The sequence below is a fragment of the Toxorhynchites rutilus genome, chromosome 3 (assembly GCF_029784135.1).
Source record: "Toxorhynchites rutilus septentrionalis strain SRP chromosome 3, ASM2978413v1, whole genome shotgun sequence".
In the NCBI taxonomy this organism is placed as follows: Eukaryota; Metazoa; Arthropoda; class Insecta; order Diptera; family Culicidae; genus Toxorhynchites; species Toxorhynchites rutilus.
Genome location: NC_073746.1, coordinates 100,016,452 through 100,304,809, shown reverse-complemented (window position 1 = coordinate 100,304,809; position 288,358 = coordinate 100,016,452). Strand labels below are relative to the sequence as shown.

Here is a 288,358-nt window from a genome sequence, read left to right as displayed (position 1 = left end):
GTCGGGAACACGCATGGCTTTAGCCGAATTGCTGCATGTGCGGATGGAAGTTCGATGAAGCGAATTTAGCGCCATCTGCCATTTAACAACGTAAATAAATTCGTATTTATATAAAAATACTGAAATCGCGATTGAAAAATGAAATGGAGGTGAACATCTGAGGTGTTCCCACATTTTAATATGTACCAGAAGGGTTAAAAATCTTACTCATCTGTACCATCGAAAATATTCGTTGTAGAGGAAAATCCATTTTATTAGCATAAAAAAATACTCATTTATTTACTACAAATATCACATATGCGATTCACTCGTCACTCGTGTATTTGATGATGCTTATACATAGTTTTTCTGAATCTAGATTTCATACTATCATTTATTAAAAGTTTCAAGCTGCCACACCAAGCGATACTGCGGCGTAAAAGTAATCATGTTCAAATGTAAGAAATTTCACCCGCGGAAAAAATCTGTACCAATCTGTATTTTTTGACGATAATCCGTACTTTGTGCCGAACAGAATTTGTACCAAAAATAACGAAAAAAGTCTGTACCTTTCCAGATAAATCTGTACGTGTGGCAACACTGCTCCGAGGTTATATGTAATTTTGTGCCAAATATAAGGAAATAAAATATAGAAAAAATTTATTCAATTTTTTTTCTACATAGGGCCACCCTAATCGGTATTAAACATACGGTAGTCGGTACCCTAGCGATATCATATATAGTTTACGTCCTTTTCTCATACCTACCAAGTTTTTTTTGCAGAATTTCATGGAAATCGTTTGAGCCGTTTCTGAGGAGTTTGACCACGAACATGAAATTTTTATGTATATACAGTAGGGTGCCAATGGATGTATGGGAAAAAATCGACCCTAAAATTTCAAAAAGTTACTCTATACAAAATGTTCACCACCTCGAAAAAACACCCTATGCAAAATATCAGCTAAACCGGATTTAAGGGAGAGTGGTGCAAACGGTCAAAGTTTGAGTTTTTTCGAAAAACGAGGAATTACCCAAGGGGGGAGTAAAGGAAATCGGGGTTTTCGAAAAAACGTTTTTGATGCCAAATGTCGTGCCAAATGGAACGTCGAGATCTAGTGTCATCTCGAAAGAATTTTTTTTTTGTCAAAAATCGATACTCTGGATTCATTTTTTCGGAATTCGAAGCAAAATGTATGGTTTAGGGTGCCAATAAAAATAGTTATCTCGATTTTTCATTCGGAACTTGTTGTGAAATATTGATTTGCACCATAATATACAAAATACGAAATATTAGCTCATTCGGACTTCATTTACTGGTGTCGCAGACGTTAAAATTTGAGTTTTTTGAAAACCGGAAATCACCGGAAATCGAGGTTTTTTGAAAAAAAAATGTTGCCAGATGTCTTAAAATTGCATGACACGTCGAGATAAACTGTTATCTCAAAAAAAAATTTTGTCGCAAATCAATTTTTCAGGCAGAAAAACGACTAAGTGCCATAAACTTTAAAAAAAAAAATCGAAATAACTGTAAATCTCGACGATTAATGCAATTTTAAGACAGTTGGCATCAAACTTATTTTTTGAAAGCCTCGATTTTTGGTGATTTTCCGTTTTTCAAAAAAAATCAAATGTTAACGTTTGTGTAAATGAAGTCCGAACGAGCTAATATTTTACATAGGGTGTATTATCGTGCAAACCAACATTTCGTAGTCAGGGCCCTCATTGACCATCTTTGTGTTGTTATAGAATAACTACGTCCACGCAACAATCATCAGCGATCAAAAATGTTTTTTTCGAAAAGCCCGATTTCCTTTACTCCCCCCCTGGGTGATTTTTCGATTTTCAAAAAACTCAAACTTTGACTGCTTTGCGCCACTCTCCCTTAAATCCGATTGAGCTGATATTTTGCATAGGGTGGTTTTTCGAGGTGGTGAACATTTTTTATGGGGTAACTTTTTGAAATTCGAGACGGCCATTTTCATTGACACCCTAATATACATTTGTTCTTTATTGCAAAATATTAGACCCATATTTTTTATGCTTTCATTAGGGTGACCATTTCCATTTTAGGGTGGACCGAAAAGTGTTTTTTTTTCAACTTTTTCCCAAAAATGACTTTTTTCAAAAATTCATAACTTTTGAATCACTGAACCAATTTAGAGGATCGACATACCAAATTGAAGGCAATGAGCTATTCTATTATAAAAAAGTATTAAACTGGCAAATAAAATGAATTTTACTTTCGTAATTATTGATTGTAGTCGTTTTTTATTGTTTTCATGGCCTTGGACTATAGGGCGCTATATTTTTTATATTTTTTTCTTGAAAGCTGAGGATTTTTTACACAACATATCTCGATTTCAGAGATGCTTATTTTTTCGTTTTCGAGATATGATTTTTCAAAATCAACCGGTTATTCGAAACATCATCTTTGCCCCTTTTTTCCAACACAAAAATTTATTACTTTTGATATGTAAATCATCTAAATCGATTCAGCGGTTCAAAAGCTATGAATTTGAAAAAAGGCATTTTTGGAAAAAGTGGAAATAAATGATTTTTCGAGCCACCCTAAAATGGAAATGGTACCCCAACGAAAAAAATAAAAAATACGGGTCTAATGTTTTGTGATAAAGAGGGAAATTACCACTTTTCACGAAAATCTGAGAACCACTATATTGGTTTGGCATGGAATGTCTTTATACTCACAAATACATACAAATAAGAACACAATTTCATACTTATCATTTTTACACACCGCACCCACTGTGCGAAACTATAGACAGGAGATGAAACACGCCTTGCTGACAATACACAGATACAACAAAACCTCTATTGATGGTTTTGTTGGATCTGTGTATTGTCAGCATTAGAGAAACAAAAAATAGTAGCAAAATAGAAACCGAATAGAGAAGATGCAATTGATAGCGAAAGGTGTTGAGCGAGTTTAAATCACGAAGAAAAGTTTTGAATTTTTTTTTAGTTGGTGAAACGAGAAAAGAAGGTGCCTAGGCGCTAGTGAATAATTGGATCCGCAACAATCATTGCTTAGACACCCCTTTTTTTCAAAAATGTTTTTTTTCGAAAATTTATGACATTTGAACTACCGATTGAGATGATTAACATATCAAATTAAAGCCTATGAATATTCTTGAAAAAATATTATAATTGCGAAAAAAAATGGTTTTTTTCGTAATTATTGATTGTATTTATTTTTTTTTAAACTCACTTGAAGATAGAGGCTGCCATATTTTTTTTATATTTTTCTTGTGCGAAGCATAAAGACACGCGATGTATTTCCGTTAAGGTTGTGACAAGAAAATTTAAACTCGTTAGCTACATATGATGCTGCTGCTGATGGTGTTCTTGCTGCTGTTGAGGTTGTTCTTTTGTTTGTATTGCTGCTTTGTTGATATTGATGTTATTACTCTGCTTCAATCCTTGCTCTTCTTCCTTTAGTTGACGGTTTTAGATAATTTACGCATTGAACGTTTCGCAGCGGGCCAACTATTAGTATGTATACAGGAAGGATAATAAAACAGGGGTGGAGCTTGCGACACAATGTTTCACTTCCCTTTAGGAACTGAGCAGTGTGTGATATCTTCAATTATATCAAGCTAAACCATTGCATGTTATATAAACATTAGGAAAAGTAGGAAAAGCTAATATGCACAGTTGACAATAAATCCAACTCCGTCTACCTAAATTACTGTTTACTATCGGAAAAGTTATTTTCAAAGTGTTTTAACACTTTAAGGACCGGGAAGAAATCTGTAAGACATACGCCTGGGACCGCACGTTTTGACTTGTGTGAAGTTGCTTGCTTTGCTTGCAAGTTATTAAGAGGCTTTAAACTTTGTATATCATTCGCCTCTATGTGTGAATTTAGCGGATGAAAGTACAGCGGATAAAAGTTTTTGTTGCGTGCAAGTTTCTGTTAAACGTGTTGCTGGATTTAATGAATAATGATTTTTTTCAGTTGAAATAAAATGATAGTTCATTCATGTAACAACCTTCAAAATCATGCTCGTTAGATAAATAATTAAATCATTCATCTCTCCACATAATTCTATTTTTTTTCTTGATCGTGACAGAGAAAAGTTATAGACTGAAACGTGAGCATGGGTCAATATAGGAAAATATACAGATTTTTGAAAATCAAAAAAAGTTCGATTAGATTTATCGAAGTTATTCAATAGAGAAATATTTTATCTATCTTCCAGACACAGTTTTAATAATCGGAAAAGGGTCTGAGAAAAGTTATAGGCCAAGTTGTGTGGGAGGAATTATTTATTTTAAAAAAAATTGGAAAAAGTTATTTAAAAGGACCGAAAACACATTCTCGAGATAGAACTCATTCAATAAAGAATATTTTTATTTATCTTTAGCCACATTTTCATTGGTCCGAAAAGGGTATGAGAAAAGTTATTGGGCAAAACGTTCATGGGTTGTACGGGGGAAAGGGTCTGGCTGGGTAAGGAAGTTGAAAGTAAAAAGGAAGTAAAAATTTCTATTGTATAGAAATTTCGCCTATTTTTGGAATCCCTATGTAATTCATCATTCGAAATACTAAAAAAAATCAGGAAATATTGCTTTTTTTTGAGGATTTAGAGATTCAGTACTACTATAATTCGTATTTAAATGTGTTCCTGCGCCTTTTATAGATATTTGTGATGTTTTTTCAGATAATAAGATAATTCTCGTATATGGTTCACTATAAGAGCTATAGTGAAAAAATGAGTTTTTCTTTTTTTTCCCATTCTCAATAAGCTTGGAAATGAAAATTTGAGAAAATACTCAAAGCACATCTACTATGGTGTACCGCGACAAATTATGACAAAATTCTATCACCCGCGTTAAAAAAAATCCTGGATGTATAGAATTTATTGGAGTTTACAAAACTGTTTTTCGATGGTTATTTATTGAACTATTTGTTATCAAATACGGATTCGAAATATTTCGTTCATACAATAATATCTCAGCACTGAATGGTCCACAACAACGTTCTAGAAATCAAATGAAAGATAGTTGATAATGTTAATTGGATTAGCTATCTTTGAAAAAAAAACAGGAAGAAATCGATTTCTCATTTATTCCAGATATTTTTATCAACTACATCTACATACATCGAAATACAAATTTCTCTGTAAAATATTCCGTGTAAATCCATGTAAATTCGGCATTAAAGAGATTTATATCCCATCTTCATGCGTTGATATTTCACGATTTTAAAGCATTTCAAAAATCGCCTAAAAATTTCGACTTCGCACTCTGTTCAATGTTTTTTTTCAAGTGTGAAAAAGTTTTATTTCCATTTTCGATCAATTACAATTACAATTTCCTCCCTACAACTTGGATACATTTTGGCCCATACCTTTTCTCAGACTCTTTTCCGGCCAACGAAAATTTGGCTGAAGATGGATAAAAGTATTCCTATCCAATGGGTATTATCTCAAAAATCTATTTCCATTTTCGATCAATTACAATTACAATTTCCTTCCTACAACTTGTATACATTTTGGCCCATACCTTTTCTCAGACTCTTTTCCGGCCAACCAAAATTTGGCTTTAGATGGATGAAAGTATTCCTATCCAATGAGTATTATCTCAAAAATGTGTTTTGGGTCCTTTCAAATAACTTTTTAAAATTTTATTTGAATTAACTAATTTCCCCCATACAAGTTGTATAGGTTTTGGGCTATAACTTTTCTTAGACCCTTTTCCGACCAATGGAAATTTTGCTAAATATAGATAAACATATTCTATATCGAATAAGTGCTATTTCGAGAATGTGTTTTTTTTTCTTTCTCATAATTAATTTCTTCTATACAACTTGGCTTATAACTTTTCTCATACCCTTTTTCGATTAATAAAATTGTGGCTGGAAGATAGGTAAAATATTTCTCTATCGAATAACTTCGATAACTCTATTTGAACAACTTTTTTTGATTTTCAAAATTCTGTATATTTTCCTATATTGACCCATGCTCACGTTCCAGTCTATAGCTTTTCTCTGCCACGATCAAGAAAACAAATAATTATGTGGAAAGATGAATGAATCAATTCTCTATCTAATGAGTATAATTTTGAAGGTTGTTACTTGATGAACAATCATGCGGATATAACTTTTATCCGCTAATTTCACACAAGTTCGTAAAAAAGGAACGCAAAAACGAGAAATCTTGTGAGCGGTCCGCAACGGATAGGACGCGAAACACGAGAAATCTCGTGAGCGCAAAGTGTTAATCTATTAGGCTGTCAAAAAAGTCCTGCGGAATTTCCGCGAGGTGTCGTTGTAAGCGCGTAGTTCTAGTTGTATTCATTATATCGAGTCATACTATAGCTTGTTGGAAAGGTATTTTTGCGTGCTATAGTATAGTCCTTGACAATGTTTTGTTTGGTTAAGTCGTTCGTGAGTTATAGTGTCGCAAATATGGAGCAAAATAAAGAGAAAATCCGATATATTTTACAGTACTACTATGACAAAGGCAGAAATGCATCTCAAGCTGTTAATAAAATTTGTGCAGTTTATGGACCCGATACAGTTTCCATTTCCACCGCACAACGATGGTTTCAACGTTTTCGTTCTGGTGTAGAGGTCGTCGAAGATGCGCCACGCTCCGGAAGGTCTGTCGTCGAAAATTGCGACAAAATCGCTGAATTAGCCGAGAAAGACCGGCATAGTAGCAGCCGTAGCATCGGCCAAGAGCTGGGGATAAGTCATCAAACCGTTATTAACCATTTGAAGAAGCTTGGATTCACAAAGAAGCTCGATGTATGGGTGCCACACACGTTGACGCAAAAAAACATCTTTGACCGTATCGACGATGTGAATCGCTGCTGAATCGCAACAAAATCGACCCGTTTCTGAAGCGGATGATGGCTAGCGATGAAAATTGGGTCACTTACGACAACGTGAAGCGCAAACGGTCGTGGTCGAAGCCCGCTGAAGCGGCTCAGACGGTGGCCAAGCCCTCATTAACGGCCAGGAAGGTTCTGCTGTGTGTTTGGTGGGATTGTCAAGGAATAATCTATTATGAGCTGCTTCCCTATGGCCAAACGCTCAATTCGGACCTGTACTGCCAACAACTGGACCGCTTGAAGGTAGCACTCATGAAGAAGAGGCCATCTTTGATAAACAGAGGCCGCATTGTCTTCCATATCAGGACAACGCCAGGCCACATACTTCTTTGGTGACGCGCTTGAAGCACCAAGTGACTACCACCTGTTTTTGTCCATGGCGAACGAGCTAGATAGTCAGAAGTTAGCCACAAAAGAGGCATGTGAAAATTGGCTATCCGAGTTTTGTGCCAATAAGGAAGCGAGCTTCTATAACAGGGGTATTATGAAGTTGGCATCTCGTTGGGAACAAGTCATCGAACAAAACGGCGCATATTTGACTTAAAATAGATGATTGTAACTAATTTTATGAACAAATGAAAATTCAAAAAAAATACCGCAGAACTTTTTTGACAGCCTAATATAATACAACGACTACACAAACTACACAAATTTAATTGTTGTTGTTCATACCATGATACAAATGTTTCATCCGTACATATTGATTCTCTGTTCATTAAAACATTAGTTTAATCAAATTTGTGTTATTGCCATATTTCATTGTGCTTGATTTTAATCTCTATTTCATTCCCCAATATATTTTTTTTCACTAAACCATCTAAGCACTGCTATTCAGTAAAAAAGGACAACCAGTTTGTCGCCAATCGAAAATAGGAATCTGAAATCCACACATTCGAAACCATCGCTTGGCAGGGAACCAACAAGTGCATCAAAGCAAAATTTTAATTTCGATTTACTGGAAAATCGGAATCGGTGAAGACATAAATCACAAAGTTTCCTTCCATTGGCCGAACAACAACTCAGCTCGAAAAGGGCATAGGGCAAAGTTCTGGGGCTGTGCACGAAAACATAAGGACAACTTCCATGTCAAAGTTGGTTGGCTGATTGAAACTCGGGGAGCTCGATTTACTTCGGAAACTTCATTTTTGCATTGATCGGGTAATGAATTGTGTGCACCCGTGGCCGAGTGGTTAGCGTCTCACATTAGCATGCCGGGTGTTCGGGTTCGATTCCCGTTCTGGCCGGGGGATTTTTCGTGAAAGAAATTTCCTTCGGCTTGCACTGTGGTCACGCGTATTCCAGAGCTTGCCCCTCGGAATACATTCAAGGCGTGTTATTTGGCTTAAGAAATCTCAACTAAGTATTAATAAATGACGCTAGTTATAATGCATACGTTGAGACGGCAAAAGTTCCACAGGGAACGTTAACGCCATTCAAGAAGAAGAAGGGTAATGAATTGTCGAAGACTTGAGTTTTGATTTATCGTGTTTTTATCGTACACCACCGCAGTAGACTTCTGAAAACTAATCGCAGATTTGGGGTCAATTTGTTGTGATATCAGTTGGCCAGAAATTGGAATTAGCTAAAAGTTGTTTGTCCACATTCGCTATCCAGCTCTTGACGAGTAAAGTTCAGTGTCGGTATTGTGCGTTGCCACTTTTGCTATTGTGCTATTGGTACGAGTGAATCGTGTACGAGTGAAGGTCATTGCTGTCCGCTTTCGACCTGACCTTTTGTGAAGTGGAACGAAGGAACAAAGGAAGCAGCGCTCTTGCAGCGAGCCGGATTGCGGCTGTTGAACTGATTCGGCATAACGGGATCGCCATCGCGTGACTGTCGCAAACGGGATTCATCATCACGTGGCTGCGTAAGCTATTCTTGCGCTATTGTGTTGTCTCCGTAGCGCGTAGCCTCTGTCTCTCCCTGATTAGGGCAGTAGAGCGCATTATTGGAACACTTATATATTAAGGTACACATATTTTTATTAATATTATTATTCAGTTCATTTGTTCATTGTTTGATATTATTATCATAATTTTTTTTTTTGCTATTTTTTTTTTAAGATTATTGTTAAAATCAAAAATAATTTAGAAATAAGACAGAAATTTTTGTAAAATGGAGAATAGTGGAGGATCTCCAGAGATGGAGATCTCCGATAATGAATCTCATACAAGATCTGGGAAAAAACATAAACGAGTCCCTCATAAGGAAGATAATTCTTCTGGGGACGAATCCGCTCATCCTACCAAGCCCCCCTCTAAGAAAATTGCAAGCCTCCCTTCTCAACCCACTTTTACTTCCACTCCCCCTCTCCCATCATCGATTTCGCTTCCCCCTTCTGATGCTTCCGATCCAACCCAATCCTCGTCCTCGTCCTCATCCTCATCCTCGTCCTCGTCCTCGTCCTCGTCTTCCCCCACTGTTGTCTCCGCTCCACGTGTCAGAGTTTATCCAGAAGATGCACCTGGAACTGGCCCTTGGGTTGTTTTCCTCCGGCCAAAACCGAAAGGAAAAAACCTTAACGTGATTCAGATCATGAAAGATCTGGCCAGATATACTTCTGTATCTGAAATTCGCAGGGTTAGACCGAACAAATTGCGAGTTGTCGTGAATGAACGGAAACACGCAAACGAGATTGTTGCTGATCAACATTTCACGCTCGAATATCGAACATTTATACCCTCCCATAACGTAGAAATTGAGGCGGTGATAACTGAAACGGGTCAGACGAGCGAACAAATAAAAGCAGAAGGAAAAGGCAAGTTCAAGAAGCTCCCCTCAATGGAAGTGAAAATCTTGGACTGCCGCCAACTCGGGAAACTTTCCCATGATGGGGACCAAACTAAATTTACGCCGTCCGACTCGTTTCGAGTCACCTTTGCTGGTGCCGCCCTCCCTGACTACGTTATGGTGGACAAATTGAGACTACCTGTGCGACTCTTCGTGCCAAAGCCCATGACTTGCAACAAATGCAAGTCAGTTGGTCACACTTCGGATTATTGTGCCAACAAGGAGCGCTGTGCCACTTGCGGAGAGCAACATGAGGGGAAATCCTGCAGTGCGACTGAGCATAAATGTCCATATTGCGGGGGATCCCCACACGAGCTCTCAGTTTGTTAAAATTACTAGAGTCGCTGAGAGAAACAGAAGCGCTCTTTGAAGGAACGCTCGAAACGCACTTTTGCGGATATTTTAAAGGGCGCTTCTCCACTGGCCCAACAACAACAACCAATCAACACACAAAATGTCTTCGCCACGTTGCCCGTTGACAAAATAGAAGCGGACACAGCTAACGGGGGCACACCGTTCATTTTCCAAGGGAATCCCCGGCGCAAAAATGTGACCACTCCCAAAGTTCAAGGACAAGCCCCTCCGGTGATACCCCCTGTTAGCATGCCTAAAAAATCGAGTGCAGCGGACAAGCAAAATCAGATTCCTCCTGGCTTTCGTGGGAATAGTTCACCTTCGAACGACCCAGCACTCGAGGGGACATCAAAAACCCTAACTGTCCCTGTTTTTCCGTCTAGCTCAACTTCCCAATCGGGATTTATAAAGTTGTCTGACCTTTTGGATCAAATCTTCAAGTGTTTTAATGTTTCCGACTCCATCAGAACCCTTGTCATCTCAATGCTTCCAGTATTAAAGACAATTTTACAGCAATTGATGCAAACATGGCCCCTCCTTGCAATGATTATCTCTCTTGATGTCTAATTCAAATAGAGAGGTCGGAGATATCACTGTTTTACAGTGGAATTGTCGTAGTCTTATCCCTAAATTGGATACATTCAAAATTTTAATTCATAACTACAATTGTGATGTTTTTGCTCTGTCCGAAACTTGGCTTTCTTCGCGAGATGATATCTCTTTCCACGATTTTAATATTATACGCTTCGACCGTGATGATAGATACGGAGGGGTGCTTTTGGGGATCAATAAGTGCCACTCATTTTTTAGAATTGACCTTCCACCTATTGGAGGGATCGAAGCTGTTGCTTGTCATGCAAACATCAGAGGCAAAGACCTCTGTATTGTCAGCTTGTATTGGCCTCCGAGAGCTGCGGTTAGCCGCAAACAACTTGATGACATGTGCTCACTCCTTCCTGAGCCACGATTGATCTTGGGAGACTTCAACTCTCACGGAACTGCCTGGGGGGAACAGTACGACGACAATCGTTCATTGTTGATATATGACCTTTGTAACAGCTTCAATATGACCGTTTTGAACACTGGGGAAACAACACGTGTACCTAAACCTTCTGCTAACCCAAGTGCTCTTGACCTCTCGCTTTGCTCGAATTCACTATCGTTAGATTGCAAGTGGAATGTAATCCAGGACCCCAACGGTAGTGATCACTTGCCAATCAAAATTTCCATCACCATTGGGTCGAATTCTTCTGAATCTATAAACATGGCATATGACCTCACAAGACACATTGACTGGAAAAAATATGCGGACGCGATTGCTCTAGCCATCAATTCCAGAGATGGTTTACCTCCATTGGAGGAGTATAACTTCATTTCTCGTTTGATATATGACAGCGCGGTTCGCGCTCAAACGAAACCCATCCCAGGTTCCACCACTTCCCGAAGGCGTCCCAATCTATGGTGGGATAGCCAATGTTCCAAGCTTTATGTAGAAAAATCGAATGCATTTAAAGCTTTTCGGAAACGTGGAACCCCTGAAAATTTTCAAACGTATTTAGCCCTTGAAGATCAATTTAAAAACTTAATCAAAGGGAAAAAACGTGCTTATTGGCGAAATTTCGTGGGAGGTTTGTCACGAGAAACGTCAATGAAAAAATTATGGAAAGTGGCTCGAAACATGAGAAATCGCTCTTCAACGAATGAAAGCGAAGAATATTCACATCGATGGATTTTTAATTTTGCACGGAAGGTTTGTCCTGATTCCGCTCCTGTGCAAAAAATTGTTCGAGATATACCACAAGATAGGTGCGATCTTGATTCCGAGTTTTCGATGGTAGAATTCTCTCTTGCTCTGCTCTCATGTAACAATTCTGCTCCGGGATCGGATAGAATTAAGTTCAACTTGCTGAAAAACCTCCCTGATGTGGCGAAACATCGCTTGTTGAATTTATTCAATCGGTTTCTGGAGAATAATATTGTTCCAGATGATTGGAGACAAGTACGAGTTATAGCTATTCAAAAGCCCAGAAAACCCGCGTCCGACTTCAATTCGTACCGCCCAATAGCAATGCTGTCTTGTATACGGAAATTGTTGGAGAAAATGATCTTGTTTCGCCTTGATCGATGGGTTGAAACGAATGGCCTACTCTCAGATACACAATATGGGTTCCGCAGGGGCAAGGGGACGAATGATTGTCTTGCGTTGCTTTCTTCAGAAATTCAAATGGCTTACGCCGAAAAAAAACAAATGGCTTCAGTATTCTTGGACATAAAGGGGGCCTTCGATTCTGTTTCAATAGAGGTTTTGTCGGACAAATTACACTCTCGGGGTCTGCCGCCTCTATTGAATAATATGTTATATAACTTACTTTGTGAGAAACATTTGAACTTTTCTCACGGAGATTCGGCAGTAAGTCGGGTCTCTTACATGGGCCTCCCCCAGGGCTCATGTTTAAGCCCCCTTTTGTACAACTTCTATGTAAGCGACATCGACAATTGCCTTACACAAAATTGCAGCCTAAGACAACTTGCAGATGATGGAGTGGTGTCTGTCGTAGGATCAAACGAATCCGACCAGCAAGAACCCTTACAAGATACTTTGAACAATTTTTCAGCCTGGGCCATTGGTCTAGGGATCGAATTCTCCACGGAGAAAACAGAGATGGTGGTTTTTTCTAGGAAGCATAGACCAGCAAAACCAAAGCTTCAACTTTTGGGTAAACCGATCACTCATGCTATGTCATTCAAGTATCTTGGGGTCTGGTTCGACTCCAAATGTACTTGGGGGGCTCATATTAGGTATCTGAGTAAAAAATGCCAACAAAGAATAAACTTTCTCCGTACAATTACCGGCACCTGGTGGGGAGCCCACCCAGAAGATCTTATAATGTTGTATCGAACAACTATTCTCTCAGTGATGGAGTATGGCAGTTTCTGTTTTCAATCAGCTGCCAAAACACACCTCATTAAACTCGAGCGAATTCAGTATCTTTGTCTCCGTATTGCGTTGGGATGTATGCCCTCAACGCATACCATGAGTCTCGAGGTTTTGGCAGGCCTACTCCCACTAAAAGATCGCTTCAATTTATTATCTCTTCGGTTCTTCATCCGGTGTAAGGTTATGAACCCATTGGTGATCGGAAATTTTGAGCAGCTGATCGAGCTAAATTTTCACTCCGGATTCATGAGTTCATATCATGAATTCATCTCCATGCAGGTTGATCCTTCTTCGTATATTCCCAACCGTGTTTGTTTCCCTGACTACATCAATTCCTCTGTGCATTTTGATATGTCCATGAAGCAAGATATCCATGGATATTCAGATTACCAACGATCGAGGATCGCTCCAACGATCTTCGATGAAAAGTATGGGGGTATCAATTGTGATAATATGTACTTTACTGATGGGTCCACTATAAACGAGTCCACAGGATTTGGAGTGTTCAACGAATTTTTTAGCACCTCACACAGTCTTCAGAATCCTTGCTCAGTGTATATTGCTGAATTGGCAGCAATTCATTGGGCGCTGGACAGCGTCGCCTCACGACCTGTTGAACACTATTACATTGTAACGGATAGTCTTAGCTCTGTCGAAGCTATCCGTTCAGTGAGGCCGGAAAAGCACTCGCCGTACTTCCTTGAGAGAATACGAGAAATTTTGAGTGCTTTATCCAGACGCTGTTATGTCATTACCTTTATCTGGGTCCCTTCACATTGCTCCATTCCGGGTAATGAGAGGGCTGACTCATTAGCAAAGGTAGGTGCAATTGAAGGCGATATTTATCAGCGTCAAATCGCCTTCAATGAATTTTATTCTTTAGTCCGCAAAAATACCATCGACAACTGGCAACGCAAGTGGAATGAAGATGAATTGGGCCGGTGGTTTCACTCGATTATCCCTAAGGTTAGCCTCAAACCGTGGTTCAAAAGTCTAGACTTGAGTCGGGACTTTATCCGCACCTTCTCCCGACTCATGTCCAATCACTGTTCGTTAGACGCGTTACTCTTTCGTTTCAATCTTGCCAGCAGCAATCTCTGCGTTTGTGGCCAAGGTTATCACGACATCGAGCACATTGTTTGGTCGTGCGAGGTGTATCTGGTCGCCAGATCGAATTTAAAAAACTCCCTTCGGGCCCGAGGAAGACAGCCCAATGTGCCGGTGAGAGATGTGTTGGCTCGGTTAGACCTTGATTACATGTCCCATATATATGTTTTCCTTAAAGCTATAGACCTTCGTGTGTGATTGCCCCTACATCCTTATACCCTCCTTTCCTTTCTTTGCGGGTAATTCGTCCCCTTGCTATAAATAGTAGAATAAGTTGAAATGTAAATACACTATAGATATACGAATAGATTTATAAATTGAGTGTTCATCAACATTGTTACAATTTCCTTATATCCCATCCTTCTCCTAAAAATATGTCACCCTCCTAAACTCGAGTACACCGCGAGTAATCGGTTTTCCACCTTACTAACCATAGATGTAAGAAAATTGTTTTTATATATAGTTTTAAAATTATATTTAAGAATTCGGCTCCTTTAAACTTAAGTAACTGAGCCTGTAAAAATAAACGAATTAAAAAAAAAAAAAAAGTTGTTTGTCCATCTTGAGCCGAGTGAGTAATGTGCCTTTAAATACTATTGAGTTCTGTTTCACCCTCGTGGCTTACACATGTACAATGATAAGTGCATCACTATTACAAAGTCAGAGGCGAACCGACCCTGAAAGCTTTTTAAATAAAGAATTAAAGAAGGTCAGAAAGTAACAGTGGAGTTCCATAAGCAGTAAACTAGAGAATATTTTATGGTTCTACCTTGAATATTTATTGTTCATGTCGAAGCTTCGACAATGCAGCCATTCACGTCAACTCTAAGTAATATTAATTGCACACTGTCTACAGTTCATAATGCTCGAGCATCACATCTTCACGGTTTTGGCGAACAGTAGGGCATAAACGGGAAAATAATCTAAAATAAAATCCAATTTTGAATCACAACATTAAACGGAGATATATTCGTGTTGTGTTAAAGTGTAAACTTTTGCTACATATGTTGGAGAAAATAATCGGAATTTTTGCAATTTTCGCTCTTCTACTCCACTGTCCAACTGGTTGAACGAAGTTGGAAAAAATGTAAATACTTACAGTACTTGACAGTTGATTCCCTCCATAGCGTCGTACCAGCGTCAGTACTAGAGAGCAGCGATTGGACACACGACAGACAAGAAAAAATCCTACCTCCTACAAACGACGGAGGGATAAAAGCTTCTTTTTTCGCCCTTCCCCCGAAGGATTGCGGCGGCTTTCCACTTTCCTTTGAAGAGGCATTATTTAGGTTGTCTGAAATGAGCAAAGTTACACGATTAACGAGTTCCGCCCACCGCGGACATTTCACCCCCCTCGGTTCCACCAATCAAAGGCAGATGGTCCAACGGGTAGAGTCACTTCAAAAGCTGCACCTCATTTAAGCCGTTTCCATCCGTCGGGCAACAAAGATTCCGCGAAATGTTCTGTTGCCTAGTAGACGGTTTACGATCCTGTCAATTACATTACTCTCGTGGAAGCAATCTTTTGTCGCGGAGGACCAAAAGCTAGGTGATGTGGTGCGTGGTGATATCAGCGAATTCTCAACGGGAAAATATCGCCCGAATTATATCCTATTTCCATAAAAATAGGCTGTTGCCATAATTTCACCCACTCACTCGGTCCAGCGAATATCCGATTACGGTGAAGCACACACACAGGAGTGATGAATATGTGTCTCGTGAAGGCATAAATTTTCTTATATCTTCTCTATTCCATAAAGCAAGGCAGCAATGACCCCATTAAAGGTAAGAGAGCCAATTGTGATTCCTACAGCAGAGAACAGAATATTTCTAGAATAATTTTGAATTTCAGTGAATAAACATTTCCGTGCTCAGTGTGTCATCAATGACTTAAATCAGAAATTCTCAACTTCCCTTGAAAAAAATCACTTCTGTCCAGTTTTTGAAACAATCTATCATCAAAAATATTCACAGTTAATTTACGGTCTCGTGGCACAATTGCTTCTGACTCACTGAGAAATTCATGTCTCTCGATTACGGTTCAAACCATCCTCCCGGCAAAACTTCTGCAATAATTTAATGCCGGAAGCGACGGGCACCATTACCCCCATTAACTTAATAAATTATATACTGAAACGGGGCCCCCGGAAGGTTTCCACCCGACAATCGACCGCACCACCTTATCCTGTGACGGAACTCAAAAGGGGGGTTTTACGATGTGGTGAAAACCTGCGCTACCTGCAGACAAGCCTCGATGACTACGCACATTTCAAAGGGGGGGGGGGGTCTATGAGAATAAAAGAGTAAAGAACGGCTTTTATCTCGCCCACGAATCTTCCTCTCGAGTAATGGAGTTCAAGACATTTGTTCACAATTTTCGGGGATGTGCTCAGCATACATGTTTGTCACGAATGTGTCACGTCGAGTGGGATAAAAGCACAATGGTGCGCGTGGTTCCTCCCACTCTCGCTTCCAGCCCTCGGAACCCACTGACTACCGGAATCTGGATTCATCCAGCTGAAGGTGAATGGGAATCCATTCAGAGGGAAAACTCTTTACGTGACGCGGTGGCCATTCGACGATGACGTTATATCTTATTTTTTTGTTTGCTGTTCGGTTTTGTCACGGGAGACGAAGGGGAAAATGTCTTTATCACTCCTCCTTGTTCGTTGGCAGAACGGGAATACATTCGCTTCGCACAGCTGGATGATTTCATCGGTAGATGAATGAGTTCAAAGCCTGCGTCACTAGACGGGTGAATGAAGCGAAGTTTCAACATTGGAGCAACAGAACATTTATTCTCTAGCAGATTTGTGCCGTTGCTCCAGTCAGGATACGTATATGCAGATGTGTCGCGACAGATACGCATATTTCATTCTGAAACAAAAAAAAATAAGAGTTAACTGTCGACTGGAAAGGGATAAATAATTCGCCCCTGATTGAATTTGGAATATACAAGGAATTGTGTTACCATGTAACCATTGAAAAACATATAAAATAAATGTGTTCATAAAATATTCCAAAACTTGAGAGTTTTAGCTTTACAATGATGTACCTCCCATATGTATGCGATTATTCTTTGTACAAAGAAATTGTATTTTACTTGTGATGAAAAAAACAATCGGCAATTACTTTTCGGACAACACTATTGTATCCACTAGGGTGCCAATGAAAATGGTCATCTCAAATTTCAGAACTTTACCCCATAAAAATGTTCACCGCCTCGAAAAACCCCTTTGCAAAATCTCAGCTCAATCGGATTTAAGGGAGAGTGGCGCAAAGCAGTCGAAGTTTGAGTTTTTATTGAAAATCAAAAAATCATAGTAAAAAATAGGGGTTTTCAAATTTTTTTTTTGATGCCAAATATCTTATAATTGCATGAAACGTCGCGATCTACTGTCTTCTCAAAAAACAAATTTCGTTAAAAGTCGACACTTTGGGACTTTTTTTTTGGAATGTGAGGAAACACGTATGGTTGAGGGTGCCAATCAAATAGATTATATCGATACATATGGAACTTCGGGCGAAATGCTGAGTTACACGACAAAATATCCAATGCAAAATATTAGCTCAATCAGACTTCATTTACTTTTGTCGCAGACGTTGAAATTTGAGTTTTATGAAAACCGAAGTTCACCGGAAATCGGGGTTTTGATTTGTTTTATGCCAAATGTCTTTTAATTGTACTAAACGTTGATAGTTACTGTCATCACGAAAAAAAAATTGTGAAAAAAAAAATTGTTTTTCATTGGCACCCTAAACCATACGTTTTGCTTCGTATTCCGAAAAAGTACCAGAGTATCGATTTTTGCCAAAAAAAAAATGTCGAAATGACAGTAGATCTCGATCTCGACTCGATCTCGTTTCATCCAATTTTAAGACATTTGGCATCAAAATTTTTTTTTTGAAAACCCCGATTTTGAGTGATTTTTCGATTTTCAATAAAAATCAAACTTTGATCCCTTTGCGCCATTCTCCCTTAAGTCCGACTGAGCTGATATTTTGCATAAATGTTTTTTCGAGGTGGTGAATATTTTTTATGGGGTAACTTTTTGAAATTTTAGGGTCGATTTTTTTGGCACCCTAGTATATAGACTAGAGTGGCAATGGATGTATGGGAAAAATGTCATCATCGAATTTCAAAAACCGGACCATTTACCTTTTGTTTATTGGCCCAAATAAAATGATCTGTGCAAAGTTTCAGCTCGATCGGACATGATTTAGGGGTGCCTCAAAGCGCTTAAAGTTTTGAGTTTTTGATCCTCGAAAATCTTCCAAGGGGGAAGTAAAGGAAATTTGGAAAATCTATTTTTTTTCGATGCCAAATGACTTAAAAATGCATGAGACGAGATCGAGATCTGGTGTCATCTTGAAAAAAAAAATTTGGTCGGAAATCGACTATTTGGGATGAAGGTATGGAAAAAAAAAGATTATCGAATTTAAAGAACCGACCATATACATGTTGTTTATTGATCCAAAAAAATGATCTGTGCAAAGTTTCAGCTCGATCGGACTTGATTTAGGGGTGCCTCAAAGTACTCAAAGTTTTGATTTTTTGGCCACTCAGTCCCAAAGTCCCAAAAATTCGATTTTCGGCCAAACTTTTTTTTTCGTGATAACACCAGACCTCGACATTTTATGCATTTTTAAGTCATCTGGCATCGAAAAAAAATTCTATTTTCTAAATTTCCTCCCCCCTTGGAAGATTTTCGAGGATCAAAAAATTAAAACTTTAAGCGCTTTGAGGCATCCCTAAATCATGTCCGATCGAGCTGAAACTTTGCACAGATAATTTTTTTGGGACCAGTAAACAAAATGTACATGGTCGATTTTTGAAATTTGTCGTGACCATATTCGCTGCCACCCTAATATAGACATTCCAAGCCGAACCGATATATTGGTTCTCAGATTTTCGTGAGAATAGGTAATTTTGTTCAGTATCGTAAAATATTATCGCTCCAGTTGCTTGGGAACAGGCGGAATGATTCTAAAACGACCCACAGCCCAGCAGACGTTTATACTCTCTAACTTCAGTAACTTGTTCGCTGCGTCCGTTGAGAGACGAATCGTTGCGGTCTGCGTCCCGCGATACGCCTTTCGTAGTCGGATTTTCATCGGAACTTTGCCCAGGATGTTTTCCTCCTCCAACTTCTGACGTAGGTCTATCTCGGTGGTGAACAGACTGAGGTTCCTGCATTCTATCGATGCCTCGGAGGATAAGGCCCTTACGTTTGCTCCATCGCCGAGAACCCTTTCTACAAGATCCTTGAATGCTGAGCTCCTGATTTCTGGGTCTCTCTTCAGCTCGAACAGCATTTCGCCGTTCTGGGTGCGCCTGGACTTCACCACGCTCTCCTCCAGTTTCTTGAGGCCAGGGTCCTCTCGCATTTTTTTAAAGAGATCAGCGTATGATACGTTGCCCTTCGCTTCGACGATGAGTGCATCGCCTTTGTCTCTCGCCCGCCGAGGATTAGGCTTCTTGTCTTTTGGCCCCTGCCACTTTTCATTCTCTTTCTTATTTTTTTCCACTATTTTCACTTTTCTCTCCCTCTCTTTTTCTTCGTTCCTTTGTTTTTTCTTGTTTCTTTTCCTAACCGTGCTCCAGTCGTTTCTCTCGCTATCGGTGCTGATCTGGTCATCGCTGTCACCCAGCTCTTCGCTGTCGCCCTGGGCGGCACTATCGTCTTGATCATCGTTGTCGTGATCGTCCTTGCGTTTTTTGAACATTTCTTCTTCTGCTGGTGAATCCTTTTTTCTTTTTTCCGAACGGTTTCGACGAATCTTTGGCGTCACCTGTCCAGCTGCAGCTCTTTGCAACGCTTCTGCGAGTGCCTTCTCGGCGGTTTTCGTCCTTTCGACGAGTCCATCGTGCTCCTTCAAAGCTCGTCCCAAGAGAGATCTTATACCCGACATCCTGGTCTTGATCTCCTTATGCACGTTGGGTTTGTCCTGCACGAAGGTGTCGAGTTCTTTGACCCTCAACATGATCGTGCTCAGGATGCTATCTCCAGTCAGCCCTCCTTCCTGGGTTAAACTACCGTTGGACTTTGGCAGGAACAGGGGATTGATCCCCCGACTTTGCTGGGTCTCAGGTATTCCTCCATTACTGCCGCTAGGGCCTGGTGTTTCCACTTGTTTGAGTATTGGCGATCGCAGAAGCTTTTTACTACGAATGAACGCGTTGGCTTGGTCACCTGTATCCATCATACTCTCTACTCTCTACTCTCTACTCTCTACTCTCTACTCTCTCCTCTCTCCTTTCTACTCTCTCCTTTCTACTCTCTCCTTTCTACTCTCTCCTTTCCACTCTCTCTACTCTCTACTCGCTGCTCTAAAAAAACGCACACACAAACACATACACGCACATGCACGCACAAATGAACACATGTACACACGCAGACGCGCACAGTCTCACACACAAAAATACGCATCGCAGCTGCTGACTGCTCACTCTCTCACACTGTTTTTGATTACATCAACCAATCAACTAACCAAAACACACACTCCCGCAAACGCACACGCACACGTACATGCAAACACACACACACGCACACAAACACATACACGCAAACGAACACACGCAGACGCACACACTCTCTCACACAAAAAACGCATCGCAGCTGCTCACTGCTCACTCTCTCACTATGTTTGTGTTTACGTCAAGAATACGAACATTTACGACCGTTTACGACTGTTCACGACGACCGCGCTTTATTTTTTAGCGATTTTATTTATAGTAAGATCATACTCTATTTCTTATAGAGAATGATCAAGAAATAACAGAGTTTTGGTAAACAATAACACTCATAATATAAATGGCAATGGGAATGACTTCATATAATTTAGGCTTGGCAGCGAATGGGTTAACTGGATTAGTATGGAAATTATTACAATATACCCACAAAAATTTCATCATTGTAGTAGAAAATGTAGTAGTAGTTTCTCCCAGTTTCGTCTTCGCAAATATAGAGCCGAATATCCGGCCGCCGGATAACCGGCTACCCGGCCTACCCGGCCAAACTACTATCCGTTTCATCACTAATCCTGATAGCTTTTGGTACTGACCTTGACATGCAAGACATCCATCCTGGTTGTGTACAAATTCAATTTCCACTCAGTTGTTCTACCAATTCAGCGTTATTATATCTTCCATTCCTTCTCTTTGCCGTTTTGATTTGTCTAAATCACTCTTTGTTAGTTGAATATACACAAAAAATGACAACATCTAGTTAACTTATTCACATAGATAAAAAAAATCGAATATGTTTTCGTATAATTGTCATCGTGTCTTCCAGATCATGTGATACATCATGTAAAGCCAATTACCGTTCTGAAGTCATTTACCAATTTGTCATCACTTGGCAACTTCGCTTCAACTTTCTACCTCTGCCTACCGTTGTAAATTTGCTCGTAAAAAAGACAGCCACCACGTTGAGATCTCAACCGCGACATAACATCACAAGATACCGAACAACAAATTGCAAAGTAAGTGACAGTAAAAGGAAACCAGAAGACGAAAGTTATCGCTCGTCAAGTTGGATCTTCGGCGTAAAAAAAGAAGCTCAGAGCGTAAGAAGCGTAAATCCAGACGCTGACTTTCGAGTTCGGTTGATGCATCATCAACAGGGAAAAAGCAATTTGTTAAAGTGATCTGATGAGAGTTGATTGAACTCTGGCAAACTTGCAATTATTCCGTCGCTCTTCCAGTGAATAAATTATCCATATTTTTTCCATAGTAAACAGTATTCCGATTGCTTAATATTTCTCAGCAGAAAATTGCTACACCGAAAGTCGCTCCCAACTGTCTGTGGAGAGTGGCTTATCCAGCCGGGGTCACCCATCATTTTTATTACTGCGCGCTCTGACCGTGTTTAGAAAGATTGAGTTGAAAGGAGCCAGTAAGCGAGAAAGGGCCGCAAGCCGAAAGGACCAAAGGAAAAAAACAGGACTTAATTACAGCCGTCCCTCTTGAAAAGGGTACTAATTAAAGGAAAACAAAACAACTAACTTCGTGAACAATATTGGCTCGCTTTGTGTGGAGTCGCGCCCGTAAGAGACAGAGAGAGAGAGTCGCTGCCTCGAGATGGTTGCCTAATTAATCCAATTTATGGGTTGTCGTTTAAGCGCAGGTTTTATGTTTAACCCCGATGAGAAACAGCTTGGCATTTATCGCCGACAGAAGCTTGTTGCTGCAAAATTAGCGACTTCGAGTCGTCCATATATCAAACAAGAAACACTCATGCGTTCTTGGTTTCAGGAAAAAAAATCTTTCGATCAATTTTAAAGTGAGGGAGTGAGGTAACAAGAGGCAAAACAGGATAAGTAAAAATTCTTTATCATTTCCTTACATCAATTACTGAAGCCTCGCGACGCAAATCTCGATTTATGAAACACGCTTTGGTAGCAACAAAAAGAACAGAAAATAAGATCTTCCTGCCCCCCTAAAATTTTGACAGTCACTCCTCTCCAAGGAGTTGTGTGCCCTTAACCGTCTCGCCCGTCTCGTAACGGATTATGTCGGTCGGAGTGGGCGTGAAGACGCGTGTGTGCACCTCTTTTCACTGCCAATTTCTCCGCTCGCAAAGCATGTCGAACCTAATTTCCATCCCAACGCATACCGAACCCAGGGCTGCCATCGTTCGCTGAGCCATCCAATCAGAACGCAAGCAGAGGAAAACGTCATTTGTGTGACAAAATTGCCACAACAGGTTGACTCAGCGCGAATTGTAAGCATAAACTCCAATCCGCCTACGGGAGGCAGTTTTTTTTAAAGGAAAAATTCCACCATCAGCCCGTCTTATGAGAACGTTTGGAAATTTTAGACTAGCATAGATAGCGCATAGAATGAGACAGAACGGGAGAGAGAACCATTTTTTACGGCGAAACGTTGCGAAATGAGAAAATTAAATGGAATATTAAACACGTCGATAACTTTTGTGTTTTATGGGTGTTCGGGCTGACTTGCAGAAAACTCAATCAACGTAACTCCCAGCTAATGACAGCGATAAACAATTAGGAATTTAAGAATGGACAAGGCCCGGAAAAAGTTTCGCTAGTGGTGGACTTATTCGAGCAAAGCTTCGACAGTTGCGGACCCTTCGCAAAATCAAAAAGGGAGAGCAAAACTTCCCCGGTGTATTTCACGGAATTTAGACAGGTTTCGTGATAACGATGGGCAAAGTCCGTAAAGTACCTACTACTTGGCCACGATTTTCACACATTTCGAGCACACCTTGGAACCGCCCCGTGGCAGATGTTGACTGGTTTGGAATTGAAACGGTTTTCGAAATTGAAGTTAGACGGTTCCATTTTCTGAATTGTTTTCCTACCGGTTGACGGTACCCAACCATTTCTAGACGACCGTTTCCTGACGAGCATTTCCAAATGAAATGTATTTTTGATTCGAATGAAAGTTTTTATTCCGTTTGGGTTGGAGGAAATATGAGTTTTCCACAGTATTTAGGAATTTTTTGACTCAAGTGTAACTTTTGAAAAGGGCGTCTCGATTTTAGTAAGAGAAATCTTTGATAATTTATATATCATAACAATGAATCTACCGAAATAGCGTTCTAGAAAGAGTTATAGAGTATTGATGTCCAAACGTGAAAAAATATACAATGAGAAAAATAAATTAGTATTTTTATTTATTAACAAAAAAAAACTTTAATTTGCAATATCTAAAATATATATATATTTTTTTTTTTCATATAAAATAGAAGTCATGTAGAAAATTCAAAAAATGAGAAGAAGATGTCAAAACTATTTTTTGACGAACTTTGTGGAGCATTGAATTTTTTGGAATTTTCGAAACTTCGAATTTTTGTATGTTAGTAATCATTACCACAAATTATGAATTCTGAGGTGATTTAAAATAAAAAAGGCCTTCATCAATCTGCTTCTACATGCAGCCATTCTCGACACAAATTTCTGCATTATTCGAGAATTAACCAAGCAAATGAATTCAAATTTGACATGGTGAGGTTTTGGGATGCAATAAATGTTTCTATGATGGTTAGACACTCTTTCCCCTCTCTAAAGGGTGGGGGGATGGACTGCCATACAAATAAAAAACAAATTTCTGCATACTAGAAAACCAATCAAATAAAGCCAAATTTGGCATTTGAAGGTTTTAAAGAGCAAGAAGCGTGTCTTTGATGGTTCGACACTCTTTCTATCGTGAATCAACACTCCTCCTCTCTCTCTAAAGGGGATGGGGGGCTACCATACAGATGAAGCATAAGTTTCTGCATGACTCAAGAACTAATCAAGCAAGTGGAACCAATTTCGGTATATGGAGGTTATAGGGGGCAATACACGTTTCTATGGTGGTTTGTCACCATAGAAAAATTTTTTTCTACCATATTGAAATTGATTGTTTTCATCAATCAAATTAAAGTTCTCAAACCACTCTACAATTTGTTCTTTGGAACCCAACTTTTATCTTTCTTAATTTCACTGCAATAGTGATACAAACAATTCGTGGTGAAAATTCAAGCAAAATCATCAAAAATCACGTCTGTATATAATCGAGTTCGACCTAAAAAAAAAAAGTAAAAGGTAATTTGAAAGGGTAGATAAGAACATCAATCAATGAACAGTTCTGCCATTGGACCCATGAACGTTCGCTTAGTAAGAAAACGCGAAAGTGATAACGAAACATAAATTTTGGGCAGGACGAAGTTTACCGGGTCAGCTGGTTTACTAAAAAAAAAGACAATAAATTAGAAATATTTTTTTTATATCTCGAGAATGGCTGCATTTAGAAGGAGATTGATAATGAGCTTTATTGTTTTAAATCACATCAGAATTCATAATTTGTGGTTAAAAGGTATTGTTAACATACAAAAATTCGAAGTTTCGAAAATTTATAAAAATTCGTTATTCTACAAAGTTTGTCAAAAATAGTTTCACCATCTTTTACCCATTTTTTAAGTTTTCTACATGACTTTTTATATAGAAAAATAAAAAAAAAGTTAAATACATATATAAATTTGAAAAAAAAAACAATAGAATTGAAAAAGACAATAAATTAGAATTTTTTTTTTCAAATATCACGAGAATGGCTGCATTTAGAAGGAGTTTGTTGAAAAGCTTTTTTATTTTTTATTTTTTATTAGGATTCATAATTTGTGGCTAAAATTGATTGTTAGCATACAAAAATTCAAAGTTTCGATGTTCCACGAAGTTTGTCAATAATAGTTTTACCATCTTGTACCCAGCGTTGCCACATGTACAGATTTATCTGGAAAGGTACAGATTTTTTCGTTATTTTTGGAACAGGTTCTGTACGATACAGGGTACAGATTTTCGTCAAAAAGTACAGATTGGTACAGTTTTTTTTCGCGTATGAATTTTCTTACATTTGGACAAAGCAAAATTAGAGTACATGACAATTTTTGTGCCGCAGTATTGCTTGGTTTCAGAAAAAACTATGTATAAGCATCATCAAACACAAGAGTGACTTGCTAATGTAAATGTAGTAATTGTAGTAAATAAATGAGTATTTTTTTCATGCTTTTTCTCTACAACGAAGATTTTCGATGATACAGATTTCTGGTGAAGATTTTTGGGAGAAAAAGTATAGATGAGAAAGATTTTTAACCCTTCTGATATAGATTAAAAATGTGGCAACACTGCTTGTACCCTTTTTTTAAATTTTGTACATGACTTCTGATGAATTTCATGCCAACTCATCTTAGGAGTCCTACCACACCATCTAAGATAGTAGTGAAACGTTGTGGGTGTAAAGACATGGATCATTTAAGCAATTTTGCAAACTTGAAATATTCGAAAAATAATTGGACTACTTTTTGGAAAAGGCCATTTTTTTTTCTTAACATTTTACAAAAATTTATAACATGAAAACTATGATACCTACAAAATTCTTGTCAAAGGATAAAATGTAGGAAATTATTTGAATTTTCACAAAAAAATACCTAAAATGTTTTGAAAAATAATTTTGCTGAAAAAAAAGTTATTTCAAAATATAAAATGCATTTTTCACAAAAACGCATTTTTTTAAATTCACAAAAATATATATATGAATAGCCGTTAAATTTTCCAACATGTCGTCCATACATCGGAAGATGGGCACTTTTACAGGGAAAAAGTTTTTTCTAATAACAACTTTTCTATTTTTCTTTGAAAAAAAATATAATTTATCCTAGTCAAGGTAGTGATAGATGTATGTATGTTTGTGTATGTTTGAGATGTTCTTGACATATTTCTAACTAGAGGAAATTTGCACAATTTACACACAAAAATGTTACGAGCAAAACATTTTTTTTTTCAGGAGTCTTCATACAAAAATGACTTATATTTCAAAAACTATAACAGATAGAAAGTTGACGTCTTCGTCAAAAGTTCATATTTCAATAAGATCTGAAACTTTGTAGAATACACTATATCGCTATCTTGACTTTAAACAAAATTAGGATAAGTTGTTTTTTTTTCAAACAAAACATGAAAAAGTTGTTATTAGAAAAACTTTTTCCCTATAAAAGTGCCCATCTTTCGGTGTATCAACGACTTATTGGAAATTTTAAATTGGAAATTTATATATATATATATATATATATATATATATATATATATATATATATATATATATTTGGGAATTTAAAAAAAATACGGTTTTGAGAAAAATGAATTTGAATTTTTTTTTTTAAATTTTGATATTTTTCGTACAGGAAATTTAAACAATTTCCTACATTTCATTTTTTGACAAGAATTTTGTAGGTATCAGAGTTTTGAAGTTATAAATTTCCCCCAACCCAAATAGAATACAAACCATCGTTTTTAAAATCTGCATTTTAAGTTCGATTTCATTTGGAATTGCACTGACGGATATCATCTGCGTCAGAAAACATATATAGCGTGGCATCAGAAAAAAGAAAACACTCATTTCCTCTGAAAGTTTTACTTCGAGGATAATGAAAGTGCGTTTTTTTTATTCAAATCGTTTATTTTTACAGGCTCAGTTACATAAGTTTAAAGGAGCCGAACTCCTTACTGTATTGTTACTAGTATATATACATTTTTCCTTAATTCTAATGTTAATAATATAGGAAACCGATTATTCGCGGTCGACTCGAGTTTAGAAGGGTGACATATTTTCTTCAGGAAAAGGAGGGGATATGAGGATATGTTGACAATGATCTCACTCACACTCTCAATCACACTCATCACACTCTTATCTTAAACCTATCTTATATCTAATATGTATTTACATTTCATCTTAATCTTAAGAAGGGATCACAAAGAAAAAGGAAAAGGATAAACTAAGGAAAAATAAGGACAATCACACACGAAGATAAAAATAAAAAATAAAAAAATAAAAAAATAAAATAACACACGAAGATCGATAGCTTTAAGGAATACATATATTTGGGACATGTAATCAAGGTCTAACCGGGCCAACACGTCTCTCACCGGCACCATGGGCTGCCTTCCTCGGGCCCGAAGGATGAAAGTGCGTTATAATGAGTGATTTTATAGAAGAAAAAAACATTGAGTTTACGAAACTTTTTGATGGTTTTTGCCAAACGCCAAATTCGATCAGAGATTCGATTCCTAGAAAAAACTGTCTAGTTTTAGAAATCTATGAATACTACAATCTATTGAAATGAGATGAAATTTAGAACTTATTACCGATACCCCCATAACTGCACCTTGGAAGGAACACTATGCCATCAGGAAAACAATGAAACCCGTTGAGAGTGTGGTGTGGCATGACGCCTGGGAACATCCTTCCAACTTTGGCGTCAGCCCTCGCCTCAACCAACGGAATCGATCGAGAATTAATTGGAGAAGGTGAACGCTGGCTAACCGAAGGCACCCTAAGGAAGCAATACCATATGTTAGCTGCGTAATCTATTGTATGGCTGACTGAAAATCATCCTCCTATCCCCCCCTCCTCAAGGGAGAGGGAGAGAGAAAGATGATGCTAGCGAACAGCGAGTCCCGGAATCTCAAAATTAATTATCGAACCGGAGCACGGCTAACAAATCTCATTAGAATGGATTTCTCGAACTACTCGGAACACATCGGCATCGTTCACGTTCATCGAACTTTGGTCACGCAAATTTGCATTTGAAATGCAAAGTTTAATTGTGGGCCACCGGTAGATTTTAGTTTGCATTGAGATGATTCAACGGTATCGTGCAGGGAATCGATTCAAAGTTCGCGAAGTCTAGTACGCAGTTGATGTTGGAAAATTATTTGTATGGATAATTATAAATAATTATTTTCCTAGTATACTGTACATAAAAAATTAACTATTAGATTGTCTGAAAAATTTGTACCGCAATTGATGATATCAATATCGAGTTACTGATTACGAATAATCCTCGATATACGATACGTGAATCAACATATTTACTTCTATACTCTAAAACTTCCGTTCATGAGCATCTGCAATCAGCAACTGCTATCAGCTATCCTCAAAGGCAGTCTTCACCCGAAGTAGGTCTTGCGATGTGTTCGGTGGAATTGGAAAAAAAACTAAATTAAAAACTGCTCTAAAAACGTTCAAGCGTGAGGAAACTGTCTAGTGCCAGTAGTGGGTACATTCACTACAGTTATTTGCATGGTTATCAATTTATAAAAATTTTCACCGTGATTTTGTCGAGAGTGAAAAAACAGTGTAGTTTGTAGAGTTTTGCAATCAAGTTTCAGGTTTTGAAAAATGTTTAACTATATCAACATCAAACCAGGATAACTATTAATAAAGGATTTAAAGAAAATTGCAATATTGTCACATGCGGCCCGCGGGTTACAGTTTGATCATAGCGGGTCTAGACATTTTCCCACATTCGCATATGGCCTGCCATACAATAATCTTTTTATCGATTTTTTCGGTGTAAACGGCTACCGTTGATTCAGAAATAACCTTTGATGAGGCATAAAGCATTCTTCCCATCCAAGTTTTATAAAAGTTCCGTCGTCGATGATTTTTTTTTATCCCATTTGTTTATTTATTAAGTCTTATTAGGATTTCAGCTGAAACAGAGCCGGATTTAACCACCGTGTACATGTTACATGTTTATGGTATCTATAAATTGTAAATTACACTGTAGCCATTTAGGCGTAGGAGTATTCTTTCTTTTCAATTTCATATGGTAAATAGATCGGATAGCGGAGACAGTTGGTATGATTATTGTTGTGTTATTAATAGCACAACAGCCCGATGTGTTTCTTGTTGCAAACAGAGCTTGCATATGGATGGAGAGAAGCCAGGACTCCGACTGTGAATCGATCTCCATCGCTGATGATTGTTGAGCGGGAGTAGTTATTCTATAACAACACAAAGATGGTCAATTGAAGGCGCGCAACCAATGTGGCTACTCCCAATCGTCTTCGATGATTCGTCCCTCCAATTTTTTTTCCAGATCGTATAGCTTTCGAAACTCGGTTTTGCAGATTCATCCGGTTTGGTGTTACGTTTTGGCTGCTTCTGATTCGACGATTCTGCAGGCCCACGCGAGGATGCCGTCTTGAGGAATCTACGGAAGTGCACTGTTCTCCATATTTTCGTAATGCGGTTTGACCTCGCATCTCCTCGCATCTTCATCCTTCCTCCTTCCTAATTTTCTCAAAGTCCAATCACGGACACTTTGGGCCTGAAATGATTTGTATGCAAGGTCATATGCACTTCATTCTCTTTTTGATCGTGAAGTGACGGTCGTGATCAGTTCCTTTTTGTTCACGATCCGTGTTCGTTGCTTGGGAAAATTATCGCGCACATTAAATTTGAAGAACGTTGAATAAAAAATTTCAACATCTGTTTATTAAAATGTAAACAATAGAACGCAGCCAAAATTAATTTGAATTGATCATTCATCGTGGGTGTATTGATAATTATCGAAAGGGTCAAATTCTATTATTAGCAACTGAAATTTTACTGAAATTTCAACACTAAGCAAGCAACGCCGGTTCATTGCATCATCCAACAACATAGGAAATAAAGGAGTTCGCGTGATATCTCGGCTTATGTCCAATCACTACAACCTAAACGCGCATCTCTATCGCATTGGGCTCGCAGCAAACAATCTTTGTGATTGTGGCGAAGGCTACCACGACATCGAGCATGTTGTCGGGTCGTGTATCCGGTTCCATGCTGCTCGCTCTCAGCTCTCTAGAGCACTGAGAGCACACGGCAGACAATCGAATATCCCCGTCCGGGATATCTTAGGTAGCCGGGATCCTGATCTTCTGCTTCATCTATACCTGTTCCTCAGAAACGCCGATGTCAACGTTTAATGATGTTTCCTTCGTTGTGTCCCCGTTTCATATCCCTCCTATCCGATCGATAAACTTTTACTTAGTCGCGGCAATACATACACACACTCTTTACAGATGCACGGGCCGAAGGTTGTGCAGTCCACTGATCATTAAACAAGAGCCAAAGGTTGTACCGCTCATGACAACTCTACACGAGCTGATGATTGCGCCGGCCAGTGACCATTCTATCCTGGATTCCTCGAGTCGAGAAAGACGCACCACGCTAGATATGGGGTACAGACTAGGGGGGCGTTCTGATTAATGGTCAGCTGCATCCCAATAGGAAGTATCCCGTGTCGGGCACACGTACAGAGCATCGAAGACTGCGACATACCAATTATGAGAACACTTGTAATACTAACCTCCAGCCAACCGCGAGTAATCGGTTACATATTACTAACATAAAGCAAACATTGTCGAAATATTGAACTCCCGGCCCCGTTAGGCTGACGCCATATGAGCCTTAATAAAATATATATTTTGGATAAAAAAAAAAAAAACAATAATCCATCCCGTGGTAATCGCAGGGATCTATGCTATAGGGACGATCTCACTGGTCACAAGTATAATATTAACACGCTTTCGTTCCCCTGATAATTGTAAGGATATGACTAGCGTCATTATTGACTTATTTTTAAGTTCGAATCACAGTAAATTGCCCAATGAGAATAGCTTGCTACTCGTAAGCGCCATTCAGTGTATTCTTTATGTAATTTCGCAGGCTCAGATCTAACGCGGAGATGAACTACGAATTTTACTACTTAAGTTCAAGCTCACAAATGAATACCCTTAACAAGGGCCGCCGGTACACTGCACTCCACTGACATCTTAGAAGACAACATTTGCCACGTTATCACTGATATGCGGCCTCCATTGCTGCAAAAAGTGATCGGAATTCGACTTCTTCCAACCCATTCAAAGTAGCCACATACCGGAAATCATATTCAGATAAAAATGGATAAATAATTATCATCTCTCGGATAAAACCTATTTTTTGGCAATTAGTACTATTCAATCCATTTTAAAATTCTGTGCATCTGTAAAAAAACAGTAGAATCAAAATAGCCCACTCAGCTCTTAACAAGTTTCAACGAAATTATTTGAAGGGCAATACCCTCGGGTCTCTTGATGTCACCCTCAAACTTTGCCCCGAGTCAAGTAATATAACACGTGAGTTCACAACACCGTGTCAATTGCTTAATTTTTTGTCGGCTGAGTGCCTTCCCCTCGGATAAACATACCCCTTCCCGCCAAAATACTCCAGCAAGGAAACCGAATTAGGGATGGTGAATATGTTGGATTTTTTTTCCTCCTACGATTCCCAGCGGTGGTGGGGGGTGACGTACAAAGGGCATGAAGAGTGCAATAATTCATCTCTTCTTGTGCCGTATCTTCTGCGGAATGTATTAAGACGTATCATGCTGAGCAACGAATCGGAAAGATTTTATTTTGCTGCTGCTGCCGCTGCTATTCGCTTGAATTTCCCAGGCGATCCAAATTCCCCGGAGGACCTTCGTCACCACACCACATTCCTCGGAGTCAGCACGGTGGAATTACACACCGACAGCGAGCTGAAGCCCGGGGATGGGATGCGCTGGAAAAAGAGCGAGAGCGAAAAAGTCAACAAATTGATTGCCCTGAGCAATAAAGATAATATTTACATTTTGTAGAACTAGTTGCATTCATATTTTACGGCCATGATTCTTCGTTTTTCTGTCGTTTAGCTGACCAAAACGGGGGGTAAAGTGGGTCAGTGCTGGGCGGGAAATTGCGGATTACGCGGCAGAATGCAGATGGCAGTCCGGATCGAGCGCGAAAGCGGAAACTCTTGAAAGGCTATTAAGTTGATCACTATCATTGGATTGTCATTGGTTCGTTTCTTAATACTGACCATAATTGATTGATACTCTGCACTCGACGAAACTCTTTTAGTCGTTTGGATCCTACAGTTGGAATTTCGGACGGAAGTTATTACTTTCAATTATTCTTCGTAATTCGGGGGAAATGCAAACACCACCGGGGGTATCATATTTCATTTGTTTTGCACCCGATTCGTTCGCTTTTGCAAGGATAATATGTTGAAATATTACGAAGGAAGCTTTCCCATACATCGGTGGTTCCTTCCACAGACACATATAAAGGTTGTGAACCGACGAAAGAACGAAACCGTGTCTCTGTGGGCTCCGAGTCGAGCGGTAACTCATAGCTGTCTACCGTTTATCTTTTTCCACCGAGGCGCTTTTCTGCTGTTCGTTCGGTCCCTTTCAGTCGGAAAATGCAATCCTGTTGCTACCGATTTGCAGGAAAAAAGGTTTCTGGGACAAGGGCTCCTGGGGTGATGCTGATAATGTGAAGAGATTATTTACTGTGGTTGTTCATATTAAATATTGCAATAAAACTGTTTCGTTGTGCAGATTGGAGAATGTTTTTTAAGCTTATTTTCAAGATATTTTCAAGCGAGCTTCCGTTCTGCGAGTTTTTCCGCAAGCTGCGACGAAGAAGAACCAGATAAATATTAGTCGATAGGGAAACTTTTCAATTCCACAAACATCAACAATCGCAGAGATGGAAGGCGCCGGTTCTGTTTGTTCTGTATAAAATAAGTTGTCCAGATAAATGGAGTAAACAAGTGTCCTGTTCCATTAAGAATGTATGAGTGTTTTTCGCATTGAAGCCTCTCACTCCTGGATATAATGTTTGTATGTTTGTTGAGTGGAATGAACATTGCTGGTTGGTAACATTGCAGAACTTCTAATTTATGTCTAAGACAAACTTCGGGCTCATAAAAGGGACTGTCAAACGTAAATTCTTCTTAAAATCCAATCCTCAAAACTCAAACACATTACTGCTAAAGACATGCTCGGCAGGAGAGCGTTGTCTGATAAGAAAAACAAAAGAGATTTTTAAATTGAATTCAATAAGCCACGGCTTATTTCGAACGCAACAACTATTGAACGGAATTAGTTCCTAAGCTCCCGTCAATATAACGCTTTTCCATACACTTTATCACATTCCAGCTCCATCTCCAGGGTATAGCTGGTAGCAACCGTAATGTATACCAGTGTCCGAGAACATAAATCATGCTTTTCCCCTCCGACTCCACTCTGTCCCGCCTGACCGTGTAAAATGCTCTGCCTGACTGTCTGCCTGTGTTTCCACAATACAAAGTATGCTATCATTGGAGCTAGAAAAACAACTCCCACTTCAAACCACTATTGACTGTTCGAAGCCATAAGCTGCTGCAATGTTTTGTGCTTGGTCATCACAGCCGCCCTCTGGTGCGTGCGTATGAGGGCGCGTGCAATAGGGTATCGGGTTTGTTGAAGCACAGCACAACAGCCCAACAAACCGGGATGTAGAGTTTGAAACAAACATTATTTATTGGCTTCTTCCCCTTCGAATCACATCGGAAAAGTTCGACTTGTGTAGGCAAGCAGCAGTGCCCTCGATCGGATCATCGCAGCGCAACTTTCCCTTGGAAGTTTTTGGATTGTAGACCATTGCGCCACCACTGGTACTTGTTTGGCTTCACAATGACTTGCTAGATAAACCTCGGGCTTTCTGGTTTTTTCGGACTCGGATTAGGCTGGGATGTTGTTTCTTTCCATATTTAAATAAGGTTTTGTGATAAAAAAAGCCTAAAATCTTTTGTCAGCTGTTCAGAATTGTTTTAATTGATTTAGCGAGAATAGATTTATTGGCTCCCATGGCCGAGTGGTTATTATCGTGAAATTCCAAATGAAATCGAACTAAAATGCAGATTTTAAAAACTTGTATTTTTGATTCGAACGAAAGTTTGTATTCCGTTTGAGTTGGAGAAAATATTTGTATCCACAGCATTTGCGAATTGTTTAACTCAAGTGTAACTTTTGAAATGGCGTATCGATTTTAGTAAGAGAAATCTTTGATATTTTATATCTCAAAAACTATGACCCCTACCGAAATAGTGTCTTAGAAAGAGTTATATAATATTGATGTTAAAACGTGAAAAAAATACACACTAAAAAAAATTAGTACTCTTTTTGCTTTACTTTTTTTTTTATTTTTTCAAATAAAACAGTAGTCATGTAGAAAATTTAAAAAATGAGTCCAAGATGGTAAAACTATTTTTGAGAAACTTTGTGGAACATCGAATTTGTATGAATTTTCGACACTTCGAATTTTTGTTTGTTAAAAGAGTATTCTAGTCTAGAAATTGGAAAAAAAATCAATTTTTTTTTTCATTCATATTTCTGTAGTTTATGCATTCAAGAATATACCCTAGAAAAGACTTATCGAAAATCCTATTATTTACCGAGTTAGAGCCATTTTAGTGATGCGGTATTTAACCTGTTACGGCCATAACAATGAACTTCAAACGCGTTTTTCTCGAAACTAGTTTTTCAAACTGGCGTACACGATATCGCAAGTTCTACTGAACCGATTAATGTCGAAATTATATGGATACAATCTGCAGGCCTCTCACTATCGCATGAACCTCTAAAAAATAATATTTTTTATATTTTACTATTTTAAAAAATATGGAAAACGTAAGAAAAAACGTTGTAAACCGCATTTTGTTTTTCAAACGGCCGCCATTTTGCCAAAAAACATGTTTTAGACTTGTCCGAGGTTCATGCGATAGCGACATCCGTACTGATTCAGAATCTGTTCGACTGTTCTGTTTCAGATAACCAGAAGGGCTGGAATCGTGTACGCCATGGCACAACTTTTTGATGAACCCTCTCACTTCATCAGCTCTTAACTATTCTAGTTATGAATATTTTTTCTTCGTTCAATTTTTTTTTATTGTTTATGTTTAAGATAAAATAATGATATAATGGATAGTAAAAATATTGTTTGTTTTATTTTTACGGAGTTCTAAAAAAATAAAACAGAGAATACCCCCTTAACAATCATTTTTAGTCACAAATTATAAATTCTGATGTGATTTAAAATAAAATTACAACATAAAGTTACACTTGAGTCAAAAAATCCCAAATGCTGTGGAAAACTCATATTTTCTCCAACCCAAACGGAATACAAACTTTCATTTGAATAAAAAATACTCATGGTTCGTCATTTGTCGATTTCATTCGAAATTACTCTATCACACATGATGTCTCGGAAGTTTCTGCTCTGGCAGCAGGGATGCCAACAAAATTTTTGAAAAAGCTGGAAAAATTTGAATAAAAAACTGGAAAAAGCAGGAATAAAATTTGAAAAAAAACGGTGAGAATTATTTTTTTTAAATTTTTCTCTTTTTTTATATTAACAATACTTATTAGGGGTGACAGTCTCAGAATGTAGCACTTGTACTTACGTATTACCGTCACTGGAGCGTTATTTTTATTATTAATTTATTTTCGCGTAATGGAATTTATTGTGAGGCCAATGTAATGGTAGCGAAATTCTCATCTAACAATTGGTGGAAACAGGTTTGCTAGCGAGAGGCCGACGCTTCTGACAGCAGAGTGGCGGCCAACTCGGATTGCGTCATCTCGACGGATTGGGAACGCCTCATCCTCGTTAGATGGGGACTTTGCCTCCCACATTACCCTCACAATAAATTTTATAGCAAAAAAAAAAACAAACTCATAAAAAATTTCCTCGACCTCGATCGACATTTTCATAATATTATAATTTGTTTCGCATTTTGCATCATTCTCACTAATCCTGACTGTTCTTCATGCATGTCTACATAATTTTTGAAAGCTGGAATTCCGCGCAATTTGTATGTTACTGTTCTATTTCTTAGCTTTGTTTTGTTCTAATTGTATTCTGAGAACAATCGTTCAATCTTACTAATTCTGACTTTCCTTAATTTTTCTTCATTGTTCTTTATTTCTACATAATTTATGAAAGCTAGAATTCCTCGCATAGTTTTTGTCCCTGTTCTACTTTCTAGTTATGATTAATTCGAATCGTATACTAGAAACAATCGCTCAATGGTTGCTGAGATAAGTAAAATTGATGTCATACCTTTTTGGGATTAAAATTTACCACAAAAGAAGCATCATGGTGTTCGTTTACAGTGAAGTCAGTAAAACCCAGGTTTCGGATCTCCCTAAATGTATTATCGATTTTCTGCATATCATTTCGATCGCAAATATTTGAAACTCTTCCTAGAAGGGGAACAATTTACATATGCTTCCTTTCTATGGCAATAGTTGGATCAATTATCGCCACGTTAAAAATTGAAGGATCATTCAAATTAAAACGTTTTAGAACTCGATTACAGAGTGTGATGGGAAACTTTATCGAGTTGGTCTTTAAATCAGCTTCGGCGTGGTGTGAAATTTTACATACTGACAAATATTCATTGATCATCTACATAAACATTATCCAAACTGGCATAATTTTGCTGATTGGACTGAATATCATTGAATGAGATGCAAATTAGTGAGAAAACACCGTACCGTACTTCTGTGTGCTTATACTAGATATATAAAGATATAGATAGAGAATGACGATAATCACCATAAAGTTCTTCGATGTGAGTGAAGTGGAGTAGGATTCTCACAACTGAACGAAAAAATATAATTTTGAGGAGTAAAAAACTTGTAAATCTCGAAAAAATAACAAAAAAAACGGATAAAATTGAAAAAAAAATTGAAAAAAAAGCTTGAGATTTTTGGCCTTTAGCTGTTTGGATATTAGCTCATTCGAACTTCATTTATTAGTGCCATAGACGTAAAATTTTAGTTTTTTTTTTTTTTTTGAAAAACGAAAGATCACCGAAAATCGGGGTTATCGAAAAAAAAATATTAATGTCAAATGTCATAAAATTGCATTACTCGTCTAGATTTACTGTTATCTCGAAAAAAAAGTTATCAAGAAAAATTTTTTTTGGCACTTGGTCTCTTTTCCGTCTGAAAAGCCGATTTTTAACAAACATTTTTTTTTAGATAACTATAGATCCCGGTGTGCCATGCAATTTTAAGACATTTGGCATCAAAAAATTTTTTTGAAAACTCCGATTTCTGGTGATTTTTCGGCTTTCAAAAAACTCAAATTTTAACGTTTGCAGCACTAATAAATTAAGTTCGAATCAGCTAATATTTTAAATAGGATATATTATCGTGCAAATCAACATTTCGCAACATGTTCCGAATGAAAAATCGAGATAATTATTTTTGTTGGCACATAAAACATACGTTTCGTCTCGTACTCCGAAAAAAAACTCCCAGAGTGTCGATTTTTGACTTTCTTTTTTTTTTTTTAGATGACACTAGATCTCAACGTTTCATGCAATTTTAAGACATTTGGCATAATTTCCTTTACTCCCCCCTTGGGTGATTTTTCGATTTTCAAAAAAAACTCAAACTTTGACCGCTTTGCGCCACTCTTCCTTAAGTCCGATTTAGCTAATATTTGGCATAGGGTGCTTTTCCGAGGTGGTGAACATTTTTTATGAGGTAACTTTTTGAAATTAGAGATGACCATTTTCATTGGCACCCTAATGTACAGATGTAACGCCCGAGCGGTCTGGGGCACTTTTCTTTTATGTTCTATCGAGAGAAACAACTGTTCTTCTCGATGTTCAACTATCAACTGATTTATTTTTTCTCTCTAATCCTCGATCCCTCTGTGAGGATGTACAGAACTCTAAAAACGTTAGAACTAACTTACTGGCTACCTGCTATGTGTAGGGAATTTTCAACTTGCACAGTATGGAAAATTCCATCGTTCCTGTTGGAAAATCCTTGGTTGGTAATTGTAATGGTAATTGTAAATACTTATTCATATTGAAATTATCTGAGATGTTCTATTCGTGGTAGAGGGTCACTGCATCTCCCCCTACTCAATGAGTTTTAGGGGAAACTAGAAGAGTTTCCTCTAAAATTGGTCTGTGAGGTTATTTTTATATATAACTGATTGTATATTATTTCAATTTTTGTGTGTTCTTCATTTGCTATGATATCTGTATTTATTTATCTCAATTCCCTCAATTCTGAAATTCCGCAATTCCAAATGAAAAATAAAATTATCATATCTCCATAAAATTTTCCAAAACGCCTTATCGATAAACACTTGTGCTTTTTCAGCTACAATAAAAATAGTTTTTTTTTCTTTTCAAATTTCTTCGTATAATACGTTTATTAATACTCCCCTATTTACTCTTTTAATTCATTCATCATATATTTGAAGGGTGTGTATACCTCTTCCATTAATTTTCTTCGCATTTATAGCGCTATTTCGTTTCATTCATATGTTTGATAATATAATTTTAACCCACATTTTAGTTACTCATGAACTTTTAAGTAAGTATTGGGACATACATGCCGTTACAGGAAAGAATTCCTGGTTTTCCAGCCCTTCGGTACATTCAAAAGCTTCATAGCTTCATAGATTGATGGACACATTTTTGTTAAATTGGCTGTAGACATATATGGCTCAATCTTTTACTTTTTTTTTAAATTCCACTTCTAATATATATATATACATATATATATATATATATATATATATATATATATATATATATATATATATATATATATATATATATATATATATATATATATATAAATGGATTTCTGTCTGTCTGTCTGTCTGTCTGATTCTTATGGACTCGGAAACTACTGAACCGATCGACATGAAAATTGGTATGTAGGAGTTTTTTGAGCCGGGGAAGGTTTTCATGATAGTTTGAGACCCCTCCTCCCTCTCTAAAGGGGGGAGAGCTGCCATACAAATGAAATACAAATTTCTACATTACTCGAGAACTAATCAAGTAAATGAAACGAAATTTGGCATGTGGAGGTTTTAGGGTGCAATTAATGTTTCTATGGTGGTTAGTTACTCCTCCTCTCTCTCTTAGGGGGTGCTGCCATAAAAATGTAACACAAATTTCTGCATAACTCGAGAACTAATCAAGCAAACGAAACCAAATTTGGCATGTGGAGGTTTTAGGATGCAATAAATGTTTCTATGGTGATTCGACACTCCTCTCCTGCCCTCTTAGGGTGGGCTGTCATACAAATGAAAAACTAATTTCTGCATAACTCGAAAACTAATCAAGCAAATGGAGAAACATTTGGCATGTGAAGATTTTAGGAGGCACGAAACGTTTCTATGGTGAATAGACACTCCTTCTCTCTTTCTTAGGGAAGAAGAGAGGAGGGGTCTGTCTTCATTCTGTCATATTTTCTGTATGAAACATTTATTCCATGTAACGGAGAAACATGTTATTTGCAAGTGGTTGGAATATCTTGGACGCGAGTTGTGTCTGAAAATAATCTGATATTATAATGAAGAGTTTGGTAGAAGTACCAGGAATTTATTAGTAGAAGGTAAATTCAACGGGTTCGATCAGAAGATCAATCAATGAACAGTTCTGCAATTGGACTCATGAACTTGCGCTTAGTAAGAAAACGTGAATGCTTGAAGGTATTGATAACAAAAAACAAGTGGGGAAAAATATTGAACGGAATTGGCTTTAATAATGGTTTTATATCATGGATGAAGTTTTGGGGAAAATACAAGGAGATTTATGAAAAAATAGTTAAGCTAAGGTCAGGACTATGTCTTCCAAGTATTCAATTCCATTGGACTTGGGTCGAACGGATTACAGAATGCGGTCTGTTCGAATAATAATTTTGACAATTAATTTGCTCATTAATGCACAGTGCTCGGCGTGGTTAACGAGTTTCATAATGGATTTTAATCAGTAAAGCTATTATGTGGTTAAGATTTTTTAAGACCCTACTGTTGTTCCATATCACATCATAGTTGACGTCGTGTTCTGTTGAAGGGGAAAGGACCATCACTCTTCTTGCCCTGGTTCCAAAACAAGAAATCACAAACAGCAATAACCCCTTCAAGTATCGCTGAACATTTGGGAGCCCTTTTTTGCGATCGAATCGAACGTATGCCCCCCTTCGGCGTATTGACACATCAAATGAAAGCCCTGTTAATGAATGTGATCCTCGACTCGATAAGGATTACCGCAAAACACGACTGTCGAAAAACAGTGTGCAGTTCATACGTCCCAACGGACCGCACTCAAAGTCCTGGAAAGTGTGCGAAAACCGAACGTGGGAGAAACAAAAAATGGCGCGCGCAATCAGGAAAAGCGCTTTCAAATCACGATACGTTTCTACGTTCGAGTGTTGATTGAAAAAGTGAAATAGAATCACTCGTTTTTTTCTCGCCCACCCGCGCTCTCTCATCCACTGGAAGGATTGCCACTGTAATTTTTTTTCTATCAATGAAAAAGTCATTTTTTTCTTAACGCCTCCCCGCGTTTGCCTTCCGCCGCCGTTCACCAGTTCGTTTGAATTTAAACCGATAACGGATGCTCACTCGAACGTTTGCGTACGGATGGGAAGCGCGAAATTGTGCCCCCCAGGGTTAAAATGTATCGATATGTATGGAAGCTTCTTCTCGGATTGGTGGCAGAGCGAATCGAATAAGCTGATGTCGAACAGAAGGTCCTTTTTGCGCGGGAAATTTATGGAAAACGTTGCCGTCTGTGGGAACGCATCGTTAGTTTGAAGCGTCTGGGAGTTATTCTTTCATGATGAATTTCCTACGAATCGTTGGATGTTTTGTCATGGAATATCCATATTTGAGCAAGTTGGCCCCGATTTTGCATTCATGAGCGTGAGCGTTTGCCCTCTGAAGGCACAGTTTGATTGACCCATCCGAAGGAAACCTAATATTTCTTCGCTTTTAATGGGATTGCGGTAGTAAAAATAAATTGTTGAATAAATCTCTAGGAAAACTCTGGTTCTGGTTGTGGGTTTTGTTTTTTTCCCTTTTTTTAGTTGGCGCCTGGCTTTATTCGATTCAAATGATTTTGTTGTTGGTTTTTGAAGATATATTGACACAGTGGGATTCTAAGTTGAAAATAAAAAAAAGCCGACATATGGAATTAACACAAAAATACGGTTGGTGATCTACAGGCTATTTGCTTGAATGGTTTGCGATATTAAAGTTTGATGGTATTTTTTTAAAAATTATTTATCCACCTGGTCTATCATAAAATCGTACATGTACCTAAAATGTCTGAGAAAAACATACTATATTGTGTTCTACAAATTTTAGTTTTAGTGTTGTGAACCATCTCATTTTCTCACAACAATGTTCTTAAACTGACTCATCCTATTTTTTCCCCACACTCGAGTTAAGTTCGTGGGGGCTCTTTCGGTTACCCCCTTTTCGGGTGCCGTCTAGTGGGATCAAAAGGATAAATCCACCCAAAAGACTAGCTTTCACTTAAGCTCGGTTAGTGGCTTTGGGTGTAGCACGGAGCGATGCAAAACAACGGGCAAACCACCAAACCAAACTGAACCGACAACGGGGCGGTCAAAACTGAATATCGAGTCCTGTGCAAGCTGTACGAGAGAGACTGACAGAAAGAGGGCGAGAAAACAGCAGATCTCGAGGTGGACTAATGAGGTTTATTTATAATCAATTGGCGGCAAAATATTTGGTGCTTTTGTACGTGCCTAATAGCGTGATTAATTGGCCCGCAGTAATTGGATCCTCCTCGCGTGCCCGGGTCAACTCGAACAGTTGGCTCGAACTCGTCTGGAAATCCACCCTGCAGTAGTTAGTTGCTATAGGTTATGCACTCCACGTTTGGAACGAGGTAACATCGGTGGATTATTTATGGGTCGTGGCGTTTCGCAAAATTGGACTGTAATTGAAAATTATAATCGAGTTTTCCCGAAAATAATGAACTTTCAGGCAAGGAGATTTGTTGCCTCGCTGGTTGAACTCATCAGAAATTCCGTGGGAGAGTGAGCCCGAATAGGGAATTTTATTCATGAGATGCACATTTGCGAATCGGGATTGAGCAAACGGCGGAGTTTTATGAATGTTCGCTAGTAATGAGAATTGATAATCTGAGTAATGATAAGGCCGCTCGAATTTGAGGCTCGTAAACACTGTTGTATACGTGCTTTGATGAAGATCAATATATTTGGTGATGGGATCTATGACATACAGAGGAGTTGATTGCTGAATTGAAATGAAAAAAAAACACACTGATTGTATTTCAACAGTCGTGTTTTGCGGTAATCCTTATCGAGTCGAGGATCACATTCATTAACACCTTCGTCGCCCAGAGCCGGTCGGTCGAGTTTCTTGCGCGGCCTAAATTCAACTGTCGGTGCGGGCAACGATAATAATGAATTCGGGTTCGATTCAGAACTACTTTTCTGTTGAATCCGAATGAAATCAACCGATTGCTGATTAGAAAACTTATGCAAATAAGTTTTCAGTTAATTATACAGTGTTGGAAATGATAATAAAAAATGAAATTTAACCGAACGTACTTGCTTTATATACTATATTCGATGGCGATGAATAACTACAATTTCATTGGAGAATATGGAATATTCTGTACAATCGATTTCGAAGATTCTGTGAATATATCATACTGAGAACATATGTCACATTTGTGGGAAAATAATCGTCATAAACTATATCACATTTGAGAACTACGCTTTTTCATGTAATTCGTTTTCATCGTTCTTTGCGCTTGATAGTTAAAAAACTAAAAGAAGAAGCAAGTTGCAAGTTTTTTTCTGAGAATGAGAATAATAACGTTTAGAAACGTTTCGTGCCCCCTAAAATCTTCACATGCCAAATTTGGCTCCATTTGCTTGATTGGTTTTCGAGTTATGCAGAAAATTGTTTTACATTTGTATGAAAGCCCACCCTAACAGAGGGGGGAGGAGTGTCGAACCACCATAGAAACATTGATTGCATCCTAAAACCTCTACATGCCAAATTTGGTTTCGTTTGCTTGATTAGTTCTTGAATTATGCGGAAATGTATGTTTCATTTAAATGGCTCCTCCCTCAGAGAGACGGGAGGAATGTCTATTCACTATAGAAACATTTTGTGTCCCCTAAAACCTTCGCATGCCTAATTTGGTTTCATTTGCTTGCTAAATTCTCGAGTATAGCAGAAATTTTTGTTTCATTTGTATGGCAGCTCCCTGTAGAGGGGGGGATGGAGTGTCCAACCACCGTAAAAAGAGTCATTGCAATTTATAACCTCCACATGTCAAATTTCGTTTCATTTGCTTGATTAATTCTCAAATAATGCAGGAATTTGTGTTTCATTTGTATGGCAGCATATCCCCCCCCCCCTTTAGAGAGGGGGTTGGAGTGTCTAACCACCATATAAACATTTAATACACCCTAAATCATTCACATGCCAAATTATATACCAATTGTTTGATTAATTCTCGAGTTATGCAAAACAATGTGTTTCATTTGTATGGCAGCCCCCTTAAAGAGGGGGGTGGAGTGTCTAACCTCCGTTAAAACATTAATTGCACCCTATAACCTCCACATGCCAATTTTGGTTTCGTTTGCTTGTTTAACTCTCGAGTAATGAAGAAATTTGTGTTTCATTTGTATGACAGCCCCCCCTTAGAGAGGGGGGAGGGGTCTGGAAATATCAGAAGAACCTTCCCCGACCCCAAAAACCCCTACATACTAATTTTCATGTCGATCGGTTCAGTAGTTTCCGAGTCCATAAAAATCAGACAGACAGACAGAAATTCATTTTTATTTATATAGATATATTTTTTTAGACAAACGTATGTTTTTTTTTCATCCTTACCACTAAATCTCCCGATGTTTCATGTATACCTATTGCTACCACAGCGGGTCAAGTGACCCTTTATGAGTATTTAGCGAACAATTACTCGATTTATATAGTTTTGTTGAGTAACGTGGCATACAATATTTGTCCTGTATATTTTGACATTTTTAGGATAAAAATAATTAGCAAAATAATGAAATTACAATTTTTGACACGCAAAATAGCACTGTAGCTTGGTATGGTTACTGTTAACGGGTGTTAAATAAAAAATGAGAATTTTTTCAATACCTTTCAGTAACTCAAATAAAGAGCGTATAATTTTCTTTCTCCAAGAAAATTGCTCTTTGGGCTCCCTACAAACAGTAGGCGTGTTTGGTTTTGCTAGTTTGAATTTAGTCAAAGCAAAGATGGCGTCGAAACAGCACGTGCTCCGCGAACGCATTGTACGGTTCTACGGAACGCATTTCCAGCAAGGAAAAAAGTTCACGGTGGCACATTTTAAGGAAGAAAATGTACCTGTCAGTACGGTATATCGTATCCTGAGTTCCCTGAACGTAGAGCGGAAGGTCGGAAGTGGTCGTCCGGTGACGATAATGACGAAGCAGAGTAAGACATCGTTAAAAAAGTTGTTTGACAACAAGGACGCAACCAGCCTGCGTGACGCCGGTCGGAAATATGGCTGCTCCCACGTATTGATCCATCAGACCCTCAAGAAGGAAGGAATCGTCTGCAGGAAGAAGACGAGGTCGCCGGAGTACACGGAGGACCAGATTGAGACGGTTAAATCACAGTGTCGGTGGATGACCAAGAAATACCGCGGGACGTCTTTCGTTCTGGACGACGAAAGCTATTTTCCGCTGTCCAGAACGCATATTCCAAGAAATGATAATTACTACTCCAGCGACAAGTCATCCACACCGCCTGAAGTGAAATACAAGTTCAAGCACAAGTTTGAAAAAAAGGTTATGTTGTACATCGCCATTTCCGACCGGGGCATTTCAAAGCCTTGGTTTAAGCCGAGCGGTCTGGCAATCAACCAACAAATCTATCGAGAAGAGTGCCTCGATAAAATCCTGCTGCCGTTCCTGAACGAGCATCACGCGGATGGGAAGTACGTCTTCTGGCCGGACAAAGCGTCTTCCCATTACGCCAAGAAGACGCTGGCGTATCTTGAGGAGAAAAGGATACCGTTCGTGCCGAAAGATCGTAACCCAACAAACACTGTTCATTCCCAAATACAACCAAATATACAGGTAAACTTCTATATAACTTACATTTCCCTTCAAAATTGTACGTTGTATAGAATTGTACGTTATATCGTACGAATAAATCCAACGAGAAAGGGAAGCCAACCTATCTCGTGATGTTTCCCTTCATACCGTTGATTGGGGGTAAATAGATAAAATGGCCGCTTGCCTGTTAAAAAAACTTTTCCCCTGTAACAGTGCCCTTCTTGGGATGTTTGGGAAACTTATTTGTAGTTGTATGGACTATTCATATAATTTATATAAATTCATATATTTTTTTAAAAATTCTGAACGAAAATTATATGAATAGTGCATACAACTACCAACAAGTACTGTTACTTTTGGCAAGTTTTTGGAGATTTTATTTGAATTTTATTTCAGCATTATTTTTCAAAAATATTGGTATTTGTTATAAAAATTTACAATTTCCTACCAAAGCTCATCATTATAATATCAAATTATTTTCAGACACAATTCTCGTTCAAGATTTTTCAACCACTTGAAAATAATATGTTTCTCCGTTGCATGGAATAAATGTTTGACACAGAAAATATGATAGAATAAAGACAGACCCCTTCCCTCTTCTCCCCTCAGAGAGGGGGGAGGAGTGTCTATTCGCTATAGAAACGTTTCGTGCCCCCTAAAATTTCACATGCCAAATTTGGCTCCATTTGCTTGATTGGTTTTCGAGTTATGCAGAAATTTGTTTTACATTTGTATGAAAGCCCACCCTAACAGAGGGGGGAGGAGTGTCGAACCACCATAGAAACATTGATTGCATCCTAAAACCTCTACATGCCAAATTTGGTTTCGTTTGCTTGTTTAGTTCTTGAATTATGCGGAAATGTATGTTTCATTTGTATGGCAGCCCCCCTCCCCCTCAGAGAGACGGGTGGAATGTCTATTCACTATAGAAACGTTTTGTGCCCCCTAAAACCTTCGCATGCCTAATTTGGTTTCATTTGCCTGCTAAATTCTCGAGTATAGCAGAAATTTTTGTTTCATTTGTATGGCAGCTCCCTCTAGAGGGGGGATGGAGTGTCCAACCACCGTAAAAACATTCATTGCAATCTATAACCTCCACATGTCAAATTTCGTTTCATTTGCTTGATTAATTCTCAAATAATGCAGAAATTTGTGTTTCATTTGTATGGCAGACCCCCCTTAGAGAGGGGGTTGGAGTGTCTAACCACCATAGGAACAAACATTTATTACACCCTAAAACATTCACATGCCAAATTATATTCCATTTGCTTGATTAATTCTCTAGTTATGCAAAAAAATGTTTTTCATTTGTATGGCAGTCCCCCTTAAAGAGGGGGGTGGACTTCTTTCTTTTATCAAAATTATGTAGGTATTAGTGGTTTTGATTAAGAAAATTTTGGGAAAAATCAACTCCTAGGACAAGTTGGCATGAAATTCGTCCTTTGAAAATGTGTATATTATATCGAGGGTATGTAATAACGAGGGTACGTTATATCGAAGTTTCCCTGTATAAAGCAATAGCAAAAATGTATAATGCAATGATTTTTTATTTATTTATTTATTTATTTATTTCACCGTCTTGGATATAAAGATTCCTACAGACTGTTTACTTAGGCTAGTTCCTTAATTCTATTTTTGAATACATTTTTGGATATATTAAAATCAAAACAATTATTCGCTACATTGAACTCACGGAAACATTTAAGTAGAGGACTGTTTTGACCGTAGGTGGTCCTGCGTGGAGGGATCGCTAGGAGTTGTCTGCCTCGGAGACGTCTAGATGGAGCGTAGATTCGTGCATTCTGTATCAGCTCTGAACAATCCATGTTGCCGGTCAACATGTCAAACACAAACAGGCGTTGGGTTTTCGTTCGCCTTGACTGTAAGGTTTCAATATCGATCAGTCTACAGCGGCTTGCATAACCGGGGAGGTTAGACGGATCGTTCCAGGGAAGACCCCGTAGCGCGTAACGTATAAAGCTTTTCTGCACTTTCTCAATGCGTAACATTTGCGTTGCGTGATAGGGAGACCACACACAGCTTGCATATTCAACGATACTCCTTACTAGGGAACAATACAATGTCTTCAGCGTGTATGGATCCTGAAATGTTTGTGAGTTTCGGCGAATGAATCCTAGTACTGCGAACCCTTTCGCGGCGGTAGTGCTGATATGCTCGTCGAACTTCAGTTTGCTGTCTAGGATGACACCGAGATCACGGATGCAATTGACGCGTTCAACGTTATTAGAGGCGATTTTATAGTTGAAACTGATGGAAGTTTGGCAGCGAGTGAAAGTAGTTGAATTGCATTTCGTTATGTTCAACTGCATTCCGTTAGCTGAGCACCATCTAGTGAGCTCATCGATATCAGCTTGCAAAGCACAACAGTCGAGAACTGAGTGAATTGTCCTGTACATTTTAAGATCGTCAGCGTACAATAGCTTTCCAGATTTCAGACATCCGGTGAGGTCATTTACAAATAGAATGAATATGAGAGGGCCGAGAATACTACCTTGAGGAACTCCTGAGGGGATGCTATACATACGTGAGCGAGCGTTTCCAATTTTCACAAATGCTTCTCTTCCAGCCAGGTACGAACTGAGCCATTCTGTTATCCAGCTTGGAAGTCCCAGATGATTAAGCTTTCGAATGGCAAGACCATGAGGCACCTTGTCGAACGCCTTCGAAAAGTCGAAATATATAGAGTCCACCTGGCAACGCTTGTCCATTTGCTCCACGAGTGATGTTGTGTAGCACATAAGGTTCGAGACAGTTGATCTTTTCATCACGAATCCATGTTGAGCGTCAGATATAAGCGGGAGTGCTGCATTGTAGAGGACTGCGTGAATAATATCTTCGAAAACTTTTGCTATGCAGCAAAGGATGGAAATTCCACGATAGTTGTCGACTATGTGAGTACCACCCGATTTATGCACGGGAGTAATCGAAGCCGTCTTCCACATAGTTGGGAACGATCGTTCAATCAGCGAACGGTTGAAGATGAAGCTGAGTGGAGTCATCAGAGATTCGGCACACTCTTTTAGGAAAGTTGGAGGCAAACGATCGGTACCAGCGCCTTTGGAGATGTCAAGTTTCTTCAGGGCTGAAAGAACATCATTCGGCGTGATGGTTAACGGTGGCAAACTTACGTTTAGCGGCGAAATGTTGTCAAACTCTGTTGCAGAGAATGCTGGTGGGTCATCACTGTGCACGCTTCGGAAGAAATTTGCGAACAGATTAGCCGCTTCTTCAGGGGTGGTAGCTGTTAAGTCACCATACGATACATTCTCGGGAATATGCGATCCGCTTTTACGACTTTTCACATACGACCAGAAGCTTTTCGGATTCTGTTTCAAATTCGATTCAATTCGATCTGTATAAGAGCGAAAAGCTGCTATTCGACACTCACTATAGCACGCTTCAAGATGCTTAAAGGTGGGACCAGAATGCCGCGCTAAGCGTACCGTTGCAACAATCGTGCTTTGACACTTCATTTTAAATATGTGTGATTCCATTTAGTCGAACACAATAATGCGTTGCGTCATTAGCGTCGTTGTACTAAACGCTAACATTAGTTCTAAACTGCTTGCGCCGAATTCGCGTTGACAGTGGCATGGTGTCGACGTCTGGTGGCAACTTCAAATAAGGGCCATAATTTGGGTCCCAAACTCGTTAGTGTAATCTCTATCAGATTAGATGACACGAAGCCGGTTTTTAAATTCTAAAATTTGAATGAAAATTTACACATCATGTAATTAGATCACTTGAAACACGTGTTTCTGACTTTCATTCAACCATATGGGTAAATAATTCCAACATTGTTGCTGAATTTTCTCATCATAATATAGAGTTGTCTTCATCGTATGAGACTTTTTCACCACCTGCAAACAAAAAATGTTTTTCATTTAAATAGAATACTAGTTTGATATGGCAAAGCTAATTTTCATTCATAATTTTAATTTTGAAAACGTGTTCAGTCCGACTGAATGTCAGATATTCTTTCACGCTCCCCTAAACTAATAAACGAAGCTCAATGCTGCCAGCGCGGATATGTCAATGTATTGTTTTTATAAACATTCAACTGTTTTTATAAACATTCAACTGATCCGTGGACACAACAGGAACAAGATTTTCATACGAATTTTATTTTGTTTTTGTTTACATGAAAAGCGGTGACGCGAATGCTAGATTGTGACTGCAAATTAACAGACTGCGTCGGGCGAATGTATTAGAACAAAACGCAAGCAATGACAGCTGATGAGAAGAAACGCACACTGCGGCATTCTGTTTCCACCTTAAGCTTTTCTTTCGCGTCACTGGATTTTTCTCGAAAGTAAACTTTTCGGGCTTTGCGGACGCTATTACGGAGACGTCGCAACTCCGACGTCCACCATGAGTGCTTAAAACTGGGTGCTTGACATCTTCGTTTGCGAGGAACGTTATCGCGAAGGATCTCGTAAACTTTTTCATAGAATACTGCCGTTGCGCAGTTTGTTGACTCTGCGCCAATGATTTCGTTCCAGTCAACACCTGAAAGAAGGTTGTTCAGTGCAGTGAAGTCACATCGCTTGAAGTCAAAATCGGGATCGTCACAAGAATCATCAGGAACTTGCTGAGAACACACGTCGAGTTGAATACGGAGAACAAAAGGTTTATGATGAGCGTCAAGTTTCAAAAGAGGAAAGGGTGGCTCGATGATTTCAGCATTGCAACTATCGTTAACAAATGCTAAGTCGAGAATCCTATTGTTCGAGTTGCGAAGCGTGTTGATTTGATTGAGTCCAGATGCAGCTATTGTTTCCGTGAACACAAGTTCGGCTTCCGTGGAGACGTTACTAGGCAAATAACTGTTTATGTCCTCGTCGAACGTCCATGATAAGTATGGGAGATTATAGTCTCCGACTACGACAATGGAGTCAGTGTCCAATGCGCGGTCGCAGATGTCACATACGGCGTTAGAATGCATGGTGTATACATCGGGATGAGAGTTGGGCCGAATGTAGATGCCACAGATGTAAATAGTAAGGTCAGGGAGTTTGACGGAAGCGACGACTTGCTCCAATTGAGTGTAGTTACTGAGCGATACAGAATTGCAACGAAAGGAAGACCTAACTGCGATTAGAACTCCACCTCCGCGTCGTAAAGAACTTGATCTTTCACTACGATCGCAACGGAAAATCGTATAATCGGACACCAGCTCAGTATTCGCGATATCGGGTCGCAGCCAAGTTTCGGTAAGAACGACGAGATTTTGTATCACAACCACACTTACAAATCTTTCTGATATATGAATGTTTGCACGGGTCAAATGACCCGTTGCGGTAGTTGTGCAGGTTACATATACTTCTCAGTGAAACAAGAAATAACAAGAGAGAAGTAAACACTGAAAAATACATTCGATGTAGGTTTTAAGAAAAGTAGTGTAGGCAAATTATGTTGGGACAATGTAATTTGCAAGAAAATTTTGACTTAAAGTTTAAAAAGGGTCATTTGTCCCTTCGTGGTAGGTTTACTGTTAAAATGTTCACCGAACGGCGTAATAGTAAATCTGAATTCGAGGAAAGTAGTAACGACGAAATAGTGCCAAAAGTTCCGAGTATTATCTCATCGAGTTCAGATTAGGATACTGAGGAACTATACGCAAGTGATGACCTGGACGATATGTTAGAAGAACTGACTATAGACGACATAAAGATATTGATTTTTCAACAGTACATTTAAAATGTGATTTTTCACAAATAAGTATGTTCTACTAGTCAACCCCTTTCGTTAGATACCCATATTGATGAATTGAAAAAAAAATTCACATTTTGTGATGGCGGTCATTTTGGATTTACATTTTTCATAAATAACTGTGTTCTACTGATCAAGCCCTTTCATTTGATATCCATATTGATGGCGTTTTGATAAAATATGTAGTCCGCCATTTTGTAGCGGCCGCCATCTTGGATTTTCAAGATCATAGAATACGCAGTTTTATAACGACAACAGAGATAAAGGCATGCTCTAAATTTCAGATCAATCGGTCAACAGGAAAGAGGTTAAATTTCTATTGATGTGGGACAACCCTGCAGATAAACATACAAGCATGTTTACAGTAGGTAATGTTAAATAAAACCGTTTGAAAGTATAGTATGAAAACTATATTTTTTATGTTTTTGATTTTTGGGTTATTCTACATAACCCATATTTACATTGATGTGCCTATTCTATCAAATTCCGTTTAAAAATCCTTTTCAAATTGAACGAGAAAAGTGTCACCCACATCTGGGCAACGGGGCCTCCCAGGAAATACACCCGTCACCCAGATCTGGGTGACGAGGCGATCAAGGTGTTAACAGGGCTCTCATTTGATGTGTCAATACGGCGAAGGGAGGCATACGTTCGATTCAATCGCAAAAGAGTGCTTCCACCCATTCAGCGATGCTTAAAAGGGTTATTGGTTTTTGTGACTTCTTGTTTTGGAAGCGTGATGATCTGCTTATAAATATTGGCGCAAGAAGACTGACGGTTGTTTCCCCTTCAATAGAATACGACGTCAAATATGATGTGATATGGAACAACAGTAGGGTCTTAATAAATCTTAACCACATAATAGCTTCACAAATTGAAATCCATTATAAAATTCGTTAACCACCCCCAGCACTTTGCATTAATGACCACATTTCACAGATGCTATTTGCAAAGAGTGCGAAACATTCCCTGTTGAGTGTAATTGTTTGAAATGCTTAATGCGTCAGTAATGACTCAATTTGTTGAAGTGCCCCAGATGCGAAAGTTTTACTCACTGAATGATGAAATTATGGAAAGGTTGACGCCTTTCTCATTCAGTTTAATATTTACAAGAAAAAAAAAACCTATTACCACGATTTCAAGCAGTGACTAACGATTCAAACAAACTTTCGTGCGAAAAGATGAAGTCTCGGATAAAATATTTGGAATCAGTTCACACGAGAGCACACAACAAGTAGTTGGCGGCTTGCGTGGTCAGTTCCCCATTCATTCATGTTTAAAAATACAAATTGCATCGTCATAGCGTGGTACGCGGATGCAGCACGCGGAGGACAATAATCAGAAAACAAGTGTTTTTTTTAAAAGGATGAATTACATTTTGCGTGAATCATTATTTAATTTGAATGATGATTTCTAGAATACAGCTCAAACAAATTTGGTTGATATATTTCTTCGCAAGCAGCAAACAACGTTTTGAGTTATTTCGTTGCAATTATTCCATTCACAACATCACACGAAGAAGATGAAGAAAGCAACCTTGTGCCCGTGACACAGTAATAAATATAGAACCAGACACGCATGCGAACAATTACATGGTATAGACAAAAAATGAAGCTAGTGAAATGTTGGTATTGCTAGAACAATAAAAACTATTCGATAAATCTACTTCAGTCATTCGGTGCCAAACCGATATGGCGGCTCTCAGAATTACGTGAAAATTGGTTGTTTTGTTCCTTTTCGAAAAATATTAGAGTCGTATTTTTTTCGTTATGGTGACCATTTCGATTTTAGAGTGGTCGGAATTATTTATTTCCCATTTTTCCATAAACCAATTTTTGTCAAAAATTCATAACTTTCGAAGAAATAGGAAATTCAGATGGTCGACATACCAAATTGAAGCGAATTAGCTTATAATTATGAAATTTATTAACTTTGAGAAAACATAACTTAAAATCGAAAGAGAACACATCTCTTATTTATAAATATATAATGTAAAGAAATTCTCAGCTTTCAAGAAAAAAATATTACAAAATATATGTCGCCCGAGACCATGTAAACTATAACAAACAAATACAATCAATAAGTACGCAAACAAAAATCGAAAGCGTAAGCAAGTGTAAGTATCCACCAATTGGTATCAATTGGCTAAACCCTTGCCGATGAACGAGATCAAGAAAAAGGACAAGGGGTAATGTGAGGTCCCTCATTAGCGGAGAGATATAAAACTACACTAAGAACAATCAATCAAAAGAACTTGATTGATTGTGGAATATCCAAAAAAAAAATCCTGGCATCTCTTAGCTAAATTACTTCAACGATGTTGGCGGCAACTATAGCAATCGCAGTAGAATGAATTCGCACCTTCAATTTTCAATCGACGAACACAGCTCTCTTATTTCATTCTTCTTATACGGCCTGCAATGAGTTGTGCTTTGACGTACTTTTTTTGTTTGTATAAGTTTTTTTATAGTTTGCATGGTTTCGGGACCAAGGATGTTATATTTTTTTATATTTTTTCTTGAAAGCTCAGGTTTTTTTACATAACATATCAAAAAATCAAAGATGTGTTATCTTTCGTTTTTAAGTTATGATTTTTCTAAAATGATATGTTTTCAGTCTTCGTTCAATATTTCTATGCGACTAGACTGGATGTATGCGACTATAATTCAACTAATTGGCAAATTTGTCATTTTTTAAAAAAAAAAAGGCTAGCTAATTGGCCTATATTTGATACATCCATCATCTGAATCGGTCCAGTAATTCAAAAGTAATACATTTTTGAACAAATTCATTTTTGAAAAAAACGTGAAAAATGATTTTTTGGACCATTGGTTAACTTTGAAAAATACTAACTCAAAAACAAAAAAACGCCTCTCTGGTTTCAACATGTTTCAGCTCAAATTTTCTATTTCCAGCAGTTGTGGTACTTCTTCAAAAAAGATCAGGTGATTGGCTATAATTTGATATGTCGATCATCTGAATCGGTTTAGTAATTCAAAGGTTATGAATTTTTGGAAAAAGTCATTTTTGGAAAAAAGAGTTGATTTTAAGGATAACCCAAGAATAGAAAAATACGGGTAAAACGTTTTGCGATAAAGAACAAAATTAGCAATTTTCACGAAAATCTGGGAACCACTATATTGGTTTGGCATGGATTGGCTGTACATATATGTATATAATGGAGTGATGTCTGTCTGTCTTTCTGTCTTTCTGTCTTTGAGCATCTCCAAATGAAATCGTCCTAGAAATGCAGATTTTAAAAACATGTATTTTCGATTCGAATTAAAGTTTGTATTCCGTTTATGTTGGAGGAAATATAATATAATTATAAAAATATAATTTTCCACAGCAATGTGTAACTTTTGAGAAAAACGTATCGATTTTAGTAAAAGAAATTTTCGATAATTTATATCTCAAAAACTATGAGTCGTACCGAAATAGTGTCTTGGAGAGACTTATAGAGTATTGATGTTAAAACGTGAAAAAAATATTCACTGAAAAAATATAGTATTCTTTTTTTATTTACAAAAAAAATAATTTGCAATATCTAAAATATGTATTTCCTAATTTTATTTTTAATTTTTTTATATAAATTAGAAGTCATGTAGAAAATTTTGAGTTCGAGATGGTAAAACTATTTTTGACAAACTTGGTGGAACATCGAATTTTTATGAATTTTGGAAACTTCGAATTTTTGTATGTTAACAATCATTTTTAGCAATCCTAATGTGATTTAAAACAAAAACGCTATTTATCAATCTCCTTCTAAATGCAGCCATTCTCGAGTTATTTAAAAACATATGTCTAATTTATTGTCATTTTTATAGTGAACTAGCTGACCCGGTAAACTTCGTCCCGCCCAAAATTTGTTTTTTGTTATCAATACCTTCAAACATTCACGTTTTCATACTATGAGCAAGTTCATGGGTCCAATCGCAGAACTATTCATTGATTGATCTTCTATTCGACTCCGTTGAATTTACCTTTTGCTATAAAATTCCTAGTATTTCTAACAAAACTCATTATTATAATATCAGATTATTTTCAGACACAATTCTCGTTCAAGATTTTTCAACCACTTGCAAATAACATGTTTCTCCGTTACATGGAAAAAATGTTTTATACAGAAAATATGATAGACTAAAGACAGCCCTAAATCGGACAATTCCTTCCTCGAGTTCTACTCTTGTTAAAACATTCGGCGATACTTTTTTATTGGTATAGATAGAGGAAGATAAAGGAGTGCGTTTCATCACATTAAAATTCATTTCCAGTTTCGAACAAAGATCAATTTCGCTGGCGCAAACATCAAATGGACTAACAGCACTTGTCACTATGTGATTGTAGAACATATGGAAATTGTATTTTCCGAATTTTCCCTTTTTCCTTCAGAGTTTTCCGAACATTTTCAATTGTCATGGTTGTTTGAAACATGTGTTATATTTTTATGGGACCCCCTCTCCATTCCAGAGGTGGGAGGGGTGTCATGCCATTATAGAAACATTTTTCATACCCAAAAACCCTCACATCCCAAATTGTGCTTGATTAGCTTTCGAGTTATGCAGAAATTTGTGTTTTATTTGTATGGCAACCTAAACCACCCCCCACCCTTGAGAGGGGGGCGGAGAGTCTAACCGTCGTAGAAATATTTATTGCATCCTAAAACCTTCACATGCCAAATTTGGTTTCATTTGCTTGATTAACTCTCGAGTAATGCAGAAATTTGTGTTTCATTTGTATGGCAAATGACAATAAATTAGAAATATTTTTTTAAATATCTCGAGAATGGCTGCATTCAGAAGGGGATTGATAAAGAGTTTTTTTTGTTTTAAATCACATTGGGATTCATAATTTATTGCTAGAAATGATTGTTAAAATACAAAAATTCGAAGTTTCCAAAATTAATTAAGATTCGATATTCCACAAAGTTTGTGAAAAATAGTTTTAGTATCTTGGACTATTTTTTAAAATTTTCTACATGACTTCTATTTTAAATGAAAAAAAAAATAAAAAAATAAAAAGGAAATCATATTTTTGATGTTGCAAATTAAAGGGTTTTTTTTTGTAAATAAAAGTATTATTTTTTTCTCAGTTTATATTTTTTTACGTTTTAACATCAATACTCCATAACTTTTTCTGAGACACTATTTCGGTACGACTCATAGTTTTTGAGATATAATTTATCAAAGATTTCACTTACTAAAATCGATACGCCCTTTGCAAAAGTTACACTTGAGTCACAAAAATCCTCCAACCCATACGGAATACAAACTTTTATTCGAATCAAAAACACTCATGTTTTGTCATTTGTTGATTTCATTTGGAATTGCTCCTTTCTGTCTTTCTGATTCTTATGGACTTGGAAACTGCTGAACCGATCAACGTGAAAACTTGTCTGTAGGGGTTTTTGGGACCGGGGAAGGTTTTTATGATAGTTTGACCCCTCATTCCTCTCTAAGGGGGACCTCCCATACAAATGAAACACAAATTTCTGCATTACTCGAGAACAATACAAGCAAACGGCTGTTTCATTGTTTTCATTGTATTGAAAAATCTTGAATGAGAATTGGATCTGGAAATAATTTGAAATTATAATGACGAGCTCTGGTAAACCCATTTCGGGCGAGTCGAAGTTTGCAGGGTCGGCTAGTCTTCTATATAAATGAAAAGTCGAAGCCCTATGTATTGCTAAACGGAGAATCCGACGAAGGGATGGTCCGATTTGAGCCGTTTTTATTTTGTTGTATTCGTCTCCTCCCGTAGATCATGGAAGGAAGGACGTCAAATTCAGAAAATTCATTTCCCATATGTTACATCATCTATTACATCATGATTAGCGTCGTTAGTCCATTTGATGTTTGCGCTAACGAAAGTTATCTTTGATCGGAAGTGGAAATTGATTTTCAAGCGAAACTCCTTTATCTTCTATCTAAATGAATAGAAAGGGATCGCCAAATGTGCTGGTAAGCGCAATACTCGAATAAGGAATTGCCCGATTTGAGTTGTCTTGAAGAATCCTGAACGAGAATTGTGTCTGAAAATAATATTGTATTATGATGACGAATTTAGGTAGAAGTACTTGGAAGTTTATAGTAAAACGAAAATTGAAAGGGTCAAAGGGAATCAATCGCTTAGTAAGAAAGCGACTCAGGTGCGCTGAACTAGAGCATTAAAAAAAGTAGACAAACCATGATCATATTTTCGACTGGACAAACCAGCATCATTTACCTTACATCTCCGCTGCGCTGAAATAGTATTTGTATCCATTTGTATCTGCTCCCATGCACATTGGCCCTGTCGCGATGCAACAATCGTCTAAATTTTTTATGCTACGATGGACGATTGTTTGGTGGTGCAAATTATGCAGCCGTGATGATAAATATAAACAATGAGGGGAGATAACGGGAGGAGAATATTTACGCTAGAGTATGAGTAATGAATCTCTGCTGAGGCAAATAATATGTCTTTTTCATTACTCAAAGCAGTTACAGGATGTCGACTACCTTGAAAATCAAGAAATATCAGAGAATCCAAACGAAACCAGGGAAGATCAGGGAATATCAGGTAATTTCGTAAAAAATCTGGAGAAAATAAAACTACGCCAATTAGAATTTTGATTTTTGTAGTAATTAGAATTGAATCCCAATAAAAAGTTGCATTTGACTAGTTTAACTCTCTGTAGGTTCTTCAGTATATATACAGTAGAACCTCGATTATCCGCAAGCAGATGAACTGCGGTACGGATTATCCGCGAAAGCGAGTTCCATAGTAATTCTATAGATCAACCTAAAATTTGTCAGTAAAAAGTAGGCTCTTGTCCTTTTGTCATGGACCTGACTTTCACATTATTTGACCAATGGTGTACATGACATTACAGATGAATTATTTAATGATTTATATATTGATAAAGCATAGTTTCCATGCTGGAATATCTTGTTTTTCGTGTTTGTATCTTTAGGTCCTTTCTACTGTAGTTTGCTCTTGCCTGTACGTAAACTGTAGGGTAAACAGCGCAAAAGTAGACGGCATTTACATCTGCGCTGTTTTTACCTGCATTTGGCATCAGTCTCTGCAGTTCAGCTTCAACTAATTTCCTTTTCTTCTGCGAAAACTATAGATAAATTCATGCTTGAAAATTAAAATACCATAGCTGACACCCTGTGTGGCTGGAAACAATTATGTGTCACAAATGAATCAGCACTGCTAAAAAAGACATGGGTGTATGGAGAAGAATGCTTCATGACATCCAGATAGTCGAGAAGGTCTAACTAGAGCGTGATAAAATGAGCTTTATGATGATGTTTGGCTTGATGAAACTTTGTAAGCTGTCGTTGGTTTCTACCCTTAGTCAAGACTACACAATAGGGGGTCGATTTCGGGCCAGTTTTCAGACCATGCTGATGATTGGTCAATTGCCAATAATATTTGAAATACACTTCTGCATAACGTACTCATGATATATACAGGGTTTTCCAACTTTAAATTCCTAAAGTAAATTGAAATAAATGCCATTATGTGTGAAATACAACATCATTCAAATGTCCACCTAGGGCTTCCTCACATACCTTGATCCGGAACAGGTAATTTTCGATGACTTTTCGACACATATGGGGCGGTATCTCGGTCATAACTTCACGAATGTTGTCTTTCAAATGTTCAAGAATTTGCGGAGAGTTGGCATAGACACGGTCTTTCGCATAACCCCACAAAAAAAAGTCTAGCGGGTTCAAATCGCATGATCTGGACGGCCAATTGGCATCACCAAAACGCGAAATTATGCGTCCCTCAAATTTCGTTCGCAATATGGCCATTATCGGTCGTGTTGTGTGGCACGTGGCACCGTCCTGCTGAAACCACATGTCATCCGTATCCAGTTTGTTCGAATTCACGTACTACATTAGCGATTGTGTGCTCTGTAGGCCGTCCATGACGACCAAAATCCGTCCGTAATACTCGAAAAACATTTGCCGGTTTTTCATCATTTTTATAGTATAATTTAACAAAATTAACACATTGTGCGATGATGAAACGATCCATATTGTAAAATGGCAGACATTCAACTAACGATATGACGCTTTGGTTGACAGCTATGTCAAACGGTTGTCAGCGCAGGGCTGTATACTTTCGGAAGCCCGAAATGGGAAACCCTGTACTATCACACTAGTTTTCATGATGAAGCTTAACATAAAAATACAATTTGTTGTGAAATGTGCAACAATTGTGTTCTACATCATCCAAATTTGATTGTTAATAGAATACATGACACAAAAACATATGTTAGGAACGTGAAAAAAATTAGATAGAGTTTCTCATTTGGAGACTTGACATTTCGAGTGGTTCGGCATCCCTTTTGCACGCACTTGGTCGGAGAGTGAGAGTATGAAGCCAGTTGCTATGTCTTGTCTTAGGTTTCGACGAGTCTTTGAAACACAAGACTACAAATACGCTACAGATGGATCTGAATATCACATTTTTGGATGAAAAAGAGAAGGAGTTGGTAAATCAATACTTGACGTCAATATTCTTGGGACATTCTCAAGCATCAGAGATGAACAGTTTTTGAAGAAGGCCTGGGAATTATATATTTGAACAAACTTCTTCTTGTATCGATGAACGGTATAAACTTGAATTGGTAATATCACGCGAGCCGTAACTGGTCTTTCAGAATGGACAAAAAAAAATTTTGAATATGGGTAGCTTCGGATTGCAAATTTTACACGATTCATCAAAGGATTGATGGATTCAAACAGGCAAATCTCGAAATTTCATCTGTGAAGCGAAGCACTGGATTTAAAGCTTATGGAGCATTGCAGTATCCGATAAAAAATGGAGAGAAAACGATTCTAGATGCTTTTGGCTGTTGACTATTTTGATATTTGACGATTTTTGGACGTAACAGTGGAACTCCAGAAGATTAACAACTGAAAAAATTATGCTAGCAGCATGAAGAAGTATACTCACTATGATTGGAAAAATGAACGACTGGAGCATTTTTTGAGAGGACAGGTATACGGAACTTTTCACCAAAAATGGTTTTCTCTCTCTCGTATGGAAACCCCGACGTTAAGAGGGCTTTTCCATTAATAGCGAATGTTTTTATGAAATCCCACATGTGGAAATGGTTACGACAAATTTATGATGCTTCACTTCACATACTACACTTTGGGAGGATAGCATCAATAAACTTGTTCAGCTAGTCAATTCAACTAATTCGAAATTCTCATTTTCTTTATCGTCATATGAATCAAAAAAAGTTGATGAAACGGTTACGGGAAACAGAAGCGAAATCTCTGGAGGTAAAACGAAGAAAATTTTGGTCAACGCACAGAAGGGAGCCGAAAGATTGCAAGATAAAGCATTTCGATAAAATCGTAACAGTTTCATGTAATTGATCCGAATCAAAATGAAAATGTCTCATTCTGTATTAGTATTTAAGACTTCTTCAAGATAACTTTGAACTGTATTAGTAAATCCATTTTTAAAGTTTTTCACGACAATTCTCAGTCGTTGTTTAACGCAATTAAAAATCACAAACAATTTATTGATTGGAAAATATCAACAGACGTTCCTCAATTTCATTGTTCAAGCTAACTAAATATTTTAGGAACTACAGCTTAAGTACCAGTAGAGAATTTGATTACTAGTCTACATCTGGAATACTTTTGATGATTCAGTGGAAAATCAGGAAATACCAGGGATTTTTTTCCGGATTTTGTGTCGACATTCTTAGTAGTTATGAGATGTGGATTAATGGTGCTGGTGCAACAAGTGTATAATCGACTGTAGCCGAGTGTATGTCAATTGCGAAAAAGGCCACCCGAATAGCGTTCGAGGTAAATTTTCAATGCTTTGATATGAAACAAATAGCAACATACGATCAGCTAGAGTGAATTGTGCTGTGAGGACAAAAATGAATCATCATTCAACTATCGTCAGCTGATTCTACAATAAAAAAAACCATTTCAGGGAGACTAAACCATTCTACTAAACAAGTATTTCTAAAATTTCGTAGCATTATAGAATAATATCCGAAGTTATAAGCAAGCGACTTGAATTAATTTACAGCATAGTTCTACGTCAACAATGCGGTCATATCTCGGACACAATCTCTTATATATTTTTTTACTTATTTTATTCGTGATACTACAGGGTGTGTCACATCAAATTGCATCACGAAAAAAACGCTGTAGAAATTCGCCCAGTAGACCGATCCTTTTAAAAATTTTAGACAATAAAATAAAAACTATTAAACAACTTTTGGCATTTTCTTTTTATTCATACTTCGAGCCCAAGCCCGTATGCTCGCACCTTCCTCTTTACCCCGTCCATAAGGTTCTGTACAACGTCAGGTTGTAGTTTTTTTTTTGAACAGAAATCCATTTTCTCTTGAAGTCCGCCTCCGATTTGACAACTTTTGGGTTTTGCCGGAGGGCCTGCTTCATAATCGCCCAATATTTCTCTATTGGGCGAAGCTCCGGCGCATTGGGCGGGTTCATTTCCTTTGGCACGAAGGTGACCCCGTTGGCTTCGTACCACTCCAACACGTCCTTTGAATAGTGGCACGAAGCGAGATCCGGCCAGAAGATGGTCGGTCCCTCGTGCTGCTTCAATAGTGGTAGTAAGCGCTTCTGTATGCACTCCTTAAGGTAAACCTGCCCGTTTACCGTGCCGGTCATCACGAAGGGGCGCTTCGCTTTCCGCAAGAGCAGATCGCTTGCCACACCATGTACTTTTTGTCAAACTTGGATAGTTTCTGCTTGCGAATCTCCTCCGGAACGCTGAATTTGTCCTCTGCGGAGAAGAACAACAGGCCCGGCAGCTGACGAAAGTCCGCTTTGACGTAGGTTTCGTCGTCCATTACCAGGCAATGCGGCTTCGTCAGCATTTCGGTGTACAGCTTCCGGGCTCGCGTCTTCCCCACCATGTTTTGCCTTTCGTCGCGGTTAGGAGCCTTCTGAACCTTGTATGTACGCAGGCCCTCCTGCTGCTTAGTCCGCTGGACGAATGGACTTGACAAATTCCCGGACCGAACTTCTCGGATCACGTCTAAACTGCTTAACTACGCGCTTGTAATCTTTTTCACTGACGGAGCATCCATTTTTGCCGTTCTTCATCTTCCGGTCGATGGTTAGGTTCTCGAAGTATCGTTTTAGTACTATGCTGACCGTGGATTGGACGATTCCCAGCATCTTACCGATGTCCCGATGTGACAACTCCGGATTCTCGAAATGAGTGCACAGGATTAATTCACGACGCTCTTTTTCGTTCGACGACATTTTTCCAAATTTACGAAAAATTGACAGTGAAGCATGGCCAACGTGATCTATACACTCTTATCTGATTATAAGCGAAAGCTGAAGATATAATTCCTAAAAATTAAATTTCTACAGCGTTTTTTCCGTGATGCAATTTGATGTGACACACCCTGTATTGAAGCAGCACGAGGGCCCGACCATCTTCTGGCCGGATCTCGATTCGTGCCACTATTCAAAGGACGTGTTGGAGTGGTACGAAGCCAACGGGGTCACCTTCGTGCCAAAGGAAATGAACCCGCCCAACGCGCCGGAGCTTCGCCCAATAGAGAAATATTGGGCGATTATGAAGCAGGCCCTCCGGAAGAACCCAAAAGTTGTCAAATCGGAGGCGGACTTCAAGAGAAAATGGATTTCTATTCAAAAAAAAACTACAACCTGACGTTGTCCAGAACCTTATGGACGGGGTAAAGAGGAAGGTGCGAGCATACGGGCTTGGGCTCGAAGTATGAATAAAAAGAAAATGCCAAAAGTTGTTTAATAGTTTTTATTTTACTGTCTAAAATTTTTAAAAGGATCGGTCTACTAGGCGAATTTCTACAGCGTTTTTTCCGTGATACAATTTGATGTGACACACCCTTTATATGAAATCGCACCGTCGATGTGGATGATGCTCCTGGAACTTCCCACAATTTTTGTTTTTGGGAATCTCGGAATAAATACACTTTTTACTCTATTATACTGACGTTCTGCGCAAAGTTGTCCCATGTTCAAAAATCAGCAACTGAGAAAAACGTAATCAAAATTTTCTCGCATATTTGTCTACCAAAAGCTTCAAGCATTTCAATTTGGCAATACACCGGGTTTTTTATAAGCACTTTACTATTGTTTAATGAAATGTGATGAGATCCCCTCACTGAATCAATCAAGTTTGATTACGGGTTTAAAAATTCATGGTGGTTTGAAGGTTTGACATGAAATTCTTGTACTTGAATCGACTTATTCGATATGAATCTACAAAAAATACATGGTGGGATAGTTATGAATAGAATATCATCATGGGACAATTAAGCTTGATGTTGTTTTTTTTTAAAGTTGGGAATAAACTATATTTTTTTTCGGTTTTTTCGTGAGATTATGCATAAAAACAACGTTTTATGAAGAAAAGTGAAAATCGCCCAAAAGTAACATGGGACAACTATGCGTAGAACGGCAGTATAGAAACCATAATTCTATACCCGATCCACTTAATTTAGCTCTACACTCTGCCCAACATTTGGAAATCATTATCAGCCAATCACCATCGGCAAAATTTTAGAATCATTTTCATTTGTTTCCCTCCAGTGAAAGATCATAATATAATTCTCTAGTAGTATTAAAAGGAAATTACCAAAAGCAGGCTCAATCCAGGAGAAAAAAAAATCATCGTCTGGAGGCAATCATTCGCGAAGAACGATCCGGAAAGATTATCATCTTTTATGTGTCTGCACCTCCGGAAACCGTTCCAGGAAACGAACCAAATGAGTGATGAAAAACCGCAAAACGGTTTTCATTCACCAGGCTGTCGTAAATTTTTGATGAAAGTAATTAACTCGTGCAGAACAGAAACTGAGGAATCAATTAAGCAATACTCCTCTCTCTCTCCCCCAAACCACCCGAAGACCGGTCCGGCTCCACTTCCCGAGCACCGTCCTTTCCGTCTAATTAATTACATAGTCTGACTTTATCGTGAGTTCCGCTATCGGGGGGGAACAGTCGTTTCCAGTAATAATGCCCCGGCAATGGTCTAGCGCGCCCAGGAGAAACTTTGCTCGTATTTAAAATTGCAGGCACTTATCTCCTGTGGTACTTATTTAACTTTTGGCGGCACCTTCGCTATTCCCGTGCCGAAGATGATGACGATGCGCGATGCAGTAGTGGCGGAACCCAGCTCCAGGAGCGTTTGGTGGAGCGGAGAAAAAAAACTTCATGCACTCTTCCACTGAAATTAGCTCGGACGAGACGAGGAGCGTGTTTTCTGCGTTTTGTTTGCCCCATGAGGATGTTCGCCGCCACTAATGGCACATCTCTCAGCGGAAGAATGCTTTCGGTGGGGTGGTTCCGCTGAATTGGAAAACTGTTGCTACCAATCTACAACTAATGTAAAGTTCTCGCTTTTAATCAGGATAGGGCCGCTTGGCGCTAATGCAGACGCGCGTTGGCTGGGAAGCAAAAGTTGGATCGGAGTTGCCGGTCACAGACGCAGCCAAGCGAAAGTAAATTATGCAAATGGAATAAATTAATCAAGCAGAAAACTATATCACAAGCCCTCGCCCTCCGAACTTTCAGTTTGTGCTTTTTCATTCGCATCGGGCGGGATTATAGAAGTCGAGAAGTTTCCCGATAAGAAATATAATTTGAAGGAGAATAAATCGTTTCATAATGAATTGGCCCGTGATTGCAGATGTAGGTCACACTCTCCAACGAAGATGATGTGAAAACCATTGGAATTATATGCGGCAAGTGCTACACTTGACTTGTGATGGAAATTTTAAAATCAATTCCTTACGGCTTTACGCAGTGCCTTTTCGCAACCCCGGCAAGGACCGCACATGTCATCTGCAATTCCATGACATAACCCCAAGCACGCACCTGGACGATGAAAGCTCACACAAGCGCAAATGTGTCCGGTTGATTTATGCCTCTGTCTGCAGGACCTTTTGGTATGACAAAAGCCTACGCCGGTTATATATATTCAAATATTGTTGGAAATGAAAAAGGTTGACATCTTGACCGGCCGTACCGTAGAATACAACTGAGTCACAAGACTTGAAGCCTGGGGCGAGGTGAAGCAACCCGAAAGAAGCTGGTCCTCGTCGTACCACATGCTGCGAGCTGGCTCGGAACCGCTGCCAGTGACAACGAAAGTGGATAAAGTGCTACTGAAAATTTCGCATATTCATATCGTGGTTCGGTTACAACCCGTCTGCAAGCTACATCCAGTAAATTCAACTGCCCCCAACGTGGACAGAGCACGGGGAAGACAAGCGACAAACGATATTTTCCCATTCGGAAGTTGGTCCATCGAAGAAACTATTTTCCAACGGAGCAATAGCAAACGCACAGAATTCGCCGTTTAAATTCGAAAGCACTAGGGAATCGAGTTTATATAAAACACATAGACACGTCAAGCTTGAATAATTCCACGTTTCTTTACTGCTAATCGTTGGCGATAATTTGCATTTGAGAAATGTTCCTGCGGTCTGTTGTTCGGTCTGGAAAACGGTGGAAATAAATAAATGTACAACCATCGCGGCACTGAGAGAAAACATAACAGTATTATTAAAATTCAATCTTCACCACCCGCGAAACCACCCGAGGAAACAGACAACAACGCGCACTTCAGGCCAATTGAGTATACTACCCGGTATACTATGTAGAGCAGCTTTTTGGTCGGTCGAAGCACAGATCTCCCATTTTGGCAGCGCGAAAAATCAGCACTTTTGTAGACTGACACAAAAAAAAAACCTCACGAAATTGGAAAGGGAAACAGACAAACGCGGCAATGGTGGGTTAATGCAAGAATTAAAAAAAAACAGTAGAACACAGGAAGAGACAAATGTGGCGTGAAAAATCGGAACAACTGGAACCACAATAACTCAAAGGCACACTGCTGGATGGCAGTGCTGAATTTGTAGGAACACAATTTACAGTAAATTTTGTAAATGGTTCAATTGCAATATACATAGTGAGAGTCTAGCTATAATTTTAATTTAGGAGATTTTCCTTTTTATAGTTTACATTTCGTAAGTAGTGGTAGGGATTGACGAGGAACGGAAATTCGTCACCGCAAACATCAAATGGACTAACAATGTTTGTCAATATGTAATTGTAGAACACATGCGAATTGAATTTTTCGAATTTTCCCATTTTCCTTCGGAGTTTTTCGAGAATTTTCAATTGCCGTGTTTGATTGGAATATGTTTGGTTGAAATATGTGTGATATTTTCATGGGATCCCTTCTCCATTCCAGAGGAAGGGGTGTCATACCATCATAGAAACATTTCTCATACCCAAAAACCCTCACATCCCAAATATGGCTCCATTTGCTTTATTAGTTCTCGAGTTATGCAGAAGTTGCCCCCATGCCCTTTTAGAGGGAGGCGGAGAGTCTAACCACGATAGAAACATTTATTGCACCCTAAAACCTCCACATGCCAAATTTGGTTTCATTTGCTTGATTAATTCTCGTGTAATGCACAAATTTCTGTTTCATTTGTATGGCAGCCACCCTTAGAGAGGGGGGAGGGATCTCAAACTATCACGAAAACCTTCCCCGGCCCCTAAAACCATTACATAAAATTTGATGGGTCTGAGCCTAGGGGCACGGACGGGATCTTGACATAGGACTGTGATTGTGTGTAGTAATTGCATTTAAATTGAGTTTTTCATTGTTCAAAATCTGTATTTTTTCTCTTTTAATACATCAAATGGATGCCCTGGAAAAACCGTTTCCTGTATGTACTTGTATCCTCTGAACGGGTTAGATGACATAACGTGGTAGAATTCGGTACCACATTCTGTTCAAAAATGTACACAAAGATACCATTAAAGCCATTACCTTCACAAAGAGTCATCATGTATCATTTTTAAACACAAGTCTAAATAGTTAAGACCTACATAAATATAAGCCTGAGTCAAATCAATCTATGACTACAAAAATATATTATAAATAAAAATAGCATTATTTCCTTCGTTACCACGTTGTCCGGAACATTGTTTGTAATAACTTTATAGCCCTGTAAGATCGCGACTACTCAAGCTATCATAATCTCATTTACGTGGGTATACACTTTCGATCTTCTAAATCAGCAGCCATTTAAATTAATTTATTGCATTTTCACATAACCAAACAACATACTCGATATTATGACATACTGGACTACAATTACACAAATTGTTAGTAGTGAGACCTACACGATAAAAACATGAATTGAGCACAAATTGATTGGACAACATACAATATAATATAAAATTTATGCCTATTATCGGTAAATGGAGAATAATTCATTTTACGCATCAACTCACATACCCAACATACCCAACTAAATCGTCAAATTGTTTACTTTTGACGTAGAACTACGTCTTTCATTAAGGGTGCCAAATTAGAAAAAAGTCACGTTTTTATGAAATAAAGTTTTTCGTGAGGGCACCGACTGGACAACATCGTTGCTAGGCGAGCTGGACGGCGAGGGATCGATTGCCTTTCCAAAGGCAATGGGGGTGCAGGAGTAATATGAAGAAAGAGTAGAGGCTTCCAAGGACCTTTTTGAAGGCTAGAGACGAATTAACTGAAGAAGTTTAAAGTCTCTTTAATTCAGGAAGGAAAGAAAAGGCAAACGTTCAGTGTCGTTCTAGAAACGAAGCAATGAACATCGCTTGTTCTTCCTTGTTTTTTTTTTCTTTTGGAACAAGCTGAGAATATTTAGTATTAATATTACATTGATTACCTTTGAATTTTTTATTTAGTCACCATGAAAGTAAATGTCGTTCTTCAATTTTGTATGTGATTTGGTTTCGCTCGCCAGTAGCAAAACTTTCTCCACTAAGGATGACAGCTGCGCTTATCTTGAGCATGAGAAAGTAATGTAATTTTTTTCGAAGCCAGTAATATCAATGTAAGCGTTTCTTTTGAGAATAGCGCAAAATGATGGGAAGTGTTTATATTTCTAGTAGCTCTAAGCCACCAGTGTATGGCTCTGTATGCATGCTATGGTAAACGCTTGTTTGGCACTTGATTTACGTTGTACGAACAATGCCTGAAGGTGCGATTCCACTGAGGCAATACTAAATAACAGGTAGCATGATATTTGATACCGGTAAATATTGTCATTGTTGTTGTTTCCATATGGTGCCAAAGATATATTGATGTAGTTATAAGATGTGGAATAATAGGGCTGGTGTAACAAGTATATAATCGACTGAAGCCAAGTCTATGTCAATTGCGAAAAAGGCAACCGGAATAGCGTTCGAGGTAAATTTTCAATACATTTACATGAAACAAATTGCGACATACGATAGGGCTAGTGTATTTTTCTGCGAGTAAATAAAAACATTTCAGGGCGATCAAACCATTCTATTAAACAATTATTTCTAAAATTTCACACCATTATAAAATAATATCCGAAGTGATAAACAAGCGACATATATAAAATAACGGCGTAGTTCTACGTCAACAATGCGGTCGTGTCTTGGACACAACCTCCTATAATTTTTTGATTCTCGAATATTTTCCAAGGGGGGGAAAGTAAAGGTAATTTGGAAAACCGAATTTTTTTTTTCGATGCCAAATGACTTAAAAATGCATAAAACGTCAAGATCTGGTATCATTTCGAAAAAAAAATTTCGGTCAAAAATCGACCTTTTGGGACTTATCCTGCATGTTAAAAAATCGAAACTTTGAGTGCTTTGAGGCACCCCTAAATCATGTCCGATTGAGCTGAAATTTTGCACAGGTATTTTTTTGGTCCAATAAACAAAATGTACATGGTCGGTTTTTGAAATTCGTTGATGAATTTTTATCTATACATCCATTGCCACCCTGTTGTACACCTACAAGAATTCGAATCGGTCATTCATAGTTTTTTTTTTTATTTTTTGGCAGACTTATCTCACTTCTTAACACGTTTGTCGCCCAACGCGACGTTTTTGAGTTTCTTGCAAAGCCCAACTTGCAATAAATTATTAAATGACGATCAAACTTAGTTTGTAGATAACTTTTACATGATCTAGCAATGTTTGTTTTCAATTGAAGACGAATTGATGACAATCACACATGCCAAAGTCATATTATAGGGGCTTTGCAAAAAACTGCAATACAAACCATCCGCACTATAAATTAATAAAAAGTATAGTATAAACAGTATAATATTATGGTTATGATTTTATTATTTTTCTTCATAACCTATAGTTACATTTAGGTGCCTATTCTATCAAATTCCTTCTAAAAATCCTACTCAATTTGAGCGAGGAAAGTGTCACCCATATCTGGGTGACGGGGCGTCGAAAGTGTTAAGGCGAACCTAGCCAGAATATTCACCTGCCCCCGGGCTTCTGAATGCCAAAGGGGGACTAGGCTCTGCGGAATGCACGTATCTGCATGCTCATGCTGTTTCAGTCCTGTCCTAGGAATTGTCGGACAATCGCCCACACGCCCCACACGCCACACGCCAATGCTATGGTCAATGGGCGGTACTTGCAAATTTTGCGACCGTAGGTCTCCTCCAGATTTTGGTTCAGTGGAATAGCGACATCGATGATGGTGACTTTGCGGTCGCTCTTGTCGTAAACCATTATATCTGGGCGGTTGTGGTGGATCGAGAGGTCGGTCAGAACAGTGCGATCCCAGTACAGCTTGGAACGGTCATTTTCCAGGACAGGTGCAGGCAGGTACCGGTAGTTTGATACGTTGTCTTCCAGTAGAGCACATTGCAGCGCCAGTTGTCGATGAACAATACGGGCCACGTTGTTGTGGCGCTCGGTGTAGGCTGCGTTGGCCAAAACGGGACAGCCTCCCATAATGTGTTCTATGTTTTCACCTGGTTGATGGCACATCCGGCAAATGTCATCAACGTCTTGATGCCAGACGTACCGCCTGCAGTTTCTCGTCGGCATTATCCTGTCCTGGATGGCTATCATGTCGGCTTCTACTACTGAAGAGAGTTCACCACGTGTTAGCCACAGATTAGATGCGGCCTTGTCGACGTGTGGCCGATCCAGCTGATGGGGGTGGGCACTGCCTTCTGCTTCCAAGCTGCAATCTTCTCCTCCACTGTCTGCAGATTGCAGTTGAGATGGTACTCTGCTTGCGCCAAGTGCAAAGCGCTGTATCCTCTGTCAGCGGCGCAGACAGCCCGGTATAACGCGTTTTGGTTGGCGCGTTATGCGAAGAACTCGCGCAGTTGTCGTACCTGGGCAACATTAGGGTGCCAATGAATGTATGGGAAAAAATTGACCCTAAAATATCAAAAAGTTACCCTATACAAAATGTTCACCACCTCGAAAAAGCACCCTATGCCGAATTTCAGCTCCGTCGGACTTAAGGGAGAGTGGCGCCAAGCGGTCAATGTTTGAGTTTTTTGAAAATCGAAAAATCACCCAAGGGGGAAGAAAATCGGGGTTTTCGAAAAAAAATAATTTATGCCAAATGTCTTTGAAATGCATGAAATGTCGAGATCTAGTGTCATCTCGAAATTTTTTTTTTGTCAAAAATCGGACGTCTGAAACTTATTTTTTTTTTCGGAGTACGTAACGAAAAGTATGGTTTTGGGTGCCGATAAAAATAGTTATCTCGATGTTTCATTCGGAACTTGCTACAAAGTGTTGATTTGCACGATAATATACTCTATGAAAAATATTAGCTCATTCGGACTTCATTTACTAGTGTCGCAGACGTTAAAAATTGAGTTTTTTGAAACCCAAAAAATCACCGGAAATCGGGGTTTCTTTAAAAAAAAGTTTGATTCCAAATGTCTCAAAATTACATTAATCGTCGAGATTTACAGTTATCTCGATTTTTTTTGTGTTTTTTCGCACTTGGTCGTTTTTCCGTCTGAAAAATCGATTTCGAGTCCCAGAGGTCCGATTTTTGACAAAAAAAATGGGTGGGTTATATCTATGATATAATCGCAAGGTTGACGTGGGACTACCTTAGCTTATCAATCATTTGTTTGTATTGATTAAATTTTTGATGGAATGAAACAATTCCCGAATTCAATATATTTGATTTGTAAGTAAAAAGATTGTGAAATGTCATGTAAGGTCAATTCATGCATTGTGATAGTAAATTTAATGACAGTCCTTTTACGGTTTGTGAACGGGATAATTTTCAAACGATTATTTTATTTTACATTTGCTTCTGAAGTTTGCATCTCTCAAGTGGACGTAATTATTGAACCGCGAATTCGCTTGATTATATGAACTTCAGGCACTCAGTTCCGATTTTGACATGTATGTCGAACGCATATTGTTTAATGAATAGGCGTTATCGCAGCAAATGGTTAACACCATTTTGCCTAATCATCAAATGGTATGCGTAGAAATTCAATGAGCGGAAGATATGAAGGTATATCCTTCAATACAATAGTGAATAACCGAGCCAAAGCATTGTGTTCGTACCCGCTTTTGTAATCCATGCTAGGAAAACACTTTGCGGAGTGCAAAAAAAAATGCGGGTGCAGAGATACCCCCGACTTGCATGAATCAAAAACTTCAACTTCTACTTTTTATACTATAAAGGATTTAAACTTGAAAGTTCATTCGTCTCTAGTGTCTGCACGATTTTCCCAGGTTCCTAAGTTTAGGAGACCCTGTTAAAGAAACATATTCTAGTTTGCACAAAGGCAAGCGAGTACAAAAGTACTCGAAGCTTGCATTTATTTGCAGAGCCGATTTTCACAGATATTTTGGTTTTGAAGTCTGTGTTAAGCAAACACATTTCAGTCGGAACAAATATGCCACTGACTTGCATGAATTTACAATGCCAATTTCCTCAGACACCTTGGTTCTGAAGTCTGTGTTGGGGAAACACATTTCAGTCGGAACAAAAATTCCCCCGACTTTCATGTATTTGCAATGTTGATTTCCCCACGCTACGTGGATTTGAACTCTGTGTTAGGGAAACACATTTCAGTCGGACCAAAAATGCCCCTGACTTACATGTATTTGGAATGCCAATTTCCCCACGCTCCTTGGATTTAAAGTCTGTGTTAGGGAAACACATTTCGGTCGGAACAAAAATATCCCCGACTTTCATATATTTCAAATGCTGATTTACCCAAGGCTGCTTGGGTTTGATGGCTGTGTTAGGGAAATCGTAGATAGGGCCAATCAAAATGAGGCAGTTATGCCGTTTAGATAACGCTTATCATTTTACAGTTATTCAATTGTTTATCTAATGAGAAATAACATTTTATTCATTGCGATAGAAGCGTAGAAATATTCCCTATCAATTGATGCAAACATCTTTCCGATCCAGTAAGAAATGTTCGAGTTATAATCATTCGGAATCTTTCATTTTTTCCTGCATGTTCTGTGTTTAGGTTTTCATTTTACCCCCCATATACTCCGGTTAGACGTAGTCCCACGTCAAAAATTTTTCGAGATGACACTAGATCATGCAATTCTAAGACATTTGGAATCGAAAATTTTTTTTCGAAAACCCCGATTTCCTTTGATTTTTCGATTTTCTCAAACCTTGACCGCTTTGCGCCACTCTCCCTTGAGTCCGATTGAGCTGATATTTGGCATATGGTGTTTTTTCGAGGTGGTGAACATTTTTTATGGGGTAACTTTTTGAAATTAGAGATGACCATTTCCATTGGCACCCTAGGCAACATACAGTGCAGATATGTTGACTATTCCCCCTTCTTTGCGTGGTAGTGAAGCTCTCTCCAGTGCCGATTGAGGATGGTGCATTCCGGCCTTTTGGAATGGCATCCTCATCCTCCTCACATGGTCCTCTAGGTCAGTTTTGCTCCATTTGACTACACCAAAACTGAAGGTCAGCAGGGGAACCGCGAATGTGTTGATCACGCGTACCTTGTTCCCCACGTTGAGGAAAGCCTTCAGGACACAGTTCACTCGACTCAAGAACTTGTCTCGCAGCTCCTTCTTGATATCGGAGAGACGAATCCCGGTGAGTTGTCGAAATCCAAGGCATTTGTAGGATTCGCCACGAACCATGTCTTCAATAAACCCGCCGTCATAGACCTTGTAGCCTCCGGATTCGGTGAGTTGTCCTTTCAGCAGATAGACACAGCGGCACTTGTCGAGACCGAACTCCATGCAGATATCCCTGCTTACATCTTCGACAACCCGGATAGCTACACCTAGACGCTGACGTGAATCAGCGTAGACCTTGAGATCGTCCATGTAAAAGGTATAAGTCACTTCTTCGTGGGCACCGTCACCATACCTTATCTTATAGCCATGACCGTTTCTATAGAGCGTCCTACTGAAGGCGTTCAGTGCCAGACAAAACCAAAGCGGGCTGAAGGAGTCGCCTTGGAATACCCCCACTTTATCTGCAGCGTTCTAGACTGCAAAACATTTTCCCCATCAATAAGGTGCAGGGGCGTGCTCCACTGCCACATCGCATGCTGCAGGAACCTTAAATTTCGGCTAACATATGTTCAAATATTGCTCAAAATGCTTTGTAAAATCTCTTCTATTAGCACATCGTATTACTCTAATGCTCATTTGGAAACAAAATAGACTGCAAGTTTTTAACTTTACACTCCAACTGATAAAATGTAATGCCAACCATAACGCTGCCTTCTGTTTAGAGTTATTTTCATTTATAGGTTTGTATAAATTTTCATCTATTGTGTCCATTCACGTATGTCTCTGGTTTTCGTGCATTCAACTACACGGTGTAGATTCGTATCTGGTAGTCTACACATATCGCAATTTCCATTAGCAAGCCTTCCGATGTTGATGGAAATTCCTTTTCATTATTCGGAATTATATCATTTAGTAGCAGGAATACATTGGATTTATCTTCAGAGCATAGAAAATTGTAGCTATTATTTCTCCACAATTTCTCCCAATTTTCTTCAGTGTAATCATTTTCGACATAAGGCTTTATCGGAGTATTACTGAGAAACTTGTTATACATCTGTTGTGAACTTTTGGCTCTAAAATCTGCTTCTTGCACCATACATCGCGCGGCAGTAATCCATTCTTTTGCGTTTCTCGTGAGACGACCACTATTTTGGAAATCAAGTAAATAATTCTCCTCCGGTGTGTTATTTCCTTTAATTCGTCAATGCGGAATATTTTCCAAAAACAGTGCTTTGCATTTTGTTTCCGGATCGATCAAACGTAAACCTCCTCGATAGTAATCTAAGTATAACTGAACTCTTGCAACTCTGAAAACAGATCAACACCAAAGGAAATTCCCTGTCATGCTTTTAATTTTTAGCTACGTGGTAATTTCTTGGTGGGAAAACATGCGTGATGTACCACCGTTTAGAAAGTACGAACATATTAAGAATTCATACCCGTTCCAACATGTTCAAATTTTTCGTTGCATTTGTCACTAAGCGGAAATTAATACTATTAATGAGTTTCGTATAATTTTTGACGTGGGACTACGTCTAACCGGAGTATATGGGGGGGGGGGGGGTAAAATGAAAACCTAAACACAGAACATGCAGGAAAAAATGAAAGATTCCGAATGCTTATAACTCGAACATTTCTTACTGGATCGAAAAGGTGTTTGCATCAATTGATAGGGAATATTTCTACGCTTCTATCGCTATTGATAAAATGTTATTTTTCATTAGCTAAACAAATGAATAATTGTAAAATGTTAAGCGTTATCTAAACGCCCTAACTGCTTCATTTTGATTGGCCCGATCCACGGTTTCCCTAACACAGCCATCAAAACCAAGCAGCCTTGGGGAAATCGGCATTGCAAATACATGAAAGTATGGGGACTTTTTTTCTCACCGAAATGTGTTCCCTAACACAGACTTCAAACCCAAGCAGCGTTGGAGAGATCGGCATCTCAAATACATGAAAGTCGGGGGTATTTTTGTTCCGACTAAAATGTGTTTCCCTAACACAGACTTCAAATACATGGAACTTAGGGAAATTGGCATTGCAAATACATGCAAGTCGGGGGTGTTTTATTCCGACTGAAATGTGTTTCCCTAACACAGACTTCAAATCCATGGAGCGTGGGGTAATTGGCATTCCAAATACATGTAAGTCGAGGGCATTTTTGTTCCGACTGAAATGTGTTTCCCTAACACAGACTTCAAACCAAGATATCTGGGGAAATAGGCTCAGCAAATAAATGCAAACTGCGAGTACTTTTGTACTCGCTTGCCTTTGTGCAAACTAGAATATGTTTCCTTAAAACGGTCTTCCGGGGGTACTTCTGCACTCGCATGTTTTTTTTTTTGCACTCCGAAAAGTGTTTTCCTAACACGGATTACAAAAGCAGGTACGAACACAACGCTTTGGCTCGGTTATTCAAGATTACATTGAAGGATATGCCTTCATAACCGTTTGCTACGATAACGCCTATTGATTAAACAATATGCGTTCAATGTACATGTCAAAATCGAAACTGAGTGCCTGAAGTTCATCAAATCAAGCAAATTCGCGGTTCAAGAAATACGTACACTTGAGAGATGCAAACTTCAGAAGGAAACGTAAAATAAAATAATCGTTTCATAATTCTTCCGTTCCCATAATTTGTCCTAGACATCATACCAAACGTAAAAGGACTGTCATTAAATTTACTTGTAACAAAGAACATAATCTATCACAATGCATGAATTGACCTTATATGGAATTATACAATATTTTTACTCACAAAGCAAATATATTGAATTCAATCAAATACGGGAATTGTTTCATCAACTCAATAATTTAATCAATACAAACGAATGATTGCTACGCTAAGGTAGTCCCACGTAAGCATTGCGGTTATATCATAGATATAACCCACCAATTTTTTAGATTATAATCTTCGACCAACATCCAGCGATAATCACACCCAATATTTTAAGTTCATCGACCTATGGGATTTTTGGTGGACCTGATTTTGGATTTTTGAGCCTCAAAAATAACGATTTTTGCGTATTCATTCGTATTTTTGCATATTGGGTGAACGAATCGAAGATTTGCATGATCAAATCGAACTCTTCCGGGTCTTTGACGAATATAACAATGTCATATGCATATGCTATCACCTTTAGGAATTTTCCGTACACAAGAACACCACTGAAGTTTGCATTTATGTTCCTGATCAAAGGCTCTATGTAAAGAACAAAAAGGGTCATACTGAGCGGGCATCCTTGCCGCACCGAAGATCTAATTTTAATTTCTGGCGTACAAAATCCGTTAAGCAGAACTTTTGATTGTAATCAAATAAAAAAGAAATTAAATTAATTTCGCGAAAAAGTGCCATTTTGAGTAATGAGACACTGTTTAATGGCCATCAAAGCTTGAGTGTTCGGAATATGAGACAAAACGGTATATGTTGGGTTTGCATTGATATATGGTTACATTTTGATGGCAGTGAACTAGACATAAAAGCTAACAAAATAATAAACCAATATTAAATACAGTGGAACCCCGATTCATAGTAAATCTATAGGCCTTCTCCGAATTTGTCGGTGAATGATAGGCTCATGCACTTTTGTTTTGGTCATGGCTTTTACATTATCTGATCACTGGTGTACTCGACCAGGTAGATGGATGGCTTAATGATTTATGTATTGATAAAACATAGTTTTCATGCCGAAATATCTTTTATTAAATATTGTTATGAAAGGCAAAATAAACTAATAAAATAAAATAAATGAACTAATGAACTAATCATGAAAGCACAAGTGACATTTTGGTAGATTCTGAAATTTCAGTATTATTCACTTCTAAACTTCTCTAGACTTAATTGTAATTTAATTTTACTTCTCACCAAATGTTAGGTTTTTATTATTCTGAACACTACAATTACATTATTTGAACTTTTTTCTTTCATTCAAACAACTAAAAATACGAATTACCCAAATTACAACATTTATTTCAATTATTGTTCGGTCACAATAGGTGAACACAAAGCCCGAGCCACGAAAACGTTTGCTCCTTTTATCGGAGAAACGTTTGACAGCATGGGGAAAAAAGTCAATTTCAGAGTCCGTGAGAAAATCAAACAAACAGTAAATTATTAGCTTAAAATGCAACCCATATTCTAACAACTTTTACTTATTTTTACTTAATTTTGATGCATGCTACAATCATGATATCTGTTTCTCCTTTTATTTCTCAGCTACTAATCAGTGATTAGATTATGTTATTACTAAATTGTTAGTCTTAGTTATGTAGAGAATAATAAACCGCGTCAATTCCTAAAACCGCACAAAAAGTGACATCAGTGTATATCGATTTTTTTAATTCGTTTATTTTGACAGGGCTAGTTACATAGATTTATAGGATCCAGACTCTCAACTGTATTTTTACTAGTATATATGAACATTAGGGTGCCAATGAAAATGGTCATCTTGAGTTTCAAAAAGTTACTCTATACAAAATGTTCATCACCTCGAAAAAACACCCTATGCCAAATTTCAGCTCAATCGGACTTAAGGGAGTTAAGGGAGGTTCGAGTTTTTTGAAAATCGAAAAATCACCCAAGGAGTGAGGAAATCTGGGTTTTCGATTTTTTTTATGCCAAATGTCTTAAAATGGCATGAAACGTCGAGATTAACAGTTATCTCGATTTTTTTTTTGTCAAAAAAATGTTTTTTTTGGCACTTGGTTGTTTTTCCGCCAGGAAAATCGATTTTTGACATTTTCTTTTTAGATAACTATAGATCTCGACGTATCATGCAATTTTAAGACATTTGGCATTAATTTTTTGTTAAACCTCGTTTTTTCGTTTTTCAAAAAAACTCAAATTTGTGACACCAGTAAATGGAGTCCGAATGAGCTAACATTTTGCATAGGGTGTATTGTCGTGCAAATCAACAATTCGTAGCAAGTTCACAACGTAGTGATTCACAACAGTAATTTTATTGGCACCCTAAACCATGCTTTTCGTTTAGTATTCCGAAAAAAAAAACGTCCCAGAGTGTCGATTTTTTACAACAAAAATTTCGAGATGACACTAGATCTCGACGTTTCATGCCATTATATGACATTTGGCATCAAATTTTTTTTTTCGAAAACCCCGATTTCCTTAAGTCCGATTGAGCTGAAATTTGGCATAGGGTGTTTTTTCGAGGTGATGAACATTTTTTTTATCTTTTAAGACTTTCAGCCTCCTGGGCTGGTTCGTCTCAGTGATGAACATTTTGTATAGAGTAATTTTTTGAAATTTCAGGGTCGATTTTTCCCATACATTCATTGGTACCCTAATGAACATTTATCCTTAATTCTAAGTTTAATATGGGAGAAAACCGATTACTAGCGGCCGATCAAAGCGATTTAATAATAATAGAAATTTTTTTTATTGTTTTGTTTTATCCCATCTGTTTATTTTCATTAGGTTCATTTAGCAATTCAGCTGAATTTATTGTGTACATTTTTTCTCATGTTGTATTACACATTAGCCATTTTCGAGCGTAAAAGTATTCCTATCTTATCGATACACATTTTTATTTATTGCACAGTAGCCATTTAGACGTAAGAGTATGCCTATTATATCGATGCACAACACATGTCGTCTTTTTCGCCATAAGAATATTCCTATTGTTCGAATGTTCATAGCTGGACTGTTCACAGTGGGACTGTTGATGTGAGGCTTCCATTGTTGTGTTATAAATAGCACCAATTACCGATGCAGCAGACCGTAATGTGAACAGTAAGGGACAGGGATTACCGTCACATGATGGTTGTTACGCGGATGTAGTAGTTGAAAATAGAACCTTTGCTTTCAAAATGTATTTGAAATGTGATATTGTTCAATTTTTTTTTAATGAAACCTCAGACACTCTGACTCAGACAATTTTCCAAAAGTCAAAATGTACACTATATTTCAGAACTTCAGAACCACCCAAGTTTCTCAAGTTTTCAAAAGTATGCAAGAGTTGTAATGTTGTACGGTGCTGCCTACTGACCCCCATGCTTTTTGAGAATAAATTTGACAGGCAAAAATGAAAAGTGATTATAATTATTTTCTGACGATAATTGAACATGTGTTTTAGACATGAGAAGAGCATTCCAATAACAAAAACAAGAAAAGGAGGGATCCGACGGTACTGCGTTCGGTGATTAAAGCGATTAGAAAACAAACTCTAAAACTCTAGAATGAAAGGAACAAGTAATGACACCATACAATCAAATTGTCAGCGTTGCGATACCTTTTCTTTGAGATCCATGATGTTCGCCTTAGTTTCGAATAAGTCGTTAGCAATATTTCTATCTCTTTTATCACACTCATGATCCACACCAACTGTAAGAAAATACAAAAAAAAAGTTCTACTATACAGTTCAATGCTGAAGCCAGCCAAAAAAAAAACAAATATGTTAGGTACTCAGTGACCTCTACTATTCAGGTATCGTTTAATGATCACCTTTACCTACTAAAGGGTGTGTCACATCAAATTGCATCACGGAAAAAAACGCTGTAGAAATTTAATTTTTAGGAATTATATCTTCAGCTTTCGCTTATAATCAGATAAGAGTGTATAGATCACGTTGGCCATGCTTCACTGTCAATTTTTCGTAAATTTGGAAAAATGTCGTCGAACGAAAAAGAACGTCGTGAATTAATCCTGTGCACTCATTTCGAGAATCCGGAGTTGTCACATCGGGACATCGGTAAGATGCTGGGAATCGTCCAATCCACGGTCAGCAGAGTATTAAAACGATACTTCGAGAACCTAACCATCGACCGGAAGGTGAAGAACGGCAAAAATAGATGCTCCGTCAGTGAAAAAGATCACAAGCGCGTAGTTAAGCAGTTTAGACGTGATCCGAGAAGTTCGGTCCGGGATGTCGCCAATAAGCTGAATTTGTCAAGTTCATTCGTCCAGCGGACCAAGCAGCGGGAGGGCCTGCGTACATACAAGGTTCAGAAGGCTCCTAACCGCGACGAAAGGCAAAACATGGTGGGGAAGACGCGAGCCCGGAAGCTGTACACCGAAATGCTGACGAAGCCGCATTGCCTGGTAATGGACTACGTCAAAGCGGACTTTCGTCAGCTGCCGGGCCTGTTGTTCTTCTCCGCAGAGGACAAATTCAGCGTTCCGAAGGAGATTCGCTAGCAGAAACTATCCAAGTTTGCCAAAAAGTACGTGGTGTGGCAAGCGATCTGCTCTTGCGGAAAGCGGAGCGCCCCCTTCGTGATGATCGGCACGGTAAACGGACAGGTTTACCTTAAGGAGTGCCTACAGAAGCGCTTACTACCACTATTGAAGCAGCACGAGGGCCCGACCATCTTCAGGCCGGATCTCGCTTCGTGCCACTATTCAAAGGACGTGTTGGAGTGGTACGAAGCCACCTTCGTGCCAAAGGAAATGAACCCGCCCAATGCGCCGGAGCTTCGCCCAATAGAGAAATATTGGGCGATTATGAAGCAGGCCCTCCGGAAGAACCCAAAAGTTGTCAAATCGGAGGCGGACTTCAAGAGAAAATGGATTTCTGTTCAAAAAAAAAAACTACAACCTGACGTTGTACAGAACCTTATGGACGGGGTAAAGAGGAAGGTGCGAGCATACGGGCTTGGGCTCGAAGTATGAATAAAAAGAAAATGCCAAAAGTTGTTTAATAGTTTTTATTTTACTGTCTAAAATTTTCAAAAGGATCGGTCTACTGGGCGAATTTCTACAGCGTTTTTTCCGTGATGCAATTTGATGTGACACACCCTTTACTCGGCGATAGACTAAACCCAAAAAAGCATACTGATTTGTATGGTTGCAAAATATAAACATTTTTACCTTTCTTTCAAACTGCCCCAGACAAACTCACTTTCACCCTGACTAGCCAAGGCCAAAAGATATATGGGAGCGAAGCACGAACCGAAAACAGCTTCCCTCCATAACGTTTGTTTGTCTCTTGTTTTTGTTTTGCATCGCTTTTATGACTGTTGTTTGCCGCCATGCCCGCACGATTTGCATAATTTCCTCTGGGAACGCTAAATGAGAATTTTATTCATGATTTACTTTCGTTCGAGATAAAACATTCGCTCGACCATGTTCTGATGACTATTTGGCCTGGTGTCAGGCTAAAGTATGCCACACCTCGTTGACGTTTGCTCCCCCTCCGAAATGCCACCTTCAGCTTCAGTTGTAGTTAAATCATCCCATTTGCCTCGGTGTTCTTTTTTTTGCACAAATTTTTCGCATCTCATTTGGGCCGGGCTCCATACATCACGTCAAAACGAATCGACGGCTTTTTGAACTTTCGTGATTGTAATTCCATTTGTTCTGAAGCATCTCGACGCGTCTAATGGAAAACGTGTCGGGAATCGGACTGTGCCATATTAGCCTGGAGATTCATTTCTAGGAATTTCAATAAAGGTCGCCAGGCGTCCTTATTTTGGCGATGGGACTTCTCTTCCTCGGAACAGAATTACCGGATTTAATTGTATCCCCCCGTGGTGGAAAGCCGCGCCTGCCAAAATTAGGTCTATTTTTCGGAACGTTCGGGAGCGAGCGTGATGAATGTTCTCCGGTAAATTATCCGATGAACGTGCAATCTCGGGGCCCCATTTTGTATTCATGAGGTTTGCAGGAACAGGAAATCTCTCCAAGCAGAGGCTTTTAATGTCGGATTTTTTGCTTTATTTTGGTTCCATAAGAAGTTCATAAGAAACCCAAGGAATTAATATTTATCATATTAATAAATATTATTACTACACCGCATCTAAAAGAGACACTTTACGGTATTTGTTATTCGGCATTGGGCTGGAAGTTATTCTTTTTGAATCTATTAGAATCGACTGTTACCTTATAAATCGAGCCAACGCAGAATTGGAATGCGGTCAAAGGAGATGTTTGATCTGAAGACTCAACTTTTGAGCTTTTGAGAGATAACATACTGGAACGATAAAAAGAAAATCTTCAGTTAATAAATGTATATGAATGGCACGCGCGAGGTTTGAACTTAATATAACGAACTTATATGATCAAATGCCGTTACCAAGTATCAGAGAAACCCGGATCCGTATCTGTGAAATCATAGGTTCATATCATTCATCAATTCGAACAATTTCCGAGCCCCGAATTATTCCTGCTACGCTTTACATACCACCCGTATCAAGAGCACTTTCACAACATCAATGATATTACATTGAAAAAAAATATTTTGAAATTTAAAATGATGTATTCTCAAAGAATTGTTTTTTTTTAATTCTGAAAAATATATACATGAATAGCCTATACAATTCCCAACAAGTCATCCATACACCGGAGTTTTCCTAACAACAACTTTTTCATATTATGTTTACAAAATTACTTGAGCTTGAGCTTGAGTAGACTGTACAATTCGTAGATGCTCTCCGTGATTGGCCTGAACCAACCAAATTGCACAAAGAACACACAGAATGACGCTTTTTTTTATCCCTTTTTGTTCATTTTAGGCTCATTAGCAGTTTAACTGTAACAGAGCCGAATTTTAATCGTGTACATGTCACATGTTTATCATATCTATAATTAGCACATTACACAGTTGCCATTTTTCGGCGTTAGACTATTCCCTACTATACCATTGCATATGATACACATTTACACAGTAGCCATTTAGGCGTAAGGGTTTTCTATCTGTTCTTCCATTATCCAGTTAGACCGGACAGCGGAGACAGTTGATTGATCATTGTTAAGTTATTTATAGAACAGCAGCCCGATGTTTCTTGCAGAGCAGAGCAGTTGTATGGATGAATCGATCTTATTTCGACCGTGGATCGATCTCCATCGCTGATGATTGTTGCGTGGACGTAGCTAATAGAATGACGCTTGAAACTAGCAAATCATTCTCGTTGTGCAATTTTTGGTGATTCGAGCTTCAAATGGTCAATAACGACGCCGGCCACGTCTTTACAGTCACCAGGGGAAGGGTAGAGTTAGTATGAAAATCGCCGCCCGAAGGCCAGAAGAGTCGCCTCTATAGCGTGATTCCCTAGCGATTATCATGGGAGAGATAGTTGGGCAGAGGTAAGAATTCACTGTGGTAAGTGATGTGATTATGTAAACGCTAACGACGCTAAACGACCAATCTCATTTGCGAACAAAAAAATATCAACACGCGGCAAAGATTATCTTTGGGTATGGGAAGGAAAACCTGTAAAATTAAAACGCGTCGACGAAGAGTTAACAGTGGGAAACCTGACAAGGTAATCGCCGGAACTCATCTAGAGGCAATCGCCCCGATGAAATGTTGCGTTATTTTTATTTTTTTTTTTTTTTGTAAACCTGAGAAGGTCACCGAGAAAACTTCCCTAGAAACAATCGTACTCTGTATCGAACTTCAATCGCGGCGACGGAGAGCTATCTTTGGGAAACCTGAGAAGTTCACCGAAAAAAAATTTCTCCGGAAACACTCGTCCCGGTGATATTTTCCGTTATCCATCGCGCGTACGCTTTTGCGCCGGTTCGATTAGTCCCAGAGGAGCTCTCCCGGCAACCCTCCCCCAGGCCACCGAAAGACAACTCTGCGGCGTTTTGATTAGAAATCTAATTGCGACGGCGAAGAGCCATTCTCGGGAGACCCGAGAGGGCAACCGAGAGAACCCCTCCAAAACCAATCATACTGACGATATGTTAAATTGAACCATATGATTTGTGATTTTAAATTTTAATTTTTATTATTACTACTTATCTTTCATTGCATGGTACACCCTGTGCTGTTCTTCTCTTTCTCAGATTCTCCCTGGGAAATCTACCCGTCCTTTCTCCAGAAAAAGACATCACCTCTAACATCTGACATCTTGCACTCAACACAAAAACACTTGTATACATATACATATCTAAATCTAAATCTAAATCATAATCTAAAATATGAAACTTAATATGGATTCAAAATATAAAATATAAACACTGTCATAAGAAACCACAGTCCGTCTGTTAGGACATGGTGATACAATCACTGCAAAAATTCGATTTCATCTAATTTCCAAAATTTTGCTAAATACCAATCGAAGCCAGGGTTGCCATAATAAAATATGTGTTTTTGGTCTTAAAAAATCTTTTTATCTGTGTTTTTCTCAGAAAATCTGTATCAACCTTTTTGTCGTTTGTCTACTTTCAGCCACCACAGCAAAGAAGTATACTAATAATAATTTTTACAACAATGTATCAGTTCGAACTTTTTCTAAACGAATTTTATAGTCTTATTCACTTATTCATAAAACAAAACGGTGCCACTATAAATAATAAATAACGATACTCAGTATAAACAAAAGTTGACATCATACTTGAGGAAAGGATTAATGGAGAACTCCATGTAGTGCGACACTGTGCAGATGTAAAGAGGATTGTTCTGTATGTTAAAACAAAAAGATGAAAGTCGAAGGACGCCAAACTAATTATTTTTGTGATTTTGTGATGCGAAGGATATCACACGAAGAAGAATTATAGCAAATATTTTATGAACATAAACATAGAAACATTGTTTAGAAATACTTATCAGAAGTTACCAAAAAAAAGAAGGAATCTTGTTAATCTTTCATAATCTCACAAAATTATACATCACTGCTTTATCATGTAAAAAAATGCGACAAGTACGACACCCATGTCGAAATTCAATACGTCCGCAAAGGGTTAAATTTATAGATTCAATCTTGAATCATAATCTTAGCTTCAGTGTCATTGATTAGCATAGTTATTATGAATTTGACGCAGAGCTGCATTTTTTCATCAATGTCACTGACAACTGACGAGCCACGTTAGTCACATCCTACTGACAAAAATGTTGGTCAAATGGTGACTGACGAAGTACGATGCAACAATTTGCCTGTTACTGAGCTTCGTCAATACGTTTTGACCGACCAAGTAGGCGGTAAAATTGTCAGCATCGAATTAATGATTGTCGGAGACTGCATTTTATTCTCATCGAGCAAAGGTTCGATTTTCTTTCTGGTTGTTGTTCCCTGTATTTACTGAAGTAAATACTATGTCGAACACGCCATAACGTGTAAGAATGGTATTCAGGTAGCCCAACGTAAACAAATGCACCCTGGTAAACGTGTAAACTTCCATTACATCAAGTGACATAGTATTTCCCGTCTTGACTATCATATGGCACTGACTTGCAACATGCTTTGGTCGTCAACACACTCTGACAAACTATTTAGTATCGAAAAGTGAGGAATTTGTTTTGTTGGTTTATATTTTGTTGTACGTCGTTTGGTGGTAATTTTGCAATGGTCGTCATAGTAGCCCAAATATATGCAGTGACAATGACAAATTGCAGCTCTGTTTATGACCTATTCTCATGACTATCAAGTTGTTTGAGCATAATTTCATAAAAATCGGTTAAGCCGTTTCGAACGAGTTCGACCATCGTGTCACGAGATTTTTATATATATAGATAGAGAAGATATTGTTGCATGGAGCCTTGTTAGTAACTGATTCTTAGGCAGTTGTTTAACACCAAAGGATCCGATCTATAATTTTTAAGTTAAAGTCTGCTTCATTTAATATTGGAACACAAACAATTGCGTGTAGTTCAGTCATTTATTAACGAATTCATAATTTGTTTTTCATACAAATGTAGCATTTTCTTTACTCTTTCATAAAAAAAATTTAAAAAATTATTCATTACTGTTTCGAAGAAATTTTCGAACTTTTCCCGTAATACGGCACATTAGGCGGCGCACACCCTTTTCGTCCACCGTTTTGGCGATTTGATTCCACCAGTTCTTCATTTGAGTCATGTTCCTAACAAGTTTTCCCTTTGCCTTAAGCCTCCGCTTCGTGATTGCCCAGTATTTCTCTATCGGCCGGAACTGGGGGCTGTTTGGGGGGTTGAGGTCCTTCGGTATTACGCTGACCCCGTTCGTTTCGTACCATTCCATAACCGTTTTGCTGTAATGGCAGCTTGCGAGGTCCGGCCAAAACATTACTGGACGGTCGTGGGCACGAATAAACGGCAGAATCCGTTTCTGTAGGCACTCTTTTTTGTAGACTTCTGATGTCATTGTCTTGTCAGTGAGAAAGACTTTGGTTTTCTGTCCACAACTGCATACCCCCTGCCAAATCATGTACTTGCGGGCGAATTTATCCGCAAACACGAACTTAAATTTTGCAGGTACATCCCCCCGAGCCGTCGCCAAATAAAATTTTTGACCTGGGATTTGCCCAAAGTCCGCCATCACGTAGGTCTCATCGTCCATCAGAATACATCCGTCGAACTTGGTCAGCACTTGGTCGTACAGCTTTCGAGCACGGATTCTGGCCACATTGTTCTGCTTCAGCGTCCGATTTGGCTGTTTGCTGGCTCGGAATGACCTTATTCCTTCCCGGAGACGAATTCGTCGCACCGTACTGTGAGCGGCCTGGAACTTATTGGCCAAATCGCGGTCTGAAAGATTGGGATTCCTCTTGACGGCCTTGATGACTTTCCCACGCAGTTTCCGGTCGACAGTTCCACTCCGACGCTTCGAATGCGGCTTCCGAGCCGTCGTCAATGTTTCCTCGTACTGCTTGATAACACGCCATACGGTATTTCTGGGCATTTTAAGCTGTTTAGCTAGCTTAGATGCCGACAACAATGGATTTTCAAGAAAACTGTGCACGATTTTATCTCTCCGTTCGGCTTCCATGGCGGTTGTTTACAAAATGCTATCGTTTGGTGTTATGACATAAATACATGCTGAAAGGTAATGAATTTCCCGACACGTGGGTGAAAAAAGTTTCCAAATCCGTCCACTAGGAGCGCCACAATGAGCAAAAGAATTTGTTCCAATATTAAATGAAGCAGACTTTAAAAAGTTCATGCTAGGACGTAAATGCGCATGCGAAGTTTGATGCGGATAGAAAAAAATGATTATACAGTGGAATCCGTTTATAGAGCCATTCCATGCCAAACCGATATAGTGGTTCTCAAATTTTCGTGAGAAGTGGTAAATTTGTTCTTTATCGCAAAATATTAGATCCGCATTTTTTTACTTTTTTTTTGGTTAGGATGCCCATTTTCATTTTAGGGTGGCCCGAAAAATCCATTTCCCCCCTTCTGCCCGTACTATGGAGCTAAAGTTTGTATTTATCATTTGGTTTTAAAATAGGTATTTGTCCATCTTCCACAAAACTTGAAAAGTTCTTGTATACCATTTCGAAGGTAACATATAAGTACCATTTGGTAAGCAGACGACAACAGTTTGCACCTTTACCCCGCACTGCTCTAGTGATGATGTATAAGACCAATTGAGATTCAACTTTCAAACATTGATTGAATCAGACCAATTCAAATCCAGCCGCATATTCAACACAACCATGCAGTTGAGCAGTTGGAGCGCGCGCGTCGTTTTCAGCTGTGAGACGCTCGTTTTACGTTTTATTTAATTTTTTTCTTCCTTTCGTTCTTTCGTTCATTTTTCTCGTCTATCGGCCAAATACCGCCGCTCTTGAGAGGATGGTTAGTTCGGTGGGACAAAAATAGCTCAGTCTTCGCGATTTCTCAAACACGAGAAGATCTCAACAAACGAGTTTCGCCTATTTTTGCGACGCTCCGTAGTTCCATTTAATTTCCTAGCATCGTACCCTCGTTTCGTTATCGTTGATAATTTTCCAAGCGAAAACTATCCGAAACAAAGGCGAAAAACCAGCAGCAATGATTTAATAATTGTTCCGGCAAAACTCTCTGACTCGGTCGCGAATAAATATTTGTCAGCTGCAGCAGTGCAAGTGCAACAGCGATTAATTTTCCGTGAAAAAGGCGAAGGAAAAGGGTCGAAAAAATGGGGGGGCTTATGTCTACTGGCGGCCGAACGGGTCGAGGAGCGGACGAGTCACGGCCAGCGGAGACGGGTCGGTGGGAAGCTGATGATGTTGGCAGCAGAAATTCAACTGCGATTGTGGACGAAAGTTGTGCAATAATTGGCAATAAATCAGGACTGCCCGCGGTAGATAACGAAACTGCTGGAAGCGAGCAACACGAGGAACAGGAGGATGAGTTCGAGTCGTGCGATGGGGCGGAGAAGTGGGACGAATTGGAGGAATTCCGTGAAGAGCTGGAAAGAAAACGTCAAATACGAAAATCAAAAATGGCGGATTTTAAACAGAAGATGGACCAGCTGAGAACAGATTTGTCCGAGGAGAAAAGTAAAAATCGTGCTCTCATACGGTACATTCAAAGTCAGGAGCAAACAAAAGGATCATTGGACTTGGCTGTTATTACTGGTGACGAGAGTGAAAGTGTATCGAAAACACATGGGGAAAAGTCTCACGCAGACAGTGAAATCAACCCGGAAAATCAGCTAGAACAAAGTGATTCTGATCGAACGGAAACAGACACAACGAATGATATACGTCTCGCTTTGAAGAAAGATCTGGCTGACTCACAGCTGCAGCTTCAGATAGCTAATGGTGAAATTCTATCGCTGCAAAGCGTCGTCGCTCAGTTACAGAAGCAGATTCAGACCCTACGGACGCCAACCGAAGAAGAGGAAGCCGCTGCGGAAGCTCGGAACAAAGAGCTCCGACTGCTGAAAGCGGAAGTAGCCGATTCGCAGTTCCAGCTGCAGATATCGAACGCTGAAGTGCTGTCACTCCAGAGTGACATTAGCCAGCTGAAAAATCAAATCAAGAGCCTGAAAGACGTCATCAAAGCCGGCAAGGAGATCATCAACATTCGGGAAGATCAAGTTGAAAAGGTAAGTGGAGTGCGGTGGAGTGACAAACCTCGTGATCGTGAGGAAGGCTGACAATGAACTTGGATGAGCCAATGTCGGGCACAATTATGTAGACAGGTGTAAAATATGTGATGATCATATTTACAATTTCGGTGCCAAAAAAAGCGGCTACCAAGCTAGCGAGAGTGAAAAGCTGCGATGCGCTTGATCTTCGTTGGAAAATAACATCCGAAAAATGTTTGTCATTGCCAAAAATTGTATCAATAGTATTTTTTTTCTATAGATACTTATTTGTTTATTACGCAGCACTGGTTGTTTGTTTTTCAACAAGACGCGAGAGAAAAATAATTGTTGTTGATTGAATGCTTTTTTCTATTACAGAGATTTTACACTACAAACTTTTTTCGTTAAGGCTTGTTCTGAAAAAAACAGTTCGAAGACGAATCGCTGGAGGACCCTGGGATAAAATTTGCGATCATTTGCTAAGTAAGCGGATGCGCAATAATTTGGCTACGAGAATCCTCTCGAAAAGAGTACTGAAAAAAATATTATTTTCAATTAGTTTGTTTACAATCAGCATTACAACAAAAAACAAAAAAAAAGGAGGGTGAAAAACAATTAAGTAATTGAACAGATACAACATAAAAAATGTTACAAAATAGTTTTCAACGATATTCTTCGCCTTTCTCGTTGTTGTTCTACTTTTTGCATCCATCCATCCCGATGAGAGATTGGAAATGTGCTTTTTGATGTTGTTTTTTTTTATTCTACCCTTTGTTCAAAAGGGTTCGCGATTCCTGACTATGTGCGACTTCTGATGTTTACAATTCATATTTCAGATTTGTTTTTTCTCGTAGAAATGAATGCGTAAAAAGAAATTTCAATGAGCGCAGTCCTATTTTGATTGTTTTGCGTGATTGTTTCTTCCCCACGAGATTTGTGCTGTACGACGCGAAATGATTTGCGTGTTTATTATGGAGACGAGGGATGATTTATTATTACAAACTACTGTGTGTCTCCATGTATATTATTGAAGGGGGAAAAGTTTAAGGTGTAAGATGGAGAATCATATTTAAATAACAATGTTCAACCAATCATTTTCCCAGGGTTTTTTTTAAGTAGACGTTGCCTCACCAAATTTTTTCACCGAACCGAACCGAAGCTTCCTAATGCCTAGGCTCTGCGGATCGCGCGTATGATCATGATCATGGTTGTGAGCTGCATCCCAGGAACTGCCATACAGTGGTAGACATTCGTTTAGCCGCACCTTATTTTTCCTCAATATGTTTGAAAATAAGTCAAATCAGTTTTGCTCATAAAATACGATTATTGTTTATTTTCATTGAATTCATTATTAAAAAATAGTAACAATTCACTTTTTGTTTTCAAAATAATTCAAATATGTGAAATTAGGGTGGACATTTGTCGTCCGTTGCATAGACCATCCCGGCCATGATTCCCCATAGGTTCTCTATCGGATTGCAATCGGGACTGCAAGCAGGCCATTCAAGAAGTGGAATGTCCTTCTCAACAAACCATGCCTTTGATTGCTTGGAAACGTGGATCGATGCATTATCCTGCTGAAAAACGATATCCTCAGTAGCGTTATTCTCAATATGGCCAATAAAAACATCCTCCAGTAATTCAAGATACTTTTCGGAGTTCATTCCGGTTGAAATGAAACAATTGGGAAGCTTGCTGTGATAGGAAAAGGCTCCCCCCACCATCAAAAACTTCCGCCCCAAAGTTTCGCTTCGATCTCACTACATTCCGCTGACTCAAATCGTGCCAATAGCAACTGTAACAATCCGGGCCATCCATTAAACTTTTTTTCGTCGGAAAACACAACATTTCGCCATTCTAGTTTCCATTCCATGTATTGCCGGGCGAAATTTAGACGGTTCTGCTTATGAGTGGCGGTCAGTTTCGGCTTCCCTAGAAGTTTCTTCCACTTGGTGACTCGTTCAAGATGCGCGCAATATGCCTCTTCGTTACAGGAACAACTAATTTGCCTTAATTTTGTGAGCAGGACAATCGTTTCTTGGTCGTTTTAGGTCGTTTTATTCCATTTTTTGAGCCCATTTTCAAGAAATTACGTACCACTTTCTCAGATCGACCAATTTTTTTTGCGATCGAGCGATTAGAAAACTTTTCTTCTTTGAACATCTTTATTATACTCCGTTCTTCCTCCGTTAATCGAGTATCTTTCACCATTCCTTCAAATTATACGTGAATCACTCATCTGACCAACTTCTTACATTGCACATCTTATATTTACCGTGTAAATTGAATACTCCGAAGTAATTTTTCAAAAAACACAGATAAAGACTCGGTGATTATACGAAAACTTGATTTTTATGCTCTGCGACTAAACGTATGTTTCGGGAAAAACGGCGTTTCAATGTTTACAACCACCGATGGCCCCTTGTGCGTGTGTGAGTGTGACACAAGTGCGGCTAAATGAATGTCTATCACTGTATAATCACGCGGATGCTAAGGAGGGCCGTCTTCAGGATATCGGCCAATTCATTATCCATATTCAACACCTTGAACGCTCCCAATATGTCTGTGGTACAATGGGTGTCACCCTTAGAAGGGTGACACCCATGACCACGACAAGTATATTATATTGTAAAAATATCATGATATTGAATGAAGATAATCGATTATGACTTTTGGTATTATCTAACAAAACAAGTCACTATGGAAAAGTTTATGTTATATAATTTATCTTGGTTTTTATGTTCATTATTTTGTCATCTACATCTCCTGGGGTGTAAATTCTATGTCTCGAAAACGAGGGGGTGACGTTCGAAATACAAGGATTTTAACGAAGTAGAAAGAAAATAACATTATTCGAATGATCTGCGAGAGATGTTTTTACTTATTGGCCATAAAAACTTGTTTCAATAGCTCAAAATTGCTTCGAAAGAAAACTATTTAAATCATTATGAAATAGCTTCTTGAAATTTCATTTCAGTCTCGATTGGTCTTCGTTTGATGCATAATCAGATCTACTCAGATCTACTTTTGGGTTCTCAAACCATGCTTCAAATTTGTACATCAATGTACAAGATCAATTGTACATCAATGATCTACCTGATATAATACAAAATTGTAAAATTCATCTTTTCGCAGATGATGTACAGATTTATTTTGATTGTTACAGTAATTTAAATACTTCTTCTTTCTTCTTCAATGGCACTAACGTTCCTAGAGGAACGTCGCCGTCTCAGCGTAGTATTACTTGCGTCATTTTTTTTTATTAGTACTTAGTTGAGATTTCTATGCCAAATAACACGCCTTGAATGCATTCTGAATGGCAAGCTCTAGAATACGCGTGATCACAGTGCAAGTCGGAGGAAATTTCTTTGACGAAAAATTCCCCCGACCAGAACGGGAATCGAACCCGAACACCCGGCATGTTAGTTATGACGCTAACCACTCGGCCACGGGAGCACAAATTTAAATACTAAATAAAAAATTTAAATACTGAAATCTCTCAAAAGGTTAATGAGAACTTGAGTAGGGTCCTCAATTGGTCTGCTATTAATATGCTTTCGTTGAATTTAGCAAAAACAAATGCAATCTTTATCTCCAACAGATCATTCCATAGCATTCCAAAACCGTCTTTATTGTAAGTCAATAGTACAGTGGAATTTGTCGATAATGCTACCAGCCTTGGTATTCGCATTCAATCGAACCTTGAATGGGATAGATATGTGTCTTTATTGTCTTTATTATTATTTATTCATCATTTGACATCAAGGTCTTCATGAAACTTACTACATAAATTAAAATGGACACGCAGAAAATAAACGTTGACGAAATGTACAAGTAGACACATTAAAATCAAACAAATTGTATGCTACATGAAGACGTCTACAAACAAAATTAATTGGATCGTGTGAGCCATATCGGGTATTCCTGTGTGTAGCTTGGATAATTTGTCTAGATCGCAGAACTCGTTCAGGTGCATATATGCGCATGCGACCCAGTAGCTCAGAACTGTCAATTTCAGCCCGTAGGATCTTCGCTCCGAATACAGCTTGATTGATAGCACGCCGAATTTGAAGGGGATCAATATGCAACAGCGCGCATCGATCCTCATAAGGTGGGAGATTCATCGGGTCACGCCAAGGCAGGTTATTCAGTGCCCGCCTCACAAATCTCCTTTGCACGGACTCAATTCTCGCAATCCACACTGCTTCAAATGGACACCAAACGACAGATGCATACTCCAGAATTAGCCTGACTAGCGAACAGTAGAGAGCACGCAAACACAAGGGATCAACAAAACCTTCGGCGACTTTTAAGATAAACTCTAATTGACGATTGGCTTTATCAATTATAGCTGTGTATTGCAGTTTTAAAGAGAGTCGATAATCCAATAACACTCCAAGATCCTTAACTGTCTCGATGCGTTCAAGTAGTTCTCCACGAATGGTGTAGTTGTATATGATAGGCCTTTTACATCTCCGGAAGGTTATAATCGAACATTTAGCGACACTCACTTCGAGAAAGTTTATAGTGCACCAATACACAAAACGATCCAAGAGCTCCTGCAGCTCTCTGCAGTCAGCTTCATTTTGAACAATTAGAAAAATTTTAAGATCGTCAGCATAAATCAGTAGCCCACCGTTTCGCAGAGGAGTTACCACATCATTGAAGTACAGTGTGAACAGCAATGGACCTAGATTACTGCCTTGTGGTACACCAGAACGTGGCGAGAAAAGCGCCGATTCACAGGATCCAGTTTTGACGCAAAGTTGCCTGTTGCGCAGATACGAATGAAGCCAGTTGCACATTCTCTCCGAAACTTCGAGTCGAAATAGTTTAGCCAGTAGGATTTCTTGATTTACGGTGTCGAAAGCAGCTTTGATATCCGTGTACACTGCATCCACCTGTAATCCGTCGTCCATCGCACCGATGCAAGTCGAAGTGAATTCGCAAAGATTACTCTCTACTGATCGCTTTGGATAAAATCCGTGCTGGAAAGCACTAATGTAGCTTCTGCATGAATTGAACAAGACAGCATTCACAATAGATTCTAGACATTTTGATCCCGCCGACAACGATGTTATGCCACGGTAGTTTGAGATGTCGGTTTTGTCGCCCTTCTTGAACATAGGAATCATATAAGACGATTTCCAGACAGTCGGAAGTTTTTGTTGTTGGAGAGAGCGATTGAAAATAATTTGAAGAGGTCGTAGTACCAAGGTCTTGCATCTCTTAAAAACGCAATAGGGAATCTTATCCGGCCCGGGATTGTAGGAGAACTTGATTTTATTTATCGCAGACTCTACCATCTCTTCGGTAATTTCGAAAACGTCGAAAGCAATAACGTCTCTAAGGGTTCCATTGATCGCTGTTGTCTTTTCGTCCTCAATAGGAATACTATCCACGAAAACACTTTTAAAATGTTGCGCGAATAGATCGCAATTCGCTTGTGGAGTTTTGACCGACGAATCTCCAAGATGCATAACGGTTGGCAGCCCGAACTCTTTGCCTTTAGAATTTACAAAATTCCAGAACCGTTTTGGATTTCGGCGAAGATCGTCCTGTCTTCTCTTAACGTAACGTTTGTATAGAAAGCGATTGTATCCACGATATATTCGACTGGCCTCATTGAATTGGCGTTTAAGGATGGGACATATTTGGCGGCAGAAGAGTTTCCAAAATTTGACGCGCCTTTTGCGTAGTGTTCGAAGACGATCATTAGACCATGCGGGATTTCTTGGTGGTCTGCTACGTGGCACAGTCTGTGTTATGCAACTCATAAGAATATGGTTGAAGCTGTTGGTGGCACTATCGACATCAAGGGATTGGAAAACTTCCGACCAATCTACTTGTGATAGTAATTGGTTCAGAGCATCGTAGTCAGCTCGGCGGAAGTCGAGTCTTTCGAAGTCATAAGCTTCTTCATACTGGACAGGCGGTTTGCATTCCACAGAATAAATTAAGGCAGGATGATAGCGATCAATCGGAACTATCGGTTCCCGGGTAACGGATACGGAACCGTTGCTCACGAGCGTGCCATTCGAGAAGATGAGGTCAAGTATACGATTCGAGCAATTGCGATACATGACTGCGACGGATCCACAGAAGCATATTCTCCGTTGTTCGTTTCTAACCAAACCAAGCGTGGTTGATTGAAATCGCCAAGCAGAACCACAGTGATTACACCCGTCTGGGTTCTAAATACCTCAGATACTGCATCAAAATGAAGTTGCACAAAAGAGCTATCCTGACTTCTATCTGGGGGTATGTATAATGCACCAATCAAAATATCACCTCCTACTACCGATACTTTTACCCATAACTGCTCGATAGTTATGACATTACTATAACGGACAGCTGCAGAGCCATACACCTGCTTCACTGCGATTAACACCCCTCCACCACGTCGACGGATGCTGTTAGTGTCACAGCGATCTACTCGAAACACTCTGTAATTACTGCTGAACAGCTGTGCAGATTGGATACAATCGTCGAGCCAAGTTTCGGTGAAGACATATATATTATAGTCCAGTTCAGCAGTAGCGAGGAACACCAGGTCAATTTTTGTCCTCAGGCCACGAACGTTCTGATAATAAATTCGAAGCGCAGGAACCAAATCGTTATTCACTGTCAGCACAGGCTGAAAGGCTATTTCATGGACCACAACCGCAGGGGCAGGACGACTTTCAGGATATGGTAAAACGAGGCTACGAGGTGTCAATAAATCCGCATCGTCGAAACGATGGTTAGGCCTGGAACGCGGAAGCGAATTAGGGCAGAAATTCTTTCCAGCGCATTTATACTTGCCGAATATATGTTGTCGGGAGACCCCATTTCCAACCACGATCTCAGGACCAGGACGACAGCGATGGCTGGAACAACACGATGGCGCGACTGGATCGGGTGGGGTTGAGGTTCCCTTAGTACTGGGGGCAGTGCGTCCTGGTGATGCAGAGAAGGTAGTAATGGTGGATATTCGGCTCCTCACACTAGTCTCGTATCGTTTTGGCAATGATGTCGTCGGTGAGTTGTTCTGAGTTCTCGTGTCGTCTCGTGTGTCATCACAATGTGGAAAAGTTTACGCTGGTTTACGATCTCTCTATATGACATCATCATTTTTAGCAAGTGATACAAAATTAAAACTTTTCAAAAGCCTTATTTTTCCCGATTTTTTAGCATGTGATTTCATACTTGATGATGTATCTGTAGCAACCTTCAATAAGCTCAAGGTTGCTCTAAATTCATGTGTGCGGTATGTGTTTAACCTGAATAGATTGTCCCATGTTTCTCACTTGCGACATGTCCTCATAGGATGTCCATTAATTAATTTTAGTAAGCTTCGTTGTTCAGTGCTCCCGTGGCCGAGTGGTTAGCGTCAAACCTAACATGTCGGGGGTTCGGGTTCGATTCCCGTTCTGGTCGGGGAAATTTTTCTTCAAAGAAATTTCCTCTGACTTGCACTGTGGTCACGCGTATTCTAGAGCTTGCCACTCAGAATGCATTCAAGGCGTGTTATTTGGCATAGAAATCTCAACTAAGTACTAATGAAAATGACGCAAGTAATACTACGTTGAGACGGCGGAGTTCCTCTAGGAACGTTAGTGCCATATAAGAAGAAGAAGAAGCTTAGTTGTTGCTTAATTTTACATAGAATTTCGAAAACGAAAAAACCAGAGTATCTATATAGAAAATTACAAACCACACAAAGTAATCAGGCCATTAAATATATTTTGCCAAGGCATCGTACGTCTAAGTATGGGAATTCATTTTTCGTGCGAGGTGTAGCTCATTGGAATTCTTTACCCAAAAGTCTATCTAATGTAGATTCGTTCACAGCATTCAAGAGAGGTTGTATAGAGCATTTTAATTAGGAGTTATTAGTAGTTGTTCAAATAATCAAACTCAAACTTATTATGTTTTGTTTTTGTGCTTATTATACTTCAATTAACCAATGTAACATTAAAAGACAGAAGTCTTAAGTTACGAAATATAAATGTTTAATAAATAAATAAATAAATAAATAATGCATTATGCGTCAGCTGGCCAACCTCTGACCGTTTCTCTTTTGACGCCGTGAAGAAGGGAAGGGGAAAACAAAATATCCATCCATCCATTTATTGAGAACTGATTTAGATGCAACTTCAAACAAATGATTACTAAGCCAACGGTAGCCTTGCGTTAATCTTGCGGTTATATCACAGATATAACCCACTCCTAGTTATTTCGTTTTGGGTGCGAAAAATTGCAGATTTAATAACGACATCCTTCAACAACTGGAAGGTCAGGGCTTAGTTTTGATGAAGTCCCGTTCGCAGGCTATCGATCGCTCCAACCATGTCAGGATCAAATGAATGAGTTCAGGATTTGTTGAGAAAGCAAAACAAAAAAGGAGAAGGGTCTGAGCCTGTGGGCACGGACGGTAGTTTGACGTAGGACTGTGATTGTTCAGAACGGTTGTTTTGAAGTAGAACTACGTCTTTCATTAAGGGTGCCAAATCAGAAAACAGGTCACGTTTTTATGAAATAAAGTTAACATTAATAACAATTTTTGCCACGAACGGAATTTGGCGATTTACATACTAAACGAATCGGAAATTCCGTAAGATTTGTTTATTATGCTATACATTAGAATCCCCTAGTTTGTAAATGGTTAAAAATCATGAAAACTTTAAGCGTTTCCATTTTCTCATACATTTGTTCTGTCCATTTGTGTGCTTTCCCGAACAGAGCTGTCAATTCCGAGCAACTTATCGACGACCAACGGAGGGGAAATCGTAGGATTTAAAGTCTCCGTGAACAAAGCAAAAGTAGAAGAATGAAGGGGAATACTTGCCTAGAGTATAAACAGTGGATCTCGCTGAGGCAAACTTTCATTCGGCATCGGACTGTTGAGCAATCCAGTTCACTTTGATTTCGCTGCGCTTCGATCTAAGATTGGACCTCACCAGAAGTAATCCAACTTGGATATCGTCGTTTGGTTTTTCTGCTCATTTTTCGCGTTATTCGTATCGTGTGTTTTTCTTTCCGCGTCATAAATTGGACGCTTCACGTAGTGTGTGATGGGCAAGAAGAAGAGGAAGGCATGCTCGAGCCTTGCAAAAAACGAACGCATTGCCAGGGACAATAAAATTTCGAGGTAAGCGTCATCTAATGATGCACGCAATGTTGGTACAGTGAAAAGCGCTCGCACTGAACCGAGCCTTCGCGAGTGTGACACCGCATCGAACAACAGCGAAGTAGGCGATTTCGGCGCGTTGGTCGAAAATGTAAACGCCGTTACCTAGGCAGCAACCAAAATCAAGCTCCCCCCGCTGGTGGTGAAGGCGGTCGCTCTTGACAAACTCATCAGCGAATTCGCATCGATAGGTGTTACAGCAGAGTACAAGCTGTGTGGCATAATTCAGTCTTTTTCCAAGCAGTTAACATTGTTTGTTTTCCGTCATCATAAGGGCTTCGTTGGTGCCTTTGAGAATGCATCAATGCATTAAACTGCCGTTATGTCGAAGCAGACGTTAAGGTTGTGCGCCAAAAAATATTTGAGGAATACCAAGCATCTTGAATGTCTTACTGGAATGTTATAAGTTATTTGGGTTCGCCTGCCAGTCGTAAAACTGCCTTCAATTAGGATTGCATTTGCGCTAATATTGATCATAATGAAGCATTGACACTGTTTTCGAGGTTGTTATTAACAAAAAGAGTTTATTTCGCTTGTTTAGTCACCAAGAAAGCAAATGTTCTGGAATTTTGTATGTGATTAGGTTTCGCTTGCCAGTAGCAAAAATTCCTCCACTAAGGGTGACAGCTGCGCTTCTCTCGAGCATGAGAAAGTAATGGAACTTTTTTTTGAGGCCAGTAATATTAACACATGCGTTTCTTTTGAGAATAGCGCAAAATGATGAGAAGTGTTTATATTCCTAGTAGTTTCAAGTCATCAATGTATGGCTCTGTATACATGCTATGGTCAACGCTTGTTTGGCGCGTTAGTTTGTACGAACGATGCCTAGAGATGCGATTCCTTTGAGGCAATACTAAATAACATGTAGCATGATATTTGATACTTGCAAGTGTTATCATTGTTGTTGTTTCCATGCGGTGCCAAAGATATATTGATGTAGTTATGAGATGTGGAATAATGGTGCTGGTATAACATGTATATAATCAACTGTAGCCGAGTCTATGTCAATTGCGAAAAAGGCTACCGGAATAGCGATCGAGGTAAATTTTCAATGCATTGACATGAAATAAATTTTGACATACGATCAGCTAGTGTATTGTTTTGCGAGGGCAAGAATGAATTATCAATCAATTATCGTCAACTGATTCTACAATGAAAGAAACATTTCAGAGATTATTTTACTAAGCAGTTGTTTCGAAAATTTCACAGCATTATAGAATAATATCCGAAGGTATAAACAAGCGACTTATACAAAATAACAGCGTAGTTCTACGTCAACAATGCGGTCGTATCTTGGACACAACCTTCTATAACTTTTTTCATTATATTCAATATCATTCCAAAACTGTTACACTTTTGCATGTTGAATTAATGTGGCTTATAGTCATATTGCATCGATTGTAGTGTCTACGAGTTTATCTGTGCATTGTATCTAGCTGTTGACCATAAAAAAGGCAAAAATCAAAACAAATATTTGTGTTTCACAAACCCTTCTACTTGAATGGCGTTAACGTTCCCTGTGGAACTTTTGCCAGCTCAACGTATGCATTAACTAGCGTCATTTATTAATACTTATTCGAGATTTCTTAAGCCAAATAACACGCCTTGAATGTATTCCGAGGGGCAAGCTCTGGAATATGCTTGACCACAGTGCAAGTCGAAGGAAATTTGAGATGCTAACCACTCGGCCACTGGTGCACAAACCCATATCCGGAATAAAGATTCAGAAGATGCACATCCAGAAGATGAGATTTTGAATCCAGACGGATCAAAGTTAACGATGAAATTTCTTATTGAATGAGTTGCATAAGAGTGTCCGGAATTGAAAGGAAAAGTGTCCGGAATTCAAATCATGAATAAAAAAGTGTCCAGATTTTAAATCATGGCACAATGAAAAAAATTACGAAGTTTGAACAAATATAGCATGATTTTGAGGAATTCTGTGATTCATAACACACATGAAAGCCTTCTAATTCTATAGGAACAGTAATTTTTCATGCTATGATACCGTTTCTTCTCAAATTCCGAACACTTCATTTTTTGAAGTAAATTTACTAAACTCTAATGTTACAAATAATTGAATGATGAAAACCCTAACATTCTTTTGGGTATATGTTTCATTTGAACATCACTTATGTGTATCGACACATAAGGCATTACTATCTCAGATAGCAGTGAAACGTTGTGGGTGTAAAGACATGGGTCATTTAAGCAACTTTCATACTTGAAATATTCGAAAAATAATTAGACTACTTTTTGGAAAAATACAATCTTTTTTAATTTTTTACAAAAATGTATAATTTAAAAACTATGATGAAATGTAGGAAATTATTGGACTGGACCGATTAAGATGATCGACATATCAAATAAAAGTCTTCTTTGAAATAATTGATTAAAACAATGACTTTTATTCAGTACGAAGAATAAAATTTCCCCCTTTTTTTCAGAAATGACTTCTTTTTCAAAAATTAAAAACTTTTGAACTACTGGACCGATTAAGATGATCGACATATCAAATAAAAGTCTTCTTTGAAAAATTCCCCTCACAGAAAAAATGATTTTCCATGTTCCTATTTTCTATCCAATGAACTACCGCAACAAACCATGTTAACTTTGGAAAATCATAAATCAGAAACGAAAAAAAACACAACTCTGATTTATGGTTATCTAATGTCCACAGCTTTCAAGAAAAACATAAAAAAGCGCCCTTGGTCCCGAAACCATGTAAACTATAAAAAACATATATAATCAATAATTACGAAAACAAAATCCACATTTCTTGTGAATATAATATTTTCTCAAAAAAGATTAGCTAATTGGCTAATTCGATATGACGATCATCTAAATCGGTCCAGTAGTTTTGATTAAATGATTGATTAAAAAAATGCATTTTTGCTGTTCGGAATTTCAGGCAAATGTAATTTAAGAAATTTTTAGTTTTTCACCATGTGTTTGTCAATCGATTTTATTGTAGTCAAATGAAAAAAACAGCTCCATTGTATCCAAAAATCATGAAAATTTCGCGAAAAAGCACCATTTTGTGTAATGAGACGCTGTTTAATGGCCAACAAAGCTTAAGTGTTCCAAATTTGAGACAAAACGATGTGTCAATACATGTTTTGAAACTACCATCGTAAGCGCATAAGTGTCCGGATTTCGATGCATTACGATGTATTCATGACCCTCCTTTCCCGTTTTATTTTTCAATTAGATTGTAACGCGGATCTTTTTTCCTGAATACCAAAAATTTTTTAATTTTTAATTTTTTTTATTTATTATTGAACCCAACGCCAAATGCCAGAACTACTTTTAAAAGTCACTTAAAAAATGATAATTTTTCACTCCGGCAAGGGATTTTTCACACAACTTGGGCGGTCTTACGAATGAAGACTACTTTATTCTATTACCGCAGTCCCCAAACAACTAATTTATTTTTATATGGTATCATTCAGCTTGAACTGTTTGTATGTTTGTTTGAATGTTTGTAGGGTTGTCACACATTAATAGAAAATTGAACCCGTTCCTGTTGACTGATTGATATGAAATTTGGAAGACACCTTTAATTCTACTGTCATTATAAGACTACGTCTTCCATTATCTTGAAAAATTCAATTTGGCCGTCGCTAAAAAATGGCTGAATGGCTTGACTTGGAGAACACAAAACATAATAAAAAACATAAATTCAAAAAGCTCGTCGCCACTTAATGGTCGACTATGTATTTTTTGCAATCCCTCAATATTCGTATCAAATGAAATGATTTTACTAATAGAATACAGTTGGATTTTCATTATCCACAGTTAGTTGTTTCATCATATACTCAACGATTTTATTTTAGTCTCATCATTGCCCTGAATTAATGAAGGAACGGATGTGATAACTACTAACTGCTACTTGTCTTATTTTTTTCTAGCTTTTAGTACATTAAACCGTTTAACTTAAAAAGTTTTTTAATTGCTTTATTTTCTAGTTTTTAGTAAATTATCTGAATCATCAGTATACTTCTATACATTAAAACCATTCAAAAAAATATATATTTTTTTAATTTTTATTTCTTACCTAACTTTCTTCGGAATATTTTGATGAAGTACTGTATTTTATTAGTCAAATTATTTCATTTGATACCAATATTGAGGTGATTGCAAAAATACATGGTCGACCATTTTGTGGCGGCGACCTTTTCAAATTTATGTTGTTCATAATGTAGTGTATTCTACAAGTCCAGCCATTCAGCCATTTTTAGCGGTGGCCAAATTGAAGTTTCCAAGATAATGGAATACAATAGAATTGAAGGTATGTTCCAAATTTTAGATAAATCAGTCAACAGGAACAGGGTCAATTTTCTATTAATGTGGGACAACCCTACAAACACTCAAACATACATACAAACAGGGCAAGCTGAATGGAACCATTAAAAAGTACCTGTTTATTTAGAAACTGCAGTCATCTTGGATTTGGATTTTTCATGATCAACTGTGTTCTACCAGTCGAGCACTTTCATTTGATACCCATATTGATTTGAGAAAATATGTAATTCACCATTTTGTAGTGACCGCCATATTAGATTTGCATTTTTCATTAATAACTGTATTCTACTAGTTAAGCCCTTTCATTTGATACCCATATTGATGAGGTTCTGAGAAAATATGAAATCCGCCATTTTGTAATGGCCGCCATTTTGGATTTGCATTTTTCATAATTAACTGCATTCTAATAGTTAAGCCCTTTCATTTGATACCCATATTAGCTATTCAATATGGAGTTATTGTACAAATTATTCAAAATTCAAAATGAAAAATTCAAAAAATCAAAGGTATACTACTCCGGATAATCGAGTCTTAAATTCTGGATAATCGAATCCCGGATAATCGAGTCTCCGGATAATCGAGTTCGACCTGTTGTATCCAATTCAGGAACTAGTAATAAGTTAGCACATTTATGATGCATAAAAATATTATTGACAAAATACAAAAGTAGTCAAATAATTTCAAATATAAAATCCTACCTTCGACACAACTTTGTTTGAAAGAACAGAAATTTAAAAGTTTTTGAGACAGATGATTTTATTTGCTCATTTGACGCTTCAGGGCACGAAAAGGCATTGTTTCTGTCGAAGATGAAATGTTTTCTGGTAACGCTAGTTTGGGTGTGCATTCTTTACTTTTCAAAAGTTAGTTTGGTGGGCTCATAGGCCTCAGGAAGGATCTTTAAAAAAAACCACATGACACACGATGATTGTTCATTATTTGGAAAATAACGAGAAAATCCGCTCCCATCGGACTCTGGCTGAAGAAGCTTCATAAAAACTTGGGGAGGAAAAAACAGGAAGTGGGTTATATCTATGGTATAACCGCAAGGGTGACGTAGGACTATCGTTGATTTAGAGATCATTTGTTTGAAGTTGAATCTAAATCCATCCTGAATGAATGAATAAATAAATATTTGGGGACTTCAAAAACGAGAGTGTTACGTTGGAGACTCAAGGTTTTATGCATCCAATATTGTATACAAAAAACCTTGTTCTGAAGAATAATCTTCAGAAGCTTTCCTGCTAACTGCACTTGATTGACAAATCACAAAACCAAATGTATGTGGTCGCAGTATTATATGGATAGAAAACATTAAAATAAACTCGCTTGAATGTAATTTTCAATTCCAAGGGAAACTGGCAGATTATTTTTCAGCAACGATCATTTTTTTCCAGGTTTCCTCTCGATAACCAGCAAACGAAAAGAGTTGCGCGCGTGTATGTGTGTGTGTGGCGGCTGCTTCTATGTCTTCCCGAGGAACCGTATTTCGATGCTGATACTCTCTTGGTCACGAGAGTATCAGCATCGGCTTTTCTGCGCTCCCTCATAGTTAAAACAAACTGATTGCATTTCAGGTCAGGTCAGGCCAGGTAATGAATCCCTCGATCCCTCGCCGTTCAGCTCGTTCAGTAACGATGTTGTCTTGTCGATGTCCTCAGGCGTCGTGCACAAATTACGTAACGCTAAAAATCCGAATTTTGAACCACCTCTCCCCCCCCCCTTCGTAACGCAATTTCCTATCTCTAATCAACAGAAAGTAACGCAACATCTACCCCCTCCCCCCTAATTTTGTAATTTGTAATTTGTGCACGACGCCTCACGAAAAATGAATCGGTTTCACCACCAGAATATCATTTCAGTATGCTTTTCGTGTGTGATTGAATCGAGAGAAGGTGTGGTTTACGATGGCAATTTGGAAGGCAAACTAGAGGAGAATGAACTCTCTGAGTATGAAAATTTCGACGACTGAGCAATAATCGATTGAAAATTATATAATATTCGCGATACGAAACATTTTCCGTTTTTCATGTTATGCATCCAATATTGGATACGAAAATATCCTACTGATGGGAAAGAATAATCTTCAGAAGCTTTCCAGCTAATTACACTTGATTGAAAAATTACGAAATCAAATGTATTTGGTCGCTGTGTTCGCCATATAATTAGAAAACATTAAAATAAACTCTTTCGCATGGATGTATTCTTCAATTCCCAGGGAACTGGCAGATTATTTTTCAGCAACGATTAGATCTTTCCGGAATTTTCTCGATGCTGTATGGCATCCAAACGAAAATTCTCGTTTCAGTTTGGCCTGCAAAAAACTTTTCTAAACTCTAATCCATCAAATTTGGAGCCCTGAAAAGGGACGATGATTATATGCTAAGCTAATATAGCACCCTCTCCTTGGATTCGATGGGCCAGCTGAATGTCCTTGGGCATGATGTGACGCGTTTTGCGTGGATAGCACACAAATTTGTATCTTCGAATAAGTCTCCTGCAGCGTCATAACCGCGGAACTTTGGAAGCGCAAGTCGGTTTTGAAGTCCTGAACAATTCCACGATCCAAAAGCTGCAAAGGTAGCTTGCGGATCAGCAATTCGGTCGACTTCCGATAGCGATGAATTTCACGCAAAGTTCCCGGTCGATAGCGATGTGGCTTCTTCACCTATCCTGCGGCTGGTGCGCTTATCCGAGCTGCTTTCGTGTGCCTTACCACTGAAAGACTAACTATCTATCTGCTTGGTCCCAAACAAACGAGTCGTCACGGTGCGAGAGTAGAGTAAGAAATGAACGAAAGCAAAGGAAGCGTCATTTTATAAACCATAAAAGTATAGAATCTAAACCCCACCCTTATTATATTCGTTGCTTACCCTGAGAGAGAAACGAATAACATCGAAGTAAGTATACAGTAATGTATTTGAATCCGGACACTTTGCGTTACATTTAATACCATACCGCAGCAACAACATTTTTTGCATGTTGAATTAATGCGATTGATAAGTAACTATCAAGAAACTATCAGTAACTATATTAGCAACTATTAATCGCATAAATTCAACATGAAAAAAATGAAAAAATTGAATGTAATGCAAAGTGTCCGGATTCAAAAGCATTACTGTAAAAAAGAGTTAACTCGACTGAATTTTTTTCGGTTCGGCCTGCAAAAATGAAATTAAGAGCCCCCGCCTACTGCAGACTGACTTGTCGACCGATAGTTCGGTCGGCTTCTTAATCAGTACGGAGAAAAAAAGTCTGTAGTGTACAGCATAATGCATAGACGTAAGTATGAGCTTCCCCATCTCACATTCCAATAAGATTAATGGGTTTCCAAGTGGGCGCGCTACATACGTATACGAATGATTTCAATAACCTGTTTTCGAAGCTATCATTAAGCTATTGAAACAATTTTTCGACTCAATAAATAGCAATCATATAACTCTTCGACATTTTATCTTTTGTATGAAATGATTATCATACTGTTCCGTTGATCCGAAGCAGAATGAATCACGCTTAAAGAAGGAATGGATTTTTTCTTGGAATTTACTCAGCAAAAATAATGCCCTTTCCCAACACTTAAAAACGACAAACGGTAAACAGTTTCCTCAAAGTGATTTCTTCGATATGGGGATATATTCACTACATCATGTCATTTTTTCATATTCTTCATTATGAAATCCATATCCATGGCACCTATCGGTATCGAATTATCATTGACACCACGATTTTCGCTAAATGCTCCTTTCAGTTCGGCCTGTAAAAAACTTTTCTGAACTCTAATCCATTAAATTTGGAGCCCTGAAAAGGGCTGTTGATTATACGCTAAGCTAATATAGCACGCTCTCCTCGGATACGATGGGCCAGCTGGATGTCCTTGGGCATGATGTGACGCGTTTTGCATGGATAGCACACAAATTTGTATCTTCGAATAAGCCTCCTGCAGTGTCATAACCGCGGAACTTTGGAAGCGCAAGTCGGTTTTGAAGTCCTGAGCAATTCCACGAACCAAATGCTGCAAAGGTAGCTTGCGGATCAGCAATTCGGTCGACTTCTGATAGCGACGAATTTCATGCGAAGTTCCCGGTCGATAGCGATGTGGCTTCTTCACGCTTCCTGCGGCTGATGCGCTTATCCGAGCTGCTTTCGTGGTGCCTTACCACCGAAAGACTAACGAGCTGTCTGCTTAGTCCCGATGAAACGAGTCCTCACGGTGCGAGAGTAGAGTAAGAAATGAACGAAAGCAAGGGAAGTGTCATTTTATAAAACATAAAAGAATCGAATGTAAACCCCACCCTCTTTATTGTATAAGCTTACTGTATACTCACGAATATAATAAGGGTGGGATTTAGATTCTATACTTTTATGGTTTATAAAATGACGCTTCCTTTGCTTTCGTTCATTTCTTACTCTACTCTCGCACCGTGAGGACTCGAGCTCGTTAGTCTTTCGCAGACAGCTCGTTAGTCATTCGGTGGTAAGGCACACGAAGTCAGCTCGGATAAGCGCACCAGTAGCAGGATAGGTGGAGAAGCCACATCGCTATCGACCGGGAACTTCGCATGAAATTCGTCGCTATCAGATATCGACCGAATTGCTGATCCGCAAGCTACCTTTGCAGCATTTGGTTCGTGGAATTGCTCAGGACTTCAAAACCGACTTGCGCTTCCAAAGTTCCGCGGTTATGACGCTGCAGGAGGCTTATTCGAAGATACCAATTTGTGTGCTATCCATGCAAAACGCGTCACATCATGCCCAAGGACATCCAGCTGGCCCATCGTATCCGAGGAGAGCGTGCTATATTAACTTAGCATATAATCAACGGCCCTTTTCAGGGCTCCAAATTTGATGGATTAGAGTACAGAAAAGTTTTTTACAGGCCGAACTGAAAGGAGCATTTAGCGAAAATCGTGGTTTCGATAATAATTCGTTACCGATAGGTGCCATGGATATGGATTTCCTTATGAAGAATATGAAATACATGACATGATGTAGTGAATATATCCGAAGAAATCACTTTGGTGAAACTGCATTATAAAATTATTTGTGTACGAATGCCGCAATCGATAGTCGACTCTAATTTGCGCTGGGTAATTTCCTCGGAGGACTCGATTCCTCCTTTGAGCATTAATAATCTCTTTCTGGCAAAACGATGTGGTATGAATCACATTATTTGAATGATAGAATGAAGAAGTTTTCTGCCAATTTCCTTCAACCTCCAAACGTATCTTTCTCCCGTTTGTCGTTTTCGCGTTCGCTAATCCTCTCTCACAACACCCATTTCTAGTTTGAGAAATTGTTGAGTAAACATTGTTTGCCAGTGCGCGTAGAGCGGGAATTCCTAAAGATTCATTGCACCTCTAATAAATTGCCGAGAGACGTGGTCTTACGTTGATCGCACTTGATTGAAAAAATCCAAAACGAAATGTATTTGGTCGAAGCATTATATGAGTAGAAAGCAAATAATCGCTCGAAAATGACTTGATTTTCGCGATGTGAAACATTTTCCGTTTTTCATGTTATGCATCCAATATTGGATACGAAAATTTCCACTGATGGGGGAAAAAATATTCAGAAGCTTTCCTCAATTAGATTGATTGAAAAATAACAAAACCAAATGTATTTGGTTGCAGTGTTATATGGATAGAAAACATTAAAATAAACTATTTCGCATGAATGTATTTTTCAATTCCCAGGGGAACTGGCAGATTATTTTTCAGCAACGATGATAGCAACGAGAATTCCGCGCGTGTATGTGTGTGTGTGTGTGTGGCGGCTGCTCCGATGTTTCAAGCGGAACCGTGGCATCACTCTCCTCCTGATGGATTCCCTTTTGGCCTTAGGTGCACAAACAGGCTCTTGGTGACACCGTTCATCAGCGCATTCATGATAAACGAAATTAGCTTCACAACAACAGCGACAACATGCTCCAATCGCTGTTCAATCATAACTGAGTGGGTTTACGAGCGCCGCTCGCTTATATACCGATTTTTGATTTCAATAGCCTGTTTTGAAAGCAATTTTAAGACTATTGAAACAAGTTTTTGGATGAAAAAGTAACAAGTATATGACGCGTAGACATTTTATCTTTCAAATGAAGTGTTTATCATACCATTTCGTTCAGTTGTTTAAGAGCTATTAACGCTCAAAATCTCGGTCTCCAGCGTAACGCTTTCGTTCTCGAAACTTTGGTTTTACACCCCGGTATAGAAATGAAAGACGTAGTCCTACGTCAAAAACACATTTATTCACTGGCAGCAATTTGAGCATAATGTTTATGTAGCATTAATTCTCCTCCAATAATCCTAGCTTCATTCCTCATCGTTCTTACAGCTTAAGGCTAAACTGCGCCAGATCGAGGACTCTTTGCATGAGCGGGAGATGCAAATAATGTCCGCTGATCTGCGCCGGGAATACGAACGACAAATGACCAACATCCGCAATCTACGCGAGCTGTACGAGGAACGGGAACGTGTCTCACGGATGGAGCGTGACAATCTGTTGCGACAGCTTGAGCTGCGCAAAAACGATCTCGAGGCAGAGCAGGAAAAGTGAGTGTTGTTATTTGTTGCCCTATTTCCCTTTTTATCTTGTTTCTCACTTTTTCTTCATTCTGTGTCCGTGGATATTATTTCAATAAAATCCTGCAATGTGTGACAGAAATTCCGAAGGCACAATTATTCAGACTTGTATGAAGCACAGTCGTATCAGCCTAGAAAATTCTCGTCACTCATTACGACGTCATCGCAAGCATGACACGCTTTTTTCACACATACACACAGTGCGCGGGGGTTGGGAGCCCGAGTCGCAATTAATCAGCGTTGTTAAAATAGACCGGCAAATTTTAGCGAAGCGAAGCACGTTGACAATATTTACCGCCGGACGATTGTATATCATTTTTTTCTGCTTTTTCCCCCCTTTCAACCGTCCCACCAATCCACCCAAAACAGAAACAAAAATCTCGAATCTCACGTCGCAAGCCTCCAAGCTGACTTGGAGGCAACGAAAAACGAACTGATTCAGACTACGGAAAAGTTGAACCAATCGGTGGCAGAGTCGAAACAGCTGCAGGCGGAGATGACCGTCGTAAATCAATTTATTTCCAAATTTTTGCTCGGAATGAACCGCAAACAGACGACCAGCAGCGTGAAGCTGGACAAGCTGGCCGAGGTGCTGGAGGAGAACCGGGGCCTGCTGATCGAGATGACGAAGGAGGAAGCGGAAACTATCGATTTGGGAGCGTTCCTTCCGCGAGCCCTCTACGATCTGGTGGCCGAGGTGGACCAGGATGTAGACCCGACGGAGGGCGGGATGGAGGGCGGAGCGGAAGAGCCGGCGCCCGGGGACGAGTTCACCGATGTGCAGAAAGCTTCCCCGGAACAAATCGCCGATAAGCTGCCAAAAGTGTGGCGTGTGCTAATTGAACTGGTGAATCACCAGGAACGTGCCGAACAGGTTCCGTTCGTGGTGAGTATGGGTAGCCCAATTGGGACACATTGGGGTCGTACATTAATTTGTGCTGGTCCGGTGATGGCTTGTTAATTGTGTTTATCTCTCCCCCAGGAGAATGGCGAAAGTGAAGATTGCCTCAAATCTGAGCAGACCAAAAGTGGCACCAAAACGGTCGTCAGCGTGAGCAAGACGTATCTCAAATTGAAGGTAAGTCATTTGCCTTTTTTTCAACGAATTCCACTTGTATTGAAAAAAAAAAGGGAAACTTACGAAGCGAAAACGTGAGGTCGATTTCTGAACATCGTTCAACATTGTACACATAAGGGTATTCTTGGAAGATTTGAGTCCAATGTGAAAACTGTGTTTTCCGGTTGAATACTATTTCTTCAAACAATTTTTCATGTTGGAAAATTCAATTTCGATTTTGGGTATACACTGAACCCTAGTGACTGGGGTGTCCTAACGTAGCGAAAGAGCTCTAAATCACGTAAATCGGTGGATCAAATCAATCTTAAATTGCTTTTTACGAAACTATTTCTATCAAAAATTATTCACACTAAAACTGCCCATGTTTGTATAGGAGACGTAAACGACAACATGAACAAAATCGACTTTTTCGCTGTTTCGCATTCTACACAATGTAATACGTTTGCTCAACATGCAAACAAACTTTTTTTTATTCTAAATCATCTGAGTAATTTTGAAAAAACGTTTCCGAAAAATCTCTGTTTGTCCGCATAACAGACGTAATTCCATACAGCTTTCATACATCGTTCGAAAACCAACAATTGTCAGTATTATGTGCTATAAGCTAAATCTACATTTAAATCACATTCTTTGTAGAGTCCAAACATTCCAGTTACAATGGTGTCTTATTACTTAGTGTTTCCTAATAAATATATCGTTCTTCGCACTATTTGCGTTAGTTGAATTTTTATATTCAAATTCACATTTGAACAAATGTTATCTGAAAATATTCTCCACCCCTAGGACCTCATACTGGAGAAAAACTCCCTCAAGAAGGAAACCAATCGTCTGAAGACACTCAACTCACACCTGGAACGTCGCCTGGAAACGCAGGAAAAGCGCCTCAGTGTCGTTAGCCTTGAGTTGACAAAAACCTGGCATCTGGTTGGCAAGATGCAGGTAAGATTGCACATGCCTTACAATCGCTGACTAACTGTAATGTCCAATTTGCTTGTTTTGTTTGTCTTCCAGCGTCAACACCGTCAACTGCACACCCAGGAGCAAATCCTACGCTACCACCTGCAGCAGAAACGCCGTCTTCTCAGTGAGTTGAAGGAAGAACTGGAGTACTGTCGGATGAAGTGGTCAGCCGCGCGGCAGAAAAATATTGAATCCGAAGATCAGTGGCGAATGCTGAAGGCCGATTTCGCCGCCCGGAAGAAGCAGGATTCACTGAATAATTCCGGTGAGAGTGGATACAGCGACGAACAGCCGACCGATGACGAGGATGAGGAATACCGCAAAGGGGATAAAGGGTTTGCGCACTCGAAGGAATATTTGAACAGGGTGATTGGATTCGAGCGATTCCGTAGTGCATCGCTGACGAATGTTCTTCAAGTAGCGCTGGTAATGAGAAAATGCCACAGTGAGTCCGACATGAAATCGTTACAAAATGTAGAACGAGCGAATCAATTCTGCAACGGTAAAATCGAGGAGCTGTCTATATGTCCGGAGGAGGAGCCAGTCGCCCGTCCGGTGAAGAAGAAATTGAAAAAGCCAAAGAAAAAGAAGGAAATCAAGCCTGGTCCGGAATCAGCGGAGGCAATGTTTATGAGACTTTCCGGACTGACTCAGGTCACTAACGACGATGATACGGATGAATCGGAAAATGAACTCAGTGACGATTCCGAGTGTTCGGAAATTGAAAAAATAGAGCAAAGAGAAATAACCCCCGTGGAAGAATCTTCAAAAGAACCAGAATTAACTAGCGAAGAACTGTTCAATATGAAACGAGAAGCTCGATTGAAGAGGATGTCAGAATTAAATTCTAGATTAGATAACTTCACTATACCGAATACCCCCTCCAGAGACCCCGATAGCAATGCCGGCGGGGTAGACCCAACAGAAGCTGGTCCGTCCAGAATATTAACTTCAACCGAAGAAGATTACCTTCAACGAAGAGCCGCTAGATTGGAGCGACTGGAGCGCGAAGCTAGAGAATTTCGTAACAAACTTTCCCGAACTGTGAACAGAGGAAGTGAAATATCTGCCCAAATTGACGAGCTTCACAATGGTTTCATGGCACGACAGTCCGAATCCCCAGTGCCTTCAGCTTTACCCGAGAACCAAACGAACCAAACAATTATTCCCGAACTTCCCCTAGATGACTTGAATACCTTGACTGACCGAGAACGTGAATACACCCAGAACCGATCCGATCGCCTGAGACAGCTTGAGGATCAAAGCAATTCCTTGATAAAACAAATGAATCGAACTCTGACGAGAGGCTCTAGACTAACTTCACAACTTGATCTGCTTCACTCACGTTATGGCAGTGGCGAACAACCACGTAGTGATAGTGAACCTCAGGAAGCGTCCACCGCTGTAGAAGAGACTTCGAATGGTGATTGTTCACGCAACCTCGCACAAAACGTAGAACCGCAGGTCGTTCCACAGACGGCCGCCATCGACGAAGTCCTGATGGCAAACTCTATTATCATACCCCCAGACGGCCCGATTGAATTGACCCTGATGTCCGACGAGGAAGCAGTGGCCGAGATGGATGAACAGCAGCCTGTTCCCAGTAATGCCCCCACTGTTCAGGAGGGTGCAGATGCGACCGAAAGCGAGGATGTGGGAAGTAGGGAATAATCATAGTGTATCCAATTTTCAGCTTTACAAAAGACACACTCACCAAAATGTCGTCAAAAAAGTATATCGAACTCTTGATTATTTAGATGAAAACAGGTCGAATGTAATTCTGTGTTAAAGTTGTACTTTTTAATATATATATAAATATTCAGAGACAATAAAGGATGATAAAACGACGTTTTTATTGTTTTTTTTTTCTATTTTGTTGACGTAGGGTAAGTTGGGGGGATTTGGACAAGTGTGAGTTTTCCGATCATGGTTTTAAGGTTTTTCCCGTTGGTTAAATAAACTTTTCGTTCATCGTGCAGTAAAGTTCTGTTCGTCTACAAAAGAGGAACAAAATGATGCAGCGAAACTGTAAGTTTGATAACAATAATTGCATTTAAATTTTTGCATGTTGTGTGGGGTGACATGGACACGTTTCTGTGGGGTGAAATGATCGTACAGGTTTGAGGCTTTGCTTTGGTTTAATTCATTCCAGATGAATTACAAAAGAAAGGATGGGCAGACCACGTTGGAAGAAGGGGGAGTTTGAAAGAGCAACGCAGGTTATCCAGGACGGATTTTCTTTGACCAAGCATCGAAAGTGTTAGAAAATGCTCGAACAACAGTGAAAATATCCATGCAGAATCCGAAACGGTCTCAATGATTTTTTTCTGGTGTGGAATCTGGCCAAGACACCTGGTATCGATCCCAGAACACTGTTACTAATTGTAATATTATCGTGAATTACTTTACATAAACATAAGTAGGTTTTTTTCCGATGAAACACACACTGGACCAAATCACCCCGCATAAAATTTTAATGTCCAACAACCGTCTCTGGGAATTTTCGTGGCCACATTGGTTGCTCGGTCGCTTAGTAAGCGATCGATCGTGAGTTCAAAACTCAGGGCCCTCATTGACCATCTTTGTTTCGTTACAAAATAACTACGTCCACGCAACAATCCTTAGCGATGGAAATCGATCCACGGTCGAAATATGATCGAATCATTCATGCAATTGCTCTGCTCTGCAAGAAACATCGGGCTGCTGTTCTATTAATAACTCAATAATGATCATATCAACTGTCTCCGCTGTCCGGTGGTCTAACTAGATGATGGAAGAACAGAAGGAATACTCTTACGCCTAAATGGCTACTGTGTAATGTTCTATTTATAGATATGATAAACATGTGACATGTACACGATTAAAATTCGGCTCTGTTACAGCTATATGCTAATGAGCCTAAAATAAACACATGGGATAAAAAATTGTAAGGGGTTGTATCTAGGACACGACCGCATATTTTCGACGTAGACCATCGCAATTGTATTTTAAACATATGTACATGTACACGATTAAAACCCGGCTCTGTTACAGCCAAAATGATAATGAGCCTAATAAATAAATAAATGGGATTAAAAAAAAAATCGCAATTGTATTATGCAATCCACTTGTTTACCACTTCGAATATTATTTTAGAATGCATCGAATTTTTGTAATAGATTATGTTCTTCGTTACAAATAAATTTGATGAACATTCTTTTACGTTTGATATGATGCCTAGGACGACCAAAATATGTTAACGGAAAAATTGTCAAACGATCATTGTATTTTACATTTCCCTTTGAAATTATTGCACATCTCATGTTCACGTAGTTCTCGAACCGCGAAAGTTCATCCACCTCTAGTAACTGAAATGACGATTTTCCCAGGCTTCTCAGTTCAAAAGTACGTTTTAGGGAAACATATTCCGGTCTGCACAACGACAAGTGCAAGTACAAAACACCAAAAAATACCCCACCAATGGGCACCCAAAAGAAAAAAAGACATATGGATATGGACGGGTGGTTGATTTATATAGTTAGATTTTGAATTTCAGATTTCTGTTAATGAAAACAGCTTCTACATGTTATTCTAAAATATTGAGCCCACCTTATGGCAATGAATAATGATCAAAAGTGGAAAAGGGAAACAAAAACCGAAAATCACACATGATTCCGCGTGTGGATGTAATTTTTACGGCTTCGTTATTAAGCTTTTTGAGTAGTTTAATTGCAAAATTTAATTCGCTGATGGTTATATTTCGGTTTGTGAGCTAACAAAGAAGCGATATTAGGTGTGTACGGAAAAGTTAATTCATTGGTGAGTGGTAAATTGAAATTAATGAAATAATTGCACTGGTGGGGTTGAAATGGACAGTCACATCCATAATTACATCCAATGCATGTGGGAAAGTGAAGGGGAGAATATTCAACTCTTTTTTTTCTATTGCTTTCTCTGTTTGTTCTATTTCAGTTACTGAACACACAAACACTGAGAGAGAGCGAAATTATTCCTCTCGCGAGCGAAAATCATCTACGCTTTGTATATTATGAACCTGTCTATATTCCCCCCACTACATGTCCATTTGAACCGCACCGATAAAAATGTTTTACTTTTCGGCTTGATTTATTTTCAGTAAAAAACATGGAAAAACACATTTTCATAAAACATTTGGCCAATTATTTCGAAAACCAGTATATTGAACTGTAAGCTTTTGAGTTTTGGAAAACATGAGTTTCCAAAGATACAATTGAAGTTCTTCTTAACATTTTCGTTTTACCCCCACTTCCCCTCATTGCCATTGTCAATAAATTTATATTTTATTGGAAATATATTCCATTAAATATTTTTGTAGGTTTTTTTTATCGCTATTCGATTTTTTTTGCCGAAACAAATAATGTTCTTTTTGAATCGCGAATTTCCTCAAACCCCCGATCATGTGACCGAACAAACTGATCATTGTCCGCTCGTTGTGTTAAGGTTATATGTATTCCCCCCTCCTAGGCGTAGGACTACATCTAACCGGAAGATATAGAGGGTAAAATGAAAATCCAGGCCAGGAAAACATTAAAGCTTTCGAACGCTTATAACTCGAGCATTTTTCAATAGATCGCAAAGACGTTTGCATCAATTGATAGATTTTTTTTCTGTATTATAGTGATTCTCAACACTTTGGTTAGTGTGTCACTTTTGCTTCCATTTTTGGAAGAATGTCGGTAGTGAGAATTGAACTCGTGACATTCAACGTGAGAGGTACGGATATTACCACTACGCCAGATCATTTCCTGATAGAAAATATTTCTACGCATCTATCACAATGGATAACATTTTATTTTTCTTGAGACAAACAATTGAATAATTGAGAAATGTCAAGCATTGTGCAAATGCACTATGTGCCACGTTTTGATTGGCTCCTCAAATGGCTCCGACCAAAAGGAGCGACCAGATTAACAGCGGAATTTATTAGGCTGTCAAAAAAGTCCTGCGGTATTTTTTTTTGAATTTTCATTTGTTCATTTGTTTCATTTCAGTTACAATCATCTGTTTTAAGTCAAATATGCGCCGTTTTGTTCGATGACTTCTTCCCAACGAGATGCCAACTTCATAATACCCCTGTTATAGAAGCTCGCTTCCTTATTGGCAAAAAACTCGGATAGCCAATTTTCACAGGCCTCTTTTGTGGCTAACTTCTGACTACCTAGCTCGTTCGCCATGGACAAAAACAGGTGGTAGTCACTTGGTGCAAGGTCCGGACTATACGGCGGATGCAAAAGAACCTCCCATCCGAGCTCCCGGAGCTTCTGGCGCGTCACCAAAGGAGTGTGGGGCCTGGCGTTGTCCTGATGGAAGACAATGCGGCCTCTGTTTATCAAAGATGGCCTCTTCTTCATGAGTGCTACCTTCAAGCGGTCCAGTTGTTGGCAGTACAGGTCCGAATTGAGCGTTTGGCCATAGGGAAGCAGGTCATAATAGATTATTCCTTGACAATCCCACCAAACACACAGCAGAACCTTCCTGGCCGTTAATGAGGGCTTGGCCACCGTCTGAGCCGCTTCAGCGGGCTTCGACCACGACCGTTTGCGCTTCACGTTGTCGTAAGTGACCAACTTTTCATCGCCAGTTACCATCCGCTTAAGAAACGGGTCGATTTTGTTGTGATTCAGCAGCGATTCACATGCGTCGATACGGTCAAAGATGTTTTTTTGCGTCAACGTGTGTGGCACCCATACATCGAGCTTCTTTGTGAATCCAAGCTTCTTCAAATGGTTAATAACGGTTTGATGACTTATCCCCAGCTCTTGGCCGATGCTACGGCTGCTACTATGCCGGTCTTTCTCGACTAATTCAGCGATTTTGTCGCAATTTTCGATGACAGGCCTTCCGGAGCGTGGCGCATCTTCGACGACCTCTACACCAGAACGAAAACGTTGAAACCATCGTTGTGCGGTGGAAATGGAAACTGTATCGGGTCCATAAACTGCACAAATTTTATTGGCAGCTTGAGATGCATTTTTGCCTTTGTCATAGTAGTAGTGTAAAATATGTCGGATTTTCTCTTTATTTTGCTCCATATTTGCGACACTATAACTCACGAACGACTTAACCAAACAAAACACTGTCAAGGACTATATTATAGCGCGCAAAAATACCTTTCCAACAAGCTATAGTATGACTCGATACAATGAATACAACTAGAACTACGCGTTTACAACGACACCTCGCGGAAATACCGCAGGACTTTTTTGACAGCCTAATATTTTGGATACAAGCAAAAAATTATATTGTAAGCCACTCTCCTTGAGATTCTACCGTCAGTCGAATGAAATGAATTTGACTGTTGTTTTCCGAAAACTAATTCTTATTCATGGAAAAATGACGACCAAAATTTCGACATCGATAAATGAATCCATTGGCACTTTTCAGGGCCACCGAACCTTTGACAAAAGAGTTATTAAAAGTTATTACAATAAGATACATTCTAAAGTACAAAAAATATACAAAAAAGTGTTCAAGGTGCACGAAATCAAACAGCGAAGAAACAACGGATGGAATCTAAACACACCTTTTATTCGTTAGCAAATTAAACGCATGAATAATATTGGTTCTCAGATCTGTCACTAGAGGCGTTGCTGAAATGAAGTGTGGCCAGTTTGGCTGCGAAGTGAAGTACACCACATCTCCAACACACACGAAATTTTAAAAATTGAATTGATATTGTTCAAATCAATCCTTCACCAAAATAATCAACTCAGGGATTTCGGAGAGTTTCAGAAAACAATACGTATCACAAGCGGGGTAGATATAATCCAGAATAAAACGTCGATATACATTCATATATTTCTTTTTCTCTGAAAAAAAAGTTCCATCAGACATCTTAATATCACTACACTTGGAGCAGCGAGAAGGGGGAAACGTTTTTACAATTTATATGGACTGGCGGCATTTCCATTTTACTATCATTTATCGATCGATTTCAATATCATAGGCCTAACGTACACGGAGAAATTTAACGATACTCTAAACTCAAAACAGCGAAGCGGCAAAAACAGCTGTACTTGGGTTTCAATATGATAGAAATTTCTCAGTCAACATTGCCATCGATGTGATTGAAAGATAATTTTGATTCACTTCGAAAAAAATATATACGTTCACACTATAATGTTAATTCCGAAAGTTGATTCCCACATGTATTCCACAATCCGCTCATCGTAAGCTAAAATAAACACTCTGTCTCTTTCTCGCATTGCATCTCTTCTCACTCTTATTCCCGTTTTTTTTTATATTTTTCCTCGACTATGTGCTATCTAAGATAAGTTGCAATTATAAAATATTTCCATTTCAATACAAAAGTATAACGATTTCAAAACATATTCATAACAGGGTCCCGATTGCACGATTAAACCTAAACGTTTTCAAGCGCTCATAATTTCACTATCAATCAGCTCGTGTTTACACAGTTCCATCAAGTTACATTCTCGGCGGCTACAGAGGCTAGCCGCCAGCTTAATTGCTAGGCCTAACGATTAGGACTAATGCTTTCTTGCTAAAAAGGCAAATTTGTTCGCACCCAGGAAGCTCGACAATCCGCAAAAGAACGGGCTCGAGAGAGTAGAAAAGTGTATAACTAAGCTGAAAGGAAATTCACTTAACTTAAGTAGTTTCGTTTTTTTGTTGTTTATCGATAAATCTAGATGCGGGGTAAAAACCGAAAATACCTCATCTAGGTGGCACTTTGAGAATTAGTTTCCATTCGTTGACTTTGCTAATTTCCTTACCGTCGTCCTCTCGTAGTCAATTAACATGAATTACTCGCTAAAAAGTCAAGATCGAAGGCGCACAATGCTCCGGTTAATGTAGATTTTAGTAACAACTATTTTTGTTTAAGACACATATCCATAGTTAAACGGACACGGTTTAATGTTTTCGTAAGTTTTTTTTTCCATCTTTTGTTTCAATTGTTTTTTAAACGTTAAGCTACATATATATATATTTACAATTTAAAAAATTGACCAGCGACAACAACAATCACGTGAGTGTGCTTTGTTTTGAGTTAAACGTATTATTCTTTGTAAACGTGAAATTTGATTAGCTAAAAACTGCAATCGCGTGCAGAAAAAAGTGCATCTCATAAAATTGTAGTACGTAATCAGAAAAGAAAAAGTGTTGTTTTTCTTCTGTCTAAAGTATTGCCCTAGCCTAGAAACTAATGCTTTAAGTTACGCTTTGCTGCATTGTTGAACATTTTAAAATGAATATATACGAAACCGTTAGAGTTTACGCTTTCCAGCCAACTTACGCATAGTGGTTAAATCATTTCGCCGTACTGATCGATGAGTTCCTCTATTTTTTTCAATAGTTCCACGAACATCGGGCGCTGCCGGGAATCCAGGTTGAAGCAAGGATCCATCAAGCGTTCATACACGTCTCGGTCGTTGCCACCCAATTTCAACCTGGAATGTAAGTATAATAATAATAATGATATAATGAAAGTCCCATAATTTCCCTATATAGGTTTGAGTTGGTCGATTATCTAGTTGATAATTGACTAATATAAAACCAGGACGTAGGACTGACGTAGGACTACCGTTGACTTAGTAATCATTTTTTTGTATTGATTAAATTATTGATTGAATGAATGTTGTGTTCGTATCTGCTTTTGTAGTCCGTGTTAGGAAAACGGAGAACCAAAATACAATACAAGTGCCCTCGGTTTTGCACGAATCAATAACTCTAACTTCAATTTTTTATAAAGGGTATTTCAATAGGGACGCTACGAAAGTAGACCGATAGGAAGAGCAAACGACACCATATTTTATCCCGCTCTCTTCAGTAAGGTTTCCTATTTCATTTCAAAGATATACGATCCAACAACGATTCGAGATTATTAAAATTTACTACCGAAATTCGGAGTCAGTGGCCTCAACTTTAAGAGCGCAAAGTTCAATTTATGGTCGTCATAATCCTCCTGCGAGATCATCAATTGAGCGTCTAGTGGAAAAATTTGAATCCACAGGCACAGCACAAAATGTTCCCGTGCCAGCGAGACAAAAAAGTGCCCGTAGTGTCGAGAATATTGTTGCCGCTAGCGCATCAATGACCCGAATCAGTCTCTCACACGTCGTTCTCAAGCGTTGGGTTGACGTCGTTGTGGCGAATTTTGCGAAAAGATCTTGGCCTACATTCTTACAAGATCAAATTGACGTAAGAACTGAAGCCGCTTGACCACCAGAAGCGTCGTATGTTCGTGAATTGGGCTGAGCAACAACTTGAAAATTATCCGGATTTTCATCGAAAAATCATCTTCAGCGATGAGGATCATTTCTTCCTGAATGGCTTCGTCAATAAGCAAAATATGCTATTGGTCAGGCAGCAATTCACACGTACTCCATGAGTCACCATTGCATCCCGAAAAAAAAGATTACGGAGGGAGATGAAAGAAATGAGCGCCATTGTGGCAGCCATTTGTGGCTTCCTTCCACCTTCACCTTAATATGTTCTTGAAGAGCAGTATTGAGGCTCGTTTCCAAAACTTGTTTGGCTTTTTCCTATGCACTGTTTATCTGCGAAGCAACCGCATCACGAATATTGGTTATTGCATTTGTAAATGATATTCTTATGACTAAATCAATAAAACTCACCTAACATTATCATGCACAATCAAAGCATACAACTGGTCCCCGCTAATGATATCATGCTCCGGGTACGGTGTTTCACCAAAAGTAAACATTTCGTACAGTGTGACACCGTAGGACCAAGCATCCGACTGGAAGGAGTACTTCTGCGTACACAACGTCTCCGGTGCATACCATTTGATTGGCAGATGTCGACTACTTTGTGCCACATAGTAATTGTTTCCATCGGTGACTTGCGCAAGCCCAAAATCGGATATCTTCACACAGTCTCTGCTCTGCACTAAAATATTGCGAGCAGCAAGATCCCGATGAATTATTTTTCTCTCGAACAGATGATTCATACCCTGAAAAATAAAGAAATTCACTGTTAGTCACATTCAAAGCAATTCCTCATAAGGGACATTCTTACGTTGGCAATATCTTTGGCAAACCTCAACAGATTCGACTTGGTCAAATCGTACCGCTTATAGCTCAAGTAATCCAGCAGGGAACCATTCTCGACAAATTCCATCACCACGATTAGCTTATGCGGTTCGTCGATGAAATCGATAAACCTAACAATGTTCCTGTGATTCAACGATTTCATAATTGACACTTCGCGTTTAAAATCTTTCACGGCCTTGTCCAAATCCAACGCGTTCGCAAAATTGTTTATCGTTTTCAGCGCGACTTCGAGCGAATAGTTTCCATCGTCGATACAGCCCCGGTAAACCTTGCCATAATGACCCTGGCCAAGTTCACCCTGGAAGATCACCTTCGCCCCATAGGGCAGCTCGATAAAGTCGGGACAGTCGTACATAAACTCATTCGCCTCCTCCTGATCCCAGCCATTGCTCGATCCGGCGCTGAATTGACTAGATCCACCGTTCGAAATCAGAGGCTGTGAACTGCACTCGCTCGAGGCATTGCTACCGACTTCGCAATCGCTACTGTACTTCACGTACGACGAACTTGAGACATCCGTTCGGGAGTGCAACAAAGTGGACTCAGTTTCTATCGACAAAATACTCTGCTTCGAGTAAGAACCATTGGTTGATTTCGTTGTTCCGTTCAGGCGGTTGTGACCTATTACACAGTAGCTACTTTTTTGCTCTGAAAGAAAACAAATGATTTAGTAAAATTGAAATTTGGCGGAACAAAACCACAGAAACTTACTCGCTTGCACCAGCTTGGATATGATCATCTGCGGAGCGAACCTCTTGTCCGGATCGGCCAACCATCCATTGTACATACACTGATAGATCTCCTTGATGTCATCGCACTCCGGTGGCGCCCGTAACCGATGCCCACTGGCGATAAACTGTTTCGCATCCTGCACCATCAATCGCTTCCCCCGACTGAAAATCTCCCACAACGTAGTCGAGCAGGCCCAAATATCTGCCTTCAAGTCCTGCTTTAACAATTGCACCTCCCTCTGACCTAGCTCGTGGTACTCCAACGGAATCCACAGCAAATCCTTCTCCGTGTATTGCTGCTGCTGACGCAACCCGGGGTCGCCCAGCTTCGCAATCAGTCGATTCTCGTTGCGATCGTACGTGGTAACCAGCATCGATGCGCACCGGATGCGACCATGAACGAGTCCATTCTCCTGCAGGTAGTACAGGCCGCGCGCCAACGAGTGGGCTACCTCTATCAGCGAGGACAGCGAAATGTGCCTGTGCCGCCGGAGGAACTCATCCAGCGGACCATCCCGGGAGCTTTCGAGCACCATCGAGATGGGCTTGAACAGGGTTACGCCGTACAGCTTGACGATGTCCATCGAGTCCAGGCCGGACCAGAAGTCAGCCAGCTGGAGAAAATCCTGCAAGTGGAAGCAAACACGATTTCAAGATAATTTCTGCAACTGCAACTGTTTTTTAGAAATTTCCCAATTTTTTGAAAAATGGATTTTCGGTTGTGAGGTTAATCGATATCGAGATGTAAGAGAACCAAATATATTGAAATATTGAATTGAACAATTTCGAGATATATCGAAATGTTTCAGAGCGGAATAACATTAGATCACAAACCCGAAACAAGAACGAAACTGAACCAGCATCAAGGAAAACGTAGCGGGGTAAACCAATTTCAAACGAAAAAATAAGGCCAGGTGATTGTCTTTAATTTGATATGTCGATCATCTCAATCGGTCTAGTAGTTCAGAAGTTATGAATTTTTGAAAAAAATGCATTTTTGGAAAAAAGAAGAAAGGTGATTTTTCGGACAACCCTAAAATGGAAATGGTCACCCTAATGAAAAAATTAAAAAAAATCGGGTCAAATGTTTTGCGATAAAGAACAAAATTACCGCTTTTCGCGTAAGTCTGAGAACCATTATATCGGTTTGGCATGGAATGGCTGACTAATAAAAGGATTGTATAGATACCTGAAGGATGAATAAAATGGCCCTGAAGTAGCTTGAAAATAACCAGTCGTGACCGACCGCAAATGTTAAGTGGCGGAAAAAATAGCATTATTTTGTTTCTGTGTAATCATCAGAATTCAACAATAAAAAGTGTGACATTGTTTAGCAACATGAGTCATCCAACGGATGGGTATATCCCAGTAAACGTATTTTCTCTATTACTGTTGATGTTAACCGATGTAGTTTATTACAGTTACACTACCAGCACTGCATTTACAATCCTTGCAGATCCTGTTACAAGTTACTGATTTTTTCTATAGCTGTACACAAAAAAAAATTGAAAATTTTCAAGAAAAAATCTTGAAAAAGTTTTGGTTGGGGAAACTTTTTTGCCTTAAATATGCACAAGTTGCGTTGAATGGAAGAGTTGTAGGGCACATATTTATCTACCATTATGGTAGTCTGAGATGTCAATTTTGAGAAACCGACTTTTAGTTTTTAAAAACTTTTTTTTCAGTGTAGGATTTCAAAAAATATTTTTTCAGTATTTTTTTTCTGAAAATTCAATTATTTTCCTAAAACTCTTCCACAGATCACTTTTTTGTAGGACTTACCATTTTCGAGTAACAACATTTTATAAAAAAATGATCAAAAATATTTGACCCTTTCCATATGTTAGTCTACATAAATTTTCGTATGCCAAGTTGCTTAAATAATTGAGTGTGATGAGTGTGATTGAGAGTGTGATCATTGTCAACATATCCTCATATCCCCTCCTTTTCCTGAAGAAAATATGTCACCCTTCTAAACTCGAGTCTACCGCGAATAATCGGTTTCCTATATTATTAACATTAGAATTAAGGAAAAATGTATATATACTAGTAACAATACAGTAAGGAGTTCGGCTCCTTTAAACTTATGTAACTGAGCCTGTAAAAATAAACGATTTAAATGAAAAAAAAGTTGCTTAATTAGGTAAAGTCTTCACGTACAGAAAGTTTCATCATGTTCTGAGAGAGTCATGCCAATCCCATAGACGAGTTGGCGCGAAATCCGTCAATATAAACTAGCCTGTTTTCTTCCTGATGTTTTCAAAATTGTAGCTGGCAACCCTGACGGTGTCAATAAGTTTTTCCTGTTTCTGGCTGGTATTCAATTCAAAATTGTTCAGCATCATGTTCCAAAGTCAATCTCCACCAAAAACCAGATAAGTGGCGGAGTACGATGCGTATGGACTTCGCGGGACCTACTCGTAATATTTGCTCATCATATTCGATACTTCATCAAAGTGCGTAGAATTTTTTGCCAACTCTAACACTCCTTGAATTGACCGTGAATGGCAAACGCTCTAGAATACACGTAATCATGAAGTAAATGCTAAAGATATCGACTTTAACTCGGGGACATTTCGATTCGATCTTGTATTTACAGTGAAATTTTTTTCCCTGAAGCTAGCCTGAGTTCTGAAATCAATTGAAGGAAGGAATTTGAAATCTGAATTATTAATTTGTACTTTTTTCGTAATTCGCTTTCTAAACTACGTAATTGACAACCCTGTATACATGATATTTGCCCTAAAATTTCAATAACCATTGGTACGTTTTCTATAACTTGATCAAATGATTTATTGATCGTTACAAAATTCTTATATTAAAACTAGCAGTCCCGGCAAATTTCGTCCCGCCCAAAATTTATTGTTCGTTATCACATTCACATTTTCTTACTAAGCGCACGTTCATGGGTCTAATCAGGGTTCCCAACTAAAATTTGAAAAAATCAGGAAGAATGAAAATAAAAATCAGGATAAATCAGGATAGCTCATATTGGGTTGTCCGAAAAGTTAATGTAGATTTTTGGGAAAACGAAAACATCATTTTCAATCAAAGCATTATAATTTAATTTTATATCCATAGTTCTGTTTCACAATCTTTCGCCATCTTTCACACAGCTTAAACATTCTATCCTCCCAGAACATGTTTGCTTCCTCTTCGAAAACTGCTGCGAGCCATACATGTGAGATACAGGTTGCTTGGTAGTAGCTCATAATACAGAATCCATTCCAAATCCCACCAGAAACAGAGTATATCTACCTTCGGGCGAATACAGGATATGTAAAAGAATGAATAAGCATGGTATAAATCCTCGCATAAGCGAAAATGCTAGTGTTTTGCCTGACTTTTTGATGGTTTATATTTTTTTCCGAAAAACCTACAGCATCACTACAATCAATTGCAGAGAAATCAATACTCAAATTTTCACTGAATTCATCATCCACGCTTTGAAATAAATCTTTATTCAACAAATGAGGAAAGCATATCAGCAGTGGAAGACATGTTGAATTTTTCCGTATTTTTATGATAAAGGGTGTTCGGATCAAAAAGTGGTCAACTTAAATTCGCCGTATTTTTTCGAATCATTCATATAAAAAACCTGATCACCCCTCATTTTGTAGGTGTGTGTGTGTGTAGAATGATGCCTCTGTTTGGATTTTGACATTAGATCTTTAGTTATCAAAATGGCGTCAAAGCAAGAGGAGCGACGAATCAAAATTTTGTACATGCGTCGTGAAAATCCAAACTACACGCACGCAGAAATAGCAAAATCGTTGAATGAGGCCAAATCAACCGTCACAAAAGTAATAAAAGTGTTCGGGGAACGCTTGTCGACAACTAGAAAGCCTGGATCTGGGGGAAATCGAAAGTCGGGAGCCGCAGTGACGAACAGAAGAGTGGCTAGCGCTTTCAAGCGCAACCCCAACCTCTCCGTTCGAGATGTCGCAAGTAAGTTGGGAATATCGTCTACAACTGTGCATGAAGCTAAAAAGCGATCCGGACTATCGACTTATAAGAAGGTAGTGACTCCAAATCGCAACGATAAGCAAAACCTTACGGCAAAAAACAAGATCTCGGAAGTTGTATACGACATTGTTGACAAAGTTTGATTGCGTGGTAATGGACGATGAAACCTACGTCAAGGCAGACTTCAGACAGCTTCCTGGACAAGAGTATTATACAGCAACCGGAAGGGGAAAGGTGGCAGACATTTTCAAGCATATTAAACTATCAATATTTGCCAAGAAATATCTCGTTTGGCAAGCTATCTGTACCTGTGGCTTGAAAAGCGACATTTTCGTTACAACCGGCATGTGGTATGCCGCTAACAAGATGCAGGTTGTGCCCAAGGATAAGAACCCTCCCAACACACCAGAACTTCGCCCAATCGAAAAATATTGGGCGATAGTTAAGCAGAACGTTAAGAAGACCCAAAAAAAACTGTTAGTAGCGAGAAGCAGTTCAAAGCAAACTGGCGTTCTGCGGCGAAGAAAGTGAATAGGGTGACTGTACAAAATCTGATAGCAGGCGTCAAACGAAAGGCTCGCCAATTTGGACTAGGTCGACCGGAATCTTGACTGAGTATTTTTTCCGTCTTTTATACATATTGAACTTCAAAAAGAAAGATACTTTGATTTTTTTAATAAACAAATAATCGATTTACACGCAATTTAGTTTTACCACTTTTTGATCCGAACACCCTTTATTTAGTACGGTTATAGATATATTTTCCATAGTCCCATCATTAAAGTTTATTCTACTTTGAATCATACGAACAAATTACATATAAAATCTTTTTATATTGACTGTGGATTCAAAAATGTTCCCTTGAGTATTTTTACACTATGAAACGTATTCTTACAATAACAACTCTTGGAATACATCTACACACACATTATCCTCAATAAAGCAATGTTGTTCCTCAAACTTAATCTTGTAGTAATTTCATAAATTTGTCAGACAATCTGGTTTCATGAAATTTTCTAGCACTGTTTTGGGATGCCACGAAACAATTGAAGGTAGAGATAAAAAAAGTTAAGTACAAAGTTTAACTTAATGTAAGATATATACAAGTGCAAACCGGAGAACTATCATGACAGAAAACTTTGGCATGGAAACCAGTATATTTATTACGAATAATCCCCTTTATTCTGCGCGGCGAATGAGGTGAGATTGCAAAGTTTTCAGGAAGCCACCTTACTTTTTAGCTCCTGTTTTATATCAGAGTCGGTATCATATGAAGGCACGACTTCAAATCTCACCTAGTGACAAACTATAGTCACCTCATTCGTCTTCGGGAACACCGTGACTTGAGCCATCTCACGTGAGCATTCGCCGCGTAGAATAGTAGGGAGTGTAAAAAGTACAAAAATTAGGAAAAATCAGGATCATTTCAGAAAAATCAGGATAAATTGAATGTTCGTCAGGATATCAGGGAGCGTCCTAAAAAGTCTGGGAAATCCTGAAAAATCAGGAAGGTTGGCATTTCTGGTTTCAATCGTGGAACTGTTCACTGACTGATCTTCTAATCTACCCTTAAAAATTACCTTTTACTATAAATTTCCTAGTACTTCTACCAAAACTCTTCATTATAATAAAGGTTCTTTGCAGACACAATTCTCGTTCAAGATTTTTAAACCACTTACAAATAACATGTTTCTCCGTTACATGGAATAAATGTTTGATACAGAAATTATGATAGAATAAAGAAAGTTCTAAATCGGACAATTCCTTTCACGAGTTTTGCTATTCAGAGGAGAGAGGGGTGTCCTAGCATCATAGAAACATCTCTCGTATCCAAAAACCATCACATTCCAAATTTGGATCCATTTGCTTGATTAGTTTTCGAGTTATGTAGAAGTTTGTGTTTCATTTGTATGGTAGCCCCCTTGCCTTTAGAGAGGGGAAGGGATTGTTTCCGTTTGCTTTATCAGTTCATGAGCCATGCAGATTTTTTTTTCATTTGTATGGCAGCCTTTCACTTAGAGAGGAGGGAAGGGGTATGTAACCACCATAGAAACATTTATTGCATTACGAATATTAGAGACGAATGAACTGCAAAAGTTTAAAGTCTCTATAATACAAGACCTTCCTTCCTTTATTGCATTACAAACTTCCACATGCCAAATTTGGTTCCATTTTCGTGATTAGTTCTTAAGTTATGGAGAAATTTATGCCTCATTTGTATGGTAAACCCCCCTAAGGGGGAGGGGGAGGGGGTTTGGTGGCAGAGTGTTTATTCATCATAGAAACGTTTCTTGTCCCCTAAAACCTTCACTTGTCAAATTTGGCTCCATTTGATTCATTAGATTTCGAGTTATGCAGAAATTTATGTTTCGTTTGTATGACAGCCGCCCCTTAGAGAGAGGGGAGGGGTCTCGAACTATCATAAGAACCTTCCCCGACCCCAAAAACCCCTACATACCAATTTTCATGTCGGTCGGTTCAGTAATTTCCGAGTCCATAAGAATCAGACAGAAATCCATTTTTATATAAGGGAGGACGGGGTTAGACGGCCATCCAAACCATGGGGTACAATCAAACACAATGTATACAAAATTGAAGCATTTCATTGTGTCAGCATCGATCTTTAGGATGTTTTCCACAATCACGTTGATTTTCAGAAGGTTTACTTTTTATCTCATAATGTTATATGATAAAACAAAAAAAGGTATAAAAATGGCGTTTACAAAATCATGCGGGGTAACGTTGGCCACCACTAGTGGTATGAAGGCCACATGATTTTAGCCGTATAAAGGATTATTGTTTCCGGAAAAATTGTAATACATATCAAGGCCATTGTACTATAGAACAAGTGGGACAAGAGTGGTAGGTGTTATTTTCCCTGAATTACCTATAACGTGCTTAATGCGCAACCCTTATCACAATAAACCATTATTCTATGGGGCATCTGAAAACAAATCAAACTTATCATTAATGCGCCTTGAATCATGCAACCAACGCCAATTACGTGCGTTCAAACGATATCTTTTGTAGCAAATAACATCTCTTACAATAATGGCCATCTTACCCCTGGTGGCTGCCTTCCCCTATATAGAAGAGAATGTATACTCACACTCAAGAACTCATCCTTTTTGTCGTTCCTCAACAATCGTAACGTAACCGTAGTTTTGCTATTATTCGGCAGTAATAGCTCAGCTCTGGTTCGCTCGAAGAACCCATCGCCTTCGTTCTTCAGCGCGTCTAAAACATTAACACAGCTTTAGTTCCCGAAACCTTCACACCCTACTCACTCATGTAACTCACTTCGATTGATGACCAACTCCTTGGCCGCGTTTATGATCTGCGGCCGTACCTGGCGCATCTCGTGGGCGTCCCGCATCAACCGCTTCGTGTTCATCTCACTCTGCGGAATGCAAAGCAGCAGATTCGGTGACTTGTCGTGTTCGGTAGGCGACAGCCGGTACAGGTTCCTAATGTCAGGATTCAGATTCCTCAGCGCGTTCAGTAGTTCGTCGTAGGTACTGACTTCGCCCGCGTCTCGATGCACATGCCAGCGGTTGTGGCCGTAGGTTAGCTTATAAGTCTTCATTTGGTTTCTGCGAAATGGGCGCAATAAAATTGATCGATATAAAGTCGGTGAGCTCGTAAAAGGTAGCTTGAGTCAGCTGTAGCTGGAGTAGTTACTTACTCGCGTTCTAGTATATCTACGTAGTACGTGTCGTAATACAACTCGCACTGACGTACGATATTAGCACCGACGCTGCTATTCTTCTCTGCTATCTTGCGGTAGGAGAACTTTCCTCTGGAATAAGAACAAATCACAAAATCAGAGGGTCATAAATCACCGATTTATTGTTCCGACTAGTAGTATCTTAAAAATGGTTATGAATGAATGTGATACGTCACAATCACGGGAATCGTCATGAGCACTAAAAACACCACTTGCTTCAACTTTGTCGCACAGCTGAGTATCGGTAATGTTGCAATCTGACAATAAAAATCTTTCAGTGCATGACGAAGAAAGCTTGAGTTTAAGATGACGGCAACCAATAAAATTTCAAAGTGAAAAAGACGACGAGCTTAAATTTTATTAACATACTAGCAGACCCGGCAAACTTCGTCCCACCAAAAATTTATTTTTTATCACATCCACGTTTTCTTACTAAGCGCAATTGTTCATTGATTGATCTTCTTATCAAGGAGGCAATCTGGTGTATTCGAAGGAATTATATTGCCTCTCTAGAACAGGGTTTCTCAAAGGGGTCAACATAAACCAAAATTGAGTTTGCGAGTCGATGGGGTCTGAATATTGACCCCTTTGAATTTGATGCTCCATAAGTTGTGTTACGTGAACCCTCACTTTATAAGAATTACCAGGGTTGTCACATTTGACCCTGTAAAATTTTCTGAAAAAATCTTTGTATCTGTATTTTTAGCAAAAAAAAATCTGTATCAAAAAACTAACGGAAAATGGAAAGAAAGGTTTATTTTTATTTTGAATTTAGTTTTCTAATTAGTGGTTTGTTTAAGTCGTATGAATACAACAAATTGAATCATAAAAAAAAGTTTTCTCATAATAAATTGTATCATGTTTATACATGGTTTTGTGGAACTTTGTTTGCAGAGAGCTTGAGTTTAAGATGACGACAACCAATAAAATTTCAGAGTGAAAAATGTTCAGACGACGAAATATGAATTTAATTAAAATATATCTTCTTACCCTATAGGACCATGGCATTTGAGCTCCGTCAGTCTATTCAACGATGGTGAGTACAGATAAGGTTTACAAAGATATACAGTCCACTTACACATTAATCTAAAACAAGAGTACAGTTAATAATTCAAGTATCGTGATGAAGAAACGATTGTTGTCGGCAGCAAGAGTACCCACCTATAGTAACCAGCTAAACACGTTACAAACGAGTCTAATTCAGTCTGACTGCTAAAGTCTATCGAGTATAGGTTCGACTGATCTTTCAGTGAAATGTTCACCGTCAGGCCTTCTACTAGTATAGTAAAAATTTCGTCGATATTCGCAACATGTATCCACTGAAATGCAAAACATTGAGAAAAATCAATATAGAAATTTTATAGAAAACAAATTATGGTCGTCAAGCTACCTCACGCGAATAGAACACCTTCAGCCCGGGCACAGCATCACCATCATCCTTCGGTACGTTCTTCCCCGTCTTTGCACCCTTCGGAGGCTTCTGAAGGTATGGCACAAACTTGACCTTGACTCGACACTTGCCCGTCTTCAGTATGCCATCGTCCTTCGGGTACGGTATGCTTCCGTTGTACTCCTCATAGAGATACCCGGGCGCAATATTATCGATATCATCAATATATACACTTTTCACATAGCTGAAACGAAACACACACATAATCGATCAATGGGAGCTGGGAACAACGCATCATCAGAGTTCACTCACTCCGCATCATGCTCCCTGTAGCAGATCTTATTCAGCGAGTTGAACACCTTCGAGCGCGCCCAGTTGAAGAAGAACAGCGAGTGCTCCTTGTTGATCTTCCGCGGGATGTACTCCTCGTAGGTGCGCTTGAGATCGGTTACGCTCACACCATCCTCGACCATCTTCCGGTACATATCGTTGACGACATAGCCCAGTATTTTGTTCTTGTACTCGTCGTGCTCGATCTCGCTGATTTTGCTGCGGAGCAGGTCGTGCCGCAGCTGGTAGTAGTAGTAGTTGAACAGAGCCCGGTCCAGGGTCTTCAAATTCGACAGTTTGGGGATCTGTGAAAGGAGAGGGGGAAAAACAATGTATGGATTACTAATTTACGAATATTATGAGACATGTCAGTGTTTCTGCTTGGAGTGGACAAAGCAGCGTGGGAACAAACATAAAACCGGGCTGTGAATATTGATTAGTTCCAGCGGAGTTGTCATCGATTAGCCTATTGCTCGAATGAAAATATTACGTACAGCGTAACTAATGGCGTGAGTTATTCCAGAAATTGTCGGTTGCGTCATTCTATTATAACTGGTGGTTTCGATCGAGGAATCAGCTAAATGGTCTCCAAATGATTACAAAGATTTCGATTGAGAATTTTTTCAGTTGCGCGAATGAAATGTAAATAAAATAAATTCATTTTTTCCTTTAAGACATATTTGAAGCAAAATTCCTACAGAAAATACTACAACAATGATGACATACGACAGAGGCTAGACATTCCACTCAACAACGATCGGTTTTCACTAGATAGACTATAAAGGTTTTTTTTAAATTTTCATTCGCCTATACGTATTACTTATCATAGACTTTTGAACACTGAATCCAATTTATTTATTTTTTAATTTGAAATCGTTCCACAATGTTGTGTCTGTATTCTATGTGGTTAACTGAAAAATAATACATACCAATTTTAGACAGCGAAAACTTTATTTTAAACAAGTAAGTCAAAATCACCTAAATTAGATTTTCACTACCAGGGATAGAAAGTTTCAAAAATATTGAAAAATAACAATTTTTGAAAATTGAATTAAAAAAAATTTACCATTTTTTTTCTACTTGTTAGAACTTTGAATTACAATAATTTATTTTAAAAGAGCTTAAGCCTGGGAAGACTCTGCATTTAAAACAGTTTTTTGAAATTTATTTCTTACTTGTGGATATTCATGTTAAATATGGCTAACATTTCCAGCCATCGTGCTTTGGAATTTACATCATTCGCAAATCTTAATTACAACCAGAGAAAAATCACGAAAAAGGAACATAAAATTTTTGTAATCAAGGTTTAGCGCTAATTTTAAATGGGTATCCAATATTTGGAATCTGGCACCCGAAGTATTGATCTGATGGGTAGAATTTAAATAAGGACGAAGCAACACGAAAAGATGTAAAACGAAAATATTGATTTACGTCTAAGAAGAATTTCTTAGATGTAAATCAATATTTTCGTTTTACATCTTTCACTTTTTCTACGTGTTATATAATTGGGCTTATTCTGATATAATATTCCCGCTTGCCGACATACAAAAACAAATCTCCAGGAGTTTTGTTGGGAGTGTATTATTTCTAGATGAAATCAGTTCTTTGGAACTATTTGCGAAAAGTTCTATCCTGAACCGCTGCCTGGTCAATACACTGCTCCACTTTTTATGTTCTTCTATCTTTGTACACACTACGGTAACAATACAAATTTATACAATAATAAGACCAGTTTTAGCTTATAAGATAAGTTTTTTTTTATGCTAAATGAAATCTAAAATTCAAACTTTTCTTTCTCAAGTGACAATTTTTCAAGCCGAATGTAGAATACTAAATTCACTTTCTAGAGTATAGCGTATATCAATTTATCTATGAAAAAAATGTCCTGATTTTGCTCAAACCCGTACATCAACACCTTTTCCAAAACAAATAAGACACGATTTTTTTTATTTCGCCCTGAATGAAATTTGTCAGTGAGAGGTACGCACTTGCTCTTTTGTTTTGGTCATGGCTTTCACATTATCTGACCACTGATGTACACGATCTTACAGATCGATAGTTTAATGATTTCTATATTGATAAAACATAGTTTTCATGCTTAAATATCTTTATTTAGTGATTGCACCTTATTTTTAGTTCTTTATCGCGTTATCCGCGATTTTCGTTATGCGCGCTGGCCTTGTCAGACTACTCCGCGAATAATCGGGGTTCCACTGTATTTAGTTGAGTTTTCAATGCCACATTATACGCCTTGAATTTGTTATGAGTGGGTAGCACTAGAATACGTGTGATTACAGTCCAAGTCGGACAATATTTCTTTAACGAAAAGATTGAACTACTTGTGTTTTAAGTAATCTCCTTTGATATTGAAAAAAATATTCCTATTAGAAAACTATTTCAATTCAATAAAAGAAATCAATAAAAATACATAAATCGAAATCAGTATAAAACCTTTCTTATGGTTTTTTTCGATGCACAATTGTTTTTAGATTGCATTATTATAAAAAAATGGAAACAAAATTGAAAAAAAAGGGCGGTGGTCCATGAAATGATCGCATTGTAAACGTAGGACCATTAAATTTATTTCGCTTCTTACGCCATTTGCACATTAACCGTTTGAGCGTCCTTCAGGACATATTGGGGGTACACAATCATTTCTTTTTGCTGATTTCTACCGATTTTCGATCTTTTTACAGGAAATAAAAAGTATTTTAATGAAAATTCAAGGCAAACTTGTAAATATAAAAATAGAAACTCCGATTTTTTGTAGTCGTCGAAATTAATGAGAGTCCCATTTATGACTTTTGGAAAGCTGGGACTTTTTTACATAATTCGACAAGGTATGAATTTCTCTTATTGAGATATATTTTCATTTCGAGATATGAGGTCATATATTTTATTTAAGAATAACGGAAATACATACAAGATACGCACCTTCTGATACGTTATGTGGAAAAGCCTCAGTTCTCCTGAAATTATATTAAAAAACTAGTACCCTTAAAACAAACCTCAACAACGAACATGTTTGCCTGAAAGTTGATATCACCCTTATATAGGGCGAAACTAATCCATTAACGGCCAGCTGTTCGGAAAATTGAACAGCAACTTTGATAATTGGAAAGCAACCAAATGGTGCAATTCCACTTAGTTTTTTTTTTTTTTGAACCTTGTATATCAGCCATTCCATGCCAAACCCAGTTGACATTTGCTCGAGAAATCGTAATAACTTATACAACTTTTTTCTCAGGGAGTTAGTTAGAGATATAATAAATTTTCTATGAAAAGAATCATGTTCGTGAAATAATAGAAAATGCATACTGCTGCTGGATAACGTTCCAAAACTGTATACTACACAGTTTTTTTTTTCATGTAGAATCGCATGTAGAACTTTAAAAATTCATATAACCATTTTGAAGAACTCTACACCGCACCCGAAGGGGCTTGAAAAATGTGAAGTTATTGTGTTCCTCAAAACAATGCTATTAACATTTTTTCCAATTATGCAATTATGTTAATGAAATATTTTTAGTATGTAGAAAATTCAGAAATGAATCAGAAAACTCAATTCATCCAGCTATGCCCAGATTTAGTTTTTCTCGATGAATCGAATAATGGAATAACTTTTAAATAACCCATTGCTATATTAATTTAAATAAATTTTCAAATAAATAATTAATTAAATAAAAATATGATTAAATAAATTAAGTTGAAAATTATTTTAAATAAACATTCGACCATGTTCTAACATCACATTCCACTAAGAAACTAAAATTATCGAGCCTCGTGTTCAGAAAAAGCTTCAAGAACAAACAATTGATTCATATAATAATCAATAAAATCTTAAAAATGAATCTAATGAATCATTTTTTTTTTAATTTCGAGATTTAGTTTTTTTTTAGAATTTTGAATGTTCACAGTTTTAGATTTTATTCGAATCTGTTCATACGTATTTTTTCAGAATTTTTTGAGCGCGATACATTTTTTTTTTATATTTTGTAAAAACGAAGTTGCTCTATTTTTTTTTTATTGAAAAGTACTTAAAGCTAAAAAAAATATTGCAAACGACGATTGTTCGTACGATTGTTGTACGATTGTTTTTTTTTTTTTGAAGCGCTAAGCTCGAAAAAATCTGAAAGAAAAATTACACATATTGAAGCAATACGTACGAAAACAGTGAAGTGAGAAAGAAGGAGTCTTAAAAACAGAAAAAAAGTCAAAACTTCGAAATACAAAAAAAAATTAAAACAAATGTAATTTAAACAATATCATGGAGTAATCTTAGGACTATTAAAGTAAAATAACGAATGGTTGTTTTACCATTGAAAAAGGTTGCATTATCGATAGCAATTTCTCCTCAAATTAATTGAACTAAATCATAACTAAGATAAAGGGTAGCTTTTTTTTTGTTACAGCAGCCCCCCAAAGAGATATTTTCTCATCAAGACATAAAAATATTTGATAAATAAATAAAAAATTTGAATAGAAATTCTGAAACTCCAACACCCCTCGCCCTATATGAAAAAAAAAATCAATAACAATGTGTAGAAAATTATCGTTTTCGCACACGCACACTGTTTTTTTGAAAACCCCGATTTTCTTTACTCCCCCTTTGAGTGATTTTTCGATTTTCAATAAACTCAATCTTTGACCGCTTTGCGCTATTCTCCCTTAAGTCCGATTGAGCTGATATTCTGCACATGGTGTTTTTTCGAGGTGGTGAACATTTTTTATGAGATAATTTTTTGAAATTCGAGAAGACCATTTGAAGAAAAATATTAAGGAATTATCAACTATAATCAACTGTAAGGTGGTCTGCTTTGATCTCCTCAAACACCTTTTTTTTTTTAATTTACTGATTACAATAAGTTTAAATTTGCGACTTCCCGTGGCGTTGCTACAAGGTAAAATCGCAATTCTTTCCTAGCTATTTTTATGCCCTGGAACATTCTTTCAGTCTCCATAGCTAAAGTATAAGTGGAAATACACTTCCAAAAGAGCCCCAATTCGCATGTGTTATAAATTTGCTCATGTTACGCTCGCGTATAATCAAAATTTTACTTCATATACAAATACAGCTTCTATATATATTTACTAGCTGACCCGGAAAACTTCGTCCCGCCTAAAATTTGTTTTTTGTTATCAATACCTTCAAACATTCACGTTTTCTTACTGAGCACAAGTTCATGAGTCTAATCGCAGAACTGTTCATTGATTGATCCTCTAATCGACCCCGTTGAATTCCCCTAAAATCTTCCCATGCCAAATTTGGCTCCATTTGCTTGATCAGTTTTCTAGTTCTCCAGAAATTTGTTTTTCATATGTATGACAGCCCACCCTAAGAGAGGGGGAGGAGTGTCGAACCACCATAGAAACATTTATTGCACCCTAAAACCTCCAGAGGCCTAATTTGGTTGCATTTGCTTGATTAATTCTCGAGTAATGTAGGAATTTTTGTTTCATTTGTATGGCAGCCCCCCTTCGAGAGAAGGGTGGAGTGTCTTACCACTATAGAAATATTTATTGCATCCTAAAACCTCTATATGCCTAATTTGGTTTCATTTACTTGATAAATTTTCGAATAATGTAGAAATTTGTGTTCCATTTGTATGGCAGCTCCCCCTAAGAGAGGGGGGAGGAGTGTCTAACCGCCGTAAAAACATTTATTGCACCCTAAAACCTCCATATGCCAAATTTCGTTTCATTTGCTTGATTAATTCCCGAGTAATGTAGAAATTTGTGTTCAATTTGTATGGTAGCGAGGGGGGAGGGGTGTCAAACTATCACGAAAACCTTCCCCGACCCCAAAAACCCCTACATACCAATTTTCATGTTGATCAGTTCAATAGTTTCCGAGTCCATAAGAATCAGACAGACAGACAGAAATCCATTTTTATATATATATATATATATTTATATATATTAGGCTGTCAAAAAAGTCCTGCGGTATTTCCGCGAGGTGTCGTTGTAAGCGCGTAGTTCTAGTTGTATTCATTGTATCGAGTCATACTATAGATTGTTTGAAAGATATTTTTGCGCGCTATAATATAGTCCTAGACAGTGTTTTGTTTGGTTAAGTCGTTCGTGAGTTATATTGTCTCAAATATGGAGCAAAATAAAGAGAAAATCCGACATATTTTACAGTACTACTATGACAAAGGCAAAAATGCATCTCAAGCTGCCAATAAAATTTGTGCAGTTTATGGACCCGATACAGTTTCCATTTCCACCGCACAACGATGGTTTCAACGTTTTCTTTCTGGTGTAGAGGTCGTCGAAGATGCACCACGCTCCGGAAGGCCTGTCGTCGAAAATTGCGGCAAAATCGCTGAATTAGCCGAGAAAGATCGGCATAGTAGCAGCCGTAGCATCGGCCAAGAGCTGGGGATAAGTCATCAAACCGTTATTAACCATTTGAAGAAGCTTGGATTCACAAAGAAGCTCGATCACGTTGACGCAAAAAAACATCTTTGACCGTATCGACGCATGTGAATCGCTGCTGAATCGCAACAAAATCGACCCGTTTCTGAAGCGGATGGTGACTGGCGATGAAAAGTGGGTCAGTTACGACAACGTGAAGCGTAAACGGTCGTGGTCGAAGCCCGCTGAAGCGGCTCAGATGGTGGCCAAGCTCTCATTAACGGCCAGGAAGGTTCTGCTGTGTGTTTGGTGGGATTGTCAAGGCATAATCTATTATGAGCTGCTTCCCTATGGCGAAACGCTCAATTCGGACCTGTACTGCCAACAACTGGACCGCTTGAAGGTAGCACTCATGAAGAAGAGGCCATCTTTGATAAACAGAGGCCGCATTGTCTTCCATCAGGACAACGCCAGGCCCCACACTCCTTTGGTGACGCGCCAGAAGCTCCGGGAGCTCGGATGGGAGGTTCTTTTGCATCCGCCGTATAGTCCGGACCTTGCACCAAGTGACTACCACCTGTTTTTGTCCATGGCGAACGAGCTAGGTCAGAGCTAGTCAGAAGTTAGCCACAAAAGAGACCTGTGAAAATTGGCTATCCGAGTTTTTTGCCAATAAGGAAGCGAGCTTCTATAACAGGGGTATTATGAAGTTGGCATTTCGTTGAGAACAAGTCATCGAACAAAACGGCGCATATTTGACTTAAAACAGATGATTGTAACTAATTTTATGAACAAATGAAAATTCAAAAAAAATGCCGCAGGACTTTTTTGACAGCCTAATATATAGATATTTGCAATTGTTCATCGGAACACATCGTTCATACATTTTACTTCCGTATTCAATTGTTATTTTTTTCAAATGTATTCTAAGACCCGTGTCAGTGAAGCGCCACACAGTTTGATAAGTGAATTGATCTATTTACGTACCAAAACCAAAACAAACGGTGCCTTTGCTCTTCTCTCACGAATACTATTAACCCATGAAAACACGTGATTTTACCTATACTACTAGAATGGCTTCGTTCCACCTTCACGTTAATAATCGGTCGTTTACAAAGTATTTGATATTTTATTCAATTTTCGAATGAAATCGCAACACGTTTTTGAATGTTAACCCTGGATTTTCATGCATTACGTGAACTACGTTTTGATTCTACTTCCTACTTCCTACTACTTCTATGTGTACTCTGACAATGATAGCATTCTTTATTATTTAGTTCGTCTGATTTCACTGCTGTCAATTTTCATGAAATATTGTTCTGCTTTTTGATACATAATATTTTATTGAACGCAGTTTTAACTTTTAGTCATTAGCAAAAAAATAAATAAATTCTAGTTAAATTTATTTTGATGTATTTTAAAGATCAAAGAAATGGTCATTCTGAAATAGGGGTAAACGAATGAACTGTTCTCTCAAGGCACAACATGAAACCAAAAAATTATCAACTTACCTTGAATCGGACCCGAAACTCGTACTTCCTGCCGGCCTGGGGGCGTGCACATGGCGGCAGAAACCAGCGCTCGTCGTAATTCCGGAGACCGACGAGCAGCTGCACCAGCGGTCCAATTCCGAATCGCTTGCATAGTTGCGAACAGAGATCCTCGCAGGTGTCTCCCTCGCTGACCGTTACGTCGATAAAACTCTCTTTCTGATAGATATACACTTGGCATTTGCTCACATCCGACATGATCGAACAACTGGAAGGAATGGCTTTTGGATTTTTTCGATTTCCCTGCGGGAAATCCGACACTCTTTCCCCTCACTCACGCACAACACATCAACAAACAACACAGCACAACACGGCGCGCGTCCATTTATTTCGACTCACAATGATTCATTTTCGCTAATCTACCCGCGCGCACATTAAACTAAAACATTTTACTATCACAGAATTCAGTACATTGTTCTGATACCGAGAGTGGTTTTGCACACACTTTTTTCTTGCTTTGTTTCTCTCAGACCGATTACAAATTCTAGAAACAGGAAAAACATACAGAATAACAGAATCATTCGATCCGCACGATCTGCTGGCAATGAGTGAATGAGAGCTGGAAATGTTCCGGTGCTATTAGTCTAGAACTCGAGCTCCACATTTCGCTAATCGCTAAGGGTGAAGGAACTGATTGTCGCTTGACTGATGGAGAATGCATTTATAACCGGGTATGACAATTTCTCAGCAATGGTTTCGTTGTCTTTTTAATAATTTAGTGAATTACATACAGTTTAAAAGCAATTCTTTTGTATTCAAAATGAAACAAAAACAAAGAGACGATTTTTTTAAATTTCATATTTTTGATTTTGCTAAAACTTTCCTAATATGTTCGGTACTAGGTACGATACCATTTAACAATACAATTTTTTTGACGTAGGACTACGTCTTTCATTTCTATACCGGGGTGTAAAATCAAAGTTTCGAAAACGAAAGCGTTACGCCGGAGACCGAGATTTTGAGAGTTAATAGCTCCTAAACAACTGAACGAAATGGTATGATAAACACTTCATTCGAAAGATAAAATGTATACGCGTTCTGTACTTGTTACTTTCTGATCCAAAAACATGTTTCAATAGTCTTAAAATTGCTTTCAAAACAGGCTATTGAAATCACCAATCGGTATATAAGCGAGCGCCGCTCGGAAATCCACTTAGTTCTAATTGAACAGCGATTGGAGCATGTTGTCGCTGTTGTGGTGAAGCTCTTCATTTATCATGAAAGCGCGGATGAACGGTGTCACCAAGAGCCTGTTTGTGCACCTTAGGTCAGAAGGGAATCCATCAGGAGAAGAGTGATGCCACAAACGGTTTCCCGGGAAGACCTCAAAGCAGCCGCTACACACACACACATACACGCGTGGAATTCTTTCCGTTTGGATGCCATTCAGCATCGAGAAAGATCCGGAAAATAATCTGCCAGTTCCTCTGGGAATTTAAAAATACATTCATGTGAAAGAGTTTATTTGAATGTTTTCTATCCATGTAACATTGTGACCAAATATGTTTCAATCAAGTGCTATTAACAGATGTTTATCGAGTTAGCATAAACCACTGGTGGGCTTCCAGTATCGAGGAAAATGTGGAAATATCCAATCGTTACTGAAAATAATCTGCCAGTTCCTCTGGGAATTTAAAATTACATTCATGTGAAAGAGTTTATTTTAATGTTTTCTATCCATGTAACACTGACCAAATACATTTGGTTTTGTAATTTTTCAATCAATCGCAATTAACAGGATAGCTTCTGAAGATTATTCTTCTCCGTCAGTAGGATATTTCCGTATCCAATATTGTATGCGCCCGCAATCGATTATTGCTCAGTCGCCGAAAGTTCCGAGCTCAGAGAGTTCATTCCCCTCTAGTTTGCCTTCTAAATTGCCATCGTAAACCCCGCCTTCTCTCGATTCAATCACGCACAAAAAGCATACTTAAGCGATATTCTGGTGGTGAGACGCATTCATTTTTCGTGAGGACATCGACAAGACAACATCGTTGCTGAGGGTGCTGGACGGCTTGTTTGAAACTGTGAGGAGCACTGAGAAGCCGATCCTTCAGAAGAAGAGAAGGTGACCATTGAAGCAGCCGCTACACACACACATACACGCACGGAATTTTTTCCGTTTGGATGCCGTTCAGCATCGAGAAAGATCCGGAAAATAATCTGCTAGTTCCTCTAGGAATTTAAAAATACATTCATGTGAAAGAGTTTATTTGAATGTTTTCTATCCATGTAACACTGTGACCAAATATGTTTCAATCAAGTGCTATTAACAGATGGTTATCGAGTTAGCATTAACCGCTGGTGGGCTTCCAGTATCGAGGAAAATGTGGAAATATCTAATCGTTACTGAAAATAATCTGCCAGTTCCTCTGGGAATTTGAAATTACATTCATGTGAAAGAGTTTATTTTAATGTTTTCTATCCATGTAACACCGTGACCAAATACATTTGGTTTTGTGATTTTTCAATCAATCGCAATTAACAGGATAGCTTCTGGAGATTATTCTTCCCCATTAGTAGGATATTTCCGTATCCAACATTGGATGCATAAAACCTTGTGCCTCCAACGTAACGCTCTCGTTTTCGAAGTTCTCCAAATATTCATTCATTCAGAATGAATTCAGATTCAACTTCAAACAAATGAACTCTGAATCAACGATAGTCCTACGTCACCCTTGCGGTTATACCATAGATATAACCCACCTCCTGTTTTTTAAATACGATCACGACTATCTTTTGAATAGGGCTCATGCAAAGAAAGACGGGTCGGTAATGTCGGGGACATAACCGGAGTGACGTAGGACTATACAAAGGGGACAGCTTTTGCTAACTATATATTTCGAATATATTTTTTTATTTTCTTCTACGTGAATATCTACCTATCTACCTGAAAAATGGATTAGTTTACTGTTTACTCTTTATGAACATGATGGGGGTTCTGAAGAGAGCCTTTGATGTTGTGTTTTTGCGTTTTTTTTTACAAACTTGATTCTTGTTTTTTTTCTGAAGGCTTTGTACTTATTGAATGTTCAACGCCGGGCATCTTTCGGCGTATGCACATATCGTACAATCAAAATGATGGCTGTGATAGGAAAGGCATAGGTGGTTATCAGCTCATTCACTATCATATATTTCTGTATAAACAAACTTTTTCCTTTATCTACCTGCTGCCGTTTTGCGATTGCGTTTGTCACTCGCTGAAACTAGTTGTTGCTTCCGAACCGAATGTGCTCTGTTTTGTAGGCGGGGTTTCTTATTGTCGTGAGCAGCTTTGCAAGCCAACTCGAGCACTCCGGCGGCCGAAATTCTATAACCGCTATTAGGTATACTGGTGCTCCGGCACCAATCCGTTGATGCGATGTGATGTGAAACGATGTCATACAACCATACTGATTTATGGTTTGAAAGAGAATGATATATTTTTCAGCGGATCCGCGCGTTTTGTACTTTAGCGGTACACGCTCACAGGATAGAGACAAATCAGCAGACTCATTACATTCATTACGATTTGTTCGCTCGTTGGATTCACATGCAGGCTAAAAATGGTCCTTTTCAGGATCACAAAATTATCTTCAATCTAAAGAGTTTATTCTTTTGTTATCACTCGATATCCCCATCTTGTTTGGCTGAACCTTTCTGTTTAGCGATTGCGTTTGCCACTCGCCACAGCTTTCACAGTTGGAAAATTTCTTCCCATCCAGCTTGTGACATATTGTACAGTAAATTACATTCAATGGCACGTCGCATTACCACCACTCAGTGTCGGATTGGAGGTAATTTAACCTGTAATTGAACATTTGCGATGACAGTGGTACAGTGTCGACTTTCAATGTGGGGTCATAATTTGGATCTCTATGTTTACAAAAATGTCCAACTAAATAAGTCGCATTACATGTCCGTCCAATTAGCTAAATGTCGAACTAATTGTAAATTACTGTACTTTCAATCTGGAAACAATTTAAGAATTGGTGAAAATTGAATAATCAGGAAAGTCCCCAACTATCAATAAGCTCAGAACAACTGCCAAATTCACATACTCATCAGATCCTGGCAAACAAATTATGAAAAAATCAATTTGTGTTTTATTATTATTTTGGATAATGTTTTAGAAAGCGTTGAACTGTATTTCCTAAACTCTTTTCTGGAAGGTTTAATGGCCCTGAAAAGCGCCTTGTTTTATGGAATGGTTCCAATTTAGAAAACTTAGTACTCGTGGTTTTGAAAAAAACCATTTCGAACGCCCTCGATGCCGCCTTGTTCTGGATTTTCCACCAAAGCAGATTGTATAAAGAACAAACTTTTTTCTTCTGCTACCAGCTGCCGTTTTCGATTGCGTTTGCCACTCGCCACTCGCTGCAACTGCCTGTTGTCTTGATGTCCACCGAACCGAATGTGTTCTGTTCCGAATGCGGGTTTTCTTATCGTCGCGAGCAGCTTTGCCAGCTAACTTGATCACTTCGGCAGCCGAAACTATATAACGCCGGCTAGGTAGACTGGTGCACTGGTACTAACGCGCTCGGCCTAGCTACCCTTGCGGGGAACTCCAGACGAACACGGTTCGAGCGGGATTTTGCCTTTCCCTTCACTTTTCCTCCTTTGTCATGTCCAGACATGGCTGCTTGGATTGGTTTATTGATGTGTTGTGATGCGAACTGATGTGGTGTACGGTTTGAATGAGAATGATCGTTACGGCAGCGGAGCGGGGATTTTTAAGCTGACTGGCTGGCTCGAGAATTACGCATGTGTGAGACTGCGACCAATGTTTCGTTCATTTTTTTTCTTTTTCCTTTCCAATCGTGCTTCATTGTATTTCGCTGCTGCTCTGGTTGCCCGCTTTGGTCGGTACGATTTGAGGAGCACAAAATGGACCAATCAAAAATGGGCACATAGTGCGTTTGGACAATGCTTGATATTTCATTATTCAATTATTTATCTCAAGAAAAATGAAATGTTATTCCTTATGATAGATGCGTAGATATATTTCCTATCAATTGATGCAAAAACCTTTGCGATCTATTGAGAAATGCTCGAGTTATAAGCGTTCCAAATCTTGCATTTTTTCCTAGTTGTTCAGTGCCTAGATTTCCATTTCACCCCCTATATCTTCCGGTTAGACGTAGTCCTACGTCAAAATGGTGTCATTTCAGAAAATAAACTATGACGCCAAAATGGATTATTTGATCGAAATGGTCTCTTAGGGAAAGTTCTAGATTATATTATTGCGGTTCTGGAAAAAGTATACACTGAAAAAAAACTTTTTTTGGCCGAAAAAATTGAAAATGGAGTTTAAAAATAAACTATCTCAAAAACTACATTTTTTTAAATTTACATTTTTGACATAATAAAATCCATATTGTCTACAATAACTGCGAGAATTGTTTTTTATGACAATTTGAAATTTGCACGTTTTTTTACAAAAAATTCTAGCTCAAAAAACTATAATATTTACAAAATTCTCGTCATAAGGATAAAATGTAGGAAATTGTTTAAAGGGCATGGCCGGGTAAGGGACTAAAAAGTGCCCCCAAACCAAATCGCCAGCTGTATGGCAAATATTGTATAGAATAATTAATAAGAAATTTTGGCGGTTTATTTGAACCCCTATGTGATTTAACATAGGATCTATAGTGAAAAACGTACTTTTTCGTTTATTTCACGCCATCCTCAAAAGCTTCGAGGTAAAAATTTGAAAAAAAAATACTGAATGTGCATCTCACTACGGTGTATCAAGAAAAAATATTTTTTTAAAAAATCATCAAAAATTGAAGTACTAAAAAAATATTGAAATTTTGAAAAAAAAATTTGGATTTAGAGATCCAGTACTACTCTAATTCATATTTAAATGTGTTCTTACGGCTTTTCTAGATATGTGTGATTTTTTTCAGATTTTTTCAGTGCTGCGCGGTACAAAAATTATTTTTTTTTTCCAAAGGGTCTGGCTGGGTAAGAGAGTAAAAAGTGCTCTCAAACCAAATCACCAGTTGTATGGAAAATATTGTATAGGGTACTAAATAAAACATTTTAGCAGTAGTACTATATATTTGAGTCCTTATATGGTAAACCATAGGATCTATGGTGAAAATGCACATTTTCGGTTTTTTCACGCCATTCTCAATAGCTTTGAGACAAAAATAAGAAAAAATACTGAAAGCACATCTTACTAAGGTGTACCGATAAATATTTTCAAACAATTTTTTCATCAAAAAATCTAATAATAAAAAAAACAAAAAACACAAAAAAATTTCCTATATTTTACGGTACAAAATTTGTTCATATATTTTATGGTATTTCGAAATTTAGGAAAAAATATAACTGTGAGACCCACTTCTGCTCTAATTTTTATTTAAATGCGTTCGTATGTATCTTTTTATCTAAATGTGGTGTATTTTTTTCCTGAATTTTTAAGAGCATTGCGAGACACACAAATAATTTTCTTCGTCGTCTGCATTATTATTTTTATTTTCTTGAAATCGATTATTTTATTGTATTTGTGATTTTCAATTGTAAGATTAGAATAAAAATGTAATAATAATTTGGATTTTTTGAAGTGTTCTTCGAATCCAAAGTGTTCCGAATGATATTTCCACAAGGACTTTATTTTTTCTCACAGAACTCTATCGTACTGCTGACTCCCATGAATTTAGTAAACCATCTAAATCCAATGTAAAGAAAATCTCATATATTTTAAGATACGAGAAAAATCTTCGTGCAGCGCAATGCTCTAAATATACCGAGAAAATTTAGTCATATAAAATTCGAAATTTAAATAAATATTAGAGCAGTACTGGATCTCTAAATCCAAAATGAATTAAAAATGCCCAAAGGCCAATAAATTCTTTTTTAGCGCAATCCTCTTAAAGATTCAAGAAAAAAAAACGCTACATGTGGTGAAAACAACACACACAAACGAACGCATTTAAATGAAAATTAGAGCAAAAGTGGGTCTCAAAGTAGTATTTTTTTTCAAAATTTCGAAATGCCTGAAAATATAAATATTTTTTTTGTACCGCGAAAAACTTTAGAGTGTGAATTCTGAAAAAAATCACATATACCTAAAATAGACGTGAGAAGAAATTTGAATACAAACTAGAGTAGTACTGAGTCTCAAAATTAAAGAAAGAAAGGAAATTTTTATTTAAAATTAAAATAAAAATTGATTTCAATATTTTTAGTATTTGATTTTTTGATGAAAAACTTGTTTGAAAATATTGATCGATACACCTTAGTAAGATGTACTTTCAGTATTTTGTTTTCATATTTTTGTCTCAAGGTTATTGAAAACTAAAACGAAAAGGTGCATTTTTCACCATAGATCCTATGTTGTACCATATAAGAACTCAAATATATGGTACTGCTGTTAAAATTTCATATTTAGTACCCTATACAATATTTTCCATACAGCTGGTGATTTGGTTTGAGAGCACTTTTTACTCCCTTACCCAGCCAGGCCCTTTGGAAAAATAAAAAAAAAATGTTTTGTGCCGCGCAACACTGAAACAAATCACAAATATCTATAAAATCCGTAAGAACACATTTAAGTATAAATTAGAGTAATACTGAATCTCTAAATAAAAAAAATATTCAAAATTTAAATATTTTTTTGTGTGCTTTTCTTGATACACCGTTGTGAGATGCACATTCAGTATTTTTTTTCAAATTTTCATCTCGAAGCTTTTGAGGATGGCGTGAAATAAACGAAAAAGTACGTTTTTCTCTATAGATCCTATGTTAAACCGCACAGAGGTTCAAATAAACCGCCAAAATTTCTTTTTTAATATCCTATACAATATTTGCCATACAGCTGGTGATTTGGCTTAGGGTACTTTTTACTCCCTTACCCGGCCATGCCCTTTCCATAAAATTTTTTTTTATAAATTATACCGAAAAAAATATTTTAAAAATTGGAATTTATTTTTCTCAAAAACTTTTTTTTTAATTCTCAAAACAATTTTATGAATTATATGAATAGTCTTTACAATTTACAACAAGTCACCCATACAGGGAAAAAGTTCTTCTAACAACAACTTTTTCATGTTTTCTTTGAAAAAATTACAGCTAATACAAATGTTGTTTAAAGTCAATATAGAGCAATTCCAAATGAAATCAACAAATGACAAAATATGAGTATATATGAAATATGTGTTTTCCACAGCATTTGGGAATTTTTCGATTCAAGCGTAACTTTTGAAAAGGGCGTATCAATGTTTGTGAGAAAAATCTTTTATAATTTATATCTCAAAAACAATAAGTCCTACCGAAATAGTGTCTTAAAAAGAGTTATAGAGTATTGATGTGTAAACGTGAAAAAAATATAGACTGAGATTTTTTTTTATTTACAAAAAAAACCTTTAATTTGCAACATCTAAAATACATTTTTTTTTTTTCATATAAAATAGAAGTCATGAAGAAAATTTAAAAAATGGGTAAAAGATGGTAAAACTATTTTCGACGTCTTTATCGAAAATCGAATTTTTATGAATTTTCGAAACTTCGAATTTTTGTATGTTAATAATCATTTTTAGCCACAAATTATGAATCCTGATGTGATTTGAAATAAAAAAGCTCTTTATCTTTAGCTAGATATTTAAAAAAAAATTTTATCACATTTTAACATCAATACTCTATAACTCTTTCTAAGACACTATTTAGATACGACTTATAGTTTTTTGATATATAAATTATCAAAGATTTCTCATTAAAATATGAACTTTTGTCGAAGACGTCAACTTCCTATATTTCTATATAAACCCTTCATTGTTTTACCAACATTTTGTAGGTCTTATAATTCTGGGTTAAGACTATTCAATTCAATTTTTCTCAGAGTAATTTAAAAAAATCTTTGACATTTTTTTTGAATTTTTTTTTAAATTTACTACATTTCATCCTTTGACGAAAAATTTGTAGGTATTATAGTTTTTGAGTTAGAATTTTTTGCAAACAACGGTGTAAATTTTAAAATTCCATAAAAACCATTTTTCACTTGCCCAGGATCGAATTAAAAACCAGTTTTTGTAGACATTTATTGTGTCAAACATGTAGATTTCAAAAAATGTAGTTTTAAACTATTTTATCTAGTACATATTATGAAAACTAAAATTCATTCTTCTCAAAATATTTTTTAACAACAACTGTTTCATGTTTTCTCTGAAAAAAATACTAGATTTGATCATATTCTTAAGATTTATAATTTAGTGTGTATATTATCGTGATTGGCATATTCTACCAAATTTTTTCTATTCAGAAACACGTTAAGAACATGTCAAACGCGAGAATTTCCACACAAAATTATTACGAGTAAAACATATTTTTTCAGAATTCTTTACGAAAGAAATGCTATATATTCCAGAAAATATAAAAGCTGGAATGTTGATTTCTTCGACAAAAGTTCATATTTTAATAAGATCTAAAACTTTGTCAAATACACTATATCGCTATCTTGACCTTAAAAAAATAAGGATTGGTTGTATGTTTTTTTAAAGAAAGCATGTTGGAAAAAAATCCCTGTAAAAGTGCACATTTTCCGATGTATGGGTGACTTGTTGGAAATTGTCGGGACTATTCATATATTTTTCTGAGAATATAAAAATGTACGTTTCTGAGAAAAAAATTAAGTGCAATTTTTAAAAACTTTTATAGTTTATTCTCTGAAATGATACCATTTTTGCATAAGGCTTTTTTCAAAAATTAGTCGTGATCGTATTTACGGTAAATTAATACCGTAAAATGGTATCGTACCTAGTGCCGAACTAGTTGGAAAAATTTCAGCTAAATCATAAATATGAAATAAAAAAAATCTTCGAAAATTAGTGTTGATTGGTGGAATGCTTCAAGAGGTACTTTCCAGTTCATGCCTGGTAAAACAATTAATAATAACAGTGAGATTGAAAGAGTTAAAATTGTTCACGAGTCCAATTTATTCAAATTGAGGCTTACTACGTATTAGTCATGTACAAGCATTTATTCTCTCAGGTGTCGCGTTCAATGCCCCCTGGGTTACACCAAGAAAACAAACCAGCACTACTTAAACACGTGCGACACGATTTGTGTCTCCCATCTGTCCAAAATCATTCATTATCGCCTCTGTCTTTAATGTCATTGCCTTTATTTCAGGGCACAACGATCTAAGCTATTTTTATACGCTCTGCTGTTATTGCCCATTGGTGTAACACTAAAAGCGCGTCTCTTGGAAAAAAAAGATGGATCAATTTTTACGACTTTCGGTTCCCTTTCTTATTGTACACAAACATCGCCCAGAGCCGAGCGACGACAATCAGTTCCTCCACCCTTTACCCGATGGTTTATACTGGCTGAAAGCACGACGCGCAGGTCACGGTTTGGTCCCAACGAAAGCATCATCGATACTGCTATTCGATGGAAGATAATTTCGGAAGGCATTGGCGGAGGAGGCGTGTATGTGGCGGTACAAAACAGAAAACGGCCAGTTGTCATGTGTTTCTGCTGTCACCGAATCAATCAAAATTAACGTCGGTCCGTCGGTCCACACAACACATCACAATTAGAGCCAAGAGCCAAGATGGACGCGTTGAAGTCGGCCTGATAACGTCGTTCCCGTCGGAGCTGGGGGAAGTACTTTCCAATGTAGATTGTGATTATCTGGAACGAGAAAACAGAGAGCGGAAAGAAAATTGATAAGCAAAGTGTGTTTAGTAACGCGAGCTTGATTACATCTGATGCGTGTGTTACGGGGTTACAGGCAAATGTTTACATATTTATACATCGAGAGGGAGAGACGCAAAAACGCAAAGTTTGCACGAGCTCGCGCGCTCGCGAATAGTGTAAATAAAATATGGAAGATGTAGAAGTTTGCGCACCGCTAAATACCACTGCAACAGCTAAGCTAATAATTCGAGATCGAATTGGCAGTGCAATCGCCAATCTGTCTGACTGGAACCGCGTGTGTGCACTCACTCACTCACCACAGTCTGCTGCGCAATCCGACATCTCGGTGCAGTAAACAGATCGAAACGCGATAGCAGAGAACATGTTGAATTTGTTTCGATTTCAATTGCGCTATCGCGTCGGAAGAGATCTCATTCAGGTTTTGATAGAGGAGCTTCAAACGCTTCAAACACGCGCGCGTCATTCGAGAGGGATACAGAGATAAAAAAAACACGTGATGGATTAACCTGGCAAATGCTTATCTCGGTTTTTATCGTGTCTAGTAGAACAGCAAAAAGTTGTTGTTGGATGCATGAACATTGGCAGCAAGTATTGAGGGTAAATGTTTAAGGAAGTGCACCATTATACACGAAATAGTTAACTACAAAAGTTTTGGGCGACATGTGAACGTACAATACCAAATAAACAATACCAGACGAGCATAAAAATGCTCACTATTCGAAAGAACAAATTGTTTTAAAATTGTGCTGTACTCGGATGAAATTAGGATTCTAACAGTAGAAGTATTTCAAAACCTACTCAGATGTTGCACTCAGCTCATTTTTTGTTAAATGTTTTTTTTATCCCATTTGTTTATTTATTTAGGCTCATCAACATTTTAGCTGTAACAGTTATTTATAGCACAACAGCCTAGAGCTGGGCGAGCGCTCATGAACGCCCATTTAAGCCGGTTCGCCAGAAAGAACGTACGATCCACGGTTCTTTAACTCTTTGTGGTCGTTTGTCTGCTCTCAGCAACCATACCTTTTTTTACCGTTCTGGTCGTTTGTCTGCTCTTAGCCACCAGCAAGAAACCATGCTAATCTTATGTTTTACTCAACCAAGTATCAGTTCATGCTTTTCCTGAACGGAGCTCGATGTATAATGAACCTGTTCACGAATCAATACGGTGCTCCTATGAGTAATGGATAATGGTACTCAGTATCAAAAAAAGTGCTCACTCACACAAGATAACGCACAGTGCGTTGAATCCATAAAAATGTGGGACATAAAATCATAATAGCAGAATTTAGCCATTGTAACACTTTGGTGTGATGGAAAAGATTGCTCATAAATATCAGAACTATTGTTTGCATGAATGTCTCATGTTTATTGAATAATCCTATAAGTGTCTCAAGCGACAAAATCTGTGTTCATCTAAAGTGAAAAGTTCTGATCATTTCGGATACACTGAAATCATTATTTGAGTAACTACTGGTTTGAATTATATCAAAGTAGTTGTTTTTAACACTAGATTTACCAGCTAAATAGCTATACCTATTTCTACCAAAACCAGTCAAAATGACTGGTGCATAAGAAAAAAATTAAAAAATGACAAAACAAATCGAATAAATTTATTTGTAATAGATAAATCGATTTATAGACATTGTCAAATAACAAAACGCTTAATTGTTTACTGTTCACAATTTCTACATATGTAAATTTTGCTGTGTGTACACTTTCCGCATAGACTTTTTTTTGCATTCATTGCAAATATTTGTAGTCTTATTGTTATTGCAATATTCTATTTGACACCATTTGCGTACAGAAACCGTGCCATTTGTATTTGGTATATCAGTTTCGTGTGGTTGTTGAAGTCTGATATTCTGAAACAAATTCTTCTGCTGACCGAAACAGAAAGTCTTTGCATGAGATATTTTCTCCTGTTGTGTTTTTGTACAATATTCAGCTAAATCTATAATATTGAAAAACACTTGAAATGACCCCCTTCGTGAACCTGATTTCACCGTATATTTTCGTGCCAAATTTAGTACTATTATAAAACGATACAGTTTCAGGAAATTTATTAGCACCTTTATCAATTTAGATATGTTTATGGTTTGTACTTGCCATGCTCTCTTTTTTCAGTTTACAAGTTTTCGGCAGTTTCCTCTAGAAGTATTTTTAGATCTTAATTTTAACGCCAAAGGAATACTTGTAAACAATGATCAGTTGTTACTACCCTTCATGGTATAAAATACGGTTCAAGAAGTTTCATTACAACAAATTCGCTAAGGGGGGTTGATGCATATCGAGTCTCGTCTTTTCCAAAATACGGAAAGCCATTTATCCCATATTTCGCTTCTACATCAGACGCCAACTAAAATTTTATTCCGCATTTATGAGGTTTGTTTGGCGTAAACTGAGTAAATCTGCATCTGATAAGCTCCCGGTTTGAAGCAATTTTGACTGTTAAAAAAAAAAATTATCTCAAACTGCTGAGACTAAAGCGAACTTGTCTGTTTTCAAACGTTGACTCCCTTGATTTCTTCTGTCGAAACGAATGTACCGTTCTGAATCATATTTCGGACGTTTATGGTATGATGCAGAAAACAGGTCTAAACTTTATGCACAGGTATTATTTGGTTGATATTTTTACTAAATTAGTTCAATATACTTTTAAGCTTTCTACTTTGGTACCTATTTGATTGAAAACATGAAAAAATAATCGATAAAAATGCTTTTCAAATGAAGCGAATAAAAATCAAACTTCGGACACTAAATCAAATTTCGGACACATTAAATTCAAATTTCGGACACTTTATTTTGTAATTTTTCAAACGAAAATTACATTACACTTGATTATATTTTATAATCAACTGCAAAACACATAACAAACAATCACAGTAAACTATGAACGATGATGGAAGAAATTTGAATATTTATGAACGGGTAAATTGTACGTTCTCACACTAAGCAAACGTCAAACACAAACGATAGTGAGTAGTGTTGATAGATTTTTGCCGATTATGTTATAATTCAAATGTAGTTCTCATATGAAATGATAGTGCCAAGATAGAACCAAGGGATTACTCTAAAGATACAATTGTGATATTAATTTTATAGATATATCATCAGTGCATTAAGCATTTCAAGATATTAGAACAAAGTGTCCGAAATATGATGTTGTTCGAAATATGATTCAGAACGGTATTGCAGAATCTCAGGTAAAAAACCTCGTTTACTGATAGTGTTAGAAAAAAATGATGGTCCCCACTTGTTGTTCCACAAATATTGAACCCTCAAAATAATTCCTTCGTACACCGTACAATATTGCAAGAAATGCTTTCAATATTCTTGCGTAATTATCCAGTTTTTCCCCAAAACTCGAGAGGCTTCTAGCTCTGCACAAATTCATATATGGTCCAAAACATATGGTCAATCAGTAATAGGAACGCACTACTTAGATTCCTGTTCATAATGTTTCTTTTAGCATGTGCTGTTGGCCCATGTACATCTTTGAAAGCACTATGAACTGGTAATCTACCAGCAAACCCTTCCTTCCTCAATTCTCGTCCAAATAGTTCTGTCTCAAGCAATTTCAATTTGCTGATTTGGTACGTTACCTCCACCTTCGTCTTCAGACTTGGAAGTGAATTGAATGCATCGTCTCATCGTTTGTTTGGGATATGTTCGCAATCACTGTCATTTGACTGATCTGTATTGTCTTCATAAGGAATTTTCCACCACTAGTCTCGATAATAGCATCGCTACGTATACTGCAACGGTCTCATGATTCTCCCGAAATCATACGAAATCAATTTCTCCATAGAAACATGCACCAGCCATTTTGACTGGTAATGGTATAAATGTCAATAGTAAAAAATATATTTGTTACTAGTATATATAAAAATAGGAGCCACAGTTCATAAAAGAACCGTATTTCTGTTAAGAGCCGGTTTTTTTTTTGTAAAGATCGTTTTTTGTGGATCGTACGCCAGTTCTGACGAACCGTGGCCTGCGGCAGTGCGGAAGAAATATATGTTTCCCATTCTAAATTTCCCAACAAAATATTTATTTCTCTGTTTGAGACATGCTGCTTTTTGAACGGTTCTATTTAGCTGTATGTATGTTTGCAAATTTTGGCGGACTACATAATTTCTCGAAACCCTATCAATATGGGTATCTAATGAAAGGACTTGACTAGTAGAACACAGCTATTTATGAAAAATTGAAATCCAAGATGGCGACCGTTACGAAATGGCAGACTACATATCTTCATCTGAAACCCCCATCGTATGGGTATCAGATGAAAGGACTTGACTAGTAGAGCACAGTTATTTATAGAAAAGCTCTGTCATGAATTGATGTTGGAGCTGGTAAAACGATTTACAGATCTTGAGTCAGACGAATTACTAGCCTAACCAATACCTCGCTTCAAGCAGCAAGGTTTTAGGGATAACAGAAAGTACAACACTGCACACCAGTTGTTGATAAGGACGCTAAAAATGATATCCATAGAATACACGCCTACGAAACCACCACAAATTGTTGGTGATGAAGCGCGGTCATCTGTGTGGGAGGAGTTTGATGCATTGGTTGACAATTCTCAATCTTTGCATCATCTAGAAAGCTGTTGCAATAGCTACTGTAGATAGCATTTTGATAATTTAGCCACAGAAGCCACATTTGCTGTGAATAAGCGACCCTTTGCTTTGGTGGAAAGAAAGGACATCTATCTATTCGCGGCTCTACGATTTTTTAAATATTTTGTATCCCAGCGACTTCAGTACCATGTGAGCGAATTTTTCCGAAAGCAGGACAAGTTTACAGTGGAAGACGTAGTAGACTTACATCAGATAATATTGAAAAGATAATTGTTATAAATCAAAATATGTAACGAAGTTTATTGTGATGGAAATATATCAGAGAAAACCTTCAGTAAAGTAATATTTTTACTATTATCTGCACTAATTATTGTTTCAAACCTTATTTTTACGTCTTCCATTCTTTACATATCTGGATAAACCTATTCTTGAAAAGAGCCGTTGGGCCGCTCAGATGATCCGGCTCTTTTCATTGAGCGCACGGCTCTGAGCCGCTCACTGAAATGAACAGTGTTGCCAATCTCTACACTGTGTTTCACAACTATAGAAACACAATTTTTTTCTGAGTTTCCAGAGATATGTACGAAGTCGGTTGAATTGAAGTATATAGTGTAGGATATAACAACTATCTTCAATTAAAAAGACTGGTCATTTGAACTTTATTGTTGTGTTCAGGCGTGAAACATTAAAAAAACAAAAATTCCAGTGTTTCATAACTATAGAACCAGATGGAAAAACTCTCACTTTTTTGCAAAACTAACGTCAATTTCACATGAATATTGTATTATTGTATTGCTTATTGTATTTGTAATTATTCTATTGGGTTGGGGAAAAAGAAATGTCGTATATTGTCAATATAAAGACGACAATCTGTGCTACAAGTTTTGACAATGTTGTGATTGTCATTTGCAGTCTCAAGTTATAGCGGGTCAGAGATGGAGTCCACCAAGCAAGAAATTCGCCATATTTTACTTTTTTACTACCTGCGAGATAAAACTGCAACGAAAACGGCCGAAAAAATTAGTGTAGTTTATGGACCCGATACTGTAACGATTCGCACAGCACAGCGTTGGTTTGATCGATTTCGTTCTGGTGTAGTAGCTGTCGAAGATACACCCCGTACTGGTAGGCCAATCGTCGTGGAAACCGATAAAATCGTTGAAATCATCCAAGTATAACGGCATGTGAGCAATCGCTCGATAGGCCAGGAGCTGGGTATAGACCATAAAACCGTTTGGAACCATTCGCAGAAGATTGGATTCTAAAAAAAGCTGGATGTATGGGTGCCACACGAGTTGACGCAAAAAAATCTTTTAGACCGAATCAACGCCTGCGATGCACTGCTGAAACGGAACGAACTCGACCCATTTTTGTAGAAGATGGTGATGAAAAGTGGATCACGTACGACAACCTAAAGCGAAAAAAGTCGTGGTCGAAGCGCGGTGAGCCGGCCCAAACTATCGCCAAGCCCGGATTGACGGCCAGGAAGGTTTTGCTGTGTGTTTGGTGGAATTGGAACGGAATCATCCACTACGAGCTGCTCAACTATGGCCAGACCCTCAACTCGGTTCTCTACTGTGAGTAGCTTGACCGTTTGAAGCAGGCGATTGACCAGAAGCGGCCAGAAATGATCAATAGGAATGATGTTGTTTTCCACCAGGACAACGCTCGGCCTCACACATCTTTGATGACCCGCCAGAAGCTACGGGAGTGATTATCATCTCTTCCGGGTTATGCAAAACGCTCTTGGTGATACTAAGTTGGCCTCAAAAGAGGCTTGCGAAAACTGTCTGCCTGAGTTTTTTGCAAATAAGGAGAGGGGGGGGGGGGGTTAATAAGGGGGGTGATAATGAAGTTGCCTTCTAAATGGAAACAAGTTTGCGAACAAAACGGCGCATATTTGACTTAAATTGGATAATTTTAAGTATGTTAAACAAAGCGTCAAATTTCGATCAGAAATACGACATTTCTTTTTCCCCAACCTTATATTTCGTAGGTCCTCTTTAGTTCTTAATCAGTCCAAATAACTCTTCCGGGATGGTTACGACCAAGCTGCGTCATGCTGTAGTGTGTATCTCGTTCTACGCAGAGGATACTGCTCGTTTGAGCTCTTCGAATCACTCATACTGGTAAACAAGCTGACCAGTCCAGAATCTGAAGCCCCTATTCAATAAACCATGGCTCAACTTTCCGGATGTTATGAATTGATGCCAAATTACCCAATTTTCACTGTGTTTCTTATGCAAAAACAGCAGTAAATGATTCTGAAGTACTTAATGCACTTCTGACTGTACATTGGTGTTGATCAAAAGCTATCTGAACCAGACCGCTTTGAAAATTTTTGCAAGGTTACGAGTTGAAAAATTACATGACGCGTTCCATAAGTTCTTCCGAATGAAGGAATACTATTCAAGTTGAATTTCTCTTTATCAGAGATGTTCTCCTCAAATAGTGAAACCAATGGCATTAGCTTCAACAGTCAGAAGTACAAAGAAGTATTTCGGAATCATTTACTGCTGTTTTTATATAAAAAAAAATTATATGAGGTTGTGTCCAGGATACGACCGCATTGTTGACGTAGAACTACGCTGTTATTTTATATAAGTCGCTTGTTTATACCTTCGGATATTATTCTATAATGCTGTGAAATTTTAGAAACAACTGCTTAGTGGAATAATCTCTGAAATGATTTTTTCATTGTAGAATCAGTTGACGATAATTGATTGATGATTCATTCTTGCACTCGCAAAACAATCGTAAGTCGCAAATTATTTCATGTCAATGCATTGAAAATTTACCTCGAAGGCTATTCCGGTGGCCTTTTTCGAAATTGACATAGACTCGGCTACAGTCGATTATATACATGTTGCACCAGCACCATTATTCCATATCTCATAACTACATCAATATATCTTTGGCACCGCATGTAAACAACAACAATGACAACACTTGCAAGTATCAAATATCATGCTACATGTTATTTAGTATTGCCTCAACGGAATCGCACCTCTAGATATATTTCGTACAAACTAAGCGTAAACCAAGCGCCAAACAAGCGTTCTCCATAGCATGCATACAGAGCCATACATTGGTGGCTTGAAACTACTAGCAATATAAACATTTCTCATCATTTTGCGCTATTCTAAAAAGAAACGCTTCTGTTAATATTACTGGCATCGAGAAGAGTTGCATTACTTTCTTATGCTCGAGATAAGCGCAGCTGTCTCCCTTAGTGGAGGAAGTTTTGCTACTGGCAAGCAAAACCTAATCACATACAAAATTCCAGAACATTTACTTTCTTGATGACTAAACAAGAGAAATAAACTCTTTTTGTTAATAACAACCTCGAAAACAGTAGCAATGCTTCATTATGATCAATATTAGCGCAAATGCAATCCTAGTTGAAGGCAGTTTTGCGACTGGCACGCGAACCCAAATAACTTATAACATTCCAGTAAGATATTCAAGATGCTTAGTATTCCCAAATAATTTTTTGGTGCACAACCTTAACGTCTGCTTCGCCATAACGTCAGTTCAATGCATTGATGCATTCTCAAAGGCACAAACGAAGCCCTTATGAAGACGGAAAATAAACAATGTTAACTGCTTGGAAAAAGACCGAATTATGCCACACAGCTTGTACTCTGCTGTAACACCCATCGATGCGAATTCGCTGATGAGTTTGTCAAGAGCGACCGCCTTCACCACCAGCGGAGGGAGCTTGATTTTGGTTGCTGCCTGGGAGTTTACATTTTCGACCGACGCGCCGAAATCGCCTACTTCGTTGTTGTTCGGCGCGGTGTCACATTCGCGAAGGCTCGGTTCAGTGCGAGCGCTTTTCTCTGCACCAACACCGCGTGCATCATTAGATGATGCTTACCTAGAAATTTTATTTTGAAATATTTCACACAACAATAAAGTTCAAATGGTCAGTCTTGTAAATGAAGATAGTTGTTATATCCTACACTATATACAGGTCGGACTCGATTATATACAGACTTGATTATATGTGATTCGATTATATATAATTTTGGACTAGATTATATACAGTTTGGAAATTATTTTTGTTATATTTCTTATATGACTCATTTCAAGAATAAATGTAACCTTTCAACGTTAAGGTGAAATTTAAGTGGCTATTACATGTACAGTGTGGTAAAAATAGTGATTTTTGAAGATTTTACCTGAACTTTCCACAAAAATTGTTTATTGCAGCCAAATTAAGAAAGATAGAAGTTGGGTGTAAAGAAACAAATTGTAGAGCAGTTAGAGAGCTTCAATTTAATTGATAGAAACAATCTAGTTTAATAAAAAATTTCAGGTTGAAATTAATAATAACACATTAAAAATTATTATCTTTTAAGTTTTTCACTTCCAAAATGTTATTAAAATCCACTAATTAAGATGTTCCACTACTATATACTGTGCTAAATTTTCTCATTTTACAAATTCTGTTCAAAAGCAACAGAATCGTCTTCCATAGCGTACTTTTTAATGTAGAGCCAGTTTGAGGCACACGAGCCCGAAACAAAAAACAAGGTCTATATAACTCTGTCATTGTTGAAATTCGAACATATGCGTTAAAGGATTTTTTTTTTCATCAAATATCATCGTCTATCACCTCCTGAGAGAATCTGGATCAAATTATTTTTTGACTTTAAGGGAATGAATCAAAAATGGGATTCTTTTTTATTCAAAAAACTAAAAATACATGCAAAAAAAAATTTAAAAAAAATTTTGACTCGATTATATACAGGATTCGATTATATACAGTGAAAAGTAATCCGAAACTGTATATAATCGAGTCCGCGCTGTATATCTTACCGTTCATGCAGAGTAATTACTTGCCAAGCGCTAGTTGGAACAAATTAACAATTGATAAATATATGGTTCTTATTTTCAACACTCAACATTTTTCAGACAATTTCGAATGAATCCATTACAACACTTCAGAGTCACTAACTGAATGAACATCGAAGGGTGAAGACCATCCACAGCAAATCAGCTCCTTTTTTTCTTTTATATTACAGAGACTTTGAACTTCCAAGTTCATTCTCCTCTAGGCTTGAATCACCATTAAGAGAAGGCAAAGTAAGAATTGCATTTCGAATCGTTTCCCCATCCACTGGATTCTTCGAATCTAGATAACGATCACTATCCATTTGCAGAGGGTAAACGGAACCTCTGGGAATCAAAATTAATAAGTAATCAGTTACCAAAACTGGAACTTATTTTTAGGATAAAGATAAATCAGTCACTCTCTACGGAAACCGTTTCATTCAACGAAAAATAAAAACCATGCTCGTTATAATTATTTCGATAATTTTCTTTCATTCAGTCCTAACATTCAGAGCTACTGAATGATTGATACTTTTCATCAGCGCAACCGGAACACTCATCAAATCGTTTGTGTAATCGCATTGGCCATTGTGACCCACTAACTGCGAATTGCTCCCTCTGTTTTGATCAAATGTTGAGTAGGGGAAGTGGGGGCATAGTGGTCACCCTAAGGAATATGCCCATTTTCAGCGCCCACATACCGATTTAAATCCCGTTTTTCGAAGAATATTATAGTTCAACTCATTGTTCTCCAAGATAGCAAACGGCTTTTACTATAAAAATTCAAAATAGTACGCTTTTATCATTAAAAAAAGATAAAAAATCGAACTTTTTTTTTTTGCTTGGAGATAAAGTGGTCACCTAGTGAAGGCAAAGTGGTCACCCTCACATATCAAGTTAAATGGGATAGATTTATGCGTTTTTTCGTCCAAATTCGTTTAAATCATATTTGTTACAGTAGGTACATGTATGAAATAAGCTTGGCCTATTAACCTAGAGTCTCAATTTGAATTTTCTCTTGCCTACAAAAACGTAGTAAGAAACACATAACGTTCCGCATAATGAGGCTTGGTTTAGTTGGAGTGGCATATTTATCCAGGGTCAAAGCCACAAAAGGATCTTCTTTAAGAGCAGAATGTGATGAGGTATAACAGCTTTAGTAAACAGAACGCTGTAAGTTGTTATTCACCTATGACCACATGAAAATAATTCCTATGCTAATTATTCGCTGAGATTAAACAAATCCAACATATCAGATTGAATAAACTTATTTTCATGAGAAATTCCTTAGATACCATGCGCACAGAACTACGGCCGAATGGCTATCGAGAGAGTAATTTCTGTTTTTATTTGTATTTTGACATGCGATAGCTCTACTGAAGTACAGGGTGACTCAAAAATCAAAAATCAATCAAGTTCATTCGTCCAGCGGACCAAGCAGCGGGAGGGCCTGCGTACATACAAGGTTCAGAAGGCTCCTAACCGCGACGAAAGGCAAAACATGGTGGGGAAGACGCGAGCCCGGAAGCTGTACACCGAAATGCTGACGAAGCCGCATTGCCTGGTAATGGACGACGAAACCTACGTCAAAGCGGACTTTCGTCAGCTGCCGGGCCTGTTGTTCTTCTCCGCAGAGGACAAATTCAGCGTTCCGGAGGAGATTCGCAAGCAGAAATTAACCAAGTTTGCCAAAAAGTACACGGTGTGGCAAGCGATCTGCTCTTGCGGAAAGCGGAGCGCCCCCTTCGTGATGGCCGGCACGGTAAACGGGCAGGTTTACCTTAAGGAGTGTCTACAGAAGCGCTTACTACCACTATTGAAGCAGCACGAGGGCCCGACCATCTTCTGGCCGGATCTCGCTTCGTGCCACTATTCAAAGGACGTGTTGGAGTGGTACGAAGCCAACGGGGTCACCTTCGTGCCAAAGGAAATGAACCCGCCCAACGCGCCGGAGCTTCGCCCAATAGAGAAATATTGGGCGATTATGAAGCAGGCCCTCCGGAAGAACCCAAAAGTTGTCAAATCGGAGGCGGACTTCAAGAGAAAATGGATTTCTGTTCAAAAAAAACTACAACCTGACGTTGTACAGAACCTTATGGACGGGGTAAAGAGGAAGGTGCGAGCATACGGGCTTGGGCTCGAACTATGAATAAAAAGAAAATGCCAAAAGTTGTTTAATAGTTTTTATTTTACTGTCTAAAATTTTCAAAAGGATCGGTCTACTGGGCGAATTTCTACAGCGTTTTTTTCCGTGATGCAATTTGATGTGACACACCCTTTAGTCAATAGTTATACTACCAAACAAGCAGGTGACCACTTTGCCCCCCATGACCAATTTGCCCCCACTACCCCTATACGTTTACCAAACATCCGCTGCGTTAATCGACCGCACAGCCTCAAAGGATTGATTAGACTTTTTGTTTTGTAACCGTGAAAAACATTTGTGAAACATGAAAGCTTGAGTGAATGATGCACATTATTATAATACATAATTTCTTAAAACTTATTGATACGCTTATTAAAAAGTTGTTTCTAAGAAATTATCTCATAATGTATCATCATTATTTTCTAATTGAAATTGAAAAGCAGTCAAAATCACTTGCTTTGGCAATCTAGTGTTAAATTGAAAACAAATTGAAAATAGTTTTAATTGGAATGTCGCACCGGCACGGCACGGCACGGCGTAAATCCTTTTTCAAGGTTCTTTCAAAGCAATCACGAAACTCCGACAAGCGGATCTTGTCAAGTTCTAGTGAGACTTTAACACGTTAATTGCATACTTTACTTTGAGTGATTGACAAACGGCATCTTGGAAAGAAAAACAGGGCGAACAGGGAATGTGCAACTTTGTTGCATTTCTATCGTTTGCATTTTTTTCCCAGGGACTGAAATTAAAATTCAATAAAATGTTTTCTAATGAACTTGACCGTTCTTAGGAAATACGAAAAAAAGCTGTGTATCAGATATTATTTTCTCAAGTAATTATCTGCTTCTGTCTGTCACGGCTCCCAAGCCAATCAGTTGCCGGTTCTTTGGGACTATATTGCAGAAGGTTTTACAGCAACAATCTGACAAATTGATCCGCTTATTGAACTTTTCCACTGTTCAATAATAGATAAGTTCTTCATAATTTGTTTACTTCCCCGTAATAGAATGATTAGCAGTTATGTTCAAAGGACTCCTCTAATATCGGCATGTTCCTGGGAAGGATTGTAAAAGTATATCTGAATATTTTATCAGTGATAACTATACCTTTTCCTGAAGGGGAAGTCCTCCATTATTTCTTGTGAAAAAACAACCATTAGCTGCATGTAATTCGCCGAACGAGGAAAAACAAGTCACTTTATATAATTACAATTTTTATTATCGTTAAATCAATTGATCGGTTTTTTTTATTTCTTCGATATAAACCTATATTGCTGAGGACAGAAATTATTCATCAATGTTAGTTTTCAATGACTGCAATAACCACAAATTTAAATTTCGTTTCGTGTCTATCGGGGTTCCACGTGTCCATCGTTGTTTAGCAATTAGAACGAATATGTAAACAATAAATAATAAATCTGAACACCCTTTGTATCCCTGAGCGGTTCAAAGATCAAACACAATTCTAATGCGTCTAGCCGCGCACCGCATCTCCTACATTCGCCGCCATCGCTCGCCATCCAGATGCCCAACACGCACGTACTGCGACACCAACTACCAACTACCAACCTGCTGTGCATAGCTGCATGGAAAACAAAATCTGTTTCTTCGCTATACGTGCGCACAACAAATAACGCCCTTCCGCCCTTAGGGCCGTAATCGGGTCAGCGAGATGCCAAGCATGCATACATATTTGTATTAGGTCGAAACACGTGATATCCTCGCCTGCAAGAAATTGTGGAAATATTTACACATTTTCTGTGTTTTCAAGTGTTCTGTTATATTCCATTTCCCAAATGAATCCAGCCAACGTTATGAAAGAAACCTCTTTCTTCCGATTAATTTATCCTTTATAATCGAATGTATGCTCTCAGCTACTAAACGGTTTCCAACGTTCCGATCGAATGTTCTCAGCCACCACGTCGAGGAGCAATACTATTCTTATACTTTCTATCAGCATGTATCAGCATGCATCTTTTTCTAAACAAATCCTAATGTTCAGTGAACCTTTTCACGAATCAATACGGCGGTCCTATGAATAACAGATAATGATAGTCAGTACTGAAAAGGATGAAATGGGACGACACCGTCAACGATGGCATACCAAATATTATGATAAACTAGCTGACCCGGCAAACTTCGTCCCGCCCAAAATTTATTTTTTGTTATCAATACCTCCAAACAGTCACGTTTTCTTACTTACGATCATGGGTCCAATCGTAGAACTGTTTATTGATTCATCTACTAATTGACCCTTTACAATTTACTTTTAATATAAATTTCCTAGGACTTCCACCAAAACTCGTCAGTATAATATCAGATTATTTTCGGACACAATTCTCGTTCATGATTTTTCAATCATTTTCAAATAATATGTTTCTATGTTATATGTTAAAATATAATAGAATGAAGATAGCCCTAAATCGGATAATTCCTTCTTCGAGTTTTGTTCTTATCAACACATTCGGCGATCCATTTTTATTTATACAGATAGAAGACGATCCACTTTCGAACGAAGATCAATTTCGTTACCGCAAACATCAAATGGACGTGTCAATATGTAATTGTAGAACACACGGGAATTGAATTTTCCGAATTTTTCCATTTTCCTTCAGAGCTTTCCGAAAATTTTCAATTGTCATGTTTGGTTGGAATATGTGAATTATTTTTATGGAACCCCCTCTCCATTCCTGAAAAGGGAGGGGTGTCATACCATCATAGAACCATTTCTCGTGCCTAATAACCCTCACATCCCAAATTTGGCTCTTTTTGTTTGATAAGTTCTTGAGTTATGCAGACATTCATGCTTCATTTGTATGGTAGCCATCCATAGAGAAGGGGAGGAGTGCCAAACCACCATAGAAACGATTCTTGCCCCCAAAAACCTTTACATACCAAAATTGGTTCCATTTGCTTGATTAGTTTTCGAGTTATGCAGAAATTTGAGTTTCATTTGTATGGGAGCCCCTCTTTAGAGAGGGGCAAAAGTGTCAAACTACCATAGAAACGTTTATCGATCCCTAAAACCTCTATATGCTAAGTATGATTCCATTTGTTTGGTTAGTTCTCATGTTGTTTAGCACCCTCCCCTCCCCTCTTTAGAGAGGGGAAAGGAATGTCTAACCATCATAAAAACATTATTTCCTCCCATATGCGAAATTTGGTTCCATTTGCTCGACTAGTTCTCGAGTTATGCAGAAATTTGTGTTTCATTTCTATGGCAGCCCCCCCTTAGGGAGGTGGGAGCAGTGTCGAACCACCTTAGAAATGTTTGCTGCCCCCTAAAACCTCCTGTTATCCATGATTATTATGCAAAGAATGAAATGGATAAACTTCTAATCACATCACTCCCCACAGTGATTCCTGATTCGCACCTCCCCCCACTATCAACTATCTCTTCCTGGGTAATCGCTAGGTAGCTTCTGGCCTTCAAGCGACAAATATTATATTAACATTCCTTCCCCGCTCCTGGTGATGGCAAATGCGTGGCCGGCGTCATTATTAACTACTAGCGGACCCGGCAAACTTCGTCCCGCCCAAAATTTGTTTTTTGTTATCAATACCTTCAAACATTCACGTTTTCTTACTAAGCGCAAGTTCATGAGTTCAATCGCAGAACTGTTCATTGATTGATCTTCTAATCGACCCCGTTGAATTCACCTTTTACTATAAAATTCCTAGTACGTCTACCAAAACTCGACATTATAATATAAGATTGTTTTCAGACACAATTCTCGTTCAAGATTTTTCAACCACTTGCAAATAACATGTTTCTCCGTTACATGGAATAAATGTTTGATACAGAAAATATGATAGAATAAAGACAGACATCTCCCCTCTTCTCCCCTTAAAGAGGGGGGAGGAGTGTCTATTCACCATAGAAACGTTTCGTGCCCCCTAAAATCTCCATATACCTAATTTGGTTTCGTTTGCTTGATTAATTCTCGAGAAATGTAGAAATTGGTGTTTCACTTGTATGGCAGCCCCCCCTTATAGAGGGGGTGAAGTGTCTAACCAACATAGAAACATTAATTGCACCCTAAAACCTCCATATGCCTAATTTGGTTTCATCTGCTCGATTAATTCTCGAGTAATGCAGGAATTTGTGTTTCATTCGTATGGCAGCCCCACCTTTCAATCACGGTGCCGCGGTGCAGTCCATTCTCATGTCAGTGAATGCCCAAGCTGAAAATATCACCTTTCATTGCGTCCTGGTGAAATTTTCGTTGGTCATACACCCATAAATTCAGCACTCGAATGTGCCGTTGCCCATCGATGTGTGTGGACCGGGACCGGGGCTAGAAAGATACCAGAAAAACATACACACAAACACGCGTTTAAACGTCTGACGCGGTGTCAGTGAGATGATATTTCTCTGTATGAAATTTTGTTCCCTTCCACTGTCAGCTGATCGAAGATGCGTATGAATATTTCGGGTGGTCATTGTAAGTGAGACAGTGAAACGAATGAGTGTAGGGAATAATGCAAAAACCAAATGTCCCACTCGACGGAGTGTCGGTTGCATGTGATGTGGTTCGGTTCACTTGTCATGAACTACAGGGGCATTGGTGTTTGAATTTGATGTTGTCTCAATATCTCGCGCTGTCAGTAAAATGAGTGTGAGATTTTGCTACTCTGCATACCAATATTCATGTCGATTCAGTAGATTCCGAGTCCATAAGAATCAGACAGACAGACAGAAATCCATTTATATATATATATATATATATATATATATATATATATATATATATATATATATATATATAAATATATATATATATATATATATATATATATATATATATATATATATAGATTTGAAACTCGATTCTCCGAAATTTATACAATGGGAATTATCTGTCCCCAGCATCGTCATTCGGTGTGTTCTTTGTGCCATCCCTCGACACCAGATGAAGCTTGTTCAAAGATATAGGGCAATCGGTGGAACACAGTTTGCTTGCGATAGGCCGTCGCATCCGACAGCGGGTCACTGCCGACTCGGATTGCGTCACCTCAGTGGCTTTGGGCCGTCTCGGTTCCTTGTCCTCGTTATACGGGGACTTCGCCCCCATTACATTGACCCCAGAACAAGTGTCATTAAAAAAAAAATCTAATACAAATTGCGCTGTGGTGGCGTTAATATAAAGGGTACTTCAATAGGGACGCTACCAAAGTAGACCGATACGGACAGCAAACGACGCCGTATTTTTTCCCGCTCTCTTGATATTTCTCTTCAGTAAAGTTTGCCATTTCATAATGGAAAGATCTTCTTCTTTTTAAATGGCACTAACGTTCCTAGAGGAACTTCGCCGTCTCAACGTAGATATTACTTGCGTCATTTTTCATCAATACTTAGTTGAAATTTCTCTGCCAAATAACACGCCTTGAATCCATTCTGAGTGGCAAGCTCTAGAATACGCGTGTTCACAGTGTAAGTCGGAGAAAATTTCTTTGGCGAAAAATTCCCCCGACCAGAACGGGAATCGAACACGAACCCCCGGCATGTTAGGTGTGACGCTAACCACTCGACCACGGGAGCACATAATGGAAGGATATACGATTCAGCAACGAGTCCAGATTATTAAAATTTACTACCGAAATTCGGAGTCACTGGCCTCTACTTCAAGAGCACTACGTCCAATTAATGGTCGTCATAATCGTCCTGCCAGATCAACAATTGAGCGTTTAGCGGAAAAATTTGAATCCACAGGCACAGTACAAAATGTTCCTGTGCCAATGAGACAAAGAAGTGCCCGGAGTGTCGAGAATATTGCTGCCGCTAGCGCATCAATTGAGGAAGACCCAAATCAATCTCTCACACGTCGTTCTCAAGCGTTGGGCATCTTTGTGACGTCGATGTGGCGAATTTTGCGAAAAGATCTTGACCTACATCCTTACAAGATCAAATTGACGCATGAAATGAAGCCGCTTGACCACCAGCAGGGTCGTATGTTCGTGAATTAGGCTGAGCAAAAACTTGAAAATGATCCGGATTTTCATCGAAAAATCATCTTCAGCGATGAGGCTCATTTCTGCCTGAATGGCTTCGTCAATAGGCAAAATATGCGTTATTGGTCAGGCAGCAATCCACACGTACTCCACGAGTCACCATTGCATCCTGCAAAAAAATTCGGTTTGGTGCGGTTTATGATCCGGTGGCGCCATTGGGCCGTACTTCTTCCATGATGATTAAGACTGGCACGTTACTGTGAATGGGAATCGCTACCGCTCAATGATTTGACGCCGTTAGACTATTTCCTATGGGGCTACGTCGAGTCTATGGTCTATGTCAACAAGCCAACGACGATTGATGAACTTCTTGTTGATCTTGATTTATTTAAAAAAAAACTTTGAAAAACACTATGAATGGGTTATAATTATGATATAATCGCAAGGTTGACGTAGGACTGCCGTTTGCTTAGTAATCAATTGTATTTCTTCGATTAGCAATAATCCCACCTCGAATGTTCCTCATTGAGTAAGATATCGCCGCTGCGCAGATCTATCTTTTGTGTGTATTGATTAAATTATTAATTAAACTAGTAAATGAATGAAACTGTTGACGAATTCAATCGCAAACAAATCCTAAATTTAAGTCAATTTATGTATTATGGTAGTAGTTATCGCACCAAATGGTTATCAACATTTTGCCTAATCATCAAAAGATATGCGTAGAAGTTCATTGAGCTGGAGACATGAAGAGATATCTTCCAATGCAGTCTTGCATAATCGAGCCAAAGCGTTGCATTTGTATCCGTTTTTGTAGACCGTGTTAGCAAAACGATTTCCGGAGTGTAAAAATGCATGGGGGTATGCAATGCCGATTTTCCCAACTTCTTGGTTTCGGAATCTGTATTTGGGAAACACATTCCGGTTTGAAAAAAATGCAAGCGAGTACAAAAGTATCCGTACTTTGCACCTATTTTTCAATGCCGATTTCCCCTGGCTTCATGGTTTTGAAGTCTGTGTTAGGGAAACATCCATCCATTCCAGCGATCGAAACTCAATCGTTGCGCAATAATAACTGTGTGGGTTTCCGAGCGGCACACGCTTGTATACCGATTGGTGTGAGTTCAATAGCCTATTTTGAAAGTAAATTAAGGCCATTCAAACAAGTTTTTGGATCAAAAAGTAACAAGCATATAACGCGTAGATATCTTATTATTCGAATGAAGTGTTTATCATACCAATTCGTTCAGTTGTTTAGGAGCTATTAACGCTCAAAATCTCGTTCTCCGACGTAACGCTTTCGTTATCGAAACTTTGAACATCCCAGTATAGAAATAAAAGACGTAGTCCTACGTCAAAACCCGATACTATCATTATTTGAAGGTAGCCATAGAAGAAAACTATGAAAGAGTGAATAGGAAAAGCAACATAATTTTGCAACAAGTTTTGAAAAAGTAAAGGTAGATAGAAACACCAAAAATATTTCACTTCTGCCAACGACTCTTCAACTATACGAAGCTCTTCTGGAGCTCGTCGACGTTTATTATTTCCCCCAACGATTCCGTCTTAATGCCAACAAGGTTTACCAAACCAAAGTGATTCTCTTCTACTCTAGAAAAAGGAAGAAGTCACAAGGGGTTACACATCCCAAGAACATTTATCCGCCAAATTCGCTACCTGCTTGTACTAGCTATACCGTTAGCTCTCCATGCAACTTACAGCTCACATTGTTTGCACTGTGCTTATTTTTGATCCAATGTAATCATTCCACGAATCACTTCCATCATACTTTCGCTCAGTTTTAAGAAAACATATACAGCGGGAGATTCTTGGGATTTCCCACCGTACGCTTCCGTGTAAATTAGCCAGTAGATGACCTATCACTAATCACTAATCGAGTCGACTATTACCGATATTCACCCGCGCTCGAGAGCTCACTTCCCGGGCGTTTCTGGCCCCCCTTCAACCACCGCGACGCTGCTACATAATAATGCAAAATAGCGTAGATTCGCTGGAAGCGCGAAAAAAATATGTTCAACGTAAACGTTTTTTTTTGTTGTTTCTGTTTCTTTTCCTTCTCTCGTCCCATGTTCTGCTGCGCACATTTCTTGGCTTGGTTTGTTTTTTTTACGCTTCTGTGGCAACATTTGCCCGTGTCAAATGGTCGCGCAACCTGGCGCGACGCGGCAACTTTGCGCTTTCTTCCTTCAGCGCCGAGAGAAATTATTCGCTATCGCCATTTGCGCATCGTTCTCTGTTTTGCTCACAAAACGAAAACGAAAAGCGAATACAAACAACAACGCAAAGAAAAAAAACCCGAGGCGATTCAACTCGCGCCGCCAACGATTCGACCCGTCGGCCTTGGAACTCGCGGAGACAGCTTCAGAACGATGAACATTTTTAGTAACACAAATGAAGAAAAAAATAAAAAAAAGGAGCAGGGCAAAAAACATCCGCCGAAGCTCGCCGCCTAGTTCTCCATGCATTCAATGAAATTGCTCTTAATTACTTATTCCGCTAATGTCGATGTGCTAAGCGATGTTTTGCACCGTTTGTTTATACACACACACACACACGCACAAACATGTCCACTGCGCAACCACACAGATATTTGTACTTCCTTTACCTTCTACAGGTTTTGGATTCGCGGCCGGTTTTTCACCTGCACGCGACGGCGAGTTGTTGCATTCAGCGGGCGGTGAGTATATCATTTTGCACGAGTATGACATGCCTCGAGAAGATAATTGCGCGAGCTTCACACTGCCGAACATTATCGACTAATCGTGCCGGCAAAATAACAGGTGAGCTTAATTGAAAGCCAATCCCCCCGAAAGTAAGCCGAATCGAGCTGGAACGAGTTTCATCGGAGGTAAACGGTGGTAATTGCTAGCGACCCACCTTCAACATCTATCCCATCATTGCAATATTTTTCTGTTCACTTTCAAGCTGAGATGATGAAAGCGTTATCGCACAATTATCGCAATAACAGAACAATGGGCCTGATCACGAACGTCACTTCACGGTGAAAACGAAGTGAATTGTATACAACCTTATTACGACTGTCACCGTGTGTCACCGTTTGATGAACTCGGTGTTATTATGAATACCACGATACTGTCATGTCACGGTGAAGAACAGGTATATTTGTCACTTGTGTTTTAGATGGTGAAAGCTAATCACGCGGAATGGAGTAAGTTTAATTTCGTATTTATTAAGCTTTTTTGCTAACATTTTGAATATTGTCTCGTCTTGTTTAAGAAACAAGAGATAAACAAACAGCAATTTACCCGCCTGGTGGCCTTTTTAGAACGAAATTCTGACGTATCCAGAGGACGTAAATTTGTTTATTTGGATTCGGTAAATGCGCTATGGAACGTAATTAACGATTAGAAATGTAGCACCCGTAGACCCATTGAAACATGGCGAAGGTCTACTTCCGATTGTCCTGAATGAACATAAATTTTTTGTTTCTATTTTTAGGATTAGACTAAGAGAGAGTTGCAACACCATAAAATGGCAATGGAGGCCACTGGCCCAAATACGATCATTATGATTGATTATGTATAATATTGATTTGTTGATATTTTGAATATAAAATAATAACTGTGAAGTTTTTCCAACATTGCAGAGCTAGTTTTTGTAATTCAAACATTCACAATTAGCGGGCCAGACCAAAATCAGGACGATAGTTATAATTTGTTACGTTATAGATATTTTCAACGGTATTGTTTTGAAGACATACTTTGAATGAAAGAATATTAAAAAAGCGCTGACCAGTTTCTGTTTAAATAATTAAATGTCACGTGTATTAAATTACACGAGGATGGGAAGGATAAGTGAATTAAACTTCAGAATCCTATACGGGAGTAGCTCAGATTATACTGATCGAGAGGTGGATAAATTCGGGTTTGTTCTGAGATATAGAAGTTATTATTATTCACCAAAATTGTAGAAACGGTTCATAAAAAAATAATTCTAAATATTTCTCACTATTCAAACGAGTAAGACAGAGCAAAGTGCAAGAGTATGCGAGATTTCAATTTTTAAACATAATAGTCATGTATAAAACATGACTATTAGCGTCATGTTTTATACATGACTATTATGTTAGCTCTAGCATAAAATTACATTCATATATGTTCAACAACTACATTATTCCCGAGCAACCAAGTATTCCTCCTCTTCTTGAACCAGCATTTGATTCAGCAAACTAATCTTCGAGGTATAATCGCAAACTTGTCATTCCAAACCATACGATTAATTAAATGGAATATTATCTCATACGCTGTATCAATTCTACCTACATAACGTTCAAACGTCCGAAATTATGCAACCGACACAACGTTCAAATACCCGACATTATGCAACCAACATGTCTCTTATAAACGGGAATGATCACTTTCACTTCACGGAGTTCATTTTTACACGCAATTGTCACGGAATGATGATAGACACAAAATGATTAAGTGAAGTGTAAGTGACATGAAAGCGTTCGTGGCAGTGACGTTCGTGATCAGGCCCAATGTTTCGCTACTCTTCGCTTTTCGCTATTTTTTCTATCTTTCTTGCAAAATATGAATTCCTGAACTAAAAGAAATGTTCGTCATCCGAGTGCAGAATTGCAACATGATAATTTTTTTGATAACAGGGCCCTAAAGTGAAGTGAAACTGCTCTGAACCGTTCGAAACAAGTTTGCAAGGTTATGGGCTTTAGATCGAATGAAGCAAAACTTTCCATCCTCTTTCGTCCAAATAGATCGCAACCGGTGTAACAACATGAGCGATATCATGGTTTCGTGTATCGTTGTTATCACATTAAAATTCATTTCCACTTTCGAACAAAATTCAATTTCGTTGGCACAAAATTCAATTTCGTTGAACTAACACAGAGGCGACGCGTGACCAACTGAGCTACCTGTTCAATTTCATTTACAACATTAAAACAACAGTATTGCGACAGATTTTAACATTTTTATTTCTCAACATTTATCTATACAGTAAAACCAGTTTTTGTGCGGTTTTTATGCGAATTTTGACGTAGGATTACGTCTTTCGGGAACATATTGGGGTACAAATTGAAAATCAAAAATCGAGCACATCGTGAAAATTGTCCAATTTCAAACGCTTATTGCTCAGTCATTTCATGATGGATGGATGAAATTTTTGCTTCAATCGATTTCGGCACTCCATAACAATTTTTTATATTGAATAAAATATTATATATCATGAAATTAACTATCGAATAATTGAAAATTCTCAACCCCCATACTAACGGACATACCCACTTCTGATTGGTCGAAATTGACGACACTTATGACGGTTCCCTAACCGAGACATCAAAACCAAGCTGCCTGGGGGAAATCGACATTGCAAATACATGAAAGTAGGGGGAGCTTTTGTTCCCACCGAAATGTGTTCTCTAGCAGAGACATCAAACCCAAGGTGCCCGAGGTAAATCGGCATTACAAATATACGCAAGTCGAGGGCATTTTTATATTGCAAGTAAGAAGAAATAAAATATAAATTTGTAACTTTAATATTGGTTGCTTCGTGAAATTTCATATAAAATGACCGATCATGTATTTTGAAAAATTTACCACAAGTGTAAGTGTAAAATTATATATGTTAGCAGTTGTGTTTAAAACTAATTGATATGGTTGGTGTTAAGTCAGACCGAACCATATGACATTTTTATGATTTCGAGAAAAACGAGCTTGAAGTTTGGTGTTCTAAAGGGTTTCCATAGAGCGTTCAGAACCATTTCGATACGTTATTTCTGCTGCATGCACGATTTTTCAAATCTGATGCGACTAATAACTCGGAAATTTCAGTTTTGCGACTTGGTCCCCTCTGACTTAACACCGAACATATATGAAACGATTTATTTCAATTTTCATAAATAAATATCAAGGTATGTTCCCGCTCGAGAATGGGTCGTTCGGTTTAAGCTGTCTGTTTCGTTGTGTTCATTTTCACCCAAGAAAATTCCATAAGGGGAGAAAAATTGGAAAAGTGAAGAAATATTCGAAAAAGTGATTTCCCATATGCTCTACATATAGTATTAGGTGTTGTTAGTCCAATTAAAATTCACATTGGGTTGAATAAACACTTAGAAAGTAAAAATTATAAAACAAAATTACGTTTTCCATTTCAAATATGTTTTCTTTATATTGAAGTATTATGTTTTTACTGATGATAAAAATTGATAATTGTGTTCGGTATTGGTAATTATCTTATATTACATTGATGAGTTTTTTTTCTTTATTTCATACACACATAACACAGGAGGCATCTCGTCTAGGGTCAAAGATGGCGGTTTTCATCATATCTCATTCCACTTCGGCATCTCCTATCTGATACGCACCATCCAATGACTGTTTACCATCCTTCTGTCATCATTACTGTCATCAAAACTCGGTAAACACTGGTGGAGTGAATAACCAATACCCAACAACCAAACAAAACCGCCCTTTTCAGGACCACCAAATCATTATCAAAGAGTTCAATGATATTATTCTTCAGACATATCCAAAATCAACAGATAGCCTAACTGAATCCTACGTCAACTATGCGGTCGTGTCTCGGACACAGCCCTCCTGTGACTTTTTTGTGCGATTTTTTGGTGCGACTTTTTTGTGCGGTAATTGGAAGAAAATGAAGTAATCGGTCTTTTTTCTATCTTTGATATGTATTTTATCGCTCTACATAGAGACTGTGTCAGTCAATTCCCATTTTCATGTTTTGTTTTGTTTGTTTTAAGGTGTTAGTAGGAGCTTATTGAAAGGAGCAAAGAGTTGATTTTATGATATGCGCAAGTGAGTAGGCCGCTTATGAAAGTGAAAAAAGGAAATCGAATATTGATCACGAATGGAATCATTAGGATTTGTGTTATTTTCTTAAGGATTTTTTTATGCGGTCCCTATCCACCACACAACAAAAAGTTTTTTTTTTTTCAAATTGTTTAGCAAACACTATTTTTTGTGCGGTCCCCATCACCCGCACAAAAACAGATTTGCCTGTATAATAAAAAAATCCTACCGTCAACTATGAGCGCAAACTTATCAATGAATTCCTCATAAAATAAAGACATCTGCCTTATGTCATAAAGATAATCTTTTTCCACAGTCATCATCATAATGCCGAATAGCCGTTTGTGGTCAGATATCGACCGCAAATAATTCTTGATCCGTCGAACAACAACAAAAAAGTTCTTTCAACGGATGCCGTTGTATTAGGCAATGTCAGTATCATTCTGGCCAGTCGTTTCGGAGGTTTGATGCAGGTTTTGTCCAACGATAATCGGAATAATGACTATAATCAGAGGCGAATGCCACATTAGGCAAAGTCTCTTTAAAAATAAATAAAAAAAAAAATTACTATAATTTGAAGAGAACCGTCAGCTTATTACAAAGCTTCGCTTCATCGAATTTCGAGTGGTATGAAATATGCATTTACAAATTACCAGTAGGTAATGCGACATCGAAGTCGGCAAATTTTTCGTGATTCAACAAAGCGACGAATTTGTATTCATCTACTTCCTTAAACCGCTCCGTCATTTCGTCAATAATTTGGTTTATAATCGATTCATATAAACGATGACAATTGATGACGTTACTGTCATGCATAGTTTCGCCAGATACATCAATTGCATCTTTGAGCGCACTATCGGAATGATGATCTGCTTTGAGCTCCTCTATAGAAGCAAGGCAAGCCTTGACGATACGCACTAATTCCTTTTCTTTGCAAAATTTGATAAAGAACATCCGTATGTGCAAAAATATTCGCAAAAAGTTTTAGCAAGAATACAGTGTTGAACTCAAGCATGAATGCGTGAGGACCTCTGGATTTAGTAAAAGTTTCAGCATCAAAGACACTGTCGCCAAGGTAAATCTCAATCTCTCAATCACATTCATTGATAGGTGCATAATTCAAATCATCTATTTTTGCAAACATTTGGTAATTTGGCCTCCATCAATTGCTTCAATGTCTCGCTGCCTTTTGACGACTGCGAGAAAAATGCCGCAAGAGATGAGATCGTATTGAAAAACCTTGACGTTTTCTTGTTGTTTGTGCACAAGTGAAACAAAACCAAGTTCAACACGTGTGCGCGACAGTGAATATATCCAGTGAATAAACGTTGTTTCACCAATGTTTGCAAACCAGATTTATCTCCGGACATTACAGTAGCACCATCATAGCTCTGGGCCAAAATTTTGTCAGCATTAAGACCAAAGTACGCAGCTATTTCATCTACATGTCCGGCCAATGCAGCGGAGGTTTTGAAACGTAAGCAGACATACGTGTACCGGGTTCAAGTTGTCGAATGAACAAAATTGATAAAAACCACGCATCAACGAATAATACCACCGCATCCACAGGATCATGAATGAATTAGTTCTTTTTTTTTGCATCATGCTCGCTTGGGGTGTTTGGTGCTGTGTACTCTCGCTGTCTCGTGCACTCTCTCAAATTTTAATGAAAGAGAAACAGAAAAGGAAACGATGACAACTACGAACAAACACTGAAGGATGGTGCTGTGTATTTTCCATCGTTTGCATCGGTTTTGTTCAGCAGAAATATTGAACCGAAAACGTCATTTTTACGCAAGGCGGCGCATTAGTAGTAGTGATCGTTTCATATGTAGTTGACTGCATTTGCCCTGTGTTTGGATGACGGCGGGTTCAGATGAATGGTTTGAGCCCGGTAGTCATTACTGCTTATTTCGTAGCGTTGAGGCTGTGTTGCGCGCGGATTTGGGTGTATTCAAATGTAATTATCAGATTATATTCTTCACGGCGGGTTTGAGTTCCACCAAAATAGAAAATATAATAAGGATATTCGGAATAACATGGGAATAACAAAAAAAAATTACCTTCGATAATTCCTCATCCATGTTACAAATGTGAAATAATAAACATTTTATTCTGAGATTGTCTACCTGTCCTATGAACAGTTTGAACAGGCGGACGAGACGCCTCTGGACTAACAACGTTTGTCGCTATGTAATTATAAGACATATGGGAATTGAATTTTTCGAATTTTCCACTTCCCTTCAGAGTTCTCCAAAAATTTTCAATTGTCATGTTCGATTGAAATATGTGTAATATTTTTATGGGACCCCTTCTTCATTCCAGAGGAGGGAGAGGTGTCATACCATCATAGAAATATTTCTCGTACCCAAAAACCGTCACATCCCTAATTTGGCCGCATTTGCTTGATAAGTTCTCGAGTTATGCAGAATTTTTTGTTTCATTTGTATGGCAGCCCCCTTAGAGAAAAGGAGGGATCTCGAGCCACCATAGAAACATTTATTGTCCCCTTAAACCTTCACATGCCAAATTTGGTTTAATTTGTTTGATTAATTCTCGAGTAATGCAGAAATTTGTGTTTCATTTGTATGGTAGCCCTCCCTTAGAGGGGGGGAGGGGTCTAAACTATCATAAGAACCTTCCCCTGCCCAAAAAAACCCTACATACCAATTTTCACGCCGGTCGGTTCAATAGTTTCCGAGTCCATAAGAATCAGACAGACAGACAGAAATCCATTTTTATAGATATAGAAGAAGAAGATAGAAGATAGAACAAGAGGATAAAATAACAAAATAAACAATTTATTATTCATATCATTCGGGCAGATTAAAATGACATTTCCCATTGCTCGAATATTATTGTGAAACAATATTTGGGGATTATTTTTCTAGAACCTCTAGAAAATACGGTTTTATTTGGGTAAAACTTGTAAAATATCAAATTTATTGCTTCAGGTCCACCATGTCCTTCATGTCATGTTCAGATTAACACTCCTGTACTTGCGCAAAAAATCGTAACTCGTAATTCTCGATCTGTCAGACCTATGCCCGAGTATAGGGAGGTTAATTGAGGTGCATGGAGCATGGAGACACGGAATCTAACTTTAATTCTCAGTTTTTTTTTCTTCTAACGCGAATTTTGATTTCTGTAGTGTTTCTTTTGACCATATTCGTTGCTATCTTTTTCTCAGTCACGAAGAATGTAGAATATGAAAAACCAACCTTCGGTATGATGTTTTTGCGTGGTGTATTTCAGCTCCCGTTTGTTAACATTTGACCGTGGACATGGGAAATTGCAACAAATGAGAGCTTAACCCATCAACGACCAGGCTGTAAAAATTATTTTTTTGACGAAAGCCATTGATGTAATTTCGATTATTGACGCTAAAGGAACTCCAATGTTCAAGAATGATTTTTTCCCATCTTCTATTTTCCGGGAAATGACTGTTCCAAAAATCAAAGATTGGCCGAAACCCGCACTTTTTTTTTGCAAGTACAAACATACTGCGAACAAAAAATCACTTCGATTAGCAAAAATACGATCTTCATGAATGCATCAATTTTGGATTCCGGGAAGAACAAGAACAGAAGAATGGAGGTCTCTAAGTATAAACCCAAATTAATCCACCTAAGGTGAGATGTGGCATTTCTTATTTCATGTAATTTCAACTTATTACGGGCAGGCTTTTTCTTTCAAACGAAAGCATATGCTGTTATTTTTATTGTTAACGGTGGAGAAATGTCAATGGTTAAAAGTTAGTCTCCACAATTATCCATTTCCCGAAAAAATCGAACATTTTCCAAACCTGCAAAGTACCAGAGCACTGCGAAAAAACAACGGCATAGAGGGTTATGGGAGGTCATTACTCGGTTATTACAATCTCATTAGAGTCCTCGTTACACGTACTGATCATTTCCTCCAGCTCCTCCACAAAAAAAAATTCTACGGGCCGCCATCACCTGAAGTTATTACGGACAAAGATTCATACAGATTTTCAATCATATTTGCTAAATTAATCGATATTCGCAAACATTGGGCCTGATTCTCCAGCGCAAATGGAATGTGACAACAATGAACTCCTCAAAGTCTCATGACCCAGGTCACCGTATCGCCGAAGGCGATTGCCCTGACGTGAGAGGTTCATTTTGGAGTAAAATACTCAATGAGTTACAAAGGTGCAGTGTTCATTGAAATATATGTCAAAGCTTGTGTTTTTTTGCAAAGGCTCTATGTATTCAATGTGTTTCATGAATATATATTTCTTTTGACGTGGGACTACGTCTAACCGGAGTATATGGGGAGTAAAATGAAAACCTAAACACAAAACATGCAGGAAAAAATGAAAGATTTCGAATGCTTATAACTAGAACATTTCTTACTGGATCGGAAAGATGTTTGCATCAATTGATAGGGAATGTTTTTACGCTTCTATCGTAATTAATAAATTGTTATTTTTCATTAGGTGAACAATTGAATAACTGTAAAATGTTAAGCGTTATCTAAACGCCCTAACTGCCTCATTTTGGTTGGCCCGATCTACGGTTTCCCTAACACAGCCACAAAACCAAGCAGCGTTGGAGAGATCGGCATTGCAATTACATGAAAGTCGGGGGTATTTTTGTTCCGGCTGAAATGTGTTTCCCCAACACAGACTTCAAATACATGGAGCGTGGGGAAATTGGCATTCCAAATACATGTAAGTCGGGGGCTTTTTTGTTCCGACTGAAATGTGTTTCCCTAACAAAGACTTCAAATCCATGGAGCGTGGGGAAATCGACATTGCAAATACATGAAAGTCGGGGGTATTTTTGTTCCGACTGAAATGTGTTTCCCGAACACAGACTTTAGAACTAAGGTGTCTGAGGAAATCGACATTGCAAATTCATGTAAGTCGGGGGATTTTTGTTCCGACTGAAATGTGTTTGCCTAACACAGATTTCAAAACCAAGATGTCTGGGGAATCGGCTCTGCAAATATATGCAAACTGTGGGTACTTTTGTACTCGCTTGCCTTTGTGCAAACTAGAATATGTTTCCTTAACACGGTCTTCCGGATGTACTTCTGCAAACTTCAGAAGGAAACGTAAAATGAAATAATCGTTTGGTAATTCTTCCGTTCACATATTTTGTCCTAGGCATCATACCAAACGTAAAAGGACTGTCATTAAATTTACTTGTAACAAAGAACATAATCTATCACAATGGATGAATTGACCTTACATGGAATTATACAGTCTTTTTACTCATAAAGTAAATATATTGAATTCAATTGAATTCGAGAATTGTTTCATTCAATCAAAAATTCAATCAATACAAACAAATGATTGGTACGATAAGGTAGTCCCACGTGAACCTTATCATAGATATAACCCACCCATTTTTATTTTAAAAATTTTCATTCCTTGTTACAAATATGTACAGGAAATAATTTCGTTCATCTTTATAAATGTTTTCCTCTTATTATAATTTTTGAAAAATAATATCACTGGGATAAGAAAACAAATAAAAATATATTTTCAAATCTGTTTTTGCATAGTCCCTTTGCATTAATATGAGTGTATGTTATTTCAATTGTTTTGATTTCGTATCCGTGTTTTGATTCCGCATTCGTTTTTTGACTTAGTTTCCGGTGCTGATTTTAGCGTAATTATTGCTAAAAGTTTATCGGAAGGTTGACTATTCTTTATAACATTACAGTGAACATTAATTTTATTGTCGCCTCACATAAAAGTCATCAAGGTAAGATATATTTATTATCGCATTCAAATAAATTTAAAAACTTCATTTTGTTCACAGACAATGAGCCGATAAAAATGATAGAGCTGTCAAGGATCTTGTAATTCCACTGTCCGAAACTGCGCTGTTATCGTTTGGATTCTCACTGGATGAGCCCGGTGAGCACGCATCTCGCATCTACCTTATGGTCAAGCTGGGTCTTGAAATGGATAAGCACAGATGATACTCCATCCGCAACTACTGATGAAGATGCTCCTCTACTAGTGGATGACACCGAGGATGCCTCACACATGGAAGAAGTTGATTAAACATATACGGTTTTTAACCACTTAAGTAGCTTTTCGTAATTTTTGAAAGTCTGATTTGTGTTTTTGGAGAAAGGAAACGGTATGCTGAATTGAGTTTCTCGTATCAGTTAGGGTCAACTATTGTAAACTTTCAATTTAATGTTGTACCGCGTTATAACGGCTGCAGAAGCAGATAACGGCATATTCTTGTCATTAGTAATAGCATACCAAATACTTGAACTGACTACATGTTAATAATAAATATAAATTATTTCAAAATGCACAGTTTAAATTAGAGATGGGCAAACCGTTCACGAACGGTACGAAAGAACTGGTTCGTCGAAAAGAGTGAACGAACGGTCGTTTTTTGACGTAGGACTACGTCTTTCATTTCTATACCGGGGTGTAAAATCAAAGTTTCGAAAACGAAAGCTTACGCCGGAGACCGAGATTTTGAGCGTCAATAGCTCTTAAACAACTGACCGAAATGGTATGATAAACACTTCATTCGAAAGATAAAATGTCTACGCGGTATATACTTGTTACTTTTTCATCCAAAAACTTGCTTCAATTGCCTTAAAATTGCTTTCAAAACAGGCTATTGAAATCACCAATCGGTATATAAGCGAGCGCCGCTCGGAAATCCACTCAGTTATAATTGAACAGCGATTGGAGCATGTTGTCGCTGTTCTGGTGAAGCTGACTTCGTTCATCATGAAAGCGCTGGTGCGCTTATTACCTGACCTGACCTGACCGGACCTGACCGGACCTGACCTGACCTGACCTGACCTGACCTGACCTGAAGTCCCCCAAATATTCATTTATTCATTCATTCAGAATTGATTCAGATGCAACTAAAAACAAATGATCACTGAATCAACGATAGTCCTACGTCACCCTTGCGGTTATACCACAGATATAACCTACTTCCTGTTTTTTTTCAAAGAACGGTAGTTCTCCCCACGAACTGATTGCGAGCGAACGGTTTCTAAACGAACTGATTCCGAAAGAACGATTTGCGAGTGAACTGTTTGAGAGTGAACTGTTTGTGAACGAACTGGTTCAGAACGAACTGTTTGCGAGTGAACTGTTTAGGAACGAACTGTTTGAGAACGAAGTGTTTGCGGGCGAACTGATTTCCATCGCAATGGAATGGAATGGATAAATATAACGAGAATGCTTGTAAGGAAAAAACAGGAAGTAGGTTATATCTGTGGTATAACCGCAAGGGTGACGTAGGACTATCGTTGATTCAGTGATCATTTGTTTTTAGTTGCATCTGAATCAATTCTGAATGAATTAATATTTGGGGGACTTCGAAAACGAGAGCGTTACGTTGAAGGCACAATATTTAGCAAAAAAAGCAATCACACGAAAGTTGTATAATGCATAATACATTGCTTGTATTGTGATATGATTTGTATTACATTTCCAATAGACAAAATATCTGTTGCATCAAATTAGTCTACATTATTTTTGCGTTCGCTCATCCTTTCTCAGAACACCCATTTCTCTTTTGAGAAATTGTTGGGTAAACATCCCGAAAGACGTGGTCTTACGTTGATCGCACTTGATTGAAAAATCACAAAACCAAATGTATTTGGTCGCAGTGTTATATGGATAGAAAACATCAAAATAAACTCTTTCGCTTGAATGTTTTTTTTTCAATTCCCAGGGGAACTGGCAGATTATTTTTCAACAACGATAACGTCCTTCCAGATTCTCTTCGATACTCGAAGCCCACCAGTGGTTAATGCTAACTCGATAACCACCAGTTCATTGCACTTGATTTAAAAATCACAAAAGCAAATGTATTTGGTCGCAGTGTTATATGGTTAGAAAACATAAGGTCAGGTCAGGTCAGGTCAGGTCAGGTAATAAGCGCACCAGCGCTTTCATGATGAACGAAGTCAGCTTCACCAGAACAGCGACAACATGCTCCAACCGCTGTTCAATTATAACTGATGGGTTTCCAAGCGGCGCTCGCTTATATACCGATTGGTGATTTCAATAGCCTGTTTTGAAAGCAATTTTAAGGCAATTGAAACAAGTTTTTGGATGAAAAAGTAACAAGTATATACCGCGTAGACATTTTATCTTTCGAATGAAGTGTTTATCATACCATTTCGGTCAGTTGTTTAAGAGCTATTGACGCTCAAAATCTCGGTCTCCGGCTTAACGCTTTCGTTTTCGAAACTTTGATTTTACACCCCGGTATAGAAATGAAAGACGTAGTCCTACGTCAATAAAACAATATTGTTATTTATGATCAAAATGCATGTAACGCAGGGTTTATTGTGTTAATGTATACTCAATTTTGGGTTAAAAATTAAATTAGATTTTCGTAGTTTTAAAAGCAAAACTATTTATTTTCAATTTCATGTATTCTTTCAATTCCGCGTAGCATTCATATATTAGCTGATTATCAGAAAAAAATCTGGGGGAAGCTGGGGCGATTCATGGATTAAATAAACAAAAAATCTCATAGTGAGGGCATGTTGAGAAAAACGTTTTTTCGTTGCTTTCAATTTATTGTTTGGCCTATTGCGTGTACGTGTTATCGTGATTGTTTGTATGATTGATTGTTAGTGAAGATTGCTGCTGATTTTTTCCCCTCAACGAACATTATGAAATATGATCTTACATGGAACCTGTGTGTTGTCCAAAAAGAGAATATGAAAAATAGCACATATTTTGTGCGCATCAAATTATTATATAAACTTTTGTCGACCGATAAACCTATTTTCACATACAGTTTGCAACTTTCGAAGAAGAAGCAGCTTATCTTTCCCCACTAAATTTCAAAAATATAAATCCCATACGTAAACTATCCAATCCAACGATATCAATTAATAGCTGTTTATTGATGTTGGGTTCTAGCTAACATTCTATATTGTTCTTAATACCGCTGAACGAAAGAGCGAAAGAACGGTTCAAAAGAACTGATTCACTTAGATGAACGGTTAATGAGTGAACCGTTCATCAAAGTGAACTGTTTTGCCCATCTCTAGTTTAAATGGATTGCATTCGAAATTGCCTATTTTTGTCCGAAAATTCTCACAATGTAGATGATGACTACATCTTTGAATCTGGAGTAGTGATTGCCCGTTTGGAACGGCGAATGATTAGAGATCTTTCAAGTCCATTGGAAACGCTTAATCCTATTTTTGGCTACCATTACTGGTACTAGTCGATAACAAATGAGGATACGACTTCAAAAGTCACAAAATGGCATGTTTTTCCATTGCAATCGCCCACGAGAATTGAGTGAGTGTTCATGAGAGTTCATTCAAGCTAAAAATCTCACCACAGTCGCCTTCGGAAATTGAGTGAGACAGTTTTTGCGTGCTGTCACTTCTCATTCGCGCATCAGAATCAGCCCCATTCACAATTGAAAATGCAAGAATAAATGAAAAACCTTCCGTCTTCTAAAGTAAAAATGCGCAGCGGAGGTTAGATGTGTTGGTGTTGATTCAGCAGAAAAAAAATGTTCGTTATGGTCAACGTTCAATTTTTCGATTGTACGAACCTCAATCGAATGATTTTCGCTCTATATCACAATGCATGTCCTTTTGTCAAAGCAATACTGTAGAAAAGTTCACAAATTTTTGTATTTTATTGGGTTTTTAATTGAAACTGAAAACACCTTCCAAACATACTTGCTTTAAATCGAATTTATTATCCAATAAAGTAACTCAAAACTGAATGAAATCGATATAAGTGATAGCTAATAAACTAAGCTATCTTTTGGTGCAAAAACATTACCATATGGTTCCTTTCCAAAGACATGAAAAATTATCAAAGTTGCTGTTCGATTTTTCGAACGCTTGGCCTAAAATGGGTTAACACCACGATGAGCAAAACTGACTACTCCGTGAACTGATCTATGCAGTGATATATGTGTTAAAATTTTAGAATAATTGTTTATCAGGTTCCCCAATATCATTCCATTACTAAAAAGACTCCCTTGATCAGTGTAGCTTTGGTATTAAAATTATAAAATATTGGTATTGAAAAGTTATTTCTCTCCGCATAAATGTCATGTTATTTGAATAATCGCATAAGTGTTTCAAGCGACAAAATCTTTGTTCATCTAAAGTGAAAAGTTCTGATCATTTCGGATACGCAGAAATCAAATTGTGTATTGATTATACTTCATATTATTTATGATTGGAGACTGTTTCGAAAGATTTCACACTAAGACCAATTGTAAAATATCATTTCTATATACAGCCATTCCATGTCAAACCGATATAGTGGTTCTCAGATTTTCGTCAAAAGTGGTAATTTTGTTCTTTATCGCAAAACATTAGACCCATTTTTTTTATTTTTCGGTAGTGTGCCCATTTCCATTTTAGGGTGGTCCGAAAAATTCATTTTTTTCGCATTTTTGCCAAAAATGACTTTTTCTAAATTCATAACTTTCGAACAACTGGGCCGATTGAGATGATCGATATACTAAATTAAAGCCAATTAGCTGGTCTTTTTTGGGAAAATAATAGAGTTGCAGATTATTTGAATTCTGTCTTCGTTATTATCGATTGTATTTGTTTTTTAAAGCTTTCGTGGTCTCGGGACCAAGGGCGTCATATTTTTTTTATATTTTTTCCTGAAAGCTGAGGTTCTTCCACATAACGTATCCGAATACCAGAGAGGTGTTATTTTTCGTTTTTAAGTTATGATTTTACAAAGTTCACATGTTTTCAGTCTTCGTTCAATGTTTCTATGCGACTAGACTGGATGTATGCAACTATAATTGGCAAGTGTGTTATTTTTTTTCAAAAAAGGCTAATAGGCTTTAATTTGAAATGTCGATCATCTGAATCAGTCCTGTAGTTCAAAAGTAATACATTTTTGAAGAAAGTCATTTTTGGGAAAAATGATTTTTTTTGACCATCGGTTCACTTTTAAAAAATCATAACTCTAAAACGAAAAAAAAACGCCTTTGTGGGTTCGAGATATGTTATGTGAAAAATCCTTAGCATTTCATAAAAAATATTTTTAAAAATAGCGCCCTCGGTCCCGAGACCATAAACACTATAAAAAACACCAATACAATCAATAATAACGAAAACAGAATCGTATAACTGTAGTATTTTTCCAAAAAAGACCAGATACTTGGCTTTAATTTAGTATGTCGATCATCTGAGGACCGACTCAGATTAGTGATTAGACTGAGTGATTAGAAAAAAAGTTCTAAAGTTATAAATTTTTGGAAAAAGTAATTTTTGGCAAAAATGTGATAAATTGGATTTTTTTAACCACCGTAAAATGGAAATGGGCAACCTAATGAAAAATTAAAAAAATACGGGTCTACTGTTTTGCGATAAAGAACAAAACTACCCCTTTTTCGAAAATCTGAGAACTACTATATCGGTTTGACATGGAGTGGCTATATATATATATATATATATATATATATATACACATGTGAAAAAATAAATCCGACCACTACGATACCCATGCCCAAATTTGATACGACCGCAAAGGGTTAATGTTCCAGAGTCTGAAACCGCTAAAAGTCGAGGGTTCTCTCGTCACAAAAGTATTCTTCACAAATGTTCTCAATTTTACTTTGATCGTTTACTTTTTGGAAATTGTGCGCCTTACACACGAAAACGTGAAAAACATGTTTTAGAACATCAAAACGTTCCATTGAATGAATGATTGAAAATTGAAAACGTACGTTAAAACATAAGAGGCTCAAAGGCAAGAGCAAGTTTCAATCTAGTTGATGTCTATCTAAAAACTACCGAAACTACGATAAAAAGAATACTAATCAAGCAAATGGAACCAAATGTGGCATGTGAAGAATTTAGGGTGCGACTGCTGCTTATCGATCCTCCCCCAACAGCTCCCGCAGATGAGTGTGGACACGATTCGACCGACAGTAGTCTGGCTGACACAATGTAGTTATGAAGAAATCAAATTATCTAAAATCTGTCAGTGTTCATGTGTCATATGAAGCGTCCCATACCAGAAAAACAAAAAGAAGAAAAAACGAAGCAGTGGACCAAAATAAATATGAAAAAAATTATAGGAGTTTGTGTCCAAGATACGACCGCATTGTTGACGTAGAACTACACTGTTATTTTATATAAGTCGCCATACATTGGTGGCTTGAAACTGCTAGGAATATAAACACTTCTCAACATTTTGCGCTCGAAAAAAGTTGCATTACTTTCTCATGCTCGAGAGAAACGCAGCTGTCACCCTCAGTGGAGGAAGTTTTGCTACTGGCAAGCGAAACCTAATCACATACAAAATTCCAGAATGACATTTACTTCTTGGTGACTAAACAAACGAAATAAACTCTTTTTGTTAATAACAATCTCGAAAACAGTAGCAATGCTTCATTATGATTAATATTAGCGCAAATGCAATTCTAGTTGAAGGCAGTTTTGCGAATCCATTCAAGATGCTTTGTGATGCCCCAAATAATTTTCTGGCGCACAACCTTAACACCTGCTTCGCCACAATGCCAGTTTAATGCATGGATGCATTCTCAAAGGCACCAACGAAGCCCTTATGATGACGAAAAACCAACAATGTTAACAGCTTGGAAAAAAAACTGAATTATGCCACACAGCTTGTACACTGCTGTAACACCCATTGATGCGAATTCGCTGATGAGTTTGTCAAGAGCGACCGCCTTCACCACCAGCGGGGGTGCTTGATTTTGGTTGCTGCCTGGCGTTTACATTTTCGACCGACGCTCCGAAATCGCCTACTTCGCTGTTGTTCGATGCGGTGTCACACTCGCGAAGGCTCGATTCAGTGCGAGCGCTGTTCACTGCACCAACATCGCAATGCGTTCGTTTTTTGCAGGGCTCGAGCCAGCCTTCCTCTTCTTCTTGCTCATCACACACTACGCGAAGCGTCAAATTTATGACGCGGGAAAAAAAACACACGATACGAATAACGCGAAAAACGAACAGAAAAATCAAACGACGATATCAAGTTTGGATTATCACTGGTGGGTTCCAATCTTAGACCGAAGCGCAGCGAAAGCAAAGTGAACTGGATTGCTCAACAGTCCGATGCCGAATGAAAGTTTGCCTCAGCGAGATCCACTGTTTATACTCTAGGCAAATATTCCCCTTCATTCTTCTACTTTTCCTTTGTTCACGGAGACTTTAAATCCTACGATTTCCCCTCCGTTGGTCGTCGATAAGTTGTTCGTTATTGACAGCTCTGTTCGGGAAATCACACAAATGGACAGAACATGTGTATAGGAAAATGGAAACGCTTAAAGTTTTCATGAATTTTAACTATTTACAAACCAGGGGATTCTTATGTATAGTATATTAAACAAATCTTACGGAATTTCCGATTCGTTCCGAATCGCCAAAATCCGTTCGCGACAAAAATAGTTATATACGTTAACTTTATTTCATAAAAACGTGACCTGTTTTCTGATTTGACACCCTTAATGAAAGACGTAGTTCTACGTCAAAAACTAATATTTAGTTCATCAAATATATGCTTAAAGTGTAGGAGAAGATTATGAAAAATATTTATCAGTGTATGCTAAAAATTTTAAAAAATTTAGCAAAATTTCTAAATTCTATAGGCAGCATGTTGGAAGGTGATTCGTTTGAAGCTAATCGTTCAGTGCCATGTGACGAAACGTCTGTCGTAAGAAGAAGTTACTGTGAGTGAATTTGATATTATTTCGTTGTTTTTGATATGCAACTGTTTAAAACATTTTGCAGCGTTCAACTGTCAAAACTTGACATAAAACTATTCGTCTCCGTGATATTTCTCCATAAAATCTCTTTCAGTAAGGATGACAGGGTCATTTGACCGAGTTTTTCAACTATCCACAACCATTAATGAAATATACTGATGCGGTGACTTCATGACGGCAGACGCACAGGTAGAATTTTACGGATGAAGCGCCTTTTTATAATTAATTTGTTTGTAGGGATTCTTGTGGCCGGGGAAAGTTCTTATGATAGTTCGAGACCCCTCCCCTCTGTCTAGGGGGGGGGGATCTGCCATACAAATGAAACACAAATTTCTGCATAACTCAAGAACTAATCAAGCAAATGGAATCAAATTTGGTATATGGGGGTTTTAGGGGACAATAAATTTTTTTATGAAGGCTTGAGGTTATGCAGCGACCTATCCCTTAGGGAGGGGGAGGTCGCTGCATAACTCGAGTCATTTTGCTATATCATATATAACAAAACTCGAGAAAGGAATTGTTCGATTCAGGGCTATCTTTATTCTATCATATTTTCTGTATCAAAAATTCATTCCAAGCAACGGAGAAACATGTTATTTGCAAGTGGTTGAAAAATCTTGAACGAGAATTGTGTCTGGAAATAATCTGATAATATGATGACGAGTTTTGGTAGAAGTGCTTGGAATTTTATAGTAAAAGGTAACTTTGAAGGGTCGATTAAAAGATCAGTCAATGAACAGTTCTGCGATTGAACTGCGATGAACGTGCGCTTAGTAAACGTAAATATATATAATAACAAAAAATAAATCAAATTATCTAAAATCTGTCAGTGTTCATGTGTCATATGAAACGTCCCATACCAGGAAAACAAGAAGAAGAAAAAAACGAAGCAGTGGACCAAAATACGAAGACGGGCGAGACCAAGTTTGCCGGATCAGCTAGTATCACATAAACTTGGAGAAATACGCGGCTTGGACTAAAACAAATTAATTTATTAATGGCTGAATGCGCAAAGCATAATCCCAGAAAGTAGGCATAATGGTGCCAATGAATCGATTTTTGATTAATTTGTCGGCTGCTATTTCTGTTAAAGAGTCGAAACGGAAACCGAATCTGGATATCGATTTAATTTTACAACAACTGAAGTATTGTTGAATAAATATAAGTGATGATAAAAGGATTATAAATGTTATGGAACAGAATGACTTGCTGCTTCCAGAATCAAATAATGTTTTTTAGCCATGATTTAAGATTTTTTTTATATCACTATTCAAACAGAGTCGTATGACCATTTCGACATGTATGTTCACTCCCCCAGTCGCAAACCGTACCGAGGGCAAAACATGTCCAGTTCAAGGAATATGATTTAAAGACAACATAAGTTTTCCCGTTATTCAGTGACTATTGCTGTTTTCACCAACAGCTGCCTCATCAAATGGCATAGCACAAAAGTGGTGCAAAACCAGAGACTAAACTGAAGCTCTAGCGCACAGTGAAATGAGAAACCTACGCGTCGGAGCGAATGCCACTGATAACAAGTGCATACACTCTCCCGGCAAAGGGAAAAAAGTGCAACGGATCGGTTTGCAATTGCACTCATTACCCGCAGCAAATGCACCGCCGCCACCACAACTTTCCATCGGTGCCTAATCTCGCTCAACACCTCCGTGTCGGCAAATTGCGTTTCGATTTCCTCCGCATGAAAACATACCTTTTTTGAAGTCCCAGCTCGGTCCGCAGTAATCCCATGGGGTGCTCACGAAAAAAAACTCCTTTTCTGGGAGTTGCCAGTCAGCAACAACAAATACAACACGTAAAAATTCGATTCTAATCATCACTGCAACACACGACAACCTCCGCTTATGATAGCCATCTTTTTCTGCTTTCTTCCAGGCCCATATTCTGAGACGACATATTTTTTCACAGCCCGATCCTCGCTGATAAACAAATTCAATAAAAGCACACAAACTCCGACCTTATCAGCGAACTTCATTTCACTCTTGCACCGCAGCAGTACTTTTGCTCACTTTCATCCTCAATAATATTGCACTGGATCTCCTGGAAATCCGCAGATTTTCCGATGAATTCAAATACCGTCGCACATCTAGAGCTGTCAGTTCGGATCGCTTTGCTTCATCACATAGTCAGCCCAGCACAAATAACACACATTATCCCTTCTCCACCCTCTATGCTATGCGCTGTGTACGATGATGGCCAGACGACGAACAACATCGTCTGGCGGAGCGCTGGCTGCGTGTGTGTGTGTGTGTGGGTGCTATCGCTGTATTTTCGTTTGCTTTTCCCTCATAGCACACGCACACAGTGGTACGATTTGACAGAAGATTTTACCAAGGCGCGTAGAAGTATATCCTAAGGTGGGCCAACTTGCTAAAACCACTCTTCAGCCATCTTGGAAGTCTACTGTGTTTTGTTTGTAAACAAAACACAATACGCTAGTGCCGAAGCTCGTTCCTGATCAGTCTGTCTCTTTCACGCTTCAAGCAAATAATTCCCCTTCTGCTTTCTTCCGTACTGTTTTCATTTACCGCTCCCCTAACCAACTTAGTGACGAAACGGCCTCACCTAGTACCATAGACCCGTCTTGGATTTTACGAGGGCATTAGGAGGGGTCAATAAATGAAACGCTCCATAAAAGTGTAATACACATCCTTTTTGGAATTCGCAACTTCCAAGCAGAGTTTGACTTTTAGAGGAAACACAGGGTGTTAGGTTAATCAGAGCAATTATAATATATAACAGAAAGTTATAGAATCCTTCTATGCATATTGTTAAACCTCAATCATCGGGCTTTAGTTGTTGTAGCTTAAAAACAAAGCTGTTAACCTAGTTGCATTTGAAAACTGAAAAAAATCCAATTTTTTTTTACATTTTGGTTATGCTTGCCTTTAAATTCATTGTAACTTAAAAACAAGACTCGGTTACTTTATTATCTAAGTTGCATTTGAAAGATCAGAAAATTTAGAAATAAATTATTCCATTCCAATATCCAGTCAGTGTCATTGAGTAACTTTTTGTTAATGATGTATTCTAACGATGTAGATGTATTCTAACGAAAAACTGGTGAACGTTCATCTTCGTTACAGCTTGGCTGTAGCAACACGGTTCGGAGCTGTGTAGGAATAACAGCTCGGTAGCAGTATGTTCGTAGATTCCCCGATCATCGCCCATCAAATGCAAGTGAGTAATTAATAAATCGGGCTTTCGCATTTATTACATTTGGTTTTGATTCAGGAGCCTTTACAACAACGCAACGCCGGTTCCGTGAATGAACATAACTTTTAATGACATATTAATCAGAGAAAATTACGACATTATTTAAATTTTTTCGTCACATTTTCACTTTTTGAATTTTATTTACATCCTGTATTCCGTTTATCATAGTCCTACGTTAAAAACAACATATGGTACACTTTATATTTCTGTATTTCAAGACAGAATCAGTGATTAAATTCTCCTGGGGAAAGCAATCAGGTGGTTGATAGAAAAATAAAATCAGAGCAAAACTTAGTTGACGGTCGCCAGCCCAGATAAAGAACAAGCATTGGAAGTCGTTCCCTCGCTTATGCATCTCACTATGGATAGGTTAAGACATTAAAACGACATTAAACGCGATTGTATGCCCATTTCGGGCTTCCGAAAGTATACAGCCCTGCGCTGACAACCGTTTGACATAGCTGTCAACCAAAGCGTCATATCGTTAGTTGAATGTCTGCCATTTTACAATATGGATCGTTTTAGCATCGCACAACGTGTTAATTTTGTTAAATTATACTATAAAAATGATGAAAAACCGGCAAATGTTTTTCGAGCATTACGGACGGATTTTGGTCGTCATGGACGGCCTACAAGGCACACAATCGCTAATGTAGTGCGTAAATTCGAACAAACTGGATCCGTAGCGGATATTGTGAAACCTGTGCATCATCGTAATGTGCGTTCGGCCGAAAATATTGCTGCTGTTGCTGCCAGTGTGGAGGATGACCCGAATGTTTCGATTCCACGGCGTGCTCAGCAATTGGGCTTGTCAAACACATCATTGTGGCGAATTTTGCATTTGGACTTGCACCTACATCCATATAAAGTCCAACTGGTACAAAAATTAGAGCGTGGTGACCATGGAATGCGTCGGGCATACGTCGATTGGGTGAACGAACAACAGCAGCAAAATGCTGAATTTTCGCATCAAATTTTCTTCAGCGATGAGGTACATTTCGAGCTCGGTGGCTATGTGAACACCCAAAATTTCCGTATATGGGGATCAGAAAATCCACATGTGATTGTTGAGAGGCCATTGCATCCGCCAAAAGTCACTGTTTGGTGCGCATTATGGTCTGGGTGAGTCGTCGGTCCGTATTTCTTTGAAAATGAGGACGGCGAGACGGTAACTGTGAATGGTGAGCGCTATGGCCGCATGTTAACCGATTTTTTTTGCCACAAATTGAAGATATGGATACGGATGACATGTGGTTTCAGCAGGACGGCGCCACTTGCCACACAACACGACCGAACATGGCCATATTGCGAACGAAATTTGAGGGACGCATAATTTCACGTTTTGGTGATGCCAATTGGCCGTCCAGATCATGCGATTTGAACCCGCTAGACTTTTTTTTGTGGGGTTATGCGAAAGACCGTGTCTATTCCAACTCTCCGCAAACTCTTGAACATTTGAAAGACAAAATTCGTGAAGTTATGACCGAGATACCGCCCCATATGTGCCGAAAAGTCATCGAAAATTACCTGTTCCGGATCAAGGTGTGCGAGGAAGCCCTAGGTGGACACTTGAATGATGTTGTATTTCACACATAATGGCACAAACCAAACTTTAATTTGAAATAAAAGTTTCATCGAAATTCGAATTCTAAGTGTGTTTTATTTCAATTTACTTTCGGAATTTATAGTTGGAAAACCCTGTATTCGCGATTATTAGTTCCGCGATAAACTTTTGAAAGACTTTGAAATATAACGACAAATTAAATACAGCCCAAAATAGGCTCAGCCATCAAGATAGACAGATGCTGTAGTGCTTGATGAGCTTCTGGAATTTACCGGGTGACGTGGGCCCATCAATCCATAATCCATATATATATATATATATATATATATTTATTTTTTTATTTTTTTACAGGGTTTTCCATTTCGGGCTTCCGAAAGTATACAGCCCTGCGCTGACAATCGTTTGACTAAGCTGTCAGTCAAAGCGTCATATCGTTAGTTGAATGTCTGCCATTTTACAATATGGATCGTTTTAGCATCGCACAACGTGTTAGTTTTGACAAATTATACTATAAAAATGATGAAAAACCGGCAAATGTTTTTCGAGCATTACGGACGGATTTGAACTGATTGAGCACTAAAGAGGACCTGCGAATTAGGAATTTATCGTAATTCATGTTAAATTGACGTTAATTTTGTGAAGGAGTGAGAGTTTTTTCATCAGGTTCTATAGTTATGAAACACTGGAATTTTAGTTTTTTTAATGTTTCGCGCCTGAACACAACAATAAAGATGAAATAGTCGGTCTTATGAATTGTAGGAAAGAGATGTGGTACAAATAAAAATAAATAAACATTCACCGGATTGAGTACTTAATTCATAAGCGTAAAGAAAAAGAAGAAAAATATACCCCTAATATCTCCCCTTGTATTTCGATGGGCGGGTGAAACGAAAGAATATCGTCGGGAGGGAAACATAATGAACGCCGCTATATAAACGGCGCGCAATTTCGAGCGAGCTCATTCTTAACTTGGATGCAGAAGAACACACAGTGGAAAGCAGCAAAACCAACTTTTCGGACATTATCCACGGGCACAGCAGCAGCAACAGAGGAACCGACCATTTGGACAGTAGCGGAGCACACATCGGACAACAGCAGCAGAGTTCAGTCGTATAGTAGCGGAGCGTACTTTTGGGACAGCATCAGCGGAGCACACATCGAGCAGCAGCAGCAGCGGAGTACTTTTCAATCGGCGGAAGGAAAATCGTAACCAGACAGCAAATATGATGTCCGGATACGACAATGGCGCAGCAGATAGGAATGAAGAACCTACTGATAAAAGTGAGTTCTCTGAAATATCAAAATTTTAGGAAAGTGTCTTAACCATAGAATTTCTATATGTAAAGACTCCGATTGTAAAGGCGGAGTACCTGTGAAAAAAAAAATGGAACTATGATTGGAAAGGCATAGTAGAGACTCCGATTGAAATGGCGGAGGACTCTTTTATTCGAAAACTATAATGGAGAAGATATAGTTTTTTTTTTTAGTAGAGTTTTAAATTAACTAAAATGGAGGAATATAATTATAAAATTCTTATAAGTAAAGAGTTCTATTTTACTAGCGGAATATTTTTTCACGCAAACGAACTATGATTGGAAAGGCATAGTTGAAAAAAAAAAGAGAAATTTGAAACATCAAATGTGAATGTTGTTTTGATGAAATATGATCTGTACGTAAAGTAATTTAGTGTTATATTTACAGAAACAAAAAAAGAAAAAAAGTCTCGGAAGCTGAAGATGAAGATTTTAGAAATGAAAGCAGAATTGGAAAGAACACGTATGGAAAACGAGCAATTAAGTCATACCCTGGCTTCCATTGAGCAGAATGATAATTTCCTCGAGGCAAGATCAAGCACGATACGTGACGAACAGAACAACGGTAACGAGACACTGCTTACTACAATGAACAACATATCATTGAGCAGTCTCAGCATCCCGATATGCGCCCCCACAGCAGGAGATACGGAAATTAATAAGAGATCATACGATCACTGGAAAAACGTGCTGAACGCCTCTATGAATTTGATTCAAGCCATCGATGAACCAACCAAAATGGATTTATTTCGTATAAAAGCAGGTCCATCACTTCTAGAACTGTTTGAAGGAACTGCCACGCAACCAGGAATGCCAGATGAAATTCTTCTTCCATACTCGAACGCGATTGCTCGATTGGATGCCTATTTTGGTTCAAGAGCATATATTTTGTCGCAACGCAGCAAGTTGGCCAATATGGTACAAAAGACGAACGAACTTAACATCGAATACGTGAACAGAGTGGCAGCGGCCTCGAAACTGTGCAATTACAAAACAGATGAAATATTCGAAGCAATTTCTCGTACGATAACTAGAGGATCAACTGACAGCCGTGTCAGAACGTTAGCTTTTCGGGTCCTAACTGATGGTGGGACGCTGAATGAATTGATTGACAAAGTACGAAATCGTGAAGTTGAACTGGATAATGAAGATGATTATCGTAGACTCCATCAACCGAGTTCGGCCAGAGTGGCAGCAGTTTCACACCAACCAAATGATTATGGTCAACGACGTCGGGTTCAGAACAATTCTTTGAGGGGATACAGCGGTGGTCGCGGCAGAGGAGGTTTTCTTCACGGTCCCGTGAGAAATCAAAGGGTCAGCCAATCTTGTTGGAGATGTTTAAGTGCTTATCACACTCCGGATAATTGCTTCCATATCGATAAAGTTTGTCGCAAGTGCGACCGTCGCGGACATTTGGAACGAGCTTGTGAAACAAAGCAGGAGTCTCAGAAACGACGATGGGCAGGTGAAGAAGCAGGTCCTTCGAGCAAGGTAGCAGTTGTCCAGAAAGCGGAAGAAGATAATGAGCAAAAAAAGGTAAAAGAAGTTGACACTGAAACATAAAAATAATTTTTAGATGTTGAATTATATTTTCGTGAACAGAGAAATAACATGAACTAAAGAATAAAACTATTTCAAAATGAATTAAAACGGTTTTCTTTTTTCATAAATGCAACCATTACAGGTATTACAGCCATCTGAAAAGAAAATAACCGATATAAGTAAAATCGACTTTTGTGTCCCAAACGATGAGACTGGATACGTTGCGGCATATGTTGCAGGAATAAAAGTTCTATTTTTCATAGATTCGGGTGCACAAGTTAATACTATTACTTCAGAGTCGTTCGATACTATTCTTCGAGATAAAAACGCTAGACAGAGTATTCATGAACTAAGTTACGATTCGGACAAAACGCTCAGGGCTTATGCTTCACAAGGAAATATTCATGTAGTGGCTACGTTTTCGGCTGAGCTGTTTGTTTCGAAAGAAAGACCAGTGACTATTGAAAAATTTTATGTCGTTCGTGAATCGAGAGCCCTCCTCGGGCTCAATACTGCTGCAAGATACAGTTTGTTGGTGGTAGGCATAAATGTACCAGTGGCTGGAACTGCGGAATCAGACTGGCGATGCGAATTTGCTACAGTACACAGCATTCTAGGGGCTCACGTCGCAGAATTTCCGAAATTCAACGTACCGGCAGTTAAATTACGTTATGATGATTCCATGCCGCCTTCCAGAAATGTCTACACGCATATTCCAGTAGCATTCAAGGAGTTAACTAAACAAAAATTAATGGAACTGCGAGAGTCCGGTATTATAGAAAAAGTAACAACGGATATGAATAAAAGTTTTTGCTCTTCATTGTTGGTTATTCCAAAAGGTAAATCAGATATTCGTCTTGTCATTGATTTGCGTGGACCAAACAAATGCATTTATAGAATGCCATTCAAGATGCCAACATTTGAAGCAATTTTATTTGAATTGCACGGAGCGAATTACTTCTCCACGATAGATTTAACCAACGCCTTTTTTCACATTGTCCTGGACGAAGAATCACGACATCTTACAAATTTTTTTGCGGGTGAAGCGCTCTACAGATGTTGCCGATTGCCTTTCGGACTTACAAATGCCCCTGATATCTTTCAGGAGGTTATGCAAACCATAATACTTGCCGGATGCGAAGGAACTGTTAACTATTTGGATGATATTTTGGTGGTCGGACGAACGAAGGATGAACATGATCAAAACCTGCAGAAAGTTCTCAAAAGGCTGGAAGAGCATAACGTAAAAATAAACCATGAGAAATGTTCTTTTGCGCAACAAGAAACAAAATTTTTGGGTTTCAAATTGTCGAATAGAGGATGGCAAGTTGATGTAGAGAAAATAGGTGCAATCAAAAACTTCCGAAAACCTGAATCACAAGCAGAGGTCAAAAGTTTCCTAGGCTTAATTACCTTCATTGAACGATTCATTCCTCAGCGTGCAGATAAAACTCGTTATTTACGAGAATTGGCGAGTGCTAACGACTTCTACTGGAATCAGGACTTGGAGAATGAATTTAACTACTTGAAGAGCACAGCCTGTACACAGATAAAAGAATTGGGATATTTTTGTCGTGAAGATGTAACAGAGTTGTATGTAGATGCATCGCCTCATGGCCTAGGAGCCATTTTAGTTCAGTATGATGCGGATTATAATCCACGCATAATTTCATGTGCATCAAAGACGTTGACACCGACTGAAAAAAAATATCCCCAAACTCAGAAAGAGGCATTGGCAATGGTATGGGGTGTGGAGCGCTTCCATATGTACCTGCTAAACATATATTTCACAATCAGAACGGACGCGGAATCGAACGAGTATATTTTCGGCGGTTTACACAGAATAGGAAAACGAGCTGTTTCAAGGGCTGAAGCATGGGCACTACGATTGCAACCGTACAACTTTAGAGTTGAACGAGTTCCAGGACATGAGAATGTAGCTGATGCGTTATCCCGATTGGTCACGGAGTCACAGTTTGCTGAACCTTTCGACGATACTACAGAGAAACATATGTTGTATTTTCTGGACACAGGTACAATGGAGTTTACATGGAATGATATTGAGGTTGAGGCCGAGAAAGATGTTGAACTGATTTTAGTACGTGAAGCATTGAAAAGTGGTCGATGGGATAAGACATTTAGAAGATATGAATCAGAAACAAAGAATTTAAGAGCTATGGGAGCATTAGTTTTTATTCGAGATCGAGTGATTTTGCCCAGTACTCTTCGGAACAGAGCACTCCAATCAGCACACGAAGGACACATGGGAATGGTTTCTATGAAAAAGATTCTACGAAATTACTTCTGGTGGCCAGGAATGGCTAAGCAAGTAGAAAAATTTGTAGAGAGTTGTGAAACATGCGTCAGACTTTCACGGAAAAATCCACCTGTACCTTTGACGAGTCGTGAGTTGCCGGAAGGGCCATGGGAATTTCTTCAAATTGATTTTTTTTCATTCAAAGATTGTGGATCCGGAGAATTTTTAGTAGTTGTAGATACCTACTCGCGTTATCTTCACGTCATAGAAATGAAAAACATAGACGCAGAGAGTACGAATGATGCGCTGGGCAAAATGTTTCAACTGTGGGGATATCCGCTGTCAATTCTCAGTGATAATGGGCCTCCATTCCAAAGTGAAAAATTTGTTAGGATTTGGGAGGAAAGAGGTGTGAAAATTCGAAAATCAATTCCATTGAGTGCTCAATCAAATGGAGCTGTTGAGCGCCAAAATAAGGGAATTAAAGACGCTTTAGCCGCCGCGAAGATTGATGGAATTAATTGGAAAGTTGCTCTTGAAAAATATTTGCACATGCATAACAAGGTACGTCCACTCTCGCGGCTCGGTGTTACGCCGTTTGAACTACTTGTCGGATGGAAATTTAGAGGAACATTTCCGTGCTTGTGGGAAACAATCGATCCTGACCAGCTTGATCGAACGGATGTACGCGAGAAAGACGCTTCGTCTAAACTATGTAGTAAAACGTATGCTGACACAGTTAGAGGAGCAAAAGAATCGGAGATAATAGTTGGAGATAAAGTATTTTTAGCACAAAATAATAAGCAAAAAGGGGACCCAACATTCTTGAAGGATCGTTTCACAGTTCTAGCAAGAGATGGACCAAAAGTTATTCTGCAAAGCAGCAGAGGTGTACAATATTCGAGAAATGTTCAAGATGTGAAGAAAGTACCAATTTTTTTACAAGAGATAGATAACACAGAATTATTGGATACTGGTGAGATGCAATTTTCAGAAATGTGTACAAATAATAATGTGGTAGATTCTAATAGGTTTAAACGTACAATGAAGAAACCTTCTCGTTTCAACGATATGGTTTTATACAGCATTTTTGATTAGAGAGTACAGGTGCGTGGTATTGTAGGAAAGAGATGTGGTACAAATAAAAATAAATAAACATTCACCGGATTGAGTACTTAATTCATAAGCGTAAAGAAAAAGAAGAAAAATATACCCCTAATATCTCCCCTTGTATTTCGATGGGCGGGTGAAACGAAAGAATATCGTCGGGAGGGAAACATAATGAACGCCGCTATATAAACGGCGCGCAATTTCGAGCGAGCTCATTCTTAACTTGGATGCAGAAGAACACACAGTGGAAAGCAGCAAAACCAACTTTTCGGACATTATCCACGGGCACAGCAGCAGCAACAGAGGAACCGACCATTTGGACAGTAGCGGAGCACACATCGGACAACAGCAGCAGAGTTCAGTCGTATAGTAGCGGAGCGTACTTTTGGGACAGCATCAGCGGAGCACACATCGAGCAGCAGCAGCAGCGGAGTACTTTTCAATCGGCGGAAGGAAAATCGTAACCAGACAGCAAATATGATGTCCGGATACGACATGAATGAAGATAGTTATTGTATTCTATATTCTATACTTCAATTTAACCGACATCTTACATTTCTGTGGAAACTCAGAAAAAATGGGTGGTTCTATAGTTGTGAAACGCAGTGTATTGTTAAATGATCAAATTTGGCTGCATAGTGAGACAAGATTAAATTCAATTTGTTGAATAATATTTTCGTTTTTTCCCGAAATTAATTTTCAAAATGTAATTTTTTCCGATAATGGATAAGGTTGATGTGTACTCAAGTTGAAACGTCACATGAGAACACCAAATCATTTTTACTTATAAACATTCTATTTTTTTTCCGAACAATTTTTTATAAAACATATTTTATTTGACTATCACAGTTTGACTTCAATTCAAATTGATTTCAACGATTATCACAAAAATATAAAATAATAAGATGTGCATTTATTTACTATACTGTGTTTAAGTTTGTGGTACTCAATTATTCAAATAGACAGTCTTACAACAAGAGAACATTACTGAATAATTCGATATTTTTATACACTTAGTGTGATTTTCTAATTTTTTTTAACCACCATTGTGTAGCACTATTAAATACAGAAATTGGATTATCGTATCACAGCTATCTTGAAATGAGAGCGAATAATATACTGTTAGTCGTTTACCTGTTTAAACCCTATTTTCTGGTACTGCATATCTACCTAAATTGATCTACATGATTCTGTGCTACACTATTTCACCCCCTCAACATGAAAACTCCTAGAGCGACCCCTCGTTAGCAAATTTGTTTTGATTTGCCGGCTTTGTATTGGTTCGAGCATATCGGGTTCTCCAGGTTCTTCGAATCTTTCCGACCGGAATGTTTTGATTTGTGTTGTCACATCATCTGGATTCCATGTGGCGCTGTAGTGGTTGGATTTTGAAGGGCATAGAGTGAAACTAATACAGGTAGAACGTTATCGTTCGGATGCCAGAGACAAATGCGACGTAAAATGAAACTAAATATAACGATGGGTGTCTGTGCTACAGATGGTTTGTGTCAGAGTTGCAGCCAATAATTTGGTAATGGAGAGATGGATTCTCAAAATTGCACGACAAGATTCTTTTTGGTGTCAGCACTTAATTTCATAGAAAATCGAATTTCATGTCAACTCGTCTTAGGAGCTGGCAGCACAATCTCAGATAGTAGCGAAACGTTGTGGGTGTAAACACATTGGTCTTTCAAACAAATTTGCATACTTGAAATTTAAAAAAAAAAAGAATTAGAAAACTTTTTCTTGATTTTTTACAAAAAAATTATAACTCAAAAACTATAAAAGCTACAGAATTCGGATCAAAGGATGAAATGTAAAAAACTATTTAAATTTTTATGAAAAAATACCAAATTTTTTCTGGAAAAAATATTTCGCTAAAAAAATATTTTAGAAATTAAGATTCATTTTTCTCGAAAACGTATTTTTTTTAAATTTTCAAAAAAATTGTATGAACAGCCAACAGTATGGTCATGGGGGGTAAAGGTGTCACCTGCTTGTTTGGTAGTATAACTATTGATTATAGATGCCGTATTGATAGTCATCTAATGTTTGAAGAATTTAATGACTTTTGAGTCACCATGTACTTCAGTAGAGCTGTCGCATGTCAAAATATAAGTAAAAACAGAAATTGCTCTCTCGATAGCCATTAGGCCGTAGTTCTGTGCGCACTGTATATAAGGAATTTCTCGTGAAATTTAGTTTATTGAATCTGATGTATTGGACAAATCATCAGTTTAGACGACTGTTCACATATTATAGGAGATTATTTTGATGTTTGGGGGCAAAGTGGTCAAAGGTGAATAACGACTTACAATGTTCTGTTCACTAAAGCTGATATACCGCATCACATTCTACCCATGAAAAGAACCTTTTGTGGCTTGGAGCCTGGATAAATATGCCACTTCAACTAAACCAAGCCTCATTATGCGGAACGTTATGTGTTTCTTACTACGTTTTTGGACTCTAGGTAAATAGGCCAAGCTTATTTCATACATGTACCTACTATATCAAATATGATTTGAACAAATTTTGACGAAAAAAATGTATAAATCTATCCCGTTTAGCTTGATATGTGCGAGTGACCACTTTGCTCTTACTAGGTGACCACTTTACCTCCAAGCAAAAAAAAAAGTTCGATTTTTCACCTTTTTTCTGATGATTCCCAAATAAATTAATAACTTATTATAACGTATTGAATAACTTGGTATTCCCCAAATAAATTTTTGGTGCACAATCTTAACACCTGCTTCACCATAGCGTCAGTTCAATGCATTGGTGCAATGTCAAAGGCACCAATGAAGCCTTTATGATGACAGAAAACAAACAATGTCAACTGCTTGGAAAAACGCTGAATATTTGCCTCAACAGAGATTCATTACTAATACCCTAGCGCAAATATTTCCCTCCCGCTATCTCCCCTCCTTGTTGCCACGTTCGGATCGTCATGTTCACCCGCCTCAACGCAATACGTTAAAACGCACGCACGTACGCACACAAATATCCATATATCGATGGCTTGAAGCAATTAAATATACACACAATTATCTCCGTTTCTCAACAGAAGCCCTTTTTGTTAATATTGCCGGTCTAGATCAGCTTAGCTGTCATTCGTTGTGGAGAGAGTTTTGCTACTGTCATGCGGAACCAAATCACAGACAACATTCCAAAACATTTATTTTCTTGGTGAGCTGATGATAGCCTAGCTTCATTATTCCCCACACAATTGTGTAGCTCAGAACCTTAATGCAATGGCGTCGGTTTGATGCAATGATTGCTAGAGACATCAGCGAGTCAGTAATTTGGTCACGTCCACAGCTCATTCCGAAATTAAGACATGTGAGACTTTAACCTTCTTCAGTTAATTCGTCTCTAACCTTAAAAAAGGCCCTTTTCTCCCCTGTTGAGTGTGAACCACTGCGTCCATTGTTTTGAAGTATTGTGGTATACCCCTTTTTTATACTACACTTAAAGCTTATCTACTACTTATTGATGAAGGAGTAAACTGAAAGCTATAACGAGATAGGTACCAATGAGGAAGGCCCTTGGAAAACTTTTCTCGTATTATTCCTCCACCCCCATTGCCTTGAGAAAGGCATTCGATCCCTCACCGTCCAGCTCGCCGTCGCTCACAACGATATTGTTCAGTCGGTGTCCTCACGAAGAATGAAAGTTAACCTCAGTGAGATTCACTGTTTATACTCTAAGCAAATATTCCACTTTGTTCTTCTTCTTTTCCTTTGTTCACGGAGACTTTAAATCTTACGATTTCCCCTTCGTTCCTCGTCGATAAGTTGCCCGTTATTGACATCTCTGTTCGGGAAAGCACACAAATGGACAGAATAAATGTATGGAAAAATGGAAACGCTTATAGTTTTCATGAATTTTAACCATTTACACACCATGGAATTATAATGTATAGCATGCCAAACAAATCTTAGGGAATTTCCGATTCGTTTGGTATGTAAATCGCCAAAATCCGTTCACGACAAAAATAGTTATTAACGTTAACTTTATTTCATGAAACGTGACCTGTTTTCTTCTGATTTGGCACCCTTAATGAAAGACGTAGTTCTACGTCAAAATAATGTTTTACTCGTTACATTTGTGTGTGTAAATTCTCCCGTTTGACATGTTTCTGAAAAGACTAAAGTTAGCACAGCATGTGAATCGCGATAATCTATACATACAAATGTTACGAATTAAACATTAATACAGGTCGGACTCGATTATATCGTGATTTTGAAGATTTTGCTTAAATTTTTACCAGGAATTGTTTATATCGATATCGTAGCGAAATTAAGGAAGATAGAAGTTTGGTGTCAAAGAACAAATTGTAGAGTGGTTTGAGATCTTTAATTTGATTGATAGAAACAATCAAGTTCAATATGAATTTTTAGGATAGAATTAATAATCACACATTAAAAATTACTAACTTTGAAATGCTCATTTTCCAAAATAGTTATTTAAATCCACTAATTTAGATGTTCCATTACTATATCCTGTACTAATTTGTCTCATCTTTCAAATGGAAGCAACAGATTTGGCTTACGCAGCGTCCTTTTTAGTGTAGAGCCAGTTTTATTATATACAGTGAAAAGAAATCGGAGACTGTACATAATCGAGCCCGCGCTGTTATTGCTTTTCATAGGGTGACCATCTGTCCTGATTTAGCAGGACATGTCCTGATTTATCGTCAAAAGGGCCTATCTTCTTTGATCGATTCTCTTCATCTACATTCTCTTTCAATAATAACTCAGCAGTAACAGCATTTCCAGATGTGTTCGACGATAAGAAGTGGGGACCTTGTTTATCAAATTACATGGCAAAACTGGAGCTAAATCTGTCTGAAAGGCCGTGGTTATCGTAAGAGAGGGTCGATGAAAAGAATCGATTAAAGAAGATAGGCCCTTTTGACATGTTGATCTAGATATGTTCCTTTACCATGGATACGAAAATGCTGTTCAGAAGAAGATATTTTTTAAACATAAGTTGCTTAAAAATGATCTTTTTCTATAAGCGATTTGATGAGAACCACTGACGAAAAGCACCCACAGATGATTATCTAACATGTCATATAAAAAAGGTTTAAATTTAGTTAAATAATACTTTTCATTTAAAAACAAAAACCCCGGTGATCAATTTGCGGATGATGGTACCAAAGTACAAGCCACGGGTATGAAACGCAAGAACTCCTTCTGCAACCCAAATTTTCTGGGCGGTTGGATTTCTGCACCACATAGTTCAGCATGGATTAGGAAGTGGATGTCAATCGAGTATTCTAGCAATGTTTCGGTGTTGGAATATGCTTTTCCTAATCAGATCTATCTGTAATGTTTCATTGGTAATTTAAATATTCTGATTCAACAAAACTGCTAAATCTGAATACCGCTATGGGCCACCGACACTTATGAATTACATATGCAGCGTTGGCCTCATAATCCTTAAGTTCTTTTTTCGGAAAAAGGGGTACTTTTGGCGCAATTCGTTGGTAAAATTACACTTTCGTTTAGACATTTGAAAAAAAAAATAACTTGGAATATCGAGCCAAAACACAAAAACATCACCGTGACCAGTGAAACAAAATCTCTGAATGAAAACAGTTGAAAGATCTCGTGGAAGATCCAACTGCTACTCTGGATATGCTCACAAAACTTTGGTCTTCAATGAAAAAGGTTCTACTCATAAACATAATACATTGAAAAAAAAATTCTCACTCTGCAACAAAATTGAATTTCTCATAAAAATCAGGCCAAGGCTGGATTGTGAAAAATAAATCACGCCCCAAATAGATCTCAAAATCAGGACATAACATGCTAAATCAGGACAGATGGTCACCCTATCAAAATTGCACTTATAAATTTGATACAGATTTCACAATTGTCAGATTGTCTGAGAAAAAACTAAGACAAAAAAGATTTGATGAGACCAAAAATACAGATTTTATTTAGGCATCCCTGATGCCCAGAAGAAAAAATCAAAAGGGTATTGGTGTAATGTGATGTTGGGTGTTTCAATTTTGCGAAAATGAAAGAGAGGTTATTGGTTTCATGTACGGACAGAAGCCACTATTGAAAATTCATGGATTTTGGTGCCCCAAAGGGTCAACGCCTCCGGCAAATGCCGGGTTTGCCACCCGCACATTACGCTGCTGCCCACATGTTTTCAAAAGTTTTTCAACGTAACTCCTAAACATGTATTCTTACCCCAATGATGTACTTGGAAAAGTTGTTGAAAAATGTAAGCAAATTCATAACCCGTCATGAACATCTTGACGAACATCTTGGACTCTTTTTTTTAAATTTTCTACCTGACTTCTATTTTATATGGAAAAATTTAAAAAAAATTAAAAATACATATTTTAGATATTGCAAATTAAAGTTCTTTTTTGTAAATAAAAAAGAGTACTATTTTTTTTCTCATTCTATATTTTTTTCACATTTTAACATCAATACTCTACAACTCTTTCTAAAACACTATTTCGGTACGACTTATAGTTTTTGATATATGAATTATCAAAGATTTATCTCACTAAAATCGATACGCCCTTTTCAAAAGTTACACTTGAGTAAAAAAAATCCCAATTGCTGTGGAAAACTCATATTTCCTCCAACTCAAACGGAATACAAATGTTCATTCGAATCAAAAATGCATGTTTCTAAAATCTGCATTTTTAGGACGATTTCATTTGGAATTTCTCAGTTTGGTCTTCACAAACGTAAACGAGCGTAAAAAATCCCGCAGCTTGCATGTACTTGCAACGGTTTGTTGCGGGTTTTTGCATTATAGAGACCCTAAACTTTAAAGTTCATTTGTCTCTAGCCTTGAGAAAGCCCGCCAGCAACTGATGTAGATACGATGACATACCAAATCAGATCATTTGCAATGTCGATTTCCCCAGGCTCATTGCTTTTGAAATCTGCGTTGCTACTCCGCTGTTACATGTCTTTATCAAGGCATGAAATGGAGTTTGGTTTAAATCGTTGAAGAGGAACCTTATCATGACTGGAGACGAACGATGCACTCAAGACAATGTGAAGAACAAGAACAAGAACAAGAACAAGAACAAGAACAAGAACAAGAACAAGAACAAGAACAAGAACAAGAACAAGAACAAGAACAAGAACAAGAACAAGAACAAGAACAAGAACAAGAACAAGAACAAGAACAAGAACAAGAACAAGAACAAGAACAAGAACAAGAACAAGAACAAGAACAAGAACAAGAACAAGCACAAGAACAAGAACAAGAACAAGAACAAGAACAAGAACAAGAACAAGAACAAGAACAAGAACAAGAACAAGAACAAGAACAAGAACAAGAACAAGAACAAGAACAAGAACAAGAACAAGAACAAGAACAAGAACAAGAACAAGAACAAGAACAAGAACAAGAACAAGAACAAGAACAAGAACAAGAACAAGAACAAGAACAAGAACAAGAACAAGAACAAGAACAAGAACAAGAACAAGAACAAGAACAAGAACAAGAACAAGAACAAGAACAAGAACAAGAACAAGAACAAGAACAAGAACAAGAACAAGAACAAGAACAAGAACAAGAACAAGAACAAGAACAAGAACAAGAACAAGAACAAGCACAAGAACAAGAACAAGAACAAGCACAAGAACAAGCACAAGAACAAGAACAAGAACAAGAACAAGAACAAGAACAAGAACAAGAACAAGAACAAGAACAAGAACAAGAACAAGAACAAGAACAAGAACAAGAACAAGAACAAGAACAAGAACAAGAACAAGAACAAGAACAAGAACAAGAACAAGAACAAGAACAAGAACAAGAACAAGAACAAGAACAAGAACAAGAACAAGAACAAGAACAAGAACAAGAACAAGAACAAGAACAAGAACAAGAACAAGAACAAGAACAAGAACAAGAACAAGAACAAGAACAAGAACAAGAACAAGAACAAGAACAAGAACAAGAACAAGAACAAGAACAAGAACAAGAACAAGAACAAGAACAAGAACAAGAACAAGAACAAGAACAAGAACAAGAACAAGAACAAGAACAAGAACAAGAACAAGAACAAGAACAAGAACAAGAACAAGAACAAGAACAAGAACAAGAACAAGAACAAGAACAAGAACAAGAATAAGAAGAAGGAAATGTTGCCACATTTTCACATATCGGATGGGTTGGAGTCTAATGGTACAAATGTGGCAACAACGAAACATAGCAAAAGAAAAAAACCAATAGAACTAAAATGACCCAACGTATGTAAATCCAATCGAAACTCTGTAAGTTGAAACTTAATGGTTTGGGGCTGGCCTTTCAGAAATGCACTTAATAGATCAACACGAATTAAATGTCCGGTATACAACGTAGCCATCATGAACAGGAAAACGGGTTGGTTCATATCAGTCGAGTGATCATGGTTCACATAACAGGGGCTTTAGATTCCGGAGGAGCCAGCTTCTTCACCTGATCAAAGTTCAATCGCTTTATCACCGTGGTACGAGATACATATTTCGGTATATCGAAAAAGTAATTTGAACTGATTGAGGACAAAGAACTTTCATAAACACATGAACTTGTTGTTCATGTGAATTTTTTCGCCTAGTTCTGTCGTTGTGATACAGCGACATTTAATATTATTATGATTGCAAACTACCGATATGAACGAAGACATTGAATAATTACAGCCTCTTATTCAAAAAAAAAAAAGAGCGGTTCTATGGTTATGAAACATAAGCTCCGACGCTTAACCATTTGTTCTCGTATCTTTTACAGAATAAATAAAATTCGAAATTCAGATAGCACATAAAGAAGCAGTGGCGTTATGATATATTATCCCAATTATTCAAGTAAAACTGATTGTAGAAACGAAAAGAGGTTTCGCGGTTTTGCTTAGAGAGGCCGAAACAGGAAACTAGTAGAAACTAGTGGTCAGTGAGAATATTTAATCGTGTATTCCGGTAAACTCTAGCGCAAACTCAAACCGTTGAATGCTACATTACCGGCGAAATTAGGGCACTGCTTGGTCAAGCGAAAAACCTAGCTTGCAAAAGTACAATAAAAGTGGATAAATTGCACATTTCACGTTCATCAATTATGGACCGGCTTAACAGAAGCGATCCCTTTTCGACAGCCAGCCGTTGTGAGAAGCTGCTACCCCTATCCCACTTGCCAGCAGCGAGAACTGTTTAAGAGTAAGTAATTGAATTACGTACGTTCAATTTGCCGCTGCAGTTGTGAAATAATTAATCTTTTCCGAGGAGAGGAAAACAAGCAAACGGAAACTGCTGGTGAAACAAACTTTTCCACAGGAAGCCGTGCCGCGTTGTAATCTGCCACCCACCTCAGCCTAGGAAGTGTCTTCCAGTGGCCTAAAGTATGTCTGTCTGCCAAAGTTCTTTCATCCGATTGAAGAGTTCTTTTCATCACCTAAAATTTCCACCCACTTAAAGAATGTTGGATAAGAGTCGATTCATTAAAGTGATTCGGGCGTGGAATTTGCGGAATTGTTTTCCCCCCCACTTCAGCAGCCCACCTTGAGCTCGGTACCCACCGAAACAACTTCGGTTTCTGAAAGATTCAAATTGAAATCGATTCAAACCGAGCGGATTTTGTTTTTCATCGCTACGGGAGAGAATCTGCATTAACTTTGGAAAAGCAAAACGAGCAATCTAAACACAAGCAAACTCTTATCATACACTCTCGATCAACATTTCTATGCGAAAATCCTTAAATTTATGGCTTCATCGATTTTCTCGACGCCTCCCGACCGAAAAGTCGGCCCCGCAAACAACAGCGCGGCACCGTTGGAATGGGGGCAAAGGAGGTTCGAACCGCGTTCCGTCCCGCAAAACGGGGATATCGCTAACACAGTGTGATTGGGTAATCGATATTCGAGATTGGAGATGATTCGCTGGCTGGGACTGGAATCTGGGAAAAGGGCAAATAAAGAAGAAATCAGCGGCATCTTCCGAGAAAGCAACGAATCCAATCAATTGTCATTTTATGCTGCCACTGTGGAAGCAAGCGTAGGAAGCTTTCCGAAACAGAAACCCCCAGCGGACGGGATATCGGCACTAGAGTGGGCCGGAACAAGCAAACACTTGAGCAAGGCAAAGTTTATCTGGGAGGATTTTGGCGGGAGCGGTTCGGAAGCGGATTGCCGTCTGTGAGTGCGGCGAGATTTGTTCTTTTCGGTATTTCGGTTGCCTCGTTCCGGGAACGCGGGGCGAACAAATGGAATCAAACCGAACAGAACAAATATTGTACTTGTTTAAATGTTGATGTGCAGCGGTATGGTTGGCTTTCCGATACAAACCTCCGATGGGCTTCGGAAACGCTTCCATTTGATTATTTGATATCTTCCGTGGATGGTTGTTTGTATCGATATTTTATCACAGACCACTAATGTAACGATATGTGGGGCTTGCAGAACGATGAGTTATTATTTGCTGTTGCTCGTATTTAAAGTTACAATATCCACAAAAAATATACAGTGACTCAAATCCGTAATCGTACCCCACCATGCAGATCTGTTCTCCCTTCTTTTGAAAATCGACAAAAAACTTTCGGAACATTCTATTTAGATAAAATCATAGTGGCATATGAGAGCTAAAAGGTTTGCTAACTGTTTTCAGAATAATGGTTTTTATTTCTCTAAAAATGGCGAATGAGTGTGCTTTTGCATGAAAATTGACTCAAACTCATAATCGTACGCTGGATGAAATCTCAACTCGATTTCGAAATGGTTGGACAATTTCCGAATTCCATCATTGGTGTGGTATCCCTTGTTCATTGTATCTATTTTAGCTGTCTTTAGCCATATTTACGATTTTTTTTGTGTATTCGGAAGGAATATTTATCAATTTTTTCATTAAGTGGTTTTAAAAACAATAATTTCCAGAAATTTAATGGTTTTTGAATTTTCTACACCGATAACTTCCTCAGTTTTTTACTGAGATTGATGTCGGAAGATTGTGGAGGAATATTAATAACTTTTGAGTAATTGTAATGTAATCATGTACGAACTTCATATGTCTTAAGCTCTGAGTCATTAGGTCGTATGAATAAAAAAAAGTATTTACTTATTCTGCCCGTTTCCAAGTAAAGTAAACTTTCCTAGTATTTACTTGAATCCGTATGAATAAAAGTTTACTTTACTAATTTGATTTTCGAATTCGAACATTGTTTTTACTTTGTCAAACATCTATCAACTGATTGTTTAGGTTTCGTTTCAAAACGTTTTTTTTTTGACAAAGCGTGAAATCGCGATGAAAAAGGAATAGTGTCGACGTCTGGTGGCGACTTTCAATTAGGGACCATAGTTTGGGTCCCTATCTCGTTAGTGTAACACCTATCATATTAGAAGACACGAAGCCAGTTTTCAAATTTGAATGAAAATGTTCACATCATGTTATTTAATCACTTAAAACACTTTTTTCGACTTTTATTTAACCCTTTGTCTATACATTTCCAACATCATTACTGAAACTTTTCACTATAATATAAAGTTGTCTTCAAAAACAATATTCGTACAAGATTTTTTCACCACCTGCAAACAAAAGTGTTTTTCATTTAAACAGAATGCCAAATTGGTACGGAAAGGGTATTTATATTCATAATTTAAATTTTAAAAACGTGTTCATTCCGCCTGAAAATCAATCAATTTTTTTACGCTCCCCTGAACTAGTAAACGAAGCTCAATGCCATCAATGCGGATCGTTAACTTGTTTAACTTCAAGCGCAAGATAGCAGCATTAAACATAAATCGGATATGACATCAAAACGAATGATAGTGTTTTCAGATCCAAAGTATGCTCATGAGCATACTTGATAATAACGAAGTAAATACTTGATGAATGCTGTTTTATTCATACGAAATCAGCTAAACATCCATTTTCGAAAAGTAAATACTTTGTTGTTTCTTTTATTCATACCAAACGTAGTAAAAACTTAATCTCACTGCTCGACTGCTCGAATGAAGTAAAGTAAAGGTGAATTTTGTTTTTATTCATACGGCCTATTGTCTTGGCAAAACTTGCACATTATCATTAAAAACGAGAAGACTTAGGAGTTGGCAACACTATCTCAGATAGCAGTGAAACATTGTGGGTGTAAATACATGGGTCTTTTAAGCAACTTTGCATATTTGAAATATTCTAAAAAGAATTAGAATGGTTTGTACAAAAAATTATAACTCAAAAAATATAATATGGGGGTCTTCGTAGCCACTTGGTTACGCGTTCGCTTACCAAGCGATCGATCGTGAGTTCAAACTCAGGGCCCTCAATTGACCATCCTTTTGGTGTTATAGAATAACTACGTCCACGCAACCATCATCAGCGATGAAAACGATCCACGGTCGAAATAAGATCGATTCATCCATACAATTGCTCTGCTCTGCAAGACACATCGGGCTGCTGTTCTATAAATAACTCAACAATGATCAATATCAACTGTCTCCGCTGTCCGGTCTGCTGAACAATGGATGAACAGAAAGAATACCCTTACGCCTAAATGGCTAGTACTGTGTAATTTACCATAATGTAATGGAACAGAAAACTTAACGCCTAAATGGCTACTACTAACTACTGTGTAATTTACAATTTATAGAAACATAAACATATGTACATGTACACGATTAAAACCCGGCTCTGTTACAGCTAAAAAATGCTGATGAGCCTAATAAATAAATGAGATAAAAAAAATTAAAAAAAAAACTATAATACCTACAACCTGACCAGATTCAAAGGATGAAATTGTTTGAATTTCCATAAAAAAGTACCAATGTCAAAATACCAAAAAATTGTTTTAAAAATTAAGATTAATTTTTCTCAAAAACGTATTTTTATTATTAGTATGTTTAAAAAAATATATATGAATCACCCCTACAATTTTCAATAAGTCGTCCATACATCGGATCAACAACTTTTTGAAGTTTTCTTTGCAAAAATTAAAACTAATCCTAATTTTTGTTAATGCCAAGATAGCGATATGGTGTATTCGACAATATTTTAGATCTTATAAAAACATGAACTTTCGTCAAAGACGTCAACTTTGTGTCTTTCATAGTTCCTCGAATATAAGGCATTTTTGTTTGACATGTTCTTGACATGTTTCGCGATAATTTGTACATAAAAATGTTACGAGAGAAACATTTATGATTATTTTTCAAAGAAAACATGAAAAAGCTCTTGTTAGAAAAACTTTTTCCCTGTGAAAGTGCCCATCTTCCGATGTATAAGTGACTTGTTAGGAAATGTAAAGGCTATTGATATCTATTTTTTCAGAATTTTAAAAACACATGTTGTAGAGAAAAATAAATTCTTAATTTCAAAATATTTTTTTTCAAAAATTTGTTTGATTTTTTAATAAAAACATAAATAATTTTCTCCATTTCATTCTTTGACTAAAATTTTGTAGGGCTGACAGATTTTTTGTGAGACTTTGTCGAATACACTATATCGCTATCTTGACATTCAACAAAATTGAGATTAGTTGTATTTTTTTCAAAGAAAACATGAAAAAGTTATTGTTAGAAAAACTTTTTCCCTGTGAAAGTGCCCGATGTATGGACGACTTGTTGGAAATTGTAAGGGTAATTCATATATATATTTTTTTGACCTAGAACTACGTCTTTCAGGAAGGTTGCCAAAGCAGAAAACAGGTCACGTTTTTGTGAAATAAAGTTAACGTTAATAACTATTTTCACAGCGAACAAATTCTGATACTTTGCACACCAAAAATCCGCAGTTTTCGTGATCGAACCACGCAACATGCAACAGTAAGGCTACCCTGCTGGAATTTGAAAGCATACTTTCATGAAATATACATGTATATAAATAAATGCATTGTATATCTATAGATTTTCTGACGGAATGGACACATTTTCAAAATAAAAATTATGAATGAAAATTATTTTTACATATCGAATATGTATTTTATGTGCATGAAAACTACATTTTTTGCATGTGGAGAGAAATCTTATACGAATATTGTGTCTGAAGATAATTTGATATTAGAATGATGTGTTTGAGCTGGGAAATCAGGAAATTTATATAAAAATTGTTAGTTCAGTACTATGTGTTTTAAGTTATCAAATAAATTTTCATTTAAATTTGAATAATTTAAAACTGACTTCGGTCATTCTAATCTGATAGACATTAATTTTCTATCCTCAACGGCTACGAAATGCATTTGGTTTACAAATTTTCGTTTCATCAAGTGGTCTTTAGTTTGCGTTAATATAACCACCTCACTTACCTCGGCGAATCCTGATTCTTACCTCTTCCCACTAACAACTATCCCTCCCATGATAATCGATAGGGAACTACGCTGTAGAGGCGATCCTTCTGGCCTTCGGACGGCGAATATCATACTAACATTCCTTTCCTTCCCCTGGTGACTGTAAGGACGTGGCCGGCGTCGTTCTTGACTATTTAAAGTTCAAATCACCGAAATTTGCATAATGAGATTGATTTGCTACTCCAAAGCATCATTCAGTGTGTTCTTTGTGCAATTTCGCTGGTTCAGGCCAATCACGGAGAGCAACTACGAATTGTACAGTCGACCCAAGCTCAAGCTCGAGCTCTAATCTGGTAGAGATTAATTTGTCTCCCTAAATGAATATCGCCACCAGACGTCGACACTGTAGCCAAGCTAAGACACGCTCCTGCAGGTAGCTGCACCAGCATAATAGTCGTGAAGTCCTCTTTTAAAATGTCCCCGGAAGACGAAATCTTACGTTAAGAAGTCCTAAGTCAAATATAATAACATAGCACAAGAAGAGCGCTATCGCGCTCCTCCGTATTCAAACGGTTAATGTTTGTTTCTCGCTCAAACAGTCTGGAGAAGTCATTGCGGTTAACGAAAATCGCGGATAACGCAACAAAGGTCCAAAATGAGGTGCAAAAAGAGATTTCAGGATTAAAACTATGTTTTATCGATACAGAAATCATTAAACTAACCATCTCGTGTACATCAATAATCAAATATTGTGAAAACCATGACCAAAACAAAAGAGCAAGAGCCTACACTGAGAGAAATAATTAGTAAATATAACGAATTTTTTGGTAAATACTACCAATCTATAGTCATTTTCGACCGTACTAATAAACACATATGTCAAGCAGAACCATGATTCGGAAGCCCAATATAGGCTACATTTTCTCGCCGAAAATGCACGTATCAGAATTATATCCTTATTATACCTCCGTATTGCCTTATGGGAACAATGAAAATGGTTAATACGCGCTTTTCTCACCAATTTTCAGATATGACAATATCCAAGCTTACTAATGTTATCGAGTAATATATACTAAACTCTGGTAGGGATGCGGGTTTGTTGACAAACAAACAAAATGTACAAAAAATTTGAACATTCTACTAATTTTGCATTACCAAATGTATTTAGTAGTTTTCGACCGAGGATTTTTCTAAGGGTACCACTAATTGACAAATTTCGGGAAGCTCTATAAAATTACTATGAAGCTCGTTTTCGCGTTACATGTTGGTTAGTATCAAGGCGCCTAGAAGTATATCCTAAGGTGGGCCAACTTGCTAAAACCACTTTTCAGCCATCTTGGAAGTCTACTGTGTTTTGTTTGTAAACAAAACACAATATGCTAGTGCCGAAGCTTGCTCGTGATCAGTCTGTCTGTCTGTCTGTCAGTCTGTCTCTTTCACGCCACAAGTTAGTGACGAAACGGCCTCACCTAGTACCATAGACCCATCTTGGGTTAGTATAATATCTAACCGTTACAGCGTGGTTTGTTTCAGCTTCCATTCGTTAACATTGTGCTCCTGTGGCCGAGTGGTTAGCATCACACATTATTATGCCGGGGGTTCGGGATCAATCCCCGTTTTGCGCTGTGGTCACGCGTGCTCTAGAGCAGGGATTTTCAGATTTGTTTATGGCAGAGCACTTTTGACGTAGGACTACGTCTTTCATTTCTATACCGGGGTTTAAAATCAAAGTTTCGAAACCGAAAGCGTTACGCCGGAGACCGAGATTTTGAGCGTTAATAAAGTCTGCTTCATTTAATATTGGAACACAAACAATTGCGTGTAGTTCAGTCATTTATTAACGAATTCTAATTTGTTTTTCATGCAAATGTAGCATTTTCTTTACTCTTTCATAAAAAAAAAATATTCATTGCTGTTTTGAAGAAATTCTCGTACTTTTCCCGTAATACGGCACATTAGGCGGCGCACACCCTTTTCGTCCACCGGTTTGGCGATTTGATTCCACCAGTTCTTCATTTGAGTTATGTTCCTAACAAGTTTTCCCTTTGCCTTAAGCCTCCGCTTCGTGATTGCCCAGTATTTCTCTATCGGCCGGAACTGGGGGCAGTTTGGGGGGTTGAGGTCCTTCGGTATTACGCTGACCCCGTTCGTTGCGTCCCATTCCATAACCGTTTTGCTGTAATGGCAGCTTGCGAGGTCCGGCCAAAACATTACTGGACGGTCGTGGGCACGAATAAACGGCAGAATCCGTTTCTGTAGGCACTCTTTTTTTTAGACTTCTGATGTCATTGTCTTGTCAGTGAGAAAGACTATGGTTTTCTGTCCACAACTGCATATCCCCTGCCAAATCATGTACTTGCGGGCGAATTTATCCGCAAACACGAACTTAAATTTTGCAGGTACATCCCCCCGAGCCGTCGCCAAATAAAATTTTTGACCTGGGATTTGCCCAAAGTCCGCCTTCACATAGGTCTCATCGTCCATCAGAATACATCCGTCGAACTTGGTCAGCACTTGGTCGTACAGCTTTCGAGCACGGATTCTGGCCACATTGTTCTGCTTCAGCGTCCGATTTGGCTGTTTGCTGGCTCGGAATTACCTTATTCCTTCCCGGAGACGAATTCGTCGCACCGTACTGTGAGCGGCCTGGAACTTATTGGCCAAATCGCGGTCTGAAAGATTGGGATTTCTCTTGACGGCCTTGATGACTTTCCCACGCAGTTTCCGGTCGACAGTTCCACTCCGACGCTTCGAATGCGGCTTCCGAGCCGTCGTCAATGTTTCCTTGTACTGCTTGATAACACGCCATACGGTATTTCTGGGCATTTTAAGCTGTTTAGCTAGCTTAGATGCCGACAACAATGGATTTTCAAGAAAACTGTGCACAATTTTATCTCTCCGTTCGGCTTCCATGGCGGTTGTTTACAAAATGCTATCGCTTGGTGTTATGACATAAATACATGGTGAAAGGTAATGAATTTCCCGACACGTGGGTGAAAAAAGTTTTCAAATCCGTCCACTAGGAGCGCCACAATGAGCAAAAGAATTTGTTCCAATATTAATTGAAGCAGACTTTAGCTCCTAAACAACTGAACGAAATGGTATGATAAACACTTCATTCGAAAGATAAAATGTCTACGCGTTATATACTTGTTACTTTTTGATCCAAAAACTTGTTTCAATAGCCTTAAAATTGTTCTCAAAACAGGCTATTGAAATCACCAATCGGTATATAAGCGAGCGCCGCTCGGAAATCCACTCAGTTCTAATTTAACAGCGATTGGAGCATGTTGTCGCTGTTGTGGTGAAGCTCTTCGTGTTTATCATGAAAGCGCGGATGAACGGTGTCACCAAGAGCCTGTTTGTGCACCTTAGGCCAGAAGGGAATCCATCAGGAAGAGAGTGATGCCACAAACGGTTCCCCGGGAAGACATCGCTACACAAACACATACACGCGCGGAAATCTTTCCGTTTGGATGCCATTCTGCATCGAGAAAGTTCCGGAAAGATTTAATCATTTCTGGAATATAATCTGCCAGTTCCTCTGGGAATTTAAAAATACATTCATGTGAAAGAGTTTATTTTAATGTTTTCTAACCAAATAACACAGCGACCAAATACATTTGATTTTGTAATTTTTCAACCAAGTGTATTTAGCAGGAAAGCTTCTGAAGATTATTCTTCCCCATCAGTAGGATATTTCCGGATCCAATATTGTATGCGCACGCAATCGATTATTTGCTCAGTCGCCGAAAGTTTCGAGCTCAGAGAGTTTATTCCCTTGTAGTTTGCCTTCCAAATTGCCATCGTAAACCACACCTTCTCTCGATTCAATCACACACACAAAACATACTTAAGCGATATTCTGGTGGTGAGACGCATTCATTTTTCGTGAGGACATCGGCAAGACAACATCGTTGCCTAACGTGCTGGAGGAGGTGGACGGCTAAGGATCGACACATACACTCGCGGAATTCTTTCCGTTTGGATGCCATTCAGCATCGAGAAAGTTCCGGAAAGATCTAATCATTGTTGGAAAATAATCAGCCAGTTCCTCTGGGAATTTAAAAATACATTCATGTGAAAGAGTTTATTTTAATGTTTTCTATCCATGTAACACTGTGACCAAATATTTTTCAATCAAGTGCTATTAACAGGTGGTTATCGAGTTAGTATTAACTACTGGTGGGCTTCCAGTATCGAGGAAAATGTGGAAATATCTAATCGTTGCTGGAAAATAATCTGCCAGTTCCCCTTGGAATTGAAAATTTCATTCAAGCGATAGAGTTTATTTTAATGTTTTCTATCCATAAAATATCCATATAATACCTTTGGTTTTGTGATTTGTCAATCAAGTGCAGTTAGCAGGAAAGCTTTTGAAGACTATTCTTCAGAACAAGGTTTTTCGTATCCTATATTGGATGCATAAAACCTTGTGCCTCCAACGTATAACGCTCTCGTTTTTGAAGTCCCCCAAATATTCATTTATTCATTCATTCAGAATGGATTTAGATTCAACTTCAAACAAATGATCTCTAAATCAACGATAGTCCTACGTCACCCTTGCGGTTATACCATAGATATAACCCACTTCCTGTTTTTATAGCAAAATTATTTGACGGAGCACCTGCATTTTTTAATCAACAAAACAAGTTCTATTCGCATTGACATTACCCAACTGGGAACGCCTCTATTACGGTTGCGCGTCGCATTTACACGACATCTGACCTGAAGTAAACAAGATAAATGACTATATGCCCCGTGAAATTAACTCAAACAATGGTTTTTTTTCAAAGAGGTTTTTCAATAGGGAGCATTTGCTATAACTTCGCGGAGCACAAATTTCCCGCGAAAAATAAACCCTGCTCTAGAGCTTGCCACTCCAGAATACATTCAAGTAGGCTGACCAAACGTAACGTTTTGAACGGGACAGTACCGTTTATTCGGCCATTCTTTTTATCAATTTGTACCGTATTTTGAGTACCAAAAATACCTGTAATATTCTATTTGTACCATGATTTATTTGAAAAGCCATGCCAAGCCAAAGCATTACGAAACAGAGATACTTCAGCCGACATTGTAACATTTCCCGCTCAAATTTTCCAATACTACAGCATAGTAATAGAAGATCACCTAAAGATGTGGAACGAGTGAGAGTTTCAACTGAGCAGTCATCGAGACGTTCTGTGCGCAAGCATGTTGTTGCTTCGCTTTGGTTTAGAGTTCCATCTTTACAAAATCATTTTAACTCAATAATCAAATGGACGTGATTATACCTGCCGCAAAAGGCATCAGGATTAGGATTGGGCGGTCTTGGATCGATTTTCAGAAGATCGATCTTTTCCATTTCGATATCCGATTTTTTGGATCGATCTTTTTCACTCGAGAAAATCGAGAGAATCGATTTTTTTTCTTTCGATTTTTTCGATCTTAAATTTCAGCATACAGATACAGTATACAGATTAGATACAGTATACAACGATTTCAATCTCACCAAAGACTACCTTTAAATTTTTTTCAAACATGTGAACATTTGGATCGCATCTTCTACGATTTACTTCCGCCATAGAAAAACATAAAATAAATACATAAAAACTTCTGCCATACAAATGAAACACAAATTTCTGCATAACTCGAGAATTAATTAAGCAAACTAAATCAAATTTGGCATGTGGAGGTTTTAGGGTGTAAGAAATATTTTTACGGTGGTTAGACACTCCACTTAGGGGGGGCTGCCACACAAATGAAACACAATTTTTTGCATAACTCGAGAATTAATCAAGCAAATGGAATAAAATTTGGCATGTGGAAGTTTTAGGGTGTAATAAATGTTTCTATGGTGGTTAGACACTCCACCTCCTCTCTAAGGGGGGGGCTGCCATACAAATTAAACACATATTTCTGTATAACTCGGGAATTAATCAAGCAAATGGAACGAAATTTGGTATGTGAAAGTTTTAGGGTGTAATAAATGTTTCTATGGTGGTTAGACACTCCACCCCCCTCTTTAAGGGGAGGTGGAGGGACTGCTATACAAATGAAACACAAATTTCTGTATTACTCGAGAATTAATCAAGTAAATGAAACCAAATTTGGTATGTGAAGGTTTTACGGGGCACGAAAGTTTTCTATGGTGAATACACTCCTTCTCCCCCCCCCTCCTTCACTAAGGGGGGTTGCCATACAAACGAAACACAAACTTCTGCATAACTCGAGAACTAATCAATCACAATTTGGGATGTGAGGGTTTTTGAGTATAAGAAATGTTTCTATAATTTCTACATCCCTCCCTCCTCTGGAATAGAGAGGGGGTCCCATAAAAATATTACACATATTTCAACCAAAAATATTCCAACCAAACATGACAATTGGAAATTTTCGGAAAACTCTGAAGGAAAAAGGGAAAATTCGGAAAATTAAATTCCCATATGTTCTACAATTGCATAGTGACAAGTGCTGTTAGTCCATTTGATGTTTGCACTAGCGAATTTTTTCTTTGTTTGAAACGGGGAATGGATTTTAATGTGATGAAACGCACTCCTATATCTTCTTCTATCTATACCAAAAAAAGGATCGCCGGATGTGTTGATAAGAGCAGAACCGGAGGAAGGAATTGTCCGATTTTGGGCTGTCGTTATTCTATTTTCTGTATAAAACATTTATTCCATGTAACATACTTTTTTCATTGAATTTCACTAGGCATATTGAGATAGAAAATGTACCTTGTTCACTCTGGGTCATACATCGTGTAACTGAGATGCGCAACCGAAATAGATCTGTTCCCAGCTGTTAGTGCAAACAGAATTTGTTCTTGTTTTCGCCGAAAACTTTAAACATGTAATTTGCTGGATTCAGTTGATAGTTTTCAATAATGTTTTCCAGAAGAGTATCATCGAAGAAATATTCGATTCCAATTGTTAGGCAAATCATCAACATCTGATTGAAACAAAAATAATTATTAAGGTTAAAACTATTTCGCAAAAACTTGACATGTTTTCTGATTAGGTAAGCTTACTGAAAAATATAGTTCTACGCCAAAACTAGTTGATTCAAGTAAAATACAGGAGACTAAATTCCTGAAAACTGTGAAAACTTTGAGTATTACATTAAAGTAAATTCCTGAATGACCAGATATAACAAAGTAACATTAGTTGAAAAAAACTTTATGTTCATGTAGATTACAGGAATTATAATTAATGAGAGGTGGAACAAATAATCCGTACCAGTTGCAAATCGTCGTTGTGTCAGAAATGGAAAACAAATTTTTAGAATATATGAAATTGGTGAAGCCCACTGACTTGCTTGCTATGGAACACTGGGAACGTTTGTGCCAGAAGTCGTTGACATTTAAATAGGGGCATGTGGAAAAGGCAACGAATGGGAGCAGAAACAAACCACGAAAAAATCTCGCTTAACTTTTCAAAAGGTCCTAAGTAACAAATGTAAACAAATTGAATTTATCAACCCATTGAATTACGCAAGTAACTATGTACGCCATACAAAAACAAACATCCCGATTAATGGTTTTGCAATGAAGAAAATTCAAAACAAACATAACGTCTTATGTTCGCATTATACATGTTCCACTGTTTTATAAGACATTTGCCTTTGGTGTTTGTTTCAAACGTCTGAAGTGTCATAAAAACAACAGCGCTGTAATCTGTACATCGGTCGTCGTACACGAAGTGTCAAAACAAACAAAATAACGTGGTTTTGTTAATTGGTCTGTTGATCGTGATCCTTGTGAGGCCACATTTAATGAAAAATTTACTCTCATCAGATGTGGAAAAAGGTGGAAATGGAGGCAGCCTCGGCAGCAGGTTCGGCAGTTTCACCGGCTCATTCTATTACGGGGCGCTTCGAGGATGTTTGCATCAACAGTAGTTCGCAGTATTGCACGACTACAAATCTCACCTTCGTTTCAGACAAAGATCCATTATCTGAAGAACCATTCAATGGAGATTTGCGACAACAGTACAATCCGAAAAAGGCTGTTTTATGGAAAAAGCCTCGTGATATCAACCACACTGCTCTGGTTAAAAGCGACTTGGAAAAAGCACGGCATGGTAAGTTGAAAATGTTGAAAATGTGTCCAGCGCAAGCTTCTAGCAAAGTATCAACATTTTGGCTCTCTAAATATCGCAATTCACTAGGATCAAACGCAATTCAAAAGAAACGTTTACGAGAAACCGCAACATACAACAAAACTTATTTGATCAACAAGATACCCCTTTGTAATAGTGGAGAGAAACCGACATTTTCCAACCAGTATAATGCTACATTGAAAGGTATGTTGGAAGAATATTTCATTCATAGCTCATAACTTACTAATAAGTTACCATACACTTTTGAACCAGGTTTTCATGAGAGCCTCAACCTGAGCAGTCAAGGACCATGGTCAAATCTGATCCATCCAGGCATCGATCGTATTGCATTTAATGACACATCGAATTGGTCTACAAACTCCGAGTGAAAAAAACTAAGCTCAATCAGAGTTAGCTACGGTAAATTGAATTGGGTGATCTTTTCAAAATAGAGCAAAACTTATCAAACCGCTTAACTGCTTCAACAGATTCCATTTACCATTTGGATGAACATCCATCATTCCAACGTGTCCAAACATCCACTCCGTTTGACTCATTTCCTTTGAATCTTTCAATAAGCGAAAATTCCGTGGACGATACACCGTTAAATTTGGTGGTTATTAAGCAAGTCCAAACAAGTTCGTTCCGTCAAAGACGATTGTCAACACTGTTGGATTTGCGAAGAAACAAACCTATGATTATCCAGGATCAACTTGATATAGTTTCACCTCAATTGGCGCAGGAAGAAAGTCGTAGATTCCCTCAGGCAGTAGATTTCAACAATTGGGAACATGCAGATGATTTCTCAGATGACAACATGGATCCAGATTGGTTGCCTGACGGGGATGCTACGACATTAAACGATTTATCAATTTATGAGTATTTTGAGCAGATTAAGAATGATCATTTATCTGATAATAATTCTGAAGTTTCATTGGCTATAGAAGAAAAAGAGCATATCTTTCAGGCAGATGTAGGAGAACCACAGGCAAAGAAAAGTAAATCATTTTCGCCAAAGGGAAACAGAAAACTCAAATAAAAAGGACTCCAGTATATGAAAAGAGATGGAACTCTTGTCCCAGCCAGGCATGTTCAACCCCCATGTGTTTGTAGGATGAGGTGCAATGAAAAATTTTCTAAACCTGTCCGAAAAAAACTTTTGGCCAGCCTACTTGACTGGACACACTCGGGACAAAATCAGTTCTTATCAAGCCACATAACAGACGGCGCCAGTGGTTGTGTGGTTAGCGTAACAGCCTCACAATCCGATCGGCCCGGGTTCAATCCCAGCTGGCGTCGTTGGGATTTTCTGAGGCGAAAAATCTCTGGTTACGTCTTCCTTCGGAGGGGAAGTAAAAGAAGTTGGCCCGGCTCATGAGTTGTTGAGTCTGATAGGTAGGAACAGGTGGAGTCGCCTCCCTGATGTCGGTGATTGGCACTGAAGTGGCGGAAATAGGCCGACGAAAAATAAGCGAAGATAAAAAAAAAAAAAAGCCACATAACTGTAATCAGCACAGCTCGTCCACAGGTAATAAAATACAACTCAGTTATATTATTTATTTATTTTATAATTTTAACATAATTTATTCGAATAATTCACTCAGAAAAAAATAAAAAAAGTTTAAGAATTGGATTGTTAGTTTTCGGAACAAATGCAATAATAAGTTTTTGTTTGTTTTCTCGTTCATGTAGGTTCTTATTTCGCGGCGTACTTGGTCTCGGATCTATAAGCTCCCAGGAGTAGGAGGTGCGGTTAAGGTTTGCAAACGAATGTTTGTGTCTACGTACGACCTCAAGGAACGTAAAATTCGTGTTCTTGCCGATAAACTGGTCTTGGGTGCCGGGATCGCCCGAGATGACATGCGGAAAGATAATACCTCGAGAAAGAAAGTTGATCCCGAACATGCTCAGTACATAGTCAAGCACATCAAATAATTCCCAGTTGAAGAAAGCCACTACAGTCGTGAAAAGTCATCCTGTCTCTATCTATCTTCTGATTTAACAATACATCGAATGCACGAGCTGTATCAGAACCAGTGCGGTGTAGATAACATTATTCCAGTACATTATAACACATACAGGCTTGCTTTTAATTCGCTGAATATTAAATTTCGAAAGCCTAAAGTTGACACATGCAACACGTGTGATATGATCAAAGTACAGTTACAGGTGGAGAAGGACATTGTTAAACGAGAGGAAATACTTGTTCGAAAGGAAGCACATCAGTTAGGAGCTGGACGCATGTATGATGAGAAGAAACAAGATAGATTGCAAGCGAACACTGATCTATCCGTACGAACAATATCTTTTGATCTGCAAAAGCAATTAGCCACACCCTATTTGACTTGTGGTCGTTCTTTTTACAGCCGTCAGCTGTATACATATAATTTTACAATCTTTGAAACTCAAGTGGGTAAGAATATACCACTTTGCTACATATGGGATGAAACCCGAGCGAAAAGAGGATCAAGAGAAATCGGATCGTGCTTGTGAACATACCTGAAAAATTTACCAGTTTACGTTGAAAAGCTTAATATGTATAGCGATCGTTGTGCTGGACAAAATAACAATCGCATCTTCTTATTTCTGATGATGTATGTTGTCGAAATAATGGCGTCTGAAGGGCGGAAATTAACTCTTCATCATAAATTCATGACTAGCGGCCATAGTCATATGGAATGCGACACAGTTCATTCTGCCATTGAGCGGGCGAAAAAAAGGACGTATGCCAACATAGAAACACCTCGTGACTGGAATTTATTCATTGCATCCATCAAACGAAACCCTCCAATTATTGTGAAAGAGATGGAACAAAATCGGTTCTTCGATTGGTTAGCTCTGAATGAGCGGTACACAGTACCTAAATTCACCATGAATAACGAACCATTTAAATTCAAATCAGCTAGGATCTTCTCGTGCTCTACGGAAACACCCGGTATCGTTGCATTCAAACAAGATGTGACAGAAGAAAACCCTAATCACATTAATCTATTGACGTCGAGATCGGTTCCGTTGGAAAACCTTCAATTGAAACCCTTATATACAGCATCCATCCAATTACCTACAACGAAGATGGAAGATTTACGACGATTGCTGCCATACGTCACACAAAAGTGGTATTATGAGGCTTTCCTAAAATCCTTGAAAACTCTTGGCCGAGGAAGGCGATCAACACTTGCAGGAAATAGAGGATTTGACTCAGATATGGATTCAGATAACGAGGAAAGTTGAATGTTATTATAAAATCTCGTGTTTAACGAATGAAATGCTGTTCAAATAAAACACTTAATAGAAATTCTTCTATATTCATTTATGGATTTTAATATAATTATCGCTAATTCACAAACAAACGTTACGCTATTATTAGCTAAGTTTGCCGTCCTACTTCTTACTTCGCGTACAATTTAATTCTCGATAGAGCGGACCAAATCCAATTGCTTCGATGGGATCATGATAATGATGCGCATCATGATGCATGATCAAGTAATTTCTCTAATCTGCTGAGCGTCTTAGCTCCTTGTGATATGTAAGCGCACCACGAGAGAGATTCGATGTTGTACGTTTTGGCACAATCATTTGACATCGAGTGAGACTCGATGTTGTACGTGAAAGGGTTAACATTGTTTGTACTAGAAATTTGAAAATTTCGTATGCGTCCCAATGTTTCACCAGACCCTCTGCTTCTGTTAGCGCGTTATTGAATTTGTGAACACGCCGTACGCCCTAGAAATGCCTCAAAACATTCGTACATAAAAGAAATCAAAATGAGCTATGTACAAATAATATACACAAAATGACCTATGTGATATGTCCAATATACAACTCAGTTGATGAAAACGACCTATTTGATTTTTTTCACGTTTTCCCCATAAATTCATCGAATATAGATTTGGTATTCATTACTACAGTTACTATATCAACATTGCTTGCCTGTAACAGTAACAGTGATCAAGAAAATTGATTCAGTTTAAAACACTTTCAAAAAATATTTCGTCATCCTTTACCCACGATTTTCTCTGAATTTACGATTTGTTCGATAGGTCCTATTGAAAAGTTACGCGAGAAATGTCGTCTTGTGCACTTACGTCTCCGTGCACTGATTTATGCGCGATTCACATACAACATCCACGTCACATTCACGTTCCGTCACGTCACGTTGCATCAACTATTCTTCCATGAAATTCCTGTTGAAGCATTCACATACATTCAATGTATTTCAATGTTTGCATAAGAACTGCTTGGAAGAATAATTGACGCAACGTGACGTGACGGAACGTGAACGTGACGTGGATGTTGTATGTGAATCGCACTTTAGGCAGTGCTCTATGTACAGGGCAGACACGATTACACTGGATTATTTTTACGAGAGTTAGTGAAAGTATTTTACTCGATTTTCTCGAAATTACGCGATGAAAAAAATCGTGAAAATCACGCTATTCTCTAGAAAATACGCATTTTTTTCGCAATTCTGTTGAAATGACGCGATCATGCATCAATTGCGATCAATTCGGTGACCAATTCCACTCAGATCAATTCGGTAACCAGAGCTCTTCATCTTACTCTTTTGAGTTGTAGAACATTACGTCATATCTACGTTTGCAGGATCAGACTCTGGAGATTTCGAACATCATCTGAAGAAGCCACAAGATATCTAAGTTGGAGTTGGAGCTGTAGAAATAGCTACTGAACTGGGTGAGCGCAGAATAATAACTTTTAGAACCATCTGCATCTGTTGATATGAACGATAAAATTTTGAATAAAAAATGAATAAATTTAAATGAAAACATATACTGATTAATTTACTTGGAATCAGACTTCGGAATGCAACGCGGTGCTGATTTGCTGATGTGTTTTAAACCACGCTCGAATCTGGTTTGTCTGCTTTGCTTTCTCTGTTCAGTTATTTTTCATCACACAAGCCTATACGGTTGGTATGGAGACGCGCTGCTTTTTCATGCTTAGCTTAGAACGAGATAAGACAAAAGGGGCGCTAGAATTTGATGTATGAGTGTATGTGTGTATATGTGTGTGTAAAATGAGGCGGGTATCACACAAGTGAGTAGCGATGTTTAGTGTCTGAATTCTGCGCCGGGTTCATTTTGCGTTCTCGAGTTTATATGTTTGGTACACTTTGAAACAAAAGAGAATACGTGTTTGTTTTGAACGCGCGCTGATGAAAACTAAACTCGAGCGCAGCGCAGCGTATGCTTTCTGAAGACTGCTTGGAATCAAACAATTCTATCAGAACCTGTCCGTATGCTAAGAACATAGTAACCAGGAGCCACTTTAAGAAAGGATGAAAGTTTGCTGACGGCGAGTGACGTGTTTAATCTAGACTAGCTCATTATAGAAGTATTTATTTTTTGACGTAGAACTACGTCTTTCATTAAGGGTGCCAAATCAGAAAATAGGTCACGTTTTTATGAAATAAAGTTAACGTTAATAACTATTTTTGCCGTGAACGGATTTTGGCGATTTACATACTAAACGAATCGGAAATTCCGTAAGATTTATTTAATAGGTTATACATTAGAATCCCCTAGTTTGTAAATGGTTAAAATTCATGAAAACTTTAACGTTTCCATTTTCCCATACATTTGTTCTGTCCATTTGTGTGCTTTCCCGAACAGAGCTGTCAATAACGAGCAACTTATCGACGATCAACGGAGGGGAAATCGTAGGATTTGATATCTCCGTGAACAAAGGAAAAGTAGAAGAATTAAGGGGAATACTTGCCTAGAGTATAAACAACGGATCTCGGTGAGGCAACCTTTCATTCGCTGCGCTTCGATCTAAGATTGGACCCCACCAGTGGTAACCCAACTTGGATATCGTCGTGTGGTTTTGACGTGGGACTACGTCTAACCGGAATATATGGGGGGTAAAATGGAAACATAAACACTGAACATGCCGGAAAAAATGCAAGATTTCGAATGCTTTAAACTCGAACATTTTCTACTGGATCGGAAAGATGTTTGCATCAATTGATAGAGAATATTTCTACGCATCTATCGCAATTAATAAAATGTTATTTTTCATTAGATAAATAATTGAATAACTGTGAAGTGTTAAGCGTTATCTAAACGCCCTAACTGCCTCGTTTTGATTGGCCCGCTTTACGGTTTCCTCAACACAGACTTCAAAACCGAGCAGCCTTGGGGAAATCGGAATTTCAAATACATGAAAGTTGGGGAACTTCTGTTCTCTCCGAAATGTGTTTCCCTAACACAGAATTGAAATTCAAGGAGCGTGGGGAAGTTGGCATTGCCAATTCATGCAAGTTGGGGGCATTTTTGTTCCGATCAAAATATGTTTCCTCAACACAGGCTTCAGAACCAAAGTGTCTAGGGAAATTGGGATAGCAAATTCATGCAGATCGGGAGTATTTTTGTTCCGACTGAAATCTGTTTACCTATAAAGACATCTAAACCAAGGTGTCTGGGAAAATCGGCATTGCAAATACATGAAAACTGCGAGTACATTTGTACTCGCTTGCCTTCGTGTTGACTAGAGTGCGTTTCCCTAACACGGTCTTCTAAACTTAGGTACCTGGTAAAATCTTGCAAACACTACAGACATGGCATTTGTTCAAACTTTTTGCTCACAACGCAAATATATTGAATTCAATTGAATTCGGAAAATATTTTATTTAATCAATACAAACAAATGATCATTAAGATAAGGTAGTCCCACGTCAACCTTGCGGTTATATCATAGATATAACCCACCTTTTTTTTCAGTTCGTTTTTCGCGTTATTCGTATCGTGTGTTTTTCTTTTCGCGTCATAAATTAGACGCTTCTCGTAATGTGTGATGACCAAGAAGAAGAGGAAGGCAGGCCCGAGCCCTGCAAAAAAAACGAACGCATTGCCAGGGACAATAAAATTTCGAGGCAAGCGGTGCAGTGAATAGCTCGCACTGAACCGAGCCTTCGCGAGTGTGTGCGAAGTAGGTGATTTCGGCGCGTCGGTCGAAAATGTAAACGCCGTTACCAAGGCAACAACCAAAATTAAGCTCCCCCCGCTGGGGGTGAAGGCGGTCGCTCTTGACAAAATCATCAGCGAATTCGCATCGATGGGTGTTACAGCAGAGTACAAGCTGTGTGGCATAATTCAGTCTTTTTCCAAGCAGTTAACATTGTTTGTTTTCCGTCATCATAAGGGCTTCGTTGGTGCGTTGATTGTTATTACAAAAATAGTTTATTTTCGCTTGTTGTCACCAAGAAAGTAAATGTCGTTCTGGAATTTTGTATGTGATTAGGTTTCACTTGCCAGTAACAAAACTTCCTCCACTTAGGGTGACAGCTGCGCTTCTCTCTAGCATGAGAAAGTAACGCAACTCTTTTTCGAGGCCAGTAATATTAACACAAGCGTTTCTTTTGAGAATAGCGCAAAATGATGAGAAGTGTTTATATTCCAAGTAGTTTCAAGCCACCAATGTATGGCTCTGTATGCATGCTATGGCGAACGCTTGTTTGGCGCTTGGTTTACGTTGTACGAACGATGCCTAGAGGAGCGATTGCTTTGAGGCAATAGTAACTAACATGAAGCATGATATTTGATACTTGCAAGTGTTGTTTCCATTCGGTGCCAAAGATATATTGATGTAGTTATGAGATGTGCAATAATGGTGTGGTGTAACATGTATATAATCGACTGTAGCCGAGTCTATGTCAATTGCGAAAAAGGCCACCGGAATAGCGTTCGAGGTAAATTTTCAATGCATTGACATGAAATAAATTGCGACATACGATCAGCTAGTGTATTGTTTTGCGAGGGCAAGAATGAATCATCAATCAATTATCGTCAACTGATTCTACAATGAAACCCCATTTCAAAGATTATTCTACTAAGCAGTTGTTTCGAAAATTTCACAGTATTATAAAATAATATCCGAAAGTATAAACAAGCGACATATATAAAATAATAGCGTAGTTCTACGTCAACAATGCGGTCGTATCTTGGACACAACCTCCTATAATTTTTTGACTTCAAATGGGGATGAATCAAAAATTAAATTTTTATTTTATGATCAAAAAATAAAAACTACTCTTTTTTTTATAGTTTGTATGAATAAGATAGAGAGCGCTATGTTTTTTATATTTTTTCCGAGAGCAGACTTCTCAGGAAAATCAGAGAACCACTATATTGATGTGGCATGGAATGGTTGTTATACTACTTAGAGAAAAAAATGAGTCTTGAGTCTTAGTGAACACATTGTGAACGGAAAAATATCATTATTTTAATTTTGTGCACAAATGTTCTTTTCCATAAATTACAAAATAATAATGAAAATAAAATGAAATGTGAGATACCATTTATCGCACAGTTGTGAATATGTATTCCCTATGTCGTTTACTTCTCAACTAACCTTCTCATCATTTGGAATAATGCTGGTTCATCTGGTGAATGGTGAATTGAAATACTAAAAATACAATATATCACAGTTCCGAAATAATAGGAGAACACATCACACGACACACATTTTGGTCACCATGTGAAAACCTGAATGGAAAAAGGCCAATTTCGAAACGGCAACGAAACGTTAGAATACGAAATTTATAGTCAAATATTTGGACTCTAATTTAAATCATGTTCCCGGCCGGAAGTGGTTGGCCAAACCGGCAATCTGCAAGTATCTCATCACTCGGCAAACGATAGTGTTGATTTTCCCACAAGAATCATCGACACAAGGAGAGCTTGGGGAGTCACCCAGCGGAAGGCGATACTCTGAAACCGTGCCCAATTTTCATGTATTTATACCCTTCGGAACCGTAGAATAAACGGTGGAATGATGCCACTCATTTTCCAATCCTTCCGCTTCAGGCTGGATTTGTTTAAACTGCAACCGAAAACCGTATTTGACTAGAGCTTCATCGGGCATCCGGGTTTGTGCTGTGCTATCCAAACCAAAACTACCGAAAGTCTGATGAATATTCCGATCGGAATGGGTTCCCCTTCTAGCATTTGTTTTCGTTTAACCTTGTCTCCGCCTTCGGGAAGGGATTGGCGCAGACGGAACATTGCCAAGAAACCCAATTCCTCTTCGGAATGTATAAATAATCCCTCATTTCGTAGATCTTATTTTGACTTTCATTGGACAACGGCGTGCCTCCTCTTGAGAGTCTGCTGCTCGCTAACCTTCGGAAGAAGCTATGTGGAGACTTGGGTTGACCGCAAAACCAACCAATGTTGCCTGAACTGTTGAATGGAACTGATGACAAATTTGAATTTTATCCCACAAAAAGTATGGTAAGGCTACTTGGCTATGAGACTTGCGACAGAAACGAGTGATATATCAATTCACTGTGGCATTCAAATAAAACGTGCTCGGGGGATTTTAAGCTTCTGCTACACTGATCCGTTTAATGCCAGCGATAGGTTTAATCCCATATTGCATTACAACCCACAAACCAGTCTACCGAGAGTAGAATCACATCCATCATTATGTAACATTTTTGTCCAAAATCCCAGTCAAAAATCACGTTCTCCGCACTCCATCACGCGGAATCGAATCCAAGGGGGGGAAAGGGGAGAACCGAGTTTGTGCTATTCGGATAATACAGTCAATAAAAGCCCTCCCCGCGTGGCTGTGGCCAGTTCGATGCCGAATGCCTACCGTGGATTGGATCGGGAGAGTGTCAAACCAAAATCAGGCTTTTGCCGAACAAAAAACTGAGCAGTATGGATTTCCAATCAGTGCAAAACCACATCACTCAACGCGAAGAATAAAAAATCGATTTGGAGCGTAGTGGCGGAAGAGTATGAACGGTTTAAAAAATGTGTACAAACGCGCCAGTTTGCTGCACCTATTAAAATTGAACATGAGGACAAAAAGTGTGGGAAACAAATTTATTAACTTCGTCAGCCGTTTCCAGTGTGATCGTGTTTTTTTTAAATTTGTTTTCGGGTTCTGTAATTGATGTTTTCGTGGCGAATTATATTAATGAAAGTTCGAAAATAGATTGTTCATAAATTTCCCAATGTTTCCTATATTTGATACAAATTTTGTTATAGATGGTTGGTTTGTTTACTTGTACGGGGTCTATTCAAAAAGTATCGCGACTTTCGAATTTACGCGGGTTACGTATATTCGATTAAAGATTCTTTTTGTGGCATAATATCGGTACTCATGTCTCTCACTTATGTTCAGTTAATTTTTGACAACTGCTTTTCTTACACGTATTTTGGTTCATCTTCGATTTTTGCCTATTGCCTATCTCCAGAGAAATCCCTTCGTAGTGCTGAATCAAAATCGGCTATGGCGATGGAAATGCTTAATGGAATGGAATAGAATGGACCACTTTATCTACAAGAGCTGTTCTCAAAGTATCACGATTTTCGTATACCCACGGATTACTCATGCAGTGGTTGTTCGCTAACTGGGTGGAAAGCACAGCACAGTTTACGAATTCCGCTCGCCAACTGGGCTGACTTTTCAAACGTCAAAAAATATCGACGGGAGCGTCAATGGATGCACTCAGAAAATAATAGTTGAAAAATATGGAAGCGCAAAATAAAATCTACACTGAGAGAAATGATTAGTAAATATAACGAACTTTTTGATAAATGCAATCAATCTAATCAGTTTCTACCGTGCTAATTATTGATTTAGTCTACGTGGAGAATTTGGTTAACATATATGTCAAGCAACACCATGATTCGTAGGCCGAATATCGGCTACATTTTCCCGGTGAAAACGCACGTGTTATAATTGAGAGGGTTAGAACGCAAGGGGTGTAAGTGACTTGATCGATTTCTCTTCATCAACTTTTTCTTTAGTTAATATCTCAACTGCAAAAACGTTCCAATTTGAGTTTGCTATAGAATCCGATAGATGAGGCTCTGACCTGTATGTTCCAGAAAGACGTAATCCTACGTCAATAATGAATTTTCTTTTGTTGTCTACTCTCGAAACATTCTAAAAAAACATATACGAACAAATTTGAAAGAGGTACGTGGTTTTAAATTGAATCAAATAAAATTAAATAGAACCAACTTTTTTTTTTAATTTCGAAAATTAAATTAAATTTTTAATTTCATCCAAAGCTAAAACATTTAAAACATTTTAGAAAAAAATCACGCTTCATATATACGTACATTTAAGTGAATATTATAGAAGTAATGAAACTAAAAATTAAAAAAAAAGTTCAAGATTTCAAAATACCAAAAAAAAAAAATATTTTCGATTGAATTTTTTTGAAGATTTACTGCGGTACACCATAGTAGGATGAATTTGGACCTTTTTTTGTTCATATTCATAAAAAAGGAAAAATACGTATTCGTGAACGACAATACGAACGAAGAGCAAGTATTCCATATGATAGTTTGTATCCCAAATTCCCAATCCTTTTCCTCATAAAAGCCACTCCCTTCCCATCGAAACGCAGTGTACACAAACAGCAAATCCCGAACATACCCCGACGTGCAGAATAAAGAGAGAAGCAAATAACCCAATATGCAAAATATTCATTCCAACTCATCCAACATTTACCCGTACAAGATAGCGAATAAACCCATCTAGTGTTCAGAAATATTTCTGGTGTTTTAACCCTTTGCGGTCGTATTAAATTTGGGAATGGGTGTAAAATACATAACGTGTAATATTATGAAAGATAAACAAGCTTTATTTATTTTTTTATGTGAACGTTAGTGATCACATACTGAACATATGATGTTTCCATAAAAAATATTTTTTTTATGATTCTCCTTCGCGTGATATTCGAAACATGGAGATTTCTATTGAATTTTTCCTCTAGCATGGGTGATAACTTTTGTGTGCTGATTACCGTTATCTATTGTTTATAGAAGCAGCTTTTTGATTCGTGGAAGGGTTCACTAGACATTAAGATTCGTTTTAAAGGTGTGAACTGTACATCGTTGAATAAAGTATAAGATTAGGAAAGTTCCTTGACGTGGTGGCTGAGAGCAGACAAACGACCGCAAAAGATTAATCTCAAAGTTTTTTTTCCATTCTCCTGTACAAACTGAATCCAAACGGTCTTTTTCAAGACCAATGTGCTATCAACATCGTGCCATCCTCCATCCAAAGGATTAGCCATTCCAGTCAATGGTCAGGGTTTTTAACCACAGCACTAACCCAAATTTCTGCCCTATGAAGACCGTACTCGAAAAAAATTATAGGAGGTGGTGTCCAAGATTGACGTAGAACTACGCTGTTATTTTATATAAGTCGCTTGTTTATACCTTGGGATATTATTTTATAATGCTGTGAAATTTTAGAAACAACTGCTTAGTAGACTAATCTCTGAAGTGGTTTTTTCATTGTAGAATCTGTTGACGATAATTGATTGATGATTCATTCTTGCCCTCGCAAAACAATACACTAGCTGATCGTACGTCGCAATTTATTTCATGCCAATGCATCGAAAATTTACCTCGAACGCTATTCCGGTGGCCTTTTTCGCAAATAACATAGACTCGGCTACAGTCGATTATATACATGTTGCACCAGCACCATTATTCCACATCACATAACTACATCAATATATCTTTGGCACCGCATGGAAACAACAACAATGACAACACTTGCAAGTATCAAATATCATGCTACATGTTATTTAGTATTGCCTCAAAGGAATCGCACCTCTAGGCATCGTTCGTACAACGTAAACCAAGCGCCAAACAAGCAGAGCCATACATTGGTGGCTTGAAACTACTAGGAATATAAACACTTCTCATCATTTTGCGCTATTCTCAAAAGAAACGCTACTGTTAATATTACTGGCCTCGAAAAAGAGTTGCGTTACTTTCTCATGCTAGAGAGAAGCGCAGCTGTCACCCTAAGTGGAGGAAGTTTTGTTACTGGCAAGTGAAACCTAATCACATACAAAATTCCAGAACGACATTTACTTTCTTGGTGACTAAACAAGCGAAATAAACTATTTTTGTAATAACAACCAACGCACCAACGAAGCCCTTATGATGACGGAAAACAAACAATGTTAACTGCTTGGAAAGAGACTGAATTATGCCACACAGCTTGTACTCTGCTGTAATACCCATCGATGCGAATTCGCTGATGATTTTGTCAAGAGCGACCGCCTTCACCCCCAGCGGGGGGAGCTTAATTTTGGTTGTTGCCTTGGTAACGGCGTTTACATTTTCGACCGACGCGCCGAAATCGCCTACTTCGCTGTTGTTCGATGCGGTGCCACACTCGCGAAGGCTCGGTTCAGTGCGAGCTATTCACTGCACCGCTTGCCTCGAAATTTTATTGCCCCTGGCAATGCGTTCGTTTTTTTGCAGGGCTCGAGCCTGCCTTCCTCTTCTTCTTGGTCATCACACATTACGAGAAGCGTCTAATTTATGACGCGAAAAAAAAACACACGATACGAATAACGCGAAAAACGAACTGAAAAAACCACACGACGATATCCAAGTTGGGTTACCACTGGTGGGGTCCAATCTTAGATCGAAGCGCAGCGAATGAAAGGTTGCCTCACCGAGATCCGTTGTTTATACTCTAGGCAAGTATTCCCCTTAATTCTTCTACTTTTCCTTTGTTCACGGAGATATCAAATCCTACGATTTCCCCTCCGTTGATCGTCGATAAGTTGCTCGTTATTGACAGCTCTGTTCGGGAAAGCACACAAATGGACAGAACAAATGTATGGAAAAATGGAAATGTTAAAGTTTTCATGAATTTTAACTATTTACAAACCTGGGGATTCTAATGTATAACATATTAAACAAATCTTACGGATTTTCCGATTCGTTTAGTATGTAAATCGCCAAAATCCGTTCACGGCAAAAATAGTTATTAACGTTAACTTTATTTCATAAAAACGTGACCTATTTTCTGATTTGGCCCCCTAATGAAAGACGTAGTTCTACGTCAAAAATGCAGCAGACAAAAATATTCACCAAAATTCATTTTTAGTGGGATGTTTTGAAACCTCTCAGGGAATAAATAAACACATGTTAGCCAAAGTTGGTCCTAGGCTAAATGCCCGCACCTTGACTTTCCATCAAATCTTGTGCAACACATGCACCATCTTTCTAACACACTTTCATCCACTCTTTCTCCAAAACATGGTCGTTATTGAAGCTTCCCTGTTTTTACGGAGCTTGCCCTCCATGATCGCCCAGAATTTTTCTATTGGGTGGAGTTATGGCGAGTTCGCCTCATCCAGTGGTATCAACATCGTTGTCTCCACTCCTTCACCGGTTCCAAGAAATTGCTCGATTCCAGATCCGGCCAAAACAAAGTGTCACCTTCGTGGGACCGGAGGAATGGCAGCAGGCGCTTCTGGAGACATTCTTCTTTATACATTTGGCCGTTGATGATGTCGGTCGGTCGGTACGGCTTCCTGAATTTGCCTGCCACACCAAGTACTTCTTGGCAAATTTGTCGGAACTTCTCCGAAACATCCAGGCGGGACTTGCCGACGAAAAACTCCAGGCCGGGTAACTACTTGGCGTCTGTTTTCATGTACGTTTCGTCGTCCATTACGATACATTTCGGCTGCATCAACCACCAACCCTGAAGAATTGATGTCTGGCCCGCTTCACTGTTTACTGGACAAACCAGACGGGAGGATTGACCTTCTTGGCCACATCCCGAATTGAAAGGATCGGATTGCGCTCGAAGTAATCCCTCACTTTCCTTGCCTTCACAGGGTCAGTCGGATTCCCTTTTCTCTGTCTGCTGCCAGTTCGCCGCTGTATCGTCTGGGTCTCCTTGAACGATTTTACCACACGGGCCGAGGTCGAATGGTCGATTCCCCACTGTTTCGCGATCCGCTTGTGGGACTGGCCTGAATTTTCCCCGATCGCGCCCATATTCTTTTATCGAAGTACTTCTTGCTTGGAAGCAATATCGATAACCATTTGACAGATTGTTTTAAAATTTTGCTAATGTTTACATTACACTCTAAAATAGTGTTACTCAGAATTTTATCAATCTTTACCAGCGCAATGCAATCTATATATATATAAATGGATTTCTGTCTGTCTGTCTGTCTGATTCTTATGGACTCGGAAACTACTGAACCGATCGACATGAAAATTGGTATGTAGGGGTTTTGGGGCCGGGGAAGGTTTTCATGATAGTTTGAGACCTCTCGCCCCTCTCTAAGGGGAGGTTGCCATACAAATGAAAAACAAATTTCTACATTACTTGAGAATTAATCAAGCAAATGAAACGAAATTTGGCATGTGGAGGTTTTAGGGTGCAATAAATGATTCTATGGTGGTTAGATACTCCTTCCCCCTCTCCTAGGGTGGCTTCCATACAAATGAAACACAAATTTATACATTACTCGAGAATTAATTAAGCAAATGAAACAAAATTTGGCATGTGAAGGTTTGAGGATGCAATAAATGTTTTTACGGTGGTTAGACTCCTCCTCCCTCTCTTACACAAATGAAACACATATTTTTGCATTACTCGAGAATTAATCAAGCAAACGAAATCAAATTAGGTATATGGAGGTTTTAGGGCACAATAAATGTTTTCACGGTGGTTAAACACTCCACCCCCTCTCTAAGGGAGGGCTGCCATACAAATGAAATACAAATTTCTGCATTACTCGAGAATTAATCAAGTAAACGAAACCAAATTTGACATGGGTGCAGTAAATGATTATATGGTGGTTTAATACTCCTCCTCCCTCTCCTAGGGGAGGGGCTGCCATACAAATGAAACACAAATTTCTGCATTACTCGAGAATTAATCAAGAAAACGAAACCAAGTTTGGCATTTGGAGGTTTTAGGGGGCACGCAACGTTTCTTTGGTGAATAGACACTAAGGAGAGAAGAGGAGAGGGGTCCGTCCTTATTCTATCATATTTTCTGTATCAAACATTTATTCTATGTAACAGAGAAACATGTTATTTGCAAGCGGTTGAAAAATCTTGAACGAGAATTGTGTCTGAAAATAATCTAATATTAGGCTGTCAAAAAAGTCCTGCGGTATTTCCGCGAGGTGTCGTTGTAAGCGCGTAGTTCTAGTTGTATTCATTGTATCGAGTCATACTATAGCTTGTTGGAAAGGTATTTTTAATAATATAATTCTTAGTACTTCTAACCACCAAAACCACCAAACCAAAACTACCAAAACTCATCATTATAATATTCTACCAAAACTCATCATTATAATATTAGGATGTCAAAAAAGTCCTGCGGTATTTTATTTGAATTTTCATTTGTTCATAAAATTAGTTACAATCATCTGTTTTAAGTCAAATATGCGCCGTTTTGTTCGATGACTTGTTCCCAACGAGATGCCAACTTCATAATACCCCTGTTATAGAAACTCGCTTCCTTATTGGCAAAAAACTCGGATAGCCAATTTTCACAGGCCTCTTTTGTGGCTAACTTCTGACTACCTAGCTCGTTCGCCATGGACAAAAACAGGTGGTAGTCACTTGGTGCAAGGTCCGGACTATACGGCGGATGCAAAAGAACCTCCCATCCGAGCTCCCGGAGCTTCTGGCGCATCACCAAAGAAGTGTGTGGCCTGGCGTTGTCCTGATGGAAGACAATGCGGCCTCTGTTTATCAAAGATGGCCTCTTCTTCATGAGTGCTACCTTCAAGCGGTCCAGTTGTTGGCAGTATAGGTCCGAATTGAGCGTTTGGCCATAGGGAAGCAGGTCATAATAGATTATTCCTTGACAATCCCACCAAACACACAGCAGAACCTTCCTGGCCGTTAATGAGGGCTTGGCCACCGTCTGAGCCGCTTCAGCGGGCTTCGACCACGACCGTTTGCGCTTCACGTTGTCGTAAGTGACCAACTTTTCATCGCCAGTTACCATCCGCTTAAGAAACGGGTCGATTTTGTTGAGATTCAGCAGCGGTTCACATGCGTCGATACGGTCAAAGATGTTTTTTTTTGCGTCAACGTGTGTGGCACCCATACATCGAGCTTCTTTGTGAATCCAAGCTTCTTCAAATGGTTAATAACGGTTTGATGACTTATCCTCAGCTCTTGGCCGATGCTACGGCTGCTACTATGCCGGTCTTTCTCGGCTAATTCAGCGATTTTGTCGCAATTTTCGACGACTGGCTTTACGGAGCGTGGCGCATCTTCGACGACCTCTACACCAGAACGAAAACGTTGAAACCATCGTTGTGCGGTGGAAATGGAAACTGTATCGGGTCCATAAACTGCACAAATTTTATTGGCAGCTTGAGATGCATTTTTGCCTTTGTCATAGTAGTCCTGTAAAATATGTCGGATTTTCTCTTTACACTATAACTGCGACACTATAACTCACGAACGATTTAACCAAACAAAACACTGTCAAGGACTATATTATAGCGCGCAAAAATACTTTTCCAACAAGCTATAGTATGACTCGATACAATGAAGACAACTAGAACTACGCGCTTACAACGACACCTCGCGGAAATACCGCAGGACTTTTTTGACAGCCTAATATTTCACGAATCGGAATGTGGCTCAAATGAAGAAGTGATCGTTGAGGTTTACCTTTGAAGCTTAGACAAAATATTCTGCAAATAAACGCATGTCATCAAATATATATATATAATAGAGGTCTTTCCTGAAAGCATGTTGATTAATAAAGCTGAGTTAAAAAAAAAAAATGTTTTTCTTATTGAGATCGGTGAAACCGATTGTTCGGTAGGTAGATAAGAAATAGAGATGAAGTAGAATAGAATTTAGGAGTGGATTAGCAAGGTCTTTTGTCAAATAAACATTGTCTTGTAGAACAAAAAGATACAACAGTCAACATATTTAATAGGCTCAGATGGTATTTACTTCAAAACATTGTATGTGCAACTCAGAGAACATACCCTGCATAAACTCACAACTAATGTAAACTAATGTATCACTTTTCCAGCGAAAACAGATTATTATGCATCAGCATCATTGAAAAATCAAACGCCAAGATTCGACTAATCCCCCATTGTGCTGCCCCTCAAAGATGTCATATAACAATGAGCAATCAAAACAACGGAGGCAATAAACCGTTGCTTAAAATCCCATTACAATATTAAATATGTATAACGAAATCATCCTCCGCAACAATGAAAAAAGCACCGCCCGAACGAAACTTCTAGCAACATGAATAAATAAATAAATAAATTTCTAATCTCATCTCAAATAAATTTAGGAAAACGTCTTTCTTCTTCCCTCCCTCGATGGGGGCAGGGGAAAATCTTGCTTTTTCTTTTTCCACCACCCAAACCCCCGCAGTAGCAGTAGCCAAATTTTCTCAAGATGCAATAAAACACTACGCAGGAGGCAAACTTTGTGCCGTTTTCCACCGCGGGAAGGTGGAAGGTGTCTGTTTCATCAGTTTGAACTGAACGCACGTTCCCTCTCCCGCATCCCACAAATCACTTATGAAAATATCGCCACCGATTGCGGCTTGGGATGCTGAATGAGGTCTTCCGTTCGCTTCCCGACAGGGGGAGAGAAGCAACATTAAAGTTCACACCATCTATTTTATTTCCCACCCCACCAGCGGTGGGCAGGACGAGAGATGCGCATATTTACCAACTTTTTTGTCCCGTTTTTTTCAGATCGGAATTCGATCTGAGATCCATGGTTGATTTTTGAACATCACGACACTTTGACAAGGCTTTTTGCCGAACTGTCTTAGATTTGAGAGCCAGATTTTCGACCGACAATTATCCCCCCATCATCGGAAAAATCCTCCCTATGTCTTCTGCTCACTTTTCACTTCCAAAAAAATAAGCAATCACGAGCGACGGAAAACGGCAGCGCATTTCCCCATCACTTTTGGCTTTGATTTAGGGTTTCGAAAAGTTTGTTCTAGTTCGTCGCTTAGCTGAGACAGTTATGGGAAGGCAAATGGGTTTCCCGTTCCGCGGGGTAGTGACAGCCAGAGGATTTTACTGATTAAAGGTCAGCCAGATTTATCCCGGCCAATGTGGCCCCTTTTATCGCCCGGATATCCACAACTTACGCATTATGTCCCGTTTGAATAAATGAAACAAGCCTTCTCGATGCAGGAAGAGTTTCTTGGAGGTTTCGTTTAGTGCCTTAAATTTTATGTAAATGTTTTATCGCAGTTCCTTCTGACATTTTCTGAGTTATTTCGCCCCCAGAAAAAAAACCCAGAGAAATCTTGGATTCGAAACAAGAGAACGGTCGAACCTTTTTCCCTGAGACATAACGGTTTTATCCCTTTGCTCCATCGGAAATAGAGGGAAAAAAACACGAGCGAAACAAGAAGATAAGTTTTTCCATTTCTGCCGGCGGGTGCAAATAAAACATTTTAAATGTAACTGAAATGAGGGAAATGAAGTGGTCATTCGATTTCTTTTTATGTTGTTTTTTTTTTGCGTTTTCTATACTTTCCAGAGTGCTATCGCTTGGGGGAAAACCGAAAAAAAGAGGGAAACAGAGGGCAGCTTCCTGGTCGGACGAGTGGGATTCTATCCCGGCCGAAAATCTTTCTGGCCCGCAGGGAATTTGATTGTTTTATGTGGAATTAAAATATTATACTACTTAGTGTGCAGTTCGAGATTTTTTTTTCTGTGAGGGCCTTGATACGTTTGAGAAAGTGCTGTTCGACAAAATGGCCTACAAGCTGGAAGGGTGACCCGATTGATTGAAATATAAACCTTTCCCGAAGTCGAATTGTTGTCGGAAAATTCAGTCGTGAATAATTTAAATGAAAGAAAATATTGTACAAAATAATATTCTAAGCACATTTCATCGACAGAAGATTAACCTGTCAGTAAATGTAGTTGATTATCAGGAAGGACATCAGATTTACAACCAGGAATAAAAATTAATATTCACAAGTTTGTTGATCGGAAAACATTAAATTGAGGGGCTTAGAATGAAAGGGATGTAAGTGATTTGATCGATTTCTCTACATCGACTCTCTCTTTTGGTCATAACTTAGCTGCAAACTCATTCCCAGCTGTATTTGACAATGTGGAAGGTAGGTCAGAACCTCATCTATCAGATTCTATAGCAAACTCAAATTGGAACGTTTTTGCAGTTGAGTTATTAATCAAAGAAAAAGTTGACGAAGAGAAATCGATCGAGTCACTTACACCCCTTGCATTCTGAGCCCCTCAATTATAAAAAGATTGTCTGAATAACTATTTCAGTCCAAATTGATTTTTCGAATAAAACTTTTTTTATAGAGAACCTCCTATTATCTTCTATCTCAATGTAATGTAAGCTCGAGGGGAAGCTTCTCTCCCCCTCATAGCAACTCATATGTTTAAAATATTCATTTCAATTTTAAAAACTTCCCCATATGTGGGAGGCACATGCAGTTTCCCAAATATTAGATTCTACAAATGAAACGTTCTATTACTTCAACCGCTTTTTAGGAGCGGGGGTTGAATATTCTCTCCCAACTTCATTGTTTTTCCGCTCTGCCGTCTGCGTTTGCATACACTCCCCGTATATTGTAGAAATTAAATCAAAACAGGGATTGTGGAGAGTTTTATGGTGCACTCGGGTTCCCCCCTCTTTTACGCCGGGGTCTTGTTGGGGATATTTTAGAGATCCTCTTGAAATTGAAACCATCTTTCAGGATGCGTGTTTTTTTTCTGTGCCCGTTCCTTGTTGGCCCTCTTGTACTTGTACTGCTCTGCCCAACGGACTCCGGACTCCGAGCCGGGTCGACTTTATGAGTCGTGTAATAATATTTTACGATTTAAAACTGAAGAGATGGTAAACTTTACGAGGCAATCATATCTCTTCCCCAGCGCGCTGGTGCTCGAGTTTTGATGAACTTCCTACAGGGCGTTTACATGGCCACAGCTCTGCAGGGCTGTGGTTTGTTCCTGCCTGCAGCACACAGTAAATTTACATTGTAGTCTTAGCCTGGGCGCAGCACATTACCCTTTTTCCACGGGGGGGTTTCCGACACTCCGTTAGGAAAGCTTCATTCCTCGGGCGGCAAACGCGTGCAATATTACTTATCGTTTATTTATTTTACATCCATTTTTCATCCTATTTTATCACTCTGCACTCGCGTCATTGTCGTAAATCTTTCTTGGCACTCGCATATGTGTTGCTCAGATACACACTTAAACGCACATGATAGAACTCAAAAAACGGAGATATTTTGCGGTTAGGCTGTCTAGAATTAGATGTGGCTCTAAAATTTCCATGGAAATTTGTTTCAGCCGTTGGTTCGTCTTGGTTTTTGGAGATCCTTACTAATATTTGGATGATAAATCGATTAAACTAGATGAAAAACTTGTTTTAAAATGCCTCTTACATGTACCAATTATAGTCATTGTGTTCATGGAGTTTCGTTATTAGTGTACCAATCATGGTAGTAAACAGTTTTACATGAAAAACGTTTCAAAAGGAGTCAAATAATACTTCGGTATTATTTTTTTTAAATAAAACAATTACTCTGAACCTTATTCTAAATCGAAATAAAAAGCAGTTGATTCATTAAAAATGAAATATCGTAATTCATTGAAATTTGGACACTTCAACGCATACGATGATAACTTGAACTACTAAAAAAAATATTGAAATAAAAGTTTTTTAGAGCAATTCCACCCCAAACCAGTCGAAAAAAAGCCGGTTTTGACACGACCCTCTCCGATTTTTTTTTAAACATTGTAGTGGCAGCCCCCCAAAATCACAATTTTCATTATCAGACAATCAGTTTCTATTACGACTTTTTTTTTATAAGGACGTATCCAGAATAGATTAGTTTTTTATTCGAAAAATTGTAACTCAAGATCTAGTAGTCTGATTGAAATATGAAGTGCGTCAAAGATGTTGGAAAATCGATGAACTATTTATGAAATAAATGAATACACCGTTAAAAAATTTGACTCATAAATTGAATTTAATATTAAAATTATTTATAGCTCAAGGCATGTCCTCTTAGATATTAAAAAAAATGAAAAGAAAGTATTTTCAATGTAACGATAATTGGTGCCATGTCGAACTCATCAAAATGGAGTAAATAATTTTTGACAATAATATCTAATATCTTCTAGAACAAAACGTTAAATATACTTCTTCATATAGAATCGCATGTAGATTTCAGTTCTTATAATATTTCTATTTAAATAGTTACTATTCCTCAGATTATTGATATATCGCTAATTTTCAAAATTTTATGATAATGAAAATTATGTTCAAAATTTCGAGTTATGATTTTTCTAAAAATAGCTTAAGTCTTCTGGATACACCTTTGTTAACCCTTCTTTTCTCGCGTACAAAATCATAACAAATCGTCAACTTTTTCTTTGATTAATAACTCAACTGCAAAAACGTTCCAATTTGAGTTTGCTATAGAACGGTGTCACAGACCGAAAATTTACGTTCTCTGTAATGTTGCCATTGTGTATTTTTCAGGCTTTATTGGAATTTATTTGAAGAAGAGGGTATGATTGAATGAGAAAACTCCACAAAATATGTTTTATTCGTCTTTATTATGTTTTAATAGTCATCTAATTCCGCCTCCTCAAAATAGAGTAATTTTTGATACTCCAGCACAAATAACGAAATTCGAATTTTTAACTGTTATTAATTAAAAGTAAGCAACTGGATATAATTCATGGAAGTATGAAGAGCTATAAAATAACATAAAAATGTATTAATCGATTGTGGTTTCATTGGCGTAAGAATCAGAATTACCAGATGATAAAGGTTCTGGAATATAAAGTTTGCATATTTCTAATATTGTTTGTCTCTGTTTTCTGTTTCCTTTTTTTTTAGAAGAGGTATAAAAAGATGATAGAAAAAGAATTCATAGGAACTTCCTTTTCTATTTCTTGTTTTCTTGTGGATATTGTTCATTATAAAAAAATATCCCCGAAACTGTAAATGTTAAAAATTACGATTAGCCACCGATTAGTTTATAGTTTACTGTTTACAATTCTTCCACAAGTGAAATTCTTTCACAAGTGTGTATATTTATGACCTTTATATTTAGCGAATAACTATACGGAAGTCAAACATTTATGTTTTGCTTTTGAACTATGAATCTAACTACGAATAGTTAATATATGGATCCGTTCAATCCAGTTACAAAAGGGACTGAAATCGAATTAGAATAGTTCGGTGATGATCTTATGCATTATATTCAATAAATATTCCAAGCCACTAACATTAATTTATACATTCAATTCAACAATATTCTAGAATATGAAAAAAGGCACTTGTCCAAAAAAGTTACTCCTACACTCGCGTCGGTGTGTCAGACCGAAAGTGTTAAAAAAGTGGCACACGTCCCCTTTGTACCAACACATGCGAAACGCTAAACGATGACGAATAACGAAGCTAGGAAGAATCGCAAAATCGTAGTGTTGATATTTTCTGAGAAATGAACGAATTGTTGATTTCCCGGTCTGACAGACCAATGCGCGAGTATAGGAGTGGTAAGAATAAAAATCGTGATTTTAGGTAGCTGCCAACATATGTATCAAGTTTTAAAAAAAAAAAAAAAATTGATGAAATAGGTTTTCCCTGATTCTCCACTAAATTCTCTGTCATCGTACGTAGGATTTTTTTTGATATTTTGAAAAATAAAATTTTGGTGAATGTTTTTGTCTCGATTTTTGAGGCAAAAACGCATTTTTTTACAAAAAATGTCGCCATTTTGTCAAAGATCAATATTTTGAAAAAATCCTACGTACGATGACAGGAAATATATCCAAGATTACGTAGAAAAATCGTTGGTTGAAATCGGTCCACTAGAAAGAACTCTCACCAGTTTACAAGGTTTTGGCTGCAAGGGTCCAACAAACCGGTTACGGTTATTCAGGGGACAGTCCAATTGACACCAATATATTTTTGTTTGTTAAGTAATATGTGTCTCATTAAACTGTGATATCAAATTAATCATAGTAATTTATTTATTGTAGGTGTTCGGGTTCGATTCCCGTTCTGGTCGGGGGAATTTTTCGTCAAAGAAATTTCCTCCGACTTGCACTGTGATCACGCGTATTCTAGAGCTTGCCATTCAGAATGCATTCAAGGCGTGTTATTTGGCATAGACATCTCAACTAAGTACTAATAAAAAAATGACGCAAGTAATGCCATTGAAGAAGAAGAAGAATTTATTGTCTCGTTGAAAAAAATCGCGACAATCACATACTTTTTATGATGTTCATAGTGTGCTACCCCCTTAATCGATATCGTTTCCCGTAAAAGTATCCCACTAACGACCGTCGAAAAAACTACGAGAAACTACCCGAGAAAACAACTATTCCGTTGGAAAGCAGTGGCTGGAAAAGTTCTGATCAACATAAAAAAAATCGAGAAGTTGAAATTCTGTATTCCGGATGTAGATTATATAACACAGAAACCCAGGTTGAACATGACCAACAATCCAATTCAAGTAACAAGGTTCATGATATGAATTGTCCAATAAAACCAGTTGACAGTTAGCTTGCAAATAGAATTAATTTCATTCAATGAATATACAATATTTACATGTCTCATAACCTTGTTTCTGCCTACCACAGAAATTGCCCATTAAGAAGTGTTTGTTCAACAAGAAACGTTCCGCACAAAAGCGCTCTAACTCAGTACAGCAGAGAACTGGGACGATCCAAAATTTTCGTTTGGGTATGGGTATGTAACTGTGAAAGCATTCAAAATACTGTAACCCGCGACGCCGGGTAAGCGCGCGCGAGTTTGTCGCGACCGGAGGGTTTTCAGCAGGTAAGCGGGTTGGCTTAAGCGCCACTCCCGCGAGGGAGACCAACCGCCGTGTTCTTGCTTTGCCCGGCAATGAGACACCCAGCACCTGAGGGCGGGTTTTTCCTTCGTTCCAAACCCCGGTTTGCTCCGCGACTTGCACCTGCGCTAAGAAGGACCCGCGACACCGTTTGTCCGCGTTCCACAATTCAAGTAACAGAGGCACTACGGTTGTTTCCAATGAACACCGTTTATGCCAAACTTCTCATCATTGAACCTACGCAATGATGCCAAACCCACCCACCTTGAAGTTTCAGAGGACGAGGTGCGGAGGTTGAAAAGTTGTCCACAACAGAAGAAGAGCCCCAACCCTAGGCTCGTGACCTATCAGGAACCTTATCGGGTTTTTAGGCTACACCGCTAGCCAGTAAATTGCACAAAGTCTCGTCTACTTTACATTAACACTAAACTAATTACGGAAACATTTATTCACTTAATTTAACAACATCATCTATTGAGCTTGAGCTTGAGCTTGGGTAGACTGTACAATTCGTAGTTGCTCTCCGTGATTGATCTGAACCAACCAAATTGCACAAAGAACACACAGAATGACGCTTGGGACTAGCAAATCATTCTCGTTGTGCAATTTTCGGTGATTCGAGCTTTCAATGATCAATAACGACGCCGGCCACGTCCTTACAGTCACCAGGGGAAGGGTAGGAATGTTAGTATGATATTCGCCGCCCGAAGGCCAGAAGGGTCGCCTCTATAGCGTGGTTCCCTAGCGTTTATCATGGAAGGGATAGTTTGTTAGTGGGAAGGGGTAATAATCAGGATTCACTGTGGTAAGTGATGTGATTATGCTAACGCAAACTAGAGATCCCTTCACGAAACGAAAACTTGAAAACCAAATGCATTTCGTAGCCGTGAAGATATTAAAGGGTGACCTGAAAAGGTCTCTGCAAAAGGATCATAATAACTCTGGTAAGTGAATTTTAATTTAACAACATCATCTATTCCCACAAATCTATGTTATAACATCTATCTTATATACGGCATGATTACAACAAAACTACATCTAACGAAAAATAATTGGGACTAAATTTGGGGTTTGAACATCGGACCCATGAATTCAAGTCCAGAGATCTTTTTGTCGAGCCTAATTCTCCGTCTTGCGTATCCCTCTCCAAATACCGATCAGCATGTTCGCGCTGACGGTATTGTTTGATGCTCCGGTAATTTTGTGACAATTGTGTGGCTTTGTTAGTGGTGTGGTTTTCTGTCTTTGCTTTTTAACCCCACATGCGCATGTTATTAAATTGGGTAAAAATAGTTTTCTACTCACACTACCTAGGTTTTACGTGGAGAATCTACCTTATCGCCGTTCTACGCCAGGCGATGAATGGTAAGTCCGTAGGCGTAGGTGGTGATCCGTCGACGTTGAGTGCGCGTTCGACTTGTAGATGTGTCGTGATGCGCCTTCCCTGGATGCGCGAGTGATGGTTTGCACTCCGCGCGGCCACTAGAATTGACGGACAAGGTGGCGGAAATCCAATCTCCGATCGTGGGTCAGAAGCGGCTTTTTCCTACACACGACAGTCAAAAGAATACCACACACAGGCCACAATTAAAATTAATGCTAGCCACATGTCACATGCCGAAGCTTACCTTCAGTTCCGCTCAATGGGGACACAAGCGGAGAGTTAAATTCACGGAAAACAACTACTGGACTAAATTTAATTGCTATTCTAAATATGAAAATAAAAAAAAATCACAAAATGAAACTTTATCATACTGACTAGCACATGTAGCCTTTCACCTAAATCTACCTTCGGATTTCAACTCGCGACACCAGAACAAACTAATCCACTCCTGCCTTTTTCACTTTCGAAGTCGGAATGGCAAGCATATCTCAAGATCCTCAGATCAGCGAGACATTCATTGGAACCGGAATTACGTAATAGTTAACGATGTTAACTATTTTGTATTCATACCGAAATTCCCCTACGCTTTCATTGGTCGCGCATTCAAGCATTCGCGGGCGATACCCTTTAACCTCCCGAGCAGAGTTCAAGTCGAAGCGCTCGCCGGGTTTTGAAATTTGAAGAACAAGAAAACCCCGCCGAAAGACTCTGCTATTTGGGGGAAATATCCAAATGAAAAAATAGCAAAAAAAAAAAAGAAAGCATGAGTCTTTGGGAGTGTTGGTATGTGGGTGTCTTGGCTAAAACAGCCGCCCAGTCACATCCAGCACCCATTATGGCTAGTTGCTCAAATCTAAAATCGGGAGCGGCACTCGCGTTGCCAAACATCCAATACATAGAAAGAAGAGAGAATCCCAGATCCACACAGGAGAGATTGTGTTGGATCTGAAATTCAAAATAACGAAACGAGGGGCTTCCAAAAGTCGAAATCGGTACCGTGCTACAATACTCCAATCGTTACTAGGCTCAATAAGACTTTGGCAAAAGACCACTTGAACGGACTAGGTTCCCTTGAAAAGGACGACGGTTCGTTTACAAAAACTCCCTCAGAAGTACTAGATTTACTGATGAAGACTCACTTTCCGGGATCTACATCTGTCCACTCGAATACAAATCCTGGCTATAGTGCGACACAAAATGCTCTCGAAGGCGCCGCACAGGACCTGAAAGTGCAAAGGATGTCGCAAACATAGTTGCTGGGTTAGTCTTCACAAGGGCCAGAGTAGTAAACGCGGTGAGATCCCTTCTACCATACAAATCTGCAGGTGCAAATGGGATTTTTCCAGCCCTGATTCAAAATGGAGAATCAAAACAAATTCCACCTCTAATCGAGATTTCTAAGAGCACACTCCTTTGATATGGAGACTTGTTAATGTAGTTTTCATTCCAAAAGCGGGGAAACGTGACAAATCACTCCCATTCAGACCAATTAGTTTATCATCAATACTGCTGAAAACTATGGAAAAAGTATTATATGAATACATAATGTTTGTATATATAGTGTTGGGAAAAAAGAAATGTCGTATTTCTGATCGGAATTTGACGCTGCGCCGTTTTGTTCGCCATTTAGAAGGCCTTATGAAATCCCCCTCCTCATTTGCAAAAAACTCAGACAGCCAGTTTTCGCAAGCCTCTTTTGAGGCCAACTTAGTATCACCAAGAGCATTTTGCATGGACCGAAAGAGATGATAATCACTTGGAGCCAGGTCCGGACTATACGGTGGGTGCAAAAGGACATCCCATCTGACCTTCCATAGCATCTGGTGGGTCATCAAAGATGTGTGAGCGTTGTCCTGGTGGAAAACAACACCATTCCTATTGATCATTTCTGGCCGCTTCTGGTCAATCGCATGCTTCAAACGGTCAAGCTGCTCACAGTAGAGAACCGAGTTAAGGGTCTGGCCATAGTTGAGCAGCTCATAGTGGACGATTCCCTTCCAATCCCACCAAACACACAGCGAAACCTTCCTGACCGTCAATCTGGGCTTGGCAATGGTTTGGGCCGGCACATCGCGCTTCGACCTCGACTTTTTTCGCTTTAGGTTGTCGTACGTGATCCACTTTTCATCACCAGTTACCATCTTCTTCAAAAATGGGTCGAGTTCGTTCCGTTTCAGCAGTGCATCGCAGGCGTTGATTCGGTCTAAAATATTTTTTGCGCAAATCGTGTGGCACTCATACATCCAGCTTTTTTTTGGAATCCAATCTTCTGCAAATGGGTCCAAACGGTTTTATGGTCTATACCCAGTTCCTGGCCAATCGAGCGAATGCTCACATGCCGGTCTACTTGGATGATTTCAACGATTTTATCGGTTTCCACGACGATTGGTCTACCAGTACGGGATGTATCTTCGACAGCCACTACACCAGAACGAAATCGATCAAACCAACGCTGTGCTGTGCGAATCGTTACAGTATCGAGTCCATAAACTACACGAATTTTTTCGGCCGCCTTCGTTGCAGACTGAATTTTAGACTGAAAAGGACAATCACAACACTGTCAAAACGACACCTGTAGCACATATTGTCGTCTTTAAATAGCCGTTTAGTATGACCCGATGCGATAAGTACAACACAAAATATGTTTAAGTGTTGATATATATTGACAATATACGGCATTTGAAAATGTTGGTATCAGAGAAATTCAAGTAGTGCTCAATTATTTGACGAATCTCCAAGGATACGGAAAGAAAAAGAGAGCTCTACGTAAATCGAAGCTCTCTGACCGGGATAAGCGAGAAATAGCTAGAACAGGTTCGAATACCTCAAAATCGCATGTGCAAATAATGCAATATTTCAACTCCTCTACTGCTCGGGTGACAATTTGTTAAATTTTGGTATAAAATCCTCACATAAAGAGGGCTTAAAAGGTTAAAACTCCTCATTCTACACCATCTCACATCGAAAGACGTCTGTGTTTTGCCAAAGCTCACATGAACCGACAGTGGGACATGGTATGTTGGGACAAAGAATTTTTCCAAGAGAATACATTTTACTATATACCATAACGAAAAGTTCTTCAATGTATAGGTTATCTTCACTGATGAAAAAAAGTTCAATTAGGATGGTCCTGATGGTTTCAACGGGTACTGGCGTGATTTACAGAAGAAGGAACAGTATTTTTCAACCAGGAATTTTAGTGGAGGCTCGTGCATGGTTTGGGCGAGATCCTGTGCAACCGGAAGGCTCAAGATAGCTTTCACATAATTCAAGAATTACATACATGTTCTGGAATCCACTCTCCTACCGTTTTTGGGTGGATATCGTCACAAAAAAATCACATATCATATCATATTAATATCAGCAAGGTAACTAAGCATAGGATTAAGAACCAAAAACTTAATTTTTTGGACTTGTCGGCTCGCTCTCCAGACTTGAATCCTGTTCAAAATCTAAGGGGGATCCTTGTATGCAGAATCTACACTGAGGGAAAACGGTACTATTGAAGTGCTCAAGGTCGCAACTTCAGAAACATGGAAAAATATCGAGAAAATCGTTCAGCAGCATTTGGTAAATAGATTCCAACACGAATTTTCAAGGTTATTAGCCGAAATGGCAAGGTTGCCAATTATTGACATGTAAATCAATCTGCCGATCGTTTTGAATTTTTCATTGATAATCCTTATGAATTTTGAAGTGGTCTTATACAAACTGGACAGCTGAAATCATCATATTTAAGCACAATAAATAAACAAATAATTCTTTTGAACGAAATTGAGGTTGAATATACTTTATTCTAAGAATTCAACAATGTGTGAATGTATCTTGTTGAATTCTAACTATTTGTGTTGTAACAAAATAGAATCAGGGTGGTCTTATAGAAGTTGGACAGAGTGTACTACCCTGATATTTCCACAAAAAGTAATCATTATAATATGAAATCATGAGATACAGTTTTTCAATACTTTCCACAATTTACGAAAAAAATTGTCTCACTATTACGTAAAATAAATATTCGAAATGAAATAAATAATTTTATTTCATAATTTTTAAAAGTGCGTTTATTTCACCTGAAAAGATTTTTTTTTTCTCTCACTCTGGAATCTTATTAAAAGGATGACATATTTACGTACATTTAGCAGGTTCTCTATGTATAATATATAAGTACAGATTCAGATTCAAAACCCGTACAAGAATTTGTAATATTCTTACACGTATTCAAACACACACATCCAAAATTTGAATTGCGTCCCTGCATAATCTTTCCTAATAAAAAAAACGAAGCTGTTTTGAAGAAAACGTGACGGTGTTAAAGATGGATCATTCACGAAAAAATGTTGAGCGGCAGAAAACTTGGGGTGAGCGAAATTAACCTCCGTTAGCTAGCCCTAAAGTTGGTCTTCACTCGAAGAAAGTCATTCTCTGTGTCTGGTGGAATTGGAAAGTAACTCTGAATTACGAGCTTCTACTAAGCAATCAGTCGGTAAATTGTTGACATATTAAAGGCAGCGACCCAACACAAGTTTCCAGAATCAGCCAATGAGCTATCCTGATTTATTTCTGATTTTATTTCAATTCATCCAGATTTTTGAAAATTATAGTTGACATCCCTGGTGGTGTAATACAAATCGAATTCACTGATGGTAATAAAGGGTGTGTCACATCAAATTGCATCACGGAAAAAAACGCTGTAGAAATTTAATTTTTAGGAATTATATCTTCAGCTTTCGCTTATAATCAGATAAGAGTGTGTAGATCACGTTGGCCATGCTTCACTGTAAATTTTTTGTAAATTTGGAAAAATGTCGTCGAACGAAAAAGAGCGTCGTGAATTAATCCTGTGCACTCATTTCGAGAATCCGGAGTTGTCACATCGGGACATCGGTAAGATGCTGGGAATCGTCCAATCCACGGTCAGCAGAGTACTAAAACGATACTTCGAGAACCTAACCATCGACCGGAAGGTGAAGAACGACAAAAATGGATGCTCCGTCAGTGAAAAAGATCACAAGCGCGTAGTTAAGCAGTTTAGACGTGATCCGAGAAGTTCGGTCCGGGATGTCGCCAATAAGCTGAATTTGTCAAGTTCATTCGTCCAGCGGACCAAGCAGCGGGAGGGCCTGCGTACATACAAGGTTCAGAAGGCTCCTAACCGCGACGAAAGGCAAAACATGGTGGGGAAGACGCGAGCCCGGAAGCTGTACACCGAAATGCTGACGAAGCCGCATTGCCTGGTAATGGACGACGAAACCTACGTCAAAGCGGACTTTCGTCAGCTGCCGGGCCTGTTGTTCTTCTCCGCAGAGGACAAATTCAGCGTTCCGGAGGAGATTCGCAAGCAGAAACTATCCAAGTTTGCCAAAAAGTACATGGTGTGGCAAGCGATCTGCTCTTGCGGAAAGCGGAGCGCCCACTTCGTGATGACCGGCACGGTAAACGGGCAGGTTTACCATAAGGAGTGCCTACAGAAGCGCTTACTACCACTATTGAAGCAGCACGAGGGCCCGACCATCTTCTGTCCGGATCTCGCTTCGTGCCACTATTCAAAGGACGTGTTGGAGTGGTACGAAGCCAACGTGGTCACCTTCGTGCCAAAGGAAATGAACCCGCCCAACGCGCCGGAGCTTCGCCCAATAGAGAAACATTGGGCGATTATGAAGCAGGCCCTCCGGAAGAACCCAAAAGTTGTCAAATCGGAGGCGGACTTCAAGAGAAAATGGATTTCTGTTCAAAAAAAAACTACAACCTGACGTTGTACAGAACCTTATGGACGTGGTAAGGAGGAAGGTGCGAGCATACGGGCTTGGGCTCGAAGTATGAATAAAAAGAAAATGCCAAAAGTTGTTTAATAGTTTTTATTTTACTGTCTAAAATTTTCAAAAGGATCGGTCTACTGGGCGAATTTCTACAGCGTTTTTCCCGTGATGCAATTTGATGTGACACACCCTTTATTTCGGTTCCGATTTTAGTAAAAAAACATAGGAAAACCTTTCTTAGTAAAACTTTTGGCCGATTTATTCCATAAAACAGTACATTGAACTTAAAGAAGCCGCATTTAATTTTTTGGAAAAATTAGTTTCCAAAGTTACATTCCATTTTTTTAACTGTACGTCTTATCCCCACTTGCGCTATTTGATCTAATTACCAGTTTTCTTCTTCTAAGAGCCTTTGTTGTTTGTCACCGATAAGTAGCTATTCTCTGTTAACCCAAACTCAGGATATCGAAGTATGCGCGCATAATTGTAGAATTAGGTCAAATCACTCAAGCAAAAAATAATGTCGCCTACAATTAATAACCAAACTTAACAAAAAGTTTCATCCCGAATCGTTATCCGCTGCTGCTACCTATCCCGATTTCATTGATTCGTGTTGGCACCCGAAAATATGTTTATTGCCCGTATTATGACAGCGCGGGGATGAGCTGTTCGATGAAGTTGTACCGCGGTATCGAACATCGTAGAGACAAAGATTTTCTGATTTTTTGTGTGTGTCACCGCGGAAAAGAAAGCCCGAATAAAGTGGCAAAGTTTTCCCATTAATATTACACACTTATCGCATTACTGAGCGGAAAATTCACATCCTGCGTGTAGGCGCACTCGAACAAAGAGGCCGAAATCCTGAATAAGGAGCCGGAAGGAAGCAGTCGTCTGTCGATTCGTGTTTTTCCTTGGTTCTTCCTCCTCAACTGCAGCTAGAGGAGTTCGCATCGGTGGAGCTTGCTCCCACTGGTATGGGGGCATGTGATCGAAATTGTTTGGGAGTCGCTGTGACAATTTCACGGATCACCAGATTTTTAGGGGGAGTGCAGCTGCTGCTACTGGCTGCTGCCTGACGACTGTTTGGCTGGTGCCAGAGAACCGTAGCGAGCAAAAGTTTAATGTTATTTCAGCCATGCTTCCAGAGTGTGAGGTGATGAAGTGTGAACATGGAATTGGTTTGAGAAAACTTTTCCACGGGGGAAGGTCAAACATTTCGGTTGTTCGAGAAAGGCAATACAGTTTGTAGTTTCCGCGCTTGCTAAAAAGCGATGATTTCATCTTTCGATTGGTTTGATTGAATCTCGTGAGAGTGGTAATTCTGGACAAAATAATTCTGATGATAATTTGCTTTTACACCATATTTTACTCTCAGTTTAAGTTGTGTGGTTTTGTGATAGCATTTTGGGTCACCTCGAAACCAAGCGTCGGATTCCAATGCACACGATGCATCGGCGCACGTTGACAAAAAAGCTGGTCAGTCGAGTGTGGATTGCTTCCAAATGCTACTGGTCGAAACAGAGGGTATAATGAACATTTTTGCAATTAGCAAACGCCATTATCGTGAGTGACATTATCTAAGTCTGTTACGGAGACACGTAAGGTCAGAGCAGCCTCATGCGGGATACAAAACAGAACCACTTTTTACACCACATTCTATTGCCGACAGCTTTGTCCTCGCTGCATTTTCGAATCGGTTCCTTCACAGGGATGGATCTTGCGATTTGTCTGTCATTGTACTTCACAATGACCGTTTGTCTGCATCAGAAACGATGACGATGGCTGTCATAAACCTCAGATTCCCCTGAATACATCCCTTCTTCCCACAGTATCGTGACACTAGTTATCGACTTGCAACTGTTCGGCAGCACTTATCCTACCCAAAAGCGGTTCCAGCATCCCAAAAAAAGCAGCACTCTGTCTCCGTTGACGTTGTTGATCTGGTCGGACCGCCGAAGTCTCGAATAGAACAAGCGAATTTTATTTTTTCAGCGTTGTTATTGCACTCCAGCTCCACCTCTTTTCCGCTTTGCCCCGATGGAACAGCAGCGGTTCCACTTCTTGTCGGCGTTTTTTCAAAAGTGCTTGTCTGATGCAGACCGACTGTATCCCACAATGGAGGCATCGCACCGAATCAAACAAAAAAAAAGCGTGTGGCTTCGAGGAGGATTAAAAAAGCATCCGCTCGGAAGTTTTGTGTGAATATGCTAGCGGTTTTTGGTCATCATATCTTCCCATTTCGCTCGACAAGTTCATCATGATTCATGTGTGTATTTCAACAAAAGATACATATCAAAGTGAGGGGGGCGGAGTGAGGTGGGGATGCGGACGGTTCCAGCAGAACAAACGAATCACAGACACGCGTATACATTCCGAGGGAATCTTTCTTTTCATCCTGGCTCTGATGGAAATATTCATGCCATGCCATGTGTGATTGTGGGAAAAGCTTCAAAAGCTTACCCGGCTTGTCATTTACTGAGACTGATGGCTGATAAGATTATGAAAGCAATTGTAGTCGTCCTTTCTTCCGTGCCGATAGTTCTTTTCTCGTTAGTGCCAGAGAGGAAAACGAAAAATGCAAATCGTATATCTGCGAATTTTTCGTACTGATTTCAGTTTGAAGGTGGACAAAGACCGGAAGACCGGTGGACCGGAAGTTTAATTTCTCTTATCATTTATTCATGAATGATGGCGGGAAAACGTCATCCGTTTTAGTTTCTCGACTGATGATAACGAAAAACAGGTTTTGATTTCGAGATATTGGTATTAATTTTATAGCACGATGACATTCTACACCAGTGGTTTTCAACCGGAATTCCCCCCTAAGGGGGGATTTGATATAAGGGGGGAATTGTGCGAGAGAATACTACACGTATATTTCACAGTTGACAATTCTTTTATCCCTTTTGTTTATTTTATGCTTATTAGCATTTTAGCTGTAACAGAGCCGAATTTAATCGTGTACATGTCGCATGTTTATCATATCTATAATTAGGGGGCGGGGGCGGTGAAATGGACAGTCATATCCATAATCACATCCAATGCATGATGGAAAGTGAAGGGAAGAAGGAAGGAAGGAAGGTATTGTATTATAGAGACTTTAAACTTTTGCAGTTCATTCGTCTCTAGCCTTAAGAAAGACCCTTTGAAAACTCTACTCTACTTTACTCCAGCGCTACCACCTCCGCCCTCTTGCCTTGAGAAAGGCACTCGATCCCTCGCCGTCCAGCCCGTCCAGCAACGATGTTGTCCAGTCGGTGTCCACACAAAGAATGGAAGGGAAGAAAGAAGGCACTCGATCCCTCGCCGTCCAGCTCGTCCAGCAACGATGTTGTCCAGTCGGTGTCCACACACAGAATGGATGGAAGGGAAGAAGGAAGGAAGGGAAGGTATTGAATTAGAGAGACTTTAAACTCTGAGAGTTCATTCGTCTCTAGGGAAGAAGGGATTGAACTCTTATTTATATTGCTTTCTCTTTTTGTTCTATTTCAGTTACTGGATGCACAAACACTGGGAGAGAGTGAAATTATTTCTCTCGCGAGCGATAAAACTCTACGCTTCGTATATTATGAACCTGCCCATATCCCCCCCCCACTACATGTCCATTATATCGGACCGATGAAAAATGTTGTACAGGGTTTTCCATTTCGGGCTTCAGAAAGTATACAGCCTTGCGCTGACAACCGTTTGACATAGCTGTCAACCAAAGCTTCATATCGTTAGTTGAATGTCTGCCATTTTACAATATGGATCGTTTTAGCATCGCACAACGTGTTAATTTTGTTAAATTATACTATTTTTCGAGCATTACGGACGGATTTTGGTCGTCATGGACGGCCTACAGAGCACACAATCGCTAATGTAGTGCGTAAATTCGAATAAACTGGATCCGTAGCGGATATTATGAAACCTGTGCATCATCGTAATGTGCGCTTGGCCGAAAATATTGCTGCTGTTGCTGCCAGTGTGGAGGATGACCCGAATGTTTCGATTCCACGGCGTGCTCAGCAATTGGGCTTGTCAAACACATCATTGTGGCGAATTTTGCATTTGGACTTGCACCTACATCCATATAAAGTCCAACTGTTACAAAAATTAGAGCGTGGTGACCATGGAATGCGTCGGGCATACGTCGATTGGGTGAACGAATAACAGCAGCAAAATGCTGAATTTTCGCATTAAATTTTCTTCAGCGATGAGGCACATTTCGAGCTCGGTGGCTATGTGAACACCCAAAATTTCCGTATATGGGGCTCAGAAAATCCACACGTGATTGTTGAGAGGCCATTGCATCCGCCAAAAGTCACTGTTTGGTGCGCATTATGGTCTGGTGGAGTCATCGGTCCGTATTTCTTTGAAAATGAGGACGGCGAGACGGTAACTGTGAATGGTGAGCGCTATGGCCGCATGTTAACCGATTTTTTTGCCACAAATTGAAGATATGGATACGGATGACATGTGGTTTCAGCAGGACGGTCCCACGTGCCACACAACACGACCGAACATGGCCATATTGCGAACGAAATTTGAGGGACGCATAATTTCGCGTTTTGGTGATGCCAATTGGCCGTCCAGATCATGCGATTTGATCCAGCTAGACTTTTTTTTGTGGGGTTATGCGAAAGACCGTGTCTATTCCAACTCTCCGCAAACTCTTGAACATTTGAAAGACAACATTCGTGAAGTTATGACCGAGATACCGCCCCATATGTGCCGAAAAGTCATCGAAAATTACCTGTTCCGGATCAAGGTGTGCGAGGAAGCCCTAGGTGGACATTTGAATGATGTTGTATTTCACACATAATGGCATAAACCAAACTTTAATTCGAAATAAAAGTTTCATCGAAATTCGAATTCTAAGTGTGTTTTATTTCAATTTACTTTCGGAATTTAAAGTTGTTTCCAACCCTGTATAATCCAAAGGAATAGTAAGCATTATATAAGCGCGGACCGGAAAGCTTTTTAATGTAGACAATTATGACAGTTCTCATACACAACCAGCAAAACTCCCAGTATATTTATATGTATTTTTTCCTGATTAAGCAAAAATCAGGAAAAATCAGGATAATTTTATAAAAATCAGGGAAAATTGAGTGTTTGCCAGGATATCAGGGAGCGTGCCAAAAAGTCTGGAAAATCCTGAAAAATCAGGAAAGCTGGCATCTCTGCTTGTATCTATATATATATAGTTTGTATATATAGTGATGATTTGAGACCCCTCCCCCCTCTGTAAGGGGGGCCTGCCATACAAATGAAACACAAATTTCTGCATTACTCGGAAACTAGTCAAGCAAACGAAACCAAAGTTGGCATGTGAAGGTTTTAGGGTGCAATAAATGTTTCTATTGTAGTAAGACACTCCTCCCCCTCTCTAAGGAGGGGCTGCCATACAATTGAAACACAAATTTCTGCATTACTCGGAAATTAGTCAAGCAAACGAAACCAAAGTTGGCATGTGAAGGGTTTAGGGTGCAATAAATGTTTCTATGGTAGTTAGACACTCCTCCCCCCTCTCTAAGTGGGGGGCTGCCATACAAATGAAACACAAATTTCTGCATTTCTCGGGAATTAGTCAAACAAACGAAACCAGATTTGGCATGTGGAGGTTTTTAAGGGCAATAAATGTTTCTATAGTAGTAAGACATTCCTCCCCCCTCTCTAAAGCGGGGATACCATACAAATGAAACACAAATTTTTGCATTACTCGGGAATTAATCAAGCAAACGAAACCAAAGTTAACAACTCAAGAAAGGAATTGTCCGATTTAGGGATGTCTTTATTCTATCATATTTTCTGTATCAAACATTTATTCCATGTAACGGAGAAACATGTTATTTGCAAGTGGATGAAAAATCTTGAACGAGAATTGTGTCTAAAAATAATCTGATTTTATAATGATGAGTTTAGGTAGAAGTACTAGGAATTTTATAGTAAAAGGTAATTTTAAAGGGTAAATTAAAAGATCAATCAATGAATATTTTTGCGATTGAACCTTTTAGCGTGCGCTTAATAAGAAAACGTGGATGTGACAACGAAAAATAAATTTTGGGCGAGACGAAGTTTGCCGGGTCAGCTAGTGATTTAATAAAAACTGAAACGATCAACATTATTATAATATGTATTTCGCATTTCTACATATTTCGCATTTTTTCATCCAATAACCCAAGCATTAAAAGCACAATAAAAACTCATACTTATAAAGACCGAAAGTCTGCCAACAATTCTATGTACAGCAGCATGTACGTATTAATACATTTGTAAACAATAAATATTGAAATGAAAACTCCTCGGAGTCTCTGATTCGACAACAAAAAAGTCACGAAAATACGAGAGCACCCATCGTTTCGGTTTGTGAGTTATCAAAGAAGCGATATTCGGTATGTACGGAAAAGTAAATTCATTTGTGAGTGACAAATTTAAATTATTGAAACTGTACTCGTGGGGTGAAAAGGTCGTTTTTGAATGAAAAATAAAAACTTATCTAAACAAGAAACGTATTCATTATAATACGCGCTGACCCGGCGAACTTCGTCCCGCCAGAATTTATACATGTTTGATACCGAAAATAAAATTTTCATTCGTTTTTTTTTTTCATTTTATTTTCCACCTGAGAATTTATTGCAATTTTCGCTTCACATCAACGGCACATTATTTATAATTTCGCAATCCGCATATGAGGACTAACTTTTTTCGATTTTTCTTTCGAAGCTTTTCGAAGATTTCAAAACTTTCATCATTACACAACATTGATCTAGGGGAAGAGATGAATACAACACAATGAAGACGGCTCAAATCGGACTATTCCCTAATTGATTTTTAGTAATTATATTACTGGTCTCGAAAAGCATCGTTTCTTTTGAGAATGACGCAAAATGTTGAGAAGTGTCAATATTCTCAGTAGTTTCAAGCCACCGATATATGGCTCTGTATGCGTGCTAGGGCGAACGCTTGTTTGGCGCTTGGTTTACGTTGTACGAACGTTGCCTAGAGGTGTAATTCCACTGAGGCAATCAAGTATGGAAAAATTCATTCACTCATTTCTCCACACCTGATTATTAGTCACACTTGTATCTGCTTGGAATAATCATGGCGAAGAGAATGCAGCAAACAATCGTGATATTGCACGATGATTTTTTTTTCACTATCCGACCATCTACAATCGGAACTGAGAGTGAACGTAACAAAACAAAGAATGGAAAACAACATTCGATGCATGAATGCTCCTTTGGAAGGATCGCTCGAAACAAAATAACGATTATATAGGCTCAATCTGCGTTCATGTATTATTTTATTTTCCCTTCTACTCTCTTCCTTGTTAGCATTCAAGCCTTGTATCTCCATCAGCATTATATATCAGCCATTCCATGCCAAAACGATATAGCGGTTTTCAGATTTTCGTGGAAGTTTGGTTCTTTATCACAAAATATCAGACCCGTATTTTTTAAATTTTTTCATAAGGGTGTCCATTTCAATTTAGGGTGGTCCGAAAAATCTAATTTTTCCCCTTTTTTAGAAAAATGACTTTTTTCAAAAATTCATATCTTTTGAACTACTAAATCGATTCGGATGATTGACATATCAAATTAAAGCCAGCTAGCCGGTCTTTTTTGAAAAATATGCTACAGCTGCAAAAATAATGAATTGTATCTTCGTATGATTATTGATTATATTTGGTTTTATAGTTTTCATGGTCTCGGGATCAAGGGCGCTGTATTTTTTTATATTAAAAAAGATTTATTAAAAACAGGTTCAATCAATAATCACGAACACAAATCCATTTTTTTTGCAAGTGTCATTGCAGCACCCCTTTACAAATAGATTTAATGAGATAATCTAACCAGAATATAGGGAAGAATCCAATAAGGATTCTCAAATAAGAATGTCAGAATCTGAAACGTCTAAAACTGAAACGTGCATTTTATCAAATATTTTACATAAAATAATAACTAGGAATTTCCTATGGAATGCAGTACATAATATTCCTATATTACGTACTGTTTTCTTCAACGTATTTCAATAGACAACGGAAATTGTCCCAAAAGAAATAAAATAGAATGGAAATTGACTAATAACGGAACAAATAGATCATTGTATATGATTTCAATCGTTTATTTTATCTGAGCATCAATTCAGGTAATACATTCTTCTTCTTCTTCTTATATGGCACTAACGTTCCTAGAGGAACTCCGCCGTCTCAACGTAGTATTACTTGCGTCATTTTCATTAGTACTTAGTTGAGATTTCTATGCCAAATAACACGCCATGAATGCATTCTGAGTGGCAAGCTCTAGAATACGCGTGACCACAGTGCAAGTCAGCGGAAATTTCTTTGAAGAAAAATTTCCCCGACCCCCCGGCATGTTAGGTTTGACGCTAACCACTCGGCCACGGGAGCACAATTAGATTTTAGATTTTATGATTGGAATGGGAGCCCACATTTGTCCACTCGGTGTGCGAGAAGTCAAACTTCATTGTTCTCATTTCAGTTTGGTAGGTAATACATTATAAATATATAGTAATGTTTTAGGTAACTAAGCTAAAGATTTATATTAGCTTGCAATCCGATGTCATTGCTCAACATTTCAGCAACTTTAGGAAGTAGATCTGAGTTGAGTTTCAACACAAGCAAATTTTCCACTGAATTTTCACTTAATCGCGTTCGATGGTCTGTGAGGATTAGTTTTAGGCCACTAAAAGCCCTCTCAACAGATACCTGAGTAGAAGGGGCTGCTAAAACTACCATCGCTAAACGGTACAGTATCGGTGATGTTATTTTCTGCGATTCCCAATACTTAAGTAAATCGAATTGAGCATTTGGATCAGCATGTATTGTGGACTGAATTATTAGTACTTTATCCCGTATTACCAGTTCTTTGATTTGAGAAAGTACTGATTTGTCGATAGAGTGTGATAGTCCCATCGGAATATTCTCTTCTTCAAAAAATGACGAGATATATATATATATATATATATCCAAATCGTCCTGCGGCTCACTAGCTGGAGTCTGCTCTGTTCTTATACCTTCGATGTCATTGAGTCGATGATGCAAGTTGAGGAGAAATGTCTGTGAAATTAGGAAGCTAATACATTTTAACTTTTTTCTTATCAAATAATCGTTATTCATCAAATGACGAAAACAATTCTTACCTGAACTTTCGCTTTGTCCTCCGTAGATATACGCCTTGCACCCAAAAAATTATATCTAGGGTCTAAGTACATGCATGCTTTGAACTGCAATGTACTAACCAGTTTTTGAGCTCGTGTTTTGAAAGTCTCTAACAATTGTACGGCGAGCTCGGCTTTTAATTTATCCAGGTTTGCTTGGCACTGTAGCCAATACGTGTAAAATTCAGACAATGCACAATGTACTTTTTGCAGTTTAAGCGTTTAAGTATGAAAGCAGGTTCAAAGGCTTCACAAAACTTCTCGATGAATGGCCAGTGTTGAGTAAGATCTACAAAATGAAAATGGTATACAAAATGAAAATATTTGGAAATAATACGATTTCACCTGTTTCGGAAAAACTTGTCTTCAACAAATTGAAAAATTGCCGTTGTTTAAGTAGGGATGCCACCATTAGATACTTTCCATTCCATCTTGTATCATTGGCGATAGGAGGTAGATGAGCATCGTGAGTTTTGAAACATTTATGATATTTACGGTTTCGCAGCTTTACAACTATGCCTTGGATCTTCGCGATACGTTCTTTTTATGGACGTATGACATCCCACACAGCCAATTGAGCCGTGTGCGCCGCACATCGCGTACTATCAAGTATTCCCTTGAATTCATAGTCGTCGTTTTCTTCGCCTGGTGCAACAAATCGTGTCTCTTCTCGGTTTTTATCAAAAAAATCGTTTGCAGGTAATGCACTATTGGATGGAGTACAAAACTGATACTTAGATACAGCTTCGTTGTCGTCGTCGTCATCCGTGTCATTACAAGTATCATCAGCATGCTCGAAAATGCCACAAGCTTCTTCATTAGCAAGGAGCAAATTAATTGGTGGGCAGTTATTTAAATTAGGTTTCTCTAACATTTTCTTCAACAATCCAACTGTCGCCACCATATTGCTACCATTATCGTGGGCGCCAGAATAAATTTGGTTCAATTTAATACCATATTGGTTGAGCACATACTCTAATGTTTCTGTTAGATTTTCCTTCGTCTGTCGACAATGCATTTCCTTTAGGGCTGAAAAAAATTATTTGCAGAGAAAAATAAGTTGAAATAGTTGAGAAAAAATGCTTTCAAAATTTGATGAAGTGTCTACAGACGGTTTAAACTCACCAAGATTTCGTAATAACATTTCGCCATTGTGATAGTACTGCGCATTAATACCAAATGTTTGGCGATTTTTACGTGAAGCGCTGTCAATTTTGAGGCTTATTAATTTTGTTTCCATTTCTTTCTTAACAAAAATACGCATCAGAATAGCAGCTTTATCAACCAAGTCTGAGATTGTCTTCCTGTTAATGTGAAGACCTGCAGCTACGTACTGTGACTCAAGAAGAGTTTTGTATGAACCTTTTTCAAAAAAATTATATGACATATGACTTTCAGTTAACAGTTGCATGGTTCCCAATATCAGTTTGCCTTTGTCTGTTTCCACTAATAGTTTTTTAGGTTTTTTGTTGACTGTCGATGAATCAGAATCAACAGCTTCAAACGATAGCAACCCCAACCTATCATAAACACTTGGATGTTTGTTTTTAATATGCCGCTTGAAGTTCCCATAATTCAACACTTTTTGCTCATAAATGCATTTGTTATCGGCAATGCAAATGAATCTACCTTCCCGCACACCAATAACTTGGGTTAATACTGTCTTTTGCGTTGGCTTAGATCGTTTCATACTATAAACAAAAACATTTCATTACAATAGTGAACAGGAAACAACTCGATTTCAATTACCTGCCTGTATTTTACTGCCGCGATCGATGCTCCGATGATTGCTATTTGAGTGAAAAACAAACGATTTTGCATGTACGATAATTGAATGTAAACTGTATCACAGAGACACTGGCTGGCTCAAGCAAAAGTTTCCAATCTGATTCTCTCACCATCTAACGTCATTCCGAGAGGCAAATGAGAGAATGCAAAATTCCCTGAGAATAGATGAGCGGAATTGAGACAGTATTTTTCCGTTGAATTCGTGAATGAGCTTTGCGAAGATGATAGGTTATTATTTTCTGTCTCAAATAAAGTGAGACATAAACGGAGAATAGAAGGGTGAGTTTTATCTGTGAGTGAGTGTTGTTGAACGAATTTCGATGCGATTTCGCCCATACCTGGAGGCAATACTAAATAACATGTAGCATGATATTTGATACTTGCATGTGTTGTCATTGTTGTTGTTTCCTCGCGGTGCCAAAGATATATTGAAGTAGTTATGAGCTGTGGAATAATGGTGCTGGTGCAACATGTATATAATCGACTGTAGCCGAGTCTATGTCAATTGCGAAAAAGGCCATCGGAATAGCGTTAGACGTAAATTTTCAATGCATTGACATGATATAAATTGCGACATATGATCAGCTAGTGTATTGTTCTGCGAGGGCAAGAATGAATCATCAATGAATTATAGTCAACTGATTCTACAATGAAAAAACCTTCAGAGATTATTCTACTAAGCAGTTGTTTCTAAAATTTCACAGCACTATAGAATAACATCCGAAGGTATAAACAAGCGACTTTTATAAAATAACAGCGTAGTTCTACGTCAACAATGCGGTTGTATCTTGGACACACCCTCCTATAACTTTTTTGAAAAAATATCTTGCTTGCAAAAAATTGATTTTTTTTAAAATCATTGATTGTATTTGTTTTTTTTTTTATAGTTTACATGGTTTCGATACCAAGGGCGCCATGTTTTTTATAATTTTTTTTCTTGAAAGCTGAAGTTGTTTTACATTACATATCTAAAAATCAGAGATGTGTTATTTGTCGTTTTTAAGTCATGATTTTTCAAAGTTAGCATGTTCTCAGTGCACCCGTGGCCAAGTGGTTAGCGTCCCACACTATCATGCCGGGTGTTCGGGTTCGTTTCCCGTTCTGGTTGGGGGATTTTTCGTCAAAGAAAATTTTTCCGGCTTGCACTGTGGTCACGCGTATTCTAGAGCTTGCCACTCCAGAGTACATTCAAGGCGTGTTATTCGGCATAGAAATCTCAACCAAGTATTAATGAACGACGCTAGTTAATGAATACGTTGAGACGGCAAAAGTTCCACAGGGAACGTTAACGCCATTCAAGAAGAAGAAGATGTTCTCAGTCTTCGTTCAATATTTCTGTGCGACTAGACTGGATCTATGGACTAGAATTCAATGTATTCGCAAGTGTGAAAGTTTTCCAAAAAAAGGCTAGCTTGTGCTTTAATTTGGTATGTCAATCATTTGAATCGGTACAGTTCAAAGGTTATGAATTTTGTTAAGCAATTTATTTTTGGAAAAAAAGGGAAAAATCGATTTTTCGGTTCACCCTAAAATGGAAATGGGCACCCTAACGGAAAAATGATAAAAAGCGGGTCTAATATTTTGCGATAAGGAACAAAACTGTCACTTTGTACGACAACCCGAGAACCTATATCGGTTTGGTATGGAATTAGCGAGAGAAAAATGTCGAAACCATTTTTCTTTCGTTCAGGCCGACTGGTCAATGCCAAAACTCACAGTACCAAGTATTTAACGGAAGTAGCTCGTAGTATTATGCGAAAGACGTTGTAGTTTTTTAGCCTTATTTTTGGACGAAATGTAGCATTTCTCGACACCAGATGTACCTATCTTGAAGTCGTTTTTAGACAAGGCTGCAAACATATCGGGATGGTTGCGCTCATGTCTTAAAACAGCATTCAGAATCTGCTACAATGTGTCAGGTCACTGCAAAGTGTAGTTTCTGGAAAGTGTAACCAGGGCCCGAAATCTTCGAAGGTGAAAAATGAAGACCGACTCTAACTAGCGTTGACTAGCGAGGATGATTGGTGAACTAGTCCAGTCAGTGGTTATTTTAACTGACTCGACTAATGAATACAAATCTGATTTGATTTGATTTGATTTCTGATGCAAAAAAGAAGTTACCGGTTTAATGTCTACCCATCGTGAATACAAACCATCAAATATGCTATAAAGGTCCTCGCGTTAGTATTAGTAAATAGCGAGCAAAATAGCGCACACACACTGCACGTTATTTTATACGTGTGAGTAATATTCGTGTATGATACAAAAGAATCTAGCCCACCTGTAGCGTATGTCAAACCACGTTGAACTCAAGCATCGATGCATGCACACGTATATGGGAGAGAGAAAGAGAGGAGTGAATTCGTTTTGGGGGAAGTCACTTCAAAATGCAATGAGGACAATTTGACTGGGAAGAATGAAATGATATAGTCGAGTCGGTAGAGGGAGATAGCGACTAAACGCCCGACTGATTGTTCAGTCGTTTTGACGAGGAAATTGCGTTAAGAAGCCAAAAGTCATTACTACACTTAGAAAAATCCTCGGTCGAAAACTACCAAATACATTTGGTAATGCAAAATTAGTAGAATGTACAAATTTTTTGTACATATTGTCAACAAACCCGCATCCCTACCAGAGATTAGTATATTTTACTCGATAACATTAGTAAGCTTGGATATTGTCATATCTGAAAACTGGTGAGAAAAGCGCGTATTAACCATTTTCATTGTTCCCATAAGGCAATACGGAGGTATAATAAGGATATAATTCTGATACGTGCATTTTCGGCCAGAAAATGTAGCCGATATTGGCCTTCCGAATCATGGTTCTGCTTGACATATGTGTTTATTAGTACGGTCGAAAATGACTGTAGATTGGTAGTATTTACCAAAAAATACGTTATATTTACTTATTATTTCTCTCAGTGTAACTGACTACGGATATAGTCAGTCAGATAGTCAGCTGACTATCCTCAGTTCACTATGACTATGCAGAGCCCTGATTGTAACAATATAAAGAAATAGAATATTTTTTCATTGCTTGCATTCTCTGTATTATAAATAATTCAAGCAAAGGAAAAATGTAGGCCCCCGAAAATCCGGAATATCGTCGGTGTTCTCTAGTTACCCTCAATCGAGAAATAAGTTAATTGAACTGGCTAAATTTCTCCGTCAATTACAAGTAGTTGCCTCTGAATATTTAAATTTTTCGAATAATTATGAATATTTGCACATTGAGAAAATTATATCTGTACCGACCTTTTCGTCAACCACTTATGCATTGAGTTTATTAAATCAAATATAAATATCGTCAAGAATTATCATTGTGCATGCTGTTGCTAACGATGAACGTTAATATTATGAATGCTGTAAAAACATTTTAGCATTCCGTGGTTAGCTCCTTTGCGATATAAATATTTTCTTCCCATGACATCCACTACAGTTTCTACTCGTACCAAAATTCCCCAACGTCTAAGCAGCTTGTTTACGTATCAATCTGACCGCAGTAAGAATGCCTCTCCACCTGGATTGGCCAGCCATGCTTCATAAGCAGGAAACGAACTATTTCAAGAATCCCACATTCTTCCACACATAACCTGCTGTATGATGGAAGTACGCTTCCGAGATACGCTTTTCTGGCATCGCTCATTTATTTTAATTTAGAAATTCCAAGATCTGCAATCTGGCATGCCCTGAACCTTGCCCCGGGCTCGAACCAGGGTTTCGCAAGAACCCCATCACAACTTTCCGCTCACCTTAATTGGAATGATCTCAAACACGCACCGCACCACCGTCCGACCTATTTTGCAGGCCGTAGGAAGTATTTTTAATTAATTTCAAAACAGTCGGTCGGTAAAATTGTTCGCTTCAATTTGCAACCATTGTCTCGCTGCGCTAGTAAACCGCAAAACGTTGGTTTGGGCATCCCTTCCGAATTTGGCCCCCAAAAAGCTTACTTCTTTGTCAACAGTTTGCATCTTCGCTTACTTGCTGAAAGCAGCTTTGGTTTGGGGTACCCCACAGAGCTCTGGAATGTTGCTTTCGTCGACTGGAGAACAAAGCCAAACAAAAGTCAGTAGCTTCCTGCTGCTACTCTGGCTATTTTGCGACGGAAGTGGAATAGTTTGCGGTTTTTCTGAGTCAAGCGCAGTCCGAGGATTCCGCAGTCATGTGGCGAATAATAGCGTCATTATTGAGATAAGTGATTTTGAAACCGCAAAGCCCACTCCATGATAACTGGCTTGTTTTTTTTTGATAATAGTGAATATTTGTGTCTGCAAGGGATATGATTCTTCGACAATGCAATTTGTCATGATGAGCAAGAACAAATTCCGAAAAGCTTCACAAACTAATACTACAATGTTACTGTTCTAGGTGCATATAATCGACTGCATCCTGTGGTGTCAGGTCATGATCAATATTTCAAATGAAAATCGAGTCCCCTTGTACACAAAACGATACAATCCGGATGGATTCTAATGGTAGCGATAGTATCGTGTTGAAACCCCATTTTGGTGCGGCTTTTTGGCTTCCGCTCCATGAGGTAAACTGACGCTGGAAGCCTTTATTGGCGGTATCAAAAACTAAACACGAATTGCCCTTAATTGCAATTCTCTAATTAAACTTCCATTTCAGATAATGGAGCTAAATGAGTGGCAATAAATGTGACACATGGTGCTGTTTGTGCGAGTTGGTTCCAAAACTATCGGTATCGATTTCCTGGGGGTGGTGGTTTATTCCACCATGTTAGTAATTTGTTGTTATTCTGGAGCGCCGATCATTAGATTTATTATGCACAAATTACAATATATTACCTTTAAACCCGAATGAGCAGGAGCACCTGCATCATCACTGCTTCACTATTGGTTTAGCAACATGTAAGTAGCGGTTTCAAAATGGTACCTTCCAGTGCGCCTTCTCAGGCGACCGATTTGCAAAACTTCCTTTTTTCTTGCATGACGTAACAACATCCAGCATTCATTATGTGACAATAGGATTACGCTGTCAAAAGGGAAAACAACCAGTGCCACACACACACATGAATTCCATACAGTTGGGAAAGGACAACTCTACCGTTAATAAGCAGTGTGCACAAGCAGTTTTTGCTTTGCATATTACATGGGCTTTTGGGAGGTACCTAAGTACTGTCTTTTTCAAACACACAGTTTCCAGCTTTGTCCGTCCGCCAGCGAGATGACAGCGAGACGTGTGGGAGCGCTCACATAAGCTCTTTTGGGGAAAAGTCTTTCCATGCCAAGAAAAACAAAACATTGCGGGAACTGGTGCAAGTTCGCTCGCTTTGATGTGTGCGCTCTGCGAGCTTTTTGCATCTGGCAAATGTGCAGCATCAGAGGGGTTGGGGTTTGTGTTTCTTTCTGTAATTCCTGCAGTGGGTAGAACTTTAAAATTTTGCTCCAGTTTAATTAGGATTTGAGCTGATTTCTGGGGAAGCTTGAGTTTTAAGTATAATATAAAATAATGTTGCCCGATTTCAATTCCAGGACATTAGAACTATGAAGTGATGGTTCTTTCCAAGCATAGTTAAAACGAAAGAAAAGGCACATTTTTATTAAATAACTGTTACAATCAAAAAGAAATACAGGTCGGACTCGATTATCCGGAGACTCGACTATCCGGGATTCGATTATCCGGAATTTTAGACTCGATTATCCGGAGTATTTTATTTTTGATTTACGGAAATTTTGAATAATTTGTATAATAATTCTATATTGAACAGCTAATAAGGATATCAAAAGAAAGGGCTTGATTAGTAGAATGCAGTTATTTATGAAAAATGCAAATTCAAGATGGTGGCCACAACTAAATGGCGGATTACATATTTTCCCAGAACCCTATCAAAATGGGTATCAAACGAAAGGGTATGACTAGTAGAACACAGTTATTCATGAAAAATGCAAATCCAAAATGGCGGCCACTACAAAATGGCGGATTGCATATTTTCTCAGAACCCCATCAATATGGATATCAAATGAAAGGGCTTGACTTGCAGAATACAGTTATTTATGAAAAATGCAAATCCAAGATGGCGGCCACTACAAAATGGCGGATTACATATTTTCTCAGAACCCCATCAATATGGGTATCAAATGAAAGGGCATGCCTAGTAGAACACAGTTATTTATGAAAAATTCAAATCCAAAATGGCCGCTACCGCAAGATGGCGCCATATATATTTTTTTCACATCCCCATCAATATGGATACCAAATGAAAGGGCTTGACTAGTAGAATAAAGTTATTTATGAAAAATGCAAATCTAAGATGGCGGCCACTACAAAATGGCGGATTACCTATTTTCTCATAACCCCATCAATATGGGTATCAAATGAAAAGGCTTGCCTAGTAGAACACAGTTTTTTATGAAAAATGCCCAAAAATGTATCAAAAAAAAGTTCTCGACTAGTAGAACATAGCAGATAATGAAAAATCCAATTTCGAGATGGCCGCAGTCCCCAAACAAATAATAACTTTTTGAATGGTTTCATTCAGCTTGACCTGTTTCTATGTATGTTTGAATGTTTGTTGGTTTGTCCCACATTAATAGAAAATTGACCCCGTTCCTGTTGAATGATTGATCTGAGATTTGGAACATACATTTAATTCTACTGTCATTATAAAACTGCGTATTCCATGATCTTCAAGAATTGAATTTTCACCAGGAATTGTTTATATCTATATTGCAGCCAAATTAAGTAAGATATAAGTTGTGCGTCAAAGAACAAATTGGGGAGTGGATAAAAAACTTCATTTTAATTGATAGAAACAATCTAGTTTAATATAAATTTGAATTTTTTTTTAAATTATTAACTTTTATGTGTTTCACTTCCAAAATGTTATTAAAATTCACTAATTAGTTGTTCTACTACTAAAGGGTGTGTCACATCAAATTGCATCACGGAAAAAACGCTGTAGAAATTTAATTTTTAGGAATTATATCTTCAGCTTTCGCTTAAAATCAGATAAGAGTGTATAGATCACGTTGGCCATGCTTCGCTGTAAATTTTTCGTAAATTTGGAAAAATGTCGTCGAACGAAAAAGAGCGTCGTGAATTAATCCTGTGCACTCATTTCGAGAATCCGGAGTTGTCACATCGGGACATTGGTAAGATGCTGGGAATCGTCCAATCCACGGTCAGCAGAGTACTAAAACGATACTTCGAGAACCTAACCATCGACCGGAAGGTGAAGAACGGCAAAAATGGATGCTCCGTTAGTGAAAAAGATCACAAGCGCGTAGTTAAGCAGTTTAGAGGTGATCCGAGAAGTTCGGTCCGGGATGTCGCCAATAAGCTGAATTTGTCAAGTTCATTCGTCCAGCGGACTAAAGAGAACTCTATCTGCTCTTGCGGAAAGCGGAGCGCCCCCTTCGTGATGACCGGCACGGTAAACGGGCAGGTTTACCTTAAGGAGTGCCTACAGAAGCGCTTACTACCACTATTGAAGCAGCACGAGGGCCCGACCATCCTCTGGCCGGATCTCGCTTCGTGCCACTATTCAAAGGACGTGTTGGAGTGGTACGAAGCCAACGGGGTCACCTTCGTGCCAAAGGAAATGAACCCGCCCAACGCGCCGGAGCTTCGCCCAATAGAGAAATATTGGGCGATTATGAAGCAGGCCCTCCGGAAGAACCCAAAAGTTGTCAAATCGGAGGCGGACTTCAAGAGAAAATGGATTCCTGTTCAAAAAAAACTACAACCTGACGTTGTACAGAACCTTATGGACGGGGTAAAGAGGAAGGTGCTAGCATACGGGCTTGGGCTCGAAGTATGAATAAAAAGAAAATGCCAAAAGTTGTTTAATAGTTTTTATTTTACTGTCTAAAATTTTCAAAAGGAACGGTCTACTGGGCGAATTTCTACAGCGTTTTTTCCGTGATGCAATTTGATGTGACACACCCTTTTATAATGTCTATATTTTTTGTAGTTTCCATGGCCGATTGGTGGATATTCGACTTCAATTCCAATTTTGCCGGGGTTTTCTTGTTCTTCTGGCTCCGATCCCCGACTAATTTTAACATCTAATTTAAGATCTTTCCTCATAGAATTCTGGATTCTGTTTTGAGATTTTGTTCTTCAAAAATTTTAAATAAATACTACATAAAAAAGCCAGGCTCCTAACTGCAAAATACAGATTTTAGATTCCAGTTTAATGCGGATATTTTCAACTTCAAATTTTGAGATACAATATTGATCAATAGACTATTGATTTTAAATTCAGAATTACATGATCGTAGCGTAGATCGCATATTCATGTTTTCGAAACAGGTCCTTGATAGAAGATGATTTCTAATTGCAGTTGCCACATTCCAAATTAGATATACTGATTTCAAATCTTGATTAGTTCAGTTTCTTAATTGAATACCAGGTATCAAATTTCAAATACAGATTATAGATTCGCAAGTTTGGAATTCATATTCAGATTTCTAGTACTTGAGTATCATTCTTTTATTTTCAGACCCAATATAGAGTTTGCAGTTGACTGAAACGAATGTTAGATTCCACAGTCTAAAATCACATATTGAATAATTCAGGTCCTTCTAGGAATCAAATGGAAGCTGGTTGATAAGTTTAATTGGATTTGCTGTTGCATTGGTTGGTAAAAAATTGTGTTAGTCCAGAAAATCTTTGAAAAAAAAACAGGAAATTCGATTTCACATTTCTTCCTTATATTGTAGCCCACTACACCTACACACACCAAGATAAAAATATGTACGTAAAATATTCTAATACATGAAAGTTGTAGCTTTAAAATGATGTACATCCCATTGATATACGTTGATTTTTCACGAAGTTACATCATGTCAAAACTCGCTTCCGTCTTCGCATTCTGTTCCTCTAACTTTTTGGCGAGTGTATTATCTTTTATTAGCGCAAAGTTGATTTTATTAAGTAACAGAACAATAAAGTGAAAGAGCCAAATTACGGTTGAAACGACTTTAAAGGACACAGGATACAAAATGAACTTCATTGAACATCTGTAATCGCAAACTAAAATAAAACTATGAGTCTTCTCACTTTCCTTAATGACCTTAATGACGCGTGACGTGACAACGTTGTGATTCACAAAAAACAGTTTTTTTTTCTCGTTTTCATGTGTAAATCACATGGCTTCCAAAAAGCAAACAATCTATTTTCTATTTATAGGAGAAGGTTGCCCTAATCCGACCGGTGGCCTCGAATCGACCACCTCTTGGATCTCGGGAATGGCACTACCTACCGAACATTTAGTGGCGTCAAATGAAAGGTGTCACTACGCTGATAATTTGGTTATTTTCTAGCTCCCTTCATTCTAGCGTTTTGGCGCCGTTTTGTGTTTTCAATGCATAAGAAAAGAAAAAATTAAATATTCTTGTAGATAACGATGGTTTCAACGTTTTCGTTCTGGTGTAGAGGTCGTCGAAGATGCGCCACGCTCCGGAAGGCCTGTCGTCGAAAATTGCGACAAAATCGCTGAATTAGCCGAGAAAGACCGGCATAGTAGCAGCCGTAGCATCGGCCAAGAGCTGGGGATAAGTCATCAAACCGTTATTAACCATTTGAAGAAGCTTGGATTCACAAAGAAGCTCGATGTATGGGTGCCACACACGTTGACGCAAAAAAACATCTTTGACCGTATCGACGCATGTGAATCGCTGCTGAATCGCAACAAAATCGACCCGTTTCTGAAGCGGATGGTGACTGGCGATGAAAAGTGGGTCACTTACGACAACGTGAAGCGCAAACGGTCGTGGTCGAAGCCCGCTGAAGCGGCTCAGACGGTGGCCAAGCCCTTAATAACGGCCAGGAAGGTTCTGCTGTGTGTTTGGTGGGATTGTCAAGGAATAATCTATTATGAGCTGCTTCCCTATGGCCAAACGCTCAATTCGGACCTGTACTGCCAACAACTGGACCGCTTGAAGGTAGCACTCATGAAGAAGAGGCCATCTTTGATAAACAGAGGCCGCATTGTCTTCCATCAGGACAACGCCAGGCCATACACTTCTTTGGTGACGCGCTAGAAGCTCCGGGAGCTCGGATGGGAGGTTATTTTGCATCCGCCGTATAGTCCGGACCTTGCACAAAGTGACTACCACCTGTTTTTGTCCATGGCGAACGAGCTAGGTAGTCAGAAGTTAGCCACTAAAGAGGCCTGTGAAAATTGGCTATCCGAGTTTTTTGCCAATAAGGAAGCGAGCTTCTATAACAGGGTATTATGAAGTTGGCATCTCGTTGGGAACAAGTCATCGAACAAAACGGCGCATGTTTGACTTAAAACAGATGATTGTAACTAATTTTATGAACAAATGAAAATTCAAAAAAAATACCGCAGGACTTTTTTGACAGCCTAATATATAAAAATGGATTTCTGTCTGTCTTCTTTCTGTCTGTCTTTCTTATTCTTATGGACTCGTAAAATACTGAACCGTTCGACGTGAAAATTTGTCTGTAGGGTTTTTGGGGCCGGGGAAGAATCTTATGATAGTTCGAGACCTTTCCCCCGCTCTAAGGGCTGCTGGGCTATACAAATGAAACACGAATTTCTGCATAACTCGAGAACTAAGCAAGCAAATGAAGTCAAATTCGGTATGTGGAGATTTTAGGGGGCACGAAATGTTTTTATGGTGATTCGACACATTCTCTTTGAGGGGGGTTGCCATAGAAAAGAAACACAAATTTCTGCATAACTTAAGATCGAAGCAGAAAAAGGAACCAAATTTGGCATGTGGAGGTTTTAGGGGGTAAGAAATGTTTTTATTGTGGTACGACACTCCTCTTCTCTCTCTCTAAGGAGGGCTATCATACAAATGAAACACAAATTTCTGCATAACTCGAGAACTAATCGAGCAAACGGAATCAAATTTGTCATGTGGAGGTTTTAGAGAACACGATACGTTCCTAAAGTGTTTCGACCAGCTGTATGACACCCGCCATGTTTTTGGTGCCAACATCTCAAACGTCAAAAGTATTTATTTTCTTCAAAACAGCGATCCATGTTGGCGGCATTGTGCTCCGTTTACTAGTTTAGGGGAGCGTCAACGAATAGCTGATTTTCAGTCGGAATGAACTTTTTCAAAATTAAAATTATGAATGAAAATGAGCTTTTCCATATCAAATTAGTATTCTATTTGAATTAAAAACATTTTCGTTTGCAGTTGGTGAAAAAGTCTCATACGAAAATTGTTTATGAAGACAATTTTATATTATAATGAAAAAAAACAGCAACAATTTTGGAATTGCATAGCCATATGGTCGTCGGCATAGCCACCAGACGTCGACACCATCGCGAATTACCAATTTACCGCCATCTGACATATCGTGATGTCGATGATGAACTTTTACAGCAGAGGGATAGTGAGATATGCGATGACGGTAGGTAGAGTGAGATAGCGATAATCGTGCCATACACCTGGTTTCGACACTTCTCCCCCCTCTCTAAGGGGAGAAGGTCACATAACTCGAGAAGTAAGCAAGCAAACGGAGCTAAATTTGGAATATGGAGATTTAAGAGGCAAGAAATGTTTTTATTGTTGTACGGCACTCCTCCCCCTTCTTTAAAGGGAAGCTGTCATACAAATGAAACACAAATTTTTGCATATCCCGAGAACTAATCAAGCAAAGGGGTAAGCACAAAACTCGAGGAAGGACATGACAATCATCATGTCTGAGATGCCATAATTTTATTATATTTTCTGTATCAAATATGTTTTCCATCAAAGGGAGAAACATGTTATTTGCAAGTGGTTGGAAAATCTTGAACGAGGATTGTGTCTGAAAATAATTTGATGTCACAATGACGAGTTTCGGTAGAAGTACTAGGAAATTTACAGCCAAAGGAAATTGTAAAGGGTCAATTAGTTCAATCAATCAAAAGTTCTGCGATTGGACCAATGAACGTTCGCTTAGTAAGAAAACGTGAATGTTTGAAGGAATTGATAACAAAAAAATCCATTTTGGGAGGAACAAAGTTTGACGGGTTAGCTAGTATTAATATAAATATAAATAAATAAAAATAATATTAAAAAAAACTTTATATAAATACTAAAGAACATCTTGAATGTTGTTAGAGTCCGGGAATCGGCAGGGATTGTATTTTAGTCTTCTATTAAAAGTAAAATGTCAGCTTATTTAACATGATGCCTTTTCCTGTCATTATCTCAATGTATTTCATTTTCAAAACTATAAGAATGGTAAAGTACGTTCATTCGAATTATTTGACATGTTGCTTGCTTTTTTTGAATCGCATTTGCGTATCATAACACTTGGAAAAACGGTGTTAATAATACAACTTTTTTCAATTTTTCAACTGTTCAACTTTTTGAACAACGAATTTTGTATGAAAGTATTCGTAATTTCAAATTCACGATGATTGTGCTCCTGTGGCAGAGTGGTTAGCGTCACACTTAACATGCCGGGGGTTCGGGTTCGGGTCGGGAGAATTTTTCATCAGATAAATTTCATCCGACTTGCACTGTGGGCACGCGTATTCTAGAGTTTGCAGTGTCAGTCCCTAAGGAACGACGCGGAGCTCAACGTGTTTTAATCACATTGTCAAGCAGTTTTGCGATGATTTTCTATTTTATTTTATGAATATGAAGCATGTAATAGAAGATTTTATAGAAGATTCGAAGCTACGAAGGAAACGACATTTTTCTCAAGCATTGGATATGGTAAAAAAATGATTTTAGATAAATTAAAGTCTTTCTTCTTAAAATCAAACAGTTTTAAAGGATCCAGTTTTTTAAGAGCAATTTTCCAGTTTTTTGAAAAATATTATTGGCAACCCTTTTTGTGGGTAAGAAGATTGCAAGGAGGATGATACTCACACATATAAATACGGATTCTTACATATACACACTCCTAAACTGCAAACTCGTGAAAACGAATGTTACGAATCGATTTTTTAGAGGGTACGCATAGCATTTTGTACTTCTGGTACAATTCGCAATGAAGTATTCCTCTAATTTATTCAAAACTTTGAAACGGTTTTGACCAAAAGCTGTGACCACGCCACGAATGTTTAGTTTTGTGTTTGGTGTATGCTGTGTAAAGTGCTTACAAATATATATATATATATATATATATATATATATATATATATATATATATATATATATATATATATATATATATATATATATATATATATATATATATATATATATATATATATATATATATATATATATATAACTTAACTTCCCATGTGAGGAAGTGGAGTTTTTAAAAAAAGACTAACTAAACTAAGCTAAAGCTAAAAAGGAAAACGCGACTGTTCTCGTCGGCTCACTAATTTAATCTGAATCTTTATTCAATTTCTTTTTGGTACAATACGAGTTGGAAATCATTATTACTTGGAGAGATGTTGAATCGGCATAATTTGATGCCTCCGCGGTTGGTCTCTGCTGTGATCCGGTTCCGTTGTTTACAGTCACAGCACGTCTTATGCCGTGGGTATGGTTGCTGGTTTGATTATATGGGCCTGGCGATAACTTGTGGACCTGGCGATAACTTCTCCCTTTGGTAAGAATGAAACGTCCCGGCTCACTAAGGATGATTTAGCTTCTTCGGATGCTGTTATGGGATTTTCTGCTGGTTTTGGTAAACGATCTAAGAAAGATTCGTGTGGTTGAGGTTTTCCAAGAATTCTGATATTGATGCTTTTGGATTTTATTAAGTACAGCACGATCATTATTATAACTCCCAGGATACTGACAATAGATAAACTCATTGATGAGTAATGGTGAATTTTATAGCTTTCCACCAATGAATCCAGATGATTTCTGTTGATAATGTGTAGATCTTCAATAGCGGTCTGGTTTTGGGTAATTTGTACTTCGATTTTCAAACCATCGAAAGGGAGTATTATTGGAATTTCGTTTCTGATTATTTCTGTGTTTGTAAATGTTGTTTTGTTCACCTCGATGCTGCAGTTATGAAACTCAATCAAAAATAATCCAGATAAATTTCTATCAGTAATTCCGCAGTTTGTTTTGATTTCTAGAGGAATCATAGATTTTAAAACGACATGGTGATCAGTTAGAAGCTTGATTTCATTTTTCCGTTCATATTTTTCAAACGTACAATTTCCAGTAAATCCTCGTAATATTTTTGAGAAGCATTTATCATCGCTGTAGTTTAGGAGCATGTCTTCGTTACAAATGTTGTTCTGCTCGATCTGCTGACATTCTCTCGTGATGAAGTAAGTTCCTATCTCGCTCGTCATTGCTTTGTTTGCTGGTATGTTCAATATCTTGTTTCCAACTGGTAAGGTTTCTAGTATCAAATTACTATATGTTACATTTTGAAGAGAAGGTATCTTGACTACAAATATCAGTTCAGATGAATTAAAAAATGCAGATATTTCAAGGAAGTCGTAAGCTTGCTCTATATTTTTGATTTCTATGCCTTTTTCTTCTAATCTTTCTATTGAAAACAAAAGTTCTTCTGGGTGGAGGATATGTTTCGAGATAATGTTAAGTTTTGCTAAATGAATCGACTCTGCTATGTCCTTGAAATGTGAGATTAAGTTATCTAGTAACATGTTGATTTTCATTACATCTTTGATTATTTGTATTTGTTTTGCTGTGTTATCCATACGAGCCTGATTGAAATTTTTGACAATGATTTCTTGCTGTTAATTAATTTGTTTTATAATTGTATCTATTCTGTTATTCAATTGATAATTTATCTTGGCTTGTTTGTTATTTTCATTGATAAGTTGATTGCCTTTAATTCTTAGCTCCTCCAAATCTTTAATAATTTCATTGTAATCTTCGTTATCCAAGTTTCCGGTGATAAATTTTATTCCGCTTCCCACAAAATTCAATAATCCTCTTTTGGGTCGTGGTTTATTCTGAAGGCTATGATAAAGATAGTTAAGATTATTAAATTTTGAAAGGATAATTTCGTTCAATTCCGATGTATTGCAAATATTCTTTATTCCGTCGATCATATTTTTTATCGTTATCAAAGTGGGGTGATAAATTTCGAAATCTATGATGTGGTAAAATTTGTGTTCCCCATCTTTGATGTAGTTTTCACCTGATGCTATTGCTAGCAGACCTGGATTGTGACTAAGTTCCATTATTTGTATGGTAGGTTGCCTGCCCATAGTTCCAGATACTAAAACGAGAAATAAGAGAGTTCGGACGGCGGTCCATATCCTAAAATAGAAAAATAGATTAGAGTTCATTTTATTACTTCCTTATTCTACGCATTTTTGCTTTATGTAGTTTCCTATTTTTATCGTCTTCATACGTTTGGTTCCTGTCTTCGACAACTTTAACAGGTTGAAACCATTCTTTAGTTTTTGCTTTAATACCCTGCCGTCTATTAAAAACTGTTTGATCGGCTTCAAGTAATGGTGGGTCTTCTCTAGATGCATTTTGTTGTTGATGTTGTTTCTGCTGTGTATCAGTAGCTCTAGCCTCTGCTTCTTTATAAATTTTGTCACGGTATTCCAAAAGCTGGGCTCTATCTAAAGGTCGTTCTTCTTCGCTTTTTATTCCGTAGAATATTTCGCGAGGTCTCATATTGGTAGAGCTGTGAATTGTATTATTGTACAAGCTACACGATATTTGAAACATTTCCTTATTGGTGACATTCTCATATTTGTCTTTATTGCATCTGAAAATTTCTTCTATTGTTGAATGGAATCGTTCTACCGTTCCATTTTGTTCACTGTAGTTGGTTGGTGTAAAATACTGTTGAATATGAAATCCAAATTTAGACAGTTTGTCTATAATTGATAAAAATAAATTAGGTTGGGATATTAACACATCAATGTGGATAATATCCAATGGTTGCTTTGGGATAGGGGTTTCGCCTAGAAGAATCTTATACGGTTTTCTCTCATACTTCATTCGATTGCAGGTATTACATAATATGATAAACTTCCTTATCTTAATTTTCATTTTTGGAAAATAGAATCTTCTTCTCATTACTGCCAGATTTTCTTGAATTCCACGATGTGCAATTTCGTGAGTTTCTTCAATTAAAGTATCTTGCTCCTCATCGGATCTCACGTCTATTAGTAAGCGTTGTGATATTCTAACCTTGAAAGTACGACATCTACTGAAATAATTTTTATAAACTATTTGAATTTGGTTTATGAGATTTTCTGGACATATTATGCAATTTGTGCGTCGAGGGTCCATATATTCTTTAAACATTTTAATTAGAAACGGTACGCCAAATATTACTTTGGTAATAGTCCGCCTGTAAACTCTGGGAAACACTTCTTCGAAAGTAGTACTTTCTTCACCAATTTTGAGTATAATTTGATTATGGAAATAATTTATGGGAGCCTCTGTGCATTGTATGAATTCTGAATCATCAGTATTCGTTGAATGCACCGTGATATCGTCGGAAGATGAATCAGTTTCATTAATGTTAAGTTCGTGGAAAACTCTGGACAATCCATCGGCTACCACATTCTGTTTGCCAGGTTTGTATTGGATGTCAAAATCAAATTCTGATAAACTTAACCGCCAATGAATGAGCCTTTGATTTGGTTCTTTGAGGTTTAGGCTGTAGGTGAGCGGTTTGTGATCAGTATAAAGTGTAAATCTGTTGCCATAAAGGTATGGTCTGAAATGTTTGCAACCCCAAACTATTGCTAATAGCTCCTTTTCTATGGTGGAGTAGTTCTCCTCGGATTTATTAAGGGTACGAGAGGCATAGGCAATTGGCCTATCTTTACCTATTGGCCCTTGCGAAAGTACGGCACCTATTGCGTGATTAGACGCGTCAGTGGTCAAAATAAAAGGTTTTGTGAAGTCTGGGTACTGAAGGATGTCACTACTGGTCAAAATGTTTTTGCATTTGTCAAATGCCTTTACGAAGTCTTCATTGTGAACTATTTTTTCACCTTTTCTCAAAGAGTTAGTCAAAGGTTTTGCAATTTTTGCAAAGTCCTTTATAAATTTTCTATAATAACCGAGTATTCCTAGAAATCCTCGAAGTTCTTTATCACTCTTAGGTAAAGGCCAATTTTGAATTGACTCGATTTTATCCGGGTTGGGTCTCACACCTTCGGATGTGACGACATGTCCCAGAAAGGCGACTTCTTTACTTAGAAATTCGCACTTATCCAGCTGAATTTTCATATTATATTTAGACAATGAATCAAAAATTTTCTTTAGATTGTCTAAATGTTCTTGCAAATTTGTAGAAAAAACGATGATATCATCCATATAGATGAAACATCGCAAACCAATATGCTCTCTAAGAATATTGTCCATCACTCTTTGAAATGTGGATGGCGCATTCTTGAGTCCAAATGGCATTCGTAAGAACTCATAGTGCCCATTTTCGACACTAAAGGAACTATCCAAACTGGAGAGGTCCACGGGCTAACTGAGTGTCTTATAATACCCTGTTGTAACATCTGGGATATTTGTTTCTGCACTTCTTCTCGATGGCAAAAAGGGTACCTGTATGATTTGGCATAAATTGGTAAATCGTCTTTTGTTTGAATATTATGCTTAATAGCATTAGTGAATGATAAAGCTTCTCCTTCTAATAGAAAAACATCTTGGTTTTCCGCAATTATTTTCAGTAGCTTCGATTTTTCTTCTGAGTTGAGGTGATTCAATCTTAGTTGATCAAAAAGTCTTCGGTTTATTGGAACTGGAGTTGTTGAGCGAATTTGTGTTTCAAAATTATTCAATTCGAATTCAAAGGGTTTTGTTAATTTTAGTAGGTTCCTTTGAGTAATTAGTAATTGTCATGAAAGCACGATTGTTTACGGCGTTGTATATTCCAGAGTGAATAAATGTGGTATCGGAAATATTCATGTCAGTGTTCACGAAGAAATCTCCTTCACTGATTGTTACTGGAAGGCTCACTACTTTCGTTTCTTCAGGATTCAATTGTATTTCAGTAGCAAACGGATATTTTCTTTTCATTTTTATTTTCCCAGTAGGAAATTGTAACTCATTTGTATTTGTGAGAATGTCGATTCGAAGCATTTGTAAAGATTCGTAACCAATCAGTCCATCAAAAAATGGATGAAAGTCAAAAACGTAAAATTGCAATTTTTGTGTTTGAGGCACTTGAATGAATGGATTGAATTCTACAAAACGATTAATTGTATGAGAACCGTTAATATTAGTGACAATGGCTGGATCGGTGTGTCTGCAATTTTCAAAGTTAACATGTCGGGTGCTTATGTAGTTTTTATTTGCCCCGGTATCTATTAAAAATTTTAAAACTCCTTTCGAAGTAGGAACTTCGATATAAGGTATGAAATTATTTACGTTGGATTGAATTCTGCATCCTGCTGTCGAAAATTTAGGTCATCGATTTCATTTGTGATTTTCTCTTCGTTATTGGTTTCAATTTGTTGGTCTGATGGCTGGGTTTCTGAGCAAATCTCATTGCTTTGGTTTTCGAAATTTTGATATGCGTAATAGTATTCGTCATTATTGGGGTAATAGTAATTTTCAGGATTTAATTCCTCAGGAATTTGGAAGTTGGGTCTATTCATATAATTGACTTGACGAGTTCTCATGGAGTGGTCAACCTCCATCGGTACCGGTCTCGGTTGTTGATCGTTGGGTCTTTGTACATACGCGTCCCTTTGGGGGTTCGGTAAGTTGAAGCGTGGTTGATTGAAAGATTGTGAGTGATGAGCTCTTGGAGGTGGATGGAAAGGTGGTTGCAATGCTCTAGGTTGTGGTTGAAATGCTCTATGTTGTGGTTGGAATTGTCTATGTGGTGGTTGGAATGGTCTATGTTGTAATTGGAATGGCCTAGAATGTTGCTGTGATGATCTAGGGTATTGTTGGAATAAATTTGGGATCGAATTGTTGGGTCTTGGTGGAATTGGGGGTGCAGCTTTAAAAGGGTTTCTAACATAATTATAATTTCCTTCCTCGAGGCAGAGTCGTAACGCTTCCTTTAGTGTTTTTGGACATTGCGCTCTTATGATTGGTCCAAGTGGATCCTTTAATCCTGCCAAAAATACTTTTAGACCTAATTCTTGATAAAATGAATTTTTCGCTGCTTTCACGTCAGCATTATTTTCGTTCAAATTGAGAAGATTCACTAGCAGTGAAATTGAATGAGAAATCCGACTATAAAATTCTTCTACGGTAGTGCTCTGGTTCGATTTAAATAAATCCCGCGTGAGGGAAATTTCGTCACGCTTATCGCTATAATGTGTAATCAATGTGTTTTTAATATCGTCCCAATCTGTCGAGGTGCCGTAAATTTCCAGAACGGTATCGGCATCTCCTATTATTTTGCTACGGATGGCTTGCATCCAGACTTGAAATATAGGGGAATTTCTAGCTTCGGCCAGAAGTGGAATTAAATTGTCGATGCATTTGATGAAACTGTGCAGTTTCACTGGGTTTCCATCGAAACAAGCGATGTCCCTTATGATTTGTGGTGTTTGCAAAGATTTTATGATTGTTTCTGTTCTGGCAAAATTGTTGGCAACATCGTTTTGAACGTTCACAGGTTCAGGTTGATGTTGAATAATTTGTGCTGCTTGCGGAGCAACAATTTGTGGGGCGGCATGTTGAGCAGCGCGTACTGCTTCAACGGCGCCTTGTATCTCAAGCTGAAGCTGTTGAATTTGATCATCTCGGTCCATGATGGCTTGTTGCAATTCTGCAATATGCGCATCCATTTTTACTTTAATTAATTAATTAAAGTAAATAATCAAATCACTATTTTACGGTGTACTTATTGTTCTTTTGAAAGTATTTTATTTCACTTATATCTCTTATTTATTTAATAGAATAAACTCTTTAATTATTTTGGCACTTGATAGATAGTTAAATCGTAATTGAGTGATTGGTATGTATTGTTTTACTTCACTTTTATTTTTCTTATTTATTTAGTAGAATAAAATAAAATTCTTACCTTAGAAAAAGAAATGGTCCCATATCCTTTGGGTTCTTTTTATGTAGAAGCAGGTCGTTAGCTCCGTGATGTGTCAGCTGCTGCGTTTTGTATCTGATATGCACTCAGGGAACACTTTCACTAAACACTCAACACGGGGCGCTAACTAATCCTACCGACTGCGCCACTTAACTTCCCATGTGAGGAAGTGGAGTTTTTAAAAAAAGACTAACTAAACTAAGCTAAAGCTAAAAAGGAAAACGCGACTGTTCTCGTCGGCTCACTAATTTAATCTGAATCTTTATTCAATTTCTTTTTGGTACAATACGAGTTGGAAATCATTATTACTTGGAGAGATGTTGAATCGTCATAATTTGATGCCTCCGCGGTTGGTCTCTGCTGCGATCCGGTTCCGTTGTTTACAGTCACAGCACGTCTTATGCCGTGGGTATGGTTGCTGGTTTGATTATATGGGCCTGGCGATAACTTATATATATATATATATATATATATATATATATATATATATATATATATATAGAGGGAGAGAGATTTGTGTCCAAGATCGAATTGTTGACGCAGGTCTACGAAATTATTATTTTCAATTCGCTTGCTTACCACTTTGGCTGGGGGACCGGTGCCATGTCGCTGTGTTTGTTTGGAGATCCCATTTTCAATTACTATAATAATTTGGTCGCGTCGACATTCGCGCATTTCATGAAAAAAACAATCGGTCAGGGATTGCGAAACAAAGAGTCGACATTTTGACATTTCCCGCTCAGAAACGGTTCTCTATGCATGAAGCAATTCGAATGTGGTTAACCCGTAAGATTGCCACAGGAAGCACAATTTTATGGGGCACAATTGGGCGGCATAGGAGTTGAAGAATATTTTTATTTCATGTTCCATCTCTACAAAATAATATTAACTCAGGAGTCATATGGACGTGATCATGTCAGTCGCAAAAGTGAAGAAGTGAAGTGAAGCTTTGTGAACAAATGCTTCAGACAATTCCTCAATACGCGATTTTTATGAATAATTATGAAAATCGCCTCCACCTGAGTGGGGTTGCAAACAAGCACAACTTTCGATATTGAGTTCGATACGAATAATTTGTTTGATAAAATTTATAATCCTGATCGGCGACGCAGACCAAATTTCCTTGGGCTCCAGAATAGCTTTATGAAGGTGTTGAAGTCTGCGTCTAGTTAGAGCTCCGCAGTTACAGAGTAAATGTTCCGAGGTTTCGCTTTCGGCATTACAAAAGCGACAAATATCATCTTGTGCTTAATCTATGTTCTTAAGATGGTATTCACTCGGGCAGTGTCCTATTACAAGACCAGTGAATGTGCTGAAGTCTTTCTTATTAAGGCATAGCAGCTGTTGAGTAATTTTAATACTCGACGTAATAATTTTTTTCGCCTGCTTAAGTTTTGCAGCCATCCAATTGGCTGTCACTTCCCGGTCTTCCCATTTTTCAGCTCACTTTTCAACACACAGTCAGAAAGTCCACAGAATGGTTCTGGACCAGTGAATGGTGAGTTTGAGTCGTTCCTGGCAAGTTCGTCTGCTTGCTCGTTGCCCTCTATACCGCAATGGCCAGGAATCCAGTACAATTGTACCGAACTTATCTGACTTAATTGCCGTAAAAGGGAAATGCCTTCCCAGACAATTTTTTAAGAGTATTTGAAGGCATTTAGAGCTTTAAGTGCCGCTTGACTGTCAGAGAATATGCAGATGTTTTTTTTTTTTTTTTTTTTTATCCAAAATATATATTTTATTAAGGCTCATTTGGCGTCAGCCTAACGGGGCCGGGAGTTCAATATTTTGACAATGTTTGCTTACAAATATGTTAGTAATATGTAACCGATTACTCACGGTTGACTAGAGGTTAGTATTACAATTGTTCTCATAATTGGTATGTCGCAGTCTTCGATGCTCTGTACGTGTGCCCGACACGGGATACTTCCTATTGGGATGCAGCTGACCATTAATCAGCAACGCCCCCCTAGTCTGTACCCCGTATCTAGCGTGGTGCGTCTTTCTCGACTCGAGGAATCCAGGATAGAATGGTCACTAGCCGGCGCAATCGACAGCTCGTGTAGAGTTGTCATGAGCGGTACAACCTTTGACTCTTGTTGAATGATCAGTGGACTGCATAACCTTCGGCCCGTGCATCTTTTTTTTTCAACTAGCAATAATCGCACCTCGGTAAAACCTCATTGGTTACGATATCGCCATTGCGCAAAGCTTGCAGATGTTAGCATGTTTATATTTTCTTTTGAGACAGACATTTAAACATTCTATTATTGCAGCTATTTCTGCCTGAAAAACTGTTGGCCAGTTTCCCATAGCTACAGAGATTTTTGTTCTGGGTCCATACACTCCGGCACCTGTTCTGATTCTCGACCCATCAGTGTAGAACATGATTGAATCATTACGAACGTTGGGGCCATCTTCATCCCATACTGAACGAGAATGTTCGATCATTCTGTTTAGAATGTCATAATTAGTCCTAGGTTCCATCCAATCACTGTTCATCTCTGAGGCTGTTCCAATGAGTAAGAGATTCAGGATGCTCAAGTGACCAGTTTTGTCCCCGTCTAGTATTCTTTCCATCTTTTAAGCTTTAGAGCGCCTTTTTTAACCTCTAGCTGAACATATTGGTTCAAAGGTACCAGGTGAAGGATAGCCTCCAATGCCTTTGAGGGTGTACTTCGCATTGCTCCAGTAATTGCAACGGATGCTAATTGTTGGAGTTTGTTTAGCTTTTTTTGTAGCTACTGTCTCCTTAGTCTTTGGCCACCATACAAGTGATGCATAGGTTATCCTAGGCCGCACAATTGCAGTGTAAACCCACATAACCATTTTTGCGAATGAGGGAGCGCTTTACGCACGCCTCATTCGCAGTGGTATATAAAAATCACTCCACACGACTTCACTCGTTCTCGGTATAGAAAGCACAGTAGGTATGCCCATAAATTCCCAGAACAATTGTGTGGAAAAACGGGTATGCTTCCAATTTTTTTTTTAATTTAAATTATTTATTAATTAGCGAATGTATTACGACATAACATGTAAAACAATTCTAAGAGAATTTTCAACTCGATTGGTGTGCAAATCGTTGTCCGTTTATCTGTCAACATCCGTTGCCAACAAACATAGTTCTTAATGTTAAAACTATTCCATACTGCTATGGAGGGCAAGGCTCAAGTCGATGTCATCTATACCGATCTGAAGGCGGCTTTCGATAGGATCGACCACAACATACTATTGGCTAAACTATCACGTCTCGGATCATCTGCAAAACTCGTCTCGTGGATGAAAACTGCGCGTTAAAATTCATGGCTGCGTTTCCTCGTGCTTCTGCAATTCTTCTGGAGTCCCTCAAGGAAGCAACTTAGGCCCTTTGTTGTTCATATTATTTTTTAATGACATTGCTGCGAAATTAGGGTTGAACTGCAAATTAATTTATGCTGATGATTTGAAAATATTCTGCATGATCCGTTCAGCTGAAGACTGCCAACGCTTGCAACATTTGCTGAATGTGTTTGTTGACTGGTGCCATCTAAACAAACTGATTATCAGCGTACCGAAGTGCTCCGTCATGACGTTCCATCGTTCCAAAAGTCCGTTACAGTTTGATTACTGCATCGACGGTGCTTTGCTTGAAAGAGTTGAAAAAGTTCCTGACCTCGGAGTAGTGCTGGATCAGAAATTGAACTTCAACGCTCATTACACCTCAATCATTGCTAAGGCAAACCGACAGCTCGGATTTATTTCGAAGATTGCGAAGGATTTCACTGACCCATACTGCTTGAAGTCCTTATATTGCGCTTTAGTACGACCAATTCTCGAAACTGCAGCCGTTGTTTGGACTCCAAATGTGATTTTCTGGAATTTGAGGATTGAGCGTGTACAGCGAAGATTCATCCGGTTGGCCTTGCGTCATCTACCTTGGCGCGATCCATTGAATCTTCCTGCTTACCCGGATCGATGCAGACTTTTAAGCCTGGACACTCTTGAGAGAAGACGAAGACGCAGACAGGCAATTTTCGTATCAAAGCTGTTCAATGGGGAAGTTGATTCTCCTCGGCTACTTTCATTACTGGACCTTCGTGCTGCTCAACGACCTCTCCGACAGCGATCTTTGCTACAGAACAGATTTCATCGTACTTTATTCGGATACAACGAACCGCTGTCGTCGATGATTCGAACTTTCACATTGGTGGAGGATCTATTTGATTTCGGCGAGACATCCAGCCGCTTTAAAAACAGATTAACTAGTTCGTCGATTGTATAAATAATTGTACTATATTATTATATATTTCTTCATTAAGACCACAGATGTCAGATGAATCAGATTTAAATAAATAAATAAATAAATAAATAAATAAATAAATAAATAAAAATTTGACTGGGGGCTAAATTAACTTAAAAATAGGTTGGGTTAATTACACTAATTTAAGACTCAACGCAAAATTGCATCTGTCACTGAACAATTTTGTTCCGCAACATATAAGAGCATATGAAATACCGTTCTGAATCATATTTCGGACACTTTGTTCTTATATCTTGAATTGCTTAATACACTGATAATATAACTTTAAAATAATATCATAATTGCTTCTTTAGAGTAATCCCTTGGTTTCACTATCATTTCACATGAGAACTACATTTGAATTAAAACATAATCGGCAGAAATCTTACAACGCTACTCATTATCGTTTGTGATTGACGTTTCCTTAGCGTGAGCACGTAGAATTTACCCGTTCATAAATATTTAAATTTCTCCCGTGTTTCATCAGTTCTCATCATCGTTAACAGTTTACTGTGTTTGCATGGTTAGTGTTTCGCAGTTGATTATATAATATAATCAAGTGTAATGTAATTTCCGTCCAAAAAATTACAAAATAAAGTGTCCGAAATTTGAATTCAATCTGTCCGAAATTTGATTTAGTGTCCGAAGTTTGATTCTTACTAGCTTCGTTTGAAAAGCGAATAAAATGATGATTTTTTTATGTTTTCAATCAAATAGGTACCAAAGTAGAAAGCTTAAAAGCATATTGAACTAATTTATTAAAAATATCAACCTAATAATACCTGTGCATAAAGTTTAGATCTGTTTTCTGTATCATATGCCTTAAGCGTCCGAAATATGATTCAGAACGGTATTCCAGTTATCATATCAACTGATA

At 38.3% G+C, this 288,358-nt stretch overlaps 2 protein-coding genes, 1 long non-coding RNA gene and 2 pseudogenes across 12 annotated transcripts; 1 reads left to right on the top strand and 4 right to left on the bottom strand.

Moving 5' to 3' along the window:
* Window positions 1-78,617: 78,617 nt before the first annotated feature.
* On the bottom strand, window positions 78,618-81,608 carry LOC129779731 (uncharacterized). Of its 3 annotated transcripts, none has more exons than XR_008743757.1 (4): window positions 81,518-81,608; window positions 80,507-81,446; window positions 78,929-79,020; window positions 78,618-78,870 (listed from the first exon to the last, which is right to left on the bottom strand). It is a non-coding gene; the product is annotated as an uncharacterized LOC129779731 (long non-coding RNA). The 3 variants fall into 3 exon arrangements; XR_008743758.1 differs by having other exon boundaries at window positions 80,507-81,434; window positions 81,518-81,603; XR_008743756.1 differs by having other exon boundaries at window positions 80,507-81,580.
* A 5,529-nt stretch (window positions 81,609-87,137) lies between these two features.
* Window positions 87,138-112,300, top strand: LOC129778647 (restin homolog). Its single transcript, XM_055785689.1, has 6 exons — window positions 87,138-88,377; window positions 108,167-108,384; window positions 108,784-109,300; window positions 109,397-109,492; window positions 110,276-110,431; window positions 110,504-112,300. Exons 1-6 carry the CDS (start codon window positions 87,463-87,465, stop codon window positions 112,121-112,123), a joined length of 3,522 nt encoding a protein of 1,173 aa, XP_055641664.1. The 5' UTR covers window positions 87,138-87,462; the 3' UTR covers window positions 112,124-112,300.
* Window positions 112,301-117,231: 4,931 nt separating this feature from the next.
* On the bottom strand, window positions 117,232-189,469 carry LOC129776121 (tyrosine-protein kinase hopscotch). 8 transcript variants are annotated; one of them, XM_055781539.1, is made up of 14 exons: window positions 188,957-189,469; window positions 148,852-149,175; window positions 138,520-139,042; window positions 130,634-130,956; window positions 130,322-130,565; window positions 130,093-130,250; window positions 129,922-130,017; window positions 128,890-129,003; window positions 128,505-128,797; window positions 128,314-128,441; window positions 121,219-121,864; window positions 120,473-121,155; window positions 120,070-120,407; window positions 117,232-118,881 (listed from the first exon to the last, which is right to left on the bottom strand). In XM_055781539.1, exons 3-14 carry the CDS (start codon window positions 138,754-138,756, stop codon window positions 118,737-118,739), a joined length of 3,405 nt encoding a protein of 1,134 aa, XP_055637514.1. In that variant the 5' UTR covers window positions 138,757-139,042; window positions 148,852-149,175; window positions 188,957-189,469; the 3' UTR covers window positions 117,232-118,736. The 8 variants fall into 8 exon arrangements, with proteins under 8 accessions (XP_055637514.1, XP_055637513.1, XP_055637519.1 ...); XM_055781538.1 differs by having other exon boundaries at window positions 148,866-149,175; XM_055781544.1 differs by lacking the exon at window positions 188,957-189,469 and adding an exon at window positions 149,394-149,490 and having other exon boundaries at window positions 148,866-149,175.
* Window positions 189,470-246,547: 57,078 nt separating this feature from the next.
* On the bottom strand, window positions 246,548-262,666 carry LOC129773350 (uncharacterized; annotated as a pseudogene).
* Window positions 262,667-285,335: 22,669 nt separating this feature from the next.
* Window positions 285,336-285,412, bottom strand: LOC129780699 (U4 spliceosomal RNA; annotated as a pseudogene).
* Between the last annotated feature and the right edge of the window lie 2,946 nt (window positions 285,413-288,358).

Excerpts from the sequence above, each read along its gene's own strand:
- LOC129778647 (XM_055785689.1), top strand. The coding sequence starts at position 87,463 with ATGGGGGGGCTTATGTCTACTGGCGGCCGAACGGGTCGAGGAGCGGAC. Across the intron at positions 109,301-109,396 it reads CCGAACAGGTTCCGTTCGTG|GAGAATGGCGAAAGTGAAGA; the intron begins GTGAGTATGGGT and ends TCTCTCCCCCAG. Across the intron at positions 110,432-110,503 it reads ATCTGGTTGGCAAGATGCAG|CGTCAACACCGTCAACTGCA; the intron begins GTAAGATTGCAC and ends TTTGTCTTCCAG.
- LOC129776121 (XM_055781539.1), bottom strand. The coding sequence starts at position 138,756 with ATGTCGGATGTGAGCAAATGCCAAGTGTATATCTATCAGAAAGAGAGT. Across the intron at positions 130,251-130,321 it reads AGGTGTTCTATTCGCGTGAG|TGGATACATGTTGCGAATAT; the intron begins GTAGCTTGACGA and ends TTTGCATTTCAG. Across the intron at positions 121,865-128,313 it reads AAAAGGATGAGTTCTTGAGT|GATTTTCTCCAGCTGGCTGA; the intron begins GTGAGTATACAT and ends TTCCACTTGCAG.